General features: G+C 50.6%; 4 protein-coding genes across 7 annotated transcripts; all 4 read left to right on the top strand.

The window, feature by feature from the left end:
* Positions 1-53,249: 53,249 nt before the first annotated feature.
* On the top strand, positions 53,250-58,886 carry CD207 (CD207 molecule). The gene is made up of 6 exons (XM_062208707.1): positions 53,250-53,325; positions 53,427-53,543; positions 55,052-55,426; positions 56,319-56,470; positions 58,227-58,345; positions 58,736-58,886. Exons 1-6 carry the CDS (start codon positions 53,250-53,252, stop codon positions 58,884-58,886), a joined length of 990 nt encoding a protein of 329 aa, XP_062064691.1.
* A 5,710-nt stretch (positions 58,887-64,596) lies between these two features.
* On the top strand, positions 64,597-77,295 carry CLEC4F (C-type lectin domain family 4 member F). Its single transcript, XM_062208706.1, has 6 exons — positions 64,597-64,713; positions 65,879-65,995; positions 68,570-69,244; positions 75,171-75,322; positions 76,276-76,394; positions 76,885-77,295. The coding sequence occupies exons 1-6, from the start codon at positions 64,638-64,640 to the stop codon at positions 77,033-77,035; spliced, it is 1,290 nt and encodes a 429-aa protein (XP_062064690.1). The 5' UTR covers positions 64,597-64,637; the 3' UTR covers positions 77,036-77,295.
* A 6,360-nt stretch (positions 77,296-83,655) lies between these two features.
* FIGLA (folliculogenesis specific bHLH transcription factor) lies at positions 83,656-110,571 on the top strand. The gene is made up of 4 exons (XM_062208846.1): positions 83,656-83,847; positions 99,063-99,215; positions 100,650-100,877; positions 110,533-110,571. The coding sequence occupies exons 1-4, from the start codon at positions 83,656-83,658 to the stop codon at positions 110,569-110,571; spliced, it is 612 nt and encodes a 203-aa protein (XP_062064830.1).
* ADD2 (adducin 2) lies at positions 83,780-225,734 on the top strand. Of its 4 annotated transcripts, none has more exons than XM_062209614.1 (16): positions 83,780-83,847; positions 178,966-179,084; positions 181,719-181,934; positions 183,121-183,259; positions 190,408-190,559; positions 190,966-191,046; positions 194,621-194,770; positions 196,078-196,221; positions 197,867-197,965; positions 202,769-202,945; positions 207,040-207,297; positions 208,154-208,273; positions 209,594-209,683; positions 211,586-211,733; positions 214,034-214,159; positions 221,549-225,734. In XM_062209614.1, the coding sequence occupies exons 3-16, from the start codon at positions 181,752-181,754 to the stop codon at positions 221,851-221,853; spliced, it is 2,172 nt and encodes a 723-aa protein (XP_062065598.1). In that variant the 5' UTR covers positions 83,780-83,847; positions 178,966-179,084; positions 181,719-181,751; the 3' UTR covers positions 221,854-225,734. The 4 variants fall into 4 exon arrangements, with proteins under 4 accessions (XP_062065598.1, XP_062065594.1, XP_062065599.1 ...); XM_062209610.1 differs by having other exon boundaries at positions 221,546-225,734; XM_062209613.1 differs by lacking the exon at positions 83,780-83,847 and adding an exon at positions 120,477-120,575 and having other exon boundaries at positions 221,546-225,734.
* The last annotated feature ends 8,584 nt before the right edge of the window (positions 225,735-234,318 follow it).

The raw sequence follows: 234,318 nt of genomic DNA, 5'->3' as shown, positions 1-234,318 counted from the left end.
CCCCAGAGTACAGGCGACACCCTCTCCCAAAGTTGGTCAGCCTCCTCTCCTCCCCTGCTGGCTTCCGCACTCCCTGCGCCCCCAGGGACGCGCGGTCTCCGCGCTCCGGCCGCTCAGCAGGATCGATAACCAAAGTATTCGAGGAAGGAGACCCCGGCGGGACAGAACAGAGAACAGGAGGTTGGCCTGGCTCGGGTTCTTGGCGGGGGTGGGGTGGGGCTGGAGACGGGGATGGGCGCAGACGGGGGTTCAGTGTGCCACCCCCCGCACATTCACACCCACACTCAGGAACTCCCTGCCCCTCCTGGAAGGGCAAGAACGAGAGTCAGGGCAACGAGCTTGAGCAAGTGAGGCCGGGAAAATCACCCGCACCCCGGGCGCGGGGCCAAGCGCGCACACGGACGCCGGGTCCGGGAACCCCGAGTCGCGACGGAGGCGGCAACGCCTGGCTCCCGCGCAGCTCCCCGGCCGTCGCACTCTGAGGGGCTGCACCCCGAGACAGGGATAGATAGAAGGTGGGCAGTTCCTGGGACTCACCACCCCACACCCCACATGCGCGCGGGGAGCGGTCCCTTCGTTCTGCGTCCGGTCCACATCCCCGCCCTCGCGGGCAACAGAGAGACAGAGGGCGGTGGTGAGCGCGGCTGGCCGCGGGCGGGGTCGGGCGGTGAGGAGCTGGGAGTGGGGATTCCAGCGGCGGCCCTCGGAGGCCCCGCGTCCGGAGCACTTTTTAGAGAGTCTCCTTTCTCTCTCAGCGCCAGCTGGGGCCTGGTCCCCACTTCCTTTCCGGTGACTTAGAGACTTGAAAGGGTTGAGAACGAAATGTGTGTGCGCCCCAGAAGGCGCGCTGACCTCTCCCCTAAAGCGCCACCCATGCAGACTTTTTCCTCGCCGTTTCCGACCAGATGGGGGTGAGCCAGATGGCTTCGGGCTGTCTGAGGGGCTGGGCTGGTGGAGGAGGAAGTCTGTGAGAACAGACCGAGAGCAGGGTGCACGTGGCCAGGTGTGTCCCAGGAGTAGCGCCCGTGACTCCTGTGAGGGGTGAACGAGTCTACGAGGGGACTTCGAAAAGTTTGTGACAGATGGAATTAGAAGGTAATATTTCTTTTTTTATGTGTGTGGTGCAAAAGAATTTTGAAGTCCATGCATTAAAAACTGCAAACGTTTGTGGAAAATAGGAATGGTGAAAAAAACTATGCACCAAACAATTCTCTTTTATTTCATTTCCACGACCTTTTGGAAGTACCGCGTTTGAGATTGCACGGTGTCGATGTCTCGCGTGTGTGTGAACGGGTGAGTGTGTGCATCTATCCAATCCCAGATGTCTCCAGCAGAAGATGGGCAGCCGGGCGCCAGTCACTTAATTGGGGGACCCAGGACGCCTCTCTTTAGGGTTTGGAACCCAGGAAAATTGGAAAGAGTAGAGAGCCTGCTGATCTGTCCTAAGGGAGAGAAAGAGAGAGGGGAGGGGGCGCAAAGTTATTTGGGGAGGCGACTGGAGAAAGAGGGTCGCGCCCAGGGTGCAGGACGAGGGGAGCAAGGCGAGAGCCGAACGCACCAACTGTGGGCGCTGAGTTCCTGCGAACAAAGCGTGGGGCTGTGGGCGTGTGCGGGGGGAGGGGAGAAAGGTTTACGGAGTTTCAAGAGGGCCCTGGGGAAAGTGCGACAGCCGGACGGACGAGCGCGGCTGCAGGGGTCCGTGCCCTCAGCCCTCTCTCTCGGAGTAGGCCCTGCCACCCCACCCCGTCCCAGCCCCCAGCCCAGCCCAATGGGGGGCGTTCTCCACCGCGCCTGCCCCACCTCCCTTCCCCACCGCTATTTCTTTTCTTCGGCTCTCTCGAGTTTATTGTAAGCAGCAAACCAACCCTCAGCTGGCCCCCCGCCCACCCCGTAGCCCACGAGGTTGCGCCCACCACACGTGAGGCTCGGGTTCTGGGCGAACAAAACTGGGACAACACCTGCTGGACCCAGCCGGGCTTTCTTTGTTTTCACCGTTTTAATTTTTCATCTCGCTAATGGCATCTTTGTGTGCCAGCAACTCGGGTCTCAGTTCCAGTCTCCTCTCCTGGGGTCGGTGGCCAGCCTTCCGGACGGACGTGCGCCACCCTGGCTGAACCGTGGCCTCCTGCGGGGTCCCAGGAGGTTCCAGCTGCTTTTTCTTCCCCGGCTTCGGGAGAGCCCCACAGGGAGGCCGCACCAGACCAGACCCGTGTAGACTCTAGGAGTTCCCAGGTTCCTCCTTTCTCCGACCTTCGTTCCTTTCTCGAGTTCGGTCTAGAACCGTGCCCTAGCCACACTGCTCCTACGCCGGGGATAGGGCGATGAAACCAGGATTTCCTGCCGGCAGCAGGGTGAGGGGCGAGGAGCGGGGGTGGTGGGGGCACTTCACCAGGCCCAGGCCCTTACCCAGCCAAGGGTCTTCTAGGCCCAGCTGGAGGCCCTCCGCTCGCACCCTGCCTGAGAGGCGAATTGTGCGGGGCCACGGGGCATCCTGTCGCTGCCTTGCGCCCAGTCCAGGTGGGAAGGCTTTTTGTCGCACGTGCGTGCCCTGCTGGTACCGCTACATGGCGAGGGGGTGAGAGTGTGTCCCATCCGAGTGTGTGCGTGCTGGGGCGCACGTTGAGGCCCCGTCTGGTTCTGGTGGACTACCCCCCACTCCCCACCCCTGAGCTGCATAAGAGGGCCTTGAAGCCAGAGGCGTGGTGAGTCCGGCTGGTGCGAATTCACTGGGATCCCGGGGCTTCTCATGGAGCGTTCGGGAGCGGAGCACAGTGCCCTACGCCTGCTGCCTCGCCGTCACCCCAACTTGGCCAAGACCTCAGGGGCCCAGGGCAGTCCCTACCCGTCTCCACTTCCTTTTTTGTGAAGCTATGGGAGAACCCAAACACAAAAGAGGTGGGAGGGAGATTCCCTGCCAGCAGGGGGCAGGGCGACAGCTTCGACCCTGCTCCGCCACGGTAGAAGCTGGCCCAGCCCTTTCCTGGTCGCGTGGGACCGCCGCAGGCCGCGGTCATCTCCCTTGGGGCCTCCGCGGGTCTAGGGGCACCTGGGGGCTGGCGTTTCGCGGGATGAGCAGATTCTGGGCACAGTGAGACCTGGGCTGGAGGCCCGCGAGGCTCTGCCCCAGTGTGCTCCCCAGCCTCCGTGGCGCGGATCCCCCGCTGTCGGTAGCTGGAGGCGGGCAAGGTCGGCAGGGAGGAGCTCTCCTCACAGGCCCCTTAGAAATAGGGTGTTTTGGGGTGGTGGTGGTTCTCCAATCCCAGGAGAGGAGACTGGGACCGAGACCAGAGTTGCTGGCACACAAAGATGCCATTAGCGAGATGAAAAATTAAAACGGTGGGCCTGGGTTGGGGACAGAGGCTGTCCTCTCTGGCCTTGCCTGGCTCGGTGGCACCCACCCCACTCCAATCCTTGCCCCTTTATAGGCTGTGGGCCTGTTCCAAACCCTCCCCATCCTCCCTTCCTGGAGCTCAGTGGGTGAGAGCTGGGCCCTGGCTCCAAGGGATACACAGCACCCCGCATACCCCCCACTACCCGCCGCCTGCCCTCTCCAGAGTGGGCAACGTGAGTGGTTTTCTGGAGGGAAAGTGGCTTTGGAGGGAAGATGTGTACATGGCTGAGTGCCGCGGTGTGGTGCAACTCCCTGCGAAGCCACCAGCTTCTGCGGCAGGCGCTCACAACCCATACCCCACGGCTCTTTCTTTCCTATCCCTCAGATGCTTTCTAGATCTGGACCTCCGGACCCAGCTGAGCACCGCACTAGAAGCTGCTTGGCTCTCACCAAGGCTGGGGCCCAGCCTCCCTCCCTCGTGCTCACCCACCCCTTCTTCCTCCCTTTTTCCCCCTGTCAGCCGGCACTTCTGCCCAGTAGCTACCGGGGCCTGGGTGCTCAGAAGTCCGGGTTTCTCTGCCCTGCTGCACTTGCTTTGTGCCTAGGTCCCCTCCTTGACACTCTCCCTGCTGGTTTTGGGGGCCCACTCAAAGGTCCCTTGGAAATCCTGGGTGGCGCTTGCTCTGTCCCCAGAGAATCTAGTTCCCAGGGCTGCCGTTCTGCTCCACCGCCTTGCTTGGATCCGGGTTTGCCTCCCGCAGAAGAAGGCTAAGCTCAAGCATAGGAAGGGCAATGGGAGCCTGCTGGGAGCCGGGGAGGGACCCTGCTGCAAGACGAGGCTCAGGGAGCGGGAGCCACAGCTCAGTTGGCAGAAGGGCTTTGCACCCCGCTGGCTTCCCAGTCCTACACCTGTGGCCCAGGGATACGTGCCCAGGGGCCACAGCTCTACACTGGCCTAGTAGAGAGGGATCCATGGTCAGGCCTCTGGTGTTTATGTGCTGGTGGGCTTGGTAGTGATATTTTAAAAGGAGCTGCAAAACTATTGAAAAAAAATTTTTTACAATGACTCTTATTATTTTATAAAACAAACAGTATACCTACTAGAGTAGCAGTGCTGAAACTGGAGGAGGGCAGTGTCCTGGCCTGAACGGGGTGAGACTCCTCCAACTCCAGTGTTTAGGTCCCTTCTGCATGGCTTGTTGCCTGCAGGCCCTCTGGCTGACCCATTTCAGGCTATGCCAAGATGATGGAGGCATGTCAGCTGGTGGCCCCAGGCAGCAGGACTCTAGGACTGGGAGGGGGGCACCACTGTGAGGGTAGGCAGGGCCATGAGGTTACCCCTGAGTCAGTGAGCAGAGACCCCCAGTTGGCTGGGCCTGCCTGCTCTAGGGTGAGATGCTGAAATCTCCAGCATCGCACCCACTCTGAACCCACTGCCTGACCCACTGCCTGGCACTTACTCTTCCTGGCGGTGGCGCATGGGCCATCAGTGTGTCTGTTGAGCTCTGTTCTACAGTTTATGTAAGCCCAGCTACTGCGGCAGCTGAAGCCCTAAGCCATCTCCAGGCACAGCCTGGATCCCCCAAGGCAGCGTTCGCCTATTTTCCTCCAACTCCGCAACTCCAGAGCCGGTGGGTCCACTGGCAATGCACCAGGCCTGCTACAGCACTGGCTATACCCCTGAGCTGCTGAGTGCTTGGGCCTGCCAGGAGGACCACCTGGAAAGGCTGAGGGTCTGGGCTGGGTTCTACAGAGGGCCACTTTGGAGCAGTCATCGGATAGATATGGAGCAGGCAGCACTCACCTTGGCTCTGGCCTTGGGCTAGGGCCAGACAGGCTTAAGAAAAGAGGCAAGGGGCTGCTGTGGCTGTGACATAGCAGGTAAAGCCACAACTTGCAGTGCCGGCATCCCATATAGGTGCCAGTTCGAGTCCCGGCTGCTCCACTTCTGATCCAGCTCTCTGCTATGGCCTGGGAGAGCAGTAGAAGATGGTCCAAGTCCTTGGACACCTGCACCCATGTGGGAGACCTGGAGGAAGCTCCTGGCTCCTGGCTTTGCATTGATGCAGCTCCATCTTTTGCGGCCAGTTAGGGAGTGAAACAGTGGATGGAAGACCTGCCTCTCTGCCTCTCCTCTCTGTGTGTAACTCTGACTTTCAAATAAATAAATAAATCTTTTTTAAAAAAGAGGCAAACTAGAGATCTCAACACTGGCTGCACAGTAAATCACCTGTGCTCATTCTCAAACCAAGTGGTCCCCTAGGGTTCTTGGTGAGCACTTAAAAATTTAAAAGTCTTCTGGGTGGAAACTGCTTTGGCACCACTGAGCTGAAACAAGAGCAGGGGCCTTTGCTGGAGCAGAGACCTGGAGGTGCTCACCATGTGCTGATTCAGGAAAGGAGAAATGGACACATCAGCTAGGGGGTGAAGCAGGAGAGGAGGTGTTGCCAGGGGTGGAGGAGGAAGTTTGGGGGAGGAGGTGCAGTGGGCAACTGACAGGGTCAGCATCCCCAGGTTCTAGATCAGGGGGTTTGGGGCTCCTGATGTGAGGATTTTTGCTTTTTCTCCAGATTTCTCTACAGCACCCTCCCCTCTCCCCTCACCTGCCAACCTGGCCACCCTGTTCACCCTTTGGGGCGTTCTCCCTCCTCCTCTCGGCCCCCGCCCCTCCGTTCCCCAGGCTTCTCCCGGCCGTCTCACAGGCCTCCCGGCTCCACTCCTTTCCCCCTCCTTCTCTCCCTCCTCTTTGGTCCTTGCTCCCCTTTTCAGCTGTTACCCTGCTGGGACTTGAGTGCCCTCTTTACCTGTCCATTTCTGGAATTCAGATCCTCCTGCTGCAGAGTTAAAACAAAGACATGCAGGAGAGGAGAGAATCTTCCCAGAATGCCCCTTCTTTCTCCACAAACAGAATCCCTCCACTCCCAGCACATTCTGATTCCACCTGGATCGTCCCTCCCCCCCCCCCCAACCAAATGGACCCTGGATTTGTTTTCTATTTTCTAGGGAGGGATGCACTGCCTGGTTGCCCAAAGCTGTACTAAGCTGATAATTTCATGAAATAGTCACATAACTATTTAGGGTGGCTCCAGTTTGCTGAGGAAGAATTTGAGGCCAAGGTCACACAGCTGGTTGGTATTAATTCGAATTCAGGTGTGCTATGACCCTAGGGCCCTATCAAGGTGAACTCTCTTCTTCCTCTAACTGCACCATTGGAGTGGGGCGCCCTCCCAGGCTCTGTCCTCACTGGGATCCTGACTCCTGGTGCACAGCCCCTGGAGGCTTTCAGATTGAGGTGTGAAGTGCTGCCCTGGAAGCTGTTACCTCTGTGGAGACACAAGAACCTATGGATACTTGCAACGCAGAGCCTGGGTTCATCCTGGCTGGGTGGCAGCCTCACAACCTGTAACCATAGTTTTGCATTATTTTGTTTTTGTTATCTTTGGCAGCAGTTTTATTGAGATCTAACCCACATACCATACAATTCAAAGGCTTTTAATATATTTACAGGACGTGTGCAAGCACTAATGCCATCAGTTTTAGAATATTCTCATCACATCAAAAGAAACCCACACTCCTCTCCTCAGTGCTAAGTAACCACTGACCTTCCTGTCTCTGTGGATTTGCCTGTCCTGGCTGTTTGCTATACAAGGAATCATAGAGCACGTGGCTTCTGTGTCAGCCTTCTTTCATTTAGCACAACATTTCAAGGTTTATTCTTGATGATGTCATAGCATCATCAGGATGTCAGTCCTTTTTATGGCCAAGTAAGCTTCCATTGTATAGTAATAGCGCATTTTGTTTGATCATTCATTATTGATGGACATACACATTATTTCCGCCTTTCCTGTGAGAGTGTTGTGTCTCCCTGACTTGGTATCCAGTTGTCAGTTTGGCCAGAAGAAGCGGGGAGTGAGGGAAGTGCCATCCCATGGCTGTGGGTCCCCAGTCACCTTCCAGAAGCCTCCTTTTGGATTCTGTTCAATCAGGATAGCCTGGCTTGTCGGAATTACAGGCTCTGGAGTGATGAGTCACAATCCCCTGCTCTCCGCTAGATTGGGTTTACATACTCACATACTGGCTCTGCAAGTGTCCTTATCCATTGAATGGCAATAATACTAGTCCCAACCTCCGGAATTATGATGAATAAATTAATCTGTATAGAGCACTTTAATCTAGTTCCTGGCATCCACTCCTTGGGTGCTGGAGGAAAGAAAGTAAAAGCTTCAACCAATTAAGGCTTAAAGCCCGGGGTGGGGTGGGTGTACACTGTAGCACTAGTTGGACCCCTCCTCTTCTGGCCAGAGTGGATAAAAGCATGCGAGCAGCCTCCCCTTTAGCCAAGTTCAAGGGAGGCAGGGGGAGGTTGTCCAGCTGGGAGGTTACCAGCTAATTCTGGGCCCTCAACCTCAGCCACCTCCTTGGCTGTCCCGGGTGAGGGTGTGGGAGAAATCAGACTGGCTGCCAATGGCGACCTCCTGCCTGTCTAGCCAAGCCTTCATTTTCTAAAAGTGGACACTGAGGTTAAGGAGGAAGTGAGCTGGGGGTCAGAACCCTGTATGTGGTCATCTAGCTGCAGGTCCTGGCACAGACACCACTCAGCTTCCCATTTATCGTTCTGATTCTGCCAGTTTGCCGGCTGGAGAACCCAGCTGCCCCATGGCCTTTCTTGAGGTCCAAGAAAGAACAACCCAGGGACATAGCTGGGAATCCAAGTCCCCCCGCAGGGACGCAGGAAGGGATGGTGTGTGGCAATGTCTGGGCCCTCTGTTCATTCCCGGGCACTTCCCACCCAGGCCGGGAGACCTGGGCATACACTGGCCAGCTCCTGACTGTTGGGACTGCCTTTGGGGAGGGACACAGAGGCCAGCCTGGGTCGCCTTTGTACCCCTTGATGCCTTTTGAATTGTAGGGTTTCACAGCTCAAACGAATCTAGTGAAACAAAATTTTCCATGTTATTAGAATGCATTTGAAGAGATGATTTCTTTGTTTCTTAAGAAAATTATGTATTTATTTGAAAGAGTTACATACACAGAGCCAAATGACCCCAAGGGCTGAAGTTGGACCAGACTCAAGCCAGGAGCTTCATCTGGGGGTCTCCCATATGGTTGGCAGGGGCCCAAGTACTCTTTTCCCAGGCCATTGGCAGGGAGCTGGATGGGAAGTGGAGCAGCCAGTTCGAACCAGTGCCCATATGAGATGCCAGCGACCAGGCGGCAGTTAAACCCGATACCACAACCCAGCCTGGTTGTTTCTTTTGATGTTTCCATTGAGGGCAGCATTTCCCCTTCCTTCCCTGATCCACCTCCGGGAGCTTACCTGCAAAGATTTGCTGTGTAGGCTCCTTTTTGTCTTTGCTGTGCAGCCACCTTCCTCCCTCATCCCCAGTGTTCAGGGATCCAGACGTTCTGGACTCAGTTGCCCCAGAAGTGACCATTTGCCATCCTTGATACGTGCAGGTGGGTTGCAGGACATGCTTGGAGAGGAAAGGCTGAGGAACCTGGTGACAGCCTGTGGTGGGTGACAGGCCTGCAGTGAGAGAATCCTGGGACAATGCGGGCTACAGGCCAGACCCTCCCAGGTTGCAGCCTGGGGCACCTGTCCCATTATCCTGAGATGCCTCCAGGAATTGTATCTGCTGGCAGCCGTTCTCTGCGGGCTGCCGCGTATTCTTGGGAATATCCTTCACACAACATATTCTTCAACTCCTACTATGTGCCTGGCACAGCACCAGATGCTGGGGAACGGTGTGAACCCTAACTACCCAGATCCCCAAGGTGTGCAGGGGAGTTGGCCAACCTTCCCCTGGACAGTCAGGCCCCAGGTGGGCTCAGGTGGGCACTGTGGGGCCACTCCACCCACAGTTCACATACTGGCCGGGAAGCCGCTAAGGCCGAGTTGCTCTTCTGGCTAGAGATCAATCTCTAAAAATACCTCCCCTAAAGAGGCGCTTTCGCCAGCCTCAGGGGCCTAGAAGGGGACCGAAGTGCCACGCCTGGCCCTTACAAAACACAATAAAACCCAGCAACCAAACCTCCCTAAGCAGCGAACAGGAGGACCCACGCCATGGGTGTGTGTTTGGAGTCAGGGGAGGGCGCCCGTGTTTGTAATGGATGTGAAGCGGACTAATTTCATCAACTTCTTCCATTTTCCTTTGAAAAAATGAAAATACGCACTTGAGAAAAAAAATAACAGCAGGAAGTATTGTAAAATGATTTAAACGGGGGTCTCTCCGGACCCCCAGTCTCTTCTCTGGACGCCCCAAGGTCCCGCCCCGTCTCCAGCGTGTGTCCACTCCCTGCACGCGGTGCGTGGTCCCCGGCCTCGTCCGCCCACGCCCGCGCCTGGCACTGTTTGCCCGGAAGCCTGGTCAGCCCGCCCGCGCCCTCGCCGCCGGCCGGCCGTTGTGGAAGTGCCCGCACCCCCAACGCGTCGCCAGTTTCGAGTGTTACCAAGGGCTCACATTCTTGTGGGGCCGCTAGATCTCTTGCTTAAAAAAAAAAAAAAGTATCAAATTGAGAGGAAACTAAAGAGAAGGACGGAAGATTGGAAACCAGGGGCTTTGTGCGAGGGCCCGCGGGCGTGTGAGCGCGACTCGGGGCGACGTGGGCCTGTCCCAGCCTGCGCACCCCAGAACGCCGCGCTCCGAGGCCGAAGGCCCCGGTCGCCCTCTCGAGACGAGCGAGCCGAGAGCCGGGCCGGGCCGCGGGGTCAGCGGGAATTAGCGCGCCGGGGCTGGGGCGAGGGATCGCCACGGGGCGAGAGTTCGGGACGGGATTAGCGGGTTCAAAAGCAGGTCAGGGAGAGCTAAACGTGGCGACGAGGTCCGCGCGAGGTCAAGGTCCCCGGGAGAGGCGGGTTCCAGCCGACGCGAGAAAGGCAGCGGGCGCTGCGGTGGACCGGGCGAACCGCGCCGGCAAGGCCGAGCTGCCGGCGCGCGGAGAGCCCGGCGGGCTTTCGGGTGGTGGCCGCGGCTTGTGGCGGCCGCGGGGACAAGGGCACCGCCGCCCCTGGGCCCTGAGCCCGAGGAGCGCACGCGGCGAGCCGAACCCACGCGACCATTTCCAGGAATGCGACCAAGATGACGACTCGCGAGCGCGCATCTGCAGAAAAGGGTTTACTTTTCTTTTAGATTTTAATCCTGTTCCCTTTTCTTGTAACTCATTTTTCCCTTTCTGGCAAGGCAAAACATCTCAGCAAAAAATAACAGTCCAACAAACCCCACCGAACGCAGTCAAAGAATGTTCCCTGCCCGTGCACCGGCATCTGCGGGCTGCCCGCGGGACGAATCGCGGGGCGCGGCCCCACTTGCCTGAAGACATCGCCTCCCTCCTCTCCACGCGCCCTGGCGGCTCGCGCGGATGTGGAGCGAGAGCCGGCAGCGTTTCCTCTGCCCCCTCAGAAATGCGTGCGGGACCCTGAGCCCCCCAAAGTTCCCTAGCAGGGGATATATTCGCGTTCTACTCTTGGGTTCTCACGGACAGCAAACTCGGGAATGTGTGTGGATGCGGTGTGGGCGCGGCCCTCCGAAATCTCTCTAATAGACGGGCGGCTGCTCGCGCGCTCTCGGGGCCGCCCGGCGCAGGTGGCTCCGCCCCGGTCGCCATCTCCGGCGTCCCCACGCTCCGTCCTTCCTCCCCGGGACCGGTCTCCCCCACCCCGGCTCTGGTCGTAGCCTCAGCCACTGCCCCATCCCCAGCACTTTCGCTTTCCCCTCCCGGAGGTGCGGTCTGCAGAATGGGAGCCGGGACGCTCGGGCTCGCTCGCTCCAGGGTCGCGCCCGATCCTGGTCCATCTAGACTGGTTCTGGCTGATTTTTTTCCTCGGGTAACCGGAGTCCGCCCCACTGGGGCGAAGCTGAGCGGCCTCGAGAGGGGAGCGTGCAGGCGTGGGGGCCAGCCCCGGGCTAGCAGGAGGGGTCGTCGGGGCCTGGGGCAGGGGGCGGGGCCGGAAACGGGGAGGCCGCGCGGGACCCAAACAAAGCGCGGCCGGGTGCCCGCAGTCCCCCGGTTTCTCCCGCATCCTTCCGGTGGGTCAGCTCGCCGCGGTCTCGGAGGGCACGAGCGGGTTGTGTCCAGCGAGACAGAGCCCAGGGAAACCCCGTTCGCGCGGCGGCCGCCGACGTTCGGCTTAACCCTGCTGCGCTCCGGTCGCGCCCGCGGACTCGCTGGTGGAGGGTGAGGGGCGAGGGGCCGCTACTCGTCCTCTCGTCCAGGTGGGCTCGCTGGCTGTGGCTTTGTTCTGAGAGATCCCGGGAATGCCACCCGCGACCCATTGCCCCCACGGGCCGGTCAAGGTGCCAGGAAACCACCGTCCTCCCCCACGAGAACTGCATTCCTCTGGCTGAAGATACATTCTTTCTCTCAGTTTCTCTCTGGCCCTTTGCGTACTTCATCCCGCCACTTCATCCCTCCGGGCAACAAGAGTAGCCTTGGGGAGAAGCCCCGAGGGGGGAAGCCCCAGTGCTCGAGAGAGAACCTGCCAGGCTTTCTTTTTTTAAACGTGTGTTAAGTTGTGCAATTTGTAGGCAAACCTGCAGCTTTGTAATCCGTCTATTTGAGGCCACACCTGCATGTCTGGGTACTTTCAATATTTTATGTTACAGTGCATCTTTTCCTTAGCTATTCCCCGGCCCGGTATCCCAGAGTGTTCGGTTCTTCAACTTTTACAAAAGGTGCAAACCAAAACCTTTGCGCGGGTGGCGCGCTCCGTGGGGCATGGCGTCTTAAGGGTCCTCACAGGTTCAACAGGATAGGGGCATTTTTATTGCGGTTAATATACTGTCAAACTCCTTTCCAAAGCAAAGCGCACGGACATTTGTTTGCGGTTGTGTCGGGCAGGTTGTGCTAGCGGTCAGGGGCGTGGGGACCCAGCCTCGCGGCTCCTTCCCCGCGCGCGCGCCCCAAGCCTTTGCAGAACGGGGGAGCTCCGAGGGCGCAGCCGAGGCCTGGGGGTTGGGGAGGCAGATGTAGGACGGGTTGGGGAAGGACAGCCAGGGAAACCTTCGCAGCCCAAGTGAGGCCCTCAGACAGCTGCGGGCTGGCGGTTGTCAGGTGGAAACCGAGGCTGGCGGGGTCTGGACAGACGAAGAAGGCAGGGGCGCCCACATTTCGGAGGGAAAGTTCTGAAAGGTGAGCGCTCACCTTTCTGATGAGGGCAATTGGAAACAGACAGCCTCGTTACTGGGTGTCTGCTTTATTTTTAAAAATCGCTGTATTTAATAGAGGCATGATTGCATAATCATTGTTGTAATTGATTTTTTTTTAAAGAGAGTTTACAATTCTCTATTTTAAATACAAATTGTCCTCTAAGAAACAGTTCCTTCTCTAAGCTAGAGAAATGAGGGCACTTCAAAAAGTTCGTAAAAAATGGAATTAAGACGACTTTATTTTGCTCAAAAGGGTTGAAATCCAGTATATGAGGGGCTTACAAAAAGCTTATGAAAACTGCATATTATGGGAAAAGTACACATGGATTTCAGCTTAATTTTTTTTTGCATGAAAAGTAGACTTAAATTTCATTCCATTTTTCCATAAATTTTGGAGGTAGCCTCCTATGTATATATTTTTTAAAGACTTGTTTATTTATTTGAAAGGCAGAGAGAGAGGGAGAGGTCTTCCATCTGCTGGCTCACTCCCTAAATGGCCACAACTAGCTGGAGCCAGACTGATCCGAAGCCAGGAGCCTCCTCCAGTCTCCCACTCAGGTGCGGGGGCCCAACCACCAAGGCCATCCTCTACTGCTTTCCAAGGCCATAACAGAGAGCTGGATCGGCAGAGGAGCAGCAGGGATACGAACCAGTGCCCATATGAGTTGCCGGCACTGCAGGCGGTGGATTTACCCGCTGCACCACAGCGCTGGCCCAAACCTCCTATGTATTTTTAAAAAAGATTTATTTATTTGATTATTTTAAAGGCAGAGTTACAAAGAGGCAGAGAGAGGGAGAGAGGTCTTCCATCTGCTGGCTCACTCCCCAAATAGCCGCTACAGTCAGAGCTGCGCTGATCCGAAGGCAGGAGCCAGGTGCTTCTTCCAGGTCTCCCATGCGGGTTCAGGGGCCCAAGGACTTGGGCCATCTTCTACTGCTTTCCCAGGCCACAGCAGAGAGCTGGATCCAAACTGGCGCCCATATGGGATGCCGGCACTGCAGGCGGTGGCTTTACCCGCTATACCACAGCACTGGTCTGCCTGCTATGTATTTTAAATCCTAAAAGCACTACATATATTATTTAAGCTTTCCTGTAGTGAGACTGTATTTATATGTTAGTTAATTAAAGTAATAAATTAACATAAATTTGTAACATAATCAGAATGAAGTAAATACAATTCCATCTCCTGAATCTTTCCCCCAGAAGTAGCTTGGCTTATTTACAATATTGCATGTGCAAATCATTTGTATATTTTCTCAACAATGATTTATACTATTCCAGCTACTCTGCAAATTGCCCTAAAAAATAGGTCATGATCTTACATGCTAGTGGACATAGCACTACATTCCTTTTATTTGCTGTCTAGATAACATTATATGGATTTTCTTCTATTTCCTTTGTAACAATTGTAACATTGTTTTGGAGTATTTGAGAATAAGTTGTCCACAGTATGTTCCCTTTTGCTGGCGTTATGTTCCCTTGTGTGTATTTCCTAAGGAGAGCCTTTTCCTACATGATCATAGAATGGTTATCAAAGTCAGGAAATTTAACATTGATTCAATGCTGTTATATAGTCTTCAGGTTTTATTAGGATTTTTCCAAATTGTTCCAATAAAATCTCTTACACTATTATTTTTTTCTGGTCCAGGACTTAATATAGTATTTTTAGGGTATTTCAGAAAGTTCATAGAAAGTGAAATTGAAAGATATTTATCTTGGTGCAAAATTTTTAAAAATCATGCATAGCTTTTAAATAATATTCATTTCCCATGAAAATTTTGAAGATCCCTTAAAAGCATAGATTTCAAATTTTTTTTCCCCAAAACAAACCAATCTTTTAATTTCACTTCCCACAAAAAATCCTGAGGTTCCTGTGGATTCATTACATTTAGTTTTCAAGTTCTTGCTAGTCTCCTTTAGCTGGAAACAGATCAACTTTTCATTGTCTTGTATCAAGATATTTTTGAAGAATATGGGTCAGTTATTGTGCATGCAACATGGTTTCTTGTTTTGTTTTAAACGGTCTGAAATATACAGAAGAATTGTCAAGGGCAATGCGAAAGCTGTCCTCTCTCACCAATCAACTGAGTATGCGTGGTTTCTTGTGTGTTTCTAACAAACAAGGATATCTTGCCTCATAATTACAGCACAGTCATCAAAATCAGAAAAATTAACATTGTCTCATCGACTCCTTAAACATCACAAAGTTTCGCCACTGGTCCTGAAAATGTCCCTGGTTATCCAAGGATTCCAGCTGAGGCTTGCTCAGTTATAAAGCCTCTTTCGCCTCCTTCCAGCTGTGACAGCTCCAGTCTTCACTTGACATTCATGGGCAGTTAAGTGGAGCGTCTCTCAGTGAGGATTTGTTGGATATTTCCTCAGGATTCACTTCAGGAGATGCATGTTTGGCAGGAATATCACAACAGTGATTCTGAATTATTTCCACTGTGGCCTGTGACCCATCAGGTGGCATGTGATTTAAATTTGTCACTGGTGATGTTAACTTTGATCATTCGAGTAAGGTGGTGCCTGCCATTTCTCCCTGTAACATTATTATTTCCCCCTTTGTAATTAGTAAGTCTTTTGTAGTGAGGATCTTTGAGACTATTGTGTGTGTCCTGCTCCTCATCATAGCTTATATCAGTATCAACAAATGGGTTCCACTGTCTCCAGTGGGCTATAACTTGTTCCTATCACTATTTAATTTACAAATTGTCCCAACCACGGGAGTCCCTTCAAAGTGTCTTCTTTGTCCTCCCCCATCCTGTAATAGCACCATTGAGCTATAAGGTATATATCATAGACATCACCTAGCTAACTGCACCATTTCATTGTTTTCTAATGCATTCACAGAATTGTGCAACCACCACCACCATCAGTTGTGGAGCATTCACTTGCCTCGCAGGAATCGCAGGAAACCTCCTACTCTGGAGTTACCACCTTCTGACTCTTCTGGTGCTATAGGCAACTATTAATCTACATTCTGCCTCCATAGCTTTATCTGTTCCAAATGTTTCATATAAATGATATTGTGCAATATGTAGCCTTTTGTGACATGTTGTTTTCAAGGCTCAACCATATTGCAGCATGTCTTACTAGCCCATCCTTTTTTGAGGTGGAATAATTTTCCAGTGTGTGGACATCCCCCATTTTGTATAACCATCCGTCAGTTGATGGACATCTGGCTGCTATGAATCGGGTTGCTGTGAGCGCTCTTGTAAAAGTCACTGTGTGACCACATGTTCACAATGCTATTGGGTGTTTGAGTATAACTGTGAGCGAGATTGCTGGGTCCGTTAGTTCCGCATTGGAGAACTGCCACCCCTTTTCCCAAGTGGCTGCACCATTTTATGTCCCTTCACCTCCCAGCGGTGAATGAGCGTTCCAATGTCTCCACATGCTCACGAATGCTTGTTACTGGCTCTTTGATGGTAGCCATCCTAGTGGGCATGAAACAGTATTTCATTATGATTTTCACCTCATTTTCCTGGTGATTCATGTGTTCGTTGACCATCTGTGTATCTTCTGTGAAGAAGTATCCATTTGGACTCTTTGCATATTTTTATAGTGGGTTATTTGCCTTTATATCATTCAGTTTTAAGTATTTATTCTAGGTGCACGTCTCATCACATATATGATTGGCCAATATTTTCTCTTGTTCTGTGTTTTTTCACTTTCTTGATAATGTCCTTTGACATACAAAAGTGTTTACTTTTGATGCAGTCTGATTTATGATTTTTTTCCTTTGTTGCTTGTATGTTTGATATTATTTCTAAAAAACCATTGCCAAATCCAAGACTTTTAAGATTTAGACTTACATTTTCTTCTATAAGACAAAGTTTTGGCTTTTACATTTAGAACTTTCATTTTGAGATAATTTTGGTATATTGTGTGATGAAGGACCCAATTTCATTATTTTGCATATGAATATCCAGTTATTCCAGCACTATTCTTTGAAAAGACTACTCTTTCTTCACTGGACTGTCAGTTGAAAGGTCTTGTTTTCTATGGGCATGTCTCTGGCACAGGACAGATCAATTTTACTTTGTACTTTTTCACACTCTAGATTTTGACCCTGCCATTTCCCCCCCAAGGCATCTTGGCTCTCTTAGTGGATAATGTCATTTAGAAGTCAAGGTCTGGATGCTCGCTTTGGTCCTTGCTCTTGGGGATTGCAACTCCAAGACAGTCTCAGTGCTCAGAGCAGGGAGTGTGTGTGTCTGCCTCTATGCACATTTGCATGTATGTTTATTGAGTCTTACGTGTTTGCACCAGTGACTCCAGTTCCAATCCAACCACAGGGCTCTTTCTAGTTTTTTCCTTTTCTGTATTTGTTAACTCCCTCCTCAGACACTGAGAGTCCTAGTTCCTAAAATCCTTGATGTTTGTTTCACTAGCTCTCCAGGAGGCAACCAGTTTCTTGGTCCCCTACCCTCCCTTTATGGAAGTCTTTCTCACCCCACAGGGTCTGGAAACCCAGCTCCCCAACTGTGTTGATGTCTCTCGGCTTGGATCCCAACACCCATGCTAGGCGTTCTCTCCTTTGTAGGGATGCTTGCCTTGCTTGTCGCCACCTGGTGGTGTTGGGGTGGAATTACCAGGAAGGGAGGAGAAGAGAAGAGCAGCCTTAGGTTTGGAAAGATCCACACTCCTATTGCTTCCCATTGATGTATGACTCCACGATGTGTGGCCACTTTATCTTCCTTCTCTGCTGTCCTAGGGGAAGATATCCAGGTGACTCTAACTCCCCTGCCACCCCAAATAATGCCACAACAAGCACCTTGTCCAGGCTTCTTTAAGCACCTATGGGAAATGTCTTTGGGATCTGTACCCAGGACTGGTGTTTCTGGGTCTCATGTTATAAAAATGTCTACCTTGCCTGAATGTTGCCGGCTCACTGCCCATGCAGAGCGGCTGCTCCCACCACAGTCAGCGGCACACTCAGACTTCTGTGTCCACATCCCCTCCACCCTCAACATGGTATTTCCCACTCTCCAGTTGTTGCCAATCAACAGCAGGCACCAAGACATTTTGTTGTTGTTTTAATGTCCATGCCTCTGCTTAGCAATGCTCCTGAGCATCTCACGTGTGTTTATTGGCCGCTTGGCTTTCCCAGGTCTATGCATTTAGCTATGTGTGGCCCTCTATTTTCTTAGAACCTATATGGAATCTGTTCACATTATTTTCTAACTTTCTCCCCTCATCTCATGTGTCTTTCTAAAGACGTTTATTTGAAATACAGAATAACAGCAAGAGGGAGGGAGGAGATATTTCCATTCGCAAATGCTCACAACAGCCATGCTGAGCCAGGTCAAAGCCAGGAGTCAGGAACTCCATCTGGGTCTCCAGTGTGGGTGGCAGGGACCCACCTAATTGGGCTGTAACCTGCTGACTTCTGGAGGGGTACGTTAGCAGGAATCTTGGTTAGAAGCAGAGGCAAGACTGAGACCCAGGCACTATGATATGGGATTCTGGCATCTCAAGAGGTGGCTTAACCCACTGCCCCACAGTGCCTTCCCTTCCAGTGTTCTGAGGAGCTCTTTCTCAGCTGCACAGATACCTATAGCTTGAGTGGTCCTTAAAGTATTAAAGCCTTAAAGGTTTTCATTACCACAAACAAATGTCCCCATAACCGCTCCTCAAGGCACATCTTTGCAGCTGTGCCAGAATTTCCTTAGATGAGCTTCTAGAAATGATGTTTTCAGCTCAGGACACATATAACAGAATCCTCAAGTTTGGGAAGAAGAAGTGCTCCCAGCTTTAGAAATGGGAAAAACACTGAGGCTGGAGTTAGGTAGTGAGGAGGTAGTCAGCAGGGGCAGAGCTGAGACAGAGGAGTGGACAGCCATCTTAGGCATGTCAGTGTGTGGGAGGGAGCAGCTTCCCAAAGCTGTCCTATGAATCCTGTGAACTCCCTCAGGTCCAGAGGCAAGGACAGGGAGTTGTGAGGACACTGACAGGTCTAAGAAGTATTTTCTCATATACACCCCCAACCCCACCCCCAGCCCATGGTCCCAGAGTGGAGAGGTGGACAAACAGACATTTGCCTGGTCACAGACTTATTCACAGTCTGAAATTCTACTTCCCTGGGACTAACAGGATCAGCGTTCTGCCATGTACAGCTGGGCAGGTTGTGCATTGCACGGAAGTTACATAGCTCAGAAGTTAAATTAGCCTGAGCTGATTTTTTAAAAAAAGATTTATTTTACTTATTTGAAAGAGTTACAGAGACAGGTAGAGCCAGAGAGAGAGAGAGAGAGAGAGAGAGACAGAGAGAACATCTTTCACCCACTGGTTCACTTCCCAAATGGCCGCAACAGCCTAAGCTGAGCTGATTGGAAGCCAGGAGCCAGGAGCCAGAAGCTTCTTCCAGGTCTTCCACGTGGGTGCACAGACCCAAGGACTTGGGCCGTCCTCTGCTGCTTTCCCAGATACATTAGCAGGGAGCTGGATTGGAAGTGGAGCAGCCAGGACTCAAGCCAGCACCCATATGGGATGCTGGTGTCAAAGGCAGCAGCTTAACCCGCTGTTGACAGAAGTGCTGCATGGCTTCACTGTGGGCTGCATGGGTTAGATGTGCTTCTGGGCCAAGGGGGAAGACAGTGCCAGGCTCCCTGGTCTCAGGCCAGCCATACAAAATTGTCCAGGAGGATGGTCCCCAGTATCTCTCTCACAGCCTCCTCTGAAGACCATTTGGTTCCCTTCTAAGCAGTCCAGCAGCCTCCTGGCGGGAGCCCAGGCCGAGCTCCTTTGGCCAGATCTGAGTGGGGCTGGGCAGCCTGCAGAAGAGTAGAATCTCCATGGGTTGTAGCTTGGGGCACCTGGGCAAGCTTCCAGGGACTCACGGGCTCTGGGCAGAGGTGAGGGGGCTAGCAACAGACACGCATTCTGGCAGTTGGAGAGGCCGTGTCCCCTTCCTGCTGTTGGCATCCCCAGACTCAGTGACAGATTCAGAGGCAGAGGGGTGGGACTTGAAGTGGGTGGAGATCCCCACATGGGCCAGGGAGACTACCTCGGCTGGGGGAGAGAGCAGCTCTTCCCTTCACGCAACAAGGTGGGCGCACTGCCTGTCCCTGGGCTCCCTGGGTCGGGGTCTGAGAGATCTGGATAGGGTGATGTCTGAGCCAGGGGCTCGGCAGGGCCCTGCGTGGAACCCAGCCAATCTCCTTCAGCTCTTAGGCTTCGGGCCAGTCTGGTCCAGAATGGTGCGGGCCCAGGCAATGCGGGGTGACAGGCGCCGACCTTCGCGCTCTGGTTCCGGGGCACCTTTTCATACCCTGTGACCCAGGTACCCGACGCCTGGGTACAGAGTCCAGACACCCACGGGTGATTAAGGAAGCCCAGGCCAGGAGAGAGGCGCTCAGATAGGCGCCTTGTGTCTTTGCTCATGATGCAATCAGAAAGGTGCGTGTATCAAGCTCCTGTAGTGCGTGTGTGTGCTCCATAACGACCTTGCAAGGTGGGCCCTGTCTCTCCACTCAGTACACGGGCGCGCTGAGGCTCAGATGGGCTAGGTTTCTCGCCCGAAGACACACAGCGCACGGCAGGCAGGGCCCATCCCCTTGACCGTAGCAGCGGGCGGCCTGCGGTGTAAACCGAGCGCCTGCAAGCGCGCCCAGTGCCCGGAGCCCAGCCTATGCCGCAGCGGCCGGCAGCTGAGCCCCCTCCGCTCGCGCGCTCCCGGGCCGGGCCGGGCCGGGCAGGGCCGCCTCGCCCGCGGGCTCCCGAGATGCGGCCTCGTGCTGCCCTCTGCCGGCGGCGCCCGCGTCCCTGCGCAGGCGCCCTGGGATGCGGGCGGACTCAGCGACCGTGCTTGCTTCCCCCATTTCTCCCCCAGCAGGCGGAGGAGGGGGCGGGGAGGATCTCCAATCCTGGTGGGGACCGGGGAGCGGGTCCTGGGTCTCGCTTGTCTGGTCACGCCTGTGTCTGCATGGCGCTGGAGCCCACGCTCCTAATCCCGGTCTATCTGGAGCCGGGATTAGGAGAAGGGAGAAGACACTCCTCCCCGCCACCTTCCCCTCTCCCCCCAGCCCCGGGTCGCGAGCCCCCGGCGCCTCCTTGCTCGCTGCTGAAATCCCCCTAGCGCCCTGGGGGTACAGGATGCTGCGGTGAACAACGGTGTGACCCCACTGTCCCGCTCCCAGGGGCTGGGAGCCGCTGTGAGTGTCCGCAGGGGAGACCGACGTGGGCACAAATGCCACGGGTGACGCACACACGAATAACTGTGGGCGCAGAGCCCTCGAGCAAGGCTGGGGCGACTCTGGGGAGGCTGGGCAAGGGAAACGTGTTCCAGAGGTGTTCCAGGCTGCACCTGGCTCTCCAGCCTCCAGTCGCGCATCTCAGCAGCTGCTGGCGATGAGGCGCTTTGAGGCCACAGAGCTCTCGTTCTCCCTCACCGCGTTTGCCTGCTTCATAGGTCCACCATTGGCTTTAGCTGAACGGATGCAAGGCGACGTTGCGAAAACTGGAAACGTCACGGCCCGCGGGGCTCGCGCGTGCTCAGGAGGACTGCGGGTCCTTCTGTCCCTGGTAGGGTACCCTGGGCCGAGGGCTCTTGTGCAGGGGAGCAGCCACAGACAGAGGTAAGAGGCCTGGGCTTATTACGTCACATCCCCTCCCCCACACACCTCCATTCATACGTTGAAACCTGGTGGCTAGTGTGATGGTTTTTGGAGATGGGGCTTGGGAGGTGATGAGGTCGTAGGGCTGAGTCCTTTACGAAAGAGGCTCCTTCCACCTGCCAGCGCCGTGTGTGGACGTCGGGAGGAGGTGGCCAGCTGCCTAGGAGGCGGGTCCTCACCTGACACAGAGTGCTGGCTCGTTGCACTTCCCGCAGAACCGAGAGCAATAAATGTCTGTCGTTTGTAAGCCGCTCCACAGCAGCCTGGGTGGACCAGGATGCGACCCTAAATCTGGCCCCATTGCGCTGTTGGTTTCTGTGGCTTTGTTTTTCGTGTGTGCAGAAATTGGAGACACTGGCCTTGGCCACTGGTTCGTGAGTCTATCTGCACGTGGGGTTGTGGTCAAGTCCCTGGCCCAGGATGTGGTGGCCTTGTGACGAGGACAGTGGTGAGCAGGTGGCGTTCCTGTGGGCCAGTGTGTGGTCGTTGGTGTGACAAAAGTGGGAGGGATGCCCCAGTAACTCGTGGTGTTTGGGATACGGGGGTCCCTTGCGACACCACATAGATGATTCCTCAAGGTCAGAGGAGTGCTTGAGTTGGGGAGACATGGCAGATATGCAGAGAAGTAGACCATGTGGTAGGAGGTGACCAGGCCTGGACCTGTCACCCCCCAAACTGCTGAGAGTTTACAGGAGAGAGAGAGCCTCTTCTTACCGTGGGGTCCAGAGAAGGCTTAATGAAGGAATTGGCATTCTGATGGGCTGTGAAAAATGGCACAGGCGTAGCGCAGCATTAGAATATTAATGAGATCTGAAACTTCTGTTAACTTTTTAAAAATCCCATCGTTTAAAAGTTCAGAGATTAAAAAACAGCAGAAGAGCTTAAATTCCCTATTGCAGTCTGCAGTCACCTAAGTGGCCCTGGGAGGCCCTCAGTGCTGTTAAGTTCCTTGTGGAGTTTTCCAGGGGTGTCCCCTCTATGGGCAAACAGATGCAGGCACCCCCACAGATGCCTCCCTCTTCCCACAAGTGGCTGCACCCCCCTTCCCCCCGCCCTGGTCTGGAGATGGTTCCATGCCAGTGTGTGAAGGCTGGAGGCCAGCTCACCCAGATGGAGAGCTGAGACCGTCACACCCCACCTCTGGACAGCCCTGATCCCAGAAAGCTGCAAAGAGGTGGCAGTGGCCTCCTCACTTTGGGAGGGCTATGATTTTCATTCTGATTTGTCCTGCCTCAGCCCATTGCTCTGTGAGAATGGCCTGGAAGGACTGTGCAGGTATCCACAGAGCACTATCAGAGCAGAACACAGTCCCCCGGGGGGTGAGTTAACAGGGGAAATGATTGGGAACACACTGGCCTCATGTGTTACCCTGTTGCGACTCTCCCACACACCAGGGCACTGGTCACTCTCCAGAGAGGACTCTATAGGGCTTTGCCAGGGCCCTGAAGTTGAAAGCTTGACTTGAAGTTGAAGTGCCTTGTGGGATGATGGAAAGCAGGTGTGACTGATTACCTGTGGCTCTGGCTCTAATCCCTTGGGTTCACCCCCTTCCTTCTCTGCGCTCACAGGGCTGACAAGGTCTTGGTCCTTCCCCCACACTCACTATTGGATGGAGTGGTGAGAATTCTTCAGTTAATGTACGCTCACCTGAACAGCTGAGGCCAACTATCTCATCATGACAAACGAGACCATCTACATCCCCTGATGTCTGTGTAGATGGACCAATACTTCAGGATGAGTTTGATAAATACATGTAGGGAGACAAGGGAATAATGAATTGTAAAAAAGGAACCAAATAGAGGTTCTGACTATGGACAGCAGTTAAAATAGAGGCCACAACAGGTGTGAATGGGTAGCAGGTAGAATGGATGCAGTTGATAAAGAAATGGAGAGTTGGCAGGTCCACCAGAAGAGCCCCGGAAGGAAGCACAGATAACAAAGCAGGACATTCAGATAGGAGCAGGGCGGATGGCAGTGCCAGTGCCAGGATGCAGATAATAGCAGTCACAGGAAAAGAGAAAACTCAACGTGCAGAAGAATATCTTCGGAGAAATTATACACCTAAATGTCTTGAAATGTTAGAAGGGTGAGCACCCTCAAATGGAAAAGGTTCATAGCATAGCAAACAGGAGAGAAAGGGAAAACTCACTCCTACGTATGGAGTAATGTAAGAATATCCAGGACAAACAGAAAATTCTAAAAACTTCCGAAGAAACCATCTAGCATTTTAAGCAAATAGACGACGGCAGTGATCTTGCATGTACCCATCATCCAGACTGAACAATTGACTCTTCTTATTTTATCTGCATTCCTATGGTTCTCACTCCAGTGACTTTATTTTCTGTAAATATTTGAGTAAGGATCTCTGAGAAATAAGAACTCTTCTAAAAGACACGTTAACCATAGCTGCAGTTGAGTATCAATTCTTTTTTTTTAAATTTTTATTTATTTATTTTTTTTGACAGGCAGAGTGGATAGTGAGAGAGAGAGAGACAGAGAGAAAGGTCTTCCTTTGCCGTTGGTTCACCCTCCAATGGCTGCCGCGGCTGGCGTGCTGCGGCCCGCACACCGTGCTGATCTGATGGCAGGAGCCAGGCAGCCTGTTTCAGCCAGCTTCCAGCCAAATGTCGTACATTGTATTTATTAGTCGCAAGGTCAAATCTTTGACAGTCTGGAATGGTGTACCTTCCTCTGTGTGAAAACCAGAGCCTCTGACCTAGAAATGCCCACACTCTGGGCTGTACACCATGTTACTCTGTACTTCCTTCATCTGGCTGCTAGATCCAGAAGTCTGATCAGATTGAGGTTTGAATCTCAATTTGGGTTTCACAGAAAGTCATGCACAGTGCTAGGTGCTTCCCCTGTGCCTCCCCTGCCTGGCTGTCTCTTGTGGGGACTTTTGGACAGACCAGCAAGGGAGGAGAGCTCTCTTCTTCTCTGGCTCCCTCCTGGGAATACTGCACCTTCAGGGGCCCGGGGGGTCTCCTGGCCCCATAACCTTTTCTGGGGTTCATAGCGATCCCAGGTCTACATTTCCTGGACAAACTCAGGAAATGTTAGCTAGCTTGTCAGGCCTGTGGTGCCTCTAGTTTGCCTTAGCTAACCAAAACATTGATTACTTATTTCCACAAATGGTTGAGTGGAGCATTATGGGTCAGAGCGGACCCTGGAGCTAGGCTGCCTGTGTTGTCATACCAGGTTTGCCCTTAATTGCTTCACAACTTTGAACAAACTACCTTATTTCTTTGGGTCTCAGTTTCTGCATCTGAAAAATGGGACTGCTGCTATCTGACCATCTCATGCAGCTGTTGTGGAGGGTGTGCGTGTTCATGCTGGTCATGTGCTGAGGCGTCTCTGACCCATGCTGGTCGCCCTCGGCACTCACTGCTCTCAGATGCCAGGTGCTGAGCTAAGTGCAGGGGCTGCGTGGTGCACATGACCCGGCGCCTGCTCTCAAGGAAGACACAGCTGCTACGGAAGGCGTGGCCTGGGGGAGCTGGGAGCGCCTCAAGGGGAACCTAAGCTGATTTGGAGGTCAGGGATATCTGTCGAAAGTCTATCTTTCTTTCTTTCTTTCTTTCTTTCTTTTTTTTTTTACAGTCAGAGTGGATAGTGAGAGAGAGAGACAGAGAGAAAGGTCTTCCTTTTTGCCGTTGGTTCACCCTCCAATGGCCGCCGAGGCCAGGAGCCAGGTGCAGGGCCCAAGCACTTGGGCCATCCTCCACTGCCTTCCCAGGCCACAGCAGAGAGCTGGTCTGGAAGAGGGGCAACCGGGACAGAATCCAGTGCCCTGACCGGGACTAGAACCCGGTGTGCCAGCGCCGCAGGCAGAGGATTAGCCTAGTGAGCCACGGCGCCGGCTTAAAGTATCCGTTTCTGACTTGACACTTGGAAGAGTTGCAGAGGGGGAGAAGGGTGGCAATAAGGTGAGGGCTTGAGGGTACGCGTTTTAGCTACCTCGTCAGGCCTGTGGTGCTTCTGGTTTATGTTAGTTATCCAAAACATCAATGAATTATTGCCACAGATAGTTGAGTGGAGCATTATTGGTCAGAGTCCATGGGCATTGCAAGGTGAGAAGTGCATTGGTCCAGGTGGGCTCAGAACATGAGAAAGGGCGTGGAGTCAGGCCCGGGAGGAGGGCAGGGCAATTTCCAGAGACCCTGGGGAGCCATGGTATACTGGTTGAGGACCCAAGCCCTTCTCCCAAGGGTGCTGTGAGTGTGTGTGGGGAAGGTTGTGAGGTACGCTACAGGGTTTGGTCTGCTTTGGAAGGCACTGGGTAGAAGGCAAGACTGGGGGCCTGGAGACCTGGGGCCATGATCCTGGAGGTGGTGGCCTGACCATGTGGATTGAGAGGTATGGGTGGACTCAAAAGACATTGAAGAGGTAGCATCCAGTGAGTTAGGCTGCAGGGGAAGTGGAGTACTTACAGGGAGCCACATTCTCCCAAATCTCAGGATGCAACCTTACTTGGAAACAGGGTCTTTCTGATGCAGTTAAGGTGGAGCTGAAGATGAGATTCTGGGAGTGTCTTATGAGACAGGAGGACACAGAGACAGCAAATTCCTGTGAAAATGGACGTAGAGGCTGGGGTCAGGCAGCCCCAGGAATCGCCAGGACTGGGAGGGGCAGGGAGTGTGGCTCCTCTCGCATCTTGCTTTCCAACTCAGACCTTCTGAACTACGCCAGGGGAAATTTCTGTTTCTCTAACTCCCGGTTTTGGTCATTTGTATCAGCACCTTGGGACACTAGCACAGGAATCACAGAGGACACTCAAGTCTGGGACATGGGCCCAGGTCAGACCCGATGGCCCTGGTGGGGATGGGAGCCGTGGTGGACAGACGGTGAGGTTTGCTTCCGGTTGTGATGTTTTATTCTTGAAGCATCTGTGTGACATGCAAGGGAAGATCACCAGAGTCACTGGATCCCAGATGTAGGTTTCAGTGGACTGGGAGGGTGGGGGGGAGGAAGGAGACCACCCCCCGGGAGAGCATAGAGGACGGTCAGAAGAGACCTCTGCAGAAGACTGGCATCTGGGGAGAGAAGGAGGAGAGGAAGACAGGAAGGTTTCTGAGCAGCTGGGGAGATGGGAGGAGACCGGGAGCCTGTGGGGCAACCCACACCTAGGAGTGCAGGGCGTTTCAGGGGGTGGAAGGTAAAAGATCAGAGATGGAGGGGCTGGCGCTGTGGTGCAGTGGGTTAAAGCCCTGGTCTGAAGCACAAGCATCCCAAATGGGTGCCAGTTCTAGTCCCTGCTGCTCCACTTCTGATCCAGCTCTCTGCTATGGCCTGGGAAAGCAGGAGAAGATGGCCCAAGTCCTTGGGCCGCTGCACCCACGTGGGAGACCCAGAAGAATCTCCTGGCTCCTGGCTTCGGGTCAGCATAGCTCCGGCCGTTGCGGCCATCTGGGGAGTGAAGCAGCAAACGGAAGACCTCTCTCTCTCTGTCTCTACCTCTCTCTGTAACTCTGTCTTTCAAATAAAAAAAAATCTGGAAAAAAAAAAAAAAGGTCAGAGATGGAAAGTTCTGTTTGGATTTGCTTGTTTCACCATGACCTTGGCAAAAATAGCCTTGGTTGGAGTAGGGGAAATGTGGAGCCCCTCATCCTCCTGGCTCCGGTGTGCAGGAGTCACCTCGGAGCAGGCAGCCCTGCGTTTCTAGAGGGTGCTGATTCTTTAACAGTCAGACTCCACTTCCGCAGCCTAACTCACTGGATGCTACCTCTTTTGAGTCCATCCATACCTCTCTAGAGGGTGCCGGGTCTTTAACCATCAGCAGCCGGCGGGAGCGAGGCCACTTCCACTCCAGCTGGGTCCTGAAGACCCAGACTCTCTGTGTCAGCTTTTTGGGGCCAAGGCTGCAAGTTGTCTGTCTCCCATGACGCCATCGCCTGTCACTCTGTTCCAAGAACCAACAACTTCATCTTTTTCCTGGGGCTTCATGGGGGTGAAAGAGAGGTGAACTCATTTTCCTAGCAGCATTTGTGGGGGCCTGGGGTCCCTCTAAGGCCAGGATTCTGTTATAACTCATCTAGTCTTCAAAGATCCAAGGGACAGTGGGCTCACCCTGGTGGGAAAACCAGGAACAGCGGGTCCTTCTGGGTCCTGGCAGAGGTAATGGTGTGTTCGCGTCACTGTTGGAGAGAGCATGGTTTTTGTCGAAGCAGTGCAGCTGCAGGAATTTCAGGAACTGGATTCCTCACTTCCTGTTGGTTGACAAGAAGTGAACCCTACAAAATCCTGATGAGCAGTCAGATGTTTCAAAGCACCATGAGAGAAAGATGACCTGACGTAAACTTGGCGTGAGCCAGGGAGGGGAAACAGCAAGCATCCTCCTGGGTGGTGCCAAGGCAGGGCTCACGGAAATGCTCTGTGCAGAGTGCTCCCCAGAAACCGACACAAGGGCAGGGGGCTGGGGGGCGCACCTGTGTGGGGAGGGCCAGTGGGCCACACACAGTCTGGGGACAAGGTTCAGACTGGACACAGCCCACCTGCAGCCTGGCAGTCAAGCCTGTATACAGGTCTTCTTGATGACACACTGCACTCTGTTAGCAGGACCAGCCTTTCTCCCAGGCCTTTCAAGCCACGATTTGTTATTGTTATTTTTAAAAGATTTATTTATTTATTTGAAAGGTGAAGTTACAGAGAGAGAGAGAGAGAGAGGTCTTCCATTTGCTGGTCCATTTCCCACGTGTCTGCCAAAGCTGGAGCTGTGCCGATCTGAAGCCAGGAGCCAGGAGATTCTTCTGGGTCTCCCATGCAGGTGTGGGGGCCCAAGGACTTGGGCCATCTTCTATTGCTTTCCCAGGCCATAGCAGAGAGCTAGATCAGAAGTGGAGCAACCAGGACTTGAATCAGCACCCATATGGGATGCCAGCCCTGCAGGCAGAGGATTAACCTACTACACCACAGTGCAGGCCCCAATAAATACAATTTTTAAAAGAAATAAATTAAAAAAAAAAATAGAGCCTGAGGAACATCAAATGTGCATTTGTTGATGGCTCTGATTAAAGTGCTAGTTGTCTCCGACTGCGCTGGTGCAGGGCTGGCTTCAGACGGTGGCCCTCAGCTGTCAGGTCATTCTGGGCATCTGAGGTCTCCTCTGTAGATGTTACCCTGCAGGGAGGGAAAGCGAAGGCAGTGATTAAAGCAGGAGAGTGACATGGTCGGGTTTAGGTTACTGGAACTGGTTTTGGTCTTCTCCAAGGGTAATGGACTAGAGACCTGGCAGTGACCTTGAAGCCAGAGCTCTTACAAGTGTGGCCTCCTGGGTGCCGCAGCTCACTAGGCTAATCCTCCGCCTTGCGGCACTGGCACACCGGGTTCTAGTCCCGGTCGGGGTGCCGGATTCTGTCCCAGTTGCCCCTCTTCCAGGCCAGCTCTCTGCTGTGGCCCAGGAGTGCAGTGGAGGATGGCCCAAGTGCTTGGGCCCTGCACCCCATGGGAGACCAGGAGAAGCACCTGGCTCCTGCCTTTGGATCAGCACAGTGCGCCGGCCGCAGGCACCGGCCGTGGCGGCCACTGGAGGGTGAACCAATGGCAAAGGAAAACCTTTCTCTCTGTCTCTCTCTCTCACTGTCCACTCTGCCTGTCAAAAACAAACAAACAAACAAACAAACAAAAACAAGCGTGGCCTCCTGTCCTGGCCTCTGGAGACTGGTATGGGGGAGGGTATGGGAGTGAGGAGAGGGCAGTCTGGAGGAGTGAGGTGAGCTGGGGTGACATACCCTGTCTCCTGCTCTCTGCACCCAGTGCCCCATGTGACTGTGTCCTGACCTGGAGCTCCACCTGTCCAGATCACTTGTCTTGCCTGGACACTGGCCTCTGCCCCACTCTCTCCTGCTTTGCTGGGATGGGGGCCTCCAGAAATGTCCTAACACTCCTTCAGTGCAGTTGTGGTTGATTGGCACTTGAATCAAAACCATGCTTATGTTATGGTCTTTACCCTCCAATTTAAAGATTTATTTATTTGAGAGGCAGAGGAGAGAGAAAGGGAGAGAGAAAGAGAGAGAGAGAGAGGGAGAGAGGGAGAGAGAGGAAAAGACGGGCCAGCACTGCGGCTCACTTGGCTAATCCTCTGCCTGTGGTGCCGGCACCCCGGGTTCTAGTCCTGGTTGGGGTGCCGGATTCTGTCCCTGTTGCTCCTCTTCTAGTCCAGCTCTCTGCTGTGGCCCGGGAAGGCAGTGGAGGATGGCCCAAGTGCTTGAGCGCCTTGCACCCACATGGGAGACCAGGAGGAAGTGCCTGGCTCCTGGCTTCGGATCGGCGCAGCACGCTGGCTGCAGCGTGCCAGCCAACGGAAAGGAAGACCTTTCTCTCTGTCTCTCTCTCTCTAACTGCCTGTCCAAAAAAAAAAAAAAAAAAAAAAAAAAAAAAAAAAAGAGCAAGAGAGAGCGCGCGCGCGAGAGAGAGCTCTTCCATCCCATGATTCACTCCCCAAATGGCCAGGTTTGGGCCAGGCCAAAGCCAGGAGCCAGGTACTCCCTCCAGGTCTTCCACATAGGAGGCAGGGGTCCAAACTTTGGGTCATCATTGGCTGCCTTCTCAGGTGCATTAGCAGGGAGCTGGATGGGAAGTAGAGCCATGGGGGCTTGAGCTGGCATACCAACATAGGATGCTGGCATAAGTGGTGGCTTAATCTGCTGTTCCACAATGCAGCCCCAACTCACGCTCCATTTTAAAAGGAAGGTGACAGCGGTGGGCATTTGGTGCAGTGGTTAGGATGCTGTTTGGAATGCTGCAACCCTATCAGAGTGCCTGGGTTCATGTCCTGGTGGTGTTGCCACCTCCTGCCTGTGGCATCTGCTTGTGGGGGCAGGCTCCCTGTTAGGAAGGGCTGTGTCTGGGCCACAGGCTGGGTGAGGTGACCCATTGGTCCTTTCTGGAGTGGCCACCTTCTTTTTCCTTTCCCACTGGGTTGTGTGCAGCAGGAACACAGCAGGAACAGTGGGGTCTCCGAGCAGGAGGAGGAGGGATCTTGAGCTGGCAGAGACAGGTGGGTGAAGAGGAAGGAGTTGGAGAACCGGAGGCAGGAGACGAAGGAGGGAGCAGAGCTGTGCTTACAGGGAGGCTTCGAGAAGGCCCATGGCAGCACGATGGAGAGCACCTCCAGCCACCTTCAGAGAGGCGGGTGCCTCGCACGGTTTCTGCAAGAGCCCTTCTACCCACTTCCCGTCTTCAGCCTCCGCTCTGCACGTGTGGGACCTCCCCCTGCAGGGAGTGCACGGGCTGAGGTCCAGCTGCCGAGTCTGATGTCCGTCCCCTCCTTGGTGCTAAGGCCATGCCAGAGCATGGTGGGGACGTTAAAGCAGGACACTAAGAGGACACCTGGGAGACACAAGGCTCCTGGAGTGGGCGGCTTTGACTCGAGGACTCCCTACTGGCCTGGCCTAGCCCTCCCTAGACCAATAGCAGCGTAGCACTGCAGCTTCCTCCACCTTCTCCTTCAACTGGGGTCAGGCTCCCCCAGCCTCCTCCAGTTCCTCCGGATTTCCCCTCAGAGGCGTCTCCCCCATCCGTCCGCTGTGTGCTTAACCCTGTCTTGGCGTCTGCTTCGTGGAGGACCTGGACTGACCTGGCTCAGGACAGAAGTCTCATTTGGGCTCTTCCTCCCTGGGGGCCAGCCCAGATCCCCCACCCTGGAGCAGAGGTGTGCCCACTTCCTCTCCAGCCTCAGGAGCCCTGGAGCCGGGAGACCCTGTTTTCCTGTGAGGCAGCTGTTCTGCCCTGTGTGCGTCACCGGGGATGACAGCAGCAGAGCACGGAGGACAGACGTCCACCTGCACTCCTTGCCTGCCTCCTCACCTCCCTGCCCATGGCTTTTGACTTCAGCCATTCTCCCAAACTGCCTCATTTTGGGGGGGGGGGGTGCACCCTTTCTGCACCTCAAAAGCCTCCCTTTTTGGCAGCATCACGCATCCCTCATAGGGCCCATGTAGCCTAATTTTAGGAAAGCAGAGAATTGTGAAGTACAAAAATTCTTCCAGAACAAAAGGCAAGACAGGTGGGCAGGACACCATCACTAGTTTCCTTCATTTTCAAAACATTTACTGGGTCTTTATTGTGATCCATGCTGCCTGTCAGCTTTATGGGTTCCAGAGTGAATCCTCATGACTCTATGGGGCAGTGACTGCTGGTCACTAACCTCGCTTTGCAGGGGACTTACCCTGACATCATAAAGCCAAGAAATAGGGGAGCCAAGGTCTGAACTCTCGTGGTCCACCTTTAAGGCTGTGTACTCATTCAACAGATATCTATTTGAGTCTTGGACCTTGTTCTGGGCACTTGGGGTGTCCAAATAGGTGAAAATGTTTTTAAAAACTTCTTTTTTTTAAAAGCTTATTTGTTGGGACTGGTGTTGTGGCACTGGCATCCCATTTGGAGTGCCAGTTTGAGTCCTAGCTGCTCTGTTTCCCTCCAGCTTCAGCTAAAGCACCTGGGAAAGTAGCAGAAGATGGCCCAAGTAGTTGGGACCCTGCTAATGGAGTTCCAGGATTCTGGCTTTGCCCCGGCCCAGCCCTGCCATTGCGGCCATTTAGGGAGTGAGCCAGCAGACAGAAGACCTCTTTCTCTGTCACTCAGCCATTCAGAAGTAAAGGTAAGACTTGATCCCAGGCACTGCCTCTGACAGTTCTGTGCCATACCCAGTTGGTTTCAATGGATTGATTCTTCTTCTCGTGGTGGATCTTTTTTCCTGCCTCTTTGCATGCCTGATAATCTTTGTTTAAATGCTGGACATGATGAAATTTTCCTTTCTGGGTGCCGGATATTTTTGCATACTTTGAAATCTCCTTTACTTTATCCTGAGGTGCAGTGTAGCTGTTCGGTAGTAGTTTTGTGCCTTCAGGTCGAGCTTTCTGTGAGCTGGGAGGCATGTGCAGAGAACTGCTCACCTCTACAACTGAGTGCTCTGCCCCAGTGCCTTGTGGGTTATGCATTTCCCATTCTGGCTAATGGAAACAGGCTATGTTGCAGGCTTCATGTGAGTGCCAGCTGCTGTTCCTCCTAATCCCTTTGCATGGTTCTCTCCCTGGCCTCAGTGGTCTTCCTCATGCATTCGTGCTCATCAGTGCTTTGCTGGACGCTTGAGGGGGGCCCTTGGCATCTCCCTCCTCTCTGATGCTCTGACCTACTCCCCTGGCTGCCTTGGGCTCCCTGGACTCAGCTCTTTTTTTTTTTTTAAGATTTATTTCTTTATTTGAAAATCAGAGTCACACACACACAGAGAGAAGGAGAGGCAGAGAGAGAGAGAGAGAGAGAGAGAGAGAGGTCTTCCATCTGCTGGTTCTCTCCCCAGATGGCCACAATGGTTAGACCTGTGCAATCCAAAGCCAGGAGCCAGGAGCTTCTTCCGGGTCTCCCATGTGAGTGCAGGGGCCCAAGGACTTGGACTATTTTCTACTGCTTTCCCAAGGCCAATATCAGAGAGCTGGATTGGAAGTGGAGCAGCTGGGGCTCAAACTGCCGCCCACGTGGGATACCGGCACTCCAGGCGGCAGCTTTACCGCTACACCACAGCGCTGTCCCCTAGCTCTGTCTTAACTCAGGGAGTGTGCCTGCTTATGCAGTTTCTTCCTTCCTGTGCTGAGGCCTGGAGACTGCACAGGCAGTAAGCCGGGCTGGTCGCTGGGCTCACCTCGCTGCTTCCTGTATCGCAGGGATCCCCACTCATCATTGCCTGATGTCCGCTGTCTTGAAAACCATTGTTTCCTGTATGTCATGTGTTGTCCCAGGTGGGTGAGAACACATGGTTTCCATTACTTTGCCTTGGCCAGAAGCAGAAATCTTCCTTTGGCCATTTTAACTTTGAATTGGGCCCAGCCAAATTGCTGGGTGACTTGGAAGACAGCCCTGGGGTGTCTTGGAGCATCTCAGTGGATTTGCTTCAGGCCTCTGTTCTCAAGGCGCCCCAGGACACACATCGCTTCTCCCCATGGTCAGGGGCAGTTGGGGGTCACAGGTGGAGGTGAATTGTGGGGATCCCTCAGGGAGATACACTTGGAGGGTGATGCAGGCAGAAAACAGGCTCCCTGCCTTGTGAAGCTGGAGACAGGGACTTCTGCACAGAATGACTTCCCAGTTTTTGTGTTTTCCAAGACCTGTCTCAGTGGTTCAGGCATTGTGATCTGAATTTAACAAACACTTAGTCCCAAGAGCTCTGGTGCACTTACTGGTCTAGAAAATTCTCTACAAGTGTTCCGGCTGGGGAGGGCTCTGGACACAAGCAGTATCAGGACTGTGGAGTCCTGGGAGACACCTGGAGGCCGGGCTGGGCAGCAGTTGGTGCACACCTGCTGGGCTCCTACCTTGAGAGTGTGTTCAGTCTTGCCAGAACAATCGAGAATTCTCTACAGAATAATGATATTTATTTGGGAATAGCTAAGCAGTGCAGTGGAACACGTATGCCATGTAAACTATGGACTAATCAATTCAAAGAGGTTGAGACCAGGGAATTTTTTAAAGGCATAAAGGAGAATTACATCAGATGTTTTGAAACAATGATCTCTGTCTGCGATGATGAATGACCAAGGTGATGTTGGTCTGAGGTTGAACAGGTGTTTGCTAGGCAAAGCTCCTACAGGAAGTACTTTTTGCATAACATTGTGCTGGCTTCTGTGCAAACTTGTGGTTCTGGCAGAGTCTTTTGTGATAGTTACTGGCAGGCAATCATTTTCTTAGATAAGAACCCTTCCTTCCTAACCTCCTGTTTGTTTTTTTTTTTTTTTTTCTTTCTTATGTTTTGGTTAGGATTGACATAAGTGACTCCATTTTGGTTCTGGCATCTTTTACATTTCTTTTCATCATACCCTGCCCACAGGGGCTGTCAAGCCGCACTAACAGCTTGTTTGAAAGGAAAACCACAACTTGGGTGTAATCATGAAGAAACCATCAGACAAATCCGGAATGGAGGGGACTATGTGGAAATTGGCAGGACTCTCTGATATGTCAGGAGAGAGAAAAAGAAGGGGGCGTGTGTGTGTGTGTGTGTGTGTGTGGCGATAGTGGTGGTAGTGGTAGTGGTGAGAGTGTTCCAGGTTAAAGGAAACTAACAACCCCCACAATCAGGGCCCAGTGTTGTGGTGCAGAGCTTCTGATACTGGCGTCCCTTGTGGGCGCTGGTTGGTGTCTCGGCTGCTCCACTTCCCATCCAGCTCCCTGTTGATGCACCTGGGAAAGCAAAATGACTCAACTGCTTGGGCCCCTGCCACCCACGTGGGAGACCCAGATGAAGCTCCTGACTTCTGGCTTTAGCCTGGCCCAGGCCTGGCTGATATGACCATTTGTGGAATGAACCAACAGATGGAGGATCTCTCTCTCTTCATCTCCCTCTCTCTCTCCCTAACTCTTTCTTTCTTTTATTTTTTTAAAGAATTATTTATTTATTTGAAAGTCAGAATTACACAGAGAGAGAGGAAAGGCAGAGAGAGAGAGAGAGAGAGAGAGAGAGAGAGAGGTCTTCCATCTGATGGTTCACTCCCCAATTGGCAGCAACGGCTAGAGCTTTGCCGATCCAAAGCCAGGAGCCAGGAGCTTTCTCTGGGTTTCCCACGTGGGTGCAGGGCCCAAGGATTTGGGCCATCTTCTACTGCTTTCCCAGGCCATGGCAGAGAGCTGGATCAGAAGTAGAGCAGCTGGGACTTGAACCGGAGCCCATATGGGATGCTGGTGCTTCAGGCCAGGGTGTTAACCTGCTGTGCCACAGCACTGGCTCCTCTAACTCTTTCAAATAAATACATCAATCTTTGAAAAAAATTTAAAGGACCTGAACAACAAAATGCAAAGTATGACCTTTGACTGGATCCTGGAATCAGGAAATAAGCCAGCTAGGAGGGATTTTTAGACTTTTGCAAGCAGTTTTGATATTCATGTTAAATCCCTTGGGTGTTATGATTATGGAGGAGGCTGTCGTTTTTAGGAGATAAATGATGAAATATAAAATAATGCTGAAATAGGGCAATTTACTTCCAAGTGGTTCAGCAAGAAAATGACGTATGTCTAGGTGTATAGTTGCACACACACACGTCTGCAAGTGCCATGGATCTGAGGTAGAAACCAGCCTGGCATCTTTCTACATATAAAGAAAGTCAATGAGAGGGAGAGTGAGAGAGAAGTCTTCCATCTAATGGTTTACTTCCCAAATGGCCGCAATGGCCAGAGCTGCACCAATCTTAAGCCAGGAGCCAGGAGCTTCTTCTGGGTCTCCCACGTGGGTGCAGGGGCCCAGCACTTGGGCCATCTTCTACTGCTTTCCCAGACCACAGCAGAGAGCTGGATCGGATGTGGAGCAGCTGGGATTTGAACCGGTGGCCATATAGCAGGCAGTAGCTTTACCTGCTATACTGAAGAGCCAGCCCCAGATTTATGTTTTAGAAGTCCCATCACTCATCTCAAATCACCCAGGAAATGTCCTTGAGTTCTTGTCCTCGTAGACATGTAATTGTCCTCCCTCTGTCTCTGGTGGCCAAACCCAGGGCCCTTGTGGTTCTGGTGGTTCTTGCTCCCAAGAAAGCACCCAGGAACCAGGGGATTTCTTCGCCAAGTCACCTGCTCCTGAGAAGATGACCATAGTCACAGTAGGAAAAGGAGCCTTGGCCACATCAGGGAACTGTGGTGGTGCTGACAGGGGAGGGCAGCCCGGCCTCTTGCGGCAGGGAAGAGGAACAGTTCACTCTGAGGTGTACAGACAGAGCGCACAGCAAGCAGTAGCACATCACTGGTGGAGAGTGGTGGAAATGGACAAATACGTTCTCAGAATGGAGAATCCCCAAGAGGCTGGGGAGCTCGTTCCTTCCATGTTATACGGGGCACTTGCTTCATTGCCCTTCTCTGGGTCTCCCTGGTGGCTGTTAAAAATTATCTGAAAGACAGACAAACACAACCCAGATCCACACCCAGAGGGAGGGATGAAGGAAGAGTGAGTGAGTGAGTGAGTGACAGCGCCCATCTCCTGGTTCTCTCTCCAATGGCTGCAATGGCCAGGACTGGGTCAGGCTGAAGCCAGGAGCTGGGAACTCGATTCTGGTCTCCTACATGGTCACCGTACATGGGTGTTAGGAACTCAACTACTTGAAGCATCACCTGCTCCTCCCAGGGTGCACATTAGCATGAAGCAGGAGTCAGGAGCCAGAGCTGAGTGCTGCACCCAGATACTCTGATGTGGGGATACAGGTGTCTTAATGGGCATCTTGATTACTAGGCTAAATACTCACCTCCATGATATCATTTCACGGTGCCATACTCCTAGTATCTGTAACTTCTGTCTCAAGCCTATACCCAGTTGTCTTCTCCTTCCTGGAGAGCCAGGCTGAGCAAGAACCACACAACTGTATAGATTGGAGCTGTAGGAGGAACAATTACTCATCCCTCAGTGATGCAGTAGAGCTGGACCTTATAATTTCTCAAGAACCTATTGTGTACCTCTCTTCTCAATTCTGTGTTCAGTGAAATTGTGTTGACCTGAAATGGGCCATGTAGGGAATACTTACATGGTTGTAATTGGCAGGTACTACCAATCAGATTTGCCATCTAGCGTGAGGGCCAGTGTGAAACATGGATGAGTGTGCCATTGCACATGCTATTTGTTTAAAAATTTCTTCCACCTTTGAATTTTCCATATTGAAAATTTTCTGGACTTTTCTCCTGGACTAATGGACGTAACCTTGAGAATAGGCTTAAGATGGAGAATGGTGCCAAGTAAAATGATCTTAGAAACATAAAGAGAAAAAAATCCTTCCCATAAAGCTATTGGAAAGCAGATTTATTTCAAGTGAGTTCTGACAAAGAGGTATATTGAGAATATTCACAAAGAATATCACTTTCGGGGCCAGCGTTGTGGCGTAGTGGGGTAAGCTGCTGCTTGCGACACTGGCATCCTCTACTGGAGTGCTGGTTCGAGTCTTGGCTATTCCACTTCCAATCCAGCTCCTTGCTAACACACCTAGGAGGCAGCAGAAGATGGCCCAAGTACTTGGGGTCCTCCTGGCTCTCCTCTGATTCTCTGCTTTTCAAATACATACATACATACATACATACATATTGAAAATACCACTTTTGCTCTTCTGCCCATTAGAGAGACTTGATGACAGTGTTTAATCCTTTTCTATGTCATATGACAGAGGAGTCCTTTAAGATGTCTGCATTATGTTTTGTCTTGAACCCTGTAAAGTCTGTAATTCTGATCGGTTGTTGCTCAGTAATTGGTGCCCTTGACGTTTTGAACATCACAGGAGTGCTGTGAGTGGCTGCGTATGTCCTTGTCTTTGTGCAGCTTCCTCTTATTCTCCTTTACTATTCCTGTGAATCTTCACTCTTTCAGTTCCCCAGTGCAACTCTAGCAGATGATCTTTCCTCGGACTTTATCAAAACTGCCGGACAAGAGTGAGGGGAGATAGCCGTAGAGAATGCTACAGACAGATTTCAGGAACTGATGGAGGGGTAGGAGCTGACGAGCAAACTGAACCCACTTCCACCCAACCAAGCTGAAAAGAACAAAGTGGCCAAGACCACGGCAACAGTGCTGAAACTGGGAATGCCGAGACCCTTGAGATGCGACGTCTGGAGGCAAACATTTGGCCCAGAATTGACGTGAGGCTGTGTGATTCATCACGGCCTCTCCCACAGAACGACAGTTCATCGATGCTCCCACCCAGCTTCGTCTACACCAGACCATCACTGAGTCTTGTTAATTCTATTCCTAAATATCACAATCCCCCAATTTCTCTGCATATCCATATTCTTTAATGAGTTCTTGTTGGTATACAGCAAAGTTTTTGAGGTGGACTGTTTTTGTCTGTATGATCATTGAATTCTTTTTTTTTTTTTTAGATTTATTTATTTGAAATACAGAGTTATAGAGAGAGGTTGAGTCAGAGAGAAAAAGAGGTCTTCCATTACTGGTTCACTCCTCAGATGGCTGCAGTGGCCAGAGCTGAGCCGATCTGAAGCCAGGAGCCAGGAGCTTCTTCCAGGTCTCCCACGCGGGTACAGGGGCCAAGGACTTGGGGCATCTTCTACTGTTATTCCAGGCCATAGCAGAGAGCTGGATTGGAAGTGGAGCAGCTGGAACTCGAACTGGTGCACATATGGGATGCTGGCGCTTCAGGCTGCGGTTTTAATCCACTGCACCACAGCACCGGCCCCGATCATTGAAGCCTTACCAATTTAAGTAACTCTTCCAGATACTTTTGTATAAATTTCATAGGTAAAAATCATATCATCTATGAATAACTTAATCTTCTCTTTTTTTTTTTTTGACAGGCAGAGTGGATAGTGAGAGAGAGAGATAGAGAGAAAGGTCTTCCTTTTTGCCGTTGGTTCACCCTCCAATGGCCGCTGTGGATGGCGCATCTCGCTAATCCGAAGCCAGGAGCCAGGTGCTTTTCCTGGTCTCCCTTGCGGGTGCAGGGCCCAAGCACTTGGGCCATCCTCCAATGCACTCCCAGGCCATAGCAGAGAGCTGGTCTGGAAGAGGGGCAACCGGGATAGAATCCGGTGCCCCAACCGGGACTAGAACCCGGTGTGCCGGCGCCGCAAGGTGGAGGATTAGCCTGTTAAGCCACGGCGCCGGCCTTAATCTTCTTTTAAAAAGGGGGCATGGGAGGGGTGGGCATTTGGCCTAGTGATTAGGTCACTGCTTGGGATGCGGATGCTCACATCCCAAACCAGAGTGCCTGGTCCAAGTCCCAGCTACTATACATCTGAGCCAGGTTTTTGCTAGTGGGTGCCCTGGAAGGGAACCGATGATGGCTCTCATGCTTGGGTCCCTGTCACCCATGTTGGAGACCTGGATGGAGTTCTGGGCTCCTGGCTTTGGCCTGATCCAAACACAGCTGTTGTGGGCATCTGGGGAGTGAGCCAGTAGATGGAAGATCTCTGTCTCTCTGTTCCTCTTTCTCTGCCTCTGTGCCTTTCAAATAAAAATGGAAATCACTAACAGACATAAAGGAGATAGAGAGCTGTTAGGTGCATGTAGATGTAGGCTATTTATTTTAAGGACAAATCTCCTTGTATCACTTATACTTTTACTAAAATTTCACTTAACATCATGGTAGGACTTGCCAAAAGTTAACTTGAAAGAACACGTTAAGATTGCCTAAGAAATTTTTAAGTACAAAGGATTAAAGGGAGACCTGCCGCATTTAGGATGTTTTATCAAGCAATGATTAATTTGGTAATAATAAGAGAATTTGAAGATCAGTGAAACAGAATAGAGAGGTCCTAACAGACTCCAGATTGAATACTTTATGAGTGTCTAAGGAAGCTTCTGGAATGAAAGGGGAAGGTGGTGGCTACTCAAGAGAATGGTGCTGATATTCCGTGGGTGGCATGACTTCCTTTGAAAGGGGTGATGGCTCTTGGTGTGATTCAGCTGGGGAAGTGGCAAGGTCTCTCAGAGCAGACTGGAACTTGGAAATCAGAGGGCACTGCAGTCTCTCTTGGGTTCAAGCTACTGTAAGAAGAATCATCCATTAGATGAGTTTAAAGAGGAATGATAATGGAAATCCCAGTATGGAGCCGTTAAACAGATTTCTCTTTTTTAAAAATATTTATTTATTACTTGAAAGAGTTACACAGAGAGAAAAGAAGAGGCAGAGAGAGTCTTCCATCTGCTAGTATACTCCCCAATTGGCTGCAATGGCCGGAGCTGCACCGATCCGAAGCCAGGACCCAGGAGCTTCTTCTGGGTCTCCCACACAGGTGCAGGGCCCCAAGGACTTGGGCCATCTTCTACTGCTTTCCCAGGCCATAGCAGAGAGCTGGATCAGAAGTGGAGCAGCCAGGACACAAACCGGTGCCCATATGGGATGCCGGCACTGCAGGCAGAGGTTTAGCCTACTATGCCACAGCACCAGCACCAGCATAGTCCTTGTCTAAGCATCTCACTTTAGAGTGAAGAAGAGCAATGGACTGATCCCCATGGGGATCAATGAACTTGCCTTGTGTCCTACCACCCAGCAATAACTTACCTTACACAACAGTGGACTGATCTATTGAAGAGCTCGTTACTAGCTGGGAGACAATGTCCCAAAAAACTGTTGGAAAGCTGTCCCAACAGCATGTGGAATGTGTTTAAAACAGGGCTGTTCAGGACTGGCGCCGGGCTCACTAGGCTAATCCTCTGCCTGCGGGGCCGGCACCCCAGGTTCTAGTCCTGGTTGGGGCGCTGGATTCTGTCCCAGTTGCTCCTCTTTCAGTCCAGCTCTCTGATGTGGCCTGGGAAGGCAGTGGAGGATGGCCCAGGTCCTTGGGCCCTGCACCTGCATGGGAGACCAGGAGGAAGCACCTGGCTCCTGGCTTCAGATCCGCGCAGCGCCAGCCATAGCGGCCATTTTGGGGGTGAACCAACGGGAGGAAAACCTTTCTCTCTGTCTCTCTCTTTCACTGTCTAATTTGCCTGTCAAAGCAAACAAACAAACAAACCAGGGCTGTTCCCTCCTGAAAGATCAATGGATCAGGGAGTTCAGATAGGTAGCATGTCTCACGTTGACACGTAATGACCAATCCTCAGGAGAGCCAGCTCCAGCCGTTGTGGCCATTTGGGGAGGGAACTAGTGGATGGAAGACCTCTCTTTCTGTCTCTCCCTGTCTCTGTAACTCTACTTTCAAATAAATAAATAAATAAATAAAATATTTTTTAAAAAGGGCTATGCTATATAGGATGCCATCACATTTAATAGGTGGCTGTGGTTGGTGTTGCTGGCAGAAGCACGTCAAACAATGAGGACAAATCCTAATCCAAAATAAATTTGTCATTGGGGACAAGACACTGCCCTCTCCACGATGGCAGGGGCCCAGTGCTGTCCACCTGCCATCAGTGGGAGAGGGGAAGTGCATGCTGCTGAGACCGTGTGTAGGCTCCACACACGACACTGACCGCAACCCCACTGCATAACCCTTGAAGAGGCTGGGCAGAGAGGCCAACTCTCATCCACAGAAGGGCCATCTGGACCACTGATTACTGAGTGCATCCTCTCCTGGGGGCTAGGGAGTATTGACGTGGGACAGAAATAGCTCCCATTCTGGGCCAATTCAGCATTGCACTCCTAATGGAATAGTTCAATACAGTAAACATGTTACTAGGTAGATGAGTGTTCCCATCCCTAAGGTTATCATTACTGTTAATAACAATTATAATAATAACACTTAATGAGCACTAACTATATTCTTGTGCTTGTAATTAACCCACCGAATCCCTTTCAAAGCATGTGAGGTAGATATCATCAAATCCATTTAACAGATGAGGCAGTTGCTTTGCAGAGATGTGAGGTGAGCTGCCCAGAGTTTTTCTTGGAAGGGCCAACCCAGATTTAAAGCCAGATGGTCTGGCCTTAAAGCCTTTGCTGGGCCACCTTTCACCCCAGCCTCTCTGACCCGCTCCTTTCTTCCAATGAGCACATATCCTTAGGTCTGCACCTGCAGGAGTGCTTTTTCCTCTGCTGTGAAAATTTCCTCACTTCTCCCTCTGATTACAGCTCGAGTGTCGCTTTCCAGGGAAGCCTTTCCTAATCCCTGAGACAAAGCTGGCTTCTCTTTAACATGATCTGATGGCTCCCAGTCGTGCATGTCACCCAACACGGCATGGGATGTGCTCACGTGTGTGATAGTTATTATAAGCACCTTACTGTTTGCTCACCACCTATGCAGGGCCTGGCGTGCAGAAGGTGTACGATAAACAATTGTTGAACGTGTCTGGTGACAGGTCCTGGGTGTGAGAGCTGGGGATGGATTTTATGCTGTGTGTGTGACTGGCGGGGGGGATTGCTGTTTCTGAGCCCCCATCGCCACATACTTGGTGCCTGAGAGCAGTTGAAGCTGTGGAGCCTGGAGGTTTATTTTTCTGTCTGCAAGATAGCTTGCTTCTCTTTTTCCTTCCAGGCTCAAGATCATTCAGTCTGGCCAAGTGTGGCTGGACATTTTTGTTGGGCCATCAGCCAGACAGAGCCACTCTTGCCTTTTGGCTCTGAGCTGCAGGTTTCCACATGACGTCATTTCACTTCACGTGCACTGTCTTAGGGGACAGAGACTACCTCAAACCATCTGGTGTGTGGCAGACATATGGTTTTCGCTGGATCATGGTTTTCAACCCTGTCTGCATGAAGGACTCACCTGCAGAGTTACTGAAAATACTGATGGGGCTGGTACTGTGGCGTAGTAGGTTAAGCCGCCACCTGCAATGCTGGGATCCCATATGGGCGCAGGTTTGAGCGATCCCATCCTGGCTGCTCCATTTCTCATCCAGCTCTCTGCTAATGTGCCTGGGAAGGCAGCAGAGGATGGCCTAAGTGCTTGGGCCCTTGTACCTGCATGGGAGACCTGGATGAAGCTCCTGGTTCTTGGCTTTGGACTGGCCCAGTTCTAGCCATTGCAGCCATTTGGAGAGTGAGCCAGCAGATGGAAGACCTCTCTCTCTCTCTATGTCTCCCTCTGTCTCTCTGTAGCTCTGCCTTTCAAATAAATAAATAAATCTTTTTTGTTTTAAAAAAAAGAAAATACTGATGCCCGAGGCCCAACTAACACTGATTAGGTCACAGTCCCTGGTGATGGATGCTGGCATTTCCACAGATGTGCTTTTTTTTTTTTTTTTTTTTTTTTTTTATTTGACAGGCAGAGTGGACAGTAAGAGAGAGAGACAGAGAGAAAAGTCTTCCTTCTGTTGGTTCACCCCCCAAATGGCCGCTTTGGCCGGCGCTGCGCCGATCTGAAGCCAGGAGCCAGGTGCTTCTTCCTAGTCTCCCATGCGGGTGCAGGAGTCCAAACACTTGGGCCATCCTCCACTGCCCCCCCGGGCCACAACAGAGAGCTGGACTGGAAGAGGAGCAACCGGGACTAGAATCCGGCACCGCAGGCGGAGGATTAACCAAGTGAGCCACGGAGCCGGCCCCCACAGATGAGCTCTTAAGGCCGAGAACTACTAGAGCAGGGTCTAGACATGCAGCTCTTGTTCTCTCCTGCTTCCCTCAAAGAAGAGGGGCAGTGTACACATGCAGTTTGTGCAGGGTTGACTAGTTGTGAGAAACAGAAGTATTGGTAGGAAATGAAAGCATAGAACATGTGACCTCTGTATTGTGTTTTGAATAACAGTAGTTCAGAAAGATGTCTTCTTTCATTCCAGTTTAAACTACACTTGTGTTGTTATTTTAGGATTCATTGAGGCTGTGCTTTATTTTTCTTACCTGAAAGAAGGCCAAGAATTGTCCAGAGAGAATTAAACTGTGCTGCAGGGCAGGGCCCATGGTTGTTTTGTTCCGAGCTGAAGCCTGAGCATGTAGCATAGAGCTTTGCATTCAGAGGGAATCAGAGTTTTTCTGTGTTAATAACTAAGTGCCGGAATGCATGAGTGGATGAATGAATGAATTAGACAACAACTTCTGTAGGGGTGTTCCCGATAGGATGTGAAGGAAGATGCACGTGATAAGGGGCCTGGGTGCAAACGGCAGCTGCAGGGACATTTCTGGGGAGCAGTAGGAGGCAAGCAAAGGTTAGGGTCCCAATTAGGGAGACTGACCCAACCTCAGATGTTTGCAACCTTAAAGAGATGGGAAAGGAAACAAAAACCATAACACTGCAGCTGCGAGTTGTCTCACCTACTTTCTGAAAAAGAGCAGAGTGGAAATGTTTGGAGAAAGAAATCTGTTTAAACTGGGGGGAACCACACAGCCCTTTGGGTATGCATACCACATGGACGTATGTTGCGATTGCATGATTTATGGTGTAATGATTTTAGTTTGTAGAGGACAGAATGTCCTGTTGTGATATTGGATGTGTCATTGTGGGATTTTGTCTTTGGAAGTCCTATTCTTCTGTGTGGGTTGGATGGTTGGAGCACATGCAGCACAAAAAAGTGGACTGGGCACTTGCTGGGTTTTGCCTACTCGGGGCACTGAGAACTTGATGTCAGTCACAGGATCCAAATGGTCACAGACCAAACGTTTGTTATGCAAGTTATCTCTTACGCATGAGCGATCATATTATGTACTACACGTGTGCATAATGTGACGCCTCTACATGGGAGAGCAGCTCACATCCCATTACCTCCCTGGGGTGGCGAGGGGACCCTGGTTGAGAGCTCTGTGGATGGATGACCCAGAAACCTGTGCCACGGGCTATGCTGTCATCGTTTGCAGTTCCTCCTTGCTAAGGGACCAGTGCTGACTTCCATGTGGTCAAGGGGATGGTTTTGGACCTGCGGATTCTCCTCTGGTCTTCTGTGACATCTCGTCACCATGAAGGCAGAAGCAACACTCACTTTCACCCTCTTCCTTTTCTCTGTTTGAGGTAATAATTGCCAGTTCACCATAGTAGCTTGTTTTTTTTGTGGTTCTGAGAAGAACGCCTGGGGCTTGGGGTGATGAGAGAGGCTGGGACTGTCCTCCCCTGTTGGGTCTGGGGTCTTCAGGCCTGGGGACTCAAGTTAGCTACTGAACAAGCCAGGCTGTTTAGAACACAATTGTGTTATCTCTTAGCATTTCCCCTTGAACTTGCTTTCCTGACTCATTCCTCCTCACCGGAAATGGAGTTTCAGGTGGCTATTATAGCCTTTCTTGTTACAATGACATAATACGCTGAAAGACCCAGTCAGATAATCAGAAAGGTGCCAACTCCCATTGAGTTAGCTTTTCTCCCCTCATCCTGCCCAGGCTCGGTCCTGGACAGCTGAGATGTTAGAGGCGGAGCTTGGTCAGCCTTTGTCTCCTCTGGACTCCCTTGTTTGGAATGACTGAGGCCAGGTATTTGCAACTGTAGGTGCCATTTTCTTGTCTTAGTTATGCTTTCAGGAGGCAAATCTGCCTGTCTTCCACGCGGAAGTGGGTGAGAGGCAGACAGGAAGTGCATGACAGTAACCACTTCATTTTAGAAGTCTTCATTGGAAATGTTGAAAGCTTTTGCTTTCAGGTCAGGAATGAGACATGGATGCCCCAAACCTCCACTTCTGTTCAACAACTGGAGGTCCTTGCCAGTGTAATTAAGCAAGAAAACAGAAAAGTAGAATTGGAAAGAAAGAAAAATGACTTTATTCACAGATTATATAATTGTATACACAGAAAACCCCACAGCCGCTATAGACAAGTTATTGGAATTAATAAAGGTGTTGTGTTAGGTCATTAGATATGAAGCCAACATACATAAATCAGCTGGGAGCAGGGAAAAATTAAGCTCTACCTGCTGGAGGGGGGAGTACCTAAGTATATTACTTGGGATTGTTCTGTAGGAAGATTTGTTTCTTTGGTTCCATTTATTTATTTATTAAGTTATTTACTTATATCTGTATGGACTCATGCACATATACTTTGTACTTTGGTTTCTAATCCTTTTAATTTATTGCCCAAATTGCTCTAGCTTTGGCCATTGAGAGCTCTTTCAAGTTGGTTCCTGTGTCCTTTACATATGCCACCATTCTTCTGGTTTTTTTTTTTTGAGAACTTTCTTCTCTCTCTTTTTTTAAAGATTTTATTGATTTATTTGAGAGGTAGAGTTACAGACACAGAGAGGGAGAGACAGAGAAAGGTCTTCCATTTGCTGGTTCACTCCCCTAAATGGCCACAGTGGCTGGAGCTGAGCTGACCTGAAGCCAGGAGCAAGGAGCTTCTTTGGGGTCTCCCACGTGGGTGCAGGGGCCCAAGCACTTGGGCCATCTTCTGCTGCTTTCCCAGGCCATAGCAGAGAGCTGGATTGGAAGAGGAGCAGCCAGGACTTGAACCGACACCCATATTGGATGCAGGCACCACAGGCACAGGCTTAGCCTATTACTCCATAGCACTGGCCTCAGTTTTGTTTTTTTAAGATTTATTTTATTTATTTGAAAGAGTTACAGAGAGGCAGACACAGAGACAGAGAGAGGTCTTCCATCTGCTGGTTCACTCCCCAGATGGCTGTAACAGCCAGAGCTGAGCTGATCTGAAGCTGGGAGCCAGGAGCTTTCTCCAGGCCTCCCACGCAGGTGCAGGGGCCCAAGGACTTGGGCCATCTTCTGCGGCTTTCCCAGGCCATAGCAGAGAGCTGGATCAGAAGAGGAGCAGCTGGGACTAGAACCAGCGCCCAAATGGGATGCTAGAGCTTCAGGCCAGGGCGTTAACCCCTGCACCACAGTGCCCGCCCCTGGCCCCAGCTTTCTTACTTTCTGACACTGCAGGTACTGCAGGGTCATCTGTGTTTTCTCCATCCCAGCCCTGTGTCATCCATTTCTCCAAGGACCCCTGACTTCTTCTGTTGGAGAATGGCGTTTAGGAACTAAGATCCACGTGTTGGATGTGCTTGTTACTGCTGGAGTCTCATTGCTTCTAGCTCTCTCGGCCAACAAATCCAGATAATACACACACGTGTATGTATTTCTGCACTCATACATCTGTGATTATGTTAAGGAAACTGATTTCATGTTGATGTCCCAACTCTAATTCATTACATTAGTGCTAATTTTAGTGTTCGCATAACCAAACTAAGGAAGGAAAAGGGATTCAGGTTCAACTGACCCAGCACTCAAAGGCATCAAGCTTTTAGTCCCATTATTTTTTTAATCTCATGCATTTTGGAATTGGCCATTTTCTGTTGGATTCTTCCATATTTCTGGGGGACTGGTTACTAGCAGGCCTAGAGTCACATGTAGATAGCTCTCAGTTTAAGGAGAGAAGGGGGCTAACTTCCTACCCAAACCTTGTGCGCTCTTGCTGTGATGTGCTCTTTCGTGCTTAGGGCAGCAGTGGGAGTGCAGGGACTGAGTTCAGCAGCCCCATTTGAATAGGTGATTGCCAAGAAGGAGTTTCCCAGTGGAAGGGGATTCTTGGTGTCAGCAGTGAGGATGGAGCGGAGAAGGATGCTGGGAAGATAACCAGGAGCTGGTCCGTTCTGTACATCAGCTCAGTCACTGTCATGGTTCACAAGGCCGTGGATACAGATGCGGCTATATAAACATGCACATGTCGCTAGGAAGAATGGACCCTGGATATGACTGCTCTTTCTTTCCTGTATGATAGGTATTCTTTTTTTTCCAACCTGGGTTTTTTTCTACCATTAATGTAATTTGTTATATAATAAAGAAATAGGATACTTAAAAGAAACTATGAATATTTTTTCTAGGAGATTTTTGTTACTTTCCAAAAATGAATTTACCCTTCCAATGAGAGTTCTTTTTATTTTTTTTTTGTTTTTAAATTTTATCTATTTGAAAGGCAGAGTGACAGGGGGAGAAAGAGAGAGAGAGAGAGAGAGAGGAGAGAGAGATTGATTGATTTTCCATCTGTTGGTTTGCTCCCCAAATGACCACAACAGCTGGAACTCCATCTAGGTCTCACATACGGCTGGCAAGGGTCTAAGTAATTGGGCCATCTTCTTTACCAAGTGCATTAGCTCCAATCCAGGAGCTGGATTGGAAGTGGAGAAGCTAGAACTTAAACCAGCACTCATATTTGATACTGGGGTCTTGGGTGGTGGTTTAACCCATAATGCCCGCCAATAAGAATTTCTTTTTTTTTTTTTAAAGATTTATTTATTTATTTGAAAGGCAGAGTTACAGAGAGGTAGAGGCAAAGAGAGAGAGAGAGAGAGAGAGAGAGAGAGAGAGAGCGAAGTTTTCCATCTACTGGTTTACTCCCCAAATGGCTGCAACAGCTGAAGCTAGGCCAATCCAAAGCCAGGAACCACAAGCCTCTTCCAGGTCTCCCATGTGGGTGCTGGGGCCCAAAGACTTGGGGCCGTCTTCTACTGCTTTCCCAGGCCACAGCAGAGAGCTAGATTGGAATTGGAGCAGCCAGGACTTGAACCGGCACCCACATGGGATGCTGGCAGTGCAGGTGACGGCCCCTAAGAATTCTTTGACCTGAACTTTCAGAGTGGCCTCCTCTGCCTGCTCTACAGCAGTGCTTCTGCCCACCTGTGTGCATGTCACACTGTCTATGGTGGCCCTGGGTAGAAGGGCCTGTTCCCCAGGCTCTGGCCCATTGTCAGTGTTCTAGAGAAACCTGGACCCACATAATGTCATCAAAAGGAGGAACTCATTCCCTGGCTCAAGGCCCGGGAAGACTCCACGCAGAAGCCCCAGTCTTTTTTAGTCTTGAGAGAGTCTCCCCGGATTAAGGATGCTGTATCTGCCCAAGCAGGGGAACGCGACTTTTGAGGGCAGGGTCTGTGGCTGTCCCCTTCTTGTGCTCTCCTCCTGGTGCACAGCAGGCACTCAAGAGGAACGAGGGGTCCCACTCCTTGGTTTTCCTGCCGGGTTTCCTGTTCTCAGGGCACACAAACAGAGGACGGCACGGACTCCCTGGAGGGTCTGGGGTCTGCTGGCCAAGTCTCCCATCACATTCTGTGCAGGAGTCCCTGTGAGGCCTGTGGGCCAGTCTGAGCAGCTGAAATAGTCACTGTTGTGTGTGTGTGTGTTTTTTTTAAAGACTTATTTGTTTATTTGAAAGTCAGAGTTATACAGAGAGAAGGAGAGGCAGAGAGAGAGAGAGAGAGAGAGAGAGAGGGAGAGGGAGAGAGAGAGAGAGGTCTTCCATCCACTGGTTCACTCCTCAGTTGGCCTCAATGGCCAGAGCTGCATGGATCTGAAGCCAGGAGCCAGGAGCTTCTTCCGGGTCTCCCACATGGGTGCAGGGGTCCAAGCACTCAGGCCATTTTCTACTGCTTTTCCAGGCCATAGCAGAGAGCTGGATCAGAAGTGGAGCAGCGGGGACTCAAACCATTGCCCATATGGGATGCCAGCACCTCAGGTGGAAGCTCCACCCACTATGCCACAGCACCGGCCCCATCTGCTCTAATTTTTCAGCCATTCTTCTCCCTTCTCTCCACGCACCCCTCTTTTCCTGTCCCCGGCCTCCAGCTTGTTGCCCATGCTTGTTTCCCGTGGGCTTTGACAGGAGGGACCCAACTGCACCCCTTGGAGAGGACTCTCAGCACAGCTGATGTGAGTCAACCAACCTGAGTCTCTCCCGCTCTGCTCCACCTCCATCATAAGGCTGGTCCCCAGCCAAGAAGGGGAAATGTGGCCAAGCTATTTCCTTCCCCCACCCCTATTCAGAGAAAGTCTTAGCACCCCAGGTACCCGGGACGCAGGAACAGAAACATGAGCAGGACTTCCCTTTCTCTCACCACGGCAGTGATTTCTTTTTTTTTGGCCACTTTAGGTTTGGCCAGGATTCCTCGTCCATTCGGAAGAGTCAGGCAGCTCCTGAGTGTGCAGGGAGTGCGCACTCTCCTGGCTGGCAAGAGTGGCTGGGACACCTGCCTCCCCCTCCGCTTCCTGCAGTCAGGCCGGGATCCAGATGGAGCCCCTGAGGCCTTCCTGGCAGCGTTGCTCTGTAGGTACCTGCAGATGAGCATGGCCAGGGGGAGATGGAGGTGACTCACTCCTCCCCCGTGTATGGAAAATGACGCTGCTCGTGGTTTGGGACTTTCACATCCACCTCTGCTGAAACCCCAGAGGGTGCACAACCAGGATCCCATGCTTCTTATGGTGGTTCCTCTCTCTCCCTCCCTTCCTCTCTCTCTCTCTCTCTCTTGCTCTCTTGCTCTCTCTCTCTTCCCCTTTCTGTCTTTCTTTGTTTCAAGATTGAAGGAGGGAGGAAGTGGAGTTGGGGGCAGAGATCTCCCATCCACTTGTTCATTCCTGAAATCTCCAAATTCCCACCACAGCCAGGGGCTGGGCCAGGCTGAAGCCAGGAGCCAGAAACTCAATCCAGGTCTCCCTCAGGGGAGCCAAGTACTTGTGTCACCATCATCACCTGCTGCCTCCTGTAGTGTGCATTAGCTGGAAGCGGAATAGGGAGCGGAGCCAGAACTTGAGCTCAGGAACTCCAGAATGGGATGCAGGCGCCCCAAGGGCATCTTCACAGCTGTGCACACACCTGCTCCTGGATCAGCGGAATGTGCACTGGAGGCTTCCACTGCCATCACTTGGAGCCATTGCTCCCCAACCCCAGCCTCTGCTTATGAACAGGCCCTGGCCCATTGAAGCTGCCTGGCTTCCTGGGAAGGCATCTGGGAGCTACATCAATAACTCATGCTACAACCCAGCATGGTTGGGAAAAGTCAACACTTGGCCAAGGAGAAGGGACCAGGTATTCCCCAGCATGTTGTGGGGCAGCTTTTTTCCCGCAAGGGCCCCAGGAGGAGACCAGAAACCCCAAAGGGCCCCTTGTACCAGAACCCTCAGTAACGTGAGCTCTTGTCTGCTATGGTTTGAAAGTCCATACCACATTCATGTTGAAATTTAATCCCAGTTGCGAAGTATGAAGACTATTGGGCAGGTGTTGTGGCATCGTGGGTCAGGCTGCAGCTTGCAAAGCTCAATCCCATATCAGAGCATTGGTTCAAGTTCCAGCTGTTCTGCTTCTGAGCCAGTTCCCCGCTAATGTACCTGAAAGCAGTGAAAGATGGCCCAAGTGCTTGGGTTTCTGCTACCCAGGTGGGAGACCTGGATGGAGTTCCAGGCTCCTGACTTTGGCCTGCCTCAGCCCTGGCTGTTGCAAGCATCTGGGGAGAGAACCAGGAGATGGAAGATCCTCTGTCTCTCTCTCTCTTCCTCTCTCTCTCCCTCCCTCCCTCTCCCCCTCCCTACCTCTCTCTTACTCTGCCTTTCAGATAAATAAATAAATACATAAATCTTGAAAAGCAGAGGTGGGGCCAAGTGGAACCTTCATGCAGTGATTAGTGGACTGACAGGCTACTGGGTTACCTGGAGAATGAGTGTGTTCTAAAAGCCACTCTGGCTCTGACTCTTGCACCTGTCACCACAGGGAGCACACAATGCTGTCCTGTGCTGCTATGGGGCTTTGCAGAGTCCCCCTCACCAGATGTGACCCCTCGACCTTGGAGCTCCCAGCCTCAACCTGTGAGCTGGATGAACCTGTGTAAGTTACCCAGTCAGTGGTGATCAGAAATGGCAACAGAAAATGGACTTGCATGTTCTCCACCCCCAGGCCCTGGCCCCTGACAGATTGTGGACATAGGCCAGGAGCTGGCAGCAGAGGAGTTGAGGTGATGCTGGGGTACGTCCCAGGCACCTGAGTCTGGAAGCAGAATATTCCAGCCTCTTCTACTCTCTGATAGAACCAAGACTCTCCAACTAGACAAGCAGCCTACAGGGGCTGTGTCTGTTCAGAAAATCCCAGGAGCAGGCAGAGAGTTAGACCGCTGCCTCACCAATCAGCTGATGTCCAAGGATAGAGCAGACAGCCAGGCTGGAGGCTACAGAGAGATGCTGGACAAATAAGACACCTTCCCAGGGATCTTCTCTGGGTTCCCTCATCTAGTCAGAGAAGTGGCTCTAGCCCGAGGCCAGGTTAGGTGTCGAGGGAGCGGCAAGGGCCTGTCCGTGCAATCAGGTGCCGGATGGGGCCAGGGGAGCAAGGCGGCAGGGTGCTCGCAGACGCCACAGGCAGCAGAAGCCGCCGCAAGTGCAGGGTGCTTTTCCCTCAGCCCTGCTAATTCAGGCTGCAGCTCTGGCCCCTGACACCCCCGTCATCCAGCGCCACTGGCTCCGACCCACTGGCTTTCTAGTCCCGTGGCCACAGCTTATATTCATTTCCAGGTAAGGTAAAAAATCACACTTGCCCTTAGTTTTGGTGGTGGAAACGAATGAGAACTCCTGGAGACAGTGGAAAGAAGCCGTAACCTCTGGAATGCAGATCCCTGTCCATGGGCTGTGTAGATTTCAGAGTGGAGCCATGATCAGCCATGAGGTTTTCCATTCATTTGTCACCCATCTGTCCATCCACCTGTCCATCCAGTAATCTGGACTGACTTCCTTTTTTCTGCCCCTCCTTCCCCTCTTCCTTACCTTCCCAGGCGTATTCATCTGGAGTCTGCCATGGAGCAGCCTTCTCACCTTTGGTGGATGTCTTCAAAGCCTGACAAGCTGTACATGAGAAAGGCCAGTCCTTGCCCGAGTTCTGGGTCAGCCCCTTGCTCCCAGAGGGAGGTGGGGACATAGAGGAAGGGAGAGCAGCTCACAGGGAGCAGGGAGGAGGACCAGAGCCTTTTTTTTTTTTTTAATGTTTGTTTGTTTGTGAGGCACAGTTGGTTGTAGACAGAGAGAGAGAGAGACAGAGAGAAAGGTCTTCCATCTGCTGGTCCATCCCTCATATGGCTGCAATGGCCAGATGTGGGCAGATCCAATGCCAGGAGCTGCTTCTGGGGGTCTCCCATGTGGCTGCAGGGGCCCAAGCACTGGGGCCATCCTCCACTGCTTTCCCAGGCTCATTAGCAGGGAGCTGGTGGAAGTGGAGCAGCCAGGACATGAACCGCGGCCCATATGGGATGCACAGACTTGACTACTACAGTGCTGGCCCAGAACCCAAGCCTTACATTTACACTTTGAATCTCCAATTGCATTTTATAAAGGGTACTGTGTCAGCTGAGATGCCTTGGTAGCAGGATGTAGAACATTCTATCGCAGCGTGCTCCTACCTGGTCTCCCTGCTTCCAGCCTCCCACACCCTCATCTCTGCTCCTCATGATCAGAGTGACTTTTCCACCATGTCCCTGTCCTTGTCTCTCCTGCCTGAAGCCCTTCCTGGGCCCCATTTCACTCACAAGCCAGAGGTCTGGCCTCAATGCGACCCAAAGGGACCCTCACGCCAGGAGCACCAGAGCCCTTCGGTTTGCTGTCTGTGCCCCGTACAGGGGAATGTGCTGGTCCACCTGCAGCTCTGTCCTCTGTGCCTCCTGTGAACTCTGCGTGTTAATCCAGTGTCCTCCTCGCAGCTTATAGTGTAATTTATTGCTCACATCCCTCTGTCCCATCAGACTGAGCTGCTTGAGTGCGAGGATTGTCAGTTTGTCTGTCTTTCTGGCCTTGTGCCCGATATGCTGTCTATAACCTGGTCTGGAGGACTCAGGACGCATTTGTGTGGTGGGTGGGTGGGTGATGGGGGAGAGGGTCTTGTAAGAGAAGTGGGATGGCCTTGGGACAGGTCGGGAGAGTGGCCACAGAACGGGCTCCCAGAGGGGAAGACAGATGACTTCCTTCTGAAAGTCTAGCCCTTTGAGGAGGGGATCAAGTTGTGGCCCAAGCCAGACAGACTATCTCAGCCAGGAATGGGGAACTTCAGGATGACAGGGAGTCTGCCATGGGACCACTTCCTGTTTCCTCCAGATAAAAAGTCCCTGGGGAGACAGGCGCAGACAGCACCTGACGGCCAGGGCCAGGGCCAGCACGCAGGATGCAGGCCGCAGACCGGGAGGCCCTGGAGGCGCACTTCACCGTGGACAAGCAGAACATCTCCCTCTGGCCCCGAGGCAAGTGCCCGCCCCTGCTGGGGACCAACTGAGGGCTCTGGGCCCACGTCCGTCCGTTCTTTCCTGCTCCTTCAACCCACGTTTGTTGCTTCTCCCAACAGAGCCTCCTCCCAAGCCGGCGCCGTCTCCACTGCTGAGGGAGCCTGTCTCGCTCCGTGCTGCCTTAATCTGCCTGTCGCTGGTCCTGGCCGCCTCCGTGGTGCTGCAGGCTGTCCTCTGTAAGTCCCTGGGTGTCACTGGCAGCTGTGTCCTCATCCAGGGCCAGCCAGCTTCCTGAGATCCAGGCCCCACCTCCCCGGCCTGGGCTATGGCCATTTGCCTGCTTCCTCCTCTCCTCTTCACACATGCAGCAGCAGCAGCAGGTGGGATCCCTCCCCTGCCACTTCCTCACCCAGTCCCCCCACGCCAGCTCCAGTCCCTGGGCTTCAGAGCCCTGTGGGAGCCCTGGCAGTGAGTGTGGTTTCCTGACCCCAGGAGGGGCTGGGTCCCAAGTGTGTCCTCTGCCCCAGCGGACCTGATGGAGAACCTGGCCCTGAAGGCTCACCAGGGCCGTCATGCCCTCTGTGTTCTCCTGTCCCAGGGAAGACCCTGTAAGGAAGCGTCCTGCTCGCATGTGCCAAGCTCCATGGCTCTGCGGCTGGCAGGGCCCTCCTCCCACTCCCAGGCCACCAGAGAGCAGAGCAGGGAGCCGTCTGCCTTCTCCTGTCATGGCCTCGTGACAGATAGGGTGTTTGACCACAGCCTTGGTGCACAGCCCCCCGGCCCCAGTCTCTTGCATCATGCCGGTCCTCTGGTCTCTCCCATGGCCTGTTCCACTGGATTCTCCTTTGAGTCTTTGCATGTGGTCCTGTCCATGGCAACCATGCCTATGCCCCGAGCAGAGGGAAGGTGGGTGAGTGCGGCAAGGGATGGGGACATGGTTTCACGATCTCCCTTGCTGGGAGTCTTGGTGGCTGGCTCTTCCTGTGGCCTTGGAGGGCCTGTGGGCAGCGTGGGAGGTATGGTGAGGCTCAGCAGAGGGCTGCTGTGGGGTCCCTGAAAGGCTGGGGATCAAGTGGTGGGGCTCAGAGGGAATAACGGGGAGGGACAAAGGGTTGCCTGGGGGCAGCCCTTTACCAAATGTGCCCTGTACCTCCCAGGACATTCAGTGGGGTGAGCATTTAGTGCAGCCAAGAAGATGCTGCTTGGCACGCCCTCACCCCGTATAAGACTGCCTGGTGCCAGTCCTGGCCCCTCTGCTTCTGAGTCCAGCTTCCTGCTGTGGTGCCTGTGGGAGGCAGCAGGTGATGGTCAAGAGCAAGGGTTCCGGCTATCCATGTGGGGGACCCAGACTGAGATCAGGCTCCTGGCTTCAGCCTGGTGGCCCTGGGTGTTGCAGGCATCTGGGGAGTCTATCTATGTCTCTCTGCCTTTCAAATAAAGTGAAAGTAAATAAATAAAAATTTAAAAGAAAAAAGAAATCCAAGACTGGGTTCTGTTCCCTGCTTCTGCTTGCTTGTGGGGCCTATCTCATGTGTTAGATAAAACACAGTCTCTACTGTCTGCCTCCGCCAGAGTTCGGGGCACGTGCAGGTGTCCATGGCTGTACATTCATGATTTCAGGGTGGGTGGCAGCTCCTGGGGAAGCTTGAGCCTGCCCCTTCCTTTCCTTTGATCACCCTGACGGCACCCGTACTCCCGCCCGGGGTGATGCCTTCAGCCGACCTCTTGACTTTCTCAAACCCAGATCCCTGGTTTGTGGGCAGAATTTCAGACGTGAAGACTGATGCCCAGCTACTGAAAGACCGTGTGGGTAACATCAGCTCCTTGGGTTCTGAAGTGAGGAAGAACGGTGTCGGCGTGCAGGCGGCTGGTGCCCAGATTCGCACAGTGAATGCCAGCCTGGACCGTGTGTACTCTCAGATCCTGACGCTGAAAACTAGCGTGGAGAGAGCCAGCGCACAGATCCAGATCTTGACAGAAAGTTGGGAAGAAGTCCACAGTTTAAATGCCCGAATCCCAGAGTTAAAAAGTGACTTGGATAAAGCTAGCACGTTACATGCCAAGGTCCGGGGCCTGCAGAGCAGTTTGGAGAACATCAGCGAGGTGCTCAGACAGCAAAGTAAGTGACAGAAAACAGCCCTGCAAGCTGACCGGGCACCTGTGGGACCTTCTGTGCCTCAGCCGTGCAGCCTCTGGGCTGGTGGGTGTGAGGGAGGGGAGAGGAGGCCAGCAGGCAGGTGCTAGAAAGTTTAGAAGAGTCGGGTTGGGACTGATGCTGTGGTGTAGCAGGTAAAGCCTCCACCTGCCATGCCAGCATCCCATATGGGTGCTGGCTCATGTCCTGGCTGCTCCACTTCCTGAAGATCAGCTTCCTGCTAATGGCCTGGGAAAAGTAGTGGAAGATGGCCCAAGTCCTTGGGTCTCTGCCACTCATGTGGGAGACCCAGATGAAGCTCCTGGCTTCAGGCTGGCCAGGAGTGAACTAGAAGATAGAAGATTCTCTCTCTCTCTCTCTCTGTATAACTCTGACTTTCAAATAAATATAAATCTTAAAACAAAACAAAAAAACCAAAAAGAGAGGGATTAGCACCAGGCTTGGGGAAGATTTAGGGGCTGTTGGGAGAAGAACCACAAGGACCCAGTGTGGGTTCCCACAGCAAGTTGCAGAGCGTGAAAACATTAGGTCTGCCCTGGCCCAGACTTCACCCTTTCCCATTCTGTTCCTGACCTGGGACCCAGGGGCTGAGCCACTGCCGTGGCCAGAGGAGAATTGCTTCTCCTTCATGGGAAAGACCGATCCATTGTCTGTCCTCTCTCACTCTGTCCTCTTTAGTGCCAGAGGCTCCATCAGTCTCAGACTTTCAGGGCCTAAGAGAGTGTCCCCGAGTCTCTACCAGGGCTCCAGAGCCAGCCCTACCCACTGCTGTCTGTGGCACCCCCATCAAGTGCCGCCCAGCCATCCCCCTGAGGACACAGGGAGACCAGTGCTCACTGTGGCCCTTGCTCCCCAGATGACATCCTGCAGATGGTGTATCAGGGCTGGAAGTACTTCAAGGGGAACTTCTACTACTTTTCCCGCATCGCAAAGACCTGGTACAGTGCCCAGCAGTTCTGCATGTCCAGAGATTCGCACTTGACCTCAGTGACGTCTGAGAGCGAGCAGGTGAGTGCTGTGCCTTCTGGGAAGGGAAGGTGTTGCCAGCTGCCTCAGGGAGATTGGGCAAGATTATGCTGTGGTATCAAAAATCTCGAAACATCGATAAGCTAACAATGCAAGGAAAAATTTTATATATATATATAAAATTATATAAAATATGTACAATTCTTCCTTGCATTATATATATTAAATATATATACATTATATATATATTAAAGATTTATTTATTTATTCAAAAGGCAGAGAGGCAGAGGCAGAGAGAAGTCTTCCATCCACTGGTTTACTCCCTAAATAGCCGAAACAGCCAGAGCTAGGCCGATCCGAAGCCAGGAGTCAGGAGATTCCGCCAGGTCTTCCACACAGGTGCAGAGGCTCAAGGACTTGGGCCATCTTCTACTGCTTTCCCAGGCTGTAGCAAGGAACTGGCTCAGAAGTGGAGCAGTCAGAACTCGAGACCGTGCCCATATGGGATGCCAGTGCTGCAGGCTACGGCTTTACCTTCTTTACCCTCTATGCCACAGCGCCATCCCATAAAATATATTTTTTATAAAATATATATTTATTTAAAATATAAAATATATATATAATATATATAAAATATATATTTATAAGATATATTTTATTTATTTGAAAGAGTTACAAAGAGAGAGGGAAAACAGAGAGAGAGAGAAAGAGAAATATCTTCCATCTGCTGGTTTTCTCCCCAGATGGCTGCAGTGGGCAGACCAGAGCCAGGAGCCAGGAGCTTCTTCCAGGTCTCCCTCATGAGTGCAGGGGCCCAAACATTTGAGCCATCTTCTGCTGCTCTCTCAGGTGTTTTAGCACAGAGCTGGATAGTAAGTGGAGCAGCTGGGACTCAAACCAATGCCTGTATGGGATGCCAGCATTTCAGGTGGCAGCTTAACCTACTGAGCCCCAAGGCCAGCCCCAAGTTATTTCTCACCGTTCCACTTATCTGTGATGAGGGCTGGTGGGGGCTCTGCCTCTGTGGCTTCTCAAGGACCTAGGGGGCAGGAGGCTTCATTCACATGTCCCCATGGTTGTTGGGGCAGGGAACGCATGCAAGGCAAATCGTGTACTCAATGCTTCGATGCTTCTACTAGAACACCCGGCCATTGGCTTCCATTTCACTGGCCAAGCAGATCGCACACTGTTTCCAGCTTCACGAGGGTGGGGAGGGGCCCTCTCCAGGCATCTGGCAAAAGAAAGGTTTGTCAGGAGCAGTGATGACGTCAGGTGACTCAGGACAGTCACACTTGAGGAGGGAGAAAGTGACCAGGCCTCATTCACCTGGGAGGTGGGAGAGCAGAGCAGGTGATTCTCGATTCTAGAGCCCTGAACTGCAGTCCCACTCGTCCTAGACCCTTGGGTAGTCACTAGGCCTCAGCCCATTAACTGACGACACCTGCATGGCCGGGAGAAGAAAGGAGAGGGGTACCAGGGACTTAGCACAGGTCCTGGCCAAACCTATGCTGAGAGCCTGAGGGCTCAGGGAATGTAGCTGTTGGCACCTGGGCTGTCTTCTGTGGTCCCTGCTCTGGAGTTCAGCTGGGTTTTCTTATGCTCCAGCACCTGATTCCTAAGGAGCAGAAAGGCCCAAGCCCTGAGTTTGTTGATGGGACAAAGGCAAACCAGACCTTGGGAGATGGACTCTGGGCTCTGGTGGAGGGTGGGGGGAGGCTAGGCCAGGTGCGCAGCACGGTGTCCCTGAGGACAGGTGAAGGACACCTAGAGTCAGGGCCTCAGTGGTGCCCCCCTACAGGAGTTCCTGTACAAGACGGCGGGCGGCCTGGCATACTGGATTGGCCTGACCAAAGCAGGCAGCGAAGGACACTGGTACTGGGTGGACGGCACGTCTTTTAACAAGGCCCAAAGTGTGAGGTGAGTCCCCCGGCACCTCCCTCCTAGCCTGACTTTCCAGGTGGGGCAGGGCATGCAGGTGGTGGTGGTGGTGGGGGCCGGGAGGGGCGGTGCTTCCCATGAGCGCAGATTGCTGAGTCTTCCCTACTGAGTGGCTGTGGGGCGTGGGGACTAATCTGTGGCCTTCCACTCAGCGTGGTCAGGGACCCTAGCCCAAGTCTGGGGCTGGAGAGCAGTGGTCCGCGTGGGCCCTGGCTGGGCCTGGTAGGAGATCTCACCAGGGCCTTCCTTCTGCGGCTTGGGTGCCAGCAGTCAGCCAGGAGCACAGCTGGTGCGGAGGGCGCGCGTGCCTTTCCTAGGAAGAAGCTTTGCGGCTGTAAATCCGTCCTGCTGTGCTCTTTCACTGGGTAGGTTCTGGATTCCAGGTGAGCCCAACAACATGGGGAACAGCGAACACTGTGTCAGTGTCAAGGTGTCCTCGCTTCAGTCCTGGAACGATGCCTCCTGTGACAACAAGCTGCTCTTCATCTGTAAGCGGCCCTACACCCCGGCGGGACCCTGACGCGCCCGCCGCCGGGCTCCCTCTGCGCTCCCAAGCTGTCCAACTCGTAACAAACGCCTCTCTCTTCCCCAGACTCCAGGATGCCTTTGCACCTCGGTTGTTCTTGCTTCACGATTGTTGCAAAGGCGTCCTGGTGCCCGCCCACCCCGGCTGGGGAGCCTCTGAGCCCACAGGGGCAGTGGAGTAGAGAGAATTTGGGCTGAGCGGGAGGGCAGGTGAACATGCGAGTTCACACGGCCTTGGTGAGCTGAGCAGGACCTGCAGTCCGGGGCCGCGCTCGGGCTCCCTCGTGCCTTCAGAGAAGCCTCGGTCTCATCGCATAAAATGAGGCCCAGGATCGTTCCCCAGGCTGCTACCCAGGGCTTTTCCTAGCAGGTCCCACACCTTCTTGTTTGTCTGCTTGGGAGTGCCAGTGGCTGCCGGACAGCGGTATTTTGACAGCTCTGGCCCTGCCGTGTTCCCATCGCCTTCTGCATCCACATCTCCCAAAGGCTGAACTCCTTCTTCCTGGGGAAGTGCTAACCTGGCTCAGGGCAGGTGTCCAGCCAGCCCTTCCACCTCTCCCTACCTCTCATTCGCTGAACTCTGATGCAGGCCCCGCCTTCCACCATCCTCCTGGGCCCAGCCCCTCTCCCTTGCCAGTCTGGGCATCCCCGTCTTCCTCTTGCCTCCACGTCTCCTAGGCCTCGTGCAATGGCAGGTGCACCTTCAGTGCCTTCCAGAGTTCATGTCAAGCTTTCTTTAGAATAAAATGCTGCCTGGGTGAAGGCCTCTCTCCCCCTCTCTGCTTTCCCATTCCTGTTGCACACACAGGTGAATGCGTGGGGGAAGACAGTCCACTGTGTTAGACACGAAGTTCTGGGGTATCCGCAGGAAACAGGGGTGGGGTTGGAAATAACAAGGAGGAGGACAGGCCTGGCCTTGGAAATGCCACAGCGTGTGAGTAGCACCCGTCTCCAGCTTTTATTGAACTCAAGTAGAGCAAGATTGACAGCGTCACGGCCTTGGGTGATCTTCCTTCCTGGGTGATCACTGGGCAGTGCTCTGGCTTTATTGCCATGAAGGAGCCTTATCTCACACCCTGCTCACAGGCATTGGTTCTAAACCCCAAGTTCAGGAGCTGAGGCAGGGGCCAGGGAGGGGCTGCCCCAGACAGGAGGGGAGCAGAGAGAAGCAGGAAGCAGCACATGTGAGTGCAGGGTTAGGCTCAGCTGGGCACCCCTGGGAAAGGGCACTTTCCTTCCACGTCTGTGACCAGCAGTGAGGTGTCCTGGGTGTACAGGGACCAGAGGTGAGGGCCCGGGCAGGTGTTGGAAGTCTTGAAATATTGTGTGCTGCTGTGACATCTCTGAGCATCACAGGCCATGAAGACCTATCGCAAGTTCCCTACTCTCCCCAGATATGCCTCACTCCACCCCAACACCTGGCTAGCTCCCTGCCACCTGCATGTTGGAGTTACAGAGAGGGAGGGAGAGATGGAGGGAGAGATCTTCCATCTGCTGGTTCACCCCTGAGATGGCTGCAATGGCCATGGCTGAGCCAGGCAGAATCCAGGAGCTTCTTCCAGTTCTCCCCATGTGGGTGGTAGGGGCTCAAACACTTGGGCCATCTTATGCTGCTTTTCTCAGGCCACTTAGCAGGGAGATGGATCAGAAGTGGAGCAGCTGGGACTTGAACTGGTGTCCATACGGGATGTTGTCGTTGCAGGAGGTGGCTTAACCCGCTGCACCACAGCGCCAGCCCTCTGAAAGGAGTTGCTTTTTCTTGTTCCATGGGAGTATAGCGTAAAAGGATTTCCCGGACCCTTTTGAGGGAGTGACAGTAAAGTAAGCTGAGCCTTGAATGATGGGAAGACTTTAGACAGCGAGTTGGAGTGCAGGGCAGAGGTAAAAAAGGGAAGAAGGAACAGAAAATGCAAAGAGCACAACACGTGGAATGAAGCAAGGGTAGGGCAGCTCACGCGGGACCGCAGAGTCACATGAAGACTTTGGATTTTATTTAAAGCACAAAGGAAGCCACTGAAAGTGTTTTAAACACAGGAGTGACTGCCGTGTGGGATGCCCCCAGCCTGTGTCTCTGTGCCCAGCAACAGGGGCAGGAAAAAGCAGTGGGTGTGACCCAGCTGTGCAGCGTGGTTCTGTGCTCAAAGTAGAAAATGCCCACTTCTTCCTCTGTGGCCAGGGAACAGAGGCCACGCCTGGGGGCAGATGTGTTCCTGGGGCTCCCGGGGGCTCAGGTCCGGGGAGGAGGCTGGGGGAAGCCAGGAGGGCTCTGCCCCTCTCCTGGCCCCTACTTCTCTGTTCCAGCTGAGCAAGGGATCCCAAAGTTCTGCTTTCGAGCCTCGTCCAGTGTCTCGGGCCCTGGGAGGAAGTAGCTCCCGAGGGGTCCAGTGCGGCCCTTCCTGTGTGTGGGGAAATGGAAACCAAGACAGGCTCCTCTTCTCTGCCAAACCCCTGGGTCTCTGATAAGGGCTTTGGGGAGTGGGGTGGCACCTCCTGCTGCTCCCATCCCAACTGGAAGAGAAGGGCTTGACCCCAGGCGCCAGTGAGATTTTAGCCAAAGCTGTTGACTGGCCCAGAAATGCCACCTTCAGACTCAGTTTCCAGCAGATAGGAGGAAGGAGGCCAGATGATGGCTGCTTTGTGCCGTACACACTGTGTGTCTCCCGTGCACAGCTCACCGCCCCCCCCCCCCCCCCATATACACACATGCACAGTGGCACAGACGGGCATGAACATCTACACAGCATCCTGGGCTGGGTGCAGACCCATACCTCCCCGCCTCTGCAGATCTGCTACTGGGAGAGCTGATTGCTCACTGGGCTCCCCCCAGGCCACGGCTGCCCTCTTGGCCTGTCTCAGAGGGGGGTCGCTCTGCCACTGGAAATGGTCAGCAGCCTTTTTAGTTAGTATCCAGGAGCCCATGGGAGGCTGACTCCAGCATTTGTGAAGAAGATGTTGGAAGAGCTGATGTTGTAGCATAACGGGTGAACCTGCCTCCTGCAAGGCTGGCATCCCATATGGAAGCACCAGTTTGTGTCCCAGCTGCATCAGTTCTGTTCCAGCTTCCTACTAACGTATCTGGGAAAGCAGCACAAGGTGGCCCAAGTGTCCTGACATCCATGTGGGAGACGCGGATGGAGTTCCTGGCTCCTAGCTTTGGCCTGGCTCAGCCCCAACCATCATGGCCATTTGGGGAGTGAACCAGCAGATGGAGATCTGTTTCTCTCTCTCTCTCTTTCTCTCTCTTCTTCCCTCCTTCCCTCCCTCTCTGTCATTCTGCCTTTCAAATAAATCAACAACACCAATATTTTTAAAAAACAGGGAAAGATGATATAAAAAGAAAGAAAATGACATCAGAATGGAACTTAAAAACTCAGAGTAAAAGTGGGGACTGAAACCCAAAAGCAGTGCAGCTGGTACAAGGTGTTACAAGGCTGTGACTGACAGCTTGTCAGAGCTGCTGGAGTGGGTAGCTAATACATAGGCTGTGTCTGCTTCAACGAGATGGGGCTGTCTGAAGTGATGGGGAGAGGGGAGCCCCGGGGCAAGAAGCTGCTGGGGGCACCCCCAGAACTGACTGTGGGGACCTGGGCTCTGGGGTGGGGGTGGGGATGTCAGGCTCCTGCTCAGCACTGCCCTGGGACCCAGCCTTCCTGCTCTGCTCATGATGGGCCCTGGAGCAGCAGGGCTTCCACCTGGAAGTCTCTTGGTCCTCACAGGAGAGCAGCACCTGGGCCCCAGTCTTGTCCCTCAGCTTCCTCTGAGTCCTGAGAACCTGGTCAGCCGGGAGGAGGGGGTGACATCTTGGATCAACTGGGCCCTGCCTGGTGCATTCTGACTCTACTTCTGACCCCAAATCTGGTTTCCCAGGCTACCTGCTGACTCTCCGACACCAGCGGGGCATCCAATAATACAGTTTTTTTGTACAGTAACCCCCGAGGCAGATGGCCCTGGTGAGCAGCTCTGTCGTATAGGTGAACACTTCAACCTGGCAGACTACAAATCTGGGGGTTCCCATGACAACCCCTCAGTGTCCAGATTCACTGGAACAATGCAGAGAACTCAAGAAAACACTAGACCTACCATTCGGGTTTGCCACAAGGGATACGGGCAGGTGAAGAGGCTTCAGGGCAAGCTTTAGGAGGGATTTCAAAAATTCTTGCACTGAAATAAACTGATCTTTTAATTCCATTTTACATAAGCTTTTTGAAGTGCTTTTGCATATTTTTATTTATATGATGTATTTATTTATTTATTTGAAAGGCAGAGTAACAGACAGAGAGGCAGAGAGAGAGAGAGAGCGAGAGCGCAATCTTCCATTTGCTGGTCTACTCCCCAAATGCCCACAACAGCCAGGACTGGTCCAGGCTGAATCCAGGATCCAGGAACTTTATCTAGGTCTCCCTTGTGGGTGCAGGGGCCCAAGTACGTGGGCCATCTTCTGCTTTCCCAGGTGCATTATCAGAGAGCTGGATCAGAAGCAGAGTTTGAGCCTAGGCTCAAACTGGTGCTCCAATATGGGATGCCTGCATTGCAGGTGGTAGCTCACCCACTGTGCCACAATGCCAGCCCCTATTTTTCTAATACTACCTCAGTCCCTTTCTTGTAATCCACTTGAGAGGATCTGAGTGGCCAGTAAGTCACCACACCCTCTTCTCTGACTTGCAAACACCTGCTACACTGCCCCTCCTTTTTTGAAAAGATTTATTTATTTATTTGGAAGGCAGAACTAGAGAGAGAGAGAGAGAGAGAGAGAGAGAGAGAATCTTTCTGCTGGTTCACTCCCCAGATGACTGCAATGACTGCAATGACTGCAATGCAGGGCTGGGCAAGGCTGAAGACAGGAACCAGGAGCTTCTTCCAGGTCTCCCACATGGGTAACAGGGGCCCAAACACTTGGGTCATCTTTTGCTGCTTTTCCCAGGTCATTAGCAGGAAGCTGGATTAGAAGTGGAACAGCTGGGACCCAAACCGGTGCCCATATGGGATGCTGATGTCAGAGGTGGTGGCTTTATCTGCTATGCCACAGTGCCAGCCCCATGCCTTTTTAAATTTTTTATTTGAGAGGCAGAATTACAGAGAGAAGAGAGAGGGAGAGAGAGAGAGCATGTGCCAGGATTGGGCCAGGCTGAAGCCAAGAGCCAGGAGCTTCATCCAGATCTCCCATTGTGGGTGCAGAGACCCAAGCACTTGGGCCATCCTCTACTGCTTTCCCAGGTGCATTATCAGGGATCTGTATTAGAAGTTGAGTGGCTAATTGCATTGCACCTGGTAGTTTAACCTGCTACACCACAGCGGTGGCCCTAACAGTCCTTTTTACTTCAGAGAGACGGGGGCTGGGATTAAGGGTCAGCCACAGACACACATTTGCTTTCTTTGCAAAGCAGAGGCCCACATGCGCCATGGTGGCCAGTCCCAGCACCCAGAGAGCTGGTGAGTGACCCTGGAGCACAGGCTGGTGGGAGCTCTGCTGGGCACGTCTAAGGTTGAGATGATAGCAGATAGGGAGGAGCTCATCGGAAGAGGAAGCAGAAGAGGATGAGGCTCTGGACAGATGTGAGCCTTGGAGCCCTGAGGGGAGGAGCCATAGTGGGGTGGTTCTGCAGAATCAGCAGGGGGTGGGCAGAGCCCGGAGGGTGGGCAGGACCCCATCAGAAGCATATAAGGCCGGTGTCTCGGCTGTGTGCCCCCTGCTGCTGGCCCGCAGGACAGCCCTTCCGGAGCCGGTGGCTGGGAGCAGCATTGGAGGATGAAGGACATGGAGATGAGCAGTGACACAGTCCACTTCTGCACAGATGACCAGGGTGTCTTCCTGAACCCCCAAGGTGAGGACGCTGGGCCTGGCCCACCCCCAGTCAGGGACCACCGGCCTGCTTGTCCCCCAGCCCCCTGCCGTGTCTCTGAGCCCAGCAGGCTGGAGCTGGCCTCCTCACTGCCTCAGCTTGTGGAGTGAAGAGGTAAGGGCAGGAAGGGAGCCATGCAGAGGACGGGGGCCCAAATGCAGCTCAGAGCCAGAGACGCCACCATGAGGGCTCCCCAGACCCTCTCCCTCTGGGACAGCCCCCCAATAAGGGAAAGCAGGTGAACTCTGAATTCAGATGGACCTGGTTTTGGTTTATTTAATTTATTTGAAAGACAGAGTTACAAAAGAGGGAGAGACAAAGAAAGAGATCTTCCATCCTCTGATTCACTCCCCAAATGGCTGCAAGGGTCTAAGCTAGGAGCCTGGAACTCCATTTGGGCTCCCATGTGGGTGCAGGGGCCTAAGCACTTGAGCCATCTTCTGCCATTTTCCCAGGCCATTAGCAGGGAGCTGGATGGGAAGCAGAGCAGTTGGGTCTTAAATTGGTGCTCTGGTATGGAATGCCAGCTTTGCAAGTAGTGGCTTAATCTGCTGTCCTACGGAGCTGGCCCCAGGTGGACCTGGTTTTGAACCCCAGCTGTGCACCCTGGTGAGGCCCCAGGGACTCTGAGCTGATCACTCCTTGAGTGGGCTTCTCTGAAGACCCTTTGTTTCTATCCACAGTTCCCAGCATGCTCAGGCACAGCCCTTGTCAGGACATTCTAGATGGAGGCTCTAGGACTGACCTGTGCCAGCCTGGGGAGGGGAGGTGGCAGTGCCACCCCAAAGGGCTGTGACTTTCGCTCTGGTCAGGATTCGTGAGCAAGATTGGCCTTGAGTCTCCAGGGTCAGGGCTCCTGCTCTGCCCTCTCCTCTTTCTCTCTCCCACCTTCCTCTCATTTTTCTCCTCTCATTCAAGCCACATCTTTGTTGCCTTTCCCTCTGAGCCACATTCTGTGTCCCGTGCACCTCTGAAACCTCTGTAGATGCAGAGGGCCACGGACAGCCCTGGGGAACGGTCAGCATGGCTCCGTCTCTCTTCTTTGTGAGCACCTGATGACAGGTGCAGCAGGAGACTGTCAGAGGGGCTGACTCTGGGCCAGCCCACCCAGCAGCCTCTCATCCTGGGCCCTGGCTTCTCCCTGCAGGGGCAGACTCCATGGCAGTGGCTCCTGCAGCCCTCAGGATTCCAAGGCACCTTCAGGCCACCTTGGCATTCGTGGCCGTGGCTGTGGTCTCTTCTCTCGTGGCCCTCATTGTGGTGGGTAAGTCCCCAGATGACTCTAGCCCTGCCGACTCCCCTTGCACAGAGGCCCAAAGGGCCCCAGTGCACATTCTCCAGGTCTCTCTGCTCCTGAAGGGTCTGTCTCCCCATTCCCAGGCCCACACCACACAGAGAAACCATGGAGCTCAGGGGAGTTCCCCAAGACCTGGGACTCATGAGGAACAATCGGAGAGGGTCCTCAGTGCCCACTCCCTCCTCCTGGAATCCCAGGTGGGCCTGGGGCAGCCTGTTCTCCCAAGCTCAGGGTTGGAGTTGCGCTGACCCAGGAATGGGGTGTCTCAGCTCTGTACTCCGAGGACCTGTGCCGTAGGCCCCAGGCTTCAAGCCACACTTCTGTGAGACAGCTACTGGGCAGTTACCTGTGGGGCCTCACAGTGAGCAGCCACGGGGAGGTGGAGGAGGTGGGAGGGAGCGAAGGTGTTCAGATGCCCAGACCCTGGGACTAGCTTCTCCCCAACCCTTCTAGGCTCCTAAATGGGTTTCACTGTCCTCGCAGTAAGAAATATTTTGTTCAAAAATGATAACTGAATTGAAGTATAATGGGCACATAATTTAGTACACACATTTAAAGCATACAGTCTGGTCAGTTTGGAGTATGTATACGCAGTGACTGTCACTACCATCAAGATAACAAACAGATTTGTTATCCTGCACCCCCAAATGCTGAAGTGTAATGCTGCCTCTCCCCTGTTCCCTTATGCCCATGCACCCACGGCTCTGCTGCCGTAACTGCAGACTAGTCTGCTTTTTCTAGTGTTTTATACAAAAGGGATCATGTACTACGTACCTTGTTTGCCTCTGCTGGTCATATGATTTGCAGTTTCTTAGTCTCTGACTTCTTTGTTTTAAAGATTTATTTATTTATTTGAAAGCAGAGATACAGAGACAAGAGGCAGAGAGAGGTCTTTCATCTGTTGGTTCACTCCTCAGAGGGCTGCAATGGCCAGAGCTGCGCCAATCCGAAGCCAGGAGCCAGGAGCTTCTTCCAGGTCTCCCATGCGAGTGCAGGGGCCCAAGTACTTGGGCCATCTTCTACTGCTTTCCCAGGCCATAGCAGAAAGCTGGGTCAGCTGTGGAGCATCTGGGTCTTGAACCGGTGCCCATGTGGGATACTGGCAGTGCAGGCAGAGGCTTTACCTGCTACACCACAGTGCTGGCCCCAGTTTCCTGACTTTTTATACTTGATCTTAGCCAAAAGACTGAGAAATGATTGACTTTTTATTCTCTTCATCAGATCTCAATTTTTATAATCTAATTTACCAAAATCTTTTCTTTCATGGATTGTGCTTTTGGTCTGGTATCTGGGAAGTTTTCACCTAATCCAAGTCCACAATGGCATTCTGCTATGTTTTCTCTCAGAAATTTTACAGATTCTGGTTTGATCTTTAGGTCTGGGCTTCATTTTGAAACCTCCCCACCCCCCCATTTTTTTAAAGATTGCCCCCTTTTTTTTTATGAACTGCTTTTGTACCTCTGTTAAAAGTCATTGTGTGAGTCTACTTCCAGATTCTACATTCTGTTGCCTTGATTGATTCACTGTCTTGATAAAGCAAGATCTTTGGCTGGCCTTTGCACACTGTCAAGGGCCATTTGGCATTTGGCCTAGCCCACTAAGATGCCTGCACCCCACACTGGGGTGCTCAGGTTCAAAGCCCGGTGTGGGGTGAGGAGCAGTGTGTTCATGCTGCAGAGTCCTCCTCCCTGCTTCTGAGGGGAGGCTGGGCTCAGGAGGGGACCAGGTCACAGTTCATGAGGATGCTCGCAGGTGGGGCCAGAGGGACAGGCCTTGTGGCAGCGTGGCGCTGCAGTCTGCCTGTCCGGCCACCATGACCAAGGCCTTTTCTTCAAGTCCCCCACATCCTCAGACTGCTCTGCAGGGATGCTGGGGTGCTGCTGGCCCTTTAGAAGACCATTCCGGCTGAGGTCCAGTGTCACCTGCAAGGTGTGGCTTCCTCTACCCCAGCCCTGGGGATCACACGCAGTGCTTCCACCCAGGGCACAGGTTTTGCTTTATTTCCTTTTTTCTTTGTGTTTTTTCACCCCTGAAGTTTGTGATGGGAAAATTCATGTTTGTGGTCTGCACAACTTTTAGAGGGTGACAGTGGTGACCCACAAGGTTTCATGCTTATACAGTGTTCCCTAGGACTCAGCGTGTGCCTCATTGCTACCTGTTTGCCTCCTCATCATGATCCATGGACTTTGAGACCTCAATGGAATTAAGCTGCAACAGCTCCAAATGATAGAATCAATTGCTTTTGGGTTGAGCAATTACAATGGCAAAATAGCCCAATCCCTACCAACATCCCCGTCAGGGGCAGCTGGTCTGCAGGAGGCCAGCATCTCAATCCTTCGACCCCTTTGTCCTTGTGTGATAGCTGTGCTGTGGCCACCACCTCAGCTGGCCTGTCCCTGGGTCTGCTGGCTGCGGTGATGAGCTGCCTGAGGGATCCTCAGAGCTGCACCTGCATGGTTCCCTGGGATGCTCTGGTTAATACATTCATTGCTTCCCTGATTAATGGTCTCTTTGGCTGCCTTCTCCACTTCTTCCCTCCAGATCACTGCATCTTTGGAGAGATAGACGAAGTAAAAGAGGCTTTTCAGGTGTTTAAAAGCCACGTGGAGAATCGCAGCACCTCACAAAGGGAGATCCAGATGTTGGTGTGCCAAGTGAATGACGTCAGATCTCAGCTGCAGGTGCTCTGCGGCGACTACCCAGGAAACACCAGCACTGACGTGCAGATGATGAAAGACTCCCTGTGGGTCACCAGCCTGGACAACACCAGTGCTGAGATCCAGGTCCTGCGAGGCCACGTGGAAGGGGCTGCCAGTGACATCCACTTGTTGAAAGGAGAATTGAACACTGTCACTGCCGAGACCCAGCTAGCAACTGGCCATTTAGGTCAGATAGATGCTCAGCTCCAAGTGCTGAAGGCACAACTGGAAGATGTCAACAGCTTAAATTACCAGATGCAGGTGTTAGGTGGTCAACTGGACAATGCCAGCAGAGAGATAGAGACTTTAAGACAAGGGATGCAGGCTGCTGAGGCCCTGGGCTCCAAGACCCAAGCATTAGAGAGTGGCCTGAAGCAGGTCAGTGCCGAGATCCAGAGGTTAAGAGGGGACTTAGAGAGCACCAGAGCTCTCACTGGGGGCCTCGCAGAGCAGCAGAGTCGCCTGGAGACCCTCAGTGCCGCAGTTGCTTCCCAGGAACGGCTACAGAAGAACCAAAGTGAGTGTGTGTATGTGTGGGTGTGTGTGTGTGTGCCCGTGCCACGGTACATGGTGAAGGTGCATGATAACGATGGTGTGGGCTGGGGGCCACACAGCCCTGGTTCTGACTTCTCGCTGTCACAAAGGCTGTGTTTGTGAGTTGCTCACCATCTCTGAGCTTCACTTTTTTTTTTTTTTCCAGATTTATTTATTTATTTGAAAGCAGAGTTACAGAGAGGAAGAGGCAGAGAGAGAGAGAGAGAGAGAGAGAGAGAGAGAGAGAATCTTCCATCTGCTTGTTTACTCTCCAGATGGTTGCAATGGCCAGACTGTGCTGATTCGAAGCCAGGAGCTTCTTCCAGGTCTCCCATGAGGGTGCAGGGACCGGAGGACCTGGGCCACCTTCTACTGCTTTCCCAGGCCATAGCAGAGAGCTGGATCGGAAGTGGAGCAGCCAGGACTCAAACCAGTGCCCATGAGGGATGCCGGCACTGCAGGTGGTGGCTTTGCCCGCTACGCCACAGTGCCAGCCTCTGAGCTTCACTTTTCTCATGCGCCAAGTGGGGACACGTGAGGAGCAAATGAGCTAACTCATGGGATGCATTTAGTGGCACCCAGCGTTCATGGGCTCACTTGATGTTTCCTGAGAGGCTGCGTGTGATGTGTCAGGTGTAAAAGTGAGTGAGTCATGCCATCCACCCCAGGGGCAGCTTTCAGACTAATGGGGCATAATGGCAGCAAAACCACACAGATGCTGTAAGGGGCTAGGGACTAGGACGGGGAGCACGGAAAGATGGGAGAAGGAATCTGCCAGGGGTGGGGAGAGATCTTCTGTGGGGCAAGGATCCAAAGATGCTTGGTTGAGGGGATGAGCCCTGCAGGACGGGTAGACATTCTCCACCAGACAGGGTTAGAGAGCAATACATTTGCAGGCAGGGAGACACAAAAGCCTGAGGTTCTGGAAACTTCTGGCAGTGAACGTGGGCAAGAGGGTTACTGGGTGATGTGCAGGCTGGAAGCACAGCAGGCAGGGGGCAGAGCAGTGGCTCTTGCACTGTTTCCAACGTATATATGGCATGGAATTCATGCAAAACAAAGCTTTCACACCTGCTAATGGGTTGGTGGGTGTACCAGGCCGGCAGACCAGCCCGGGGAGACACAGGCTGGAGGTGGGCAGCGGCTGGGCTTGGGGCTCATCCTCTAGGAGATGAGGAACTACCCATAGGCATCAGGGAGGAGGGCGACCGAGTGGAATGAGAGGAAGAGAGTGGTGCGATTCGGGTGCGCTGTGTCTGAGATGCTCTGGGGAGACCCAAGGATGTGTGGCACTCAGGAGAGAGGCGCTGGCTGCAAATAGAGACATGGTGGCCTCAAGACAGCGATGAGAGTGAGCAAGGTTTCTGCGGACAGAATGCATTGTGAGAGTAAGGCTCGGGGCCCAAAGAGGAAATCAGTCTCCACACGGGCAGACGGGAGAGCGAGACCGGAGACGATTTCTGAAGGCAGGAGGAGGACCAAAGAGGGGTGCAGCAAGGAAGGAGAGAATTTCAAGAAGGGGGTGCTTGGTTTGGGCAAACGCCAAAGAGAGGCCAAGATGAGGATCAGTAAGCACCCCGGACTCTGGGCCGCTCCTAAGTCGTGGGAATGCTGTTTCCGTGGGGAGTTGTGGGCGGCTTGCGACCCTGGTCAGCTGGATGTGAATCCATCAGGTAATGAGTCATTCAAGGAACCTGGCTGGGCAGGGAAGGAGAGAGGTGAGGCTAAGGTGAGGGGCTTGGGCTGGGCAGGGGGAGGGATTGAAAACAAGGCAGACCATGGTGGGTCTTTGCAGAACCTGTTTGTTAAATATGGGCAGCGGGGCAACTACTGGGAGACAGAAAGGCGGGAAAACATTTGTGTTTCCATGGGAATTTCTGTCTTTTCCGTGGGAACCCACTGCTAACTAGGCCCGCTCTGGGGATGTGAGAAAGGAGCCAGGTGGGAGGGGGCTAAGGATGGGGGTGGGAGGAGAGCGAGAGGAATGAAACACAGATGAGTGTTCAAAACAAGTGAAGAGCGCTGGGGCGGTGCTGCCCCTCGGAGGCTGCTGGGGAGCGGTGTGCCGGTCCATGCTCCCAGGTTTGCAGATGGAACAGGAGCAAGGAGTTCCTGTTCAGTGCTGGGTGTTTCTGGTGGGGCAGGAGGCTACTTGATAAGAGTGAAGGAGGACGTGGAGCTGGGAAAGAGAAGGGCTGTTGGAGCAATTGCCGAAGGGATCGACTTGGTGGGCAGCACCCGGGATCCACCCGGCCTCTTTGCTGTGTCCCCAGGCTGGTGCTAGCGGCCTGAAGCCTCCCTTCCTTCCTCCTCTCCCAGCGCCCCTGCCCTCCTCCTCCTTTGCTCCTGGGCCTTGCTGCTGCTTTGGTGGAGACCAGTGCTTCTCCAGCGTGGGGACATGCTTTATTTATTTTATTTTATTTGAAAGGCAGAGCAACAGAAAGAGAGGGAAAGACAGAGAAAGTGATCTTCCATATTTCCATAATAGCCAAGGCTGGGCCAGGCAGAAGCCAGGAGCCTGGAGCTAGAACTCCATCTGGGTCTCCCACATGGGTGTCCGGGGCCCAAGCACTTGGGCCATCTTCTGTTGCTTTCCCAGGAGCATTAGTGGGGAGCTGGATAGGAAGCCACACAGCTGATGCTTAAACATGCGCTCAGGTGTAGGATGCTGGTGTTGCAGGCAGTGGCTTAATCCACTGCACCACACCAGCCCCTCCAAGGGACTGTACAATACTGATACCTGGGACTCTTCTCTGGAATTCTGATTTGGTTTTTGGTGGTTGGGTGGGATACAGCTTGGGCATGAAGATTTTGTAAAAAAAATTTATTTTTTTATTTGAAAGAGTTACAGGGAGAGAGGGAGAGAGAGATATAGAGAGAGGTCTTCCATCTGCTGGTTCACTCCCCAGTTGGCTGCAATAGCCGGAGCTGCGCTGATCTGAAGCCAGGAGCCAGCAGCTTTTTATGGATCTCCCATGCGGGTTCAGGGGCCCAAGGACTTGGGCCATCTTCTACTGCTTTCCCAGGCCATAGCAGAGAGCTGGATCAAAGTGGAGCAGCTGAGACTAGAACTGGCGTCCATATGGGATGCCAGCATTGGAGGTGGTGGCTTTACCTGCTACGCCACAGCGCCGGCCCCATGAAGATATTTTTAAAAGGCTCCTTAGGTGGTCCTAAAGGCATCAGGGCTAAGAACCATCTGTCTAGCTTTTTCTTAAGGAGCCAAATTGTAGTAGCTATTTTAGGCTTTTGGCTCGATGGTCTCTGCTGTTGTAGAAATACAACAGCCAAAAACAACATGCAAACAAATAAATAAAATTTTTATAAAAAGAAGCTGCTGGTGGGCTATATTTGCCAACTCTCAGTTTAGACTCCTGATTTTCAGACTTTGGAGTTCATCAGAATCACCTGAAGAGCTTGCCAACCTGCAGATTGCTAAAACAATTTCACATTCAGCAGGGTTGGCGCGAGCCTAAGTTTGTGTTTCTATCATGTTCCCAGGTGCTGCTGATGCTGCCGGTCTGGGCCCAGGCTCTGAGCACCCCTGGTGTATACACTGCCCCTCTCTCCTGAGCCTTTGCTACTGGGTTATACTTGGTGTTCAGCAGGTTGGAACTTTCACAGTCCAATCTGTGCATGTCACAGTTCTTTAGAACTTTTCTCGCTCATAGGGAAAAACCCAAACTTCACGTGGGAAGTATGTTAATGCCGGTGAACCTGCCCAAGGCCCTCTCCCACCTCTGATACTTTGAGCATCCCAAGTTGCTGTGTTGTAACATTGCTCGCCTACGTGCTTTGCTGCCTATGCTTTCCCCTGCCTGGAATGCTTGCCTCTCTGCACCTTCCACCTACAGCTCTTCCTCATTCTTTTTCTTTTTTTTAGGATTTATTTTATTTGAAAGACAGAGTTACAGAGAGGTATAGACAGAGAGAGGTCTTCCATCCACTGGTATACTCCCCAGATGGCCGCAACGGCTGGAGCTGCACCGATCCGAAGCCAGGAGCCAGCAGCTTCTTCCGGGTCTCCCATGTGGGTGCAGGGGCCCAAGGACTTGGGCCATACTCTACTGCTAACCCAGGCCATAGCAGAGAGCTGGATCAGAAGAGGAGCAGCTGGGACTAGAACTGGCACCCATATGGGATGCTGGCGCTTCAGGCCAGGGCTTTAACCCGCTGCACCACAGTGCTGCCCCCCTTCCTCATTCTTAAGTGACATCTCTCTCAAGGCGTCCTCCCTGAGCCACTTCTCCTGCCCAGGGGAAGCAGACCATTGGATCATCTTTTGTGCCTCTGTTCAAATGTGCACCAAGATTTTATTCACAGCATCTTCAACACATTTTCTCTCCTGTCTCATTTATAAGATCCTGTGTTCCCCGAGGGCGTACGTCATGTCTTAGTGTTCTTAATGTAACAATCCCTGGGCCATAGAAGTTAAGGATGTTGTGCCCTGGATCTTGAGCAGAAGAACAAATGAATAAATAAGGACCACCTGTGTCTCTAATGCAAACAGCTGTGGGCAGAGAAAGTTTGGCGAGCAGAGAGAATCGGGGTGTGTGCTCATAGGACGAGCCATCAGAATTTGGTCAGGCAATACCTGCAGTTACTCGATTTAGTTCTTCTAGAAGGGTCTGACTGTGTGACCCACAGTTTACAGCTCATGATGGAAAGAATGAAAACAACTCGAGTTCATAGCAGCCAGCCTGCTGCCATTTGGGTCTCCCTTGTTAAAACTGAGCCCAAAGACCAGGAGAAGCACCTGGCTCCTGGCTTTGGATCAGCACAATGCGCTGGCCGCAACTGCAAAAAGGAAGACCTTTCTCTCTGTCTGTCTCTCTCACTATCCACTCTGCCTGTCAAAACAAAAAACAAAACAAAACAAAAAAAAACTGAGCCCAAGACTTCCATCAGCTGGTCTCCCAATAGAACTGCACAGGAGCCATACATTTCAAGTCTGTAAATATGAACACCAATGCCATTTAACTTAATTTAAGAACAGAGAGGAGGGACTGGTGCTGTGGCATAGCTGGTTCAGCCATGGCCTGCAATGCTGGTATCCCATATGGGCACCAGTTCAAGTCCTGGCTGCTCCACTTCCGATCCAGTTCTCTGCTAATGTGCCTGGGAAAAGCAGCAGAAGATGGTCCGGGTGCTCTGGCCCCTGCTACCCATGTGAGTGACTTGGAAGAAGCTCTTGGCTCCAGCCTGGCCCAGCTCTGGCTGTTGCAACCAGCTGGGAGTAAACCAGCAGATGGAAGATCTATTTCTTTCTTCCTCTAACTCTGACTTTCAAATAAATAAATAAACCTTTAAAAGAAACAAAACACAGAAGAATTGAACCTTCTATACTGAGGGCCTGCAGGCAGCACTTAGAATATTGGCAGCAATCTGAATGGGCCCACATGTAATCTGCTATGAAGAACCATCTGTATAGTATGTTTCATTTTCTAATGTGTGAAAATAAAAGGAAAAAATGGAATTTGGTCAGGCCGAGCAGTGATGACAAGGTCCTGGAGTGGCCATGGGTGTGGGCAGCTGATGTGGGTGGAGGTGGAGTCAGGAACATGTGAGGCCAGCGGGTGGCTGCACTGTCTCCAGGGAGGGAGGCAGGAATAGGAGTGGAGAGCACTGGCAGGCGAGAACCATGAGCTGGGAGACAGGGCAGATGGGCGGAGAGCCAGGAAGTCTAGGAAGGAGTCTGGCAGCAGGGCTGAGTTTCCCAGGAAAGACCAAGCCAGCGTAGTCGGGCTGCTTCCTGGAGTACCAGGCAGTGGGTTGGAGTGCGGCCTCTGAGGCCCTGCTCCTGGAGCTCTGGGCACCAAGAATGATCTGGGCTTGTGAGTCTCAGTGGTCAGCCTCAGAGAAGGTGGGGAATCAGCTCCTGCTTCTCTCCTCCTCAATCTTCGCTGCAGCTCAACTTCTCCAGCTGTTCCTGCAAGGCTGGAGGTTGGACAGGGGCAACTTGTACTACTTCTCTCATGTCAAGAAGTCCTGGCACGAGTCTGAGCAGTTCTGTGCATCCCGCGGAGCCCACCTGGCATCGGTGACCTCTGAGGAGGAGCAGGTCAGAGCCGCACGCGGCCTGGGTCTGGTAGACTTGGCATGTGATGTGGGACTTGGGTGCTTTGGCCTGCCTGCTCAAGTGGGTGTGGCGAAAACCTCCATGTCTCCTCTGTCAGTGAGCAAATATTGATGGAGTTCGGGGGAGCACCTTACACTGGAGGCAGAAGCACTAGGTGGCAAGCAGCCACTTCCTCAGTGAGCAAGGGAGACCCCCGGAGGCCCGTGGATGTCGGGGGTGGGGTGCGGTGGGGGAATCAGGCCCCAGGTGCTGCCCTCACAGTGCTGTCCCACGCCCCTGCTTTCTCTCTGAGGCTGCGTTTCCAATCACCTTGGTTCAAGGTCATTTATTCCAGTGGCGGTGGAGGGTCCAGGAGCAGGAGTACCAGCTTCTCTGAAGGGCCAGATACACCTATCTGAGCCTGGGGACCACCAAAGGCAGTGCTGCCCAGATGGCCCGTCTGCCGAGGTCCCCATCAGAACTTGCCAGAGTTGTGAAAGCACAGTGGGTTGGGTCAATTCAGCCTACACAACCACCCACCCCTGGGCTCTGCTTTGTGCTGTAGGCCTGACAAAGCCCAGGCCGCCTCAGAAAACACATCCTCCTTCTGAGCGATGGCCTGGTTGTTGTCCTTCATCGAGGGCTGGGCTATCTTGGAGCAGTCAGCCTGGGAGAAGCTGGGCTTTCCTGATGGGGTTAGGCTGCTGCCCTGGGCCCTGGGCAAAGCACGGAAGGTACAGAGAGGGGGCCAGCTCTGCAGAGAAGCGGCCTTCCTGGGAGAAGCTGGGCTTTCCTGATGGGGTTAGGCTGCTGCCCTGGGCCCTGGGCAAAGCACGGAAGGTACAGAGAGGGGGCCAGCTCTGCAGAGAAGCGGCCTTCAGGCCCCTGGGACCAGGGAGACAGAGAACCAGCTCCTATGGCCCAGGGTCAAAACAGAGCAAAGCCTCTCTCTGCAGGCATTCCTGGGGCAGTTCACAAGCAACCTTTACCACTGGATTGGCCTCACTGACAGCGACGTGGAGGGCTCCTGGCGCTGGACAGATGGGACACCATTCAGCAGCTCCCAGAGCACAGCGTGAGTCCAGTGCTGGCCCTGTCCCACGCGCTGTCTGGCTAGTGACCTTGTGTGCCTCCGTCCTTCATATATATCCCTGCTCAGCAGGTATTACTGTCATGGGTGTGGTGTGTGTAGACAGACACAGCTGTGGTCCTCACCTGGACCCCTCCATAGAGGGGCTGGCAGGCAGCCTGTGAAGGGGTCTTCCCATTGTTGTGTTTCCTGTTTTCCTTATCCTATAGCCTGCTCAGGCCTGGTCCCAAGGGATCCCTTCTCCCTTGGAAGGTATTGTGGCTTCATAGAACCCTGCCCCTGCCCCCATCCCTGGATCCTCAGTAACTGAGGCAGCCCCAGCAGAGCCACCTTCTGGGCCCCCCTGGCTCCGACCCTGTCCCTATCCTGGGGCCACCAGAGCATGAGGGACCCATGTCACTGAAGCTCGTGTCCCACCTAGCAGGGGGGAGAGACACTGCCTTTGTCTAACAGAATGAAGGCCTGTTGTTCCCAGGTTTTGGGACAAGAACCAGCCAGACAACTGGCGACACAGCAATGGGCAGGCTGAAGACTGTGTCCAGATGCAGCAGAAGTGGAATGACATGGACTGTGGTGCCTCCTTTCACTGGGTCTGCAAAAAGCCCATGGGCCAGAACATGGCCTAAGGGCGGGCAGAGCTGAGGGTCCACTCTCGGTCGCCAGCGTGGGACCCTCCTCCTCTGTGAACTCTCCTGAGCTTCTGAACTCAGCCTGCCCTCTGGGGCCTTCCACTGGCCTTCTGCACTTCCTGCCTCTGCCTGCTGTTTAACCCCTTCAGACCTGTGTACCGCATGGGACCCCGTGGGATCAATGAAGAGCTTTCCTGGGCCTCTGTATCCCCTCAGACCAGCACAGGCCTGCAGTCAGTGGGTCCTCAATAAAGACTGTGCCAACGGAAGCTCTGTGCTGCTTGTCCCTGGGCCCGCCACCACTCTCCCTCCTCCATGGATTGCTCCTCCTTCCCTCAATGTCCTCTCTCTCTAAGATTTGAAAGGGAGAGAGAGAAAGAGAGAAAGAGAGAGGAGAGAGGAGAGAGAGAGAGAGAGTTTTTTTTTTAAAGATTATTTATTTGAAAGACAGTTATAGACAGAGAGGGGGAGAGGTCTTGTATCTGCTGGTTCACTCCCCATAATGATGCAACAGCCAGATGGACGCCAGGAGCCTGGAACTCCATCCAGGTCCCTCATGTGAGTGACAGGGGCCCAAGCACTTGAGCCATTTTCCACTGCTTTCCCAGGGAGCTGCTTTAGCAGGGAGCTGGATCAGAAGTGGAGCAGCTGGGACACAAACCAGTACTCCAGTTGGGGCGTTGCAAGCTGTGGCTTAACCTGCTATGCCATGAAACAGACCACTCAATGTCCCTTCTGTCCTGAAACGCCTTTATTTAAGGGCTTTTGAGCTAGTTTGTTGCAAATGGTGAGGTTTAATAAACTGTAGGGACTTCCTAAGAGGTACAAATCCCAGGAAGTCCTAGCCAGTCTGGTTGTTCCTCTGGAATTTTTCCAGCCCTTTAAACCTCTCCAAATCTCTCCTGAGGGCTGGGCTCGCCTCGTCTTCAGACTGACGACTCTCAGAGCCATGTCTCTGGCTTCAGCCTGTTCTTGTGACCTCCACTCATCCGTCTGGGCACTCAGCTTCTTGCCCGCTCGGCTTAGTCTCCTGAGCAGTTCTTTGCCAGGTCTGTGGATGCCATCCCATGCACATTCCCAGAATCCTGCATGGCTCCCTCCTCTTCATACCCTGTGCTTCCCATGCCCCCATTCTAGTGCTCTCAGTCTCCCCAAACTCCTATTTTTTTCCTTAGCTAGCAAGACTGTGAAGCCCCATTTAGGACCCTCCTCCCCGTGCTGTAGGCTGGAGCCTCCTTATCTGGTCTGCTATCTCAGAGCACAGCTAACTTGATCACAACTTTGCCTGTTGTCCAACAACTGCTTCATGTGCCGTCCAGTCTCCTAGCTGCTACAGTAAAGGACTGGCCCAGTTACTCCACTGTGACCAGAAATAGAAGTCTGTTCTCACTTACACGATACCTTTGGCTGAACAGGACTTTAACTCATTTGAATTCCTGTTTATCAGCCTTTTCCTTTATGGATTCTTAGCTTTGTGTCAATCTTAGAAACTCCTCCTCTGAGCCAAGATTTGCTGTGTTTCTTCTACAACTTTAGTAAATTCATGCTTTACACTGACATTATTAATCCACCTAGAATTTATTTTTGAGAATATTGTGAGATAGGCATCTACTTTTACAAAAAAAAAATCACTAAATCATAACCTGTTCCTTTTCACTCATTTGAAAAGCAACATCCTCCAATATGAAATTTATGGGTTCTTTCTAGACTCTTGATTGGATTCAGTAAACTCTTTTTGCCTTAATTGGGACCACATTAACTGTAGTTTAAATTTTTTTCAAATAAACTTATTTTTATTTATTGGAAAGGCAGAGAGACACGGATCTTTCATCCTTTGGTTCATTTCCCAAATGCCTGCAACAGCCAGGGCTGGGCCAGGCCAAAGCCAGGACCTTAAACTCAATCTGGGTCTCTCCTGAAAGTGGCAGAGACCCGAGTACTTGAGCCACTGCCTGCTGCCCCCCAGGGTGTGCATTGGCAGGAAGCAGGAATTGGAAGTGGATCCAGGGCTCAAACCCAGGCACTCCAACATGGGATGTGGGAACCCAAGTGGCATCTTAATGGCTGCACCCAAGAGCTGCCCTGTGGTCACACTGTAATGTGTTTTCTTACCTGGTAGGGCAAGTGCCCCTTTAACTTTTCAGGAATGTTGAGGTGTGTTTGTGGGACAGGCTCTGATGATTGGTGAATTTCACCGAAGGGTGTGAGTTGGTGACTCACCCAATTTTTCATCGGTGCATCCCTAAACTTTTAATCCCAGTTGATCCAGTGGCCATGGAGGGCCCTCCGAAAGGCATTCCCCAGCCTTTTGCCCAGGAAAAAGAAGCCGAGCAGGCAGCTTTCCACAGTGTGCAGGGTAAGAGCAGAGGAAGGAGGGCTGGCATCTCACTGCCGGGTGGGGATGGCCCCTGCGTGCCCGTGCTGGGCACAGCCTCTGGTGTGGGCAGCGGCAGGGGTGCGGCTTGGTGCTGCAGGCAGAGGGGGGGCGGCGAGCTCCGTGTGGGCCTCCTAGCAGTTCCAGTGTCTCTGGACTCAGCCTTCCCTGCGCTCTGCTTGAGGAGCGAGGCAGAGTTCTGAGCTGTGGGTCTGCCAGGCTTCTCTGGCACAGAAAGCCCTGCCTTGTGTTCAGCCCCCCAGCTACTGCCCGTTAGAGATCCATTTTCTCAGTTCTGTTGTATCAGGTATCACTTGGCTTCCACAGCCAGCTTCCACATTTCGCTGAGATTTCTTGTCTGCGGTTGATTCACACCTGACCTTTGCCCTTGTGGATTTATTTCTGTTCCATGACTTACAGTGGGCTTGAGGAGGAAATAGAAATGTGCATCAAATCTCTCTCTGTCGTCTCTCCATCCTTCTGTCACTCTGCCTTTCCAATAAACAAATCTTTTAAAAAATCCTGTATTCAGGGATAGACCCTGAGATAGGCATTTGATACAGCAGTTAAGATGCCACTTGGGGCCGGCACTGCGGCTCACTAGGCTAATCCTCCGCCTGCAGCGCTGGTACCCCAGGTTCTAGTCCCGGTTGGGGTGCCGGATTCTGTCCCGGTTGCCCCTCTTCCAGGCCAGCTCTCTGATGTGGCCCGGGAAGGCAGTGGAGGATGGCCCAAGTGCTTGGGCCCTGCATCTGCATGGGAGACCAGGAGGAAACACCTGGCTCCTGGCTTCGGATCGGCACAGCACGCCGGCCGTAGTGGCCATTTGAGGGGGGTGAAACAATGGAAGGAAGACCTTTCTCTCTCTCTTTCTCTCACTGTCTAACTCTACCTGTCAAAAAAAAAGATGTCACTTGGGACACTTGCATCCCATATCAGGGTGCCTGGTTCAAGTCCCGGCTCCTCGACTTCTGCTCTAGCTGCGTACTGATGCATACCCTGGTCAGCAGCACATGATCACTCAAGTGCTTGGGTCCCTGCAACTCACACAGGAGACCTGAATGAAGTTCCAGGCTCCTGGTTTAGCCCTGCCCAGCCCTTTGTATTTTGTGTGCAGAGAGGTCTGCACGGCCTGATTGAAAGCAGGGGCGCTCAGGGGCCATCTCCACCAAGCAGCGAGATGCCAGCCCTCCTTCCCCTTTGCCCTTACCCTGCAGATTCTCCCTCCCTCTCACCTCTCTCTCTCTCTCTCTTTCCCCCTTTCAAATAAGATGAAAATAAATACAGAAATGTTTTTAAAATGTATTTGTTGTCTCACCATGCTACAGCTGTTTTTCAGCTGCTCTTCCACATTTGAACTCAGCCAGGGAGCGAAGGGGAGCTGTGTCTGACCCACAGCTGCTCAGTGTGGAGAGGGACCGCTGGTGCCCTGGAAGACCCAGGACGGGGGTGTTCCTCTTAGCTGAGACCAGGATCACCAACGGGGGAAAGGCAGAAGAGGTGGTTTCGGGGCAAGGGAGGGAGCGTGGGCAGCTTCTCCATGCCCCTGTGTCTCACGATGGAAGACTGGGATTGGCTGCCTCACCCCCTTCTTTCCTCCCTTTCTCGGAGATTGCCTTTCAGCACTGCAGAGGCTCCATGTTCCAGGACCCCCGTCCCCAGGGTTCCGGAAGGCAGCTAAGATGATTTCTTTATTGGCAACAGTTGTGTGACACCCCGGCCAATCTTGGCTTCCTGTCCTTTGGTCTATTTTCTGTGGGAGGTAAAGTGGTGGGAGCTGGCACTCGCCCAGCACCATGGCGTTGGGGGACAGCTGCAGCAGCGGGAGCTTCCCAGGCCCAGGACCGCAGCTTCGGCGGAGTGTTCTCCAACTCAGAGCTCCTCCTGCCCCTCCAGACCTACCAACAATTGTGTAAGCACCTGAATCGAATCCCCTGGTACCTGCTTGGAGTAGCTAGAGGCGTTTCTGACCCTGCCTTGAACCTGGCCTGCAGCAAATGGCCTGGGGCCTCTGCTGCTGTGTGTTGCCTGCCAGGTACCAGTGATGGCAGAAGCTGCCAAGGAGACAGCTCCATTTTCAGAAATGACACCAACTTCCTCACCCTCAAGGCCTTTTCCTACCTAGGGCTGGGGAGGCCTGGAGGCAGGGCCCCGAGCTCCAGGTGCAGGGAGGGATGTTTTGGTAAGGAGGCCGCTTAAAAGAAAAACAAGACACCTGGAGCCCTGGGGTTTTTTTTTTTTTTTGCACTCTGCTCAACACAGCTGTTCCCTTCCTGACTTCAGGGATTTTTCTCTGTAGATCCCTTTGCACAGGTGAAAAAGGGTAGGATTTTAGAAAGTCTAAGGAATGCCAAAGAGTCCCAAACTTTTACATTCTCAAAATCCAGCCGTCTAATCGCAGCTTCTGCTCCCCTTGCCTTCTGCCTGTAGCCGCTGCCCAGATCCTGCAGCCTCACAGCAGTCGAGGTTCTGCCTCTTTCCTTCCTGTTCCTGCCCTGTTAGCGCAGGGATTCCTGAGGGGCACTGGCTAATTGTGCCGAGGACAGAGAGCAGCCCTGACCTGTGGCAGCTGCCTGGAGGGAAGCAGCTCACCCAGCAGGAGATAGGCGGACAAGGATGGCCCTGCAGCACGTGCCAGCCCCATGTCACCATCTTGCCCAGCAGAGGTGAGATACTTTTACTACAAGTCTTCTAATCCTCCCCAAGAAACAGCTTTCTTAATTTTACATTTAAAAAATGTGTCATTTAGAGTCTGCATTAGGGGCAGTTTCACTTTAAGAAAAGATTTATTTATTTGGAAGGCAGAATTACAGAGATGAAGGGAGAAATCTTCCACCTGCTGGTTCAGTGGCCAAATGGCCACAAGCCAGGAGTCTGGAATTCCATCCGGGTCTTCCATGTGGATGGCAGGGGCCCAAGTGTCGCTTTCCTGTGTGCACTAGCAAGGAGATGGATTGGAGGTGGAGCAATGGGCGATCATAATGGATCTCAGCATCGCAGGAGGTGGCTTAACCCACCGCACCATAATACTGGTGTATTTTACAATTTTACTTTAAATGGCATCTACCAGTCTCCTTATTTCCCTCTGAAATACTCAATGAGAATCAGAAATAGACCAAACCAATGGTGGCAGCAGAGACCAAGACAGGCAGTGACTCAATTGCCCAGGACATCTTACCATCTGCAGTACCCACGAAGCCGCATCTGGACAAGAGCTTACAGCGGACAGACCCAGGCTGAGGGACAGCCTGCAGGAGGAAAAGCCTCTGTACTCTTCCCAGCTGTCCAGGTCCTGAAGACAGGAACTGCTCCAGAATGACGGAGAATAAAGAGACATGACAAAATGGACTAGATCCCAGCCCGAAAGGGAGAGGGCATTGTTGGGACAGTGTGCAGGATCTGAGTACCACTTTCCTGTGTGGTGGCTGGGCAGGGGTGGCCTTGTTTAGGGGAACTGCCCACGTGGTGCTGGGGCTGGTGAGACATCACCTCTGCAACTTCAACACTTGAGGGAAAAAACCAGCTTGAGTAATTTGGCAACAGAATAGTAACAGGAATATTCACAGAAAACATTCACAGGGAGGGAACCGCCAAGCAGCCCTTTGCTACTCTTCCTGCAACTTTTCTGTCGCTTCTATTTGTTTTAAAATGAAATTCTAATAAGTTCTGTGTGTTGCCAGCACATTTTTCTGTTTATATTTATATACAACAGGTAGGTAGTTAAAAATGTTCACGGAGCATGCAATTGAAAAATGTCCATTTTGATGCAAAAAATCTTTGAAATCCATCATTTTTTCACAATGCCCATTTCCGCTCATTTTTTGAAGGCCTCTCCTAGACTTGAACTTTTTTTTTTTAACCAAAAAGTTACCTTGCAATTCCGCTTTCCATGAACCATTTGAACACCCATCATACACGTGTATTTGTAGACGCTTGGGTTCCAACTTAGACTGCTTAAGTCAGAATTTGGGGGATTGGTACCCTGATGTGAGGATTAAACCAAACAAACCCTCCCCGGGTGGGGGGATTCTGGTTGCAGCTTAAAGTGAGACCCAGCGCGGTAAATGACCGTGGGCGGGGCGGGACCGGCCCGCGGCCGGCGGCTCTGACAGCGCGCCAGGTGCGCCGGCCCCGCCCACCCGAGGGCCCCGCCCCGCCTCGGGCGCCCCGCCCCTTCCCGAGCGCCCCGCCCTCCCCGGGGCGCCGGTGAAAGGCCGGGCCGTGCCGGCCTTCGCTCGCCACCATGGACGCCGTGCTGCCCGCACCCCAGGCCGAGGTGCTGGAGGATGTGCTGCGTGAGCAGTTCGGACCGCTACCGCGGCTGGCCGCCATCTGCCGGCTCAAGCGGCGGCCCTCGGGCGGCTACTCGTCCACGGAGGACCTGCAGCTGGTGCTGGAGCGGCGGCGCGTGGCCAACGCCAAGGAGCGCGAGCGGGTGAGCGGCCCCAGCCAGCCTGGCCCCCGCACCCGGCGCGCGCCCTCCCGCGGGCCCCTGGCCACCTCGCCCTCCAGAGGCCCGGCGCGTCCTGCGTTGGCGGCCCAGGGACCGCCGCCTCAGCGCCTCACCTCCCGGGCTCGTGAGAGACCCGGGCGTTGGAGGGGGCTCGAGGGGACCCTTGGAGGCCCCCGACGGCCTCACAAACGTCTCGGTGGGCAAGCGCCCCGCACAGCTTGGCACGAGCGCGCTGTGCTTAACTCGCACCACTTAAGGGCGCCCCCGGGCTCCTTTCCCCTGCCCTCTGCATCTTGGCCTCGAGGTGGGGGTCTAGCGGGGTTACCTTTTTTTTTTTTTTTAAGTGACGAAACACCACGCCCCAGGGTGCAACCCACACTCCTCACCAACTACCCCTGTCGGGAGAAAGTGACTGTCGGCCGCCAGGCGCGGGACGCTTAACTCCCGGGTTGCAGCGGCACCTGCTGACGGTCTTTGTTATCTGTTCGCTTGGCCCCCGACGCCAAGGATCCGCTCTGCTCCCTGCTTTCGCCCACTCGGGGTTTGGTTGAAGCAAAGGCAATTCGCAGCGGGCAGGTGCAGGCTAGGGTTTGGAGGAGTCAGTTCTGCTCGGAGGCTGTTCTGGACACCCCAGCCAGGCCCTTTAGACATTAGCCTCAGTGGTTCATCTAGGAGCTTTGGGAAAGGGCGTGAGCAGAATACCGAAAGGACGCTTGCAAGTTTGCCAGGGGGAGAGGTATGCTTATGACAGGCACCAGGCACTTTATGAGAGTAACCGTTGTTTTCTGCTTCGGCGGTCCTTAAAGGAGATTTTGACCCCATGATTTAAGTGGCCCATCCCACCAGGAAGCTATTGCCTTCTTCAGAGAGGTGGTCCAGGTTTTAGCCACTAAAAAAACTAACGACTTTTGCTGTTCTTTGTAACAATAAAATTGACACACCTGACTTGCCTTAAGAAAATGGAGACAGAATTCGGATAACTACATGGAACATCTTTTTAAAATTGACTTAATTGCATTTTTTTTTTTTTTTGAGAGAGCACGAGTGAGCTAACTTTCATCCACTGGTTAATTCCCAAATGCCCCCAACAGCCAAGGCGGGGCCAGGTTGAAGCCAGGAGCCCAGAACCCCATGCAGGTGGGTGGCAGGGGTGGCATTATCTGCTGCCTCCCAGGATGTACCTGAGCAAGAATGGATTTGAAACAGAGAAGCCAGGGCTGGACCTCTGATACAGGACGTGGGTGTTCTAAGCAGGGACTTGTGCTGCTGTGCCAAACACCTGCCCCTACCTCAAATATCTTTATTCTTCCAGTCTCTTTTTCTGTGTGTGTCATGTATGTAATCTTACAAAAATTGTGAGCATCCAGTATATATCCTTGTAATTTTTGTCATCGAACATTATAAAAAACATTTCCTCACTTTCTTAAATCTTTCAAGCTCTGTGTGTGACTGCATGGCCTGTCATATGAATGAGCCTTCTCTCCTTCCACCTCCCACTGTCAGTAATGATGTTCGAAGCTTTTCTTGATCCCTAAAGCTATGTGCCTGTTTGATCATTGCCTTGGAATAAAATGCTGCAAGTGGAATTCCTGGGATACAGGACATATACAATCTCAGGACTTTTGATACAGTTTGCCTAATTGCTTTCTAGAAAGGGTTACTAAGTTTTTTTTTAGTAAAGCGTGCAGGATTTTGTTTTTCATGCTATTCCTGTTGCTGGGTATGAATAACAAAACAGAAATGTTACTAACTTTTTACATGAAAACTGGTGTGTAATTTCTAAAATTGACATAGTTGTACTTTGGGTACAGTATTATAAATTAATACAACTACACATGTGTTTCCATATTCTCAAATGTTATGTATTTCTGTGTGCTTGGAACCTTTAACCTCTTCTAGTTATTTTGGAATATAGAATTAATAGTAGTAGACTATAGATATCCTATGCATGGAGCATCAGAACCACTTCCCCTCCCCAAATGTATTTGGTATCCATTATCTGCCCTCCCTCCATCTGCCCTTCTCCTACCCCCAGCTCCAGCAATGTCTGTTCTACTTCAATGTAATTGGCATTTTTAGCAATTATAAATGAGCAAGAATATGCAGGGGTTTTTTTATTCTGTGCCTGAGTTGTGTTACACAACACAGCGTCCTCCAGTTCCATGTTGCTGCAGATGGTGGGATTCTACCCTTTTTAGGGCTGGATAATACTCCACTGTGTGTATACGCCACGTTTGCCTTATCCATGCATCCATCAGTGAACATCGTGGTAGCTTCTGTGTCTTGGTTACTGTGAACACTGCTGCAGCGAGCATGGGCTTGCAGATGTCTCTGACACAATGATTTCATTTTCTTTGAATATGTCTCCAGCAGTGGGATTGCTGGATCATATGGTAGTTCTGTTTTCAACTTTGAGGGAGCTCCTTTGTGTTTTCCACGGTGGCTGTACTAATTTTATTCTATCCATCAGCATCTGAGTTTCCCCTTTCCACACCCTTACCAGCAATTTATTGTCTTCTTGATGATAACCATTCTAACTAGGGTGAGAGGATATCTTGTGAATTTGATTTGCATTTCCTTGATGATTAGTGATGTTGGACATTTTTTCTATAGTTGGCTGCTTGGATATCTTATGTGCATTCAGATTATCTGCTCATTTTTTCAACTGAATTATTTAGTTGTCATTTTGCTGTTGAGGTTTTTGAATTTTTTTATATTTTCTGGGTGTTTAATCCCTTGTCCAGGGAATAACTTGTGAACTTTTTCTCTCATTCTATAGGCTGTCTCTTAACTGTTGAGTGTTTTCTTTGCCATGAAGAAGCTGCTTAGCTTGATATCCTACTTGTCTTGTTTTGCTTTTGTTGTCTATGCTTCTGGGGTATTACTCAAAATATCCTTGTCTATACTGAAATATTTTTTTAAGATTTATTTTGAGAGGCAGGGTTACAGAGCGAAAGGGAGAGAGAGGTCTCCCATCTGCTGGTCCTCAACAGTCAGCTGAGCCAGGAGCAAGGAGCTTCCTCTGGGTCTCCCACATGGGTGCAGGGGCCCAAGCACATGGGCCATCCTCCACTGATTTCTCAGGCCATAAACAGAGAGCTAGCTAGGAAGAGGAGCAGCCAGGACCCTAACCGGCACCCATATGGGATGCCAGTGCCTCATGTGGAGGCTTAACCTACTACGCCACAGTTCTGGGCCCTATACTAAATTCTTGAAATATTTTCCCTGTTTTCTTTTGGCAGTTTCATAGATTCAAGTCTTGTACTTAGATCTTTTATCCATTTTGTTTAAAATTTCATTAAAATATAGAATGCATATCAAGAAATGCATTTAAGTATACAGATCAGTGATTTTTTTTTCTCATCTGACCATACTCATAACCAACACCCAAATTAAGAACAAAGCATTACTAGAACCTCAAGGATTTTCACCATTCCCCCATCACATTTCCTTTTTTTAGCATGTGAAACAGTACGTTTTCATTAGCATGGTACAATTTTGGCACAGCAACATTGATTTATATTTTTATGGTATGTCTTTCCATTTATTTTTCCCAAAGAAAACTTTTGTTTAAGGAGTACAAATTTCATAAGTACAACTTTAGGAATAAAGTGATTTTTCCCACCCCCATTCCCACCCCACCTCCTCCTCCCTCTCCCATTCTCAGTCCAATTCTCCATTAAGATTCATTTTCAGTTAACTTTTTTTTTTTTTTGACAGGCAGAGTGGATAGTGAGAGTGAGATACAGAGAGAAAGGTCTTCCTTTTTGCCGTTGGTTCACCCTCCAATGGCCGCTGCGGCCGGCACATCGTGCTGATCCGAAGCCAAGAGCCAGGTGCTTCTCCTGGTCTCCCATGGGGTGCAGGGCCCAAGGACTTGGGCCATCCTCCACTGCCTTCCCGGGCCACAGCAGAGAGCTGGCCTGGAAGAGGGGCAACCGGGATAGAATCTGGCGCCCCGACCGGGACTAGAACCTGGTGTGCTGGCGCCACAAGGCGGAGGATTAGCCTGTTAAGCCACGGTGCCGGCCTTTCAGTTAACTTTATACACAGAAGACCAACTCTATACTAAATAAAGATTTCAGCAATTTGTGTGCATGCACACACACACAAACTGAGAACAAGTTTTACAGTTAATTCTCATAATACAACTCATTGAGGACAGAAGTCCTGCATGGCAAGTAAGTGCACAGTGATTCCTGTTGTTAACTTAACAATAAGCACTGTTATGTATGAATCGGTGATCACTCAAGGCTCTTGACATGAGCTGCCAAGGTTATGGAAGCCTTTTGAGTCCACAATCTCTGTTAGTATTTAGACAAGACCATAAGCAAAATAGAAATTCTCTCCTCCCTTCAGAGAAAAGTACATCTTTTTTTGATGGCTACTTCTTTCCACTGAGGTACCACCCACAGAGATCCTTCATGTAAGTTTTTTTTTTTTTTTTTTTTTTTTTTTTTTTTGCCACAGTGTCTTGGCTTTCCATGCCTGAAATGCTCTCATGGGCTTTTCAGCCAGACCAGGATGCATTAAGGGCTGATTCTGAAGTCAGAGTGCTATTTGAAGTGATTGTAATTCTATTAATCTGCTGTGTGGACTGCTTCCCACGTTGGAACATTCTCTCCTTTTTAATTATATCTATTATACTACACACGTGATTTTATTTGTATGATCTCTTTAACATTTAATCCTATCTATATGATCACTTTACTACTTAATATGATCACTTTAGCACTTAAGATGGCATTTTTACCATTCAGCTTAATGGGATTTTGGGTCCCATAGCAAGCTTTTAAACTGTACCCTTTGAAGTAAGTCCATAGGAATATATGTAGAACTATACAGCTTTATAGTTACAAACTTCTCCCTCTCTTATTCCCATTCATTTTTAAAAAAAGATTTATTCATTTGGAAGAGTTACACAGAGAAGGAGAGACAGAGAGAAGTCCTCCATCCATTGGTTCACTCCCCAATTAGCTGCAATGGCTGGAGCTGTGTCAGTTTGAAGCCAGGAAACAGGAGCTTCTTCCAGGTCTCCCACATGGGTGCAAGGGTCCAAGGATTTGGGCCATCTTCTACTGCTTTCCCAGGCCATAGCAGAACGCTAAATCAGAAGTGGAGCAGCCGGGACTTGAAACAGCACCCATATGAGATGCCAGCACTGCAGGCAGTGGCTTTACTGCGATACCACAGTGCTGGCCCCTCCACTTTTGTTTTTTACTGAAATTTATTTGCAATTGAATTTTTACACCTATGACTAATTCTCTGTTAAGAGTTAAACAAATAGTATGAAGAAAAAAATATTGTTCCTCGATAGTCAAGACACGGGCTGTTCAAGTCATTGCTTCTCAAAGTGTCAGTTTCACTTCTACAGATTTCCTTTTAGGTACTCTGTTATCACAGATCAGGGAGAACATATGGTATTTGTGTCTTTGGGACTGGCTTATTTTACTAAGTATATATTTTCCAGATGCATCCATTTTGAGCAGCATTTATTAACTATATACCAAATGACTGGACATCCACACAATTTTTATCCTATTAACTACTACAAAGAAGAGAAAGCATGTGGTTTTTCTTTTTGTGTCTGGCTTATTTCATTTAGCATAATGACCTCTAGTTGCAATCATTTTGTTTCAAATGTCAGAATTTCTTTATGTCTGAGTAATATTCCATTATGTATATATACGCCATTTTCGTTGGACATCTAGGTTGATTCTATATCTTAGATTTTGTGAATTGAGCCACTATAAACATGGGAGTATAGATAACTCTTTCATATGTTGCTTTCATTTCTTTTGCATATGTTCCCAGGAGTGGGAGAGCTGGGTCATATGGTAGTTCTATTTTCAGATTTCTGAGAAATCTCCATCCTGTCTTCCACAATGGCTGTACTAGTTTACATTCCCACCAACATGTATTAGAGTTCCTTTTTCTCTACATTCTCACCAGCACTTGTTTTTTATTTTTGGATGAGAGCCATTCTGACTGGGGAGAAGTGATACCTCATTATGGTTTGCATTTTCATTTCCCTGCTGACTAGTGATCCTGAGCAGTTTTTCATGTGTTTGTTGGTCATTTGTATTTCCTCCTTTGAAAAATGACTATTCATATCCTTTGTCCATTTGTTTTCTTTTTTGGTGGTAATTTTTTAAAAAATTTGTTAACTTGAAAGGCAGTTACATGGAGAGAGAGAGAGAGATTGACCTTCCATCTGCTGGTTTATTCCTGAAATGTCTGCAACTTTCAGAACTGGACCAGGCTGAAACCAGGAGCCTAGAACTTCATTAGGGTCTCTCACATGGGTCACAGGGGCCCAAGTACCTGGGCCAATTTCTGCTTTCCCAGGTGCATGAGTAAAGACCTGGATTGGAAGTAGAACAGCCGGGACTCAAATCAGTGCTCATATGGGATGCTGGCATCACAGGTGGTGCTCTGCTACAATGCTGTCCCCCTGCCCATTTCTTAAACTGAATTGTTTATTTTGTTAAGTTTCTTGAGCTTGTTTATATATTCTGGATATTGATCTTTTATCAGATGCCTAGTTTGCAAATATTTTCTCCCATTCTATTGATTGCCTCTTCACTTTGTTGATGGTTGGCTTTGCTGTACAGAAGCTTCTTAGCTTGATGTAATCTCATTTGTCTATTCTTTTATTGCCTTTGCTTCTGGGGTCTTATCCCAGAAGTCCTTGTTTAGGCCAATGTCTTGCAGAGTTTTTCCTATGTTTTCCTCTAGTAATTTGATTTTAGGTCCTTGATCCATTGTGAATTGATTTTTGTATAGGATATAAGATAGGGGTCTTGTTTCAAACTCCTGCATGTGAAAATTCAGTTTTCCCAATACCATTTGTTGAAGAGACTTTCTTTTCTCCAGGGAGTGACTTTGGGTTATTTGCCAAAGATTAGCTGGTTTTAGATGCGTGGATTAATTTCTGGGATTTCTACTCTGATCCATTGGTCTACATGTCTATTTTTGTGCCAGTACCAAGTTGTTTTGATTATAATAGCCTTGTAGTATTATGATGCTTCCAGCTTTGTTTTTATTCTTTAGGATTGCTTTGGCTATTTGGAATCTTTTGTGTTTCCATATGAAGTTTAGGGTTTTTTCTAGATCTGAGAAAAATGCCCTTGGTATTTTCTTTGGGATTACATTAAATCTATAAATGCTTTATGTAGTATGGACACTTTAATGATATTCCTGCAATCCATGAGCATGGCAGATTTTTCCATGTTTTTTTTTTTTTGTGTGTGTGTGTCTTCTATTTCTTTTATTAATGCTTTGTAATTTTCATTAAGAGATCTTTCACAATCTTGGTTAAATTTATCCCAAGTTTTTAAAAAATTTTTTGTAGCTATTGTGAATGAGACTGATCCAACAAATTCTTCATCGGCCAGAGCACTGTTGGTGTATAAGGATGCTATTAACATTTGGGGTGGCATTGTGGTACAGTGGGTTTAGCTACTATCTCTGATGCCAGATGACTACCAATTCAAGTCCCAGCTGCTCCACTTATGATTCAGCATGCAGGAAACTGAGTTTCTGCAGTCAAACTGTGTGGGTGCCCAGGATCCCAGCTATAACCCATGTCCCTCTCGGCTCCTCTCATGGTCACAGGATGCAGGGGCCCACTCTCCATCATGCGAGCTGCCCCATCCCCGGCATGAGCTGCTCACCATTCCCTGAGTCAGGGCAGAGATTGACAGCTCCATCAGGAAACTGACACTGGTGCTCTGGTGAGAGAAGGGACAGAAGCAATATGGTTTCCCTTCAAAGTAAAGTAGTTGCTCAGACCCCGTCCATTCCCCAGGCCAAACTCAAAGCCAGTGAGAACTGTGGCATTTCCCCTTAGTCTTGGGCTGTGGCAGCCTCCTCTCGCCTTACCGGGGAAGATGGTGTCTCCCAGCTGGGCGCCAGCCGTGTATATGTAGGAGTCGCTGGTGGACACGCCTGGCTGCTGTGTCTGTCCTCTCTCCTCACTGCTCCATGGGGTCTCTGATCTGTTTACCATTGAGAATTTCTCAGTCTGCTGGGAATGTGTTCCTTTCTTTGTTTTTTTTCTGGTACCTGTCTGACTGAGGTCAGTGCGATTTCTCCATCCAAATCCATTTTGAGTTGATTTTGTATATGATGTCACTCTTCATATGTACACCCAATTTCTGCAGTACTATTTTTTTCAAAGTTGATTGATATGAAAAGCAGAATGATAAAGAGGGAGAGAAAGACTTGGAGAGGGAAAGGGAGATGGAGAGGTATCTTCCATCACTGATTCATTCCCCAAATAGCCATAACAGCCAGAGCTGAGTCAGACTGAAGCCAGGAGCTTCATCGTGGTCTTCCCTGTGGGTGGCAGGGATTCAAGTACTTGAGCCATCACCTGCTGCTTCCCAGATGCATTAGCAGGGACCTGGCTTTGAAGCCAAGTAGGCGGGGGTCTTTATAGTTACTCTTGAAATAGGATGGCCACATTCCACGCAGGGGCCTAACCTGCTGCACCACAAGTGAGCACCTTTCCCCCACCCCATACCATTTGTTGAAGAGACTGTTTTTTCTCTAATGTATGCTTTTGGCAATTTGGTCAGAAGTCAGTTGGTTGTGAATACATGGGTTAAGTTTAATTTCTTGATTCTTTTATTCTGTTCCATTGGTTTATATGTCTGTTTTTGTGGAGGTACTGTTATTTTTTTAAGATTTATTTTATTTATTTGAAAGTCAGAGTTAGAGTTAGAGAGAGAGAGAGAGAGAGTCTTCCATCTGCTTGTTCACTCCCCAAATGGCTGCAACAGCCAAAGTTGGGCCAGGCCAGAGTCGGGAGTCAGGAGCCAGGAGCTTCATCCGTTTCTCCCGCATGGGTGCAGAGGCTCAAGCATTTGTGCCATCTTCCACTGCTTCCCCAGGTCATCAGCAGGGAGTTAGATCCAAAGTGGAGCATCCAGGGCTCAAACTGCCCATATGAGATGCTGGCGCTGCAGGTGGAGGCTTTACCTACTATGCCACAGCTCCAGCTCCAGCTTTGTAATATATTTTGAAGTCAGGTATTGTGATCCTCCAGTTTCATTCTTTTCTCTCAGAATAGCATTGACTATTCTGGATCTTTTGTGGTTCCAGATGAATTCTGTGATTGTTTGGTTCTGTGAAGAATATCATTGATATTTTCATGGCTTTTTGATTAAATCTGTAGATCATTTTTAGTAGTATGTACATTTAACACTATTTCAATCTGTGAGCATGGAGTATCTTTTGTTTTTGTGGCCTCTATAATTAGTGTTTTATAATTTTCACTGTAGAGATCTTTTACCTCCTTGATAAATTTATTCCTATTTTTTTCTGGATATTCCTGATGGGATTGCTTTATTTTTTTTTCAGTTGACTTGTTATTGTTATTGTTATTGGTGTATAAAATTATTATTTTTTAAAGATTTATTTATTTGAAAGACAGAGTTACAGACAGTGAGAGGGAGAGACAGAAAGGTCTTCCATCTGCTGGTTCACTCCCCAAATGACTGCAATGGCCAGAGCTGCGCCGCTCCGAAGCCAGGAGCTAGGAGCCAGGAGCTTCTTCCAGGTCTCCCATGTGGGCTATCTTCTACTGCTTTCCCAGGCCATGGTGAAGAGCTGGATTGGAAGAGGAGCAGCTGGGACTCAACTGGCGCCCAAATGAGATGCCAGCACTGCAGGCAGAGGATTAACCTGCACCACAGTGCCAGCCCCTAAAATTACTATTTTTATGTTAATTTTTGTATTCTGAAAATTTACTGAATTTTAAACAGTTTTTTGGTGCACTGTAGGATTGTCTGCATTTACGATCATGTCACCTGCAAATGGGGAGAATGTGATGTCCTCTTTTCCTCTTCAGATGAACTTTAGATGACCTTTATTTCCTTGTGTTATCTAATTGTGCTGGCTAAGAACTCCAGCTTTGTGTTGAGTAAGAGTGAAAATGGACATCTTTGTCTTTTGTTTGTCTTAAATGTTTGTCTTAAATGTCTTAAATGATTAGCATGATGTTGGCTATGGGTTTGTCATACAAAACCTTTATTGTGTTGAAGTATGTTCCTTCTATACCTAATTTAAGTATTTTTTTAAAATATTGCAAGGATGTTGAATTCTAGCAAATGCTTTTTCTGCATCTATTGAGATAATTATATGGCTTTTATCCTTCAATCTGTTAATGTGATATATTAACTTACTGATTTGTGTGGACTGAACTATCATTGAGTCTTTGGGATAAAACTCGCTTCATTGTGGTATGTATCCTTTTGATGTACTATTGGGTTGGTTTGCTAACATTAAGAGTTTTTGCATCTGTTAATCAGGGATATTGGTCTATAGTTTTTTGTTGTGGCATCTGCTTTTAGTATCAGGGTAATTTGGCCTCATAGAATGAGTTTGGCAGAATTTCTTTAAAATTTTTTAGAATAGGTTGAGAAGCATTGGTTTTCTTTAATTGTTCTGTAGAATTCAGCAGTGAGACCTTTGACTCTTCATTGTTGGGAGTCTTTATTATTCATTTGATCTTGTAGTTTGTTATTTGATCAGGTTTTCTATATCCTCATGGCATAATTTTGGTAAGTTATCCATTTTCAAAAATTAATCCATTTCTTCTGGGTTTCTAATTCATTGGCACATTGTTCATAATAGTCCCAAATGGTTCTTTGTATTTTTGTGGTATTATCTCCTTTTTCAATTCTGATTTTTATTTATTTGGATTTTTTTATTAGTCTGGCTAAAGGTTTGTCCATTTTGTATATATTTTCAAAAGAAAAATCAACTCATTGATCATTTGTATATCTTTTTTTTTGGTCTCTTTCATTTCAGTTATGACCTTTATTTCCTAATTTTTAGGTTTAATTTGCTCTTTCTTTTCTAGTTCCTTGAGTTGGCAGCCAGTTTATTTGAAACCTTTCTGTTGTGATGTAGGTGCTCTTAGCTATAAACTTAGTGCCACTCTTGCAGTATTCTACAAATTTTGGTATGTTTCTATTTTCATGTTTCAAGAAATTTCTTTAATTAAATTTTTTACATTTCTTTTTATTTCTTCATTGACAAGAGCATATTGTGTCCATGTATTTGTACAATTTCTAAAGTTTCTCTTGTTGATTTCTAGTTTTATTTCATTGTGGTAACAGAAGATACATGATGTGATTCTTTTAATTTGTTGGGACTTATTTTGAGGCCTAGCATCTGGTCATTCCTAGAGAATCTTCCATATGCTGATGAGGTTTCCATTTGCATGGAGTATCTTTTGCTAACCCTTTACTTTTAGTCTATATCTTTACTAGTGTAGCAGAGAGCTGAATCAGGAGTGGAGCAGCCGGGACTAGAACTGGCACCCATATGGGATGCTGGCACTGTAGGCAGTGGCTTTACCTGTTCTGCATAGCGCCAGCCCCACCCTTTACTTTTAGTCTATGTCTTTACTGGTGTAGTGAGTTTCTCATAGGCAGAAGATAGTAGGATCATCTCCTTGTTGCTTTTAATCCATTCATCTGCTCTATATCTTGACTGGGAGATTTAATCCATTTACATTCAGGGTATTATTGATAAGAATTGATTACTGCCATTTGGTTTGTTTTCTGATTGTTTTGCATATTCTTTGTTCCTTTCCATTACTCTTATTGGTATATGTGTTGGGAGGATTGGTTGTTTTGTATACTGAGATTTGGTTCTTTTTTTTGTGTATTTGCCAGTGAGTTTTATTTTTGCATGTGTTCTAATGCTGATTTTTTAAAAAGATTTATTTTACTTATTTGAAAGACAGAATTAGAGGCAGAGACAGAGAGAGAGGTCTTCCATCCACTGGTTCACTCCCCAGGTGACCGCAATGGCTGGAGCTGCGCTGATCCGGAGCCAGGAGCTTCTTCCGGGTCTCCCACGCAGGTGCAAGGGCCCAGTGACTTGGGTCATCTTCTACTGCTTTCCAAGGCCACAGCAGAGAGCTAGATCAGAAGAGGAGCAGCCAGGACTAGAACTGGCACCCATATGGGATGTGGGCGCTTCAGGCCAGGACTTTAACCCGGTGTGCCACAGCGCTGGCTCCAATTTTTTTTATTATTATTATTTTTTTATTTCAAAGGCAGAGAAAGAGAGTGAGGGATATAGAGAGAGTGTACATGAGAGAGAGCTTCCATAAGCTGGTTCACTTCACAAGTAACTCCAATCTCTGAGGCTGAGCCAGGCTGAAGCCAGGAGTCTGAAACTCTGTCTGGGTCTTCCATGTGGATAGAATTACTTGGGCCATCTTCTGCCTTCTCAGGCACATTACCAGGCAACTGGATTGGAAGTGGAACAGCTGGGACTCAAATAAGCACCCCAAGAGACAAAGATTTGTTTATTGAAAGGCAGAGTGACTGGGAGAAATGGAGAGTGAAAGATCTTTGAAAATTTTATATTTTAAAGTAATATATTTATTTGTTTTCATCTACCCACATGGAGAGAGGGAGGGAGAAAGGGAGGGAAGGAGAGATCAAGAGATTTTCTATCCATGGTTCACTCCCAAATACCCTCAAAGCCAGGGCTGGGCCAGGCTAGAACCAGGAGCCTGGAATGCTATCTGAGTCTCCTACATGGCTGGCAGGGGCCCAAGCATTCAAGACTTTGAGACAACATCAGAAGCCTCCCACGGTGTGTTAGTAGGGAGCTAGATCAGATGCAGAGCAGCCAGGACTTGAACCAAGCACTTCAATATGGGGTACAGGTCCCAAGGGGTGGCCTAAGCCCCTGCACCACAGCAGCAGCCCCTGACAGGGTTCAGTTTTTTAAAATTTTATTTATTTTTTGACAGGCAGAGTTAGACAGTGAGAAAGGTCTTCCTTTTTCCATTGGTTCACCCCCCAAGTGGCCGCTACGGCCGGCGTGTTGTGGCCAGATCTGAAGCCAGGAGCCAGGTGCTTCTCCTGGTCTCCCATGTGGGTGCAGGGGCCCCTAGCACTTGGGCCATCCTCCGCTGCACTCCCAGGCCACAGCAGAGAGCTGGACTGGAAGAGGGGCAACCGGGACTAGAACCCCGGGGTACCGGCACCACAGGGGTAGGATTAGCCTAGTGAGCCACGGCACCGACCCGACAGGATTAGTTTAAAAACTTGTTTCCACGTTCAGAAATTGTTTCTTCTCTTCGATCTAGACTGCTGTTGAGGCTCCCAGCTGACTTTAATTTGATTTTCTGAGTTCTTCAGTTCCAAGATTTTTCTTTGGCTCTTTTTCATGATCTCGATCTCTTGAATTATTTTCCTAATTTCAGTAAATTGTTTGCCTATATTCTTTAATGTTTCACTGAGTTTCCTGAGAATCATTCTTCTAAATTCCTTTTCAGGCAACCCATCAATTTCCGCTTCTTTGGAGTTTGCTGCTAAAGAATTGTTATGTTTCTTTGGAGGTGTCATGGTTCCCTGCCTTTTTAGGCTTCTGTACCCCCATGTTGGTGTCTGCGTGTCTAGTGTAAGAGGGTCTCTCCTGTCTATGGCCATACCACCCTGATCTCATCTGATCTCGGAAGAGTATCTCTCCTCATTTTATGGAGTAGCAGTCATAGAGAAGGACTTCTCCCTGTAGGTGAGTGGTAGTGTGTCCATTGGATAGAGTGCTCGGGCTTTGATTCTGAGTGGGAGCATGGGTGTGGCCGCTGAGTGATTGTTCAGCTGTAATCAACAGCGGCAGTGTCTGTGAGAGTCTCAGTGGTCTTTAGACTGTAGGTATTTCTGTAGGTGACAGCACAACTTTGCCGCTGATGTGGGCTTCCAGAGGTGGATGACCTCAGGACCTGGGGGCCCAGCATAGATCATGGCCAGGCCTTTAGTAGTGGCAAGGGCAGTGCCAAGGGGTATGGACCATAGGGGATGTGTCCTTCGGCCCTGTAGAGGTGGACACAGCCAGCAGTGCGGAAAGCTCTGGCAATGGGAATCGTGGTACTGGGGGTATGCAGCATGGTGGATGTAGCCTCAGCCCTTCAAGGGCAAGCTCTGCCATCATAGGTAACCAGGGTCAAGGAACATGGGAGACGTGCCCCCAGGCTCTGTAGGAGTGAGCACCAGCAATGACAGTAGTGTCATCGTGTAATTGTGTGATGTGTCCCTAGGCCCCATTTGAGTGTCGCAGCTACAGGATTAGTACCCGGGTGTGGACCTTCCCAGACTTGGGGACAAGTACCACTAGCAGTGTTTGCCTGGAAGGGGAAGTGGCCTCTTCAGGGCCCACAGTGATGGTGATAGCAGTGGCACTGTAGGGCTTGGACTTCAGAAGGTGCATCCTTAGGCTCTGCAGTGGCAAGGGTTGATGGTGGCAGCAGGAGATGGGACTATTAGGAGACAACAGTGGGAGGAGACAGGCTCCATATCCCAGAGGGTATGCACCCTGGTTCCTCAGGTCTTGAGGGTGACACACCTGCAGTGCAGGATGCTGCGTGACCTTGGGTGATGGGATCCCCTGGCTGGGCTTATCCTAGGCTCTTACTCATGTGAAAGAATTCAAGGTGGAGGCACAAATGTGTACAGGGAAGTAAGATTTATGTAAAGCAAAGCAGAAGTGCATATTCAAGAGCTAAGTGCAGGCAAGCTCAAGGGAAGGAATGAACAAAAAGTCACTACATAAAAATACCCACTGAACAAGGTTCTGGCCATTCTTATTTCTTATATACTATCAAGAGGCATAGGGAATGGTGTCTGGGTTGGGACTTAATATTCAAAAGGGGGCAGTGTTTAGGGTGGGACTTGGTACCACCCATTTCTGTGCCTCTTTTTGGAACCATCCAAAGTGTCTTTATGGCAGGTGCATGATGTGTGCGGGAGTTCTGACCATGATAATTTTACCATAATGCCATTATAATGTCATCATGGGGACACATTCTGCAGCCATGTTGGGTATTTCCAAGCTGGCGCTGGTTCTAAGTTTGCAACATTGTAGTACTGTCATGCAGTGGGAATGCTTTCCCGAGGCTGAGGAGTGGGTCAGTGTGCACACAGCCACACCTGCCTGCCCGTCCACCTGCAGGGCTGAGTTTATGCCACTCCCTCTCCCTCACTGTCTGGGCACTGCCAGGGGAGTGGTGACTTTGTGCCTGCTTTCCCACCACAGTCCCTCCCCGCCTCCCCCGCCCCCAACAGGAGGGCTGTGGAGATGACCCCTCACAAACCCCACAGTGGTTTGGGGGATGTCTGTACAAATGGCCTCTCTGTGAATCACTATGCCTTTTTGTTTTCTAGATAAAAAACCTCAACCGTGGTTTTGCCAAACTGAAGGCACTTGTGCCATTTCTCCCCCAGAGCAGGAAGCCTAGCAAAGTTGATATTCTGAAAGGTGCGACTGAATACATACAGATTCTCAGTGATGTTTTGGAAGGAGCCAACGACTTGGAGGTAAAGGTTTTGAGAATTTAGAATGATAATGGCCTCTCTGTTGAGCCCTCCTTGTGTCGCAGGCACTGCACTAAGCAGTTTACATACACTTTCCAGTTAGTAGATAGAGCAGTCCTCTGAGCTACTTATGATGCCTTTTACAAGGAAGGAAACAAGGCCACACAGCCAAGGACTGGGATTTGAACCCAGATCTGCGTGAGCTTTGAAGTCCCTGGACATCTGTCCACCTGCCTCGTAGGGAATTCCTGTAGGGACCCTAGGTCCTGACTGCTGGGATGTGAGAAGAGGCCTCTGTAAACGTGCTTCATGGGGGCAGCTTCCCTTCAGCAGAGCACACATCAGAGCAAACTCGGAAAGAGGTTTTGCCATCACTCAGTGGGTGACATAAAATGGACTTGCTTGGTAAACTGTGGAGCCCTCTAGTGTCAGCACCATTAGCAGAGTGAGTGGTTCACAGGTGTCCGTCAGGCAGTGGCAGGCATGGGCTGCTTTTATGGACCTGTTCCATGGAGAGGCCAAGAGTAAAGGCCTGAAAAATAAATTGGGAGAGAGATGAAAAGAGGAAAGGCCTTAGCAATGAGCCGTAAGTGATCCACTGGCAGGAGGAGTCGTTAGGGAGGAGAAGGCGAAGGAACAAAGTGGAGGTGGAGAGAATCTTGAAAAACTGAGGGGGGAACAGAGAAGCCACGGACAAGGAAGGCAGTTGGGTACATCATTGGAGAGGGGAAAGGAGTGGCCTGTAGGTCACCTGATGGGAGGTCGAGGCTGCATTTCCGGTCAATCTCTGCAGTCCAGGCAGAGGGACAACTTTCAAGACCACTCTACGTGGAGATCTGAGAGTGGAAAGCAGAATCAAGAGAGCTGCTGGATGACGTGATGGTCTTTTCCAAGTAGCACTGTGATCGAGTTTAGGGACAGAACAGGAGGAGAGACACTGGACAGAAGAGAGACATTTGAAAACTTAGGGCAGAAATAGCCAGCTGTACAGTCATACTCTGGGTTTTTTCCTCTTGTTCTTGCCCACTTAGTCCTACTTAGATGCCTGATGGGAAGCTACATTTTGCAATGGATTGTCCTATTGGCCAAGTTGGATGGTCATAGTGTTTGCACACGTGCGGGTAGCTCCCTTAATTTTTCCTTGCATGTTAATTGTGTAACAGAATTACTTTGTTGTATGCTGCATTCATTATAAAATATAGGCTGTTTCATGCCATTGTATCTCTAGCACAGTTCCCCACCGTACAACCGTTTTTGAGGTCAGAGAAGAGCAAACATACCATTAGTGCCCTGAGCGACATTTTTCCCTCCATGATAACTTCAGCATTGCCCTTATCACCTACATGAAAACTCATCAGTTAAAACTTTGGAATATATTGATTTCAGTCTTCAAAACCTGTCATATTATACCACTTGACAACTGAATATGGTTTCCAGAAGCAAGACTCAGATGAGCAGAACTATAGCAAAAATACTTCAGAACCACCCATATCCTTGGCTAGAGAGCTATCAAGAAATGTTACCCAGCATACCAGCTGTGCCATCGTCAGCTTGAAGAGTGAGGAGGAAGGGCCCTGGGCAGATGGTGGCAGTGGTGAGCCAGTGTACGCTTGTCGCCACAGCATGACGTCCACAGCTGGAGCTACCTGCCCGACCAGAAGTCTGGTAAAGTATTCCTTCTGAAATAGCTCACTGTGTGCTTTGAGGTGTGTGGCATTTTCCGTGCTATACATGATTAAAGCAAAACTGTTGGGTAAAAGCACCAGAATGGAGAGAGGGAGCTCGGTAGTTTGAAAAATTGTTAACATGCTTACATTGATTGACAGGCAGCTAGCTGCTCAGGGCTGGGGGCATCCCTCCTGAGAAACCCAATACAGACCTAAGCTTATTTTTGTAATTTCTCCATTTAACGCATTAAAAGGTTGCTAGACAGTGAGGTCTCCAGAAAAAGAAGTAGCTTGCCATACTATACAGATTCATGGTGTTAGTGTTTTTGTTTTTTGTTTTGTTTTGGTGTTGAGGCAGCATTTTCTGTGCAATGGCCAAGGAGTTTATCGTGACAGTTCTTATTACTTTGTCAAACTAAAGAGGCAGCTGAAGTAGCAGCCTGCTCCTCCCTTGCTGTGGATCCAAGGAGCCCCTTGCTCTGTCCCACCCTGTAACATGATTGTTATTCAAATAAGGCTTGTGGGAAACACAACCAAGTGTGCAGTGATAAGCTAGTTTCTTGGCACGATAAAGAGGTATGGGGTCGGGGGCTGTGGATTCACAAATGATGGTTGATTTAGAATAGCAATTGAGTGTAGCAGAGGTTCAGAACCTGGTTACACCACTTGTCAGCTGTGTGACCTTGACCGAGTGCCTCAGTTTCCCCATCAGTAGAATGGGCATGAGAATTTTATATAGCTTGTACATAAGATAGCTAGGAGATTCAAATAGCAGCACGTCAGCAAAGTGCCTAACGCAGTAACTGGCATGTCAGTGTTCACCTGGACACATTTTTATCGAGTTTGCTTGGCTCACCATGAGCAGTCAGTATTGACTGGTGAGTGGTAGGAAGCCACAGACATCCCAGCTCTGTTGCAATAAGTGGTTTGGGTGTTCTCTCTTGACTATCACTGATACTGTGTTCAGATTTGAGGTCTTACAGGCTTTCTGCTGGCTGACCAGTCTTGGCTTCTGTTTTCTAAGGATTCCATCTGTGCGTGTGTTCAGTCTAGGTTTTCATATTCTGGCCACCTGAGATACGAACCTTTCCCTACTGGTCAACCCTTTAGAAAGCAGAATTCCTGTTGCTCCAACATGAGCTGACATGGGATGATTGTGAGTTTGGAAGGCAGGACAACAGACAGAGAAGGATACACACATACACACACACACACACACGGTCCATCTGTTGGTTTACTCCCCAAATGGCCACAACAGTACTGGCTGGGCCAGGCTAAAGCCAGGAGCCAGGAACTCCATCGTGTTCTACCACATGGGTGACAGAGGTCCAAGTACCTGGGCCATCATCATCTGCTTTTCCAGGCACATTAGAAGAGACCTGAATCAGAAATAGAGCAGCTAGGACTCCAGCTGGATCTCTGATATGGGTTGCTGGCCTCCCATGTGGTGGCTTGACCTGTGGTACTACAGCGCTGGCCCCCATCATGTCATTTTCTTTTATTTCTCCTTGCCTTCCTGCCCCTTCTTTCAAGGTAGAGTTAGAGAGATATCTTCCATCCATTGGATCATTCACCAAATGGCCACAACAGCCAGGGTTGGGCCAAGCTAAAGACAGGAGCCAGGAGCTCCATTCTGGTCTCCCACAAAGATGGCAGGGGCCAAGTGCTTGGGCCATGCTCCACTGCTTTCCCAGAGCATTAGCAGGGATCTAGATCAGAAAGTGGAGCAGCGGGGACTTGAACTGGTGCTTATATGGGATGGCTGCATCATAGGTGGTGGCTTTACCCACTGTGCTGTAACACTGGCCCCCATCATGTCTTTTTCATGGTGCTTTGATGTAGGTGTACCTTCCTGCCAGTCCTAGTGGGCTTGGGACTGGACAGGTGTGTGTGTAGTAGCAGAGCAGGCTGGTGCTTACCCTCACCAGTCGCAGGTGTGTCCTGGAAGTCTTTGTTTTCCAAGGATGCTCTTCAGGGTGACAGACCACTTAACAGCATCCATTAGAAGAGGGGGCTGATATTTCCCAGAAAAGAATAGCCATGTTCTGACTATAATAATTTTCAAAAAGAAATGGAACAAAACACTCTAGTTTTTTTTTTAACCAAGTTTGTTGTCAACTGGAAGGAGAGTATGCTGATTTTAGAATGAACCCAGAATGAATCACCCATCTGAGATTTTTGTGTACACGTAACTTCTGTCAAGTGTGGCTGCCAGGACCTGGTCATGGAGAGTGCCTGTTTTGCAGACACATCCTGGGATTTCACCAGTGTTGACCAAGGTTCCTGCCTTTCACGTTCAAATCCAGATCACTCATTTAAAAACAGTAAGGTTACTCTGCAACAATGATCAGCTTGTAGAAAGGTTACAAGTGTAGCACCGAGGACTTCTCCTGACCCATGGATCGTAAGTTTCCAGTCTGATGCCCCATGGCCCCTAATTACATCAGTGTGCTTTCCTACCAATGGGGACGCTCTCCTGTGTGATCACAGTGCAGCTACAAAACCGGGAAGCTGACGTCGCATTGCTGCCATGCCATCCTCGGGTCCCATTCAGGTTTCAATGGTGTCTCAGTAATGTCCCACCCAGCAAAAGGCCCCAGCTGAGAATCATGAACTGCACTTGGTTTCCTTCAGTCTGGAACAGCTCCTGAGCCTTTCTGTGGCTTTAAGACCTGGGCGCTTTTGAAGATAACAGGCCAGTTGTTTCCCAGAATGGTTCTTTCTTTGCATTTGCCTGCGTCCTCCTGATTAGATTCAAGATGTGCATCTTTGACAGGAGTCACAGAAGTGAGCCACTTTCTACTCACTGCAGCCTCTTGAAGATGGCGCACATTTTGGTCTATTTCTAATGATACTCAGCTTTGATCACTTGCTTTAAAAAGTGGTGACTTGCAAGCTTTCCCGCTTTAGTCTTTTTCTTTTGTAATTAGTATGTGTTTTGTGAGGAGGTACTTTGAAGCTATCTAAATATCTTGTTACTCATCAAACATTCTATTTTTGTTAAACTTCTCACTTTGAAGTAATTACTGATTCACAGGAAGTTGCAAAGATAGTACAGAGAAGTCCCTGGTACCCTTAACTCGGATACCCCCAATAGCTGTATCTTATGTTACCTGCAGTATGGTACCAAAACCAGGAAATTGTTGTGGCTACCACGTGTATATTGTTCTGTGTCATTTGGTTACATGTGTGGAACCAGCACTGCAGTCGAGACAAAGGGCTCCATCACCGCAAAGGTCTCTGTGCTTCCGTCAGACTCCCACCCTCCACCTGCCCCGCTCCTTCACTCTTGCTGATCCCTGACAACCACTCATCTTTTCTCTGTCTCTGCAGTTTACTTTGGGAATGTTACAACAATGGAATGTTAGCATATATAACTTCAGAGATTGGATTTTTTTCCCCCAGAAATACAAGTTTATATTAATCCTTTGTACTTGCTTTTGTTTGCTGAGCAGTAGTCCATGGCATGTACCACAATTTTTATTTCTGTATTTACATATCTTCACAATATCATATTTCATTATTGAACTTATTACTCAAGTTGTCCTCATTGTGGCCAGTGAAAGCCCCTTCAAACATGTTACCTTTCTGTTTGGCATGTCTGGTCATTCTTTGATCACTGGCCCTCCGGCACAAGTTGCTCCAAGTTTATCTTGCATTTTTCCACCCTGAGTCCTGGAATTGACCATTGATCCCAGGATACTCCTGTGTCTAACCCCTCTCCCACTTCTGCCACCTCCTCCCTGCATGGCTGTTCTCACCTGCCATGGGCTTTTTTTGACACACCCCATATTCCCTAAAAACCCTCATGGCTCCAGTTCCACTCAGGCCACCCTCACTCCCGGCATGGATGTCTCCTCTTGGGTGGATGCCGACTTGCTGTCTTTGATCTTGATACCTCATTTCAGTCACTGTGTCTCCTCCTATCTTGCTGTCACTCAACTAATGACTTAGGATTGAATTGTTTAGGAAGGAAAAGGGGAAATCATTTTTGTTTGGAGTGCTTGCTGTGCTGCCATCTTTTTGGCTAGTTTTTCCTGTTGGAGTTAACTCTAGATCTTTGTTTGCATTTGAGTTGAGCAGTTGTCCATTATCACTTTTACTGATTTTATTAAAAGTTTGCATTTATAGTTGGGGATGGGATGGTCTACGAGAAAGAGGCCAAGGAAGTGATGCCCTGGCTGGCCTTTATTTGACAAGGGATTCTCAAGAGGGTTCAGACCAGCTTACCCAAAGGGTGACTACATAGAGTTTCAGGATGCTGGCCAGATATCCTGCCTGCAGGCCCAGTGACGGGGGACAGGGCTCATGGGACTGAAATGCTCATGTTCAGAAGTACCTGGGAGCTGGGAGACATGGCCACTCCAGCTTCAGTTTACAGGTGTGGTACCCTTCTCCCTGCTTCGGAGAGGGTCAGGAGTAGGATCCTGGTGCTGGCAGAGATGGGCATTTTTGGGGATTTGAAGATGAAGTCAGAACAGCCTGTGCAAGATCAACAACATTCCTGGGAGGCAAAATCCCGAATGAAGTACATAAGAATCCGCTGATGGCAGGGGTGGAGATTAACCTCGGGGGCCAGAGCAGCTTCACTTGGGCTCTGAATTGGCAAATGTGAGTGCAGACAGAGAGGACTGTGAGCCGTGTGAAACCACAGCATCTGGTCTGGTAGGGACAAAGATTAAGGGAGCTTATTTAAAATTGGAGCTTTGGAGCGAGGCTTTCTTGCATTTGGGATGCATATCTACCGTATTGAAGAGCATGTTCTAGTCCTGGCCCTTTTGATCCAGTTACCTGCTAATGCACATACTGCCAGGCTACAGGTGATGGCTCAAGTGCTTTGGTCCCTTCCACCTATGTGAGAGACCTAGATTAGTTCTGGGCTCCTGACACAGGTCCAAACGTTACAGGAATTTGGGGAGTGAACAAGTGGATAGAAGAACTGCCTCTCTGCCTTTCAAACAAAATGAAAATAAATCTTTGTAAATAAAGTTAGAGTTCCAAAGTGTAGGTTTGTTGTATTGGAGTTGGGCATTGCTGGATGGCAATGCAGTCGCTGCCCCACCATGTTTATTCTTTGGATTTGTCACCTGTGGCTGTGGTTCGGGTATTACATCTTGCATGACTCTAGTTTTTTAAAATATTTATTTGAAAGGCAGACTTATAGAAAAGTAGAAGCAGAGAGAGAGAGAGAGAGAGAGAGAGAGAGAGAGAGAAGCCTTCCATCCACTGGTTCACTCCCCAAATGCCCTCCATGGCTGGAGCTGGGCTGACCCAAAGCCAGGAGCTTCTTCTGGGTCTCCCACATGGGTGCAGGGGCCCAAGGACACAGCAGAGAGCTGGATCAGAAGAGGAGCAGCTGGGACTAGAACTGGCACCCATATGGGATGCTAGCGCTGCAGACAGCAGCTTTACCTACTATACCACTGCACCGCCCCATGACTCTAATTTAAAAAAATTTTTATATTCATTGTATTTGAAAGACAAAGAGACAGAAATAGTCAAACACAGTTTCCAGTTGCTGGTTCACTCCCCAAATACTTGAAATAGCTAAGGCTGGGCTAGGCTGAAGACAGGGACCTGGAACTCAATCCCGGTCTCCCACATGGGTGACAGGGACCCAACTACTTGTGCCTTCACCTGCTTCCTCCAAGGGAGCGCATTAGCTGGGAGCTGGATTGGAAGAAGAGGAGCCAGGACTCAGACTGGGCACTCTGGTAGGGGAGGGAGTGTCCCAAGTGGCTTCTTAACTGCTGCAACAAATGCTTGCCCTTGCTCCGAGTTTTGTTTAGCGCTGCCTGTGCTACTGTAGAGACTATGAGGACAAACAGCACCTCAGTTTTGGAGTGAATTGCCAAGAATGCTAGGGTTCGAGGGGCTTAGGAGAGGGACAATGGATGTGTCTGTATTAAGAGCCTGGAAATTCTGCCAACACACACTTCTAAATTTTGTCATGATAGAAGAAAGCCTTTGGGAGTGGTAGATTCCCACTACCCTCTCCAGGTTGTGTTCACCTGTAAAATTAATCACTGGGGACATATCTTTTAATAACATTTTAAACCCTGAAATGAGATGGTCTGTCTAGCTGGGATGAATTTATTAGCATCTTGAGAAAGACCTGGAGCCTCTTCCTTTTGTCTTCCATATTGTATTTACCCCAGGTCATAGCTATATGTGATAGTAAAAATTCTACCACGGTAACTGATGAGTCTTGGTTTTTGCATGGGAGACATACTTGTCTACCCCAGGGCTGACTGATGGCTCTGGGGGGAATATTCTGGTGAGTAGAGCAAGTTGATCCCTTGTGATGGTGGGTACTCTCTGGCTTCTTGGAGTTTCTTCCCCGCCCACTGCATTGCATTAGTGTGTGTGCCCTGTTTTTGCAGCTGACTGCAGTCCAGGACTAAGGGCGTTGGGGCTCAAAGGGAAGGCGGCTCTGGTGATACATTTAGCGCTGGGATTTTGCTATGTCTCCTGAACTTCGGGGGTTTGGGGTGGTGCTGGGTGGTGCTTGTGCCTGCAGTTCTCTTGGGCTGGAAAGGTAAGCCTGCTGGGTATGCCGCAGAGGAGTGATGCCTCCTCCAGTGGCGGCGTCTTGCGCTGTAGCTCCTGAAGGAGAACCAGACACCGAAGGGGACCATGCAGGGCTGAATCTGATAGGAGAGGAAAGTGTTAGCGGGAAGACACACTTCTATTTCTATTTCTTTGTGAAAATAAGAAGGGAGATTGTCTTGTTGGAGCTATGATTTTTCTGTGAGACATTAAATTTATCGTAGGTTCAGATTTTCATGCATGTACACATGTGAAGTTCGGTGTTATGAATGGACTCCTGGTGTCTGCTGCCTGGTCCTACCAATAAGCTGACATGGTTTGAGAGGAGCTAATGATACCTTCCTTGTCTACTTCTATGACGTGTAATGAGCCTTGTGGTTAAACTAATCGCAATAATCCTCACTCTCATGGTCTTCCAAAGAGAGGATTTATGTGTGATGTACAAAGGGTTCACCTCCTTGAGCCCAGGTGGATACCAAGGAGGACGGCGGAACTGGATGGAAGGCACTCTTGGAGGTCGAGGCTGGACTTTTCTGATGTGCTATTGACTTTCCTTGAGACACTCGGTGTTTTAGGTTGGCAGAAAACCCCCAATGCTAAGGCCACATGAGCTGGCCCTGAGGGAGCCCAGCATCTCTCCTGCCCTCCGTGTTCTTCCCTTGCTCAAGTTCATGTTATCCAGAGAACAGATAAAACGGGCACAAGGACTCGGCATCACTGCAGAGAGGGTAAGCAGATTGTAAACACAACACCATTATTTCAGGACTTTTCAGATCCTCTTTGGATCACTCTTTTCCTTTTCTATAAAGCTTTAGGAACACCCTTCCAGTGACTCTGGTGCAGAAGGTGTGCTGGAGCACCTGCCTCACTGGGGTGGTCTGAGTGCGGAACCAGGCACAGAGCCCCCAGACACTGCATGGTCTGAAACAGGCCCCAAGGGAAGAGCCTGGGGCCTGGTAGGGCTTGGTGGCCAAAGGCCCAGTCATCACATGGAGCTCCATTTGCTGGAAGATTGTCTAGTGAGCCCTCCCTCGGGACCTAAGAAGGCAAGGCTGGGACCAGAGCTCTGGCTTCCCATCTCTGGGTCCTGGCTGGACTTTCACACAACTGAGGCAGGACTGGCGGTGAAGAGCACAACCCAGATGTGAGGAAATGTAACTTTCCTTTTTGCCCCGAATTCCACCCATTCCTGAGGCCTAGGTAAGGCTCCCGGGGCCTGGATGGTGGTAAGACTTATCGTTTGGCTGCACTGAGGTTGGCCTTCTTGAGTGAATACTGAATCGGTTCACGTGCAGGCTCCTGCTGGGGTTCTTTGCCTCTTGAGTGACTCCCTGCCCCGAGCCCAGGTCTGAGGAATGTACTGTGCAGGCTAGAAAGAGACTCCAGCTCATTTCTAGCCGCCTCAGTCTTGGGTGGTGGCGAGCTGACGTCTCCTGTGAACGCCCGTGGCCCCATTGTGCTTTTGTGTCTCTAAGTAGATCTGCTGTGTCTTTTCTGTTCAGAACCCAGGCCTCTGTGGCTTCCTCACCCCTAGCTAGGCAGTGAGGCTCAGGTGCCTGGGGATGTCCCTCAGCTGTGTGTAGTCACTGGCGTCTTATGAGAAGTGGATGCAAGTTCTTGCTTTCTTTTCTTGGGTTCTGTTGTCTTTAGTAACTTTCCCCCGTCCCTTGGTTGAGGCCCTGGTGGTAGGGCCTGGAGCCCTTTCTGCCATTTCAAGGTCTTCAGGTTGGGTACCAGGAAGACTTCCTCATGTCCTGTCTTACCTCCTTCCTCTAGAACTACTTGATGGGTGGTCATCTAAGCTCTGGCCCACCAGAATAGTACATTTCTTATTCCCCCTTTCAACAAAGTCCACTTCTTCCAAATGAAAGCCTTACTTTTCAGGCTACTGTAAGTTTGGGGACTGAACTCTAAAGCTGAGTGAGCAAGGACTCCTATCTACTGCATCTTCTCCACCAAGCCTTAGTTCAGTGAGTACAGGAAAAGTGCACTGGGTAACACTGGATAGCAAATTATCCAGCTGGGCAACCAAGTGGGGGAATGCACCTGCCTCCCTAAAGAAGTGAAACAAAGATAGGGTTTCCATTCCTCACATCACCCCCTTCGTGGGCCTTAACCTCTTTGGGTTTAATGAGCCAATACCAATTTTTTAAAAATGAACTGTGACATTAAAGGCAATGTGGATAAGCTTCAGCAAGTTTTCTTGCTTTGATGCTTAAATATTTCCCGAAATTTCCAGCCAATTCTTAAACAGTGATATAAAATGTACTTTATTATAAGCTGATAGGATTCAGTTATCCTTTAACCGTTCAGGTAGACACAGCAATGTGTGAATTTGTCCCTGAAGTTTGAGACATTCTTTAAATATAAAAAATGTTAATTAAAAAACTTAAAGCTAAATGTGAACCAGAAAACTTAATCTTGTGTGTAGTAGAAAGACTTGATCAAGAATAGATAAAAATAGTTACTCATACTTATTTTGTACTCAATTACATGGTACCAGGCACTTTATACATATTAACCTATTTAATTTATACCCATTTTACATGTGAGAAAACTAAGGGGCTGCAAAAACTTGCCCAACATCGAGGATGTCAGCAAAGTATCAGAGTTGGGATGTGGGTAATTGAAATCCCTTTTAATTCTGTCACTCTAGCAAAACCCAACCTGGAAATGTAAAGGGGAATAGATAGAAAATAGGCAAATTTTTAGAGTAAATGAAGGCAACTGACTACAGTATTTTATCACCTACCGTGATACACTTGATGGGCTCCAATATCTTAACTGTCTAAACCTTATTCGAGTGATCATCTCTTAGTCATGGGTTTGAGATTTCAGAAAATTGAAAAGTCACAGAATTATGTCACCACCCTAGCATTACCGCTATGAGATATACCAAAATGTGTCCAAATTTTTCCCTCTGCAACTAAAATTATCAGAGAGTACATGTCATTAATACACTATTTTGGATTTTTCTATCATTGACATGTTTAAATGATCCATTCAGTATGACAGTTTCCTAATTGTTGGACATATTCTGTTCTCATAAAGATGACAAAACCTTCATTTGTTTAGCACTTTCTGTATTTTGTATTTTTTTTCAGGGTAGATTCCCAGAAGTAGAACTCCTGAGTCACAGGTAGGTATATTCTATGACTTGATGCATAGTGCCACTTTATAACACCACCAGCAATGTAAGAGTTCTGCTGGCATCACTTTTTTTTTTTTTTAAGATTTTTTTTTTATTGGACAGAGAGAGGGACACACACACAGAATCTCCCATTTCTGGGTCATTCCCTAAATGGCCAGAGCTGAGCCAACCTGAAGCTTAGAGCCTGTATCTCATTCAGGGTCTCTCCTATGAGTGGCACAGGCCTAAGTCCTTGGATCATCTTTTGCTGACTTCTTGGGCACTTCAGCAGGGACTTTAACCAGCACTTCTACGGGATGCCGGCATCACAAGCAATGGCTTAACCCATTGCACTACCGTGCTGGCCCCTAATTTCATCACATTCTTGTCAACAATGAGATCTATTAAAACAATAGAATTTTAATGGCTAAAACATGTTATCTTTAAACATCTTTGATTATGAATGAAATTAAGTTTTTTTTACACATGTGAGGACTTTAAAATGTTTATGGAAATTAGAATGAAAAGATAATTTTACTTGGTATAATTTTAAAATCCACGCATATGAGGGCCTTCAAAAAATTCATGGAAAATATGCATTATGAAAAAACAGCATGGATTTCAAAATTTTTTCCATTAAACATAAAATAAAAATTCCATTTTCTTCATGAACTTTTTGAAGCACTTGTCTGTTCTCATCCTTTAGCCATTTATAATGGACTTTCTTCTCTGTTTCAGACTCCCACAAGTGTGAAAAGTGGAAAGGCCCAGGGTTACCTCCTAAAGACAAATAAATGCAGTCTTGAAAGTTTTGGAGTCCGTTTTTTTTTGTTTTTAATTTTGCAATAATTAACGTTTAATAATTACCCTTAACTTGCCTATCACAGATTTTTTTTAATGATTTATTTATTTATTTGAAAGTCAGAGTTACACAGAGAGGAGAGGCAGAGAGAGAGGTCTTCCATCTGCTGGTTCACTCCCCAGTTGGCCTCAACAGCTGGAACTGTGCCTATCCAAAGCCAGGAGCCAGGAGCTTCCCCTGGGTCTCCCACGTGGGTGCAGGGCTCAAGGACTTGGGCTATCTTCTTCTGCTTTCCCAGGCCATAGCAGAGAGCTGGATTGGAAGTGGAGTAGCCAGGACTGGAACCAGTGCCCATATGGGGTGCCGGCACTGTAGGCGGTGGCTTCACCTGCTACACCACAGTACCGGCCCCTGTCACAGATGTTTTTAACTCAACTTTTTCCTTATGTTCATGCTTTGAAGAAATAGGTGTCGGGGCCTTCAGCCTTGCTCCCAGCCCCTCCTAAGGCTGCTGTCCTCATCCTCTCAGGACCTTGCACCTAGTATCTCCATCCCCGTTTCTCATCACTTTGGGGAGAAGGTGATTATTACACATTCATTTCCCTGGGAAGGGTGTCAGGAGTGCAGACTTAAACTGGAGGAATGTGGAGTCATAAGCAAAGGCCAAGGCAGGTTTGTAAATACTGTCAAGGCCAAGTGCACCTTTGTGACATTAGACACCCAAGCACCTTGAACATAAAGAGGTAGAGCTTACCATCTGCTGGAGTCCATTCTCCACAGTATACATTGGCTAACTTTTTCTGGCTGCTGTACTGTAGACTGGGTGACTTAGCAACACATTTATTACTATCAGTTCCAAAAGCTGGGAAGTTCAAGATCAAAAATGCCATCCAGCAGCTTCAGTTTCCAATGAGGGCTTTCGTCCTGGCTCGCAGACTGCTGCCTTTCCCTGTGTCTACCTGGCTGGGAGCTGGCTACCTCTGACCTCTCCACCTTCCCTCATGAGGACACACCAATCCTATCAGATTAGGGTCCCACCCTTAGGACCTCATTTAACTTTATTTACCTCTTAAAGACCCTGTCTCCAAATATGGTCATGTTGAAGGTTAGGGCCACAATACAAATTTTGGGGGAACACAGTTCTTTTTTTTATTTTTTATTTGACAGGTAGAGTTATAGACAGAGACAGAAAGGTCTTCCCTCTGTTGGTTCACTCCCCTAATGGTGCTGTGCCAATCCAAAGCCAGGAGCCAGGTGCTTCTCCTGGTCTCCCATGGGGTGCAGGGCCCCAGGACTTGGGCCATCCTCCACTGCCCTCCCAGGCCACAGCAGAGAGCTGGACTGGAAGGGGAGCAACCGGGACTGGAACCTGGGGTGCCAGTGCCGCATGCGGAGGATTAGCCAAGTGAGCCATGGCGCCAGCGGGGGAACACAGTTCTATCCGTAGCACTCTTTCTCCAAAATGTATGTCCTCATTACACGTAGAATATATCCATTCCAACCTGACCGCCTCAAAAGTTTTAATTCATTGCAGCATCAACTCTGAAGGCCAAAGTCTCATCTAAATGTCGGAACTGGGCATGGGGAAGACTTGTAGTGCGATTCCCACTGTGTAGTAGGATTCCCATTGTGTAGCACGGTTCTCCAGCTCAGAATCTGTGACACCAGATGAATTCCTTGTTTCCCAGGCCTAGGTTACTCATGTTCTTCCCAGAGTAAACAATATACTAACCTTTTTAACCGAGCCTGTTTACTTCTGCCAATAATTCCTTCTCTAACTCCTCTCTGTCCTCACATTGCACTGTAATCAGTAAGGAGGACCCAAGCCACATCTTCAATACTTTGGTCAACTCGCAGAGAAGTCTAAGCAGTTTTATTGATTGCGAGTTGTACCTTCCACAAAACAGTAGAACACAGTTCATTCAGGCTCCTTGCCATCTTGTAACAAAGATTCCCTTTACTCCAGTTTCCAATTGCCTCTTCCTCATTTCTGAGACTTCACCAAAATGATCTGTAATGTCTGTCAGTGTCATGTTCGTGGTTATTTATTGTCTAAGAATGTGGAAGCTTTCTCTCCAACTCTCCCTCTTTCTTGAAGACTTACCAAAATCATCTCTAGCATATATATATATATATATATATACACATATATATATAATTTTATTTACTTGAGAGGTAGAGCTATAAAGAGGGAGACGCAGAGAGAAAGGTCTTCCGTCCTCTAGTTTACTTCCCAAATGGCCACAATGGTTGGAGCTGGGCCTATGCGAAGTCAGGAGCTTCTTCCGGGTTTCCCACATGGGTGCAGGCACCCAAGCACTTGGGCCATCTTCTACTGTTTTCCCAGGCCATAAGCAGAGAGCTGGATCAAAGAGGAGCAGCCAGAACACCAATTGGCACCATGTGGGATGTTAGCACTGTGGGCAGAGGCTTAGCCCACTATGTCACAGTGGCCACAATATTCATATTTCTTCTAGCACTCTCTTCAGCTTTTTTATGGCATGTATCTCAAAACCTCTATAGCCGGTACCCATCACCCTGCTAACACTGGTTCCATATTGCTATGGAATTTTTACTGCAGTGCCCCACTCTTCATACCACCGTTTGTATTTGAGTTCTCAAGAGAAACAGGAGGTTACATGAACCTTTGTTGTAGGGGATTGGCTCATGCAATTAGAAGTCTCAAAGTCGGCAAGCCAGGGACTGAGGAGAGCTAATGATGTACAGGTGCAGGCTGAGTCCAAGGGCCTGAAAACCAGGAGTGCCAATGCTTTATGTTCCAGTAAAATACCAGCAACTAGGGAAAAGACCTGAGAAGAACTGAAGTTTGACTTGTTGGGAAAGACTGATGTCCCAGCTCAAGCAGGTGGGAGGAGCTCCCTCTTAACAGTGGGTGTCACAGCTTTTTTTCTTCAGGCTGTCAGCTGAATGAGTGAGGGGCACCCACGTGGGAGGGGAATGTGCCTGTCTACAGAGCTACTCTAATTCAGACACAGCCTCCAGGGCACACCAGGTGTTTGATCATGCCTGCCCTTTTCTTCCTCTGCAGGGAGAATTTTTATCTGCTTGTGTGCTGGGCTTTGGGGCCTTTGTTGTCCCGGTTGAAGCAATGGGCAGGAGCATATAAGAATGAAGGGCTGGGGGTGGCCAGCTTTCTTTATTACAGCAGAAAAACTCAAGGAGGAGAAGGGTTTAGGAGTTTCCAGGGACACCTCCACTGATGCTGGACAAAGGATGAGGGGAAATCCCCACACCCTGCACCCCATCTCTTCAATGACTCGAACTTAAGGATTGGCAGTGGGGTTTATTTTTTTTACTTTATTTATTTTATTTATTTTTTTAAAGATTTGAGAGGTAGAATTACAGAGAGGGAGAGTCAGAGAAAGGTCTTCCATCTGCTGGTTCACTCCCCAAATGGCCGCAATGGTCAGAGCTGAGCCGATCAGGAGCCAGGAGCTTCTTGGTCTCCCACGTGTTGCAGGGGCCCAAGGACTTGGGCCATCTTCTGCTTTCCCAGGCACATTAGCAGGGAGCTGGATCGGAAGTGGAGTAGTTGGAACTTGAGCTGGCATCTATATGGGATGCCAGTGCCACAGGTGGAGGCTTAGCCTACTAGGCCACAGTGCTGGCCCCTCTTTTTTTTCTTTTTTAAGATTTTTTAAAGATTTTATTTGCAAGGCAGGATGAGAGAGAGATGCATCTGTTCATTGACTCCCCCAAATGCCTGCAACAGCCAGGACTGGGCGAGGCCAAAGCCAGGAGTTGGGAACTCCATCTGGGTCTCCCATGTGGGTGTGAGGGACCCAAGAACTTGCTCCATCACCTACTTCCTCCTAGGATGCATTAGCAGGAAGCTGATCAGAAGTAGACATGTCAGGGGCTGGCATTGTGCTGTACCAGGTAGAACTGCTGCCTGTGACACCAACATCCCGCGTGGTTCCAGTTCATGTCCCAGCTGCTCCTTTTCAGATCCACTTCCTTGCTAATGACCTGGGAAAATCAGCAGATGGTCTAAGTGTTTGGGCCCCTGCCACCCACTTGGGAGACCTAGAAGAAACTCCTCGCTTCGACCTGGCTCTTGCGGCCATCTGGGGAGTGAACCAGTGGGTGGAAGATTTTCTCTCTGACTCTGAATTTCAATAAATCTTAGGAAGTGGAGATGCCAGGATTTGAATCAGACTCTCTGATGTGGGATGCGAGCATTTCAAGTGGAGAATTTTTTAAGATTTATTTGAAAGAGTTACACAGAGAAGGAGAGGCAAAGAGAGAGAGGTCTTCTATCTCCCAATTGGCCACAGTGGGCAGAGCTGCACCGATATGAAGCCAGGAGCTTCTTCCGGGTCTCCCACATGGGTGCAGGGGCCATATTCTGCTTTCCCAGGCCATAGCAGAGAGCTGGATCAGAAGTGGAGCAGCCAGGACTCAAATCGACACCCATACGGGATGCAAGCACTGCAGACAGCAGCTTTACCCACTATACCGCAGTAACAGCCCTCAAAGTGGTGACTTAATCACTTGGACCACACACAGTCACGGTTTCTTTCTTTTGAATGTAATGTTGTTTGGGACTGGGTCTCAGGGTGAGACCCAGAAGGCCTTTACTGTAAGTTGCACAGACCCTAAGCGAAGTTCACTGGAATTAGAATGAGTGCTTCCTCCTGGCTCCTGCTGCCTGGGGAGTGTTGGGTAGTGAGAATCACGTTCCCCAGGGACAGAATCCTAGCTTCTGTAGGAAGCATCAAGTTTTAGACAAGTTCAGAAAGCTTTAATACTTCCTAGGGATAGCAGCTCTAGAATAATAAATCCTGGTGAACAAGCAGTGATTGTGAAAAAAGTTTTTATTCTGGAATCTCGTGGATTTCAACGGGCTGTGAGGAAGAACCAATGCATTTAATCTCTGGGTTCTGAAGGAGGAATGGGAATGCATAAGAAGCTATGAGTAGGAAAGGGGGGTGCAGGGAAGAGAGGGGTGTTGGAGCTAAAGTAGACAAAGTTTAGCCTAGCATCTGTAACAGAATGCCTACCAGTTGTTCCAGTCTTGCTACAATGTACATTTTCTCTTTTCTGAATCAGTAGCTCACATATGAGCATACCCCAAAAAAAATTGTAGGAAAAAGGAATTAAAAGATAATTTAAAGAAATATTTATTTGAAAGGCAAAGTGACAGACAAGGAGGTCTTTCATCCATTGGTTCACTTCCTGAATGGCTGTGACAGTAAGGGCTGGTCCAGGCTGAAGTCAGGAGCCAGGTACTCCATCCAGGTTTCCCACATGAGTGCAGGAACCCAAGCTTGGACCATCTTCCTCTGCTTTCCCAGGCACATTAGCAAGGAGCTGGACCAGAAGTGGAGCAGCCAGGACTCCAACCAGACTCTGATATGGGATCCAGCATCAGTGGTAGCTGATGTACTGATGTAGCTGTACTATAATACTGGCTCCATAAATTATTTTGCTGCAAAAATTTTAGAAATCCATGCATTTTTTTCATAAACTTCCATAAACTTTCCATGAACTTTAAAAAAAAATATCTATTTACTTGAAAGTCAGAATTACACAGAAGGAGAGGCAGAGAGAGAGAAGTCTTCCATCCACTGGTTCACTCCCCAGTTGGCCACAACGGCTGGAGCTGTGTTGATCCGAAGCCAGAAGCCAGAAGCTTCTTCCAGGTCTCCTGTGTGGATGCAGGAGCCCAAGGACCTGGCCATCTTCCTGGGAAAGCACTGGGCCATAGCAGAGAGCTGGATTGGAAGTGGAACACCTGGGATTGAACCGGCGCCCATGTGGGATGCTGGCACTGCAAAGGGTGACTTTACCCTCTTTACCGCAGTGCTGGGCCCTCCGTGAACTTCTAAGATTATTTGGCCTATGTTGTGGCATAACAAGTTAAGCTACCACCTGCAATGCTGAGATCCCATGTGGTTGTTGGTTGGAATCCAGGCTTTTCCACTTCTGATCCAGCTCCCTGCTAGTGGCCTAGGAAAGCAGCGGAAGATGGCCCAAGTCCTTGGGCCCCTGTACCCATGTGGGAGATCCAGATGAAGCTCCGGGCTTCCACCTGGCCCAGCCCTGGCTGTTGCAACTCTTTGAGGAATGAACCCGCAGATGCAAGACTTAACTTTCTCAGGGTCTCTAATTCTGCCTCTCATATAAGTAAATTTGAGAGGCAGAGTAGAGGGAAAGAGAAAGACTTTCCATCTGTTGGTTCATTACCCAAGTGGCTACAATTGTCAGGGCTTGGCCAGGTGGAAGCTAGGAGCCCGGAACTCCATCTAGCTCTCCCATGTGGGTAGGTGGCAGGGGCCCAAGCTCTTGGGCTATTTTTTGCTGCCTTCCCAGGCACATTGGCAGGGAGCTGCATGGGAAGCAGAGCAGCAGGGACTGGGACAGGTGTTGTGAAAAGGGATGCCACCTTGCAGACAATGGCTTAAGGTGCTGCACCATGGTGCCAGCCCCTCTGTGAGCTCTCTGAAGACTGCTTGCTGAGGGACGTTTCTTGAACACTAGTGTGCCGAGGGGCCTGTGGGGGCACTTGTTACAACTGCTGACTTCTGGGCCCGCCTCCAGACTCTGCTGCACAGCAGCACTCTGGAGTCCAGTGAGTTGCGTGGGGGTGTCTGAGAGCTGTGGTGTCCCAGAACCAAGAAGCAGAAGGACGGAGATCTGGTTTGAGATCAGTGGGGAGAGGCTTTTTTGGAAGCTGTACTTTATGACCAACACATTTTTAAAAAAGATTTATTTAAAAGAGTTAGAGCTTCCATGTGCTGACTCATTCCTGCACAGCCAGGCTGAAGCCAGGAGTTTCATCCAGGTCTCCCACGTGGGTAGCGGGGGCCATCCTCTGCTTTTCCCAGACCATTCCCAGGGAGCTGGATCAGAAGTGGAGCAGCTGAGACATGAACTGGTGCCCATATGGGATGCTGGTGTTGCAGGTGGCAGGTTACTGACTATGCCACAAAGCTGGGCCCCCAGCACTCGTCTTTTTTTTTTTTTTTTTTAAGATTTATTTGTTTTTTGAAAGGCAGAGTTAGAGGCAGAGAGAGAGCGAGCTTCCATCCACTGGTTCACTCACCAAATGGCCGCAATGGCCAGAGCTGGGTGGATCCAAGCCAGGAAACTAGAGCTTCTTTCAATCTCTCATGTGGGTGCAGGAGCCCAAGGACTTGGGCCATCTTTCACTGCTTGCTCAGGCCATAGCAGAGAGCTGCATTGGAAGTGGAGCAGCCGGGTCTCAAACCGGTGCCCATATGGGATGCCGGCACTGCAGGCGGCAGCTTTAGCCTCTGTTCCACAACACCGACTCCCGGCACATGTATTTTTTTAAAAAATTTATTTATTTGAAAGGCAGAGTTACAGAAAGGCAGAGGCAGAGAGATCATCCATCCACTGATTCACTCCCTAGATGGCCACAACAGATGGAACTGTGCCAATCTGAAGCCAGGAGCTTCCTCCAGGTCTCCCACATGGGTGCAGGGGCCCGAGGACTTGGGCCATCTTCTGCTTTTCTAGGCCATAGCAGGGAGTTGGATTGGAAGTGGAACAGCCGGGACTCGAACTGGCACCCCATGGGATGCTGGCGCTGTGGGCCGCAGCTTTATGTGCCACACCACAGTGCAGGCCGCCGGCACACCGGGTTCTAGTCCCGGTCGGGGCACCGATCCTGTCCCGGTTGCCCCTCTTCCAGGCCAGCTCTCTGCTGTGGCCAGGGAGTGCAGTGGAGGATGGCCCAAGTGTTTGGGCTCTGCACCCCATGGGAGACCAGGAGAAGCACCTGGCTCCTGCCATCGGAACAGCGCGGTGCGCCAGCCGCAGCGCGCTACCGCGGCGGCCATTAGAGGGTGAACCAACGGCAAAGGAAGACCTTTCTCTCTGTCTCTCTCTCTCACTGTCCACTCTGCCTGTCAAAAAATTAAAAAAAAAAAAAAATGTTAGCGAGTACCTCCATGTGCTGGTTCATTCTTCATATGGTGGTAAGAACCAGGGCTGGGCCAGACTAAGCCAGGGAGTGAGTGGCCCGGGTGTGAGTGGCAGGGACACTAGTACTTGAACCATCATCGCAGCCTCCCACTGCATTAGTGGGAGCAGTACTGTGCCAGGGCTGAAGGCCTGAGGAGTGAAAACAACCTGCCAAGTCACGGTGCCCCACCCTGGCCAGCACATTTAGAAATGCACTTAGAGGGAATGTTGATTTAGTGGGGCTTTGGGGAGCCGATGGATATTGTGTCACGCTGCGTCTCCACAGCTCTGTCCGGTGAGATCCAGGCCCTGAGAAACACACTCAAAGTCCCAGCAGTGGTGGGTGCCTGTGTGCACTGTCCTTTCCCACAGGAGACGCAGAGACCCAGAGAGGTCACACAGCGCTTCGACGCAGGTCTGAGACTGCCACCGAGTGTCCTGTTCCCCAGCCATCTGCCCACTCGCCACACACCTGTGCCCTCTGGAGTAGGGGGAGACAGGCAGTGAGAGGGCTGGGCCCACAGCCCCAGAGGGTGGGGCTGCGGCCGGTATCTTGTCCTAGTGGAAAATGGAGCCCGAATTAGCATAGGGACACTTTTTGGTCTGGAATTCACACGTTTGCGATCAAAAGTCATTGATGGCTCTCTTCAAAGGCAACACCATGTCCTCCCCAGACAGAAAAAAAAAAAAGTGCAAGTGTTAAGACTTTGCTTTCTTCTTTTTAAATCCCGGGGAGGAAGAGACAGCCCCTAAGGGAGTCCCCGGTCTGCACTGCTTCCTGGTAACCGGTCCTGCAGCAGGCGGCTGGGCTGGGCTGCCGGGGCGGTGCGCGGTGGCGGGCGCGGGTCTGCGGCAGCGCGGGCGGGGGCACTGCAGCACCGCGGCCCTCGGGCGGGCGGCGGGCCGTGCGCGCTGGAGGGGGCGCTGTGGGCTCGGCGCCGCGGCCTTTTGTCAGCGCGCACCGCCGGGCCAGCCCTCATTTCCTCCCAGCCTCGTGCGGGAAATGGATTTGATTCTCCCGGCAGGGCTGTGAGGGACGAGCGGGAACAGCGCCTTTGTCAGCGAGCCGCGGCCTCCGCGCTCCGAGATTAGCTCCGCCAGTGGAGGAGCCGCGCTGCCGGGAGGGATTCCTGGCGGGATGCGGGGGACCCGCGGCGCTGCGGACTAGCGGGGCGCCTTGATGAGGCGCGCCCAGAACCCACAGCAGCCCGCGTCCCGCTCCGCGGTGGAAGAGCAGACCCGGAGGAGATGCCGCGCGGGAGGTAAGGCGGCCTCGGCTTTGTTGGTTTTCACGGCATCGAGGAGCCCTGGTAGCTGCCGTGGGTCCCACAGGTTTTGGGGGATGATGTAACGCTGAGGGCTCTTTGAAAACCCGGGCCGCAAACGCTGGCCCCTGCGTGGGGACGGTGGGACCCTTGCCCGGAGCGTAGCGCCTGGCTGGCAGGGCCGCCCACCCTCTTCTTCCCTGCCTGCTCGGCCGCCGCCCTCCGGGGAGCTGGGCGCCTTCCCTGGGGTCTCGCTCTCTGCCGCAGGGCAGCTGGAGCAGGTGCAGCGGCCACTGCCTGCTGTGTTCGGGTCGAGGCAGCTGACACGTGAGCGGGGCCCCGGGGGTTTGGATTCTGATGCGACTGCACCACTTTGAAGGGGGAAAAGGCCACTGTCCCCGAGGAGATGTTGCCACCCTGTGCCCCTTTAGCTACCATCTTCCCTCCCTTCTCTTTCCTCGTCACCTTCTTCCTCCTGCAACGCGGAGGAGGACACCTGGGCCTTGGAGGCGGGAGTCTGCGGCTGCTTGTTTTGAAATCGCCACCGCCGTCTACCTGGTGTTGGGGGAGGGCGGGCGGGCAGGGACGGGCCCCTTCGGGATGCTCGTCAGGCGCTGGGCTGGCCTATTGTCTTGCCTTTCCTTTTCCAGTTTCTCGTCCCTCATCTCCATCCTCTGCCAAAAAAAAAAAAAAAAAAAAAAGGCAATAAATTAATAAAACGTAAAAATTGAAGAGGCAACCCCTCCCAGCCCACATCCTATCAAATTCTTAAAAATTGTCATTTTTCTGTGATATGCAAGTGTCACCCGTCTGTTGCTTTGCGCCCACGCCTCTCTTCTCTGGCAGTTCATCCTGTAGGATCCAGCTGACTCCCATAAGCCTCATAAAGAATAGAAACGGCTTCTGTTTCCTAAGAGGGCCAGGTTCCGCGTCCTGGCTGGAGCTGGGGGATTGCAGAGAGTGTCCCCACCTCTCCTCGCGTTTGTGGGTCTAGCTGGGATTCATGAGATGTTCAACCTGTGCCATGAGAGGTGTTCTCCTTGATGGGACTTGAAAACTGTTTCATTTGAAGGAAAAAGCAATGGCTGGCCAACATTGGAGTGAATTTCAGCCTTGCAAGTGACACCTCCCACTAGCATATGAATAATATATGTCAGAAATTTTAAAGAGGATTCTAGCCCATTTGAGGTTTTGACTTTCTGATGTTCTACCTTTATTTTGTGAAGCAAGCAGAATTTTCCCCATGCCTGTAGACCAGGACCTTGCCCAGCCCCCTCACTTCCTCCCCAACAGGTACCAGTTGAAGCAAACTTTTTGTTATTAGGATGATATCAGCGCATTTTGGAAAACCACTGAAGATAAATCATTCTTTGATCCAAAATGCATAACAGTTTTGTAGCCAGCCCTATTTTGTTGGCTGGTCCAGTCAGAGACGTGTTTGTCATAGGAACAGCACACAGCCATGCCTGCAATGGCACGTCACCTGTGATTTCCAGCTTGGGCTGAATTTGTTTTAAATATGACTCATATAGTGTTGAAATGAGCAAACCTCAACTGTTCTTATAGTTTACAGATGATCAGGTGTATTTATTGGCAAAGGACTTAGTGTCAAGGTTTTTAAATATATTGATTTCCTACCTCGTTCCACAGGGGTTTTAAGATAGTTTACTATAGAAAGGCAGCCTACCTTGGAAGTATCTGGAAAAGGAAAAAAAAAATCAAAGATAGAGACATAATATGTTTTAGACTGAGGCTCATATGAAAACATAAGCATGCAACCCTCTGTGCTGGCTCTGAGCGGGAACAAACGCAGCTTTAAACTTCCCAGCAGCTCATGCAAAAACGAAATGGACTTGTCCATGGTTCATATGTTCCATGTGCTTGTTCATTCATTCGCTCACTTGTTCACTCAACAGGCATTCAGTGAGGACCGGCCAGTGTCAGTGAGAGGTTCTGGGAACAAAGGGTTGAAGCAGCTGGGCGTGGCCCTCTGCCCTGACAGCGCTTAGAGACAAGTGTAAGAAACAGACAGAAATCTCTCAAATGTGCGTGTAATTATAAGTTGTATTTAGGAAAAGCACAAAGCATCACATGCCAGAACACAAAATAACCACTTAATAAAAGCACAATGATTCTTGGCTCAAAGGAACTTTTCCCAAAGATGATCTAGTGGTTGGAATGATGTCTTCCATTACCCCCTCGGCAGACACAGGACAAGGCTCCTGGGTTGCCCCTGACAGTGGCCCCTGGTGTGAGCTCATGATTGCACGACACCGGTCCCTCAGACCCCCCGGGGTTCTGAGGATATGTATATTTTGAGATACCTGGGCATTCTCTAAAACTAGTGGTTTCATTCCGGTGATAGTCATTAATATTGAAAGTGTGTTCTGGATCGTTATGATGACAAGTCCCAAACCGAGGCTGAGGCCCATGTTGTCCTTTGTGCCTTCCCCTTCCTGGTGAGCCAGGGGCAGGCCTGGTGGGTAGCGTCATAGTGGGCCGGAGGGGAGGGGAGGATGCCCAGAGTGTGACTAGTGGAGAGTCTGCCCACGGTACCTGCTTGGCAGATGAAGAGAACAGCTGCTATACTGGCAAGGAGCGAAGATCTCTTGCAAACCCACCTTCCTATGCACCACACTGCAGAGTTTATCACAACAGGTGTGGTCCAAAATGCAATGGGAAAGTTGCTGTTGTTGGTGTTAGCAATACTTTGATTCAATCACCTACACTGAGCTAGTAACACACATGAAGTACTCTGCATCTCAGGTAATGAGAAAGGTGCTTTGTGAGTCGTTAAGTGGAGTCAGATTGTCTGATTTCAAATCCCATTTTTCTTTTTATTTGCTGTGAGACTCTGGGCAAGTTATTTAACCTCTCTGTTCCTCAGTTAGTTATGAGAACATAGCATTGTATATATGTGTGATAATAGTTTCATAGCAATATTACAGGAATTAGTGAATTGATAACAATTCATGAGAGACTTGGAACATATAGTAAAGTTCAATAAATTTGAATGATTATCACTATTTTTATCAGTCTGAGATGATGCCTCATTTATGTAGCCACTGCAGAGTAGATGGATGGCAGATTTTTTAAAGCTGCTACCTGATTGTCTTCAAGATGCAAACACGTTTTTGAGGTTATTAAGGCTGTTTTGCTTCACCTATATTAGTCTTGTCAAAGTTCTAAAAATGATAGCATGTAGAAAGTAGACCTCAGGCTACAACTTCATGTTGTTAATTCCAAATGGTGTTTTCATTTCAGCAAGACAACATGACCTGTTGCAGTAAATCGACTTTTATTAATCTGACACTTTGAAGTTTGGTAGTTGTATTTGTACATTTGCTTTGGCATTTAGTAATAAAAAAGCTGGAAAGCAGAGATGTTTAGACTTGGTCTTTATGAATATACATATTTAGGTTACATTTTAATAAAAATCGCTTAGATCAACCCTGGGGTCAATAGATTTTTTTTTTCCTTCAAAAGGGATTTTTGTGTGGTTTAGGCATTTTGAACTGTGTACAGGAACATGCCCAAGATTCTTAGAATAGCATTTTTGAATCTCTAGAGACAAGATTGCAGCCCCAGCTTTAGACCCCAACACGCACCTTGGCTACTGAAGTTTTAGCCAACTAAAGTATGAAAGAATTTTTTTTAAGATTTATTTATTTTATTTTAAAGATTTACAGAGAGGAGAGGCAGAGAGAGAGGTCTTCCATCAGCTGGTTCACTCCTCAATTGGCCACAACGGCTGATGCTGCGCCGATCCGAATCCAAGAGCCAGAAGCCTCCTCTGGGTCTCTCACGGGGGTGCAGGGGCCCAAGGGCTTGGGCCATCTTTCACTGCTTTCCCAGCTGGATTGGAAGTGGAGCAGCTGGAACTTGAACTGGTGCCCATATGGGATGTCTGCACTGCAGGTGGCGGTTTTACCTGCTACACCACAGCACCGGCCTCTATGAGAGAATTTTAAAGCAGTGATTTCTCCACATTGCCTCTCCTCTACCACTAAATCCCAAACTGAAAGAGCACCGATGGAGAGAGAAGCTTCTAGCAAAGACTCGTCCAAACCTATCTTCCAAAGCAGACTACTTTGCTGATATTATTGAATAAAGTGGAAAGGAAGTCTAGTTTTTGAGGGTACAAAGTCTGACTGTTTTAATTAAAGCAAGTTTATTGATTACATTATTCAAATCTATTTTTAAGTTTTCTTTATGTTCAGTGATCTGTTAAAGATTACAAGAGGGCCAGCATTGTGGCACAATGGGTTAAGCTGCTGCCTGCAATGCCAAATCCCATATTGGAGCGCTGGTTTGAGTCCTGCCTGCTCTGCTTCCAGTCCAGCTCCCTGCTAATGTGCCTGGGAAGGCAGTGAAAAATGGTCTAAGTACTTAGACCCCTGCCCCCATGCAGGCCCCTCAGATGGAGTTCCTGGCTCCTGGCTTTTCCTGACCCAACCCCAACTGTCATGGCCATTTGGAGAGTAAACCAGCAGATGGACGATACTTACCTCTTTCCCTCCCTCCCTCCCTCCCTTTCTGCCATTCTGCCTTTCAAATAAATAAAGTGTTAAAAAAGATTACTGGGCTGGCGTGTGGTGTAGAGGGTTAAGAGGCTGCCTGCAGTGTCTGCATCCCATGTGGGCACCAGCTCGAGTCCCAGCTGCTCCACTTCCAATCCAGTTCCCTGCTAATGTGCCTGGAAAAGCAGTGGAAGATGGCCCAAGTCCTTGGGCCCCTGCACCCACAAGGGAGACAGAGGCAGCTCCTGGCTTTGGATTGGTCCAGCTCCGGCCATTGTGGCCATTTGGGGAGTGAACCAGTGGATGGAAGATCTCTGCCTCTGCCTCTCTGTAACTCTGCCTTTCAAATAAATAAATAGATAAATAAATCTTAAAAATACAGGGGCCAGCGCTGTGGTGTAGCGGGTAAAGCCGCTGCCTCCAGTGCTGGCATCCCATGTGGTGCCGGTTCGAGTCTCAGCTGCTCCACTTCTCATCCAGCTCTCTGCTGTGACCTGGGAAAGCAGTGGGAGATGGCCCAAGTCCTTGGGCCCCTGTACCCACGTGGGAGACATGGAAGAAGCTCCTGGCTTTGGATCAGCACAGCTCTAGCCATTGCGGCCATCTGGGGAGTGAACGGAAGACCACCCCCCCTTTCCTTCTCTCTCTGTATAACTCTTTCAAATATTTTAAGCAGCAACTTAACTCTTGCACCAAATATCTATCCCTATTTTAATCATTTACTTGCTTTTATAGTTTCATAATCTAAATTTGTATCTTCAAACAAAATAGATCAGACTTGTTTTCCTTAAACTTTATGAAGTTGGAATTGTATCATTTGTCTCGCTGAGTGTTGTGACTATACCACTCCTCTCCATGAGCACTATTTAGATGCTTTAAAAAGTATATTTATCCTAGGAGTGTTTGGAGCTCTTTGCTGATGGTCAGAACTATCTTTGGTGGGTTGTTGGGTAACCCAGCATATCCAAGGCAGAGGTGGTTTGTGGAAGACAATGGTCACTTTGAGATGAGTTTGATGTATAGGTGGTCAGTAGAGAGGCAGGTGTGTGGCTCTGGGCTAAGATCCAGGAGGGAGATCTCGGTTGGGGGCATAGGGTTCTGGCACATAGATAGCAATGGTTTCAAGATGGCAGCATGGGCCTACCTTTCCTTTCTCCAAAATGACCCAAGACAAGAGGGAAAACAGATCTATCATCATTGTGGACAACAGAGAGAAAACAAACAATGGACCAAGATTCTTGAAGAACTCTGCAGAGCACATGGTATCAGCCAGTCCCTGATTCAATAAGGGACCTTCCTGGAAGAAGTGGCAATATCCTAGTAATGATTCTTAAGATAATCCCAAGGCTCAGTGCAAAAGGGCTGATTGGGTGTTGTATGGTCTGTGGAGTGAGGGGTGGAGTGTAAATCCAAGGGCTCTAGGAAGTCTACCAGAATTTCCACCCTGGGTTGTGGACTCTCAGTTTTATGGGCGGGGGCTTCTAGTGAAGGCAGGCTTTAACCAGCTTGCAAGAAGATCGACTCTGAACATCCTGACGGATGCAGGTGAAAATAGACGTAGATACACAAGTGCTGCCTGAGCTGGCAGGAGCTAACCTTAGCGTACTTTTTCTGATTGGAGGCCTCTGACTCCATGAGCTTCACAAGTGGGACCTGGAAGCCGGGGAGCCTAGGATGTGGCTGCCCAAAAACAAACCTGTATTTCATTTGTGACCTGCAATGGACTCCTCCATGCCTAGCCTTGAACCCACTGCAAAATCTTACCAGGTGGAGCAGCAAATCCCTCGGCTTCATCAGTGGCAGCTCCAAGGATCATTTGCCACCCTTTGCCCCAGCCCCCTACAGACAGTTGGCTTGACTAGGCATGGACTTGTGAGAACTTGGACTTTCAGGGCTGGCAGTCCTATTAGGCCATCTGCAAACAGGGGCCGGGGCCAGGATGAGAAGATAAAATCCTCCAAAACAGGAGAGAAATCATGGGTCTTCCCTTTGCTCTCCTTGTTGGTTGGTTTATGACTCCTTGAACTGATTCCAGTTCTGTTAGCTTCCATGAGACCCAGTTTGACTTTGGTTCCTGGGTCCACGTGGTTGCCCTTCATTCTGCTGGGGCTTGTTGGTGTGGGTTTCTGCTTCCTGAGGCTGTGCCGACCCTGATCAATGTCTACACATTTCCACACATTTCATGAGTTCCTTCTGCCTCCCTAGATGTCCTCCATTCACCTTTGATTTAACAAGTTGATTGTTTTAGAAAGTCAATGAGATAAACTTCCAGCAAGCCAAATTAAGACAAAAAAAGAAATCCACAAGACTGGAATGCCATTTGGGACAAAGGGAAGAACAGAGCTGCAACCGTAAGAACACTGCATTGTTGTGTCCTTACACATGAAACTGGCTGAACTGAACCGTTTTCCCACCAAATAAGAACTACTGTATGGACTCAGGAGATGGGACGTCGTGTTCCTGGATGGGAAGAGCCAACGCTGCAAAGACGCTGACGCTCACAGTTCCTGCTGCGTGGATGGCAGCCTTCCTGGGCACCAGAAACGATGCAGATTTGTTCCTATTTTTACAGTCCTTTGGCAATTTTCTGCAGAATTTTGAAAGGGTAGTGAAATTCTTGTGCTCAGTTGTGAACCATGTTGTTGAAGGGAAAATCCATATAAGTGCGTTGGAATGTGACTGACAGATTCTTTTTCTTGAAGAACAAATGAATTTATTGAACTTTGAAGTGCATGCGGACTTTAGAAGACAGAATCTCATTTAACAGTGAATATGATTTTCTGCCTGTGTTATTTTATTGAGTATGCATTTCATTATGTTTGCTTTCTTCCCTTGGTATGGAACCCCCATGAGAATCTCTGGGCTTTTGCTTAAAAACAAAAACAAAAACAAAAACAAAAAAAACTTCAGTGAACATTTGAGACCAGAAAAGAGTTCTTGGCTCCTGGCTTGAGCCATGCCCAGTTCTGGCTATTGTGGACGTTTGGGGAGTGAATCAGTGGATGGAAGATCTCTCTCACTGTCCCTGTCTTTCTCTGTGTCACTCTTACTTTCAAATTAATAGATAAATAGGTAGATACATCTTTTAAAAAAATCTGTGAAGAGACCCAGTGAAGAGTGAGGGCGGGAGCAGCTCTCTCCTCTTCTACTTGTGTCAGATGGCAAAGTATACATACTGATTATCCCAGCATCCTTTTATTTAGAATTTATTCCTCTTCCCATTAACACCACGTTTTCCTTGGATCTTTCCAACACCCTCGCTTGTGTCCTAAATTAGTTGCATCTGTTACCATAGCTATGCAGTATCCAGCTTAACCATTCCCTGCTTGTTCTTGCCATACGATTCTCGAGACATCCTTTCTCTTCATAAAATACACTATTATTTCTCCTCCTCCTCTCTGCAGATTTTTAGTTTTTTTTTTTTTTTTTGACAGGCAGAGTGGATAGTGAGAGAGAGAGACAGAGAGAAAGGTCTTCCTTTTTGCCGTTGGTTCACCCTCCAATGGCCGCTGCGGCCGGCACATCTCGCCGATCCGAAGCCAGGAGCCAGGTGCTTCTCCTGGTCTCCGATGCGGGTGCAGGGCCCAAGGACTTGGGCCATCCTCCACTGCCTTCCCGGGCCATAGCAGAGAGCTGGCCTGGAAGAGGGGCAACCGGGACAGAATCCGGCGCCCCGACCGGGACTAGAACCTAGTGTGCCGGCGCTGCAAGGCGGAGGATTAGCCTGTTAAGCCATGGCACCGGCCGATTTTTAGCTTTTTGAAGGCAATAATGCATGGGTGTGTTAATAAATCAAACAGGACTGCAAGGGTTCTATCAAAAAGCACAGTCCCTGCCCCACTCAGACCCCAACCCACAGGCTAACTAGTTTTAGCCATGCTTTTTTTTATTTATTTGAAAGAGTTGCAGAGAGAGGTAGAGACAGAAGTCTTCCCACTGGTTCACTCCCCAGATGGCTGCAATGGCTGCAGTTGCGCCGATCCGAAGCCAGGAACCAGGAGCTTCTTTCAGATCTCCCATGCGAGTGCAGGGGCCCAAGGACTAGGGCCATAGCAGAGAGCTAGATGGGAAGTGGAGCAGCAGGACTAGAACTGGCGCCCGTATGGGATGCAGGTGCTTCAGGCCAGGGCTTTAACCCATTATGTCACAGCGCCGGCCCCCTAGCCGTGCTTTTTTGTTCTGCGGTGGTTGTGTCTTGCTTCAGTATGCATGCACTGCTGTTCCTGGATTTATCTACCTCAGCTGTCATCTAGGGACATTTTGCCATGAAATTATACTACATCTCCTCCTCACTGCCTTTCTCTTGGTCAGTCTTACAACTCTAGACAGTGTGTTTATTAAAACCAGATTTCTCATCCCATGGGCTGTTGATTTTGTCACTTGATGCTCTATAAGATAAGGCTGTCACCACTCTTCCTTGCTGGTTTCTACCTCATTCCCTGTAGTTCGGTGTTTACTTGCACCTTACCAAAGTTGCTGAAATATTCTGTTCCATGGCCACAGTTAGTTTCCATGATCTGTCTGTAAGGTAATTCTGAAAGCTGAAAACTGTTCATTATCTGACGGCATTGATATTGTTCACTGCACAATAAAAAACGTGCTATAAGTTCATATCCTTCTCAGGGGCTCCAATATCTCAACCCTTGGGCCACTGCATAAAGAATGCTCCCAGGGTGAAGTTCAAATGGATTCCATTGTCAGGGTCCCAGAACGCTCTCCTGAGAAGTTCTCAAAGGGCACCTGCACCATCGTAGCTGCTCCAGCTCTCCCCACAGCACCGTCGTAGCTGCTCCAGCTCTCCCCGCAGCACCGTCGTAGCTGCTCCAGCTCTCCCCGCAGCACCGTCGTAGCTGCTCCAGCTCTCCCCACAGCACCGTCGTAGCTGCTCCAGCTCTCCCCTGCGAGCATGCAGTTTCCCTGAGAGATCCATCCTGGGATGAGAGCTGACAGGGCAGTACAAGCATGGTGCATTGACATAAAGAGGGAGACGGCAGCTGAGTGCCCGACTGCGGACATGTGAGGGGTGGGCGCGGTCTGCCACTCTGTACAGAGACCTGAACTTTGTGCCCCCGAGTTCAGCCTTTTTAGCCCCTCTGGCCCCCTGCGGTCCCTGCCATCTCAGAGTCAGGGACATCTTTAGGGCTCCAGCCTCCTCTTTCCTCTCAAATGTTACTCTCCCGCCCTCTGCCATTTACTCTCCAGAAAACTGTTGAAACCTCTCCCCTCCCTGTGAATCTCTGTGGGTCTGTTTAATGGGGTCTTTGGAGACAGCTTAGAGTTGAACAGGCCTACCATCTGGAGTAAGAAGCCAGGCCACACCTAGTGGTGAAATAACCTACCACCAAGACCATGATTTAAATTCAAACCGTGGCGAAGTTTGCTTTTCTTTATTGTATAAATGCCTCCAAATAGCTGCAGCACCCCTCTGGGATCATCCAGAAACAGTGTCACGTTCTCCCACCCCGCTTAGGGTTACTGACCTTTAGTTCTATAACTCACTGGCAGAGTTATTCAGACTCCAGAGAAGTAGAAGTGGCAAATGAGAGAGTTTGGCTAATAGTCTAATGGGGATTAGGGATGCAAATGAGGATTACGGGGTGGGTGCTTGGCCTTGTGGGTGAGATGCTGACTGGGATGCCTGCGTCTCTTACTGCAATGCTTGGGTTCCAGCCCCAACTCCAGCTCCCGACTCGAGTTTCCTGCCAATGCAGACCCCAGCAGTGATGGCTCAAGAAGCTGGGTTCCTGCAGTTCCTGTGAGAGACCTGGGTGTGTTCCTGAGTCAGCCTTGGCCTTGACTGTGGTGGGCGCTGGGGAGTGAACCACAGGACGGACGCTCTCTTTGTGCCTGTTTCTGTTGACTGAATAAATTTAAAACAGAAAACAATTTAAAAAAGACTAAACAGGTTTTGGGATTGTGCAATATATCTTAACTGCTAAAATTACAGGCTATGAAACTTGTGAGTTTTGAAGCCTGTACTTACTATACTTAGTTCTGAATTGAAGATATATCAATATTTTGTATATCAAAGAATTAAAATCTACCCTTAAGACATCAGATATGTTTATGGATGAAATGATGTAATAGCTAAAATTTGTCACAAAATAATTTTTTAAAAGATTTATTTACTTGAAAGGTAGAATGACAGAGAGAGGGAGAGAGAGAGATCTTCTGTCTGTTGGTTTATTCCCCAACTGGCTCCAACAGCTGGGTCTGGGCCAGGCCAAAGCCAGGAGCCAGGAACTCCATGCTGTTCTCTCAAGTGTGTGGCAGGGTCCCAAGTGCTTGGACCATCATTTGCTGCTCTCCCAAACACATTAGCAGAGAGCTGGATCAGAGGTGGGACAGCTGGGACTCCAACCAGTATTCTAATATGGGATAGTTGCATTGCAGGCAGCAGCTTAACCCTATGAGCCACACGCTGGCCCCTCCAAATAATTTGTTGTATGTAGGGCTAGTGAGGTTAGAGGTGAGCTAAGATAGACTATGAATTGACAATTGTTGATAGTGAGTGTAGTCTGTTACATAAACTGGTGTACTTTTCAGAGTGAAAGGAAGTTCTCCTACGAAGTACGCTGGAACAAGAGTCATAAAAGGGATCTCCTCAGCAAGCAGCAATGCAGCTCAGGCTACTGAAGGATGGGCCCTTGGAGTTCGTTGAGTATGCTCTCGCGTTTTGTAGTTTTTCAAAATTTACCTCATTTACAAAAAGGCTGCTATTTATACTATTTGCTGTTCTATTAAAATTGGAGGTTTTCATGTCAAACCATGACATTAAACATTAGCTTCAAACACAAAATGAAAATGAGACTCTTGTGAAAGAATAAATCTATTAAGTTGATTTATAGTAATGGGACAATAATCTATAGATTTCTTCAACTTGGACACCCAGGAAGCAACACTTAATTGAGTCTACAGTGTTATAAAGCAGATCTGTAGCTTCAATTTATGCAAAGGAGCCTGGTTTTTATTGCAGTGAATCGGGTCCATAGGGATGCTATGGATATGTGGATGCATCCTGAGACAGAACAGGCCTGTTGGGAAGGGAGGGCCAGGGCCAAGAAAGTGGTGGTGGTGGTGGGGGGGGCTGGGGGGGGTGCTCCTACTTGCAGAGCAGATCTTCAGGTGCATGGGTAACCATCTTGGTGTCTCTCCTATCTGAGTCCTGCTGAGATAACCTCTTTAAAGTCAACCAGATTTTGAGAAAGAGGGTTTCCACTCCCACTTCGTAGTTCTCATGATCCAGTCCTTGGGCTTAGGGATGTTTTGTGCTGCTGCCCATGTAAGGCCGTGTGGGTGAAACACTTGGACAAGGCTGCAAGGTGGTGTCTGCCTTAGGATGTCAGTCATTTTGATTTAGCCAGTCAGAGGGTCCAGGTGGCTATGGGTTTGGAGGTCCTTTTTTATTTTATTTTTTTATTTTTTTGACAGGCAGAGTGGACAGTGAGAGAGAGACAGAGAGAAAGGTCTTCCTTTTGCTGTTGGTTCACCCTCCAATGGCCGCCACGGCTATTGCGCTGTGGCCAGCGCACTGTGCTGATCTGAAGCCAGGAGCTTCTCCTGGTCTCCCATGCGGGTGCAGGGCCCAAGGACTTGGGCCATCCTCCACTGCCTTCCCGGGCCACAGCAGAGAGCTGGCCTGGAAGAGGGGCGACCGGAACAGAATCCGGTGCCCCGACCAGGACTAGAACCCAGTGTGCCGGCGTTGCAAGGCGGAGGATTAGCCTATTGAGCCCCGGCGCCGGCCTGGAGGTCCTTTTGTGCCCTATTCAAGAAGGGGCTGAGATGGATCACTGCCTGCACTCAGATGGCAGGCAGCAAGATGACACTTAGGTATTGCGTCATTATGTCAGTTCTTCAAGGCTAGAGTGTAGCCACTGTAGGTCAGACACACGTTCTTTAAAGATGCTTTGTCTTCAGTCTGTGTTGCTGTATTATTTCTTATCGTGTTCCTCCCAACGTCATAGATACAGGAGGCTGCAGTCACACATCTTTTTTTGCATTTAGTATTGTCTTTTCCAGGATGTCATATAAATGACATTACAAATATAAATAGTTTATTCCTTTTGATCACCGAGTAATACAACTTTTAGATATATGTCCCACAATTTGTTTATTCACCCACTAAAGGACATTTGTGTGGTTTCCAGTGTTTGGTGGTCATGAATAAAACCATTGTATATGTTGGTATACAGGTTTTTGTGTAGTTTGGCTAGATGGCTGGGAGTGGGATTGCAGTGTGGTATGGTGTGTGTTGAACTTTATAAGAAACTGCCAAACTGTTTCCTAAAGGACTGTACCATTTGGCATTCCCATTAGCAATGTGTGAGAATTCTAGTTGCTCGTACTTGATATTGCCAAGGTTGATTGGTTTGTTGAGATTTAGCTATCACAAAAGGTGCAGAAAGGTATCTTACTCTGGTTTTCATTTGCATTTCCCTAATGATCAGTGACATTGAGAATCTTTTCGTGTACTGAAATGCCACAGTATCTCTTTTCTGGCTATTTGCTTGTCTTGTAAATGTCAGCACGGCTCTGCCATTCTCGGGCAAACAGGAAGAGTGTGTCTGCAGACTCAAGAGGGGAGCGGAGGCTCATCAGTGTGTGTGTGTGTGTGTGTGTGTGTGGAATCGCCCAAGAAGAGGGTGATTTCAGGAGGATGGAGTCAGGAGCCGGGGGTCTGATCCCTCTCTCCTGCGCAGGCTGCTTCTGGGGTTCTGCTTTCCCGGATTTGGGGGTTCTATGAGGGATGCTTCTTTGGGAGAGGAGGGAGGGAAGGAAGGAATACAAACTGTAATATTGATTTCTTTTCTAAATCTGCTGCAAGTTCTGGTCTTTAGTTCAGTATACATTTATCTCTCTCTCTCTCTCTCTCTCTCTCTCAAATGATTTATTTATTTGAGAGGTAGAGTTACAGACAGAGGGAGAGACAGAGAAAGATCTTCCATCTGCTGGTTCACTCCCCAAATAGAAGCATGGCTGGAGCTGGGCCAATCAGGAGCCAGGAGCTTCTTCTGGGACTCTCATATGGGTACAGGGGCCCACGCACTTAGGCCACCTTCTACTGCTTTCCCAGGCCAAAGCAGAGCTGGATTGGAAGAGGAGGTGCCGGGACTCAAACCGGCATCCATATGGGATGCTGGCACCACAGATGGAGGCTTAGCCCAGTATGCCACAGTGCTGGCCCCAGTATGCCTCTCTTTAAAATACTTAAGTGTGGCCCCGCTAAATAGTCCCGCTGCTAATTTTCACTGGGAGGCAAAGGGAGGGTTAAGTGAAAGATGCTCCGGAAGTTGTGTATTTAAAATTGCTGGAGGTGTGCTGGCAACAGCGGGTCATTGTTCACAGTGGTAGGGAAGCTGGTGTGGCTTCACCGTGTGAGTCAGCCGGTCAACTGACTTTTCCTGAGCACCTGCTCTATGCAGCTACTCTTCCAGAGGCTGGGGATGACTTGGTAAGCCAGGAGTTCACACTCTAGTAAGGAGAGATGGAAGCTAAATGTGCAAACAGAGCTGAGTATTGATGCCCGTTATACAGAAGATGAATCCAGGTGACATGAGGGAGAGTCACAGGAGGAGGCTGCTTTAGCCAGAGTGGCCCTGGGACGCTTCTGTGGGGAGGTGGCATTGAGTGGGTTCACGGAGGGCGAGGTAGTGGTGGCTGGCTGCAGGCATTTGCATTACACTGTTTGAGGTGACATCACTGGCTGAGCATGGAGGTGAGGAGGGTGTGGGGAGATGCAAGCAGAGATGAGAAGGTGGGAAGTGATCCTCTGGAAGAGGGCACACCAGGGAAGAGCAGGTTGCCTGGCGATGTGATGAAACCACATGGAAGGTGTGGTGTGAGTCCAGTCTGCAAGGTTCAGCTGCACAGATGCAGGCCAGGAACAAGGTTTGTAGGGTTTAACCAAGGGTGGGGCTTGGTGAGGTGAGGACAGGGGAGTGGAGAGCATGGTAGGTGAGTGAGAGGTGTTTTACAAGAGAGTAGTTATGCAGGTGGGCTTTTTAATTTAAGCCACATAAGGAGGAGTGTGAAGAGTGCGATAGACAGTGAAGAAGTGAGTAAAGGCCTCAGAGACATAGGGGGCGTGTAAGAGGGGGATACACAGCAAGGTAGGGAGACTGGACGAGGGTGACTTCCAGATGTGGAGGCAGTGAGCTTCTGAGTGATGGCAAGCCCTAGGGTGTGACTTTGGGGGTGGTGGTGGCTGCGCCTGGGGTGAAAGGAGAGAGAGCTGGTTTGGAGGTCATGCAGATGTGAGGCGAGGAGTCGGGCGGATTGCAGTGTGGACGTTGAAGTCGTCAGGAAGAAGTGAGGAGAGGATGGCCGGCCCAGAGTTGAAGTCGTCAGAGGAGGAGGAGAGTCACAGGAGGGGTGACAGAAGTCGGGGTGGGGTCTGGGTGCCTCCTGGGTGACATTTTAAAAAAAAATTTTATTTTCATTTTTTAATTTTGAAAGGCAGCGAGACACAGAGAGGCAGAGACAGAGGTCTGCCATCTGCTGATTCACCCTCTAAATGTCTGCGACGGCTGGGACTGGGCCAGACTGAGCCAAGAGCCGGGGACACAATCCGAGTCCTCCCAAATGAGTGGCAGGGATCCAAGTACTTGAGCCATCACCTGTGCATTAACTGGAAGTTGGAACAGAGCCCTGACATGAACCTAGGCACTGGATGTGGGGTGCAGTTGTTCCAAGCAACGCTTTAACTACTATGCCAAATGCCCACCCCAGTGATGGGGTTTTTGAAGGAGAAGACATCGGCAGAGGTGGCCACATGACACAAGGAGGAGGCTGTGCACCCTGCTGGCGTGTGCAGGATGTGGGAGGGAGCACTATGGGGCAGTGGTGTGCTCAGACGAGAGCCAGGCATGAGCTTCTAGGTTTGTGGATCACAGAAATGGACTTTATGTAGCTGGATTAGAAAGAGCTCAAAGAATTGTGTGATTGTTCAATTTGATTGCTTTCCCAGCAGGAAGAAGGGTAAGCAGGAGGAGTTATTGACTTTGGGCTCTTTTAAAACTCAGTTAAAGGCAATTAGCAGTTTCTGGTGGTGTTTACCAAGGTACTTGTCTCACAAGGGATCTCCTAGCAGATCTCATGGAGTGTAAGAATGTGAGGAAAAACTTCCTGCTTCGAGATGTCCTGTTTTCATGTCATTAATTCCGGCATCACCCCTCAGCTATACATCTCACCGAGAGGACAGAAGACCTCTGTCCTTTCCTATCACCATCTTGCTGTGCGATGTCTCCCTTGTCTAGCCTGGCTGGGCGGATGGTGACATTTAACGTAATGAAGCGCTTACGGAAAAATGAGAATTGATGGAGAAGATGGACTTTCTTGTGGTTCATGCTTCTGTGCATTCAAAAAGGACATCTTTGGAGGAATAAAGCATGGTACAGGAGACAGTGGAACTTTTTAAATGCATGGTCATAAGTCTCAAAAGAGCATTCCGTGCTACCTGGCAGTTTGGAGGCATTTACTTCCCTATTTTCCATGGTGTGGGGTGTGGGGGAAGTGCTGTGGGGTGGCAGTGTGCCCAGGACAGAGCCAGGCTCTCACACGCTGGATGCCTCTGACTTCATTGAGAAACAAACAGTGAACTGGGAGCTCCTCCATCTTCCACTACGGAAGCCACCACCCGTCTGGCTGTTCTGGGTCAGGTGGCCCCTGCTTTGGTGAGGCCGCCCTTCCTTCTCAGCTCTGGGCTCCTTTTCCCCTCCGCCTCTTCAAGAACTTCACCCTGCAGTTGGCTTTTTTCTGCGTCATCAGCTCCTCCCCTCCCAGTCCCCTCTCTCTCTCTCTCTGAGCTGCCATATCACTGGGGGCGCCAGCAACTCCAGCTCCTATCCCGTTCCTTTATGTGTTCAGCAGAACCTCTTGAACCAGTTACCTTTGCTCCCTGTCTCACCTCCTGTTCCCCACTGGCTTCATCACACTGTGGTCCTCTCTATGCCACCCAGGCTGCTCACAAGGTCATTGATGATGACTTCCAAATTGACAAATCTAATGGCCCCTTCTTGGTTCTTGCCTTACTCAAACCATCAGCAGCACTCAACACCACTTCCGGGAACACTCTGTTATGAGGCCTCCTAGTTTCCCTGGCCTCACTGGCTGTTCCTCCTCTTCCTCTGTATAGTTTCCATCTCTTCCACCAGACTCCTAAGCGTGAGAGAGCAGCATGGCTCTGCCCAGGGCCACCTTGTCTTCCTTATACATTCTCTAGGACGGCTTATCCAGGCTTTATGCACAGTTGAACCCAAAGTCTCTATCTCCCCAGAACCCAAGCTCAGTGTTTCTCAAACTTGAATGGGCATATTGATCAGCTGGGGGTCCTGTTAAAATATAGATTCCGATTCCATAGGCTTGAGAGTTGCATGTCCAGCAAGCTTGCAGGTGGTTCTGATTCTGCTGTTGAGTATGAGGTTGTGGACTTGTACACCCAGCTGCTTCCTGACATTTCTACACGGTATCTCAGATCCACCTGACCATTGGGACCCATTCTTCAAACACATTCCTCTCTGCATTTTCCTGACATGAACCTCCCAGGTGCTCAAACCAAAACTCTTGGAGTTATCCTTTCCTTCACTTTCTCATCTAATCCATTAGCCAATTCTGTTGGCTCAATCCTCTTTCTACTTGTGTCCACAGTAATAGCAGTAACTGATATTTATTTAGTACTCCCTTAATGTTAGGCTATAGATATACGTTTATATTTGTTTGTTTTTAAATTCTAACCATCACAACAACCCTATGATATTATTAATCTCATTTTTGGGTGAATGAGAACATATATAATTAGCAAGAAACAATTCTTTGTGGATTGAGTCAACTTTATAATAGTTAACTCTACAGTTTATGTCTTAAAGAACTCAATCCATTCTTGTGGTTTATTTTTCTTCTTTACTGTAAGCATAATAGTCAATAGTGTTATTGATAGAGAATTAGGGACAGTATCTTATTTTAAGGTTTCTGTGTCCTTGCTAGGCATAGGTCACCTTGCCTGTGTTTGTGGGCAAATGTCCAAACAGAGTGTGCTGCAGAACTTAGAGCCTCTTTGGCATCCTCAAACCATTCCTGACAAGGGTTATATGCAATCTCAAGCACTAAAAATATTTATGTCTGATCATTATAATACTGTGATGCAGTTTACTAAGAGTGTCTTTGTGAAAAGCAAGGATTCTTTTCTTTCCCATGACATCAGTGCATTTTCTGTAACCTGTGGAATATTTTGAGAAGATGATATTCAAACTCCAAGATGTGTTCCTTTCCTAAGTTTCTGATGTATTGATTGATTTTGAGACGGCTATACTCTAGCATTCTTACAAAGTATGGTGAGAGGTGGTTGGAGTTCAGGAGAAAGCAACCAACATGATCAAGGAGTTAGAAATTGGTGCATTTGATGAAAAAATCTGAAGGAACTTGGGGTGTTTAGGTGGGGGAGGAGCTGGTTAAGCAGTTACTTTGTTATACTGTTTATTTTAAGAGAAATTTTTGTTCATAAAATAAAGATATCTCTTATAATACGAATTAATTTATCTAGCTTTGTAAGTGTAAGTTTTTCTTAAGAGTGGGAAAGGGAGGGCCCAGCGTTGTGGCTTAGTGGGTTGAGCCACAGCTTGCAGTGCCTCTCAATCCCATAATGGGAAAAGTTTGAGTCCTAGCTGCTATATTTCTGATCCAGCTTCCTGATAATATGCCTGGGAAAGCAGTGGAGGATGGCCCAAGTTCTTGGCCCCAGCTACCTGTGTGGGAGACCAGGATGGATCTCCTGGCTCTTGGCTTTAGTCTGGCCCAGCCTTGGCTGTTATGGCCAGTTGGGAAGTGAAATAGAATATTTGTCTCATCCAGAAGATGGAAGATCTCTCTCTCCTGTCTCTTCCTCTGTCTGTTCTGCCTTTCAAATAAATAGATAAAACAAAAAAAAAAAAAAAAAAAAAAAGAATGGGGAAGGGAGCTATGAATTTAGTTCTAGCAATTTATCCTATAGTCTTCTTAAGAATCAGTCCAGTAGGCTGAGGCAAACATAACATCAAACATGATATTGCAGTTCTAAGAGCTGTCCTGGGAATGAGATTCTTATGTACAGACAGTCTCCAACTTAGGATAATTCAGCTTAGGAGTTTTTGACCTTATGGTGGTACAGAAGTGATTTACATTTGATAGAAACTCTACTTGGAATCTTGAGTTTGATTTAGGATCTTCTCCCTGGCTAGCAATGTGTGGTGGGATCCTTTCTTGAGATCCTGGGCAGTGGTAGCAGCTACAGCTTCTGCTCAGCCTGGCCATGCCGCTGAGCACTGTTGGTTAGGTGTATCACATTGGTTTGGACTTAGGATTTTTCAGTTTAATATGGCTGATTAGGACCCAATCCCATTGTAAGCTGAGGTGTACTTGTATCATTGAACTCCACAAAACTCAACAGGAGCCCTAAGCAGGAGTCGGGGCCTGCTGTCTGATTTTTCATCCCAACCAGGCCTGCATGTCCCTATGTGTCTGAGTACCATGTGTCAGATGTCACCCATGTGAAGCATGCCCACTGGAATTTCAGAATGTCAGAGCAGAAGGCACCGTGGAGCTCTTCCAGTTAAACCCTTTAATTAATGGAGATAGACAAATGAAGCTGAGAAAAGAGGTGGCACTGATCCAAGGCAAGAAATCACTAATGGCAAATCCAGGGTTTCTGAAAAGCTGTTCTCAGGGGTGTTTCTACTTAAAAGTCATCTTCTCCCTTTTCTGATGTCAGACTTTTCAAGATGCTGTTTGATTTCAAGGGAAAGTGACAGGAGGAATAGAAATTCTGTGGAGGAATTTAAAATATGGTGGAAGGGCTGGAGGCAGGAACCTGTCTTGCTAACCAGGTTTCAATGTTGATCTCTAATGGTCATTCCTGGACCCAGGGTTGGGGGTTGGGGGAGAATGGAATAATTTTAGACTTGGTGACAATGTCATTTAGGGTTTTGATTCCTAGGGCTGCCTTACCAAAGTATGGCAAAATGGATGTCTTAAGACAACAGAAGTCACTTCTCTCCTGGTTCTGAAGACCAGAGCTCTACAACCATGGGGTCAGCAGGGCCATGCTCGCTGTGAAGGCTCTAGGGAAAAGTCCTCCCTGTCACTGCCTGCCTTTGGTCACTGCCAGCGGTTCTTGACATTCTTTGGCTTTGCTGCCACAGCCCCTTGTCATCACACGTCCTCCATGTATATCTCCCCCTCTTCATAAGGATGCTGTGTAGTCCACTGTAATCTTGACTTGATATTATGTCTGCAGAGAGGCTGTTTCCAAATAGGCATGCATTTGCAGGTTTCAGGTGGACTTGAATTTCTGGAGACAGTGTTCAACTCAAAGTTATGATGGTTTTATGTTTCTTTTTTTTCTCCAAGAATTTATGTTTGTATGTCCTAGAAAGGCATGTTGTTTTTATCAGGGGAAGGGAAAGGGAAGGAGAGAGAATGAGCGAGCCAGGGAAGAAGGGAAAGGAGGAGAGAGCGAGTCTGGAGCCTGCTTCTGAGAGTGGATTTGGTGGGACACCATCCCCAAGGGAAGGAACATGAACTGGAAGCTGTCACGGTCCCATAGATTTGGGAGACCCTCTTCTCTGCCTTCCTCAATGCACCACCAGGCGTCCAGGGCCTAGAAGTCCTGAAACGAGGAGCTGAGTTTACCCTGGTAGTCCCAAACCTTACAGGACACGGAAATCTTGTGTCCGTGTAACACTCCATGTTGGCAAAGAATGGCCCCCAGCTGCATGAAATAGAAACTCAGTCACAATGGCTGAGCCCAACAGGGCTTTATTCCCCTCCCCTACCAAGTCCAGAGGTTGGCCACCCCGGGCTGGTGCAGCCCCTCAAGATGGCACTAGCGTCCCAGGAAACTTCTGTCTCTCTGCTCTGCCGTGCTTAGCCCGCGGTGTTTCTTTCTCTCAAAGATTTGTAGATCAGCCTCCTTACCACCTTCCAGACAGGGAGGAGGACGAGTATTCCCATTAGGAAATTAGACTTTGTCAGCCATTCCCAGCGGACTTCTGTGTGCACACGATTGACCGGGACTGAATCGAATGGCGGCTTCTGGCTTCAGGGAAGGCTGGGCAAAGCCGAGTGTCTGTTAGGGAGGACGATGGGGAGATGAGCATTGCCTCAGCAGCTAGCAGTCATTGCCACACATAGAATTTCCCGTGCTTTAGTGACAGGAGGTTGCCCCTGCTAAGCCTTTGTCCCAGCTGATCTTCACCAGATAGTACTTCCTCTGGAATTGTAGGTTTTTCACATTAACCTCCCAGTGTTTTTGTTTTTTAAAGAGTAGTGGTGTTCTATTATTATTATTATTATTATTATTTTTAGATTTATTTGAATGGCAGAGTTTCAGAAGAGGAGAGTCAGAAAGACACAGAGAGAGACACAGAGAGAGAGAGAGAGAATCTTCCATGTGCTGGTCTACTCTCCAGATGGCTGCAGTGGCCAGCCTCGGGCCAGGCTGAAGCTTCTTCCGGGTCTCCCACATTGGTGCAGGGTCCCTAGCGCTTAGGCCATCCTCTGCTGCTTTCCCAGGTGCATTAGCAGGGGCCGGATTGGAAGTGGAGCCGCCAGGTCTTGAACTGGTGCCCATATGGGATGCTGGCATTGCAGGTGGAGGCTTGACCTACTGTGCCACAAGGCTGGCCCCTAGCCTCCCAGTTTAACCCTGCTGTGTTAGTTCAGTACGACACCAGCAGCATAGGACTGCCCATACACATAGGGCTTCATGCTTCAGCCAGAGCCTTCCCTGCTGTTTGATGGCTTGATATGTCTTTGCACTCCTGTGCTAATTTCACTTTCTCTAATGGAATTTGGAATGTACTTCTCTATAGCCCCAAATCCCTTTCCATACAGCTGCCATGTTTAATGCAATATACTCGGAGTGCATTATAAAGGCAGTAGCATGTCTTTTGGCCGGGATTTAAAGCAGTGAAAAGACAGAGCCTTTACCTTCTCTGAGACGGCAGACGCTGCAGGTGGCTCAGCTGACTGTCAGTGGCGGGATCCCCTGTGATCACCTCTGTGGCCACACAGTCTAATCGCCAGGGAGCCCAAGTGCAGGCCTTCATCCCTAGATGCGAAGTGCTCTGTTTGGATCCAGGTAAAATAGCCCTGCAAGAAGGAGCCTAGTGGTAGGAGAAGGAGCCGTGAGGATCTCCTTTCCCTTTTGGTTCTCCTTGTTTTTGGCTTGTGCGAGGTCAGGGGAGGAGCTGGGTACTGCGGTGTAACTTAGCTGACACCGGTGCAGGCTTATGTCAAAAATAATCACACAGAGACATAGAACAGATGCCGCAAAAAGGATTCCTTTGATCAGTCTTTGAATAGGTGACATTTCTTCTCTGAGCTCTGGGGACTTGTGGTGAGAGGGTGGGGCAGGAGTGATAAGACAGCCGTGCTTCGAAGCAGGAACCTCTCCACAAGTGTGGGCACGATGTCCGGGGAGAACACTGGCCATCACGCTGTTTGCCATGCTTTCCTGTGACTATGAGCTCTCTCCTCAGTTCTGGGGGGGAGGTGACCAGTGACAAAGCTCCTGTCTTCTCATCAGCAATACTGTCAAGATTTTCTAAAAGGCATTAAGATTTTATGCTGCTATAAATTTCCAAGAAAGTGCAGGTTGCAGGCCTCACACCCAAGGGCAGCAGTGGAAAGGAGCAAATGCCCTTGTTCCATTTTGATAGTTGACCTACAAAAAAATTGATTTCAAATGGTAATTCCACCAAATACAAAGGGAACAGTGTGGTTATCACTGAGTAATGTTTCAGAAGGGTCAGTCTGAAATTCTAAGTGGTTTTGAAGCCACTGACCCATAAAGAGATACAGTCTCTGGAATGATGTATGTAGATGATATAAAGAGATGGGTGATGGGACAGAAGACAGGATGTGTTTCTCTTGCCTGAATGCCAGTGCTGTGGCATGATGGGAACGCATGAGGCATCGTGAGCATGGCGGGAGAGCACATGGCATTGTGGGGGAGCTCATGATGTGCTGGGAGAGCTCGTGGCATGATGGGAGAGCACTCACCACACAGTTCTGGATTGTAATCTTGAAGTTCAGTGTCCTGATTTGAATCCGTTATTGGACTGTTAGCTCCAGGAGTTCAGGGGCCACTTCTGACCTTCAAAAACTGTGAGAGGAGTAAAGACATCAGGAGAGCAATGATGCCCCTGTAGATCCGTCCAAAAACCTTTGTATCAACAAAATCATTTGGCACAGACACTAATGAGGCAGCTCCAGGCTGTGGGTCAGTGATGGGAAGCCAACACAGGGGTTCCTGGTGTCTCGCCAGGGAATACGGATGAGACCTGGAACTCTGGGGAGGTATGGAAGCCTCAGAGGCTGGGCTTGAGGGGTGTGCATATCCTGGGGTTCCATAGTGAAAAAAACTACCAAATCAAGACTTGACTCCAGGTGTTTTGCCTGCTAGGCCAGTGTTTTCCCAACCTGCCCTATCTGGGAGGTGGCGGAGTCAGGCTGCCTGAGTTACAATCCCGACCTTGGACATGTCTCCTCACCTTCTCACCTCATTTCTTCGTTAAGGTTTACTGCAAGGACTGAAGGGGTTAATGCATGGAGATGGTGCTTGGTCCTATGAACTGTTTCCTTATTGCTGGAAGCTGCAAGCTCTATTACTATTGATGCTTTTAGTATCTGCCGCTTCTTTACAGCTCCAGAAATGAAAATGAAGGAGTGGTGTGCTAATGCATTGTAACCGAAGGGAACCATCCGAGAGAGACTTACCATGATAAATAATCCTGCTACCCGTTGATGGATACCCCAGGGGCTCAGAGGAGCTGCCTACTCATTCTATTCCAAAGACCAGAGGAAACTTCACTAAGGGGTTGACATTTGAGCTGGGCCTTACAAAGCAAGTTGGAATACTGCTTGGTTCAGTTCCTTCTCGGAAGAATCCTTTTGAAGCCCAGAAGCTCTTTTACTTATGGGGTGCTCTTTTAGAAGTCGTCATCACAACTGCAGCCTCACCAACTCATTATTATTTGACTTCTGAGAAGGAAATATCTATTATTTATAACTCTTCTCCATAATTTACATAACCTGCAGGTTTAAAAATAGGTGAGTTTCATGGCAAATTTAGGTAAAAATTGTGCTTATTTTTGGCAATAAGCTACATTGAGAGATATTTATGTAATGTATCCGGTTAATCCATTTCTCTATTGGCCATGGAGATTGGATCAATTTATCTCCTCTCTGCAGGGTCTTTTGTTGTCCTTGGATGCCCACCTCCCCTGTATCCCTGAGCATATGCCACTGATGAATCACAAAAGTGGTGGCAGTCCTTGGAATAATTGGACGTTATGTAAAAAGCTCTTGCTGTGCATTCTCAAGAAAGAAGGGCAGGCAATCTACCAGTTAGCTAGGACAGCTGCTCTCCTGGGACTTGGGGCGAGGTTGTCGTCTGGCTTTGGATGAGGGTCTGCCCCTCACTCTTCCCCCAGTGGCATTTTCCTGCTTTGTGCTGGGATATTATAGAAACTGTGCCAACCTCAGGGCTGTGGCTTGTGCCTCAGCAGGAGGCCAGCGCCTTTGCAGCCAAGCTCTGCTTCCCCACTGTGAAGGTCTCTTCCACCTGCTCTGTCTCTGTTTCCGTGCTCTGTGGCACTGTCTGGAAAGGAGTGGGAATGGATAGAAAGATACGGGCCCATGTTGGGGTGCAGAGGGTTAAGCAGCTGCCTGTGTTGCTGGCATCCCATAAGAGCATGGGTTCGAGTCCCGGCTGCTCACCTTCCTGTTGTCCCCATGTGGACATCTGCTGCTGCCTCTAACTGGTCTCCCCATGCGCATTTGTGCCTCACCCCTGCTCGGTTTTCCTGCTGCAGCCAGTGTGGTTTCAGTACGCCAACGGGACCTTGCTGTCCTCCTGTGTGAAGCCCGTGAGTGCTTCCTATGGGCAGGGAAAAGGTAGAAGTCCTCTGTGCTCGAATCTCATAGCACTCGCCCCATTGCCTGCTCAGCTCTGGCTGCACTGGGCTTCTCCTTCAGCTCACCATGGCTTCCCCGCCTCAGGGCCTTTGCTGTTCTGCCTGAAATGCCCTGAACTGCCTCAGCTAGCTCCCTCTTGTTATTTGTCTCAAACTGTGTTCTACTCCCATCTATGTATAGGATATGAGTATGCGTATATGCACACACACATACACACATGTGCACACACATGCACACGTTTCCACACATAATCTTTTTCTGAGTAAAGTGCAGATGTAATGCCCATTTACTCCTAAAGACTTCAGTGTGTGTTTCTTTTTTTATTATTTTATTTTATTTTATTTTTTTATTTTTGACAGGCAGAGTGGACAGTGAGAGAGAGACAGAGAGAAAGGTCTTCCTTTTGCCGTTGGTTCACCCTCCAATGGCCGCCGCGGTAGGCGCGCTGCGGCCGGCGCACCGCGCTGTTCCGATGGCAGGAGCCAGGTGCTTCTCCTGGTCTCCCATGGGGTGCAGGGCCCAAGCACTTGGGCCATCCTCCACTGCACTCCCTGGCCACAGCAGAGAGCTGGCCTGGAAGAGGGGCAACCGGGACAGGATCGGTGCCCCGACTGGGACTAGAACCCGGTGTGCCGGTGCCGCAAGGCAGAGGATTAGCCTGTTGAGCCACGGCGCCGGCCTTCAGTGTGTGTTTCTTAACAAAGACTTAACTTATATACCCAAATATAATTTTTGATCTCTGTAAACTAGACAGTTAACATTGATAAACCAGGTAATTAGAATGAATATAATCTTGTTGTCCACGCCGTATTTAAATTGTGCCAATTCCACTAGTATTCTGTAATAAGAAAATCAAGCAGTGAAAAATATTTATTTCAGAGGCACAGTGAGAGAGAACGAGTAGGCACAAGATAGAGAGAACGAGAGCATCAGCCTACTAGCTCCCACTTGTTGATTCGTTTACTCCCCAAATGCCCGAGTCTGGGCTGAGGCTGAGGTCAGGAGCTATGAACTCAGTCTTTCATGTGGGTGGCAGGAACTCAAAGCCTTGAAGTATCACCACTACCTCCCAGGGTGTGCGTTAGCAGGAAGCTGGAGTCAGGAGCTGGAACTGGGCAGTGAACTGTGCACTCTGATGTGGATACCCTAACCACCACCTTAATCATAGACCAGATGCCCACCCCAGAATGAACCAATTTTTTTTCTGATCTGGATTTGATCCTGGGTCATGCCTGTCTGGGCTATTTCAGCCTAGAACAGTTTCTCTTTCTTCTTTTCTTGATGCTTTTTTTTTTTTTTTTTGGACAGGCAGAGGGGACAGTGAGAGAGAAACAGAGAGAAAGGTCTTCCTTTGCCGTTGGTTCACCCTCCAATGGCCGCCGCGGCCGGCGTGCTGTGGCCGGCGCACCACGCTGATCCGATGGCAGGAGCCAGGTGCTTCTCCTGGTCTCCCATGGGGTGCAGGGCCCAAGGACTTGGGCCATCCTCCACTGCACTCCCTGGCCACAGCAGAGAGCTGGCCTGGAAGAGGTGCAACCGGGACAGGATCGGTGCCCCGACCGGGACTAGAACCCGGTGTGCCGGCGCCGCAAGGCGGAGGACTAGCCTAATGAGGCGTGGCGCTGGCCTTTGATGCTTTTTAAAGGGTCCAGTCCTTCACTTTGGGTTTGTTTGGTAGCCTGTCCCGGTCAGGTTCAGCTCATGCTGGTTTGGCAGGAGTACCAGAGAAGGCACGCATTGGCCTTATTTGGTTAAGGTGGCGTTTGCCAGGCTGCTCTACTGGAAAGGTCCTGTTTCTCTCTTCTGTTTGGAGAGGCTTTGAGAGGTGGAATCATTGTTTGTCGTCATACTTTTGCCTGATAGCTTTTGCATCCAGTGGTGTTTCTTGCTTGGAACACTTACTACCACTGTGGTCACCGTGAGAATGAGTGTGCTGTTCTCCTTGTAGAGCTCTTATCACTTTGCGTTTTAGTATCCATCAAGCATGTAAACTCTGGAAATAGGCTCCTTATCTATCTGTGTCTCCCCTGGTACATGAAACAGTACCTGGCAGAAGGCTGCCACTAAATACTTGATTGATGGGTGAGTTTGCTCAAATGGCTGAGTAGATGAACATGACTTAGCATGGTTTGTGTCACCTCCTTTGTGTCACCTCCTTTGACCTCTGCAGTCGCCTTGGCTCTGTCCTGGCCGCGTTAGCCTTCCTTTGACTGAATGGCTGCTTGCCATCTCTGATCACCACAGGGCCTTTGTACATGCTAGTGTCCTGGCCTGGGCGCCCTTTATTTCCTGTTTCATCCTGACTCTTCTTCCCTATTTTGTCACCTCAGATGCTCCTTCCCCTGGAAAGGTGTCTGACCTCCTTTCCCATGAGGCAAGTTCCCTAGCTGCAGGTGTTCTAGTCACTGTGTGTGTCTCCTTCCCAGCACCTGTCACGGCACAAGTACAGTTACTTCTGTGATAAATAGTCAATGGCTCCTGCCCAAACCAAACAAACTCCTCTGTTCACTGGGGTGTTGCCTGGTTTTGTTCACTACCCAACATTCTTTAAAAAAAAAAAACTTTTTAAAAAAATATTTATTTGTTTGAGAAGTAGAGTTAAAGACAGAGGGAGAGACAATGGTTCACTCCCCAGATGGCTGCTTCGGCCAGAGCTGAACCCATCCAAAGGTAGGAGCTTCTTTGGGTCTCCCACATGGGTGCAGGGGCCCAAGCACTTGGGCCATCTCCTTCTGCTTTCCCAGGCCATAGCAGAGAGCTGGAGTGGAAGAGGAGCAGCTGGGACACGAACCAGTGCTCATATGGGATGCCGGCGCCGCAGAGTGAGGCTTAGCCCATTACACCACAGTGCTGGCCCCCAACCACCTGACTTCTACATAGCATTTGCTGAATTTTTCTTTCCTGCAGCTAAATAACTGACAGCTGATAATAGAATTAATTTCTTTTCTGCAGTTTTTCACTTTGGATGGAGTTGATTGAATGAGTTCCTTAGCTAATTAAATCTTCACTGTTTGGTTAAGAATTCTCAGTGTGCTTTTAATACTATGAAACATTCTACAAGGCTATTAAAATTTTCTTTAGCCTTCTGTCAGATATTTACCAAGGGTCTTAACATAATCGAGCATGTTTGGTTTAGAATGCTCCGTCTGAGTGTGTTCATTGTTGAAGCTGAATGAGCTTGGAAGCAGGTAACGTTGTGACCCCAAATTACCAAATTAAGCTAATTGGGTTTTTTCAAGATATGCAGGCTAGAGCACCTTGGTAATAAGTTTGCTATCAAAAACACAAACTCAGAATAATTTTTGTCTCATTTAAACACATATGCTGACCCCTTGTCTGGGAACAGCCAATAAACTTTATAATGAAAGAGGAACATTCTGGAAACCATTGCCCAAGGTCTAACGGGGACTCATCATGAGAAGAAGATCATTTTAAGACAGTGTTTTAATTTGCTTGGTGAATTAGGACTTTGGTTTGAGAGGCAGTGCCCCTCCCAACCACCTGCCTCTCTTTGCCATGAGCGGTAAATACCAGGCATCCACAGCTTCTGCAAAGCCTTGACTCTTAGATCTTATTTAGAAATAAACCTGGCCCGTCTTTCAGAATGTTGCAAATTTACTGAGAAGAAACTAACATTTTCTTCTTGTACCAATGCTAAGGATATCTTTTTTTTTTTTTTTAAGGATTTATTTATTTGAAAGGCAGAGTGAACACAGAGATACAAAGAGATCTTCCACCTGCTGGTTCATTTGCCAAGTGACCTCAATGGCTAGGGCTTGGCCAGGCCTAAGCCAGGATCCAGGAACTTCATCTAGGTCTCCCACCCAAGCACTTAGGCCATCTTCTCTGCTTTCCTAGCCACAGGAGCAGGGAGCGGGATTGGAAGTGGAGTAGGTGGGACTCAAACTAGCGTTCATATAGGATGCCGGTATTGCTTAACCCCCTGCAACCACAGTTCCAGCCCTCAGTGCTAAGCATTTGGAAGCAGGCATTCTCCCTCGTATATTACCTGGCTGATGGTAATGTATACAAGAGCAGCATAGGGAGGACAGCAAGATCCCACCTCCTCCTCAGGGAAGTGGCGAGTATTTCCAGTAGAACGTATGTGCTGCCTCTCACATTTATTTCATGGTAACCCAGCTCCTAGAGAAATGCAGTAAAAATATGACCAACTTGTATTTTGCGCAGGTCCTGTTATGTGTCATGTTTTAAGGCCTATTATAAATTTCTTTTTTAAAACAATTTTGTTTGCAAGCACACATGAGAGAGAGAGTGTGTATATTTTCCCACTTGCTGGTTCACTCCCCAAATGTTCTCAATGACTGGAGCTGGACTGGGGCGAAAACTTGGAGCTGGGAACTCAATTCAGGTCTCCCACGTGGGTGGCAAGGACCCAAGTACTTGAACCATCACTGCTTCCTCCAAGGATCCACATTAGCAGGGGGCTGGAGTCAGGAGCTAGAGCCAGGGATCCAACTCAGGTACTCTGATATGAGATGTGGGCGTCTACACTGGATGCCTGCCCTGGGCTTCTCATCTAACCCCTGGGTAACAAAATCCATGGGATGGGATTTCATATACTTTTCTCAGAGATCATGAGTTTTGCTCTCTCAAGCATGCATTGTCAAATACTTTTAGGTAACCTTTTAAAAATAATAATGGGGACTGGTGCCATGGTGCAGTAAGTTAATCCTCTGCCTGAGGTGCTGGCATCCCATATGGGTGCTTGTTCTAGTCCTTGCTGCTCCTCTTCCAATCTAGCTCTCTTCTGTGGCCTGGGAAAGCAGTAGAAAATGGCCCAAGTCCTTGTGCTCCTGCACCCGCATGCGAGACCAGGAAGAGGCACCTGGCTCCTGGCTTCAGATCAGCGAAGCTCCAGCTGTTGTGGCCATTTGGGGGTGAACAAACGGAAGGAAGACTTTCTCTCTGTCTCTCCCTCTCACTGTCTATAACTCTACCTCTCAAATAAATAAATAACATCTTAAAAAGAAAAATAACGGGCTGTCGGCTGTGTTCTGAGTGTAGCCAGGGACCTCATTTTTGGCTCTTGGAGGGTTGTTTGAACAATGTTCTGCGTCAGGGAATGCAGAACTATATTGCCCGATGTCCAGAGAATATCAAAGACCTTAGTGGATTGCATTACCCTAAAAGCTGGGCCCCGAGGATGGGTAATGGCCACTGTGTTTTCTCCTCTTTGAGTTTTTGTGGCATTCTGCTTATTTCATTCACTATTGTTTTGTAGCCAGCAAGAATTGAAGAATTGATAGATACGTCTGACTTGACTTAATGTTTGACCTTGAACTCTATTGCTTTGATCACAGGCATTATTGTGTTTTCTTTTTCTAAAAAAAAATATTTCTTTATTTGACAGGCAGGGAAAGAGAGAGAGAGAGAGAGAAGGAGAGAGAGACCCAGAGATCTTCCTTCTGCTCATCCACTCCCTAAATGCTCACAATAGCTGAAGCTGGGCCAAGCTCAGACCATTAGCCGGGATCTTAGTCTGAGTTTTACATGTGGGTGGCAGGGATGCTATACCTGAGCTGCCTCCCAGGGTGCACATTAGCAGGGAGCTGGAATTGGAAGCAGAGCTGGGACTTGAACCCAAGCGCTCTAAACTGAGATGCACACATTCAAGTAGTGGTTTAATCACTGCACCAAACACATGCCCCCCCCCCATATTTTCTTTTAAAATTCCCTCATCAACCAACAGTCAATTTCTCTTTCTAAGGATAACTATGTCACTTCACATGAAAGAAATGATATGTACAAATATCAATATTTAAAGTTAATTGAGAGGAAGACCCAGAACTTAGTCCTACCATGCCCAGAACTGGCTCCCAGGAGATGTAGCTGAGCTGTTTACCTTCCTGGAGCCCAGTCCATGTGTTCTCGGCTGAGGGCTTTGGTGATACATTTTCATGTGAGCAGACAGGAACAGCTTTACTCTCCAAAAAATAACCAGCTCAGAAATAGAACATCCACAACCAAGGGTGTGTTTTAGGCAGTTCTTAAATCTGCAAAGGGAGGCAGGGACGTTTTATTCTGAAGTCCAGGAAAATTTAGCACAAGATATGGGTAGTCTCAGATTTAATTAGGAATATGAAAGGTGTGGCTTTAAAAGAGATTGCATCAAATGTTTGTGTAAACCCCTGATTCACCTCTTGGGAATCATCAGTGTTCTTGGAACACAGTTTGAAAATTTCCAGTCCAAAGCAGTAGAAGGTAGCCCAAAATGCTTGGGTCCCTGCACCCACATGGGAGACCCAGAGGAGGCTCCTGGCTCCTGGCTTCAGATTGACGCAGCTCCGGCCGTTGTGGCCAATTGGGGAGTGAATCATTGGATGGAAGACCTCTCTCTCTCTCTCTCTCTCTCTCTCTCTCTCTCTGCCTCTCCTCTCTCTGTGTAACTCTGACTTTCAAATAAATAAATGAATCTTAAAAAAGAAAACTTTCAGTCCAACATCCCTTGTTTCCTTGCTGATTAGAAAGATGGTAGAATTGGTTAATGGGTTTGCCTGGGAATCCAAGCTTGGGTGGTGTGTGTGGGAGGAGCTGGAATCATTTTGATCCCAACTTCCTGTCTCCAGATTGGATGGAACTGGTCTGAAGGATGAGGGAGGTGAGGGGCAGAGGGGGAGAGAAAGAAGAAAGAGGAGGGAGAGGGAGAGACACAGAGTGACTGCTTAGAGCTGCAAGTGAGGGCCTAGATCCTGCCCACTCACAGCAGGTTAGTGCACACATTTTAGGGGCAGGTTGGTGTCAGGGTGGCCTGGGGCTCCCTCCTACTTCTCCAAGGACTAGCGACACTTGTAAGCCAGTGCTAGTATAAGGAGACCATGCTGACAAGAGACAGTGTGATGCTTGATGAGCCTGTTGTAGAAATGCTGCTTTTCTCCCCCTCCTCACCACCTGCAAAGCCAGACCTGAGTTCTCTCAGTTTAGAATTGTGCTCCCTGTTGAATTGTGCTCCCACAGTCTCAGTGGCTGAACACAACAGAGGCATAGCTCTTGCTCCTGCTGCACGGCCACCAAGTCGGGCACTGATGGATCCTGTCCCCTCACTGAGGAGTCCTGTGCCCTTTCTGACACTGAGCTGATGGCGAGGTGGCCATCTGGAAGCTGCAGGCAGCTGCAGCGGGAGGGAGGGCTCTGCGATGCCTCTTCCCAGAAAGACTCATGCTCAGATTTCACTGACCACAAAAAGCCCAGTGGCAGTGCCTGACTGGAAGAGGGTGAGGAAACACCACCATCTCCTCCCAGAGAGTGGAGAGGAAGCAGATCCCAGCGAACAAAAGCGTCCGGCACACTCGCGAGCTCGCCTCCCCGGGGAGCTGCCCTCGGTGTCAATCCATTTGCCCTCACTAAACACTGTCCTCTCTCCCTAAGTGTCCCAAAGCTCCACTCACACAAGGCTGGGCTTCATGTCAGACTTTTAATCACAGGCGTGGGCTTAGCAGGAAGGAGTGATAGTACAGGAGTGATAGTACAGCTTTAACCCATGTCCACAGGGATGGTTCTCAGGATCGGCTGACCACTCTCGGTCACCAGGCATTCCTCACGGGCTGCTCTGTGCTGGAGGTCTCTGTGCTGTGCTGTGCTCTCATCCTGGTGCTCCCGCGTGTCCTCACAACCCCCGTCTCTTCCCACGTGCTGTTGCTGCACCCCTTCTGGTTCTCTCGTTGTTTCTTCTGCAGGGCAGTTTTCCTCTGTTTCGCAGTTCCCTTCCACATCAAAGCTGGGGACAATTGGCAAGGGAAGGCAGCTGGTGTCTGCATGTCTGGTGTCCGTTTCTGCATTCGTGCCTGTCCGATTCTCCTTCCTCCTCATGTACTTGTTCGTTATGTGCTGGGACAAAAGTCATTGCCATGTACCTGATGGTTCTCTGCCCTTGTGCGCCCCTGAATGCTGAAGTCTGTGGGCTTTTCCCCTTGTCCTGTTATACCCTTCTGAGGGGGAAGAGGCATGGCTGCCTTGTCTGGCAGGTGCAACGGGGAGTGGGAGAAGAGAGACTTGGAAGCTTAGTGGTGGGCATGGTTGGGGTTAAGGAAGGGTAAATTGAATGAGCTGTTAAATTTGCATGAGAACAGTGAGGTTGTCAGGAAAGCCTGAGAGGAAGGGAAATAAGAACAGGGCAGAGGAGCTGGGGCTGGGGAGGCTGAGCATGTGGGCAGCTGTGTAAGTGAATGCTGTGAGCCAGAGAGAGAGGGGGTTTAAGGAGCCCTGCTGGGGACTCTCCGGTTCTTCCTGGTGTTTGAGAAATTCTAGCAAAGATTTGAGATGTTTTAGAATCGGGGGTGGCATGAATTGCATCTCCAAACTGTGAATTCCCCTGGGCTGAGCTAGGTGTGTCATTTTCTCTGCCCTTTGTCATCACACAGCTCTCGGCCCCTGAGCAGTGCGCACACGGACATGTGTGTGTGCGTGCGCGTGTGCAGGGTCAATTCAGAAAGCGCTTGCAGGATCTCCCTCATTTCTCTGTTCAACACGATCCTCACCATCGTTGTTAGTAATAATGAAGCCATCACAATCACGGGAGCGGTTGGATGAAGTACTGGTAGGAATAAAAACCCAACTGATAGTGTGAAAATTCTGGAGGTGGAAGTCTCAAAATGCTTCCTCCTCACCATGTCAGGACTCTTGAACACCGTCAGCGATTGCACGGGGTATGTTGTCAGAATTCATTCACTCGTGAGAACCCAGCAAGCCCTCCCCAGCCCCGAGCACAGGCAGCTGCTCTTGCAGGGTGGCGGGGGTAGAGGTGAGTCAGAACTGGGCCCCTCAGGTCTTGGTTTCCAAGGACAGATCAGGGCAGGGGTGTAACCCAGTGGTTAAGAAGCAGGTAAAGATTCTCTTATCCCACGTTGAGGTACTTGGGTCCAGGTCTCAGCTCTGGCTCCTCATTCCAGCCGCTTGCTAATGCAAACCCTTGGAGGCCATGGTGATGGCCCAAGAATTTGAGTCCCTGCTGCTCACGTGGGAGACCTGGGCTGAGTTCCTGGCTCCTGGCTTTGACCTGGCCCAGTCTAGGCCACTATGGTCATTTGTAGAATGAACCAGCAGATGGAGGCCCCCTCCCCCCCCCGCCATCTGTGTCTCCAACTTTTTATAAGAAAGAAGAAAGAAAAGAGGACAGCTAAAACACCCATTGAGATAGGTATCATGCAAGGTGTAGGCACTAAATTCTGAGAGTGGTACAGACACACTGGCTCTTGGAGCTCAGGGGGTCAGGCCCATCCTCGACAAGTGTCATCCCCGAGCCTTCTTTAATGTTCCCACCCTTGGTTTCCACTGAGCATTGCCCGAGGATGCTGTCACCCCCTGCCCTCTCCAGCCAGCAGTGGCTCACTCCTTTCTCTCCCTGTTTCCTTTCCCCTTCCTTGGTGGAAATGACATTGGGGTCCTCTCGCCCCCTCTCTCCAGACCCTTGTACACTCCTGATTCTGTACTGCGCTCCCATCCCCAGGGAGGTTTCCCCAGGCTCTTTACTCCAAAGGCTTTCCCCAGGCTGCCTTCCCTGCGCCAGGTCTGAGCGGCAGGTCTGGCCCCTTGGTGGACAGCCAGTGTGCTCAGTTGCCTTTGGAGAAATGCGGGAGTGGATGCTGTGGGGGGAGAGAGTGCTGGCCGGCACTGGTGCTCTGTCCTGCTGCCCTCAGCCGTTCCTGGTAACATGGGTCACTGGCTTGTCCCGACACTTGCCAATCACCCTTTCACTTTCTGTGTAGATGAACTCAATCTTCCCCCATGCCCTGCGCTCCCTCATGCCTACTGGCTGGCTTGGACATTGATGGAGCCCCGCTGCAGTGATATGTGATGGATTTTGCTAGAGAAGGGATCTTCAGCATCCCGGGGGAGGGGGGCCAGGAGGCCCCATTGGGAGAAGCAGGCAGAAGGCACTGCCAAGGCCCGCCCCGGCTTTCTAACTCTAGAGCTAAGAACAGACTGGTTTCCTTGACGACAGAGATGCAGTCTGCTCCCCCGCTGCTGGGGGTGGGCTTTGTGTGTCTGTGGAGAGCTCTGGGACTTGGGGACAAGAATGGCAATCCTTTCTTTATCAGTGCAGCAAGCGTTTCTGAAACCGCGCCAGCTCTTACTGTATTATTGACAACATGAAAACCTTCCCAGGAGGCATCGGTTATGGCATCTGCAGATTGGGAGTCCAGACACAGAGCCCTGCTCTCCTTGCCACTGCACTGCCCCTGGTCCCTGCTTCGTTTTACCAGACGCACAACACCTTTCTGATGACGTGTTTTAAAATGTCAAACACGTACCCACCCCTGCTGGTCTCAGAGGCTAACTCAAAAGCACTTCTTCCTCCCTCAGTGAGCAGTGAGTTGTGTGGCTGGGCTACTGCGAGGGAATTAAAACCAGCACTTGACAAGCTGATGTTGGCTCAGACCTGCACTTGTCAGATGGCACCCTCAGAAGAGCCTTTCCCATCCAAATCCTCATTCTTGATGCAAACCAGAAGATTCCAGCTAAAAGCCAGTCCATTTGCTTTACCCACCAGGCCTGATTGCAAGACGGCATATCCTGGCAGTGGCTCGGTGTTTTATTCATGCACTGCCCTCCCTTTCGATGCATTATTAAAGTCCCCTTAAAAAGCAGCCCGGGCACCACTGGGGAGAAGGGGAGCCAGCGGAGATTTCACGTCTCCCTGCAAGCAGCAGCATCTGCTGCCAGGAAGAACTCGGCGGGGAAAGGTGCTGCAGGGTCCTTGCCTGTGGCGAACTCGGTGGAGATGACCCTTGGACCTGAGCTGATGAAAGCAGCTCGTTTGTTCAAATGCGTCTTACTTTTCATGTCAATGTCAGCGCACAGAATTCTTTAATGCTAAGCGATATAGATGGGAAACTGTGAGTGGGCTGTATGTGGCAAGAGCGACTTTGATGAGCTGGGATTTAATTAGCAGCGGAAAGCAGATTTAGACAGATGGAGGCCAAACCCAGTACCTTCTGCATCAGATGTTTCCTCTTGTGAAGCTCACGGCACTGGAGGTCACTTAGTTCCTGCACTTCCCCTCTCCCCATTGCCAGCGGGTGAGCTGCGCCATCCTGAAACCCTCCGAGCAGTTCCTTTGTTTTATTCTTCTCCCCAAAGGAAAGACAAACTCTGGCAAGCTGTGGGCTCAGTCTGGGAGGAGGCTGCATGCAGTCAGCTGCGCCCTTTGTCTGAAGGAGCCTCCCTGTCCCCGGGGGCCCTGCTCTCTGACCCCACCTCCCACATGCCCGAGAGCCATAAGGGGATGGCTGGGGGAGATCCAGAACCAGACCCCTGGTCTCTTGAGCCTGCCAAGTGCTTTTCCTTCACAGAGCAGCCCTCACAAGGCCAGCCCAGGGCCCCAGCTTCTCTGTATGGGGGGTGGCTCGTGTGTACACCCAGGAATGGGGAAACGCTTTGTTTCAGACATAATTATGAGCTCCGCGAGTCCAGAGAATTAATATAGTCAGGTTTCTCTACTGGGCAGGGTTAACCACTGGTCGCTGTAAGGCCAGCACTGAGCAAGCATCTTGGCCAAAGGGCTGCAGGCAGGAGTGTCGCTGGCTAAACCCAGAGCTGGTTTTCGTTGGTTGGCAGAATGGCCTTGCAAGCTGTAGAGATCTAGAGATCTCACACTATATTTTTGTAAGGTTCCACATCGCCATCTTTGTTCTGCCTCCCTACAGAATCATGGCTGGGTTCCCAGCTGCTGCCTGTGCCACTTTGTCCTCTGAACCCAGTGAGAGGGGTGAGGGGAGGCTGAAAATAGATCCTACGTGTCGCCGGGGGCACTGGGGCCGACAGAATGTCAGCAGTTTCATTTTCCCCTGCGGTGGCTCAGGTACACACCTGGGAGAATTTCCCTCTCCTGTCTCCCGGTGCTGAGCCTGCTGCTGTGTGACAGGAGGAATGTCTGGTTACTTGGTGCAGCCTCTGCCTCCTGCTGTACGTGCCAGGGAGGGCGCCCTGGATAACCTAATGATGGCAGTGAGCCAGGGGAGCGGCAGACACCCAGGGGGCTCAGCAGGGGCTTCTGTGCAGGGGTCTGCGGGGGATTTGCCTTTTTCCCCGGAGGCCCATCCGTAACCCAGCAGCCTGCCGTGGTCAGCGCGTTTGAAGAATGGTGTGATTAGCTGGCCTTGAGCAGTCGGCTGCACCCTCTCTTTCATCAAGTCAGTTCTTTCTGAGCACCATTCTAGGTGCCAGGGATACAGAGACAAGCAAGACCAAATAAGTCCCTGCCCTCTCAGAACTTCCAGTGCGGTGACAGGTAAAAGCCTGCCTCCAGTTCTTTGCTATTTCCAGTAAAGAAGTGGATTCACAATGGAGTCACACGCAGCCTTCTGGTATTTTTGTCCCTTGTCTCAGTCTCAGCCTTTTGCTCGCATTCCCTTTCCCTGCAAAGAGGAAGCACTTGCCAGGCAGCGTAGGTGTGGATGGCAGCCGCCTGTCCAGGCAGGTGGTCCTGGGCAGACCAGGGGAAGCAGGTGTTCTCTCCCCTCCTTTGGTGTGCCATCACCCTCTAGGACCCATTTTCCCCAGCATCCCGGGTGTCCAGGGCCCCTGTTGCTATCAGGCAAGGCAGCCTGTACCCCCCACCCCAGTGTGTCTCCTTCAGTTCCCTTTGACTCCCTGACCTGCCAGCCCCCAAACATCTGGAGCACCAAGAAGAATGCTGTCTTCTCAGACTGCACCAATGTGGGAAAGATTGATGAGTGTCTGATCAACACTCTCAAGTGCTCCAGCTTTAAAAATTGATTATTTTATTTGCCAAATAAATCTCCAAATGCTGAAATGCCAGGTAGAGAGTGGGGGAGAATGATTAGGAGGCCTGGTGTGATGTGGGGCAGAGCATCCCAGCCGCCACTCTGCACCTGTGGATCAGGTGGCCTTGGCTCTCAGGCCCACACAGACTGCGGCCATTTGGCACTGCAGGTGCGGCGCATGTATACACGTGGGCATGTGTCTGTGTCGTCTTGTTAGGTCACTGACTTCCGCGCAGCTGTGTACCTGTCTCGTCCCAAAGGCCTGCGGTGGTGGTGGGGATCTGCCGTTGAAGAACACTGGTGTCCAAGGTGTGGTGCTCCCAGGTCCCTGTCATCCGGCCCCTGGCTGGCATGCTTCTCTTCTCCCCAGCTCCATTCCCCTCGTGGGGGGAGAGGAGACATTTCACAGATACCATCAGGGCTGTGATTTGGGAAAGAAGTAAGATTCATTTTCTTGACACTGTCTTTCACCAGTTACAAGTGGCGACAATTGCCTGTGGGACTCTTGAGAAATTATGAAGTGTTAATTAGCAGAAGCACTGTATTTAAAAGATATGGCATATTTTAAATAACTATGAAATTAGACCTACTTTGCAGCATCAAGAAGCCATCTGGCCCCAAAATATGAGGACTTGAATTTTGCTGCGTATGTTAGGAGAAGTTTTTTAAAATTTTATTTACTTCTATTTATTTGAGAGGTAGATAAGGCACGTTTCCATCCACTGGTTCACTCCCCAGATTCTCCCAACAGCTGTAGCTGGACGTGGCTGAATGCAGGACCTCAGCATTCATGCAGGTCTCCCACATGGGTGGCAGGGACCTAAGTACATGAGTCATCACCTGCTGCCTCTCCCGGGCTGCACATTAGCAGGAAGCTGGACTCAGAGCAGAGCACGGGCTCGAACCCAGGCAGTCTAACATGGGATGTAGATGTCCCAAGGGGTGTCTAACCTAACCACTGTGCCAAATGCCCAGCCCTAGAGAAATTGTTAAGGGCTCCGGGAAATGGTCCTGGGGCATTGCTTTTGCATCCTTAGATGCAGAAATGGAGGCCTGGAAGCAGGAGAGATCTACCTGACTGTGGTCACAGCCTGAGCTACCCCAATTATGCATCTCCATCTCCCAGAAAAAAAGAGTTAGTTCGGCTTAACATCTGGAGGGCATACTTAGTAAAAGGACTAGAATGAATGACTGCTGGATTACAAGTAAAAAGGCAGCACTTCCTGCCGCAATTTGCAAACAGGTAGGGGAGAGAAACCCATCTGAGTCCCTGGCAGAGTATCAGTGTGTTTCTTTGAAGGAGTCACATCCCTCTTGGTTTGGTTTTCTTCATAGGTTTAATGAAGGGGCAGGGGAGGGTGGGGCTGTGTATCTGGGTCTAACATGGAAAATAGAAACTTCTTCAAGTTTCTCAGTAGAAGGAATTTAATGCAGAAAATCTGTGGGTAATACAAGTGCTGAAACCCAACAAATGCTGGCCCAGAGATTAGCCCCAGCCAGAAGCCATCTCCACTCCAGGGCTGGAGGGGGAAAGGGAGGAGGTGTGGTCAGCTCAACCCAGGGCCTGCGGTCACTCTGGAGGCTGGAAACATGGCAGGCCACTGGCAGGAGCTGGGGCCAGGGCAGAGATACCACTTGAGTTAGCTGAGGGAGGAAGTGTCCTGTTCCCTCCTGCCTTCTAGGGTGGGATCTCCCATTGCTAGCAGCAAGCCACAGCTGACATGGGGGCCTGCAAGGGTCAGCCAGGAAGACTGAGAAGTGGTTAGGCTGGTAGAGGCCCAGACCCAGTTGCCTTTGAAGTCCCCATAGCTCTGACATTCAGGGAGAGCTACAAGCTCAACGTAGCCTTTAGGGTTCACTCATGGGAAAAATTATGCCACCATGCCCGAGTGGTCTTAAAGAGACTCCTTACTCTCACCACCAAAAATGAACATCGCCAAGGTGCACCTGCCTTTTCTTGCACTGCCGAGGTGGGGGTGGGGGAGTGAGTCCATCTGTGTGACCAGGGAGGGGATGAGAATGAGGGATCGTGCCTGTGGGTAAGAGTGACAACTGAGGCCAAACCCAAAGGCGCAGGGATCACAGGGCTGCAGCCATGACTCGGGGTGATACTGAACATGCAGAAGCATGCTTCCCCTCTGCACTCACTCACACCGGGGCAGTGTCAGCACAGTTGTCAAGAATCTGTAACATTTTCACCCAGGTGCCTTTTCTGCGGAGTGTCTCCCACCAATGCCTGCCTGACGGGTTGATTTGATATCTGCTCACCGAATGCCCCTCCCCTGGGAAAAAGTGCTGTTGTCAGCCACACCCTTGACACCAGCCCAGGATAAGTGCCTCTTCCAGGCGGCTCAGCCTCAGTGGACTATGAGATGCTATTGGGCCCGCTTCTCTGGGCTTGGGGCTCCTAATCTGTAGAGTAGGGGGTAGCTGTGCAGGCTGTGCTTGGAGGGCTTTCTCTGTCACTCTGAGACCCACGTGGGACCCTGGCGCTCAGGTCCAGGAGGTGATGGATTAGACCATGCCAGGAAGAGAGCACATGAAGGCTGGCCAGGACCACCTCCCAGGAGATCGTCACCCAGAATGTGGCTGTGGCCTCAGGAAGGCTATGTGATAAGAAGGGCTTCCTTGCCTTTGTCCAGTGTGGGATGGGGAGTATGTAGACCACAGCGGAATTTCTTCCTTTCTTTTTAAAAAAGGATATATTTATTTATTTGAAAGGCAGAGTTACAGAGAGGCAGAGGCAGAAAGAGTGAGAGAGAGAGAGAGAGATCTTCCATCCACTGGTTCATGCCCCAGATGGCCTCAGTGGCTGGAGCGCACCCGTCTGAAGCCAGGAGCTTCTTCCGGGTCTCCCACATGGATGCAGGGGCCCAAGGACTTGGGCCATTCTCTACTGCTTTCCCAAAACCATAGCAGAGAGCTGGATCGGAAGTGGAGCAGCTGGGTCTCAAGCCTGTGCCCATAAGGGATGCTGGCACTGCAGGTGGCATTTTTACCCGCTGCACCATGGTGGTGGCCCCTACACTGGTGTTTCTAATAAATCCACTCTCTCCGCCTCCAGGAGCCCTGCAGCCTCACAAAGCCTGTTCTCCCTCAACACAAAGCCCAGCCAGCCCACACACTGCCTTGAAGTTCTCATCCTCTGGTTCTCTCCCTCCCTCTCCCTCCCCTGACAATTCTGCATTAGCAAGACCAGAAGAAGGCCCACAGGACCTAGTTTTCAAGGCCCTGCCTCTTCCTAGTGTTAGGAAAGCAGTCACATTTCAGCATGAGCTTCGGAGGGGACGGGTGAGCAGGGAGCGGAAAGCTGGGGAGACTCGGGCGTCCTCATCACCACCCTGACTCTCATGCAGACGTGAGCCATCGCAGGAAAGGAAGCGCTTGGGCAGTGATGAGAGGCCCAGAGCTGAGGACGGGGAGGGAGACTCGGCCGCGAGAATGGAAGGCCTGAGCTGAGCCACAGAGGCAGAGTCGCGTGCTGGGGAGCACTGGGGGCGGGTGCAGGGGAGAAGGTGGTCCCGGTGTCTGGGGAAGAGTGGGAGAGGGTGTCTTATGACAGCTTGAGGAACTTGAAAGCCAAGATGACTTTATTCTGTCATCCAGACAGAAACGGCACAGAAGTGCTCGCCTGCTCTGAGCCCCTGGCAGGCACGGGAAGACCAGCCTGCTGTGCCTCCTGCCCGAGTGCCCACGACTCAACTTCCTTTAGGCAGCTGCTACTGATGGAGTGCCGTCGGCACATGACGGAAAGCCTGGGGACCGAGTTGCCATGGACAACAAGACGTCACTGGTTTTCATGAAGCCTCTAGGAAACAGAGTCGTGTGTGGGATGGGTTGGGCCGTGGTGGGGGCTGGTGCTGGAGAGAGTCCTGTGGCAGAATGCAGGAGAATTCAGGCTGAAGGTCACCTGTGTCTTCTGCCCATTCCTGCACTGGATCTGGGATTTGGGGAACCTGTTCCTTGCCTTCCCCTTTTCCTTTTATTGCAGGCCCTGTTAGCAGGCAAAGCTCCCCACACTCAGCCTCATGCTGGGGCATATGTGCCAGTGAGCAAGCTGAGCCTCTCAGGACCCAGTCAGTGAGAGCCTAGGCTACGTTAGAGGCAAATTCTCATCCCCGTTTTGTTTCAAGTGTTCTTCACCCACTGGAAGCATGAGGACAGAAGTACTGATTAATAATTTCCCATCAAGTTCATGGATATTAGGGGACAGAGTCATCAAAGTTCCCATTCCCCCATTCTGCCCTCTCTGTGAGCCATGGGTGAGGAAGTCTGTCTTTGTTGCTGTCTGCCCCTCTCCCACGCTCCACCCCTCCCAATCAAAAATCATGAGAGCACTTCTTGGTTGACCCTGTTAGGGAGTGATGAACTGGAGCAGTCAGAATCCATTAGCAGTGCCTGGGTGAGCTGCCATTCAATGCAGAAGCTTCGATTGAGCACAGGGACAAGTGCCACCAAAGGTCAATGACTTGCGTTCCCTCTTTATCCTCTTCAGCTGGGCTCCTGCATTGTGGCTGAGTGGCTCTACGACCTCAGCCCCTTTGTTTCATTGATGCCCTCCTCGTCACACTGTGGCTGCCGCCAACATGCCATAAACCCGGCTACCCTGCACCTCGTGCGGCTGGCAGCATTGCAGAAATGTGCTGTCTCAGTTCTCACCTCCACCTGCTGACTTAGAACCTGCGGGCTAGCAAGATCCTCAGGTGATTGCAGTGCACGTCCAGGTTGGAGAGGCGCCCAAGGTGCTGGAGGCCAGGAGTCTGGCCCGGTGGTGTAGGCACAGCTTCCTCCAAGGCCCTTGGGGACAGTCCTCTATTGCCTAGAAGAGGCTTCTGGTGGCTCCCGGTGTCCCCCGGTGTCCCCTCACTTGTGGCATCACTGCCCTCTCTAGCCATCTCCACCTGGCCGTCTCCAGTGTGGCTTTATAACAACACATGTGATGGATAGGGCTCACCCTGATAATTCAGATGATTCCATCTTGAGGTTCTTAACCTAGTACCATATGTAAAGTCTCATTGGCCAAAGTCACAGTCACAGGTTCTGGGAGTTAGGACATTTTTTGGGGCGGGGGTCTGCATTCCTGGTGCCAGCCAGTGCTCACCCTCCCCAGCTAGTGTAGCTGTTTTCTGAATTATCAGCGTTGACTGCAAGCTGCCGCGTAAGACCAGTCTCATCAAATGCTTCCAGGACAGGCATCGCCCTGAGGGTGCGATATGGACAAGCCCATTTTATTGCTCAGCTCCTTGGGATGGCACCATAAGTGCCAACCTGCTGGACAGCTGAGGAAGCTGAGGCACAGAGTGGCAGTCTCTTGGCTGCTGGGGGCCTCTGGGATACCGCCCAGGCTCTGTATGGGATCGTCTTCACTGTTATGAATAATGCTTCTGAAACAGTGATGGGCTCCAGAGGTTTTCTCCCAGGCAGGGAGGAGAGGAGGGGGTGGACAGAGGTGGCATCAGGGCCCTTAGTCCCTCTACCCGGGGGAGCTTGGGCATGACGAAGGCCAAAACATAGTGTGGGCAGCTGTCCTGCCCTCAGCCCACATTGCCCAGAGGTGGGAGGTTCCCTCCCAGGATGTGGGGCGCATCTCTCTCACTAGGAAGTGGTCAGCACCCAGCACAGAGCCCGGCACCCATGTTGAAGGAGTACGTGCGTCACCTGGCCAGAGGCATTGCCCTTCATACCTCACCCAGGGTGCATGCTTGCATCTAGAAGATAAGGAGCTGAGTCCAGCAAGGCTGCGAGGGGTCCAAGTCAAGGAGATATAAAAGCAGAAGCAGAAAGCCCAGCAGTGAGACCGGGAGTCACAGGGTGGAGCCACCAGGCTGCTTCGTTGTGTGCCTATTCGAGCAGTCCAGTGAGCCACACACCCCGAATTGAACTCTGGAGGGTCCGCATGTCAATGCGGGGATGAGAGGCAGAGACATACATGTGCTGGCCTGGTGCCTGTACAAAGCGGGGACTTGAAGGTATATATATTTATTGCACCCCAACACCTTTTTCATTTAACACCATGAAGGTACACATTTCCATGAGATGCGTTTTCATGGCTAAATGCCAGGTGGGTGTTCATAACTAAAGAGGTTATGCAATGGATGTGTAATGTGGCTCCAGCACTTGGCACTTTTGGTCAGCAGCATGCCTCGTTTTAATATACCCCATTTGGTACTAACCAGTAGGTGAAGCTTCATTGAATTTACTTTCAATGCCTTTTTTTTTTTTTTTTTGAGGCTATTTCCTTTTGCATTTACTCTCTTTACACCTTTCCTGATTTCCAGCCTTGACTTATAGTCCTTTGCCACCTTTATTTTCCCCAGAATGAAAATCTTACCCCTTGCTCTTGACTTCCAAGCTTCCCTTCCCAAGGCCAAGTGTGTCAGAAGTGGCTGGGCACAGCTTTCTGTGCCTGTTATGAATGGTGAGGCCAAAGGGTCAGAGGATTAGCTGGGAAAACCTGCAGCCCACTCAGGCCTTCTCACGAGTGCTGCAGCCAGCATTGTGACCTGCACAGACAGAAACCTGGAACCCACCACTAAATCCATGTCAGCTAGAACTCCACTGTGTCTTTTTTTTTTTTTTTTTAAATATCTATTTACTTATTTAAGAGAGAAAGAGCGAGAGAGATCTTCCATCTTCTGGTTCACTCTCCAAATGGCTGCAGTGGCTGGAGTGGGACCGATCTGAAGCCAGGAGCCTCTTCTGGGTCTCCCACACGGGTGCAGGGGCCCAAGCACTTGGGCCATCTCCCACTGCTTTCCCAGGCCTTAGAAGAGAGCTGGATTGGAAGAGGAGCAGCTGAGACACGAATCAGGTGTCCATATGGGATGCCAGTGCTGCAGGTGGAAGGTTAGCCTACCATGCCACAGCACCGGCCCATATACCATGCCTTTAGCACAGAAATTCAGTGGTTAGATATAACCTGCCTAATTCTATTGAGCTCAGTTTCACTGGTTGACATTCCCTTGAGGACATTTGATGGGGCAATTAGCTCAGAGTCATGGTTCCTGGCAAGATGGAATCCAGACTTGTGATTTAAAAACAACAACAAAAAATTATTACAAGGCCAACAGACCATAGGAGGAATGATTTAATAGTACGTAATGTTTATGAGTCTTTACAGCTTGTCAGGGCCTGTGCAGTCTGTGCTTTGATGCATTAGCTCGTGTAATACTCTGTTCCCCTCCACAATGTACAGATAAAGAAACTGAGGTGTAGAAAAATTAAGTACATTGCCCAAGGTCTGTGCAGAGCTGGGATTCAATCCTGGGCCCTTGATGTGACCCAGCGTCTGGGTTCTTGGTCGTGATGCTGGATGGTGGAGGCAATTCCTGAGCCCGTCACATAGTGAGATAGCTCCAGACGCCCATTAAGCTGTTCATCATCCCCCGAGGTTCTCAGTTTTCTCTGCTATCTCTGCTCTGTCACTGGGGAAACACAGGGCAGAATTGGATGGCTTCTTGGTGGGATGATACAGGGGATGGGGGCTACCACCCGTTGAGCACCTACTATGTGTTAGTCTTTCTGAAGAATACTTTGTGTAGCCTTTGTGCTTTTTATTGGCTCAGCAAATTAGAAGCTCAGGTAGTGGATTGTTCTGGTTTGAACTTGATTTGGCTCTGGATCTCATGCAGACATTTAGACCTCAGAGTAATGAGTTAATGTACTAAGAGAGTGGAAACTTAACCCAGTTATGGTGTTGAGAGGTGGGCCTCCCGGGAGGTGCTCTGGGCACCGAGGGCCTGCCCTCGGAAGGCAGTTCCCAGATGGGGTTTTATAAAAGTGCTCTCTGCTTTCAGGCTGGCCACGTGATCCTTCAGCCACAAGTGCCATCTGCCACCCTCATCAGAGGCCAACCCAATGGGGCTGCCTGAACTTGGACTGGAATCTCCAAAACTGAGTTAAATAAAACTTTTCTCTTGTAGCTATCTTCTCTCAGATGAAAAGCTGACCAATACATGGGAAACCTCCATTATTATTCTCATTTTGTTGTCTTTTAAGCTTTGGCTTTTTAAAAATATATATAAATATTTTGAAGGCAGTGTCCCCTGGTTCACTTCCCAAATCCTCCAACAGCAGGAGCTGGGCAAGTCTGAAACCAGTAGCCTGTAGCTCAAGCCAGGTCTCCCACATGGGTACAGAGGCCCCAGATACTTGAGCTGTCACCTGCTGCTTCCCACGGTATGCGTTAGCAGGAAGCTGGAATTGGGAGCCAGGTCAGGACATAAAGCGGGGAACTCTGATATACGATGCAGGCATCCCGAGAACTATGTTAACCACTGTGCCAAATGCCTGTCTCCTAGAAGCCTTTGCCTTCTCATCCTGGTCTGGGCTCACCTTGGGATGTGATGCCGCCTCATCAAGACATGATGCACACAGAGTGAAGGTGTGTTTGGGGGCTGTGCCTTGTTTAGAGCACAGGACGCCATGCTGGGCAGAGCAGGGATTGGCAGTGGGCACGCCTGTGTCAGGCTGTCCCAGGGCTGCTGCTGAAGCCCCCGGCACCTGCTTCCTCGGTGTCATCCCTTGACTCCCTGCTCCACCAGAGGTGAGCTGCCCACCGGAGATGGGTAGTCCCAGGGTTGATGCCCCCGACTCTGATTTGAGTTCTTGTACTTCATCAGTTTTTTTTAAATAATCATTTTATTTATTTGAAAGTCAGAGTTATTTAGACAGAGAAGGAGAGGCAGAGAGAGAGAGAGGGAAAGAGAGAGAGAGAGAGAGATCTTCCATTCCTCTGGTTCACTCCCCAAATGACTGCAATGGCCAGAGCTGAGCTGATCCAAAGCCAGGAGCTTTCTCTGAGTCTCCCACGTGGGTGCAGGGACCCAAGGACTTGGACCATCCTCTACTGCTTTCCCAGGCCATAGCAGAGAGCTGGATTGGAAGAGGAGCAATGGGGACTCAAACCAGCGCCCATATGAGATGCGGGCGCTGCAGGCTGGGGCTTTAACCCACTGTGCTACAGCGCTGGCCCCCTTCATCAGTTTTTGCCCATGTTTCAAAGTTTCTAGAGTTCACATCTGTCCTCAATGAATGATGATGTAATTAAAATTGTGTTTTGCCTTTCCTAGTAAATAAACGAAATGATGTATATTAATTGATGGTATCATAAGTCCGAAGAGATACAGTGGTGCCCTCACTGATAAATCGGTTCCTGCTTTGATACCTTTGTTTGCTTTTGTGACCAGCACCAGAGGTCCTCCTTGTGCTCCCCTGGCGACTTGGCTCCTGGGTCATTCTTTGGAGGAGAAGATGTCCTGGGATGAGGCTGATCTGGGTCAGCAGGAGCTGAATGCTCTCAAATTGTTATTACAAGGTTAATCTTCCATCCCCTCCTTACTGTATCTTATCCATAGTGTCATGGCAACTCAGGAAGTTGTGAAGCAAAAGGTCCTATTTTAAGCTTTGTGGTTCACCGTTAGGTGCTTTCAGTCTGTTATTAATAGCATGACCACACTGCCACCTAAAAGAAATGGAGTTTGAACTTTAAGTTTTCTATAAAAGAAGAACTCATTTTATAACCTGGATGTGGAATTAGATTGGTTTCCTTGATAATTATCTTTTTGTATCTCTGATCTTAAGGGAATTGGATCACTGAAGCAGTTGCAAGGGTCAGGTTGTGTAGAAATTGAAAATCACCATCAATTGTGGGCTCACTACTCTCCAGTTCCAGAAGACATGTGACTTTGCTGATTACCATTTGTGAGAAGCTATTTCCCCAAAGGGACTTGATATCACCTTATTTGAGAATAAAGAAAAAGAAAAACAACTAGAAGTGTCTTGAGGAAAGACAGGGAGAGATAAGTGACCTAGAAGACCCAAAAGAGTCACTTGGCTCTGATAATAATCTGCTGTAGGACCCAAAATTAAAATATCAGAAACTGACTTGGTATAATTAGGATAGTTTAAGAAGATGTGATTTCTAAGAAATAGTAGAGGCAGTTCATGGGAGAGAAGAGACTGAGATAAGATCTAAAGCAAAATGGAGATAAAGGAAGGAAAGTATACAAAAGATAAAATGCTCTGTCAGAATTAAAGTGCACATTAATTTCGTGGAATTAAAATCAGTGAAGTGGGTGATGGACACTTAACCTAGCAGCTAAGACACCCACGTCCCATATCAGAGTACTTGGATTCTGTTCCCGGCCCTGGCTCCTGACTCCAGCTTCCTGCTGCCCCAGATCCTGGGAGGCAGTAATTGGGTTCCTGCCACCCATGTGGGAGACCTGGATTGAGTTCCTGGCTCCTGACTCAGGGCTGGCCCAGGCCTGGCTGTTGTGAGCATTTGGTGAGTGGACCAGTGAATATGAGTTCTTTGTATCTCTCTCTTCCTCTCTTTCTCTCTCTCTTTCTCTTTCTCATTCTCATTCTCATTCTCTGCCTCTCAAATAAATTTAAAAAAAATAAAATGTGAAATAACAAACTAATGGAATGAAAGCAAAATGTCAGGGTAGCATTTGGCACCACAGTTAAGATACCAGCACCCCATCCCATATTGAAGTTCCTGGGTTTGACTCCTGGTTCCTGACTTTGCCTCTGATTCCAGCTTCTTGCAAATACATTTGGAGAATGAACTGGTGGATAGAAAGTCTATTTATCTTTCTGTCTATATGCTTTTTAAATAAAGGGAAAAAAGGGAAAATGTAAACAATAAAACTAGTGAGAGGAAAAATGGTAAGTCTAGAGAAAAGAGATTCAACATATGGCTAATTGGTGATCCTGGAGGAGACATAGAATAAGTGGGATGGGAACAGGAACACCGAGTTAGCAGAAGACCATCTTGAGCTAAGAAATGATGTGAGTATGTGCTCTGGGTAGGCTGTCTGCTGTTGCAGCAACTCAGAAGCTCAGTTAGGTGCTCGATGGGCGTCACTGTAGGCTTTATGGCATTGGAGAAGACTGAGTCATATCATCAGGCCTAGGAGTTTCCACTGTGCACCTGCGTCCAGCAGAGAGGAGGGAAGGAGAAAGAGTGTGGAGAAAGCACCTCTGCCCTTCACTGCCTCAGCTACAGGTGATGCTGATCCCCCTGCTTTTATTCCACATGGCCCTATCCAGATGGGGTGGGTGGGTGTGAGGAGGAGGAGAAAGCGGGTGTGGGGAGCACACGGCATTGTCTGACACATGAACATGCAAACACACACTCAGAAATAATCAGAAGCTGGAGTAGCTCTTTGCTGAGTATCTTGGTGATAAAAATCCAAGCCACAATCATCCCATACATATTCGCTGGGAGAGGAGTGGAAAGTCAAACAACATGCCTCCTATTTTTGCCATCTGGTTCCTGGCACCCTGTGATGGTGCAGCCTCACTGCTCAGGCTTTGGGATGTCTGCACATGGCTGTTTGCCATGTGAGCCCCAGACCTGCACGCCCTGAACGTTCTCCCTCCGGGTCCTCCTCCTGGGCTTACCAACACCCTCCTCTTCCTACCCAAACGAGACAGTCTCCAGTCTTTCTTCAGCTTGAGTTTTCACAGCCTCTGCAGTCTGAAGAGGGGAGGGATGTGTCAGCCCCTCTCCAGGCCTAGAGCTACAGTGTTCTTATAATTTTCTCTTGTGCCCAATTAATGAAAAACAACCCCCAAAACCCCCAAACCCAATTAAAAACAACAAAGCAACTTAATGTGCTGAAAGGATGTTCATTTCCCCCTCCTTGTGGGCCAGAAGACAGTCTACTCTGCTAGACACAGGAGGGCTCGTGGTCGCATGGCTGGCTGGCTGCTGGCTCTCTTGGCTGGGAGTGGGTTTGAGGATAAGGAGCAAGGGTAGCTGTGTGTTGTGACTCCTCCCTTTCCTATAGGACAGATGCTTTCAGACTGGCCAAAAGGCAAGAATCAGCTGCTTTATATTTGACCTTGATCAAAGTGAATCTTTTCGAAACAGCTCTACTGCTGTTAAGTTCAATCTAGCCTGAAGGCAAAAGGTAGACCAGGAGACCACTGAAAAGTCCCTGCGACTGGGTTCCCTGACGGCCTAAGGCGTGGAACAGTGCATCAGAGGATGAGCTAGCTTGGTTAGCCTGTTTGATGAGTCTTACCTGCACAGTCTCTGAGTTTGGACCAGGTAATTGAAGGCTGAGCCCAGACATCCCTACTATTCTGTGTTGTCTCTGCATCATCAGGGCTTCCCAAATGCCTTTCACCTCTGCGTGAAGCCCTGAGGTCCAGGTGGCTTTGTGACCAGTGGCGAAGGATCTGCTGACGTCAGGGTTGGGGACCAACTGGCCACCATCATGAGCCCTCACAGGAGAACTGTCTCCTCAGTATTGTGGTAAAAAGTCAAAGTCCAGCACATGTGGTTAAAGGTTTTCATTAACTTTATTTCTGATTCTAGAATTGAGCATCACTTCAGTCTATAAAATAGAACAGTGAGCCAAGAGAGGGGGATGGCTTTACAGAGAGAGAAGGGCTGAAGAGAGCAGAAGCCGAGAACAAGAGGCAGATTGGTCATTTCAGTCACTTTCTAGGGTGGGTGCTTGGTGCACTGGTTAAGATGCTGCTTGGGACACCCACATCCCATATTGGTGTACCTGGTAGAATCCCAGCTCCTCTGCTTCTAATCCAACTTCCTGCTAATGTGTGCCCTGGGAGGCAGCCAGTGATGGCTCAAGGAACTGGGTCTCTACCACCCATGTGGGAGATCCTGATTGAATTCCTGGCTTTGGTCCAGTCCAGCCCTGTGTATTGCAGTCATTTGGGGAGTGAACTAGAGGATGGGAGACATTCATTCATTCATTCTCTCTCTGTCTCTCTCATAAAAATGAAAAAGTCACATTCCTTGTAAGGTGAGGACTTGAAAGAGGATAATAGAGAAATGACTGCTGGGTTAACACCAGGTTACTTCCAGTTACTTTCCTGTAACTGCATTAAAGCAGAGAGAACTTCATTATCACGCTAGAAACTGGCCTGCTTAGGAAACTTGGCTGTTATGTTTTATTATCCTGATTTCTTGGGAAGTCAGATAACTTCATTTCAGTTTGGGGATGTGGAACTTTAGCATGAGAGACTGAATTTTGATTTTTTTCAAATGCAATTCCATTTATCTGCTGTTTTAAGATTTTGACTACTAAAGGTTTGGCGTGTCCTATCTCCTGTGTGTCAGCATACGAGAGTTTTGTCTGTTTGAAGGGAGGACAAGCTTTCCCATCATGACAGATGCAATGGAAAACTCTTCCTTGTAGGTGGAACTCAGCCTGTGTGTCTAGTAGTATTTTTTAAGCTTCCCCAGCATCTTGGTGAATCTCTGTGTATTGGTTAGCTTTCAAGGCACCTTACTTTCTGATTGCTGAGTGCCAATAACCATAGACAATACTGACTCATTTCTGAAAGCTGCCCTAGAAACATAGGAATGTGGGCATGGTTCTGGTACCATGGGCCGGGGAAAGCCTGCTGGGCCATGGCCTGTATATAAAGGGTCTGGTGTTGCGGCCCACACACTGAGCATTGATTTCTGAAAAGGGCTCATTTTCTAAGCTGAAGGTGTCTCAGGGCTACTCAACCCTCTAAACTGCTACCCACACACAACTTCGGAGAGCTGGATCTTTGCATTTTCATTTTTAATCTGTTCTGTTGAGGCCCAGATCAAGAGCTTGGTCCAAAACAATGGCATCCTGGGGCCAATGTTGTGGTGCTGTGGGTTGTTCATTCAGATCCTGGTTTCTCTGCTTCCAATCCAGTTTCCTGCCAATGTGCCTGAGAAGAAGATGGCCTGAGTACCTGGGGACCCATCACCCATTTAAGAAACTCAGGTGGTGTTTCTGGTTCCTAGTGTTGAACTGTCCCAGACCTCGCTGTTACAGCTATGTGGGGAGTGAACCAGTGGATAGAAGATCCCCCTTTCTCTGTCTCACTCCCTCTCTCTGTTGTGCTGTCCTTCAAATGAATGAATAAATGAATGGGCAAATAAATAAATATATACATCTTTAAAGAATAAAACAGGGGCTGGCACTGTGGTGTAGTGGGTAAAACCACTGCCTGCAGCGCCAGCATCCCATGTGGTATACTGGTTTGAGTCCTGACTGCTTCCCTTCTGATCCAGCTCTCTGCTATGGTCTGGGAAAGCAGTATAGGATGGGCCAAATCCTTGCACCCACATGGGAGACCTGGAAGAGCCTTCTGGCTTCAAATCAGCATAGCTCTGGCTATTGCAGCCATCTGGGGAGTGAACCACCGGATGGAAGACCTCCCTCTCTCTCTCTCTCCCCTTCCCCCTCCTCCTCCCTCTCCATCCCACTCCATCCCTCTCTCCCTCCCTCCCTCTCCATCCCCCCTCCCTCTCTCCCTCCCTCCCCTTCCCTCTCTCTCTTTCTAGCTCTCTATAACTCTGCCTTCAAATAAATAAATAAATAAATCTTTTTAAAAAATAAAATAAAAATGATACCTTACAATTTACTTTATTTTATTTTACTTGATAAATAGAATATGAGTGCTCTCATCTGCTGAGTCATTCCCCAAATGCCTTCAGTGGCTAGGGCTGGGCTAGGACAAAGCTAGGAGCCAAAGACTCTATCCTGATCTCCTGTGTAGGTGACCCAGCCATTTCAGCTGTCATCACATGCTGCTTCCCAGAGTACACATTAGCAAGAACCTGGAAACAGGAGTAGAACTGGGACTCGAATCCATGGCACTCCAATACGGTATATAGGCATCCCAATCAGTGTCTTAACCACTGTGCCAAGCACTCACCCCATATTTTTTTAATGTAACAATAATGCTCTCTCTGAGCTCCTACCCTGTCATGAGCCTTTCGAGAGTAGGGGTTGTGATTTATATCACTTGGAATCATCCGTGGTGATTCAGGTCCTGGCTCTCCTGGCTCCTGGTGGGTGAGCATTTTAGTGAAAGGATTATCTTTGAGTTAACAGCACGCAAGTCTCAGGGATGAGCTGTACCCATGGGTGCGAGCCAGCACCCGTGGAGTGTGCATTTGCTATCCCCTGCCACCATCCCCAGCACAGTCACCGTCCTCCCGAGGAGGCTACCCACATCCTAGTTATCCAAAGTGCAGCCCAGCTTGTCAGAGTGAGGGCCTTGGGGGCGTGTCCTCTCCCTGGCCTCCTGAGCCCTCCTCCTGTGTTGGGAAGAGCTCAGCTCGGAATCTCCCTCTCAGGTCCTGGTGGAACCTCCATGGCTTGAGTTGGGGAAACGGAGCCTGAGCTTTGGCCGTTTGCTGACTTCTGTCCCTACTCTGCTTCCTGCGGGCCACTGGCATCTGCTCACCTGCACCCATACAGGTGGAAGAAAGTCCGATGTAAAAGGAACCTCTGAAACCAGATGGGTTCAAGCCCAGGTTCTGCCCATTGCCAGCTCTGTGGCCTGCAAGAAGTCACTCAAGTTTCCCACAGCCTCATTGTCCCTGAGAACCCTGGTGCCGGTTCCTCCACTGCAGGGCCGGGAAGAGGGGTTCACACAGCATGAGACACCTGTTGGTTTTCCCAGCTTTGATTTGACTGAATAATGTCTTCAAGATCTGACTCAGGTCCTTGGTCCCATAAATGTGGTCCCAAAGTTTCCAGTGTGTCACGCCATACATTTCAGGTCACCCCTGGCATTCGGGCTCAGTGTCCTGTGTCTTGGTGATCCTAACAGTTGATTTCCTTTCTACCTGTACGTGTCTGTATCTGTGTATATTGCATCTGTAGTCATGGCTTCACCTTAACACGACTGCATCTCTCACAGGCACGGGCCATGTCTCTGTAGTTCCTGCTTGCTCCTGAGCAGTAGATAACTACGCTTGACCCATGAGAAGGAATGGAGCGGGTTTCGGGCCTGGGAGAAGCAGTGTTGGGGGCATTCCGTAGCAGGAGAGTGGAAGAAGTCACCTACCAACCGCTAGGTCTGAGACCCTTTGCTGGAAGGCGTTTCCCATTCACTGGCCTCTCCAGGAAGGCATGCATCACGGACACTGGGAAAGAGGCACGTGTGGAGCTGTGGCAGGCGGCTGTGAAAGGCTCCATCCAGCCCAGGGGGTTTGGAGAGGAACATGGAGGTTTTCCCGCCTCTCTCCTTCCCCTCCTTCTCTTTCTTTTTTTAAACTGTTTTTATCCTAAATGATCACAGTGGTTCATGCCTCGTGTAGAACTGTGGAAAACTAAGAAGTGTGTGAGGAGGTGATGATAAGTGCCCCCCATGGTCCCACCACCCAGAGGCACCGACTTCTGCTTTATCTGAAGGCAGCAGGCAGGGTGTGGTCCAGTCCCTTTATTCCCCTGCCTCCATTTCCTCTGCACTCTGGCCGCTGCACAGCCTGACCGTGTTCTCTCTCAACTCCGGGATCGGTGAGTTTGGGTTCTGACCTCAAACCCAAGGCTGGGGGCAAAGCTTGTGCTGTCCCTTGCCAGAGCTGGCCTGTGGAGTCGGGGCCTGGGGCTTTCATGGGGGTGCCCTTGCTTTGAAAGGCAGCTGCGAAATGACAGCTTGTGGCGTCTTCCCACATTGGTCTCTGGGTGCTGAGCGATCCAGACTGGTTCCCTCCCACTGAAGTGGCAGTAGACGGGCAGCTGCCTCTCCTCCGGGTGCACGGAGCTGAGGCAGATTTAGCAAGCATATCTGGGCATCTGATACTCCCCTGCTACTCCTTCTGCTCCTTTCATAGCTACAAGGAGTGAGGCACAGAAATATCAGTTCATCCTCCAGGGCTTATTCGTATTAGGCTTTAGTGGGACAGGGAAGAGAATGCTTTGTGTCAGGGAGTGGGGTTTCATGATTTCATGATTTTGTCATCCTATGGGGCGAGTCCAAATTGGGGTCTCTGCTGGGGGTGGGGTCAGAGGTATGGGGGTGCAGACTGATGATGATAAGTGGAGGCTCCAGAGCTCCCCTGAGCAGAGTGGGGGTCCTGGGTGAGTGAGAGAACCAGAGAAGGGGCTGAGGCCGAGTTCCAGGAAGCCGGGAGGGCTGCCTAGCATTCCACGTGGTGTATGACAGACACGACCTTCTCTGTCTGCCCATGGCCGATGCTGCCCTGCACAGCTGGGCTCACGGATGGACAGCTGCAATTGGTTGCTGGGATCCTGCTTCAAAACAGGCAATCTGAGAGGCTGGAGGGGGCCAGCCATTGGGCTGGGAGACCAAAAGGATGCTTTGTTTAGGAGAAGGCAATGTGGGCACCAGGGCACCTGCTGTGCCTGTCTCCATTGACACCTGGCACCTCACCCTGAAATTGGCTGCTCTCCCCCAGTACGGTGAGCTCCCCCAGGCCCTGCTGCCTCTGGGGCCTGGACAGTGCTGCCCTGCAAAGTTGGCCCAGCCCCCAATGTACTTCTAGCTGTGTTGTAGTTCAACTAACATTTATTCAGCACGTGCATGGCATGAGTCCCTGTGGCAATGCCAGGGATAGAGAAATGCCTGCCTCACCTGCCAGGAGCTCACAGTATTAGATCGTGGCCATCAGGTTGTGAGTGGAATGAAAGAGCTGAGTAAAAGTGAAGTGAGAGTCAGAGGGAGGAGGTGTAGGGACAGCTCCAAGGGTAGGGGAGAGGACACATGAGCTACAGGAGGAGTTATAGAGGCAGGGTGTCCCTGCAGATACCAGTGCCACAAAGGACAAAGAGCCTGCCTCTTCCCAGTCCTGCAAATGACCCACAGAGCACCAATGATTAGGAGGGAGGGAGGGCAGGGCAGGTACTGAGAGACACCCTACAGGGCTGTGAGTGTCACTCAGGATTGGGACCTCATCCCACCTGGTGGCCATCCTCCTCCTGCGGGATGGGATGGGCAGAGAGAGTGGCACAGCCCCATGGCTGATCAAGGGGTTTGAATTTTTATTTTTTTTAAAGATGTATTTATTTATTTGGAAGTCAGAGTTATGGAGAGAGAGAGAGAGAGAGAGAGAGAGAGAGAGAGAGAGAGAGAGATCTTCCATCCAATGGTTCAGTCCCCAATTGGCCACAAAAGCTGGAGCTGCACTGATCTGAAGCCAGGAGCCAGGAGCTTCCTCCAGGTCTCCCACATGGGTGCAGGGGCCCGAGGACCTGGGCCATCTTCCATCTTCTACTGCTTTTCTAGGCCATAGCAGAGAGCTAGATCAGAAGTGGAGCAGCCAGGGCTTGAACCAGTGCCCATATGGGATGCCAGTGCTTCAGGCCAGGGCATTAACCCACTGTGCCACAGTGCGGGCCCTTGAATTTAAAATTGCATATGCATTGGCAAATTCTGGGGGCCAGTGTTGTGGCGTAGTAGACTAGGCAGCCCCTGCGATGCCGACATCCCATATGAGCACCAGTTTCTGCCCTGACTGCTCCACTTCTGATCCAGCTCCTTGCTAATGGCCCGGGAAAGCAGTGAAAGATGGCCCAAGTGGCTTGGCACCTGCCACCACATGGAAGAACCAGAAGAAGCTCCTGGCTCCTGGCTTCAGGCTGGCCCAACCCTGGCTGTGGCAAGCATTTGGGGGGTGAATCAGCAGGTGGAAGATCTCTCTTTTTTACTTTCAAATAAGTAAATCACATTTTTAAAAAAAGTAACTCTGGTAACTGATTGGATGGTGGTCCTAAGAGAGGAGGGACCATGGGCCAGTGACCATTTAAGGGGTGAAGAGACGGGGGTAGTATTTAGGACATAAAAAGCAGAGACCCTGATGACTGACTAGATGTGCAGGACCATAAGGAAGAGTTGTCAAGGCTGTCTCATTCAAGGAGGGAGGGGAGGGGCTCCTGGGGAGGGGGAGGCTGTGGTGTGAGGTTAGCACGAGTGATGGTCTGTTTGGCAGGTTGACTTTTTAAAAAGTTTTATTATTTTTAAAAATTTATTCGAAAGGCTGAGTGACAGCAAGAGCGGGAGAGAGGGAAAAGAGAGACAGATACCTCTTCCCTTGCTAATTCACTCCCTAAATGCCTGTAACAGCCAGGGCTGGGCCAGACAGAAGCCAGGAGCCCAGAGCTCAATCTGAGTTTCCCATGTGGATGGCAGGGATCTAAGTACTTGAGCCATCACTGCTGCTGCCTCCCAGGATGCACATCAGCAGGAAGCAGGACTGGAAGCAGAGCCAGGACTCAAATCCAGGCAGTCTGATATGGGATATGGATGGCCCAAGTGGTATCTTAGCCACTGTGTCACATGCCCACCTCTGGCAGGTTGATTTTAGGGTATCTTCAGGACAGGCGAGGGAGCAAGACCCCCGAATGCTTTAATGTCCAGGTTCACCTGAACAGCAAGCAAGGACTGGAACCCACTTCCTAACTCTTCCGCCTCCCAGCTCAGCTTGACGGTGCCTTGACAGTGGGCAGCATGTGGCCCCAATGTGTTGTGTGGCTGGTGTTTTTGGACCTGCCCTGTGCGGGGGGGTGTGTATCAGGCTCACGTTCTCACTCCGTGGGGCACCATTGCTCACACTGCCCCTGTGTCTCAGCTCTGCTGAGGGCCGTGGGCAGCTGGGGACCAGGTGAGCCTGCTCTCAAGGCACGTGCTGTGAAGCACAAGGGGCTGGGTGGTGATGCTGGGCTTGAGACCACAGCGAGTGTCAGCTCTAGGACATTGGCTAGGTCACGGTCATTCCCCTGGGCCACAGCCTTGCCCCAGGTGCTGGGGGCCCTCTCAGGTGGCCCTGGCATCAGGCGCCTGTTGCTTTCCTTTCCTAAAATTTGCCAGCCCTGCTCAGCCTGAGATTTCACAGTTTCCTTGCCACTGGGTAGTGGCTTACAGATCACCCATTTGCCTCCAACACCCTTCAGGGCTGTGTTCCTTGGAACCAGGGAGTGATGTTGTAACCCAAGGAAGGGAGCTGCAGCAATGGAATTTCAGGACCATGGAGAATGGGATGGAGGTGATTTTGCTCAGCATGCACTTATCTGGGGGACAGATGTCTGCCTTCCTGCATGGATGGCACCAGTTACTTCTGGAGCAAAAGTCTGTCAGTGGACCCAAGAAGTAAGGTTGTGGCCTCCGAGGCTGGGGCTGCTGGAGAGGGGGAAGATGCCAGTACTTGAGGGAAGGCAACTTACCTGGTGGCCGCAGGGCCTTCGGGAAGGCAGTGCAGGTGATTTGGCAAACCCCATCCTGGTTCAGCCCTGGAGGGAAGGCACCCATGTTGGTGGGTATTGGACAGAAGCAGCACCAAGTGCCAGCTGCAGCCCTGTTCCAGTTAACTTAAAACCACAGCACAAGGGCCTAACTGAGCTGGTGCTGGAGATGCCAAGTACAGGGCCGTGCTCTTGGGAGCAGCTTCCTGGTCCCCAGCTGGACAGCGAGCCCTGGCCCTGGACTGGGTTGAGGAGGAGACGGTGCTCCATGGGTGTGCAGGTACCTGGACTCTCCCAGGCACACGGGGCCCTCAAGGATGGACTCTCCTTGCCCCTCATGGGTTGATGGGGCTGCCTGAGTGGCTCCACTTTGCACAGTCCTGGGTCAGGGAAGAAGCTGGGCTGCCCAGTGAGTGAGCCCAGAGCCACAGGCTGGGAGGGGGTGCCCAGGGGTGCCACCAGCTCTAGGTGACATAGGCCCTGGCACATCTGGGTATGGACAACAGGGTGCCCAGCGGGAAATGGAAAGCTATCATTTGCCTTCTTATTTGTTTAAAACAAAAATGTTGATGATTAACCCTTTGAAGCCCCTGCTCCCAGGATGTTGGGAGCAGTGGCTCATCCTTGTTTGTAGGATGTTAACAACTTAGCATTAGTACCTTATGTCCTATTCCCCAGATTAGTTGAGAGCCTCTCCCCTTGAACTCTGGGTGAAATTGTATTGAGTCCACAACTCATGACCTGGGCAGATCTCACTCCCCACTCTCCTGGGGTATGATGTTCTTCAAGCTGCTTCTGTCTCTTGGCCTGCATCCAAAAGTCACTCACACCAGCACCTGTGGCACAGAGTTTTCTTGATACATATGTGTGTGTGGGGTGTCCCTCCTAACCCAGCAACTTACCCCACAACCCCCAGCATCTCCCAGGCTGGAGCAAGAGTTGCACACCCTGCTCCCTCCTCCTGGCAGACAGCCCCTTCCTCTGAGCACTTGGCAAAGGCCTGTTCCATCTCTCCTCTTTCAAGAGAAATTTGATCCTAACTGTAAAGGTAATAAAGCCTTCTTACCCCGCCCCCTTAAATAGTTTGCTTTGAAGATACAAACTCGAAATTGAAATTCATTGTTAGGAATTTCCAGCAGCCCCTCAAGTAATGGGGCTGAGGGCCTGGTGGTGCAGACAAGGTCCTGATGTCTGCTGTGTTTATGTTTTCCAGGTTCTGCCTGGATGTCTGAGGCTGTGTAGATGTGGCTGGCATCCCTGAGAGTGGAGCAGGGGTTGCAGACCAAGGACTGAAAGAGGGGCCTTGGACAGGACTGGCCAGCCTCCTGCTAAGTAAGTAGTTGATGGTTTTGGATGGTGATGGGTGTGATGCACTCTTTCTGACTGGGTCCACTGATGAGGATGAGCTTGGAGCCACTCAGGTCATTGCCAGGAACATCCCCTATGCTGCCGATCGGGATTAGCAGGGGTTACACCCCCTAACGTCCCCTATCCTGCTATTGTAGAATCTGCAGGGCCTTAGCGGTCACTTGTCTCCCCCACCTCCCTCCTCAGCAAGAGGACGCCCCTCTTCAGCCCCCTGTAGGCACTCTGACTCCTAGGAGAAGGGCCCCACCTGACAAGGCAGCCTCTTCGGCATCCCAGTGCCGAGCAGCTCCCATCTGGTGGAAAATTCTCCCTCACGCCCTCAGCTAGAATCTCCCTGTCTACTACAACCGCCCCTGAGGCTCTGGGGAATCGGTCTAATCCCTCTTCCACATGACAGCCCAGCAGATGTTTGGGGATGATATGATGGCATGGAGAAGTGCGGGATTTGTGGCCACAGACTGGCCTGGCTGAAAGGCTGACTCTGCTGTTAGCCCTGTGACCTTGGACAAGTTAGCATGTTCATGATTCAGTTTCTTTACCTGTAGAACTGGGGCAATACCATCTACCTCACAAAGTGGTCCTGGGAATGAAAACGGACGAGCCAGAGAAGTTGCCTGGTGCTCTTATGTTCCCAGTCCTCTGTCACCAGCTGGCTGTGCTGCAGTTCACCTCTGTCAGGAGCGTCCCCTGGGGCACATAAGTTAACTGCCACAAGTCACCAGCAAGACTGTCCTCACTGCACACACCAGCCACAAGTGGGGGCCCCGGGCCACCTGCACTCCTGACCAACTTGGCTATAAATATAGGGGTTCCCACGACCTCTCTTCCGGTTCAATAATTTATTAGCATGACTCATAGAACTCACTGGAAGTGCTGTACTTGCACTGATCTTTTCTTGATAAAGAATCCACCCCAGGAACTGCCGAGTGCAGGGGACACACAGGGCGGGGGCTGGGGTGAGGTGCACAGAACTTCCTCTATGCCCTTGGCTTGCGGAATCCAGACGACAATTTCGGGCCACATCAATGTGTCCACCAGCCAGGACGCTGCCCCAAGGCTCTGTCCAGAGGTTGGTTTTGTTTGTTTATTTTGTTAAGTCAGAGGGCATTTAATATTCATTGTGTCTCGATGCATATAAGGACGAGGGGTCTTCACAAAGTTCCTAAAGGATATACCTTAGGGGCCGGCACCGTGGCTCAATAGGCTAATCCTCCGCCTAGCGGCGCCGGCACACCGGGTTCTAGTCCTTGTCAGGGCGCCGGCTCTGTCCCGGTTGCTCCTCTTCCTGTCCAGCTCTCTGCTGTGGCCCAGGAGTGCAGTGGAGGATGGCCCAAGTCATTGCGCCCTGCACCTGCATGGGAGACCAGGAGAAGCACCTGGCTCCTGGCTTCAGATCAGCGCAGTGCGCCGGCTGCAGCAGCCATTTGGGGAATGAACCAATGGCAAAGGAAGACCTTTCTCTCTGTCTCTCTCTCTCACTGTCCACTCTGCCTGTCAAAAAAAAAAAAAAAAAAAAAGGAATATACCTTAGGAAAAAATTTAGACATGGATTTCAAAATTTTTTTTGCATGAAAATATTTCATTCCATTTTCCACGAACTTTTTTGAAGTACCCTCATTTGTCCAAAAATTAATTTTTCTTCAATCAAGGCTCATGCTTTCTTTTGCTGAGAAGCAACCCACCCAGCAAGGACAAAGTTACAGCTCTGCCATGGCCACTCTGGGTGTTGAAGGCATGGAACACAAACTTGCGGGCCTGGCAGTGTTGCTCCACAAAGGGAAACTGGCTTGGGAAGGCACCCCAGCCAGGAAAGCGCCCCGGCTCATGGGCAGAAAGGCTCAGTGTATAGGCTAGCAGACACCCCTTGTTCAGCAGTTACGTTTGCCATGGAGTGCAGCTACGGAGAACAGACGTGGCTTTTCCCCAGCCTGGTTCTCTGAAGGCTGCCCTGGTCCTCACTGCAGGGAGCAGGTCCAGATTGGGGGTCGCGGGGCACGGGGCCTCCTGGCACCCTCCAAACAGGATCTGTTGTTTCTCAGCGTGGATTTAGTGGTGTTTTGGAGAAAATAATTTTCCATTAATAAACATGGCATCGCTCTTTATTAAGCTTAGAATAAAAATCCAGTTCTGCATGAAGACACTTTCTACAGAAAAAAATTCATCGCCGGTTCCTCTCCAGGGGCCAGAGCAAAGCCCAAGTTCTGAAGCGAAGCACTGAGCAAAGCGACGCCTACCCTGTGCAGCAGCGTGCTGGCGAGAATGTCCCACCGTCTTTTCCGAGGAGGCTTAGGGCTATGTTTCAGACGAAGTCCTAATCCCCAGTGAATAGCCTTCCGCTAGGTAGGCATGCATCCCCGAAGTGCTCAGAATGGTCTGCAGGTCTTGTTTGCGCTGGAAAACCAACTGCCTTGACCCCCAGTGTTGCCGGTGAGGGGTTGGAGCGTGGTGGTCGCCTGTCTGACAACGACGCACTCGTGCCCTCTGTAGGTTGGCATACCCGGCGGCTGCCCTGCCACCCCCAGGCTCTGCCAACCCCAGTGCGTGCAACCCAGGCCGCCCCTCTGAGAGTACCCAGCTGCCCGCTGCCGCCCTCTGCAGGTTCCTGGAACAGACTGCAGCTCCGCCCGGAGAATGAGTGACGAGCCGGTCCCCGAGGCGGCCTCCCCGCCGCCCGCCCAGGGCCAGCAGTACTTCGACCGCTTCTCTGAGGAGGAGCCTGAGTACCTGCGCCTCCGCGGCCGGGCGGCGGACCTGCGGCAGGACTTCAACCTGATGGAGCAGAAGAAGCGCGTCACCATGATCCTGCAGAGCCCTGTGAGTGTCCCCTCCCCATGAGCCTTCCCTCACTCCTTCCTCACTTGACGTAGGAACAGCAGACACATTCATGTGCACTGGGTCCAGCAGGGGGCGCCACGGGGAAGAATTGGGGCGCCCTTTGCTGAACACCTCAGAGTGAGGCCTTGCCGGGAAGCCCCAGGCGGTGGGGAGAGTGAAGGGCTCAGTGGGGCACCGGGCTCCGGCAAAGGGGCCGTGGGAGGGAGGTCAGGTCGGGATCACCCCTGGTCCCCAGGGCTTGCGGACAGCTGGTGCCTACCTGGCGTGGACACAGAGATCATGCCAGTGGGAGGCGGGAGGAAGACAGAGGGTAGGCCTGGGGCCACTAGGATAGGAGGTGCTGCAGGCCTGTTGCGGGGCAGGGAGCATCTGAGGACCAGGGCTTGGGGATCCTCAGGAAGCCCAGGGATGGAGATGGTTCCCAGAGGCTCCCCAGGATGGGCTTCAGGGTGGGCAAGCTAGGCTTTGGGGTGCCCTGGGCTGAGGAGCTCCCAGGGGGTAGGCTTCCTGTTTGAGGAACCTGAAAGCACTGGGGGAGGGGCCCTGGGCAGCCCCCTACTCAGCAGGTGACATTGGGGAGTAGCAGGAGAGGTGGCAGAGGGCCATCAGCTTAGGTTTCAGGGCCCACAGCAAAGAGATGGGGAAAGGGGAGGCTCGGCTTTTTCCTGCCCTTTGATGGCTTTGCTGGCTGGGAATGGCTCCTTACCTGGGGTGGGGTGGGGGTACCTGGCTTATGGCCTGGTGGTCTGAAACGCTAGGCTTAGGGCAGGACCTCAGAGGCGGAAGGGGCCTCAGAGGCTGCCGGAGCCTTCCACTGTTCTCCTGACGTTTCATTAAGCTCATGTGGAAACTGAGGCCCGAAAAGGCTGCTTCCGCTGAAGTTTGTCCTTACTCCGGGGAAGCCCTGTGCTGGCTGCTCTGGGGAGGGGCGGCCTTGGCAAAGGACTCACTGCTAGTGTGGCCTTGTTGCTTTCCACACAGCTATCTGGCGAGGCCCCTGCGGTTCTCATGGCATGGCCCAAGGATCCTGAGCATGGCCCTGGCCGGCGGGCCCCGGGGCTCGGGGCAGGTACATTTTAGAGCTCATGGTTTGGCAGCTGGGCCAAGGAGTCCCCAGTCTGCCCCGGGGGAGGCCTTGGGGGACCAGCTCACATGCCTTCTCCAGTCTTTCAGGGAGGAGCTGGAAGGCCTCATCCAGGAGCAAATGAAGAAAGGGAACAACTCCTCCAACGTCTGGGCTCTGCGGCAGATCGCAGACTTCATGGCCAGCACCTCCCACGCAGTCTTCCCGGCGTCTTCCATGAGTACGTGGGTGTCCAGGGAGCAGCCGGGAGCAGAGGTTGGGGAGGGGGAGGGAGGAGCACCAACAGCTTGGTTGCCAGGCAACAGCACAAGCTGCAGTTGCATTGACAGGTCTGGGGGAGCTCCACAGTAGCCAGATAGGTGCCTAACTCTGTTTATGATGTTGCTGTGAATTAAAGACCTACGGAAGAATTACCCCTGAAGCCAGGGGTGGGCAGGGTGGAGGTGACTTCAGGGGCTGGGAAGAGGCCATGGAACCCCAAGTCTCCGTGCCCCACTACACAGGCCAACTTGTCTCCGTCACTGAGGGAGACAAGAGACACACGAGAGGAGGCAGTGCTGTGCCGAGACCCAGCTTCCTAGGCTGTGACACCCTCCCCACAACCCGTGAAAGCAAGTTTTGATAAGTGCTGCCCTTCAATAAAACCAATAGATTGTGATTGGAAATAAGAAAGTCGTTAAAAAAAGGCAAAATTTTATCACTGTACTGTGTTCTGAAAACGTGGACATCGCTTTTCTCAACACTTTGGTCTGTATTCTTCCAGCCTTTGTCTTGTTGAGGACATAAATTAGTTCGTTCTTTCTCCAGGATGCAGAATTTAGGGTGGGATTCGCCATCATGAATTAACTTTAAATCATTCGTATTCTCTGATCTAGCAATCCTAGATTATATGAACAAAAATGTAATCCCTTTGTAGGTATAATTTTAATAACTTACCCTATCTTGACTAATCTCGCACAACATGAAATACAGTTCTGTGCTATTTCCCATGAGCACATGCACTCAGATCAATGTGCCGCTATGGGACATTTAGGATGATTCCAATTTTTTTGCTATTATGCACAGTAATGCAATTGAACAACCTTGTAAATAAATCTCAAATTCTATCCGTGACTGCTTTCTTAAGGTAGATTATGAGGCGCGGAATTGCTAGATCAAAGAACATGAATGTTACAAAGACTCAAATGCATAATAGCAAATTACATCCTTTCTCTATCCTGGAGAAAAAGATGGAAGCAATTTTACATTCCCAACATCAGTGCAGCGAGTGCCCGTTTCCTGTACCCTGGTGTGCAGTGCCCTCATATTGCTGCTTGCTTCATCTGCCTGAGGGGGTCCATGACAGCAGTGCTCTGTGTTTTAATGTGTATCTATTTGACTAGGAATGAGATAGGATATTTTACATAGCTTCATATACATATGAGGCATGGCTTTCTTTTTGTTGTAGATTGCTTATTCACATCCTCTGCCAGTTTTTCTACCTGTGTATTCTTTTAGATTTTTAAGTCTTTATAAGATAAGGCTATATCCCCAGTATCTATCAAATATATTGCAGTGGTTTCTAGTTTCTCCGTTGCCTTTTAATTTTTGCTTCTGGAGTTTTTTGGTCTGGTCGAATTCTTTGATTTCCATTTAGGTTAATCCATTGCTGTTTTCCTCTGTGTATTCTGGTTTTGATTGCATGCTTAGAAGCACTTTCTCTGTGTTTATCATCGGGTGGGGCAAATACCCATAGCCTTTCTTCTGTTTTCTCAACTCTTTATATATGTTTATTCCTATTTTTTAAAAAGATTTATCCATTTATTTGGAAGGTAGAGTTACAGAGAGGCAGAGGCAGAGAGAGATAGAGAAAGAGAGAGAGGGCTTCCATCCACCGGTTCACTCCCCAAATAGCTACAACAGCCTGAGCTGGGCCGATCCAAAGCCAGGAGCCAGAAGCTTCTTCTGGGTCTCCCTCATGGATGCAGGGGCCCAAGGGCTTGGGCCATCTTCCATTGCTTTCTCAGGCCATAGCAGAGAGCTGGATAGGAAGTGGAGCAGCTGGGACTCAAGCCGGCACCCATATGAGATGCCAGCACTGCAGGTGACAGCTTAACCAGCTACGCCACAGCACCAGCCCCATAAGTTTATTTTTAAAAATAACATTAAAATTATTTTGTCGAATCTCCTCCCCTCATCGACCTTAAAAATCCCTTTTGGGATTGTGATTGAGATTTTATCAAATGAGTAGATTGCTTTGGTGTGGAATTTATACATTTATAATTGTGTATTAAAGTGTAAGTTCCACAGGGGAAATCTGTGCGTTTGGGTCCCTGCTATATTCTGGAACAGTCTCTTGGATTTGGAATAGTGTCTGGCACATATGAATTGATTAAAAATACTTGTATGAATAAAGCGATTTTAAATCTTTTCAGAAATGAGACATGTCTTTATTTAAGTCTTCTTTGGTGTCCATCAGAAAAACTTAGCAGTTATTTTTGTTTAGTCCCATTAATTTCTTATGAAGTTCATTCTGGAAATTTTGTGTAGTGTCTCCTTAAATGAGTCTTTGTCCATTCAGTTTTCTTTCTGGTTAAAACTCTCATTTAGGAAAATTGTTGGGTATAAATAGTTAAATAAATGTAAATAAATAAATGTTTATTGATCTTTTATTTCAATTTTAATATTATCGCAACTAATTTTCTTGGGGTTAATGTATAGGAAATAGATCCATAATTAATGGTCATTTTGTCTCCCTCATTCCATATTTTCACTTTGACTTATTTTCCAGTTTTCTTGTTGCGTCTGTGGGAACTTCCAGAGCAGTGTCTAATGATAGATCAGGAAGCAATCGCACTTGTCTCATTTCTGACTTTAATGGGAATTCTTTTACCTCAGAGTTTGAGAGAATTATTCTTTCTGTGTTGAGGAAATGTCTTTTCATTCTAGTTCATTATGGGTTTTTCTCAGAAATGGGTGTTGAATTTTATAAAATGCATTTTGGGCATTTATTGATTTTTCTTTTCTTGAGCAATTAATGTGATGAGTTACAGTCATAGATTTCTGAATACTGTTGGACTATTTTTTTTTTCATTCCTGAAATAAATCACTCCTGCTCTTGATGCATTCTTTTAAAAATACTTTTCTGGATTTGATTTGTCAGAATGTTACTAGCAATTTTTGCATCTATAGTCACATGTGAGATTGGTTTTCAGTTCACCTTTTGAATAATCTTCCTCAGTATTAATATTAAAGCTAAATTTCATACAATGACTCAGGGTGAACTCTCCTCACCCCCACTCCCGGCGGTGGAGTTTACATGTGATAGGAAGGCTCTGCTCATTCACTTGCAGCCATCTAGACCTGGAACATTTTTAGAGGATTTTAACATTTTTCCCTCTTTTTCTTCTAGAGTTTTTAACTGATTTTGTTGCTTTTTTGTTTTAAAAGATTTTATTTTATTTATTTGAAAGACAGAGTTACAGAGAGAGGTAGAGAGAGAGGTCTTCCATCTGCTGGTTCACTCCCAAAATGGCTGCAACGGCCGGAGCTGTGCCAATCAGAAGCCAGGAGCCAGGAGCTTCTTCTGGGTCTCCCACGTGGGTACAGGGGCCCAAGGACTTGGGCCATCTTCCACTGCTTTCCCAGGCCATAGCAGAGAGCTGGATTGGAAGTGGAGCAGCCAGGACTCAAACCGGTGCCCATATGGGATGCTGGCGCTTCAGGCCAGGGCTTTAACCCACTATGCCACAGCGCCAGCTTGTTACTTCCTGAGTAAATGTTTATCACATGATTGTATAAGATAAGCCATTTCATGGAGCTTTTCAAAATCGTGACAGTGATTTGCAATGCCACTTTTAGCGTTTACGTCTTCTGCTACATGTACATTGATTGATTGTTCTCGTTCCTGGTGCTATGTGGTTGAAGTGTATTGACCAGTCTAGATACTTTTATCTATAGATGATTATTTATTCATAGATATCCCATGAGTCAGTCCTTATACTTATTGGTTCTAAATTTCCTGTTTCCCAATTCCCTTATTTTGTTTTTATTTTCACTAACTATTTTCCATAATTTTTTTTGTTTTTCTTTTTTAGACTAGAATCGAATGATTTGATTTATTTTCATGCTTAGCTCAATAATAAAGATATTTGAAGCTATAATTTTTTTTTCAGAATGTAGGTTTGTATTTATCTCATAGATTATTTTTTAAAAGATTTATTTATTTATTTGAGAAAGAGAGAAATCGATCTTCCATACACTGGTTCAGTCCCCAAATGGCCACAATGGCTGGAGCTGGGCCTATCTGAAGCCAGGACCCAGGAGCTTCTTCCCAGTCTCCTACATGGGTGCAGGGGCCCGAGGACTTGAACCATCTTCCACTGCTCTCTTAGGCACATTAGCAGGGAGCGGGATTGGAAGTAGAGCAGCCGGGACTTGAACCAGCACCCATATGGGATACCAGCACTGCAGGTGGTGGCTTAACCCGCTATGCCACAGTGCTGGCCACATGTCCCATTGATTTTTTTGAACAATGTTTCCTTTAGTGTTAACTTGTAGACTGCAGTCACTATTTTGACTTTGTCTTTCTTCTAAGAGCTATCTGGGAGTGTGTTTTCTCATTTTCAAATGGTTGAATGTGTATTATTTTAAAGATCCATTAACAACATTGTATTTTACTGCACTACATTTAGGAACTGTGTCTTATTTCATTTCTGTGCTGGGGATTTATTGAGATTTTCTTGGTGACCTCGTAAGATCATTTAAAAATGATGTATGGGTATAGATTATGGCTAGGTCAGAGTATGTAATCCGTATTTCCATTTCTATTTGATTTTGTCAAAAATGACCATTGTGTTGTCTCCGCTGAATTTGATTTCTGCTCATTTCTCCTTGTATTTATGATAGTTTTGCTCTCTATGTCTTGGTGAAATATTATTCAGAGCATAAGGGTATATTATAGCTGTAACTTCATTATGGACTGTATCTTAATAACTCATATAAAATGACTTACAAAATGCTTGTTTTGATTCAAGAGATTATTATTTTGCCTGACTTCTGCTTGGATAATAATATCATGACTGCTTATTTTTTCTTTATGTTTGCTGGGTCAGCCTTTGATCTTCCTTCCCCTCTTACCTGTTTGGTGTCATTTTGCCTCAATGTGTCTTTATTTTGTCTAAGACTCCTATAACATTGTCTTCTGGCATTTGGTGGCTGTAACAGAGAAGCCTGTTTTTTGTTACTTGGAAGGTAACCACAGCTTTTCGTTGATGCTTGTGGATTTTTTTTCCCCTTTTCCTTGTATTTCAAAAATACTGCCAAGAAGCATGTCATTGTAGGCTTTTTTCTTTTTTACAGACTTTCCCTGCTCTCCACTACACTAAGTCCTTACAATCGTACACTCACACCTTCAGTTCAGAAAATTTTGTTTCTGCCCTATCCATATTGTTAGCTCTATGCTGGCTCTCTGGCCTTTGTCACACTCTCTTTCATGGCTTTCATGTTTCTGTCCTTATGCTTGTCCTGTTGCCGCAGCAACCAGCATCTGCCTGGAAGATGGACGCGTGCCTCAAACCTGCTCAGTACAGAGGCAGCAGACGTTTAGAGGGAGATGCCAAGTGTCGGGGGTTCAAGCCCAGACAGGGTGTTCTCTGCGTAGCTCTTTTTTTCCTTAGAGTTTGGGAGTTTGGCCAAAGTCTTGGTCTTAGCTGTCAGGGGCTTTGGTGCAGTGTCATCTCCTGCAGTGTTTTCTTAGGCCCTTGGAGTAAATGCCTCCGGTAGATCTGGGTCCCAAGCGTGGCAGGCAGCCACCCTGGCTTTCATGAGGCTTCCAGAGTAGGCATTCTTTAGATGGAGACTCCGAGAGCAGATGAGGGGGAGCCTCCATGGGAGCCCCCTGTTCTCTTGAGCCTTGGTGCTGTGGGTGGGGTACCCCTCATGGCCACAGCTCCACAGGGTCGGGGAGAGGGACCCTGTTGGGACAGGCTACAGAGGACCTGATGGGGTGTGAGTGTCTGTGGACCCGTTCTGGCTTCCTGGCCATCCCGGGGTGCCTCAGTTGTTTATTAGGGGATTCTAAGGACTCTGAAGACCCTCCCGACAGCAGCCCTGCCTGCCGGTGTTGCCTGGGCTCTTAGGATTTTGATGTGCTTCCGGGGATGAAGCAAAAAGGTAGTTTCTTGTTTGGGGACCCCACTGAGAGGAAGGAGGGATTCCAGACTGGCTGATTTGAATTGGAATTCCGTGGCTTTGGAATTGTGCTGTTGTTGTTGCCTGTGTCACTGGGCCTCTGGAGCCCTGCTGTCCCTGTCTGCTTGTGTCCTGGCTGGCCAGGGCCCTCTGTGACGTGATTCGAGGTGTGCTGTGGTTGCTGGGTGCTCGGCGACAGCACCCAGTCTGTGCTCATGTTTGCTGACCAGTCCTGCTCATCCCCACCGATGACAGGGCTGCTGTGGGACACCGTCACACTGTGTAGCAGTGAGCTTTACAGAGGCAGTGACACTTCCCGAGAGCATTGTCACCCATCACAGTTTGTAGTGGGGAGCTGGGCGAGGCAGCACCAGGAGGTCCCCAGCCAGATGTCCTTTTGAGCTGGAATCGCTTCTGTTGATTGCCTTGTTGATTCACAGACACTGACTAACCCAGGTGCTGGGGCTCGGAGGCCCCTTTCTGTGCCTGAGTATATAGGCGGCAGTCATCGTGGTTAGTGACAAAGACTGGACACCAACTCCTGGGCCCTTCGGGCACCCTGAGGATCAGACTGCCAAACCCTCCACGTCCATCTCAAAAGCTCTGCCACATAGCCCCGGGGACTGCAGTCCAGAGAGCTGGGCATGCTCGCTGGGGCCTCGCACCCTTCAGCCAACCACAGCTACCCACTGCCAGGAGCTCATGAGCTGTCGAGAAGTTGAGTTTATTTCCTGGCTGACTTGGCCTTCAGTCTGCCCTGGCTCCAAATCACAGGAAAAGTTCTGTTGCATGGGAGAGTTCAAACAGCACGGTACTAGCAGGTCACCTTCATTGAAACAAAGCACCCTGATTTCCATTCAGTGTCCATCTTGGAGTTTTTAAGGTCAGCTTGGCATTCCTGGAAGCTTTCATCCTGTGGCCTTGAGTCTTGTTTCTAATTTTTTAATTTTAATTTTAATAAAAGCGATGCCATGCCCATCCAAATGAGCAGAAGTCGGGCACAGATGTCTGCTCTGTGGACCCTCTGCCCCCTGGGCGGAGGCTCAGCGACGCTCGCGTCCCTGCCTGGCTGTCTCCCTGTCTTCTGTGCGGTGGCAGTAGCAGTGAGGTTGTGGGGAACACTGGAGCGAGGAAGGGAGGCGGGGTGGGAGCCCCGACCCTGCGAGCACTGCCCTGTCTGTGCCCTGTGCCCCGCAGACTTCTCCATGATGACGCCCATCAATGACCTCCACACGGCCGAACCCCTGAACCTGGCCAAGGGGGAGCGGCTCATGCGGTGCAAGATTAGCAGCGTCTACCGGCTCCTGGACCTCTACGGCTGGGCCCAGCTGAGCGACACCTACGTCACGGTGAGGAGGCCCCTCGGAGTGGGCTGCGGCACTGCGTGTGGCCCCCACAAAATCCAAAGGGAGAAGCTCTGACTCTTGGCATGGCTGTGGCACTGCTGGTGACCTCTGGCCAAAATGCACGGAGCGCTTCCTGGGGTCATTGAAATAGACAACCAGCCTGGTAGGCAGTCCTTTGGATGGAGACCAGGAACTCCTTGATCCTGGGTTTACAGCTGCCGTTGGCCATGTGAGAGCGCCCTGGAGCTCCCTTTCCCTGGCTCTGAGGAAAGCCTGGGTCCTCTTCACCTCCCGTGGGCTGGGGGAGAGGTACGCATTCGCAGGAGGACGACACAGATACAGTGGACTCGGATGTTGCCAGCATCCTTGGCGATGTCCTTGACCCTGAGCGCATGTGTCTCTCCTCCAGTTGAGAGTCAGCAAGGAGCAGGACCACTTCCTGATCAGCCCTAAGGGAGTTTCTTGCAGTGAAGTCACAGCATCCAGCCTGGTGAGTACAGTCTGGCCTGCCCCTGCAGCCTCCTTGTTGAAATAATAGTGGCCCCTCTGCTCTTCCAGTGACAAGCCATCTCCGTATTACCTACTGTCCTCCCGTCCCTGGTGGAGCTCGCAGTCTGGGGTTCTGTTTGTGTGGGAAGCAACTGGAGTACCTGGCATATGATGTGACCAAGATACCAATTGCAAGGTGCAGGAGTGAGCTTCTCAGATGTGTGGACTGCAGCTGCTGTGCCCTGCACCGGGGAGAGGAAGACACTGCCTTGGGCACTCTGCCAGGCCATGCGGCCCAGCCCGTTAGCTGAAAATCTGGCTTGACAAAGCCACAGGATACATGGGCAGGGCAGACCTCAAGGAAGGCCGAGGCTACTCTAGATGGGAGAGGACACTGCTGCCCAGCGAGGGTAACTGACGTACAGAAGTCCACCAAGAAGGTGATGGCCGAGTAAGAGCTGGGACCACAGAGACAGGAGGACACAGGCTCTGTCTCTAAACAGACTGGTGGAAAACAGCCCAGGAACCCAGTGATGGAAACTCAGGGTGAACAGTGCTCTGACAGAGCTCGAGGAAACTTGAGGGGCCCAGGGAAGGGGCTGCAGGTGTGGAGGGAGCGACAGTGTAGGGGTGGAGTCCTCGAGCCCATAGGATGATCAGACTTAGACGAGGTGAGAGGTCTGGCAGAGGTGACGCCCACAGGAGTGCAGCGTGCACCAAGCCCAGACACCTGCGGGATCATGCACTGGGGAAGACAGGTGGCTGAGTGTGACTCAGGTATTTGATGTCTGGGAGTAGGGACCAGCTGATAAATGGCATGCAAGGTGGAGGTTGTGGCTTTATTCTGTTGGACCCGCAGACTCCCTGAAGTATGGCAGGTACATGGGTGCTGCGGCCGGGTTTCTGTTGCACTGAGATCACTCTGCCAGCTGTGTGGAGGCAAAGGGACATCAGGACAGCTGGTGAGACTATCACAGGGAGCTGGGAAGAAGATTCTTTGAGTGGGGAAGGAGTACAGAATTGTGTTTGAAGAGCTGGGGAGATGGTCAGCAGAAGTCCGTGGACATTTGGTTGTCCTTGGGTCAGAGAGGTCTGGTCAGAGATATAGGTTCTGGGGTCTGGAACACGAGATTCTCAGGGTGGGTGTGCAGCTTGCACACTGCAAGGCCATCGTGTGTGTTTGTGCAGCTTGCACACTGTACAAGAGAGCCTGGGTGATGGGAAGAGGAGGTGCTCCACTCAGTATGTCCCAGCACGTTGGCGACATCCATACTACAAGCCCAGAGGCAGCATGTGGGAGAGCGGCTCTCCTGGTAGGCTGGGGTGGCTCTTGAGTGACACTAGATCACTCTGACAATGAGATGTGCAGTACAGCCCTCCCTGTGTTTCTGTAAATCCTGTATCCATAGCTGCAACCAGCTGCTGACCGGACATTCTTGGAAAGTAAATTGTGTCCGTATTAAACATGTACAACTTCATTGCCAATACAGCATAACCACTATGTGTATAGCCTATACATGGGTTAGGTATGAGCAGTCTAGAGATGATGTGAAGTGTGCAGTGGGGGGCGCGTAGGTGATAGGCAGATGCTATACAGGAGAGATGTGCGCTTCTGTGGGTTTTGGTATCTGCAGCCAGGGGCAGCAGGAAGGTCCTGGGATCAAGCCCCTGTTTATTCTGAGGGATAACCATACATGAGTCCAGAGAGGGGCCATCCAGGCAGGGCATTCCACTCAGCCACATGTCCAGGGGAGTGGGGGAGCTGGGCTGAAGGGAAGCCAGACGTCATCACTGGACACGGAGGCTAAAGGTCCGTGTGGTGGGAGAGTTGCTGCTGCTGCCAGAGGTCAGGCCGCTGGGAACTCGTGCTCATTCTGTGCAGCTGCAGGAGGTGGCGCCCGGGAACCAGGGCCGAGTTCAGTGAGAACAAGTTAGGCAGCACTGGCATCGGGATTGGGGGCAGGTGGTTTGCAGGCTGTGGTCTTGGGTCACGTGCTGTCAGGCCACAGGGGGCAATTCCGTGATTGGGCATTTTTCAGTTTTTAACCAGGAGACGAGCAGTGTTCTGTGAAGCTTTAACGGCCAGTGGGAAAGAAGCTGCAGTGCTGGCGTTCGCCAGGAGAGGGAGGTGTTGGTCATGCTTGGGCTTGCACAGTGTTTCTGTGTGTGAGTGATCAAGGGGTGTTTGCTTGTCTTGCTTTCACAGCCACAAAGTGACCTTCTGTAACGCTGGTGGTCTGTGACATTGTTGACGTTCAGTATGGAACCCCGTGGCCAGCCAGCAGCTGTCTCTCGAGTGTGTTCAGACATGCACATACACACAAGTATGTGATTTTTCAAGAGCCATGCCAGCACCTAGCCCCTTGGAGGCAAAAGCAGATTGCCACCTGTGCTTCTGACCTGGTTGCAAGTGATGGATAAGTGGGTCTTCATTACACTCTCCTCTTTACCTCTGTACATGATTTTAAGAATCTTTTTCTTTTAGGATTTATTTGTTTATGTGAAAGGCAGAGTAACAGAGAGAAGGAGAGACAGAGATCCTCCACCTGCTGGTTTACTCCTCAAATGGCCACAAAGGCCAGTACAGGGCCAGCATGAGGCCAGCAGCCAGGAGCTCCATTCAGATCTCCCACGTGGGTGGCAGGGGTCCAGGCACTCAGGCCATCTTCTGCTTTCCCAGCCACATTAGCAAGGAGCTGGGTCAGAAGTACATCAGCCAGGACTTGAACCAGGGCTCTGATAGGAGACGATAGCATCGCAGACAGTGGCTTAACCCACTGAACCACAGTGCTGGCCCCATTAAGAATCTTAAAATGAACAGAAAGGGCTCAGCTTAGATGCTGCTTCCTCTCAGAAGGCCTATCTGATCCCTGCTGTGCTGGGACCAGGGACACCTCCCACCTACTCCTAGAGAAGCCTGCAAATGACTCTTCTGGCCTCTTCCTACTCCGAGTGCATGGTGGGGACCACAGCACTGTCATCCCTTGGGAACCTGCTAGAAATGCACACTCTAGGGCCCCATGGTCACATCTGAGAAACTCCGTGCTTGCGTTTTTTTTTTTTTTTTTTAAGATTTATTTATTTATTTGAAAGTCAGAGTTACACAGAGAGGGGAGAGGGAGAGAGGGAGAGAAGGAAAGAGAGGTCTTCCATCCGATGGTTCACTCCCCAATTGGCTACAACAGCCGGAACTGCACTGATCTGAAGCCAGGAGCCAGGAGCTTCTTCCGGGTCTCCCACGTGGGTGCAGGACTTGGGCCATCTTCCACTGCTTTCCCAGGCCATAGCAGAGCGCTGGATTGGAAGTGGAGCAGCCGGGTCTTGAACCAGAGCCCATATGGGATGCTGGCACTGCAGGCCAGGGCATTAACCTGCTGTGCCACTGTGCTGGCGCCTGTGCTTGCATTTTCCCTGTGGAACTCGACCCCCATAAGCCTGGGGCCAGCTCATGTTCCCCCAACACCAAGCCCAGCCCTGCTCCTGGCGTCTGGAATGAATGAACAGCACCTGCTGGGAGAGGAATGAGGGGTCCCCACCGCCCTGTTGCTCGAGGTCTCTCTTCTTCCCCGGCCCAGATCAAGGTGAACATCCTGGGAGAGGTGGTGGAGAAGGGCAGCAGCTGCTTCCCAGTGGACACGGCGGGCTTCTGTCTGCACTCAGCCATCTACGCGGCCAGGCCTGACGTGCGGTGCATCATCCACCTGCACACGCCGGCCACGGCAGCGGTGAGTGGATGTCTCCCCAGCCCCGGAGCTCGCCTCCCAGCACCTTGCTCCCGGCAGCCAGCAGCCACACCCAGGCAGCAATTTCTCTGAGATTTTCCCCAAGGAAAGACATAATCCACTCGAGGTGGGAGCGGTCTCATCATGTAATGTAACAGTGTTCTGGAAAGGCCTTCTGGAATCAGGCCAAGGCGAGGTGAGAGAACTCCCCACGTGTCAGGCCCCATCCCCTCTGTCTCTCTAACACCAAAGCCTTGGAATAAGGTAACGATGTGGAAGGTGTGCGTTACTGTGGCCCCCAGCCTGCTACATACTCAAGCTGGGACCTTTCACCCAGGCCTGAGCTGGCATTGCCCCCACACAGCCATCCAGGCTCTAGAGGAGAAATCTTGACAGAAGGAAACCAGCAGGTGGGTCCTGGGCTACACCTGTTTTACCTTAGTTCAAGGGAGGCTGAGAGCTGGAGACAGCAGCAGGCAAAACTGGGAGAGCGCAGAAGGAGTAACCTCGAGGTTCAGGCTGTGCCCTGGGCATCTCTGGTCATTTCTCCAGGTGTACCCAAGGCACACCTGGACTTGGGTAGACAGCAGGCCACCAGCTCCAGGCGTTCCCCAGCCCTCACCCAGGCCCACACCTGCAGCAGGGGGCAGAGCAGGCTCGTCGCAGCCTGTTGTTTTCTGAGCAGAGCTCCCAGTTGTGAGCACTCAAGCCTCCCAGAATTTGGACCCAGCCTCAATGATGCATTTGTGCCTCACGTGCCCTCTGCAGAGCGCTGGGCTGATGTGTGGGCCAGAGCGAGGCAGGGAGGGCAGGCCCCCTCTGGCCTCTCCCTGCTCCTTGCTTTCAACAAGAAGTGGGGTGGGGGTTGCACCTGTGTTTTACCCCTGGGCCCTGGCTACAACCTGAGGCTTCTCAGTGGGCCTCCCTGTTAGTGAGGGGGCGTGGCCGTATCCCAGGGGAGCAGGCCCTGCGTCACCCAGCCTAGTGCTAATTCTGCCACACCTGCCTCTTGCTGGAGTCTAAGACAAGAACAGAGCTGTGAGCAGGGGCAGCAATAGCTTGCTCACATGCATTCTTTGCAGCAGTTAGAACAGGTGCTATGTTGGCATGGCTGCTGTGAAACAGGAAGGGAAAGGCGTTAGAGCTAGCGCATGAAAGCAGCCAGGAGCTGGGTGCAGGAGGACCCAAGGGCCTTTCTCATGGGCCTGCCCAACCCCCATCACAGGTCCCCAGCACAGAACTGGACTGCCCATGGAGGAAAGGGTAGATGTGACAGCGTCCTGCTGACCATTCCTGTTGTCTCCGTTCAGGTGTCAGCCATGAAGTGGGGCCTCCTGCCTGTCTCCCACAATGCCCTGCTGGTGGGCGACATGGCCTATTACGACTTCAATGGGGAAATGGAGCAAGAAGCTGATCGCATCAACCTGCAGAAGTGCCTTGGACCCACCTGCAAGGTCAGTTCTACCGTCCCGGGCTGGCACCTGCGCTGGCCCTGCCAAGAGCCCAGGTCACAAAAGTGATGCGCATTCGGTGCGAGTCTGTAAAAGTTGCAGACAAATCAAAAGAAAAAAGAGAAAATCTATCCTGCTACTCTGAGATTTGGTGCATAAGTATACTCAGGGTATTTGCAAAGCTAGGGCCAAGAAGTAAGTTCTCCTTTTTTCTCCTTAGTAATAGATAGCAAATGCCATATTTATATTTATATTTATATTTATATTTATATTTAAAAGGCAGAGTTACAGAGAGAGAGGGAAGGACAGAGCGATCTTCTGTCCACTGGTTCATTACCCAAATGGCTACAACAGCCAGAGCTGGGCCAGTCCAAAGCCAGGAGCTAGCAGCTTCTTCTGGGTCTCCCACGTGGGGCAATCTTCCACTGCTTTCCCAGGCACATTTGTAGGGAGCTGGATCAGGAGTGGAGCAGCTAGGATTCGAACTGGCACTTATATGGGATGCCAGTGCCACAGGCAGTGACTTTACCCATTATGCCACAGCACCAGCCCTGCAAATGCCTTTATGTGTCACTAAGAATTTTTTCTACCACTCTTTTAAATAAAATGTCACTGTGTGAATTGCTGAAATTAGGAGGATGTTTTCCCTGAATATTCTCTTAATATAAACAACACTGGGATGCAAATCCTTCCAGTTGCATCTTAGGTTGGATTCTTAGGCAGTGCCATTGTGGGATGACCTCTGGCCCCTGCCCACATGGCTGTCTCCTCCCCATGTCTAATAGATGAGACTCTCTCCAAATATAGTGCTCTTACACTCACTCATTAATTTTGCCAGCCTACCTAAGGATTGATACCCCAGCTTCCAGGGGGACATCACCTCATTTCAAAGAGTTCTTGAATGTAAAACCAACTAAGAAAAGCTTCTGGTGCAGAAGGTGCCCTTGGATCTTAGCAAGTCGTGCTCCCGGTATAAATTTGCATCTCGTTTTTGTCCTGTTTTATCCCGTGGCCCTTGGCAGAGTCATAAGCATTGCACCAATAGTGCAAACTGCTGGGCTCTCGTTCCGATTCTTCCCCTGATAATCTGGGAGGCTTTTGTTTTCTCTATGCGTCTGTTCCCTCCTCTGCAATACAAGTGACTTGGATTAGAAGGCCACGATGGCCTCATTCATGGAATGGTGGGGTCTTGGAGCTGGCAGAGCCTGCTGGAGCCCAGAGAAGGGATGTGACACACCTGTTTCTGCAGAGTCAGCCCCTAGAGAACCACCCCTGGGGTTCTGACCTCCAAACTGATGAAGGCCGGGGGCAAGATCCTGCCATGGCGGTTGGACCCTTCCATTGCACATCAGATTATTTCACACACTGTAACATACATGCCAGTTTTTCAGACTCCTAAGACTGACAACTCAGGCACTGGCCAAAGAAATCAAACAAACTACTTGGTCTCAAGTTCAGAACACCTTTGCACTTCCTTGGGTGGATGCTTTGTGTTGCAATTACATGTAGGGCTACATGATAAGGATAAAGAGTTGGTAGAGGGACCTGGGATTGGATGTGGAAATTGATTGAAATGAAATGAAAGGCTTTTCCCTCTTAGTAAAGTCTGGAATGTTTACAGTCTAATTGATTACTTACTCCTCCACAGATCCTGGTGCTAAGAAACCATGGGGTGGTTGCTCTAGGGGACACCGTGGAGGAGGCGTTTTATAAGATCTTCCACCTGCAGGCTGCATGTGAGATCCAGGTGAGTGAGTTCCTTGGGAAGTGGAGAAAGTGGAGAAGGTGGTGGCTCCATTGGCTTTGGCTCGGGAAGTCCTTTGTGCCCAGCTGTCTCAAACCCTTGCTCTGTTTCTCTGCTGTGGTGCCCTATACTTTTAATGTTTTACATTTAGAATCAGTTCTGTGCATTTGAAAAATTTATCCCCATTGTCTTAACAACCATCACCCAACTTTTGAGGGTCATTGCCCAGGACAGGGTGCTCCTAGGGCTCATCACAGTCAATGGGAGACACTGATATAGGCACACAACAGTTCTCACCATGCTCTCCTGTTACCCAAGGTGTACCTGCAACACCTAGCTGTACCCAATAGACACACACAGGTGGATTTTCTTTTGGGAGGTATGAACTTAGGGACTTTGCAAAGGCCAGGAACACAGTCAAATTCATAAAGAGAAGTAGAAAGCAGGCCAGTTGGAGTGTTGACCCAACAGCCCGAACAGACAGGGCAGCCCCACAGTGATGCCGGGAGCCCTTCACAAATTCCCCTAGCTCATTAGGGTGGGGCAGACAGAGAGATTGGTGATCACAAACAGTAAAAAAGAGACAAATCTCTAGTTTTATAGACAACAAGGTGTTGTCGGAAAAGCCGTATATGCACTCCAGTATGGCAAGTTGCAACGTGTTGAAGAGACTTGTTAACCCAGCTGATGGCTCCAGCTCTGGGCTCTGTGCTGTTGGGTAGGGGCCTTGTCCTCCACAAACCTGTTTCATCAACTGTACACATGGGGCTTAGGGGTTCACTGTGGACAGGGCTGTTCAGAGGTGGAGAGGCGTGCCCAGGGTATTTTTAGGAGGACTGGTTGCAGGGTGAGTCAGCTCCTGGCAGGGGCCTTTTAGTGTCCTCTCTGCCCTCTTGTGGCTGCCCTCTGCTGGCTGGCCTGGGTAGAGCAGAACCTGGGGGAGGAACGGCCCAAAGGAGAATGAGATGGACCCAGGAGCATTGGCCAGTGGCGGCTCCACGGGGGTACCCTGTCAGTGGCCTTTAAAGGAATGTGTCCACAGGACAGCTGTGAAGACACGATGAAGAGGTGGGAGACCCCTCTGCCCCAAACTGCGGTGGCCAGAACAGGACCCAAGTGGTGCCCCTCTGAGGTGGGAGGCACTCCCTGCCCTGCCTCCAACTAGGGCTGTTGGCCCTGAACTCTGGCCACTGCCTGGTGGAGCCCCTGGCGGAGCACCTGCTATAAAGGGAAGTGCTCTGCCTTCCCCTCATCTGGACTCTTAAGAGCTCCCCATCTTCTGGAAAAGAGGCTTCCAGGAGAAAACGGCTCAAGAACAAACGCCGTCTCTGCAAAGGCAGCCAGCCTTGGAAATGGAGAGCGACACCTGTGTGTGCCCCTCCCAGGCTGCAGACCGCAGAAATGGCCACTGGGCAGTCCCCAAAGGCAGAACCAAATCTGTGGTCAAAGGGCAGAGCTGCCGGCTGCTGTTTCTTATGGCCCTCCTTGCAGCTGTCACTGTCTTTTCCTGACCTTGTTAGAGAATCTCAGGCGATGCAGGCAGATGGCCCCCAGCAAAGCTCCAATGGCTTTTTGTTTTTCCAGCTGTTGGAGCAGAGAGGCTTCTAGAGGTGGGGAATGGAGGTGGAAGATGTGGAAGAAAAACAGGAAAGATTAGAGCGGGGCATGGGTGCATTAGGACATAGAAGAACCAGAGAGCTGCTTCTGCAGGTGCAACGGGGGTGATGGTCCTGGCCGGGTTGTTTGGGTGGAGCAGGCAGCACAGATGTCCTGTCTCCACTGTGGACTGAGTTTGCTTGCTCAGTGACCTTGGCAAATAGGCAAACGTGGTGCTCGGCATGTCCGTGGCTCAAGGCTGAGAGTCTATTCCGTTCTCCAGGGCACAGTGTTCTTTGCTCTCCATCAATTTGCAGAGCAAAGAGAACAGAAAACTGGGTCATCCCCAGCCGAGAGAAGCAGCTCCTGCTCGGCCGAGAGGCAGATGGGAAGAAGCTCAGGCAGGTCTCCTCCATCTGCTACCCATTGCCATGGAAACCGGTGGAGGAAGAGGGAGGTGGGAGCAGGCAGTGCTTGCAAGGCTGTGGGTGGACCTCTCTCCATCGTCTCCATCAGTGGCTGGTCTCCAAGGGCTAGCACTTCTCAGAGTCATTTATCACAGTCATTTCTATGGCAGTTCAGAAACAGCAGGTGCTGTTCTCGGTGCTCTTCCACCATTGCCTGCAAGCCTCCTCACGGGGTAGGTGCTGCTGTTTCCATTCTAGAGGCGAGGAAACTGAGGCATGGAGGTGTAAAGAGCTGGCTGCCCAGCATCACACAGGGAGTGAGTGACAGGCGCCCAGGCAGCAGGCACGTCTCTGCCCTTGAGTGCTAGCTTGGCATGCTTGGCCTTCAGGCAGACATGTGTCTGGATGAACAGGGTGAGGGGAGTGTTCCTGCTTCCTTCTCTGTGCACAGTGGTAGGAATCACATAGAGAAATCCTGGCTCAGCCCCGAGAGGTACAGGAGGTGCGTGTTAACACCCTTGAGTTTCATACACTCCAGGCTCTGCCTGGATCCTAGGTTCACATGTCTGCATGTGAAGTGGGCTAACTTACACCCATTTGTTTTCAATTAAAAAAAAAAACTGTCAAAATAGCACCAAGACACTGAGGGTCTATATCATCAGAGCCGCTGCCCTGCGGTCAGCAAGCCTACAAGGAATAGCCAGTCTTACCCACAAGGCTAACGTGTTCATTTGCAGCACAAAATACGTGGCTCACTGCCTCCACTACTCAAAAGCCCCCATCTCTCACTCTAGCTTTACTTACCCAGGAAGCCACCTCCTAACCACTTACAGCTGGGTGGTGGCGATTTGGGGATACATGGAATGTACAGGCCCCCCCCTTACCCATGAGGGATACATGGTGAGCCCCTAAGTGGGTGCCTGGAACTGCAGATAGTGCCAAACCCTGCAACGTGATGCCTTTCCCATCCGAGCTGAACACTTAGCATGCGCTGCTGGAAACTTGCAGTTTGAGGTGCAGCAGCAAAACCAGCCCAAATTCTTTCTCTGTTTCCACACTTTCACCAGTGGGAGAGTCATTCTCACGGTAGATCTTAGCAACCTCAGCAGATGCTTGGGCATTTACACTTTTTCCCATGAAGGAAGCACTTCACAGCTTCTTTTCCACGCCTCCAAGTTGCCACCGTCACGACTGGTGCACTTTGGGGCCGTTATTAAAACAAGGGCTACTTGAACATCAGCCCTGCAGTGCTCCGCTAGTGGATCTGATAGCTGAGACAGCTCTGAGGGCCGAACGGGTGGATGGGGCATACAACGTGGATGTGCTGAGCAGAGATGGTTCCCGGCCCAGGCTGGACGGAGCAGGACGGTACAGAATTTCACCGTGCCAGCAGAATACCTGTAATTTAAAACTTAGGAATTGTGGATCTTTTCCATTTAATAATTTTGAATTGCTGTAGACTCCAGGTAACTAAAACTAAGGAAAGCAAAAGCCACGCATAGGGGAAGCAGGGAGGGAGTGGCTCCTGAACATTCTGTTTATTCCTGCATGTCCATCACCACTTGCCATCAGCTGAGCATGGGATTAGAAAACTGGGGTTTGGTTAGATTAGTGAGTGTCTTCTAGGATCATGCTAAAGTCGCCTGTTGTATGCACAACCTTTGCCCTGATTCTCAGAGTCCACTGCCTGCAAGCACCTGCCTTGTCCCCTCCCCAGAACCTGGACAGTCTCAGTCCCAGCGTGAACGCGCTCTGACCCTGCACAGAGCCCGGCTGTGCACCATCACCACTTCCTCTGCCCCTTTTTCCTGGGTGTCCTTGGCCATCTAACCCTGTTGTGGAGGATGTGATGCTCTTTCAGAACTATCAGCCCAGGCCAGTGCCGCGGCTCACTAGGCTAATCCTCCGCCTGCAGCGCAGGCAGTCTGGGTTCTAGTCCCGGTCAGGGCGCCAGTTCTGCCCGGTTGCTCCTCTTCCAGTCCAGCTCTCTGCTGTGGCCCGGGAAGGCAGTGGAGGATGGCCCAAGTGCTTGGGCCCTGCACCCGCATGGGAGACCAGGAGGAAGCATCTTGCTCCTGGCTTTGGATTGGCGCAGCGCACCAGCCATTGGGGGATGAACCAATGGAAGAAAGATCTTTCTCTCTGTCTCTCTCTCTCACTAACTCTGCCTGTCAAAAAATAAATAAATAAATAAAATAAACAAAAACCAACAAAACAAAACTATCAGCCCAGCGTGTCAGCTCACACTCAAATTTCATTGTCTAGAAACCAGCTTTGTATGTGTGTGTAGACTTTAAAAAGCCTAGGAGATATTTTTCAAACATAGAAAAATGCAGAGAATAACACGAGACGCCCACCTTCCACCACCCAAATCTAACAAAAAATACGGCCTTTTGCTGTAAAAGAAAGAATATGTTACAGATAAGAACGGAAGTCCCTGTGGAGCCCTTTCTGATCTCCTATCCCCTCCTTCAAGCACACACACAGAAACAGCCACAACGCCAAGTGTGTCTGTATCCCAGGTAGCTTGGCGGTCCTCTGTATTATTCCTTCTTAAGGTTTAACACTTTGTGGTTCCTTTGTGTCGTATGTGAGAACTGATGTCAGGAAATAAGCTATCCACACCTCTTTCCCTGAGAGGGAGTGCCTGCCCAGCAAGCCGGAGGTGGCTTTTCCTTGGTTTCCCAGACGTTCCTGGTTTCTAGGTTCTCCTACATGGCCCCCATGCTCCCACTGCCTACAGGAGTGGAGGTGAGTGCAGGGTCCCCATGCATGTGTGGCTGAGCCTCTGCTCCCACTGCAGGTGTCGGCTCTGCCCAGCGCCGGGGGAGTGGAGAACCTCATCCTGCTGGAGAAGGAGAAGCACCAGCCGCATGAGGTGGGCTCTGTGCAGTGGGCGGGGAGCACCTTCGGGCCCATGCAGAAGAGCCGGCTTGGGGAGCATGAGTTCGAGGCCCTCATGAGGATGCTGGATAACCTGGTGAGTTCCTTACCCTTCCAGGCCAGTCTGTGGAAGTCCATGGAAGCCTGGCCCCTAGGCCCCCGAATGTTGATGGAAACTAGCAAGTAGTACTGAGTGTAACACTGGAATAATAAAACACCATAACTAGATGAGGGTTCATTATTAGAATTCAGGGGTGGTTGAATGTTAAAGTTTTTTCAAATATACAGATATTCCATGAGACTGAAGAATCAAAGCCTTAGAACCTTTTGATCATGTTAATTATCAAAAAGTAGTTGAGGAACATTTCACAACAGTTTATACAAATAATAGCTGTTAACTAGGATAGGAGGGCATATATTTAACATGACTTCTTTCAAAACAAGAATCAGGATGGGGCTGGCGCTGTGGTGTAGTGATAAAACCGCTGCCTGTAGTGCCAGCATCCCATATGGGCACCAGTTCAAGTCCTGGCTGCTCCACTTCCGATCCAGCTCTCTGCTATGGCCTGGGAAAGCAGTAGAGGATAGCGCAAATCCATGGGTCCCTGCACCCATGTGGGAGATCAGGAGAAAGCTTCTGGCTCCTGGCTTCAGATTGACACAGCTCCAGCCATTGCGGCCATCTGGAGAGTGAACCAATGGATGGAAGACCTCTCTCTCCCTCTCTCCCTCTCTCCCTCTCTCCCTCTCTCCCTCTCTCCCTCCCTCCCTCCCTCCCTCCCTCCCTCCCTCCCTCCCTCTCTCTCTCTCTCTCTCTCTCTCTCTCTTTCTCTCTTTCTCTCTTTCTCTCTCTCTCCATCTCCGTCTCCACCTCTGCCTCTCTGTAATTCTGCCTTTCAGGGGCCAGCGCCGTGGCTCACTTGGTTAATCCTCCACCTGCAGTGCCAGCATCCCATATGGGCACTGGTTCTAGTCCCGGTTGCTCCTCTTCCAGTCCAGCTCTCTGCTGTGGCCTGGGAAGCAGTAAAAGATGGCCCAAGTGCTGGGGCACCTGCACCCGCATGGGAGACCGGGAAGAAGCACCTGGCTCCTGGCTTCGGATCAGCGCAGCTCCGGCTATTGCGGCCATTTGAGGAGTGAACCAACAGAAGGAAGACCTTTCTCTCTGTCTCTCTCTCTCACTGTCTGTAACTCTACCTGTCAAGTAAATAAAATCTTTAAAAAAATATTCTGCCTTTCAAATAAATAAATCTTAAAAAAAAAGAATGAGGATAATTGTGAAAGTAGAAATATTTCTGTAATACTTTGAAACATAGCAGTGATTCTGGCTCTTAGCAGCATTATTTAATATTCTGTATAATATTGGAACTCAATCCAAGGCAGTAAGACATAAGAGGTATAAATATGTAAAGGAAGCAAGATAATTGTTCTTTATACATAATAAGATTATATGCCTCTAAAGTCCAATAAAATAAACTGAAAAAATTTGAAATAATGCGAGTATTTTAAAGTGGCCAATTATGAAAACATACAAAAATCGTTTGCTTTTGTGTTTTAGCATTAACTGTTTTGAAGATATAATGGGAGACAATATCCTATTTGCAAATGCAGCAAAGTCATAAAACACAAATATAACCCATTCAAAGAAAACCACAAAACTTCACCAATAGACAACAGAGAAAACTTGAAATCATGAGAAGTTGTAATTTATTCTTCTTTGGAAAACTTACATTGGGCAAAGAAGACACTTTCCAAAAATTAATCAATAAGCTCAAATTCTTTTAAAAATGTAGGAAGGTACAGAACTTAACAAAATGTTCTTCCATGTGAATTTCAGAATGGCCAGGAAAATGCTGTAGAAAGAAAACAAATTAGTGATACCAGTCCCCTTGCCCCCTTCCAAGCTCAAGTGTGATAAAGCTTTAGTAACTCAACAGTGTGGCATTAGCAGAATGCACAAGCCAACCAAAGCAATGTGTTAGAGAATCCAGAAATAGATCCCAAAATATAAGAGAATTTCACACAGGATAGCGGGTACTTATCCATCAGTGTGGAAGAGAGAGACTAGTAGCCATTTGGGAAACAAAACTAAGACATTTTGATCTCATCCATTCAGTAAAATAAATTCCTCATTTATGAAAAGTTTAAACATAAAAAGTAAACTCAGAGGTGTTAAAAAAACAGAGTCATTGGTGCCCTTGTGTTGGAGGAAAAAGCCTTATCAGGCATAGCAGAAAAGTCTGAAGTTGTAATGACAAATATTGACAGATCTGATTACACTAAACATTCAAAACTTGCCGTTCTATTAATCATCATAAACAAAAATACAAGACAAATTATGGAGGAGATACTTACAATATCTGTGACAGTCCAAAGATTAATATTCTCAGTGTAAAAAGAGACTTTACAAATCAATGTGAAAAGTAGGAAAATGGGCTACAAATTGAAAAATTTACAAAGGAAGAGATTCAAGTGGACATTATGTGTGATTAAAAATACCCAGTTTTACTACTAATCAAACATGCACGCATATATGAGGACACTTCATAAAGTTCATGAAAAGTGGAATCAAGTTTGTTTTGGTGTAAGAAAAAGAGAAATCCATACATGTTTTTTCATAGTACATATTTTCTACGAACTTTCTGAAGATTATACTCAAGGATTTCAAAATTCTTATTATTTATTGCATTAAAATACACTTTTAAGTCCATTTTCCATTTGAAGTCCCTATATATATATATATATATATATATATATATATATATATATATATATAATGTATACAGCAATGACTGGAAAGATTTAGTTGTTGTCTCTGAGGGTGAGATTTTGCATAAAGTTGACATTTTTTCTTATGCTTTTCTACATTTTTTGTATTTCTACATATTATGTTTTTCTATGCTTCTTATAGTCCTAGATTATTCTCCTACATTTTCTACAGAGATCTGTGTTTTCTTTGTTAATTAGGAAAACACCTAAACGACATTTTAATGTAAAGAATAAAAGAAAGTTCTCCCAGGCAGCAGTCAGCTCTGGGGGTGCTCAGGCAAGTTCTTGAGTCCAGTTTGGGGTTTCCAGGAGGAAAACGGTTGAACCTGAGAGTAGAGGAAGGGCTGGTGACTGTTAGATTCAGCCATTGTCTCATTAAGGTGGCAACTGTGATGTAGGACCCAGGCCTCAGAGGTTCCTAGAGCTCCACGGGTCATTCCCACGTGCAGCCAGGGTTGAGAACCTCTGGGCCACATGAGATTTGGGGCTCTCCATGGATAAGAGCTCTGCCTGTCTTTCCACAAGGTTCTAGGAGTTTCTTAGCTTGTTGGGGTGGAGGACCTGGAGGAGAGAACAATGCTGAAACGCACCAGAGGAGCTGCAAGGCTGGAGTTGTCAGAGGGAGACTTAGGTTTTTTGTTTTTTTTTTTTTTTACAGGCAGAGTTAAACGTTAGACAGACAGAGAGAGAAAGAGAGAAAGAGAGAGGAGAGACAGAGAGAGAGAGATGTCTGTCTTTTCTGTTGGCGCGTTGCGGCCGGCGCACTGCGCAGATCCGAAGCCAGGAGCCAGGTGCCTCTCCTGGTCTCCCATGCAGGTGCAGGGCCCAAGGACCTGGGCCATCCTCCACTGCACTCCCGGGCCACAGCAGAGAGCTGACTGGAAGAGGAGCAACCAGGACAGAATCCAGCGCCCCAAACAGGACTAGAACCCGGGGTGCTGGCGCTACAAGCAGAGGATTAGCCTAGTGAGCCGCGGCGCTGGCCGAGACTTAGGGTTAAAATGAGTCCCTTACCTGGAAGGGAGCAGAGTGTTTGTGTGCACAGGTAAAAGTTCTTGCTTTAAAGGCAGAGAGACAGAGAGCAAGGGAGAGATGTTTCACCTGCTGGTTCGCACCCCAAATGCATGCGATAGCCAGGCATGGGCCAGGCTGAAGCCAGGAGCCAGGAGCTCCATCCAGGATTCCCATGTGGGTGGTAGGGACCTCAGTACTTGAGTCATCAGCTGCTGCCTCCCAGGACACACAATGGCAGGAAACAAGGGAGTGGAACCCGGATTTAACCCCAAACACTGCAGTATGGGATGCAGGCGTCCCAGGGAGCGTCTTAACCACTGCACCAAATGTGTGTCCTGTAGTCAGCGTCGTTACTGTCAGGTCTGGTGTGAGCCCCACAGTAAGTGGTTGTACTTTTGTCCTCTTTAGGGCTACAGAACAGGCTACACGTACCGCCACCCCTTCGTTCAAGAGAAAGCCAAACACAAAAGTGAGGTGGAGATCCCGGCCACCGTCACAGCCTTTGTGTTTGAGGAGGACGGTGCCCCGGTGCCCGCACTGCGGCAGCACGCGCAGAAGCAGCAGAAGGAGAAGACCCGCTGGCTCAACACGCCCAACACCTACCTGCGCGTCAACATGGCCGACGAGGTCCAGAGGAGCATGGGCAGCCCGCGGCCCAAGACGACGGTGAGGGGAGGCCGGGCTGCGCCTGGGGCGGAGGGGCAGGCTGCACTGGTGGGGTTGAGCAGCTTCAGGAGGGACCAGGACAAGTCTTCCCTGAATGCAGGACTGTATCCCTTTGCCCGTTTGGGCTTTGTATTGGGCATCTGGGAGCAGCTGCTCAGGCCCCCTGAGCCCTGACCACTTCTGCACTTGACCTGAGCCAAAAGGCCTGGAAGCGATGCTCTGACCACTTCTTTCCTGCTCCTGGCCCTGACTTCCGGGGCCTGAGGAGCAGGCTTCTGCAGAGGAGAGCTGGACCAGGCCACTGCGAGAGCATAAAACCCAGGAGCAGTTGGTCTTTGCTCCCACATCCAGGGAGGGGGTAGTCCAGAAATCCAAGGGATGGGTCTCACAGCTGGAGCTCAGGAGCGATGCAAAGCCAGCCGGTGGGCAGGGCAGACACTAGTCAGTTACCTTCTCTTGTACAGTCTCTTACATGCAGATTCTGAATCTGATTTTTCATTAACCAATAAGTAGCTGGCAGCCCGATAGAAGAGCTCTCTTATTAAACAAAATGAAACCCTCCAAACTCAAATCGAGTTGCCCCGTACAGAGGCCCAGTGGCTGCCTGCGTGTCTGAGCAGGTTACTATGGCTGTGAGCCTCCCTCTCCAGGGTTCTTTAAGGCTTCCCATTGGCCGGGAGGCCTCCTAGGGCACCTGGGCCATGTGCTGCTCATCTCTGCTGGGAGGAGCTGGGGTGTTAGGCCTGTTCACCATCCACACAGACAGGGGGGCCCGGACCGCATGGGCTGGAGCCCTGGGGAGGACTCGTGGGCCTTTGTCCTTTAGTCTCACGCATACCTGGTCTTGTGCTTGCAGTGGATGAAGGCTGACGAGGTGGAAAAATCCAGCAGTGGCATGCCCATACGGATTGAAAACCCCAACCAGTTCGTGCCTCTCTATACCGACCCCCAAGAAGTACTGGACATGAGGAACAAGGTATGATGGTGGCTGCTTTTCCCCCTTCTCCCACAAGGGGGCGTCTCAGGCCTGCAGACACAAGCTGAATTCCCAGAATGTGGTTCATAGGAGAAAGAGACTACCAGTTATGCCTGGAACATGTGCTACGTGCTGCCCTTCTGTAGTCCTATACAACTGCTTCATGCTTTCCACATGAGATGTGTCTCAAGGACCTGCCACAAATTGAGTTCTTACGAGTTTTATGCTGTTTTCCTTTTGGTTCATTTTTTTTTTCTTTTTTGTTAAGATTTATTTATTTATTTATTTGAAAATCAGAGTTACACAGAGAGAGGAGAGGCAGAGAAAGAGAGAGGTCTTCCATCCGATGGTTCACTCTCCAACTGGCCACAACGGCCGGAGCTGCACCGATCTGTAGCCAGGAGCTTCCCAGGTCTCCCACGCAGGTGCAGGGGCCCAAGGACTTGGGCCATCTTCTGCTGCTTTCCCAGGCCATAGCAGAGAGCTGGATCAGAAGTGGAGCAGCCAGGACTAGAACCGGTGCCCATATGGGATGCCGGTGCTTCAGGCCAGGGCATTAATCTGCTGTGCCACGGTGTTGGCCCCCTTTTGGTTCATTTTCAAGATTTCAAGATCCTTGATGTTCATTTCCAGGCCTTTGCCTTCCAGCTCACTCACTTATATTTCTAATGTTCCTTTAAAAACTTCAGCTGCATCAAACTACCTCCAGTAGGCCAGTAGGAGACAGGACCATCCTCAGTGTGGGGCAGGCCCCCTTGCAACACTTGTTTCAAGATTCCTGTGTGGGGGAACCTTCTGGTTCTTCCCTGGTTGTTTTGAAATGTGTAACTGATGGTTGTAGTTAAGACAGGATTATATTTACGGAGATGGAAATGCTCATCACCCTGATTTCAGCATTACACACTGCACTCATGTATCAAATAATGATGTCATGCTTCAGTATGTGAATCAGCACAAATATTCTGTATAATTTAAAAAGAGTGGGTTGGAAATATATGAAGAAAGAGAATTTCAGAATGAAATGCTTTATCAAAAATACAGTCCAGATTCCCGAGTCATTCTCCCACCCAAGAGACTGAGGTTCTGTACATAGTGGGTGGCCTCAGGATCGTCCACTTAGGGAGATTAAAGTTGGGGAGCGTCCTCCCAGGATCTACTTTTGGTACTTGAAATGAACTACCTTCCTTGAGCTCTCCCTGCAGCACGATGGACCACCTGGGAACAGGAGGCGGGCTCCCCACCCCCACGCTGGGGCTCCTTCCCAGGCCCCAGGCTGGATGCTCCTGGCCGGCTCACTGTCCCTCTGCCCTTCCCCCACAGATCCGAGAGCAGAACCGACAGGACGTGAAGTCGGCGGGGCCTCAGTCCCAGCTCCTGGCCAGCGTCATCTCTGAGAAGAGCCGGAGCCCGGTACAGCAGAGGCTGCCCCTGGCTGGAGGGGAAGTGTGGTTGCCTTCTGGGTCCGCAGAGCCAGGGGCTGGGCAGCAGGAGCCCTGAGTCCTCACCTCCACCTGCCCCTGGGGTCGTGGCACTGCAAAACGGAGCTCTAGCTCCTGGGTGCTGTGAGCTCCTCCATCTCTGATTGCCCGCTTTGGGCTCTGGGAAGGGGCGCCGCAGCTGATCTACCCCCAGGAGTGACACCGGCCGCTCCAACACCTTCCCCCGAGGAGCTCCTCATTGGCCTCCATTAGTGCCCTGCGCAGGGGCACTTGGGCTGTGTGGCTGGTGGCTGTCGGGTGCCCCAGGTCTGCTCGGCCCTGAGTGTTTCTGACCTCTGAGCATCAGGCCCAAGCTCTGGGGAGGTGCCCATGTCCCCACGGAGAGGGGCCATGCAGCCAGGTGCTCCTGGACTCGAGGTGGCAAGGGACAGTTTGTTGCCCACACAGACCCACATAGTTAGAAAAAGTGAAGTCGTGTTCGTGTTTGAGACAGGGTGTGTTTTGTCTAGTGCTTAGCAAAGGAGGGGGATGGTGGAGTTCCGAATTCTGGCTGTGCCTGGCCTCATTCCTGCCCATCACAAGGTGGCAGTGGCTGTGGCGTTTTCCCCAGCAAGCAGCACAAGCTGGGGAAATGTGGCACAGGCTCCTCTCTGCAGAGCAAACGGCGCTGCCGTAACGGTTTCAGATCAGGCCGCAGCCCACAGGGCGGGTGCCCACTGGCAGGAGAAGCGTGAAGGTTACGGCGGCACGCCCACCTCCTCCCCATCCCACCCCACCCCACCCCACCCCAACCGAGGTGAGGGAACTCAGTGTGCCACGGGGTCAGGGGTCGCATTCGCCCGTGGTGGTGGGGGCAGGTGGGAGTTCAGTAGAATGAGCAAAATTGTCAAAAACCAGCTCTGCCATTTAAAGTAAACGCTCTCCGTGGAGTCGCTTTTCTTGGGAGCTTGGTCTCGGGTTCTCCGTGATTCCCTTAAAGTAGGCTGCCACTGCTTCCCTTTGGGAGGAGCCTACGGGGCTGTCACGAGGAGACCTGGCTGGCCGGGGAAGGGAGGATGGAGGGCGCAGCGGGCTGGCTGCCCCGGGCCCGCCTCCTCTCAGCCTCGCGTCCCTTTGCTGCGCCTCAGCTTCCGAGCACTGCCTTCTCAAGGCCGAGACGAGGATGCTGAATCGGGGGAAGGGCTGCCGCGGGGTCTGGATTTCAGCCCCTGTCTTAGCTAGAAAGCCTGAGGATGCCCGAAGCTTGCACACTGGCTGGCTGGTCCGCTCCCCGGAGTCAGGGGCTCCACAGAGCTGCAGGCCCTGCAGGGAGCTGCAGTAGAGGCAGGCTGAAGATCCGAGTCTCAGAAGCTTGGCCCCTCTGTCATTCGTGACTGTGTGCGAAACAGGACTAATGTGTGCTGAAACGCTGAAGCCGCCGTGTCTCACATATGACCTACTGCTGCATGCTGTGGTCTGCACTGCTCTGGGGGCGGGGAGGCGGCGTGGAGCTTGCTTGAGCCAATGCTGCGCTTGCTGGGCTTTGGCTGGCTGACTCTGGGACACCAACTGTATTTGTGTCGCGATGGCTTGGCAGTGTCCATAGCAGGGAATGCAATAAAGGTGTGTCTTCCTTCTGCTTGGGAGCATCTGATTTTATTCCAGGGGCAGAGGGTAGATCCCCTGTGTCCATCCAGGCAGTGCAAAATCAGGGTCTGCGGGGAGGTAGCAATGGGGAGGAACGAACAAACCCTGCTACAAGGCAGCAAGGAGCTGCACGCCACACTGTCCCTAGCCAGACCGCTGGCAGCCACCTGAGTCTGAAAGGAAGCGCGGGCCCGGGCCCCAGCAGCGGCGTGCAGAGAGCAACACACACTCTGTGGTTAACTTTCAGTCGACAGAGAGCCAGCTGATGTCCAAGGGCGATGCAGATACCAAAGACGACTCAGAGGAGACGGTGCCCAACCCCTTCAGCCAACTCACTGACCAGGAGCTGGAGGAGTACAAGAAAGAGGTGGAGAGGAAGAAACTGGAACTGGATGGTAAGAAGCCTGGGACACCAGGGCTTTTAGCACCTCCCAGGATGAGGGGAACACTTGGGCCACTCGGGAGGACCCTCCTGCCCCGTCTGCCAGACGCTCTGGGAAGCATAGCACTATAGCCACGCTAATGCCTCTCGGTGCTCTGTGCCCTCAGGACCTCATTTGACCTTCTCACCTGGGGAATAAAGGAATTCATAACTGAAAAGTGCTTGGAGTAGTGCCTGTGAATATGGCCCATGTCTGTACATACCTGATGAATGCCAGCTGCAATAAGATAGTTAATAAGAGCCATAAGTATCAATTTTTACTAACGTTTTTGAAAGAGTGAGACAAGGCTGGGCCAGGCTGGAGCCGGGAACTTGGAACCCAATCCAGATTCTTACACTGGTGAGACCCAAGAACTTGGGCCATCACTGCTGCTTCCTAGGGTGCACCTTAGCAGATACCTGGAATCAGGCGTGGAGCTGGGACGTGAGCCCAGGCACTGCATGTGGGCTGCAGCTGGCCCAAGTGACGTCTTAGTCAGTAGGTCACATGCCTGCCCCAGAGGTCCAACTATTACGTGTTCCTGCCAGGTCTGGTGTAATCCTTCCATCCTGGCAACGACTCGCCACCCCTGGCCCTTTCTGTCTTCTCTCCTTCCTTTCAGAACCTTTGGAAAGGTCAAGCCCATCACCCTGTGTCCGTGCTCACGAAAGCTCCTGTGCCCTGATGCATGCCTTTGTCCCTTCCTGGCTTCCCTTCTCGGACAGCCTGATCCAGGTCATCCACACTGCAGGCTCCATCTCAAACCTGCCCCCAGCTAGGAGGGCCTCCCCTGCGCACTCCCCACTCCACCCAAACTGAGCTGTCCCCTTGCCTTCACCTCCAGAGCACTTGGCGTCTGACACAGAATTCAGCCTTTGGTTGTGTCCACCAGGCAAGATTGTCCCTCAGGACAGGGTCTTCTTCTGCCGCCACCCCTCCCCACCCAGGGTAGCCATCATCCTAGGCACAAAGCTATGCCCCTGCCATCTGGCTCGGAAGTCCACTGTGCCAACTGAAAAAGCAGACAAGAAAAATATGGCGCTTTTTCTCCCTAAGGATCGTGGGGACCAATACTAGGGGGCAGGCATTTGGCACAGTGGCCAGAATGCCACCAGGTATGTCCTCATTCCATATTGGGGTACCTGGATTCGAGTTCCAGCACTGCTTCCAATCTAGCTTCCTGCTGATGCTCACCCTGGGAGGCAATAGGTCATGGCTCAAGTGGCTGAGGCTCTGCCACTCATAGGGGAGACCCAGATGGAGTTACTGGCTTCTGGTTTCTGCCTGGCTCAGCCCTACCTGTTGCAGGTAATTGGGTAGTGAATCAGCAGATGAAAGATTTCTGTCTCTGTCCCTTTCAAATAAATAATATTTAAAATGTGAATCTGATAAGTTAAAGAATAAACTAGTTATGTTCAAACAAATCATGGGTCTTTTTAAAATATATATTTACTTATTTGAAAGAATTACAGAGAAGGAGAGACAGAGAGAGAGAGAGAGAGATCTTCCATCTGTTGGTTCACACCCTAGTTGACCACAGTGGCCAGGGCTGAGCTATCTTCTGCTGCTTTTTCCAGGCCATTAGCAGGGAGCTGGATGGCAAGTGGGGGCAGCCAGGACGAGAACTGGTACTCATATGGGATGCAGGCGCTGCAGCCGGCAGCTTTAGCTGCCGGGAGTCCTCTTTCATCTCACTGCCCCCGGCAGGAGTAACGCACTCCATCAGTAATGTGGATGGAGGAAACAGCTTGATTCTCAGTTCTCCCATTTGCTTCCCCAAGGAAGTAGCAAAATCGATAAAAGGGTAGGGGAGCAGAAGATGCATTATCAGCCAGGAGAAATGACCAAACCAAAAAAAAAAAATGGTTTTAAAGATTTATTTATGTACTTGAAAGGCAGAGTTGCATGGAGGAGACAGAGAAAGTGAGAGAGCAAGCACTTGTTCCATCTGCTGGTTCACTCCCCAGGTGGCTGCAACAGCTGGGCCTGGGCCAGGCCAAAGCCAGGAGCCCGGAGCTCCATCCAGGTCTCCCACCTGAGTGCAGGGGCCAAGGATTTGGGTCATCTTCCACTGTTTTTTCAGGGAGCTGGATCAGAAGTGGAGCAGCTGGGACTTGAACTGGCACCAATGTGGGATGTCAGCCTCGCAAGCAGCGGCTTAACCCACTGTGCCACAATATTAGCCCTGAAAAAAAAAAATGTTTACGTGCTCTCATTCTCTCCACCTCTCCTCTGTTTGGCTTTTGTCCTGAGGTGGTTTTCTGTGTTTTCAGGAGAGAAAGAAACTGCCACAGAGGAGCCTGGCTCCCCTGTGAAGTCTGCACCTGCTTCTCCAGCACAGAGCCCGACAAAGGCCGAGACAAAGAGCCCCGCCGTCTCTCCTTCCAAGTCCGCAGAGGGTGAGTGGAGCTGAGTGGGCAGGGAGGGGCCGTTCACTGGCTGAGAAAGGTCTTCGTGGAAGGCAGGAGGGATTTCCACGCTGTAGGTACCTGCCTTCCACTGGGTGTTGCCCCCACTCCCCAACCCAAAAGTTTCCCTCATCTCTTTCTAGGGAATCTGAACTAAGTGTTCCTAGTTTTCAGCCTGTGTCACTCACAAGCTATGACAGTGCACTTTGCAATGTTTGCCCAGCCTAAGCCGTGATGACTAGTCAGTGGTGACCCGCAGCCTCCTCACCTCTAACAAAGACGTGGCAGCTGGTGGGCCTGTCCCGGCGCACTAGTCCACGTGTCTGGTGCATAGGGACCACCTAGGGGTCTTGTTCAAGTGGAGATTCTGATCCATTAATTCTGGGATGAGGCTGATAATGTCATTCTCAACCTTAACTGCACGTTGGGAGTCACCTGGGAGCTTTAAGAACCCGGAAGCCTGGCTCCCACCGCTGGTGTTTCTGGAGTGGGAGGTGGGGGCAGGAGCAGAGCCTGCAGGTGTTCGGTTCCGCCGAGGAATCGGAAGCGTAGTCCAGGTTGAGGACAGCTTTGTTTGGGAGACACTGCTTAGAGAATTGCGTTCTTGGCCCAACAGAGCTGCTAACTAATAATGACTCAGTTGCTAATTTTAGCAAACCAGATAACTTGCTCTCTGCCTCAGTTTCCCTGTTTGTCAAATGGGGCTACTGATATCTTCCCTTCTTAGGGTTCTTACCTGTGTAAGGGAAGTGCAGGTGAAAAGGATTGGAGGGTAAACGCTTGCTCTAAATGTGAGATTGAATCTGATTGTGGGTAGCAACATACGCACTGAGGAGGGTCACGCTTTTAGCGCTCTAGGCGCCAAAGTCATCCCAGTGTCTGCACCGAGCTCCCGGGATCACTCCAGGGCCTGAACACATCCCCCGGGGACCCCCAGAGGCTATCCGTCCCCTGGGTCGGAGGGCGGCTCTGCCATCTGGAGAGCAGCAGCTTGGCCCGCTGGACTCTGCTCCCTCCTGGGTGGACGCCACATATGTGGGTCCTGGTCGACTCCCCCAGGCCCCGCGTGCAGGCCCAGCACTGCCCGAGGAAACCCGTCTGCTCGAGGCCCGAGCCCCACATGGGTGTCCCGGGGTGTGCGTTCCCGGCCGTTGTGTCTCATCGTGGTGTCGTGCTGTCGACCTGTCCACCACGTGTGCCTTTCTCTTCCCATTCGTGCCTTCATCACAGGCGTTTCCTCCGGTTCTGAGTTCTTGTCTCTGTAGTAAGTATAGAGAGGCTGTTTACTGACCCACTCTTGACACTTGCAGTGGGGAGGGAGGCTCTTTCCAACAAAATCAATTTCTCCCCCTTTGTTTTCTTTTGGACCACACAGCCCTGCCCCCAGGAGGTTTCCTGGCTGTGAAATTCATGACCGATTCCACGTATGCTATGCATGGACTAGGCTTCCCTGAGAGACATGGATGTGCACACATGCACGCCCACACAGGGCACACCCCCACCTGGAAGCATCAGGCCCTCTGTGAGTGGGTAGGGTGCTGATGGCCCTCAGGGACGCACCCATCCCTGGCCCCCATGCACGGGCACCTGTGAGGAGCCCATGGTCTCTTCTAGGGCTGCAGGCCAGAGCTTGAATGCTCCTGGGGACCCACTGCCTTACAGGGATGCACAGAGGGCCTGGCCTGATCAGGGCTGAGAGGAGGGACAAGGGGTGGCAATCCCGTGTCAGCTCCTGGGAGGGACAGAGAGTGGGAGGCTGTGTGATGGGTGGGCTGACTGTTTACCCACTGCCTGGCATCGCACTCACTGTAGCGGCATTCCTTGCTCTCTCTGGGGCAGATCCCTCCTCCTAGGATGATGTGTGTTGGTGCCTGGGTATCCTCTGTGTGTGTGTATCCAAGTCTGTGGCTGAGTTGTTGGAAAAGCTAAGGCCTTCCCTGAAGGTTCTTCCTCTAACACAGACACGGCTGGGGAGTGTGGCCACCTTGCTGCCGGCCCCACACCATAAGGACCCCAGTTGTAGTCACCTTGGAGCTTGCCTTGGCCGCCTGCTCCAAGGCTCACCCAGATTCTTGGGGAAGACAGGACTGTACCTTAACTTTCATACACAGCTCACCCATCAGATCAGGGATGGCTTTTTTCAGCCATTTGTCACCATACTCCCCAACCCCCCTGCTGTCACTTGGTGTCACTCCTCGTCTGTCTCCCTGACTTTCCCCCGTCAGCCTCTCAAGCATCTTCCAAATCTTCCTTTGTATCTGGCCATCTGTGTCGTCCCCTTCTCTTTGATTAGCCCCGACGGACCCCTGTCCCAGCTGACTCCCTCGCCCTGCATTTGGTATCAGATGGTCCGCTGTGTCACTAACTAATTTTGTCATCTCAAGTCATCTAAAAACACTGGTTTTTAGAATGGGGGAATCACACGAACTCCTCCCCTTCCTTACAGCATTGTGTGCAGGATAAATTGAACTAATGAATATAAAGGCGTTTTGTAATATGCTTACATAAATTGGTTCCTGTTATTATTATAGCATGTTTTCCGAGTTGAAACAGCTCATATGCCACTTGATGTCTCAGGCCACTGAGTATTGAGCAGATTTGTTATGTAGCAACAGATAATTATTAAATCATGGAGTAGAATAAGACCTACTTTTATGGAATCCAACTCTGTGGATTCACTAGCATTGACTGGGCTTAGCTGGAAGATTCTTCTGCCCCATGTGGGCCAGCTTGGCTAAGCCGGAACTTCCAAGATGGCACACTTACATGTTTGGCACCTTGACAGAGACAACTGGAAAACAGGGCTCAGCTGGGATACTGAGATGGCAGGTGTCTCTCCCTCTCCCTCTCCCCGACCATGTGGCCTCTCCTTGTGTTTCCATCAGTGTATTCAGATCTTGTATATGGTGGCCTAGAGTTCCCCAAACTGCAAAAGCAGACATTGCTAGGCCTCAAGTTTTGGCCTGAGGCTGGCTCTACATCCATTACTCTTAATTCTGTTGGTTCTCACGGGCCATGGGGTAGCCCAGGTTCATTGTGGGAGGGGAGCGCGGGCATACCTGGAGGCATGACTCATTGGGCCTCATTTGCACTCCTGTTCAGCCCCAGACTCAAGGTGTATTTGGTCCCTCAGGGGACCTTTTATGTCCCAAACCATGGCACCTGTTTGCAAGAAACTCTGCACTCTTTCCTATCCGTGGAGCTGTCTCAATCTTTGGGGAGGTAGAGGTGGAAGGAGACACATCATTCTAAACCTCTGTTTCCCAAAGTGGAGCCGATGGAGCTCTTGTATCAGAATTACCTGGGGCCTTGTTAAAGACAAATATTTCTAGGTCCACCTTTTGCATCTGAGGCTGTTTTGGGGGACAGGGCCGTGAAGCTGCATTGCCACAAGCCTCTTGGGTGGTTCTTTCAAGACATTGACATTTCCAGTGTTTGAGGATTTGAATCCAAGCAGAAACTTGAATCCAACCTCTGCCCATGGCCAGCATCCAGTTTTGTTTGCCAGTCTTTGGCTCTTCTGGCTGTTCTTTGAGTACCATAAGGGCCTTTATTTAATTTTAAAGATTTGTTTACTTGAAAAAGAGCAGAGGAGAGCTCTCGTCTACTGATTAACTCCCCAAATGCCCACAGTGACCAGCGCTAGGCTTGGCTGATGCTGGGAGCCAAGAAAGCAACCCAGATCTCCTACATGGGTGGCAAGAACCCAAGTACTGGAACTAGCGCTGTGGTGTAGTAGGCTAAGCCTCCACCTGGGGCACCAGCATCCCATATGGGCACCTGTTAGAGTCCTCTCTGCTCCACTTCCAATCCAGCTCTCTTCTGTGGCCTGGGAAAGCAGCAGAAGATGGTCCAAGTCCTTGGACCCCTGCATCTGTGTGGGAGACCCAGAAGAAATTCTTGGCTCCTGGCTCCTTACCAGAAGCCCAGCTCTGGCCGTTGCAGCCATTTGGGGAGTGAACCCATGGGTGGAAGATCTCCCTTTTTCTCCCTCTCTCTCTAACTCTGCCTCTCAAATAAATAAATCTTTTTTTTTTTTAAAGGAACCCACGTACTTGAGCCTCCCAGGGTCTTAGCAGGAAGCTGGAATTGGAAGTGGAGCTGGGTATTGAACCCAGGCGCTCCAGTGTGTGACAGGTGTCTCGCCCATGAGGCTAAATGCCCACCTTGGGGGTCTTTTTGAACATCACTGCATGAGCACTCAGCCTCACTCCCAAGCAGTTCATGATCTGGGGTCTCTGAGGCCACGTGGGTGTACTGGGCATGGCCCTCATCTTCCACGCTGAGAACAGCGCCGAGTGTCTCTCTCCTCCACCACGAAGCACACCAGGGGCTGAGGCTGTGGATGAGGTCGATAGCAGAGTGGGTGGGGGCGAGGGGACAAGGACGAAGGGTGCTGTTGGAGTGAGGGCTGTCATCACCACTGGAATGGGAAGTGACACCCGGACAGGAAGCAGGAGGCCTGGGCATTTGGTACAGCAGCTAAGGCGCCGCTGAGACCTGAGTCCCATATTCCGGTGCCCGAGTTCCAGTCTCAGTTCTGCTCCTGAACGGGTTTCCTGCTGACGCACTCCCCGGGAGGCAGCGGTGACGGGGCAGGTGGTTAGGCCCCTGGCACCACGTGGGAGACCTGCCTGGCCCAGCCCCAGCTGTTGTGGGGACATGTGGGGAGTGAAGCAACAGATGAGAGATCGGGGGGTGGGGGGGTGTGGGTTTCTGCCTTTCAAATAAATAAATGCTTGAAAAAAGAGAGAAGAAGAAAGTGGCAGACCCACTTACCCGTGCCTGTGCTCCTGGAGCTAGAAGACAAGTACCAGAATCAACTTTTTAAAAAAGGGGGAAAAAAAAGATTTATTTCATTTATTTGAAAGGCAAGGTGGCAGAGAGGGGTCTTCCCTCTGCTGGTTCACTCCCCTGATATCTGGGCCAGGCTGAAGCCAGGGTCCCAGAGCTCCATCTGAGCCCGCCATGTGAGTGGCAGGATCTTACGCCCTTGGCCCATCTTCCACTGCTTTCTCAGGAGCATTAGTAGGGAGCTGGATTGGAAGCAGAGCAGCCAGGGCTCAAACCAGTGCTCCAGCGTGGGATGCCAGCTTAACCTACTGTGTCACAGCCCCGCCCCTGCTCCTCCCCGCCAATCATCTTCAGAGTGAGAGCACGAAGGGTAGAGGCTGAACAATGTCTCCTGAGGCCCATCCAGGTGAGGGCCTACGGTGGGTCGTGGGCTGAAGTGTAGAGCCAGGAGGTGAGGGTGAGGACCGCAGGGACAGGGCCGAAGACAAGGCCAGCCTGTGGTGCTGGGGTGTGTGTGTGTGTGTGTGTGTGTGTAGGTACAACTCAAGGCTCAGGCTGGGACAGACAACAAAGATGAAGATGCGCTGATGATGGGATTGGCTCGGTGAGCATAGGTCCCCTCACACAGCCGTGTATCTGCCTGTGTGCTCCACCATTCGTAGATTGCACAAGCATTCCCTCAGTTCTGTCTGTGAGCTCGCTAGGTAAAGAACTAGACACGGTCTTGCCCTGATGTGTTTGGAGGGCAGAGGAGATGGGCACAGATAACAAGCATGTGTGTTTTGCAGTTGTGTGGTGGGAGTGTGTGTAGAGGAGGCATGGACATGGGAGTGGGGCTCAGGAAAGACTCTCCAAAAGGGGAAGCGCCCAGGCAGGTTCATTGTACGGGAGGAGGGTTGGGGACAGAGACAGACAGAGGGAGACAGGCTGGGCTCCTGGGAGCGGGAGGCGGGGTTGTGTCCAGAGCCTGGCAGGTTGAAGAGGCCAAACAGCAGGTGCAGTGAATGAGGAGGTTGGATGGAGGGAAGATTGGGCCAAACTAGTTGGTGGCCTTTGAGAGTGCTTCCGGCAGTGACCCCAGGGGTCCAGGGCTGGAGGATGGGCTGTAGGAGGAAGGACACAGGAGGGGTTGGCAGCTGGGTAGCAAAGGACATAGGCTGGGCAGTGCGGGGGAGTGGGAGCCCACAGCCAGTCTTTGTTACCAAGAGGGGAGTCCCCGGAAGTGGCTTGGGGGGGGTGGCTTGGCCCACAATTTTAGAGGACCTCATAAGGAGGTCTCACCCAGGTTACACCCTGGTTACACCCACCCACCCTGGCAGTCTCAGTCTACCCGGCTCTGTCCCACCCTCCACGTGGCCATGTATTTCCCTGGCATTTCTCCCACCAGCAACCCTGGGCTTTCCCACCCACTGCTTCCATAATGCTGGTTACACCTGTCCCCCGTGCCACATCCCCACACAGCAGAGCGAGCAGGTGCCTTTCTATGATGTGGTAACGCACACACCTGCACACACTCTCACACAGACACACCTAACATTCTTACTGCCCACACCACGCATGCTTATACCCACTCTCACATGCATTCATTCACACTAGCACTCACTCACACCTACAAGCCCATACAGTCCACACGCATTCCCATATGCACACACACACACGTCCTTACACATTCACACATACTCTCACTTACACACACACACACACACCACAGTTCATGTAGTAAAGAGAGCACTGAACTGGAAGTCACAGGCCTGCCCGGTGTTTTATGCTTCATTCAGTTTTCCTAGCTGGAAAATGGGTGTGTGGGAGCCAGAGGATCTTCGCATTGGTTTGTGCTCAGAGTCCGCAGTGTTATCACCTTCCTGCCTGCATGGAAGCAGAGGGGGGCGCACGGGGAAGGTTTAGCTCCTGGGGCCTGAGCAGCTCTGGGCTTAAACCTGGCAACAATGCCATCAGGTTCTCCAGGTGGAATACAGGCTGGGGATGGCTGAGCAGGCGCCCCCTTTAGTAACCCTTACGGCCTGGGGATGCGTGGGGTCCATGTCGCTCAGGGAACCCCTTCCTCCCTCTGCCCTCTGCTCCCTGCCTTCTGGGAAGAGTATCCAGGTGGGAAGCAGGATGCTGTGAAGATGAGGTTTCCTCTGTTGATTGGCAAAGCTGAGCAGGTTAACATTCTTAGATGCCTCCACGGAGGTGTCCACGCTCCCCTTCCTGCAGCCTCTCTCCTCCCCTGAGTCTGGTCCTCGTTCTGTGCCTGGAAACACTGCCCTGAGCCCCCGCTGGGCACCTGCCACGTTCAGACACCACATCTGTTCAGATTTGTGGAGAAGAGGCCAGGGTGTGTTCCCCAGGACAGGTTGGGAGGAAGGAGGTGCAGAGACTGGCCATGCTCCCCGCCCTCCCATCTCCCTCCGAGAGCCTGCTCCCCCTGCCCGGGCCAGTCTGTCCTCCCTCGTCCTTGGACCTACCTTCCAGAATTGCCTAGAAACGGTTCTGTTGATCCAGCTGAACGCTCGCATCAGAGTAAAATCTTATGGGTCATGGTGTGTGTGTGTGTTTTTTTTTTTTCCAATCTTTTTCTAGAAGATGCTAAGACAACAGAGACAAGCAAAGACACCACAGAGCCCGACACAGTCCAGCCGGAAGGGGTGGTGGTGAACGGGAGGGAGGAGGAGCCGTCAGCAGAGGACCTCCTGAGCAAAAGCCTGGGCCAGATGACCACACAGGCTGACACGGACGTCGAGACCTCCAAGGACAAAACCGAGTCAGTCACCAGCGGCCCCATGTCGCCCGAGGGCTCCCCTTCCAAGTCTCCTTCCAAGAAGAAGAAGAAGTTCCGAACCCCCTCCTTCCTGAAAAAGAGCAAAAAGAAGGAGAAAGTGGAGTCCTGACTTGGGGCACCCACGGGTCCCGTCTATACCCTCCTCTTCCTCTTCCCCTTCCTTCTCCCATCTCTGTCCCTGGAAGCGCAGGGCCAGGACGGGCGAGAACTGGACCCTGGATCACACTTGGAGGGGGACCTGCCGTCCGCCTGGCCAGTCCCACATTTGACAGTCACCAGAGAAACCAGGTGACTTGCCCATAGTCAACAGCTGGTTGGCAGCAGAGCCTGCACTAGAATTCAGGGCTCCTGACTCCCAGTCCAGTGCTCTTTCCACTAAACAACACTGCCTAGTTGTGGGCCACCTTTGTCGGGATGTTGCCCACCAATCTGAGCCCAGGGCAAGAAGGCCAGAAACGGGCTGTGAGCTCGCGAAGGCTGCGACTGAGTCAGGCCAAGGCTTCCTGAGTAAGGTCCTTTTCCATGCAGGAATCCAGTCTCCTGGTGGCAAATCAATTTCTCTCTCTCTCTCTCTCTCTCTCTCTTTCTCTCTCCCTCTCCCTCTCCCACCCTCCCTCTCTCCCTCTCTCCCTCTCTCCCTCTCTCCCTCTCTCCCTCTCTCCCTCTCTCCCCCCATTCAGAAATGTCTCCTCTTCCATTTTGGGTCCCTGCCCTGCTGCTGAAAGCAACCAGACAGATTGACCCATCCCCTCCAACAGAAGTTACTCTTTGTTCCCAAGGGCTGATGGCTTCGCTTGTCCTTCCCCAGACACTGACCCTGAGCTTGCTTCATGGAACCTCTTGAATGATGGACAGAACCGTTGGTAGAGTTGGCAGACACGAGGGCAGGCTGAGGAAGCCTGAGCCCCAGGGGCTGTTGATAGAAGACACCAGGAGCTCCACCCATTGGAATCATGCATCTCAGGCGCCTCCTAACGAAAACCAAATTTAGCATAGGACAGTTGCCTCGTGCTCAGGGCAGACATTTGGAGAAATTGAGATCGTTCGTAGGCTTTGGGTTGTACAGGGGAGGTCAGAAGAGCAGAGGAAGCACTGTGCCTGCCACGTGGGGTGCTGTAGTCAGTGTCGGGGGGCCCGTCCTGCCCTTAGGCCCAGGAGCACCTGCTCACAAGCCACGGCAGCGTCTTACTCTCGGCTCCTCGCCCTGGCTCCTTTGGTTCCAACTCTGCGCCACTCTGGTCCAGCAGAGGGGAGCCACAGAGGAGCCCTTTGAGACTCATCCTCTTGGCTGTCAGAGAAGTGGGTGGGTGTCCCCAGCCCTGGCACCCTCTGACCTTCCCGGGGCCCGAGAGAAGCCGCCAGTGTTGTTTCAGGTGCCAGCATTGTGTGTTCGTCCACTGGGCACCCATGAGTACCGTGGGCTCCTGACAGTTAGACAATCCATCCTCCTTAAAGCACAGTGTCCTCAAAGAATATTTTCCCTTTTTGTCTTGATTATTGTAAAAATATTTTTGGAACTTCTTATCGCAGTTCACCCATTTTTGAGCATTTTCTACACACAGACACTGTGCCGGTTTCCCATCCATCACATCTTTTAGCCCTCCTGCTAACCCTGTGCGGCGGGAAGTGTCATTCCCATTTCATGGGTGAAGACATGGAACCGTCAGCAGGATGGTTGACTTGCCCCAGGTGACGTGGATAGAAAGACCCAGAGCCTGCATTCCAGATATGGTGAAAGGACAACTTTAATCCCCAAGTATGATTGGGCCCAGGACTCATTTCTGAGACTGGTCTCCACTCCATGATGTTAGCCCTTGACACTGAGGTAGCAGCAGCTTGCCTGGGTCTGGCTGCATCAGGCACCTTAAGTTTGTGATTAACATAGACTTTGGCAATGCCAGCGTGGATCTCTGCAAGGGCAAGGCAGAACCTGTCGCCCTGTCACCCTGCTGTTTCTTGAGAAGAAAAGCATTGATATGTGGCCAAGGCAAACCTAGGACTTGTAGGGCAGACTCCTGGCTGCAACCCCAGGCTCCGTTCTCAGCTCTGCTTCTTGATTGGGTCACATCTCCTGGTGGACAGCCCAGTGGTCAGAGGCCCTGGTGCCTCAGAAAAATCTATTGTATGGGACATGCCTTTAGAAACCAATCCTTGGATGCCTTCTTAAAAAAGCAGATTTCACGTTTGTTCATTCGGCCTTTCACAGTATTTGTTAAGCATCCACTGAGCATCCCGCATTGTGCTGACATGACAAGAAAGCAGTCGTTGTGACTAGAGTAGTAAGCGGCACACAGTGTGGAGAGAAGGGTGGACTGGGCGTGGCCTCTGTGTAGCTGTCTGTGTGTGTGTGTGAGTGGTTGTGGTGCAGACAGGATATGGAGTGACAGCATCTAACCTGCTCTCTGTTCCCTTTGTAACAGTGCGACAGGCGGCATTGAGGTGGAAATGTCGGGGCCTTGCCATGGGGCCTCTGCACACTTATCAATTTGTCCATTCCTGGTGTAAGAATAAAAGGCAGGCATTGCAGTTGGGTCACGAGCCAGGCACAAGGGTAGGCCATCTTCTTCCTGCCCTTAGGAAGCTCATGACAACAGGAGGCACGCGGACAAATCACAGAACAGGTGAGGGTGCCAAGGCAGGAAATGGTGAACTGTCTTGGAGACCAGATGAAAAATTCCTGAAAGGACTGATGGCTGAGCTAGGTTTTCCAAACAAGGAGAAATTTTCCAGGAGAAGAAAAGGGTAGGCAGGGCGTCCCGTGGTGAGAGCAGGACGCACGCAGAGGCCTGGATGTGTGGGACTTCATGGTGTGTTCCGCGCGCCGTCGCCAGAGCACAGAGTGGAAGGCAGTGGGGGAGCTTCTCCTTGCAGTGGACAGACCAGTTCCTGGGGAAACTTGTAGGAAGTGTGAAGGAGCTGGGCTTTATCACGTAAGGGGTTGGGAGCCACTGAGGGCGGTTCCTCAGAGTAGAATCATGATTAGGCTTGGAGACAAACCCTCTGGTGACTGAGCGAGATGGACTGCAGGGAAAGAGCTGGGGGCATGGGAGGTCTGATGAGGGATTTCCAACGTCAACACTAAAGCATATTTGATGGCCCACTACATGCTGCATTGTTCCAGAATTCATTTCCATAAAATGCTTTGGATGGAGCATCTTCAGAAAGGCTCCTGGCGAGGAGAGGGGAATATTGGGTAACTGTGGGCCATTCTCCCCGTCTCCTCTTCCCTTGGACGCACAGGCCATGGCATGCTTAGCTCCAGGCTCAAGGCTGCATGCCAGGTGCTGTAAGATGGATGTGCGGTTCCAGCAAGACCTCAGCTCTTGGGGTGAGAGGAAGGGACATTTCTGTGGTTCTGGATAAAAGTTGGCTCTAAGCTTTGGGTTGTACAAGTGAGTAGCTGGAGAAAATATATTCGAGAGCTCAGAAGTGGTAGGCAATGGGTTTGTTTCTAAGTGTGTTGCTGTGCTTGGATATGCCACAGACAAGAGATAGGACATTTTGAACGAATCTCCCAATCTGTGGCTGGCTGAGCAGGGAAGTGGACAGGTTGTGGAGCCTGTTTGCATGGAAAGATGGCAGGGGCAGGGAGAAGAGAGGGGTAGATGTGACAGAGAGGCTTGGCCTCAGCGACTTTCTGTGTGCTGTTGGTTGATTTCCAGTCCTGGCGTAGGGGAACCAGCCATTCTACGGGACCTCCCCCAAAGCCGCAAAAGGCTGGGCCCCTATGAGCCTCCTGGCCTGCAGGTGACTCAAGTAACTCTGTAGCCAGGTCGTCCACAAGAAATGACCCACTCAACACTGCAGGAGCCAAAATGAGCTGCTCGCGCTGCGTGCAGGTAAGATCCTTGTAAAGGACTTGGGCGAGGAGCAGCAGGTCCTAGAGGAGGAACCCCACGGTGTGAAGCACTGCCAGGCACCACGCATTCATGTGGGCTGAGCCTTGGGTCCTGTTCCCTGTGGGGGTCTGTCTCGCTCTCATGCTCTCTCTCTCTCTCTTGCTCCCTCTCTCTCTTGCCCCCCTCCCCCCCTCCCCCCCTCAATATGGGAGGTGGTCAGATGTCTTTTGCTGCTCTCAGTCCACTTCTTTGGTTGTGGCAGATTGGAAAGAACAGGATGACTCACTTCCCAAAGGTCTAAAAGGTTAAAAATAAGTTTGGATGTTTCCACGAGGGAATGCATACAGATGGACAGACACGGAGCCTACCATAGGCCTATAGGCCAGGTTTTTCAGTAAGTGTGACTCTTCTGTTCTAGCTCAAGGCCAGAAGTGCACAGTTCTGGAATATCAAACAAACGAGAAAACATTTATCCTTTATTCGTTTTGCACCTGTGGGTCGGCAGAAGCCCTTGGTTGGTTGGCGTGGTTGCAGCTGACTTGGAGCGGGGCAGAAACAGGGCTTCTTATGCCTTCTCCATCACATGAGCTCAACTGTGTGAGAAATCCAGAGAGAGGGGATAAACCTGTGCGCTCCGCTCTCACTAAGAAGACAGGGCACCCTCCAGTTCAGAATCTGCTGGGACAGCACATCGTCAGTTCCACATCTGTCCTGAGAGGGCTCATTCAATGCAAAGCGTTGGAGGCCTGACGTGACTCCACGTTTATGAAATAGCTCACTGGTTATCATCTGTGCACATTACCATTTGCATTGCAATACAAAAAAGGTATCCTTGGTGTGTGGTTCTTTCCAAAGCCCTGTCCAACCAACCCATCACCTGGATGTGAATGCTCGTGGTCAGAGAGGAGAGACCCTGCAGAGAGCTGTCAGTGAGGTGCAGCTCCCCCTTGCCTTGCACGTGAGAATCCGCCTTCCACTTAGTGGGGTGATATCCTTCAGCGGGCGAGGCGCCTTGCCTCGCGCTTCTAGGGACAGTTCCCCTGCGAATGTAGTTTTCTCTTCCTAGGAAGAATTTCCAGTTGACAGTGTTCTTGAAAATGGGGAAGTGATGGTTTATATTGGTCTGTAGTTAGGTGGCGTTAGGGATTGTCGAAGGGATGTGTGGTGGCACTCGGCATCAGCGGTTTCCCCGGCAGTCGGGTCATCGCTCTGAGAAAGTGGGGCGTGAGCCTTGACGCAGGGCTTGGGTTGGGGTAGTTGGAGACGGCGCCCGGTGTGGGAAAGCTTGGGGCATTCCCCAAAAGGGGTGGGTCTCTGCTCCCTTCCTCGCCCCCCCTTTCCCACGCATCACGATGCACAGCTGTGACGGGTACATCCCTTCCTCTGGGCGGTGTGTGGAAGACCTTGCACATGAGGGGCTGCTTGCAGATGAACTGCAGAAACACCCTCAGCTTTGTCCCCTGCAGCAGGTCGTGCCGTGTGAGAGCCCAAGGGACAGAGGGCCCGCACCTGAGAAACATCAAAGTCCCTTTCCACCGTGGGGGGAGATTTCAGGGCAGCCGCGCCCACCTGCCGCTTCCACCTCACGCGCACTGGTCCTTCCTTGTGGGTGGGCACTTGATCCCCAAGGACCAGCTCTCCTTTAAATTCCTGCAACCTGTGCCACGACTCTGAGTCCCAACACTCTCCCTCTCACGGGACAGCAGTGCAGAGCCTGGGATGGCCTGGCTGGGGCGCGGGGCAACAGGACCCCAGTCTAGACAGAGGGTGCAGTGTTCTGTAACGCTATGGGTGGTCGCGGTGTCTGTGTTTGACAATCGTCATGCGAGAGTACTCCTTGCTGTGTTCCCTTGTACATACATTGTCTCTGTGTAGCTCTCCCAGTATTGTGTGGTTTCGGATAGGGGTTCCATGTAAATACTCTTCCTGCTATCGAAATGCCGGCGCCCCGATCATGAATCACCCCCACGAGCGGTTTTGCCTCTATGCTAACACGTTTTGAGCCACTGATGTGCAGATGGATGGTTAGTTTCTTGGGCTTTTATTTTGCAATTTTATATATATATACACATATATAATATATATATTTATGGATTGGTTTTGTATAGTTTTCTGTTTGAATCTCTGAGCACCAAAGCTGCCCTTGGATTTTGGCAAGAACTTTCCGATGCCACTTCCTGACCCTCTGCTGCTTTGGTGTCTGCCCGTGTCGCGGGGATGGCGGCCCCGCCGTGGGTTTCTGTATGTGCGTGCTGTTATCTCACCTGCAGATATTGCCCTAGTAAATCTAACGTGCTTGGCTTCCCAGTGTCTGTGGCCCAGTTCTGTCCGGTACTCGGTTCTCCCGGCTCCCGGGGGAGCAGAAGTTAGAAAAGTGTGCCCATGTATGGAAACGGTAAACACACAAGACACAAGACCACTGATTTCTCCCATGTGGAAAGCTGAACCTGGTTATAATGGATGCCAGCTTGGGAAGGGAGGCGATAAAATGCTAGAGACTTCTGGGAAAGGAAGGCCGCGTGGATCGGAAAACAGCCCTGCAAAGGACAGCGGACCCAGGGGTGTGAGGATGGGGCAGGTGGGCTGCAAAAAGCGACGTGTGACCGGCGCTGCAGGGCGGCAGTGGGGGTAGGTGTGGGGGCTGGAGTGGAAGTGGATCAGGCCAGAACCTGAGGCAGGCAGAGCTAAGAAGCTGCCCCAAAGAGTGAGTGGGGAATGGAGAGGCCCAGAGGGGCGGGAGGAAGGGAGAGGGGAGCAAAGAGCCCCCTCCCCCTTCTCAAACAAGTGCTGCAGGGCTCAGTGTCCTCTGATCGTCCCCACGCCCCTGCCCCCATGCTGCGCACCTGCTGCTTAAGGGTTGGACGTGGCACCTCATTCAGTCCTCAGGTCATCTGTTACTATTCCTGCTCACAGCACAGAACACAGGCTTCCAAGTGAGGGGATGCCCCACGTCCAGAGGTTAGCACGTGGGCAGCCCAAGTCCACGCTGAGGTCTCAGAGACCCACGCCATCCTCTTCCCCCACTTACCACTGCCCAGGTGCCCTCACCATGCTCTACAAAAGCAGCCTTCGTCCTCACCCCGGGCCCACTGCTTCCAGGAAGACCCACTACCCAGGAGCTGCCAGCCGCCTGGCTCAGAGTCCCCCCTGCCTTTGTCCTAGGGCATCTCAGCACACCCCAGGTGGCCTCAGGGAACCTAGGTCCTCACCAGCCCCAAAGCCATCTGTCTCCCCTGCGCTGGAGTCGCCAAGGTCTCTTGTCGGGAACACACTGCGCAGCTGTGTGCGCGGGTCAGGGCAGTGAAGCGATGCCACGTCTTAGAGCTTGGTGCGGTCCTGCAGCACGACGCTAACCCACGTGCTGAAGCCTTCTTTCTCCTTCGAAACTCCCCACTGGTGACTAAAGAGGTACGAACACGGGAACACGATGTCCTCTCCCTTCCAGGAATTCCTCCAGACCAGGTGTACGTGATGCAGCAGGAAGCGGTGGGCTCCAGGGTCAGCCCACCCCCAGTCACTGCAGGTGAGGAAGGCTGCCACGAGAGGAAGAGGGTGGGTCCACTCTAGGAGGCAGATCCCACTGGCAGCCAGCAGCGTGGACAGCAGTGAGGGTCTCGGCACCCTGGCAAGATGTGGCAAGGCCAATCCTGGCCTCAGGAAAGTGAGCAAGGTGCTGGGGTGCAGCCTGCCGGGACCCTGTTTCCAAGATCTAAGTAACCAGGGCTGGAGGATGTGGGGGTGCTGCAGCTGCAGAGTCCTGGGAGGAGCAGAGCAGGGTGCCGGGGTGCCCCAGCCACCTGAATAAATACGAGAATGGAAGCGTTCAGCCAAGTTCCTGTGGATTCCACCAGCACCACACACAGGACCGGGGCTCCACTCTGACATGGGAAACTGCAATCTCCTCTCTTCATTGAAACTTTGCAGAAGGAGCCACGCAGTGCCAGCAGGAACCTGGATGGAGAAGACGGTTGTCCTCCGCTAAGTAGGAGCATCGTCCTTCCCAACTGCTCCCCTCACTGCTGCCTCTGGGTGGCAGGAAGCTCAGTAGCTTAAGAGTCGTCTGAGAGACTAGACACAATGCCCTCCAAGAGACAGAGCCACTGCAAGAAGCAGGAGGAGGGGTGGAAAACCTCTGCTGATGTCCGTCCACCAGGAAGGCTCGCTCGGGCCCGGACAGGAAGCCCCTGGGGTGAGGACGGCACGTGTGAGATAGAAACCACTGCCAGTTCTACCAGGAGGTGCAGGCAGGCAGTGACAGGCTGAACACTGGCGGTCACTCATGGGAACACGAAGATTTGTTTAGGCAAATGAAGGTCCACTTAGCCGATGGAGCACCCAGGTGATCGGAAAATTAATACGTAAACGCGAATGGGAAGGATGCAATTACACAAGGTAGTGAGCGATTGAACTAAATTTGTCAGTGTAATCTTTGTTAAGTTAGCAATGTGAATGTTTAAAAGTAGTTATTTGAATATGATCTTTTTCTGTGTTATGGATAATAATTTGGAGCAGCATGCTAAATATCCATTATTGCCAAAGGCAATTAAGAGATCATTTTTTACACTGTTGGAATACTAGTTTGATTACATTTAACATTGTTGAAATACTCGGCTCATTTCGCTATGCAAATTTTGGAGAGATGCAGACATAACAGTTGTGAACCTAATAACTTTTTAAAAATTTAAACACAGCATTCATTACAAGGTTTTACCAATTCCAAATCATTAAAGATAAAAATAACAATGGAAAACAATTGAATAGGAATCCAGCCAAGGTGGAGTAATGGAGATGAGTTTATCACCCTGTCTACGGTAACGGCAATAGCAGCATGGACAAGGCACGCAAAGCAGTTACCTTGGAGATGCATCACATCCCCCGGAGAGGCGGGAGACATGAATTGAGCCCGTGACTGTCACAGCTTACTGCCCGAAGACAGCCTCCAGGCCCGGGGGTAGGAAGGTGAACTTGGCTGAGTCTGGCGACTCTGTCAGTCGGGGAGATGGGACCAAGGGTCCTGAGAGACCAGGGTAGATGCAGCGTGCAGGACAGAATGCAAGAAAGAGGGGCTGCGCACAGAGAAAGCTCCAGGGGTGAGCAGACAGCCCCTGAGTGTTCACGTGTGTGTGTGGAAACCACCAACGACCAAGGCAATGCCTGCCCATGAGGGTTGCCAGCAACCTGTCCAGAGCTGACACAGGGTGAGGGGCAGTGCTGCTTGCTCCGGGCAGCCCAGAGGACCTGATACCTGACCTCAGTAGTGGAGGAGTAGCTACTGTTAGTGTTAGCGCTAGTACTAGTATTCTAGTATTAATACTGTTCTGGTCCTGTCTAGAAAATGTTAAACACAAGACCCCACAGTATCATGTGGCATCCGAGTAACTGACCTGCACGCCAGGAAGGTCAAGATTATTTACAAGAACGCAGAAATACCTAGCAGCCGACAGGGGAAATTCACATTGTCTGGCAGCTACCAAAAGATGAAGGTGCAGAGAGGCAGGAAAAGAATGCTGCAACCACCAAGAAAAGAAAAACACTGACCTGGAACTCAACCAGGTGCTGCATCAGCTCCTAGTTATAGCAGCTGTATCCCGTGTGCTCAAGGAGTTAAGACATAGACGCTCGAACACTTCAAGAGGGGAAAATTTCAGTACATGGAGTGAAAAATACCCTCAGTGGGATCCACAGCAGTCTCAACATTGCAGAAGACAAATGGGTTTGAAGACATGACAGTAGGAACTATATGGAGAAAGAGGATTTGTTTTTTCATGAACAAAGTATAGGGGCAGTTGGGCAACTTGAAGCAACATAGCATACACATGCCTGGTGTTTCTGAAGTAAGGGAGAGGAAGGGCGAGAGTATTTGAAGAAATAATGGAGGCTGGCGCTTTATTGTAGTAGGCTAAGCCTCTGACTGCGGTGCCGGCATCCCATAGGGCGCCCGTTTGAGTCCCGGCTGCTCCACTTCCAATCCAGCTCTCTGCTTATGGCCTGGGAAAGCAGTGGAAGATGACCTGAGTGCTTAGACACAAATGCCCATAGCCTTGTCATATCTGAAAACTCAAATGCCCATCAGCTAGTGAATGGGCACACAAACTAGTTTATCTACATGTTGGAATAATATTCAGCAATAAAGCAGAGTTCAGGAAGACAATGTGTAGGGGGAATGGGATGATGGCTGAGTTCCTGTCAGCAACAATGCAAATGGGAAGACAGAGGAGCATCATTCAAGTAGGGAGGAAAAGCCTCGGCCCAGGATTCTCCACCAAGTGAATCCCGCTGATGCACATTACAACACAGATGGATTTCAAAGTAACGATGCTCAGTGAACGAAGCCAAAGAACAGTACAAACTGTATGATTCCATTCACAAACGATTCTAGAAAGTGCAAACTGATTTAGAGTGACAGAAAATAGATCAACAGTGACAGGGGGGATGTCGAGTGTTGTAGAAGAATTACTAAAAGGAATGGGGAAGCTTTAGAGAGTGATGGGATGCTCATTATCTTGATTGTTTTATGGATGTATACAAAGAAGACATCATAACACACACAATACTCCTGTGCGTTGACTGCATGTCAGTTACACCCCCCACAAAGCTTTCCACAATTAACCTTTGTACCAAAAGAAAAAAGGAGGGAAAAGGAAGAAGGGAGCATAAAATGTGGAAATCATAAAACCAAAGAGCTAAATATATAAATTCTCAGAATAAATGTAAATGGGCTAAACTATGCCAATTTTTAAGGGAGAGGGCTTTCAGCTTGCATCAAAAAATCTGGGGCCGGTGCTGTGGCACAGTGGGTTAACGCCCTGGCCTGAAGTGCCGGCATCCCATATGAGCGCCAATTCTAGTCCCGGCTGCTCCTCTTCTGATCCAGCTCTCTGCTATGACCTGGGAAACTAGTAGAAGATGGCCCAAGTCCTTGGGCCCCTGCACCCACATGGGAGACCTGGAAGAAGCTCTTGGCCCCTGGCTTCAGATCAACGTAGCTCCAGCCGTTGCGGCCAATTGGAGAGTGAACCATTGAATGGAAGACCTCTCTCTGCCTCTCCTCTTTCTATGTAACTCTGACTTTCAAATAAATCTTTAAAAATATGAGACCTTTAAAAAAATAAAAATTTATTATCTACTCAAAATATGCACAGGCATCTTTTAGTGGGATGTGCAAAGAAAAATTAAGAAAATGTAAAGGAAGCATGGAGAGGTAATAAGCATATATAAATTTGCAAGAATCAAAGGCTTGATAATAAATGGTACATGGGCCGGATTATATCAAAATCCCGATCTACAAGAACTTTTTCTAATGAATAAACATGTAAACCAAGGTAGACGGAGGAATGGAGAGAAACACGACCCACAACTGAGAGACTGTGGCAAGCCTCTCACAGGGAAGAAATACATGAACATTGATTTAATAGACAAATACATAGCCTACAAGCAGAATGCACACTCCATTCAAAGGCGATAAAAAGTGCTCTTCCCCCAGGACGGTGGTGGGCTCCTTCTGCCATTACCAGAGCTTCCCACCAGGTGGCGACATACCCTTTCTTGGCTCCCACCTCGCAGCAATAGTCCCAAGCAGGACGCCCTCCGCCTTGGCAAACAGCTCCCCGCAGGGAATAAGGGTGAACAGTGAGCCTTCTAACTCACCCTAGAAGCCACCTGAGCAGTTTTTAACCCTTCCCTAATATCTAGTTCTTAAACCGGCAGCGCACAGAGAGCTGGTCCCTGGTGGTAACCCCCCACCTGAGGCCCTGGGGCCTTCTCTCCCCATCGCTGAGTCCACCCCATGCCACGAGTGGCCCTGTACGTGTGCGTGTGGACACCCAGAGCCCGCGTCCTGGCTTTGCACCTGCCAAGGAAACAGCGTCCTGTGGCCACCCTGTGCGTCCTTGGGCAAGCGGATGGGGAGCGTGGTGGCCTGGAGAGCCAGAGTCCTGCTGCCTCCACTGTGCCCTGTGAACCGCGGGCCCAGGGCAGAGCCGGTCTCGTTGGGTCTAACGGTTGGTGTTGCTGTCACAAGTCCTAAGGGGAAGCCAGGGAGCAGTGGCCACCCTCGGCAAGGGTCGCGCGGCCGTGATGCGACTTCCTCCTTCCCACTCATTCAGCGCCAGCCCCAATGTCTCTGCTACTCACAGCTCCATGGCTGCCACCGTGCTGCCCCCGTCGTCACCCCCGCATGCTGTGCTGACACCTGAGGCTGTCCCTCCGGAGCCAGGGCTGCACCCCAGGCTCCTGACTGCTGTAGCCTCTTTTTTTTTTTTTTTTTTTTTTTTTTACAGAGTGGACAGTGAGTGAGAGAGAGAGAGAGAGAGAGAGAGAGAGAGAGAGAAAGGTCGATGCGGCCAGCGCACCGCGCTGATCTGAAGCCAGGAGACAGGTTCTTCCTCCTGGTCTCCCATGCAGGTGCAGGGCCCAAGGACCTGGGCCGTCCTCCACTGCACTCCCGGGCCACAGCAGAGAGCTGGCCTGGAAGAGGAGCAACCAGGACAGAATTCAGTACCCCGACTGGGACTAGAACCTGGTGTGCCGGCGCTGCAGGCAGAGGATTAGTCTAGTAAGCCACGGCGCCAGCCTGCTGTAGCTTCTTAACCTGTTGGGATCAAGGCAAGGCCAAGAGGCAGGTGCTTGGCCTAGTGGGTTAAGATGCCAGCAGCCTATACAGGAGTGCCTGGGTTTGATACCTGCTCTGGCTCCTGCCCCTGCTAATGCAGACCCAAGTAACTGAGGCCCTGGCT

This window comes from Lepus europaeus, chromosome 13 (genome assembly GCF_033115175.1).
Source record: "Lepus europaeus isolate LE1 chromosome 13, mLepTim1.pri, whole genome shotgun sequence".
NCBI classification, from domain to species: Eukaryota; Metazoa; Chordata; class Mammalia; order Lagomorpha; family Leporidae; genus Lepus; species Lepus europaeus.
Note: the sequence above shows the minus strand (reverse complement) of the source record. Positions and strands in the feature narration are given on the sequence as shown.

Coding starts and splice junctions, on each gene's coding strand:
- CD207 (XM_062208707.1), top strand. CDS start 53,250: ATGCAGGCCGCAGACCGGGAGGCCCTGGAGGCGCACTTCACCGTGGAC. Junction 56,471..58,226: donor TGACGTCTGAGAGCGAGCAG/GTGAGTGCTGTG, acceptor GCCCCCCTACAG/GAGTTCCTGTACAAGACGGC. Junction 58,346..58,735: donor AACAAGGCCCAAAGTGTGAG/GTGAGTCCCCCG, acceptor TTCACTGGGTAG/GTTCTGGATTCCAGGTGAGC.
- CLEC4F (XM_062208706.1), top strand. CDS start 64,638: ATGAAGGACATGGAGATGAGCAGTGACACAGTCCACTTCTGCACAGAT. Junction 64,714..65,878: donor TGTCTTCCTGAACCCCCAAG/GTGAGGACGCTG, acceptor TTCTCCCTGCAG/GGGCAGACTCCATGGCAGTG. Junction 76,395..76,884: donor AGCAGCTCCCAGAGCACAGC/GTGAGTCCAGTG, acceptor TGTTGTTCCCAG/GTTTTGGGACAAGAACCAGC.
- FIGLA (XM_062208846.1), top strand. CDS start 83,656: ATGGACGCCGTGCTGCCCGCACCCCAGGCCGAGGTGCTGGAGGATGTG. Junction 83,848..99,062: donor ACGCCAAGGAGCGCGAGCGG/GTGAGCGGCCCC, acceptor TTTGTTTTCTAG/ATAAAAAACCTCAACCGTGG. Junction 100,878..110,532: donor CCTGCCCGACCAGAAGTCTG/GTAAAGTATTCC, acceptor ATTTTTTTTCAG/GGTAGATTCCCAGAAGTAGA.
- ADD2 (XM_062209610.1), top strand. CDS start 181,752: ATGAGTGACGAGCCGGTCCCCGAGGCGGCCTCCCCGCCGCCCGCCCAG. Junction 183,260..190,407: donor CTTCCCGGCGTCTTCCATGA/GTACGTGGGTGT, acceptor TGTGCCCCGCAG/ACTTCTCCATGATGACGCCC. Junction 207,298..208,153: donor GCCCGCGGCCCAAGACGACG/GTGAGGGGAGGC, acceptor TTGTGCTTGCAG/TGGATGAAGGCTGACGAGGT.